The following is a 224349-nucleotide window of genomic DNA, read 5'->3' on the forward strand; positions in this document are numbered from 1 at the left end:
TGGTGCAGCCTGAGACTGTGTCCTCTTGTTCTGGTACTGGCTGCCTGGGAGAAGAGACCAACATCTGCCTGTCTACAACCTCCCTTCAGGTAGCTGGAGAGAGCAAGAAGGTCACTCCTGAGTCTCCTCTCCAGGCTAAGCAACCCCAGCTCCCTCAGTCTCTCCTCATAGGGCTTGTGTTCCAAACCCCTCACTAACTTTGTTGCCATTCTCTGGACACCTTCCAGCAAGTCAACATCCTTCCTAAACTGAGGGGCCCAGAACTGGACACAGGACTCAAGATGTGGCCTAACCAGTGCAGTGTACAGGGGCAGAATGACCTCCCTGCTCCTGCTGGCCACACTGTTCCTGATGCAGGCCAGGATGCCATTGGCCCTCTTGGCTGCCTGGGCACACTGCAGGCTCATGTTCAGTCTAGTAGCATCCCTGCACCCAAGCTCTAGCCAGAAGTAGCTAACTGACAGAAACAGAAGTCCCTAGCAGCCCAATCCCCCCAAGCTGTTCCCTAAGTCCCTAACCCATGTAACTCTAGCTCAGAGTGGCTGTTTGTATACTCTCCGTTACCAATCCCTTAAGCAGTAAAACCCAACCACATCTGTAAGCTAAAAGCTTTTCCCAATGAGAGGTTCCAGCGTGTCAAGGAGGTGGCTTCTGCAGCATGTTCCAATCCAAGGCTGCCAACGTGAGGCTGCTGCTTTTGGCACCCATGGAATGTTTTGCTCTAGGCAGTGTACTAAGGAATAGGTCAGCTAAGGAGTCCTGCACTCTGCAGGTGGCCAGCAGCTGCCCTCAGCACAGTGGCTGCAGCAAGGCAAAGCAGGGTATGTATCACCTTGCCTTTGCAGGTGTAGGTTTGTGTTTGCCCGCTGCTTGCCCTTGAAAAAGCTCCTAGGCAAGCCCTCTTTCTCCCAACCCTTTTTTTTTTTTTTTTTTTCCCAAGAGGATTACTTTAGCTTTCCAGAGGAAAATCTGGGGAAAAAAAACCCAAACCCCCAACCAACCAAACTACCTACCCTGAAATCCACCCCTACTTGTGCTTTGTGATGTGGATGTCTGTTCCTCAGCACAGTGGGGCACGCTGAATTTACTCTTGCAGTATTGACATTTGCTTACCTTAGGGCACTGCTGCATGCCTTGGCCTAATAAAAGGGGTACTTAAAAAAACCAATTCACTAATAATTTCAAATGTCACCTAAAACATACATAAATTCATGCTGTAATTCTCTCTCCCTCAGTTTATATCACCACAACAGCTACCCACAGGGAATTACAGGCATCTCATGCATAGTTCACATAAGGGCAAGCTCTTTTCTCCCCTCCCAGTGAATGCCTGATTGCACTGTAACTAATGCAGCCTGCTGCATAGTTTTCTATAAACTCTTGTGCACAGGCACAAGATTTTGGTAGAGACAGGGCTTGCTTTCCCACAAATGTTGGTTGATGCAAGCCAGATTAAAGGACAGGTTGGACTGTCCACAGATAGGCCAATTAAAAAACCATCTTGAGTACAATTTGTTGACAACCAGGGAAATGACTGAACAAGGATCCAGCTCTGGATCCACGAGAGAGTGTTTATGTAGGGGGAGAGCACATTGCACAGCCCTGCACACAGGCTTGTCCATCCACATTCAAAGCATACACAAACTTAAAAGGAATTAAAGTTATTTTTGTCTATGTAGGAAGATGGAGCTGCCCTGTGAGTGCACAGCAAGACAGTTCCAACTGCATCAGCCACATATGGTGCTAATGGGGAGACACTTTCTCCCCCTCTTTCCACTGAAAACACAGCACTGGAGTAACAACTTTCCTTCTATTTGTAACCACATGGATAATGCAAATGGCATAAAATACCTTTTATTAAAAAAAAAAAAACAACCCAGGCTGTTATTAAACATCTCACAAACTATGCTTGCAACTGGTGCATTCAGCTCTTGTGAAGACCACTTTTGTTTTGTCTCTGCCTAAACAATATAAAGAATTAAAATGATATGGTCATAGAAAACAATGTCAGGCATAGGAAGTTCCATGGAAACATGAGGAATTTTTTTTTTTTCCCTGTGTGGGTGACAGACCACTGGAAGAGGCTGCCCAGGGGGGCTATGGAGTCTCCCTCCCTGGAGAGATTCAAGCCCTGCCTGGGTGTGTTCCTGTGTGATCAGCTCTAGGTGCTCCTGATCTGGCAGGGGCATTGGAATTGGATGAGCTTTCCAGGTCCCTTCCAGCCCCTAACATTCTGTGATTCTGTGACAGTGTTGTTTCATTATTACCCATGTTCTCTTCAAACCCAGAATTAAAAGTGTTCATCAAACCCAAGCTATCCAGCCTTTGGGGACCTAGTAGTCCTTGTATCTGCAAAGATTGACCCCAGAAAAATTCTTTCAAAGATAGAGAGTTCTGCTTTAGATTAGATTGCCCTGGCCTGGAGCTCACAACAGCTCTACTGAAAACAATCAAGTAATTTATACTTAGAAGCAACTGTGACCTTATCCAGACAAATACTTTCCCATTATTAGGACAAAAGACATAGAACATTATTTTACTCTCTAATACTATCTGCTGGAGTGGTGTTTTTCATGGGAAATCAGCTAAAAAATAATGTGTTGTCTAGCAATAAGGAAAATAGACACAAACGAATAGGATAGGATAGGATAGGATAGGATAGGATAGGATAGGATAGGATAGGATAGGATAGGATAGACCAGGTTGGAAGAGACCATCAAGATCATCACGTCCAACCTATCATCCAACACCACCTAATCAACTGAACCATGCAAGCAAGCACCCTATCAAGTCTCCTCCTGAACACCTCCAGTGATGGTGACTCCACCACCTCCCTGGGCAGCCCATTCCAATGGACAATCACTCTCTCTGTGTAGAACTTCCTCCTAACCTCCAGCATAAACCTCCCCTGGCACAGCCTGAGACTGTGTCCTCTTGTGTTCCAAACCCCTCACCAACTTTGTTGCCCTTCTCTGGACACCTTCCAGCAAGTCAACATCCTTCCTAAACTGAGGGGCCCAGAACTGGACACAGGCCTCAAGGTGTGGCCTAACCAGCGCAGTGTACAGGGGCACAATGACTTCCCTGCTCCTGCTGGCCACACTGTTCCTGATACAGGCCAGGATGCCATTGGCCCTCTTGGATGCCTGGGCACACTGCAGGCTCATGTTCAGCCTACCATTGACCAGTACCCCCAAGTCCCTCTCTGCCTGGCTGCTCTCCAGCCACTCTGACCCCAGCCTGTAGTACTGCATGGGATTGCTGTGGCCAATGTGCAGAACCTGGCACTTGGATGTGTTCAATCTCATGCCCTTGGACTCTGCCCATCTGTCCAGCCTGTCCAGGTCCCTCTGCAAAGCCTCTCTACCCTAAGAGAGAGAGAGAGTGACAATTCTGCCTTTGATAGTGTATATTTCTATTTTCAGGTAAACTCAAGTAAAACTATAACAACAAACGAGTTAAAATGCCCTGCCAAATCCACCTCCCCACTGTGAATTGATATCAGGGCTCTGGGTCACTTCATGTGTTGGGGGCTTTACCTTCTTGATTTCAAAACCATCTGAGATCCTTTAATGATATTTAAGTTCATAACTCAATCTTTTGAACTTGATCATTACCTTAGAGAACAAACATCTATTATTTTAGCCACTTCTTGCTCTTGAATGAAAAGCCTTCCACTTTTCAATTTAGTTGAAGCAGCACAACGAAAAATCACAGAATCATAGAATGGTCTGGGTTGGAAGGGACCTCCAGAGCTCATCCAGCCCAACTTCCCCACACTCAGCAGGGACATCCCCAACTAGATTTGGCTGCCCAGGGCCTCCTCCAGCTCACCCTGAAGATCTCCAGGGAAAGAAGCCTGAACCACCTCCCTGGGAAACCTGTGCCAGTGCTCCACCACCCTCACAGTAAAGAACTTGTTCCTCACATCCAATCTAAATCTGCTCTGCTCTACTGTGAAGCCCTTGTCCCTCATCCTGTCCCTGCAGATCTTTGCAAACAGTCTCTCTCCATTCTTCCTGTAGCCCCCTTCAGGTACTGGCAGGCTGCTATTAGGTCTTCCTGGAGCCGCCTCTTTTCCAGGCTGAACACCCCCAGCTCTCTCAGCCTGTCCTTGCAGCACATCTGCTCTACCCCCCTGATCATTTTTGTGGCCCTCCTCTGGCCCCTCTCCATCAGCTCCATGTCCTTCCTGTGCTGAGGGCTCCAGACCTACACACAGTACTCCAGGTGAGGTCTCAGCAGAGCAGAGCAAAGTGGCAGAATCACCTCTCTGGCTCTGCTGGCAAAGCTGCTTTGGATGCAGCCCAGGCTGTGATTTGTCTTCTGTGCAGCACCAGCTCTGCTCTGTGCTTTACATTAAACTCAAGCATGTTCTGGGTCTTAGGACCATGCCAGAAGATGCCATTTGTTGGTCTCAGTGATCATTGGTTTAGGAGTGGAGATTGTATGAGTAGGACATGGAGAAATCCTTTTTACACATTGCTCCAGGGAACACAAAACACCCAAGCAACACTTCATGCTTTACTAAAGTATCTTCCCTGTACAGGAAAGCTCCTATCATTACAGCACATTGTTTATCATCTCAATATTGAATCAGAAAATTAAAGTCCTAATTTCCTCCCCCCCAGCCATATACTCCTAGATACAATGCAAATTTCTTCTTCTTATTTCCTTCCTGAAGAGTGACCTTGGGGCACTTGCTGAGAGCATTTAGAACTCAGTGTGGACTCGGGGTTCACTGCTGCCCCCGCCCAGAATGGCGGAGGACTCGCTGCTGCAAACGGGTTCAGCAGTGCAAAGACCACGGGAAGCTCTGTCCCTTTGTTTTTAAGTCCCCACCCCCCACCCTCCCCAAGGGCAATTTGTTCTAATTAGTGCCTCAGCTAGCAACTATTGCTGCACAGTGCTCTGACTTACTTCTGTCTGAACCAGCTGACTCAAACTCAGAGAATCTCATGTGTGATGTAATATACACCCTGGCCAGGTGCCCATGCCATGAAGATCCTCTGCCAGGGCTCATGGCAGTGCTCTCTGGAAAAGGTCTTTCATCACCATTGGACTTGGTTCCTTCTTCCATGGATTTGCAGGAATCTTTTTGAATTATACTCTTCCTTTAGACTGGACATTAGGAAACACATTTTCAGTGCAAGACTGGTCAGAGATTGGAATGTGCTGCCCAGGGAGGTGGTGGAGTCACCAACCCTGGATGTGTTTCAGGGTGGTTTGGATGTGGTGCTTGTGGCTATGGTTTAGGGGTGATCCTTGTAGAGCAGGGCTCTGGGTTGGACTTGGTGATCCTGAGGGTCTTTTCCAACCTGAATGTTTCTTTGATTCTTTGCTGTCAGGGTATCTGTACCTAATGGAAGGTGGTGGAGTCGCCGTCCCTGGAGGTGTTCAAGCAGGGATTGGACGTGGCACTTGGTGCCATGGTTTAGTCATGAGGTCTGTGGTGACAGGTTTGACTTGATGATCTTTGAGGTCTCTTCCAACGCTGGTGATACTGTGATACTGTGATAATGCATATGAACAAAACAACCCACCAGGAAGGTGTAGGAATGATTACTGTTTGTTACTGCTTTGTCTGGCCTGGGTGCTGACCCCTCCTCCCAGATGAGTCTCTTACCACTTCCAGCAGATGGCTGGAGGGAGCAGAGTGCTGCAGAGAACATGGGTGTGAGTGTCTCTCTCACAGCATGTACCAGCTCCACTTGTTCTGTTTTTCTAAGAAAGGACAAACCCACCCCAGAGAGTTATGCAATAGCTGCTTATTTCCCCCCACATAGTTGAAACTCAAGATGCATCAGTACACACAGCTATTTCACACACACACACACACACACACACACACACACACACACACACACACACAGAGTCTTCATTTGACTATAAAATGTAGATGATGCAATGCAGAAGGTCTTGCCAGGAGTTTATTTGCTGTGTTTCACTTTTGTGACATGGCACAGTTTATTTAAGGGAAGAGACCACGTGCTCAGGGGGAGCTAATCATGGCTACTAATCAGTTTCCCCTAGAAATAGGGATGGCAGAAATTCAGCTTCTGTGATTGTCTGAAACTGTGCAATACAGCAGAATTTAATTTCCCAAAGGTACACTTGCCTCTCATTTCTTTGGCTACCAGACTGTGCAAAATGCCTCCAAATATCACCAAGCAATGGTCCATTACCTGAATTCCAGGGCAGTCATGGTTCTACCCTTCTCGTAAGTACTCATTAAGTACTCATTAAGAAAAAACTTATCAAAAACCATGGCTCCTGAATCTTAAAGCTTTCACTTAGGAAAAGGTAAACAATATTCCATCAATGTTCTGTACCTAATCCAGTTTTTAGGGTGTCTATGCTATCATGTTACAATCATGGAATTGTCAGGGTTGGAAGGGACCTCAAGGATCAGCCAGTTCCAACCCTCCTGCCATGGGCAGGGACACCTCACACTACAGCAGGTTGCTCACAGCCACATCCAGCCTGGCTGCAAAAACCTCCAGGCATGAGGCTTCCACCACCTCCCTGGGCAACCTGTGCCAGGCTCTCACCACCCTCATGGGGAACTTCTTCCTCACATCCAATCTCAATCTACCCATTTCTAGTTTTGCTCCATTCCTCCCAGTCCTATCACTCCCTGACACCCTCAAAAGTCTCTCCCCAGCTTTCCTGTAGCCCCCTTCAGATCCTGGAAGGCCACAAGAAGGTCTCCTGGGAGCCTTCTTCAGACTGAACAGCACCAACTCCCTCAGTCTTGTCCTCATAGGAGAACAGCTGCAGACCTCTGCTCATCCTCGTGGCCCTTCTCTGGACACCTTCCAGCACCTCCAGATCCTTCCTGGAACTGAGGCTCCAGAACTGGACATAGTGCTCCAGGTGGGGTCTCAGCAGAGCAGAGTAGAGGGGAAGAATCACCTCCCTCGACCTGCTGGCCACACTTGCTGCAGCCCAGGATGTGCTCAGTCTTGCTCTGTTACTTTACTAAAGCCAAAGGACATTAGGAGACAATGAATGATAGATATTAAGCCAAAATTAAAACAAATAAAAAGAATTCTAAGAGTAGTTGCCACTATATAGTAGAAAATCAGAGGATTTTATCAAGGAGGCATTGTTTCCAGTGCTTTTGATACCCAAAGGACAGAAGATGGCTATGGCCTCAATTTTTAGTTATCTTTTCCTACACATTTTTAATTACCTTTTCCTACAAATTTTTTGACCAAATTTTCTACACATCACTAGAGTTTTAGATAGATGCCATAACAGCATTAAACCAGGGAGGTGAGGAGTCCCATCAGCAGCATTTTTGGCTGCATAAGGAATGAACACTGCTACACACAATATTATCACAGAATCACCAAGGTTGGAAGAGACCTCAAAGATCATCAAGTCCAACCTGTCACCACAGACCCCATGACTAGACCATGGCACCAAATGGCACATCCAATCCCCTCTTGAACACCTCCAGGGACGGTGACTCCACCACCTCCCTGGGCAGCACATCCCAATGGCAAATGACTCCCTCAGTAAAGAACTTTCTCCTCATTACCTTCAGCCTAAACTTCCCCTGGTGCAGCTTGAGACTGTGTCCTCTTCTTCGGGTGCTGGTTGCTTGAGAGAAGAGACCAACCACCTCCTGGCTACAACCATCTTTCAGGTAGTTGTAGAGAGCAATGAGGTCTCCCCTGAGCCTCCTCTTCTTCAGGCTAAATAACCCCAGCTCCCTCAGCCTCTCCTCATAGGGCTGTGCTCAAGGCCTCTCCCCAGCCTTGTTGCCCTTCTCTGGACACGCTCAAGCATCTCAATGTCCTTCCTAAACTGAGGGGCCCAGAACTGGACACAGGACTCAAGGTGTAGCCTAACCAGTGCAGAGTACAGGGGCACAATGACTTCCCTGCTCCTGCTGGCCACACTATTGCTGATGCAGGCCAGGATGCCCTTGGCTTTCTTGGCCAGCTGGGCACACTGCTGGATCACGTTTAGGTGGCTGTCAATCAGCACCCCCAGGTCCCTCTCTGTTTGGCAGCTCTCCAGCCACTCTGACCCCAGCCTGTAGCTCTGCATGGGGTTGTTGTGGCCAAAGTGCAGCACCCAGCACTTGGATTTGTTGAATGCCATCCTGTTGGACTCTGCCCATCTGTGCAGTCAGTCGAGGTCCCTCTGCAGAGCCCTTCAACCCTCTAACAGATCAACATCTGCTCCCAGCTTGGTGTCACCTGCAAATTTGCTGATGACTGACTCAATCCCTTCATCCAGTTCATCAATGAAGATATTAAAGAGGATGGGGCCCAAATGTGGATTCTTGAGCCAGCGTCAGAGACATGCTTGGTGAAGGCACACTCAGGTCAGAGAAATAAAATCTTGAGGTTGGCTCTGATTCATAGTGGGAAAATTTCAGCTGGCCTAATGCAGGGATCAAAAATAGCTCTTAGTCCTCTGCTAGGTAATGAAATAAAAGGGCTTGAGAGCACAAGACTCCCGAAATACAAGGGAACATCAGTACCACGCTGTACATCAGTACGTTCCTGCAGTTGCTCTGTTTGTACAGGACATGTTGAAAGCATACAGAGGTCAGAGAATTTCAGGTTAGATACCTTTCTCAAAGGCACACTTACAGTCTCTGGGAAGTTGTTGATTACAAGCAATGAACTGAAGAGATATGACTCTCATCAACTCCATCAAGTGGGGAGGTCCATAGCTCATAGTGGAGCATTGATCCTCACTAGCATTAGCCCTTAATCTCTTTGGTTCAGCAGCAGCATGATTCTCTCCTCTCCCAAGTAATTATTGACAGGACAAGAAGAAATGGGTTTAAGTTGTGCCTGGGGAGGTTTAGATTGGACACTAGGAAAAACTTCATTACTGAGAGAGTGGTGAGGCACTGAAAGAGGCTGCCCAGGGAGGTGGTGGAGTCACCATCCCTGGAGGTGCTCAAGAAGCTGCAGATGTGGCACTTCAGGATATGGTTTAGTGGTCATGGGAGTTGGGTTATGATTGGACGTGATGATATTAAAAGTTGCTTCCAGTCTTAATGATTCAATGATTCTGATCACCAGGCTGAAAATGAGGGAATATCTTGCATATAAAAAATCTGAACCAGTCCACACATTCCTGAGGAAGATTAGCACAGAAAGAAATAGGAGCAAGTGTTACCTGAAAACTATTTGGTGCTATCTAAAGAAGTGATGCACCTGATCATTCTCCATTACCTTAAAAAATTAACCCAAACGATACAGATCCTTCTCTTCCAAGAGGGGGCCGCTGTTCAAAGTCAAGAAGGCTGCCATTACTTTTCACAGAAGAAAAACAATAGACCAGTTGGCGAATGACTCTCTGAGGCCTGTCAGGTATCACATAGTCACACAACCTTCTGGGCTCCTCTGTTTAACTATTTGGGTAGTTTGGCTTACGGCCATGCAGCGAAAAACACTAAATAAAAAGTAACTAATGGAGTCAATTATATACAACATTAAAATCAAACAAATGTATACAGCATGGAGCTCAGGAGGAGAGGCTGAGGGAGCTGGGAGCCTGGAGAAGAGGAGGCTCAGAGGAGACCTCATTGTTCTCTACAAGTACCTGAAGGGAGGTTGTAGGCAGGTGGGGATTGGTCTCTTCTCCCAGGCAACCAGCACCAGAACAAGAGCACACAGTCTCAAGCTGTGCCAGGGGAGGTTTAGGCTGGAGGTGAGGAGAAAGTTCTTCCCAGAAAGAGTAATTGGCCACTGGAATGTGCTGCCCAGGGAGGTGGTAGAGTCACCATCCTGGGAGGTGGTGGAGTCACCATCACTGGAAGTGTTCAAAAAAGGCTTGGATGTGGCACTTGAAGCCATGGTTTAGTTGTCAGGAGGTGTTGGGTGATAGGCTGGACTTGATGATCTCTGAGGTCTTTTCCAACCTGGTTGATTCTATGATGATTCTATGATGATTTGCCTTCTGTGCTGCAAGCTCACACTGCTTCCTCCTGTCCAGCTTCTCATCCACCAGCACCCCCACGTCCTTTTCCTCAGGGCTCCTTTCTCTCACCTCCTCCCCCAGTCTGTATTGGCAGTGAGGATTGTTCCAGCCCAGGTGCAGAACCCTTCACTTGCTCTTGTTGAACTTCATGAAATTCACCTGGGCCACTTCTCTCTCCAGGTTGCCCTGGTGCCTAACTGCATAAGAATTCCTTGTACAGAGTAAGTCACTAATTATCTGTTTAAAGAAATGCATTGAAACAATCTGTTTCAATGGTTTCAACTCTTCTCCATGCAGACATGGCCTCAATGTCTACAATCCTGTGTAGGCACGGGGTGGTTACAGAGCTCTCACTGGGCTATGAAGTTTCCAAAACACCAGGCTGCCCTTTAAAGCTATCATGGTTGAGGCCCACTGGGCCATTCCATTTACTGTCATGAACTCTGACTGCTGCACACAGTGGTGGAACTGAATCTCACTTCTCGTTATGCAAGCTGCTGACAGTTCAGAGGAAATCCAGATGCATCTGCATGGAGTAAACTTCTGTAAACATGTTCTGCACCCCAGCAAAGAAATAAATGTCAAGGTAAGCTTGGCAAGCAACAGAACAGGATGAGTCATATTTCTGCAGTTTCATTCCAGAGATGCTATCTTTCACCTTCCTCAGTGCTGTAGTCACAAGACTGACAATGTTTCTGCTCCTTTATGGGAAGCAGTATTCAAACACTGTGGGTAAATGATTTAGTGGAGCCCCACAGTCATTTTTCACACAATGTTTTCATTATCAGCATCTACAATGAAAAATGTTTCATATGCAGCAATCAGTGTGCAGTTGCCTAGCTCAAACGTTTGATAAAGTTACTCTTCACCCATGCTTTTAGCTGATATATTTATACTCAAATATATGGGATGCAGTAATTGCCTGAAAGGCTTCTTCGTAAGTAATTAATGGAAATTTTTATAATCATTTTGCAAAAACAAAGAAGAAACTAAAGCAGCATCTCCAAGAGCACATGGCCAATGGGATCCCGGGGTGCATTCAGAGAAATGTGTCCAGCAGACCCAGGGAGGTTCTCCTTCCCCTCTACTCTGCCCTGGTGAGACCTCATCTGGAATATTGCATCCAGTTCTGGGCTCCCCAGAGCCCAGAGGGACAGGGATCTGCTGGAGAGAGTCCAACAGAGGGCTAGAAGGATGATGAAGGGACTTAAACACTGCCTGGTGAGGATAGGCTGAGAGTACTGGGGCTGTTTAGTCTGGAGAGGACAAGATTGAGAGGGGATCTAACAAACATTTATCAGTATCTGAGGGCTGGGGGTCAAGAGGGAGGGCACAGGCTCTGCTTAACTTGCTCCCTGGGATAGGACAAGGGGCAATGGATAGAAACTGCAGCACAGGAGGTTCCACCTCAACAGGAGGAGGAACTTCTTCACTGGGAGGGTCACAGAGCCCTGGAACAGGCTGCCCAGAGAGGTTGTAGAGTCTCCTTCTCTGGAGACTTTCAAGCCCCTTCTGCATGTGTTCCTATGTGTTGGATTCTCTGGTCCTGCTCTGGCAGTGCGGTTGGACTCAATGATCTCGGGAGATCTCTTCCAACCCCTAACATCCTGTGAGCTTGTGATTTTCAAGCAATCATTAGCTTTGAGTTCTTTAATTTCTGATTTCTGACAAGTCTTGGAAACTCATTTTCAAGACTGCTATGCACTTGTTTCAATTAAAGTCAATGTTGTGGTTTAACACCCATTCTGAAAACAGGGTGGAGGGCTTGTGGGTGCTTTGCCCTCCCTGCAGGGCATTTTCCCCCTGGGAAACTGAGTCTGTTCCACTCCCCCCTCCCTGCCCAACTAGGGTATAAAAGGGAAGGTATTGGAGTCATTAGCTCTCCTTTTGGCTCCTGCCTCTCCTGGATGAGAGCTACTGCAGCTGCTTTCCTGCTTCTCTGCCACATGGTCAGGTCTGATCCTTCTCCCTGCTGCCTCTGTGCCTCTTCAGAGAGAGACTGGTTTTGTATTATTCTTCTTTCTCCCCCTCCCATCCATCCTTGTTCCTTGCCCTTGTGAACCTTACCTGTTATTGTTATATATACATGTATTTTGTTTAAAGAAAAACTCTTTACCTCTCTACTTCCAAGCTGACTGCAAATTATTGTTTGGTGGATTTGCTCCTTCCTTTTTTTCCCCCTCTCTGTTGGGAGGGAGGAGGGGGGAGCGGGGGAGAGATTCTCAGCCTTGCCCCCATCTGAGCTCTTAACTCCCAGTTAAGGCTAAAATCACCACAGTCAACAAGAGCTGTGTGCACCTAGCAGGTCTGAAATCTAGGCCAACTACACAGAAACCAAGGAATTAGGTATGAAAGGCCACTTTTAAAAGGATTTGCACGAGATTACATGTGATGTCTGGGATACAGCCCAGAACTAAACTCAGTCCCCTAGCTCCCAGTCTAGCGAATTAACAGATTAATTATCATTCCTGCTAACAATACTGATTAGTATTCTCCTAAAACAATCATAGAAAGTTCTTTTCTGCCCTAGCTCATGCCTACTCCCTGCTAGTTTGTTCACCTGACTGCAACTAATTAATTGTTTCCCCTCTGGAATAACCAATTATTCTCACTTTATTGAGTAGTGATAGTTCATGGCTGTGGTAGTTTCATTGTAGATTGTAGTTTTGCTTGGAAACACAGCTTTCATTTGCTTCCAACTCATCTGGTCTGGCAAAGTTAATGTTGAGGGTGTGTGTGTGTAATTTCTCTGCACCACAATGGTGCAAACGTTATGATATCAAATGGAGAACTCACCAGCTCATGAAAGGTCTTCAGCTGAGCTCATCCTATTCTATTCTATTCTATTCTATTCTATTCTATTCTATTCTATTCTATTCTATTCTATTCTATTCTATTCTATTCTATTCTATTCTATTCTATTCTATTCTATTCTATTCATCAGGGATTTATGCTAATCAGATCTCCCAGTTGAATCCTCATGTGTGATATATTCCTTTCCTCTCACAACACTGGTGTTGCCATTTCACTCCAATGAACTCTGTGATACAATGGTCATCACAGAACCTTTTTGGGATCTCTCCCAGAACTAGATTACCACAGCCAGTGTCTACAAACCCTTCAGAACACATAGGCAAGGAAGGAGAGGTGGTGGGCTCTCTCTGTATTTTAGGAAGTGTTATGAATGTCTAGCACTTAATGATAGTGACAATAAGGTTGAGTGCTTATGGGTAAGACTCAGGGAGGAGGCCAAGAAGGGAGATATCCTGGTGGGAGTCTCTTTCATAGAGTCAATAAGGTTGGAAAAGACCTCAAAGATCATCAAGTCCAACCTATCACCCAACACCTCATGACACCTAAACCATGGCACCAAGTGCCACATCCAATCCCCTCTTGAACACCTCCAGGGACAGTGACTCTACCACCTCCCTGGGCAGCACATTCCAAAGGCCAATCTCTCTTTCTGGGAAGAACTTTCTCCTCACCTCCAGCCTAAACTTCTCCTGGCACAGCTTGAGACTGTGTCCTCTTGTTCTGGTGCTGGTTGCCTGGGAGAAGAGACCAACCCCCACCTGGCTACAACCTCCCTTCAGGTAGTTGTAGAGAGCAAGAAGGTCTCCCGTGAGCCTCCTCTTCTCCAGAAGATTAAGTATTCTATAGGCATCTTAGAGAAGTCTCACCATCATTAGCCTTTGTTCCTGTGGGGGGCTTCAACTTCCCTGATGTCTGCTGGCAATACAACAGAGCAGAGAAGTAGCAGTCTCAGAGGTTCCTACAGTGTGTGAAGGATAGCTTCCTGATACAGCTGGTGAGGGAACCAGCCAGGGGAGGTGCCTTGCTCTTCGTGAACAGAGAAGGAGTTAGGGATGATGCAATCGTTGGGGGCCATCCTGGACTCAGCAATCAAGAAATTATAGAGTTCCCAGCTGTTAAGTAAAGAGGGGGTCAGCAGAACTGCCACTTGGGACTTCTGGCAGGCAGACTTTGGTCTGTTTTGGAGACTGGTTGTCAAAGTCCCTAGGGAGGCAGTCCTGAAGGGCCAAGGAGTTCAGGGAGGCTGAACATTCCTCAAGAAAGAAGTCTTAAAGGCCAAGGAACAGGCTGTCACCATGTGCGAAAAGACAAGTCAGCAGGGAAGGTTGGCCTGGCTTATAGGGAAATTTGGTTGCAACTCAGGGTGAAAAAGGAGAGTTTATGATTTTTGCAAGGAGAGGCAGTCCACTGAGGAGAACTACAAAGGTATTGTGAGGCTGTGCAAGGAGAAAATTAGAAGGACCAAAATGCAACTGAAAATTAGTCTGGCTTCAGCTGTTAATGAAAACAAGAAATACTTTACAAATGTATTAGCACTAAAAGGAGGACTAAGGAGCATCTTTGTCCTTTGTTGGATGCAGGGGGAAACACAGCAGTAAAGAATGAGGCAAAGGCTGAAAGAATCATCAAATACTAGAACAGGCTCCCCAGGGAGGTCGTTGAATCATCCCTGGAGGTGTTTAAAAGGCTGAGGTGCTGAGGAGCAGTGTGGTCAGCAGGAACAGGGAAGTCATTCTGCCCTGGAATCAGCACTGGTTAGGCCATACCTTGAGTCCTGTGTCCAGTTCTGGGCCCCTCAGTTTAGGAAAGATGTTGAGATGCTAGAAGGTGTCCAGAGAAGGGCAACAAAGCTGGGGAGGGGTCTGGAGCACAAGTCTGGGGAGGAGAGGTTGAGGGAGCTGTGGGTGTTTAGCCTGGAGAAGAGGAGGCTACAACCTCCCTTCAGGGAGTTGTAGCCAGGTGGGGGTTGGTGCCTTCTCTCCTAGGCAACAGTGACAGAACAAGAGGACACAGTCTCAAGCTGCACCAGCCGAGGTTTGGGCTGGATGTGAGGAAGAAATTCTTCCTAGACAGAGATTGGTCACTGGATTGTGCTGCCCAGGGAGGTGGTGGAGTCACCATCACTGGAGGTGTTTGAGAGGAGACTGGATGAGGCACCTGGTGCCATGGTTCAGTTGATTGGATGGTGTTGGGTGACAGGTTGGACTCGATGATCTCAAAGGTCTTTTCCAACCTGGCTAATTCTGTGATTCTGTGAGGTTTAGCACCTTGCTTTAGAGAGTTAGATAATGGTTGGGCTTGATGACCTTAAGGGACTTTTCCAACCCAACCATTTTTATGATTCTATGATTTCAGATTTCAATTAAATCTTTTAAAACCTTAAATGCACAGGAAAGCCATTCAATTTGAGCAGTTACACGCCTAATATCTCCAGGCTGTGGGGTTGGGGTTTTTTATACTATCCAGGTAAGGTCTTTAGATAAAAGAGATTCCAGATTGCTGTTTCTGAAAAATTACATTTATTCTTGGCCCCATTCTCCTACCATTCCTCATGCAAATGCTAATCCTTGAAGATGCAATGGAAATGTTCAGATGACACAGTGCTATTCTGCCTGATTAACACTGCAGAATACAGGGAGGTTTGTTTGCTTTGTGGTAAATTTATACCTAGGCTAGATGATATAATCCAGATTCCCTCTGGATTATCAAAGTATTTGTGGTCTGTTGAATTCACCAGAAGTCTGGAGATTTTAAACTATGTCTATATAAGACAATGTAAGTATAAAGAAAGGTCATCATTTACAGAGGAGGTGGAAGCTATGCTTTAATGCATTCTTGATTACTGCTTACATGCAGCAATCTGCAATATCAGATGCATTTGGAAAAAGCAAAGTCTCTACATTTTCACTCTGTTTATTGTCCTAGCAAAGTGAAAAGAACAAGTATCCTGAAAATCCCTTTGGAAACAGAATCACAGGGCTGTCAAGGGACCTCAAGGATCAGCCAGTTCCAACCCCCCTGCCATGGGCAGGGACACCTCACACTACAGCAGGTTGCTCACAGCCACATCCAGCCTGGCCTGAAAAACCTCCAGCCATGAAGCTTCCACCACCTCCCTGGGCAACCTGTGCCAGTCTCTCACCACCCTTATGGGGAAGAATTCTTTCCTAACATCCAATCTCAATCTACCCATTTCTAGTTTTGCTCCATTACACTCCAGGTCCTCTCACTCCCTGACACCCTAAAAAGTCCCTCCCCAGCTTTCTTGTAGCCCCCTTCAGATCCTGGAAGGCCAGAATAAGGTCTCCTCAGAGCCTTCTCTTCTCCAGACTGAACCACCCCAACTCTCTCAGCCTGTCCTCATAGCCTTCTGATCATCCAACTTTATGGCACACATCTCTAAGCTGGTGAGAGAAACATTTCTGAGGCAGAATTTTGCTATTATTACTTTAGAAATCTCCCCAAATCAGGTTTCTGTATTTGGGAGTGGCTTTTTATTCCTCTTAGTTGTGAAAAAATCAGAAAGGTTTCTTGCAGTGCTGGCTGTGGGAGCTTCAGTTTTACAGTTCTCAGGCTCCATAAGTAAGCAGAGATAGGTAAGAGAGGAAGGCTAAAAGTAAGAGTTGCAGTTCTGGCTCTGATCTTATCTGCGTGGATTCATTCAGCTTTGCTTTAACCACACTTAGCAAGGTATTTCCCTCCCGTGCACAGCTGTTCAGATGACCTGTTCAGGTGAGAAGACCCCAGGACACTACCAGCCCCTGTGTGTTAACAGCCAAACATGATCTTCCCTTACGTCTTCTGTCCCTCATCACCTTCTCTCTCCCTTCCCATTTCCATATGTCAGTTGTTATCAGTTCCCTGCTTCCTGCCCCTCTCCCTCATAGTGTCTTTATCTTTGGGGTTTAAAACTTGGAAGAAACAGTTAACTGAACCAAACTTGTCAGATCCATGCACATTGTCTAGCCATGCCCTTTAACCATGAGAAGTGTTTACTGTGTCCTCCCTCTGTACCTTTCCCCCAGTTACTCAGACTCAGATCAGACTTTCAGGGTGGAACTCCTCTCTCCTGGCTTCAGACATGAACCCCTGAGCCAGCCTCTCTTGATTCTGCTTTACAGTGGAAAGAAATCATAGAATCATAGAACTGTTAGGGTTGGAAGGGACCTCAAGGATCATCTACTTCCAACCCTCCTAGGCAGGTACTTGGAGACGTGGTTCACCTCATGTGTTTCAAATTCCTACCTTTGGGTGAAAGTTCTTTAATCTTGGAAGGCTGTCTTTCATTCCACTGACTAGAAGGGGAGCCCACCTAACTAGCTCAACAGCTGATAACCCCACTTGAGATACATTTTATCATTGAGATCTGTAGCTGTCCTACCTCTTGTAGACTGGAGGAAGCCAGAGGGAGATGGTGGATACCACAATTCCAGCTCTAAACAGACAAAACCAAAAACCAATTAGAGTTGACAGTACCACACTGCTGCATACTGTTACATGTTTTTCATGCAACTGGCCATCTTAAGCTGACATTTTGTATGTTATATGTAAAACAAAGCTCAAAAAAGGAAAAAAAAAGTCCAAATCATTGGAGACTGGAACTGCCAAAATAGTCTGATAGAAAAAAACCCCACATTTAGACTACAAGTTTGGCTTCATGCTGTACACATTTTTTTTCAGGGAGAAATGGAATGAAATTCAACAAGGGCAAGGGTAGAGTCTTGCATCTGGGAAAGAACAACCCCATGGAGCAGTACAGGTTGGGGACTGAGCTGTTGGAGAGCAGTGAAGGGGAAAGGGATCTGGGGGTCCTGATGGATGGGAGGTTGACCACGACCCAGCAATATGCTCTTGTGGCAAGAAGGCCAATGGCATCCTGGGGTGGATTAGAAGGGCTGTGGTGAGTAGGTCAAGAGCGGTTCTCCTCCTCCTCTACTCTGCCCTGGTGAGGCCACATCTGGAGTATTGTGTCCAGTTCTGGGCCCCTCAGTTCAGGAAGGACCTCAGGGAACTGATTGAAAGAGTCTAGCACAGACCCACAAAAATGATTAGGGGACTGGAACATCTTCCTTATGAGGAGAGCCTGAGGGAGCTGAGGGCTCTGTAGCTTGGAGAGGAGCAGCCTGAGAGGTGACCTCATTCCTATTGATAAAGATGTGCAGGGTGAGTGCCCAGAGGATGGAGCCAGGCTCTGCTGGGTGATGCCCAATGCCAGCACAAGGGGCAGTGGTGGAAGCTGAGGCACAGGAAGTTCCATGTGAACATGAGGAAGAATTGTTTTCCCTGTGAGGGTGACAGAACACGGGAACAAACTGCCCAGGTGGGGTTGTAGAGTCTCTCTCTCTGGAAGTAATCAAAACCCACCTAGATATGTTCCTGTGTGATCTGGTCTAGGTGATCCTCCTCTGGCAGGGGGTTGGACTGGGTGATCTTCTGAGGTCCCTTCCAGCCCCTAACATTCTGTGATTCTGTGATACTACAGCTGCCACTCTTCATCCAGTTCCTGAACACCGAAGATTGGCTTTATGGCCCTACAAGTATGGAGACGAGGAATCATAAGAAAAATAAGCCTGCTGATTCACATGAAAAGTATGTGCCAAACAAAGCCTTAAATCATTTTCTGCAGCCTGTCATTCAAACATATTTGACTCTCATCCAAATTGTTGGAATTGTCTTTCATACAGAAAGAAAAATAAAACAACCCAAAACAACAAACATCTGTTTATTTTTAGGATAATTGGAAAAGCAACAGATTATCTTCAAATTGATGAGTAGGTCAAGTTGTTTTTGTAAGCTTAATAATATTTTCCATTGTCCTTCCCTCCTCAAACCTATCTCCATTGCCTAATCATTCACACACTTCATTTTCTTTTGCGTTCGAGTGAGTCATGAAGCGCACACTGTGATGATAAATGCTTCATCCCTGCTTCCTCTTACTGTTAACTCTGTGGCATGATTCACACCATAAACCATACTCATTCTCTCCTGTGTTGTACATAAGTCTGACATCAGGAGTAGTGTTTACTTAAAAGATAACATAAAGGTGTTGTGTGGCCAAGAAGGCCAATGGAAGCCTAGGGTGCATTCAGAGGAGTGTGTCCAGCAGATCAAAGGAGGTTCTCCTTCCCCCCTGTTCTGCCCTGATGAGACCTCACCTGGAATATTGCATCCAGTTCTGGGCACCCCAGTTCAGGAGGGACAGGGATCTGCTGGAGAGAGTCCAACAGAGGGCTACAAGGATGACGAAGGGAGGACTGCCTGGTGAGGAGAGGCTGAGAGCCCTGGGGCTGTTTAGTCTGGAGAAGACTGAGAGGGGATCTGATCAATCTCTATCAATATCTGAGGGCTGGGGGTCAAGAGGGAGAGGATAGGCTCTGCTTACTTGAACTGTGGGATAGGACAAGGGGCAATGGATAGAAGGTTCCAGGAGGTTCCACCTTAACATGAGGAGGAACTTCTTGACTGGGTGGGTCACAGAGCCCTGGAACAGGCTGCCCAGAGAGGTTGTGGAGTCTTCTTCTCTGGAGACTTTTCACCCCCATCTGGATGTGTTCCTGTGTGACCCGCACTAGATTCTATGGTCCTGCTCTGGCAGGGGGTTGGACTCTGGATGTCCCTTCCAACCCCTGACATCCTGTGATCTGCCTTATGTTTTATCTACTCAGTCTGGCACATTTTTTTCCTGTTACACCTGTTGTTCACAGGAAATCACACATGCTAGCGTAGTGCAAGCTGAAGAAATTCCCCTTGTGTATGAAGGTGAGATTTCCCCTTTATGATGCTATTTACCTGATTTATTTGAGTTAATTAAATGTTCTAAGGGACATTTTAGAAGCTCTTTTACAGCTCAGGCCACAATCACAATTTCAAACTCAGCTGGGACTACTTTCCAATGCTGTGTTAGAAAATCGGTGCACTCTGTGTATGTCCCAAACAGAATCATACTGGGGGACTTTCTTGCCTGACCCCAGAGACTATACCTATGTTCATGCCATCCCTGAAATCTGGAGTATGTGCTTTGCTTCTCTGATTTCATGTGAGCAACAAATGAGTGTGTAGTAGTTGTGAGAGTACAGCGGTCGAGGATCTGACTGAGGGCAGTTATGTGTGGTGTCATTCAAGCAATGCGTAACTGAGATGTAACAATCTAAAGATAGCGAGACATCATTATGTGTGCTTGGGACTGAAGAGCAGAGGAGCAGAAGATCTTCCTTAAGAGGAAGCTGTTGGAAAGTAAATTAAAAAAGCAAGACAATCTGAGCTGTTTTCCACGCAGTCCTTTCAGAGATGAGAGGCTCAGTCTTGAAATCGAATCACTGATTCACCGTGTTTGTGAGCTCAGAGGAAGAAAGGATCACTGGAAGGCACAAGTTAATGATGAGATGGAAAGAGAATGATGAGATCTTTGGGAAGTGAACACAAAAGCACACACACATGCTGTGGGAGCTTCCAGAAGCTGAAAGATAGCCATTTTCAGCTTCCAGCCTTAGAAAAGATAAGCAAGTGCAGAGACTGTTTCTTGTACTACAGGGGCATTTTTTTTCCCCCTGAAACCAAATCAATTCAAACCATAATGTCACATAATGATCACTTAAAACAACTATAACACATAATGGCATTTAACATGTCCAAGTGCCAGGTTCTGCACCTTGGCCACAACAACCCCATGCAGTGCTACAGGATGGGGACAGAGTGACTGGTGAGCAGCCAGGTAGAAAGGGACGTGGGGGGTACTGGTTGTCAGCAGCTGAACATGAGCCAGCAGTGTGCCCAGGTGGCAAAGAAAGCCAATGGCATCCTGGCCTGCATCAGCAATAGTGTGGCCAGCAGGAGCAGGGAAGTCATCCTGCCCTGGACTCAGCACTGCTTAGGCCACACCTTGAGTCAGGACTGTGTCCAGTTCTGGGCCCCTCAGTTTAAGAAGGACATTGAGACACTTGAACGTGTCCAGAGAAGGGCAACGAGGCTGGGGAGAGGCCTTGAGCACAGCCCTGTGAGGAGAGGCTGAGGAAGCTGGGGTTGCTTAGCCTGGAGAAGAGGAGGCTCAGGGGAGACCTTATTGCTGTCTACAACTCCCTGAAGGGAGGTTGTAGCCAGGTGGGGGTTGGTCTCTTCTCCCAGGCAACCAGCACCAGAACAAGAGCACACAGTCTCAAGCTGTGCCAGGGGAAGTTTACGCTCAAGGTGAGGGGAAAGTTATTCCCAGAAAGAGTCGTTCGCCATTGGAATGTGCTGCCCAGGGAGGTGGTGGAGTCACCATCCCTGGAGGTGTTCAAGAGGGGATTGGATGTGGCACTTGGAGCCAAGGTTTAGTTGTCAGGAGATGTTAGGTATTAGATAATAGGTTGGACTTGATGATCTCTGAGGTCTTTTCCAACCTGGTTGATTCTATGATTCTATGAAAATATTTTGCCTACTGGTAACCACTAGCCAGTGGCCTCTCTTTTCCCATTCAGGGCTGAACACATGCCCAATTTCTTTGTAAGGGGCTTTGCAGAGAAGTGATGTGGGAGCATGTGCCATGAAGTTGTTACAAGATGGGGAAAGCAAGGAGAAGCAGGAAGGGTTAGCACCTACCTGCAGCTTTTTTCTTTTTTTCCTATCAGGACGACCACTGCCTGCTCAGCCTGGTTTCAGAGGAGTGCAGCATGCCAAAGCAGCTGTTTCATAGATTGGTCTGTGCTGGAAGGGACCTCCAGAGCTCATCCACTCCAACCTCCCCACAGTCAGCAGGGACATCCCCAACTAGATCAGGCTGCCCAGGGCCTCCTCCAGCCTCACCTTGAAGATCTCCAGGGAAGGAGCCTCAACCACCTCCCTGGGAAACCTGTGCCACTGTTCCACCACCCTCATAGGAAAGAATTTGTTCCTCACATCCAATCTAAATCTGCTCTGCTCTAGTTTGAAGCCATTGTCCCTCATCCTGTCCCTGCAGGCCTTTGCAAACAGTCTCTCTCCATCCTTCCTGTAGTCCCCTTCAGGTACTGGCCGGCTGCTCTTAGGTCTCCCCAGAGCCTCCTCTTCTGCAGATTGAACAACCCCATACCTTCCATACCCTCAACCTAAACCATCCCTGTGATACCTCACTAGCCTCTCCTCATCCCACCCTTTCTTTGATGGGCTGGGCCTCGTTCCCTCCCTCCACCACTCCTCAAGTGGAGACTTGGTTCTCTCTCCCGTAGCACACAACCACCACTTCACAGCAGGTCTGACAGGATCTGATGTCTGCCAGAGACTCCCCTTCAGTAGCCAGGCCTGAGGAGGTGAACAGTGTGACTAAGAAAGGCTTCTCCCAAGGCTAATATGACTTATTCATAGGAACAGAGCACCTGGGGAGAAAACTGTTCACCCGAGAGGAGACACTGTCTCACTGGAAAGGTAGCTGGGTCTAACTCTTACTTGGACCCTCCTTTCTGGGTGAAAATGCCTCTGAAGAACTTCAGTTTTGTTAGCTTCAGAGCACATTTGCTTGCTTGCCTTTTTTCTTTTTTATCTTTTTTCTTTTCTCCTTTTCTTTTCTTTTCTTTTCTTTTCTTTTCTTTTCTTTTCTTTTCTTTTCTTTTCTTTTCTTTTCTTTTCTTTTCTTTTCTTTTCTTTTCTTTTCTTTTCTTTTCTTTTCTTTTCTCTTCTTTTCTTTTCTTTTCTTTTCTTTTCTTTTCTTTTCTTTTCTTTTCTTTTCTTTTCTTTTTCTTTTCTTTTCTTTTCCTTTTCTTTTCCTTTTCTTTTCTTTTCTTTTCTTTTCTTTTCTTTTCTTTTCTTTTCTTTTCTTTTCTTTTCTTTTCTTTTCTTTTCTTTTCTTTTCTTTTCTTTTCTTTTCTTTTCTTTTCTTTTCTTTTCTTTTCTTTTTTCTGTTATTTTCTTTTTTCTTTTCTTTCCTTTTCTTTTCTTTTCTTTTCTTGCAGCCCCTCTGGTTTGTGTATCCGCAAGCTCCTCTTGCCAAGATCATCCGGTGAAGAAACTAATGGACAATGGAAACATTCCTCTGCCTGCCCTGCTTCATGTACTGCGGGCTGCACATCAGCATGAGAGGACTCCCTGTTTCTAAAATTGAGCTGTCTTTTTATTAACAGCCTCATTTACTGGGACACTGAGCTGGCAAATCAGATGCACACTGCCTGCCTGCCCGTGCTCCTTTCACGTTCTGCCCTCCTGTAACATGTGCTCTTCCCTCTGAGTTCACTGCAGGTAATTCCATCTGTAAGTACTTGGAGGTGAGTGCCTGTCTACTTTTATGCTGCTTAGCACAGTGGCAATCTGAGGAAGACTCTGGAAATTACTGTATCCTTGCTGCTTTGCCAGACCATGCCATGAGAAAGGAGACAATGAAGTATCAAAGGGATAATGAAGTATCTCACCCGATCTCCATAACTGATTTTTAAAGCTGCTTAGGAATCCTCTTGCTTTGCTTTTCATTTACTTATCAGTTGACAACAGATTGTATAGTCTACAATCTGCACTCAAAGATTAATCTGTAATGTGTTAATTAATGCAGATTAATATTTTAAAGAGGTGTGTATGTATAAATAACAAAATCAAAACTCTTAATTTTGTGTGTTTTAAACCCCTGCTCATGAGATGTGAATGGCATCATCTAAAAACACAATCTAAGGGTTCTTTCTCTTTTTCTTTCTTTCTTTCTTCCTTTCCTTCCTTCCTTCCTTCCTTCCTTCCTTCCTTCCTTCCTTCCTTCCTTCCTTCCTTCCTTCCTTCCTTCCTTTCCTTCCTTCCTTCCTTCCTTCCTTCCTTCCTTCCTTCCTTCCTTCCTTCCTTCCTTCCTTCCTCCCTCCCTCCCTTTCCTTCCTTCCTTCCTTCCTTCCTTCCTTCCTTCCTTCCTTCCTTCCTTCCTTCCTTCCTTCCTTCCTTCCTTCCTTCCTTCCTTCCTTCCTTCCTTCCTTCCTTCCTTCCTTCCTTCCTTCCTTCCTTCCTTCCTTCCTTCCTTTCCTTCCTTCCTTTCCTTCTTTCCTTCTTTCCTTCTTTCTTTCTTTCCTTCTTTCTTTTTCTTTCTTTCTTTCTTTTAAACCAGTGACTGTTGTCATGGTTCATGAAGTAAATGAAAGTATAGAATATAGAATATAGAATATAGGCAGTCCTTCTAAATACAGAAAAAAACCCTGGTGGGACCAATATTTGATGCATCTTGCATTACTCGTAGGGAGTGGCTGCTTTCCTTGTGTCGCTGTAGGTGCTATAAATGTGTTATTACTGTCTTGTGGGCAGAGAGGCTAAAAATACACTTGTTATCTGTTTAATACATGCCCTTCCTGCTGTATCTCAGGTTTCTGTCCAGTGAACCCAAGAGATACTCTTAACTTTCAGGCTATGAGCTAAATCTCAGCCCCGCAATGGGAGGTTCGCCATTACTTTAATTTGGACCAGGATTTCACTCAGTGAGGGTTTCTTGGAGAGGGTCTTAAAGACTATGCTGAAAATCAAATGAGAAAGAAACCCTAATGTACAAGTATGTAAGGCATTCATTTCTATCCTGATGTCAAACGATTTGGCCAATACCCAGAGACAGATGCCTGGTTAGAGCTTTTACTTGCTGCTAAAAATGAAGCAACTCATATCTAGAATAGATTTTGGTCCTTATTAAGAGAGAAACAGACTGCAGTTATCTAGCTTGTGTCATAGCTATGATTTATTGTAGACCCTGCATCAGTCTAGAGTCTCAAGCTGCCCATGTCAAAGGCTGATTGTCTTAGAAGCCCCTCTAATTGTGCTGGAAGGTTATGCACCCAGTTACAGGCAATTGTGCATAAAGCTCTGTGGGTGCCACAAGACAGAGGCGTTCTCCCTGACAGAACAGGTCAATATGTTAGCCAAGGGTCTTCTGCCTTAAAAACCTTCAGTGACAGATGATGTGTAGTGCTCTTTAGCTAAAGAAATCCAACTGCCACTTGACAGCCTGAAGATTAGTAACTTCTTAATACACCAAAAGACCCAGCATCTTGAATTTGGAGCTTGCATCAGCAATACTATAGCCAGTGTGTACTACACAGTAATACAAAACACTTCATAGATGCTACCCTCCCCTGCTGTTAGGCTTTCAGCTGGAGCAGGGAGAAAATAATATAAGCTCACTAAATAAAAATACAATCTGGCTGTCTCTGAATAAACTTTCCAACACAAGAGCAAGCTCAGCTCATTGCAGTGGTGAAGAGAGGGTTCATTGCAGCACCCAGGCTGTGCAAACTTGGTTTAAAGCCAATTTTATTTTCTCCTGGTTCTGGAACCCTGTTGGGGCTGGTGTATGACAGAGAGTTTAAAGGCTAGCCATCTCAAAAGGACTATTTTAGTAGCCAGGATTATTGGGGCATAAAGGAACCACAAAGGCTTTGCTTTCTGACTGCCTTGTGCCAATAGCACACAGGGAGGGAGCTACAGAAGATGCTTATAGCATAGGAGGTTCTCTTCTCAGGGAACCTCTTTCTGGCTAATTCCTCTGGGGTCCCAGGCTCACCTGGATCCTCCATGGCTTACCAGTGCACTGGTTTTATAGTTTTGGGGAGACAGCTGACGTGCTGCAGATTGCATTTTGAAGACACAAAGCTGACAAATGAAGTTCAAAGTCTTAGCAGGGCCCTTCAAAGTGGCAGCCATCCAGAGCTGCACAGTTATAGCAGTAACTTCTATAAATCTTTTCAGAAGCTCCTTGGGCTTCAAATACTTCCAACGTTTCGTCATTGCCTTTAAACAGGGAAAACTGCCCAATTCCTTTTTGGAGGCCAGCATAATTATACCCTTGGAAAATAACAATAATAAAAAAAGGTTTCAACCCCAGAACACTGTAGTTCATGCTAAATAATGGAACTGTTGAATTCTCACAAGAAATACTGGCAAAAGAATCTAATAGAATGGCTTTCTTGGGTGCACTGCTGTAAGTTGGTGTCGATGCAAAGAAGGGCAAAAAAGAGTTTTTAGGAGATTTCTTTGGGAGGCTTCCTTGCAGCCAGAGAACAGTTTCATTTCAGCTACAAAACCTCTGCCAAGCTGTGTACATTTCTCAGTGTGCAGTGTGCCTTTCTCTCTTTAAACATGCCTCAAACAAAACCAGTTGGGCAAAATGTTTGTGCTGCTTTACATCTACTGCCTTTTCCTCCATCGTATTTGCTTGCTACTGCTACCTCTGTGCTTTGGAATGTCTTGGAGGAAAGGAATGTGAGCACAAGTGTCAAAGAAGTCTCTGCTCTCTACAGCCTGATTATATCTGATCATAGAATCACAGAATTCTTAGGGTTGTAAGGGACCTCAAGGATCATTAAGTTCCAGCCTCCCTGCCATGCTCGGAGCCACATCCAGCCTGGCCTTCAAAACCTCCAGGGATGAGGCTTCCACCACCTCCCTGGGCAACCTGTTCCAGTGTCTCACCACCCTCATGGGTAAACAGCTGAAGTGCTGCAGATTACATTTTAAAGCCACAATGCTGACAAATGAAGTTCAAAGTTCTATCCATTTCTATTTTTTTTTCCATTCCCCCCAGTCCTATCACTCCCTGACACCTTAAAAACTCCCTCCCCAGCCTTCTTGTAGCCCCCTTCAGCTACCTGAAGGCCACAAGAAGGTCTCCTGGGAGCCTTCTCTTCTTCAGACTGAACAGCCCCAGCTCTCTCAGTCTGTCCTTATCACATTATTACAGCCAGAAGCTTGCAGAACAGCTCACAAAGACAGTATGAGCTATATGCTCATGCAGCTGGACGCCACCACGAATGATTTAAATAGTCTCACTTGTCTAAAAATGAAAACTCTCTCTGGTGAACTCACCCTTTGCAGCAAAGCCTCCACTGAAGACAATACCTTTTATCTGAGACTGAAGTTATGCTAACATGTAGCATCTATCCTCACATACTGTATGTATAACAGAACAGAGCAAACCAAAAGGAAATCAGATAGAACCTTGGGGCAACTTCATGTAGGTTCAGAGGAAGAAAAGAATCAAACTGATGTAGAATCAAAAGGAAAACAAAAGACAGAAATCAGTCTGGCAAACTGAACAACTGTGATGCACTGTGTTTGAAGCCTGTTATGTTTCAGAGCCTCAGAACACCTTCACTTGCCAAGGTACCACACTACCTGTCACTCTGATTATTTATTTTATTAATACTGATGCATCATGAAGGTGATTTTGGTGCTCAAAAAATGTCTTAAATGGATTAACAAAGCTGACACAAAGTCTGGAGCCCTCAATATAGGAAGGACATGGAGCTGATGGAGCAGGTCTAGAGGAGGGCCATGAAAATGATCAGGGGGTTGGAGAAGTTCTGCTACAAGGACAGGATGAGGGAGCTGGGGGTGTTCAGCCTGGAGAAGAGAAGGCTCCAGGGAGACCTAAGAGCAGCCTGCCAGGACCTGAAGGGGGCTGTGGGGAGGATGGAGAGAGACTGTTTGCAAAGGCCTGCAGGGACAGGACCAGGGGCAATGGCTTCACACTGGAGCAGAGTATATTTAGACTGGATGTTAGGAACAAGTTCTTCACTATGAGGTTGGTGGAACACTGGCAGAGGTTGCCCAGGGAGGTGGTTGAGGCTCCTTCCCTGGAGATCTTCAAGGTGAGGCTGGAGGAGGCCCTGGGCAGCCTGATGTATTTGGGGATGTCCCTGCTGACTGCATGAGGTTGGACTGGATGAGTTCTGGAGGTCCCTTCCAGGCTGGACCATTCTGTGATTCTATGATTCATCTCCATTTCATACATCAATAAAAGGAAACAGAGTGAGTGCCATTTATTTATACCACTTTAATGGAATACTCATATAGATGTGCAGCTGGGTTTACACCAGCAAGGTTTCAGTAAGGTGACAACCACAAAAAGAGGAGATCCAAAGCAGTACTGGCTGTGAGAGAATTTCCTAAAGCACAAACTGTTGCAAGTTCATAATTTCAGTTCAAGGAACATCTTTTGATTTCTACTTGTAGGTGTGATCTAAAAAAAAAAAAAAGCACAAAAAAAAAAGGCAAAAGAAGCTTTGTGATTCTACTAAAAAGAGAAAGCTGGTATCTAGGAGAAAACAGATTGCTGGAAGAAACCCACAAGTGTGGCTGGGATGATTTGTGTGGCTTCCATTTCAAGGCTGGTGAAGAAGGCACAAGAGCAGTGGGACTGAGGCCCTTCCAGGCAAAGCATGTGGTAACCAGGGGATGGAGCTGAGGTGGGGGACACTTCTGTGATGTAAACCATGGGTAATGGCCTTGCAGGGAGAAGAGCAAAGAGCAGGGCCAGACCAGAAGAGATCAAAGGGCCTTAATTTTATCAAGCTCTTCATTATACATTTATTTTTGTTGTGGCTGTTTGGTTTAATTTTTGTGGATGAAGAAATTGTATGTGCTTCTATCAACAACAACAACAAAGCACATTTAACAAAGTCTCAGCATGGCTTGCACAACACCTTAAAAGCCAATACCTCTGTTTACAGGAGGAATATTCAGAGACCCAAGGTGTGAGGCCTGTGAGGAAGGAGCTTAGCCTGCTACAGCACTTAAATACTGAATCACTTCCAGTATCCCGTGCCAGATAATCACTCTGGTGCATGTAGGCTGTACCAGTATGATCTGATCTGTCAAGAGGCAAGCAGGTTACATCAGTCATTTTGATCTTATCAGAACACAAAACCCATGTATCTTTATTTTTGTACTCAGTGCCTCATTTCCCAAACTGTTTTTCTCCTGTTCCCTTCCCAGGTGAACTTTTCTGTTTGTTGCCTGCTAATTCCTTGATGCAATCTGCATGTCTCAGCATAATTCCTTTAGTTCATTATCTGCTGCCTGAGCATAACCTCAGAACTTCTTTAGCTGTCCTTCTAGTAGCCTGAAGGCTATTTCAGCCCCAAAGAGAGCAATTCAATTGCCTAACTTGGGTGCCTGATGTTATTGGAGAAGCTCTGGTGGATCTAAGTCACCCATCAGAGCTGGCAGTACAAATTCCATGGGATACCTCCACTCTTGTCTAGTGGCTGGCAGAGATGAGAGCAGATGACCTTTGCTTCATGTGATGTTGCCTACATTTGGGTAACTGTATTGATCTCCAATTACTGATCATAAACATTGAGCTGTGGAAGGTTCAGTTTCAAATGCTATTTAGATGCCTGTTAGCTTTTCCTGGTGCTGTAGAATAGAATAGAATAGAATAGAATAGAATAGAATAGAATAGAATAGAATAGAATAGAATAGAATAGAATAGAATAGAATAGAATAGAATTAACCAGGTTGGAAAAGATCTTTGAGATCATCAAGTCTAACCTATCACCCAACACCATCGAATCAACTAAACCATGGCACCAAGTGCCTCATCCTGTCTTTTCTTAAACACCTCCAGTGATGGTGACTCCACCACCTCCCTGGACAGCACATTCCAATGGCCAATCTCTCTGTCTGGGAAGAACTTTCTCCTCACCTCCAGCCTAAACTTCCCCTGGCACAGCTTTGGACTGTGTCCTCTTGTTCTGGTGTTCGTTGCCTGGGAGAAGAGACCAACCCCCACCTGGCTACAACCTCCCTTCAGAGAGTTGTAGACAGCAAGAAGGTCACCCCTGAGTCTCCTTTTCTCCAGGCTAAGCAACCCCAGCTCCCTCAGCCTCTCCTCACAGGGCTGTGCTCCAAACCCCTCCCCAGCTTTGTTGCCATTCTCTGGACACCTTCCAGCATCTCAACATCTTTCCTAAACTGAGGGGCCCAGAACTGGACACAGGACTCAAGGTGTGGCCTAACCAGTGCTGAGCACAGGGCACAATGACTTCCCTGCTCCTGCTGGCCACACTATTGCTGACGCAAGCCAGGATGCCATTGGCCTTCTTGGCCATCTGGACATACTGCTGGATCATGTTCAGCCTAATATCAACCACTACCCCCAGGTCCCTCTCTGCCTGGATGCTCTCCAGCCACTCTGACCCCAGCCTGTAGCACTGCCTGGGGTTGCTGTGGCCAATGTGTAGAACCTGGCACTTGGATGTGTTAAATCTCATGCCCTTGGACTCTGCCCATCTGTCCAGCCTGTCAAGGTCCCTCTGCAGAGCTCTGCCACCCTCTAACAGATCAGCTCCTGCCCCCAGCTTGGTGTCATCTGCAAATTTACTGATGATGGACTCAATCCCCTTGTCCATGTCATCAATAAAGATATTGAACAGGATGTCTCTTCTTGCAGTTCTCCACAAAGCAATTAACAAGCCATTATGGGCTACCTCATCTTCACCTTCTGTAAAGGAACCTTAAGTACACGAAGCCAGAGTAACTTTCAGAACTGTTATTTACACATTTATTCACTTGCCATATCAAACATTTGCATCACTCAGTTTCTGAGCCTGGGTTTCAGTAGCCATAGAAACTGAAGACGACTAAAAATGGCATCACTTATTTCCTTTTTTACTGATCTTGAAAAGAATGCCTGAATCTGCAGTCCCATATTGTATTTCATGTGTAACTGCTTCCAATCCAGTGTTATGTCCCATACTGTACATAGCTTAATGACCATTATCAGCTACATCATTTTAGCATTTCCTATTGAAACTGAAGCAATGGTTCCATTGTGGTACTGGTTCACAGAATCACAGGATGTTAGGGGCTGGAAGGGACTTTTAAAGCTCATCGAGTCCAACCCCCCTGCCAGAGCAGGGTCACCTATACCAGGTGACACAGGAACACATCCAGACAGGACTTGAATTCATCTCCACAGAGGGAGACTCCACAACCCCTCTGGGCAGCCTCTTCCAGGGCTCTGTCACCTTCACAGGGAAAACATTTTTCCTCCTGTTTCCATGGAACTTCCTATGCCTCAGCTTTCACCATTGCCCCTTGTGCTGTCATTGGGCATCACCCAGCAGAGCCTGGCTCCAGCCTCTGGGCACTCACCCTGCACATCTTTATCAACACGAAGGAGGTCACCTCTCAGGCTCCTCCTCTCCAAGCTACAGAGCCCTCAGCTCCCTCAGGCTCTCCTCATAAGGAAGATCTTCCACTCCCCTAATCGTGTTTTGTGGCTCTGTGCTGGACTCTTTCAATCAATTCCCTGAGGTCCTTCATGAACTGAGGCGCCCAATATGTCAGTCCCCAACCTATACTGATACCTGGGGCTGTTCTTTTCATTAACTTAAATATATTCATTACCCTTGGTGGCTCTGTCCTCCTTAGCTGCTTTCATATACTGTGTTTCTACTTCATAGTCTACCATTTTTTCATTGCTTTCTACATATACCCTCCTTTGTTGCTCCTAAGAATGATGTTTGCAGAAGGAAATAGATGGTAAAGTACTCATACTAGAAAAATACTTAGCACCTCAAAGCTGTTCCCATGACAACTGAGGCCTACAGAAGTAGCAGAACATCTATGAAACCTTCAGTACCCAAAGTGGGCTACAGGAAGGCTGGAGAGAGACTGTTTGCAAAGGGCTGCAGGTACAGGACCAGGGGCAATGGCTTCAAACTAGAGCAGAGCAGATTTAGATTGGATATCAGGAAGAATTCTTTCCTATGAGGGTGGTGGAACACTGGAACAGGTTTCCCAAGGAGGTGGTTGAGGCTCCTTCCCTGGAGACGTTAAAAAAAGGATTGGAGGTGGCACATGGAGCCATGGTTTAGTTGTCAGGAAATGTTAGGTATTAAGTAATAGGTTGGACTTGATGATCTCTGAGGTCTTTTCCAACCTGGTTGATTCTGTGATTCTATGACATGGACCTGATGGAGCAGGTCCAGAGGAGTGGCATGATAATGATCAGGGGGTTGGAACAGCTCTGTTATGAGGACAGGCTGAGGGAGCTGGGGGTGTTAAGCCTGGAGAAGTGGAGACTCCAGGGAGACCTAAGAGCAGCCTGCCAGTACCTGAAGGGGGCTGTGGGGAGGATGGAGAGAGACTGTTTGCAAAGGCCTGCAGGGACAGGACCAGGGGCAATGGCTTCACACTGGAGCAGAGCAGATTTAGATTGGATGTGAGGAACAAGTTCTGCACCATGAGGGTGGTAGAACACTGGCACAGGTTGCCCAAGGGAGGTGGTTGAGGCTCCTTCCCTGGAGATCTTCAAGGTGAGGCTGGAGGAGGCCCTGGGCAGCCTGATCTAGTTGGGGACCCTGCTGACTGTGGGGAGGTTGGACTGGATGAGCTTTGGAAGTCCCTTCTGGCCTGGACCATTCTATGGTTCTATGATTCTATATTGTGTTCAGGCATGGCATTTTTGCAGATGCTGATGATTATGAAAATGCCACATTATCCCACTTCATATTTTTTTTTCTGTTCTACTTCCTAGGCCTACATGTTTTAGGAATAGATTTCTTCTGCTGTCAGGGCTAATTCCTTGTTTAATTATGCTTTTGGGATGTCAGTTGCTGGTGACAGGTTGGACTTGATGATCTTTGAGGTCTCTTCCAACCTTGGTGATACTGTGATACTGTGATACCACATTAGTACAGGGTTGGTCAAATCAAACCTTGTTAATATGTAAAAAAGGATACTATTAGTCACACATATTCATGTATGTCTTCTTGAATAACCTTTTTTAAAACTCTATTAATGAAATGTAAGCATTAAAAATGTTCTTTACTTTTCTTAACAGCTTTATGAGTCTATAAATCTAGCCAGGAAGTTAACTCATACTCCAGTTCTTCACTGAGTACCCCACAGGAGGGGATCTGGATTATGGTCTCTCACAGAATGTTTGCTTCCTTGGATTTTATTGCAGGTTCTTTTGCCACTGTTATCCTCAATTACCATGATGAGATGCAGTGGAATGGGTAATTCTGAGAGACTTCTGCCTGGAAATCAAGACATAAAACACACCACGTGTCATACTTCATGACCAGAAACACATCCATCTCTGTGTTAAAATCAAATGGCCTTAAAGTTTTGCTTTATAAGTGTAAACCAAAAGTGACATCCAGTGGTCTGCAAATCCAGACATTGCTTGGAGTTCCTACTGCAGAAGCACTGCAGAATTTCTCAAAGGCAATTTCATCTTCTTTGCTGACATTCATGAATTTGCTCCATTAAGCCCCTTCAAAAAACTTAGAATTTGACTCAAAAAATTCAATCATTGTGCTGGAGTGGTGAAGAATCACAGAATCACAGTATCACCAAGGTTGGAAGAGACCTTAAAGATCATCAAGTCCAACCTGTCACCACAGACCTCATGACTAGACCATGGCACCAAGTGCCACGTCCAATCCCCTCTTGAACACCTCCAGGGATGGTGACTCCACCACCTCACTGGGCAGCACATTCCAATGGTGAACTACTCTCTCAGTGAAGAACTTTCTCCTCACCTCCAGCCTCAACTTTCCCTGGCACAGCTTGAGACTGTGTCCTCTTGTTCTGGTGCTGGTTGCTTGAGAGAAGAGACCAACTCCCTCCTGGCTACAACCACCTTTCAGGGAGTTGTAGACAGCAATGAGGTCTCCCCTGAGCCTCCCCTTCTCCAGGCTAAGCAATCCCAGCTCCCTCAGCCTCTCCTCATAGGGCTGTGCTCAAGGCCTCTCCCCAGCCTCGATGCCCTTCTCTGGGCACATTCAAGTGTCTCAATGTCTTTCTTAAACTGAGGGGCCCAGAACCAGAAATGTGGTTTAAACACCAATGGTTTTCAGTAACACCACTGAGAAATAATAAAACAAGGACTGAATGACAAAGTCAAGGAGAAAAGTTAACTTCACAAGGATTTGACCACTTAATTCTTGACACTGAACCTAAGGAAGGTGTTATAATTGCTTACTCAAATCAGATCAACAGGAGTGTAGACATTTTACAGGCAACTCTATAAATGTGAGTAAATAATGAGCTTGATAGCATGTGCCTTCCAGCTAAACATTCTCCACACTGCTCTGCAAAGAGTAGTAGTATTAGCTCACTCCACAGTGAGCTAATAATCTCCCAGGATATAATACAGCCCCATAGGGGGCAAAGCTCTTCTGCAAAGAGTGAACCATGAAGAAGCCAACAGTTTGGAGAGCAAAACTGGGAGACACTCAAATGCAAGCACAGTGATAGGAGTGAAGTTTCTACATGGAAAGGAGTGAAGAGCATTAGCATCCCAAAACCAGGGCTAGGCTATGACAAATTGTAAACCCAAACTATTTTGCAGTGTGCTCTTCTCCTGCCTTAAGTGAGACTGATTTCAGGTGGATAAACCTGCTCATAGAACTCTGCTAATACATTTGAGCCCAGAACTGCTCACAGGGGGTTTTTATGAAGGCATTAGACATCAGCAGTTTCCAATTGATGGGACTCTGTCTTCTGGTACTAAGGCCAATGCACACAGTAAATCACAGAAAATAAATGGAAGAAGACAAAAATGTAGTCACAAGCTGGTTATGCACACAAGGAAACAAGCAGGGCCAATGATAATCCAAAAGAAAGGAGCAAGAGGCATTGCAGTGGAGAAAAACCTGTGCAGCTGCTTTGCCCTCTTTCTGGAGCAACCCCTAGTAAGAGGAAGACTATCTAAATACCACTACAGACTGCTCTTTCGCTCTTAGTAAACCAAGACCTGAGCTAGCCATGTTTCTGTGTGCCCTCTGTTCCTCTCTTAATGTGGTCTAGTCATCATAGTTTGGAAGGCAAGTAGACTATCATATCCACTTTCACTTGGAAGTCAAGTTTACCTCAATAAGAAGGCCTGTCTGCATTCAGTAAGGCTTAAATAGTTGAAGAAAAGTTAGTCAAGCACTAACTTGCCTGAGTTCTTTGAGGGCAAGAGGCTCTAGAATAGACACATTCTGAGCACTGACAATCTGGATCTGGAGAGACTGCCAATCAAAAACCACATGAAAGGAGCGTGGTAAGGAAGCAAGAGAAGCCCCTTCAGAACAGCTGAAGAAATATCATTGATCCTTCCAGCCTGTAACTGTTTAGCAGGAACACTCAGCTGCAGACACAGAATAGAATAGAATAGAATAGAATAGAATAGAATAGAATAGAATAGAATAGAATAGAATAGAATAGAATAGAATAGAATAGAATAGAATAGAATAGAATAGACCAGGTTGGAAGAGATCTACAAGATCATCATGTCCAACCTACCATCCAACACCACCTAATCAACTAAACCATGCAACCAAGCACCCTATCAAGTCTCCTCCTGAACACCTCCAATGATGGTGACTCCACCACCTCCTTGGGCAGCCCATTCCAATGGGCAATCACACTCTCTGTGTAGAACTTCCTCCTCACCTCCAGCATAAACGTCCCCTGGCACAGCCTGAGACTGTGTCCTCTTGTCCTGGTGATGGTTGCCTGGGAGAAGAGACCAACGTCTGCCTGGCTACAACCTCCCTTCAGGGAGTTGTAGAGAGCAAGAAAGTCTCCCCTGAGCCTCCTCTTCTCCAGGCTAAGCAACCCCAGCTCCCTCAGTCTCTCCTCACAGGGCTGTGTTCCAAGCCCCTCACCAACTTTGTTGCCCTTCTCTGGACACCTTCCAGCAAGTCAACATCCTTCCTAAACTGAGGGGCCCAGAACTGGACACAAGACTCAAGGTGTGGCCTAACCAGTGCAGTGTACAGGGGCAGAATGACCTCCCTGCTCCTGGTGGCCACACTGTTCCTGATGCAGGCCAGGATGCTATTGGCCCTCTTGGCTGCCTGGGCACACTGCAGGCTCATGTTCAGCCTTCCTTGGGAAGCAGCTGAACTGGTTCTAGCGGCTCTTTTCCTGATTTGGGGAATAACAGGAGCCTGAGATTGCAATGGTTCTTCTGCAGTCACATCTGCTGCACCAGAAGCACATTTGATGAGGAATTGGTACTTTTCCATAACAAAAAAAATATAAATCACATTTCCCTCGCTACTGCCACAACAATCAGGCACCTCTGTAATCAACCTTTCTGTCCAGGGCCAGTCTTGTTTGGGTACCTTTGCCTGGTAATGCAAAGCTAAAAGAGGAAAGAGAGTTCAGCTAGGACACAGCCACCAAATCTGGCAGCGTTCCCTTTTGAATATTTCTCTAAGGATTTTGTCCATATGAGTTCTGAGCCCAAATGGCAAATGACATTCAGAAGAAAAAGATTAAGCTGATAAAACTGTGCACCAGGGCGGGTTTTTTTCCTACTATTTTGGTTGCCTGTGGCACACAAATTACATTACATCTTTTATTTCTTTTTCTTGATTAAAATGCAAGGAAGTAGAAGCAGGTACTAGCCTCCCTTTTTAATTACACTGATTAAAAATGATCATCTGGGTGTTTGGCCTTTCATATTCCACTAGCTAAATGGGTTCTCAGAAGAGCCGTGCTGCAAGATAGGATATCTCTAATGAGGCAGCACGCTTTTGTTTGCGCAGCTATCTGCTCACTTTATCAGGATGCCTCATTGTTAATAGCCTCCTCTGCCCAGACAACTGTGCCTGTGATAGCAGAACAACATGTTCCCTCCAGTACAGCCTGTGGAGTTATTTCATGTCCAGCCAGAGATAAAAGGTAGGCTACTCAAAAGGGACTTCCAAGCCACCCTGTGAAAGGAAACTGCAGAAAGACAAGCTGCTGGCAAGAAGAGATGAAAGGGTTATGCTAAGGACTTATTGACCATATTTCTCTTTCATCAGGCTGGATTATGCAACCTGCCAGGTGCAGAATGCCTGCACTTTCTAAGAGCTGAGCAAGTATTACAGATATGTGAGGAGCAAATACCTTAATTTAAGTGACACACTGGGAAAACAAAGTCATTTTGCATGGAGGTCAGGATGTAGAGGGAACAGGTGCCAGACACAGATATTTTGGAATGGTTCTTCCACACTTTTGGACCATGCAAGGGAAAAGATTTAATCTGCATTATTGCAGGGGTCAGTAGATATTTACCTTCCTTATTTAGACATATTTACTGACAAGGTAGTGAGACCACCTGGTAAGATATTTTTAAGCTTAAGTATTCCTGCAGGGCAGGGCTGTGGTGAGCTGGGAACCAACCCTACTTCAGTGTCTCTGCAACAAGAACAATGGCCCCAGGAGACTGAAATGGTGTCCTGGACTGTGGGCAGAGTAGGGAGAGCCCTAGGGAGGCAGCAGGGACCCCTAAAATGAAGAAGTGGTTTGCACTGGATGCTTAACTTTTGGCTGGCTACTTTTGAATGAGGTTAATCTCCCAAAGCAGATTTAGGCTTACGCTGTCTAATGCTTCAGAAAGTATTTTATCAGGCAACCTTCCCACTGGCTGATTTGGAAATCTTTAAGTTACTTAAAGTGCTTGTGTTTTCTTTACTTTAGCCCTTTGTGACTGGGGTGATTTGTGCCAGTCACGTGCAGATGTCCTTTGCAGAGAGATCTGCAGCAAAAGGGAACTAACCGCTGGCGTTCTCAGCATCATCTGTTTAGATCTTTCCTCCTCTCGGTGCAGCAGACCAAAGCTTTCTCAGTCTTCCTCTATTAGTGCAATTACAGAAGGATTTCCTGTTGCTCCTTCCAGCCACAGCCTTTCTTCTTTCCCCCTCCCTAACAGCATGCTGTGCTCTGACTGTTGCAGCCAAGCTTCTTCTGCACACAGAGGGGTGACAGAGCCTTCCACAGCAGTGGCTCGCTCTCCTAAACTCCTGTCTCCCAGCTTGTCTGCAGCCCTCTGACTTTGCCTGTCGCCCTTTGAGCTTGGTGAGATCTGCTGAAGCTTCACACTGTTCCTCTTTATAAAAATAAATAAATAAATAGAATAAAATAGGGAACACCACCACTTCAGAAACAGCCCAGGCTGTCCCCATCCTCATCTCTACAGTTGGTGAATCCCTTGGGTATTATTTTCCGAAGTATTTAAGTCACTCCCGTCCTTAGGATTTCAGCTATGACTGAAAGCATGGAGCAAAACAAGATGTTCAATGGTTTAGGCTAAATCTCAGTAATCAAAACTGTGAGGGATAAATGTGTTGCTTTGTAGCCACAATATTACAATGCTTAGGATTACTAGCTCTTTTTTTTTTTTTTTTGTTTTGATTTCTAAGCAGCAGGAATGGAATGGAATGGACCAAACCAGGTTGGAAGAGACCTTCAAGATCATCGTGTCCAACCTATCATCCAACACCATCTAATCAACTACATGCAACCAAGCACCCTATCAAGTCTCTTGCTAAGCACCTCCAGTGATGGTGACTCCACCACCACCTCAAGCAGCCCATTCCAATGGGCAATCACTTTCTCTGTGTAAAACTTCCTCCTAACCTCCAGCGTAAAACTCCCCTGGCACAGCCTGAGACTGTGTCCTCTTGTTCTGGTGCTGGGTGCCTGGGAGAAGAGACCAACATCTGCCTGGCTACAACCTCCCTTCAGAGAGTTGTAGACAGCAATAAGGTCTCCCCTGAGTCTCCTCTTCTCCAGGCTAAGCAACCCCAGCTCCCTCAGTCTCTCCTCATAGGGCTTGTGTTCCAAGACCCTCACCAACTTTGTTGCCCTTCTCTGGACACCTTCCAGCAAGTCAACCTCCTTCCTAAACTGAGTGGCCCAGAACTGGACACAAGACTCAAGGTGTGGCCTAACCAGTGCAGTGTACAGGGGCAGAATGACCTCCCTGCTCCTGCTGGCCACACTCTTCCTGATGCAGGCCAGGATGCCATTGGCCCTCTTGGCTGCCTGGGCACACTGCAGGCTCGTGTTCAGCCTACCATCAACCAGTACCCTCAGGTCCCTCTCTGCCTGGCTGCTCTCCAGCCACTCTGACCCCAGCCTGTAGCACTGCATGGGGTTGTTGTGGCCAATGTGCAGAACCCAGCACTTGGATGTGTTCAATCTCATGCCCTTGGACTCTGCCCATCTGTCCAGCCTGTCAAGGTCCCTCTGCAGAGCCTCTCTACCCTCCAGCAGATCAACTCCTGCCCCCAGCTTGGTGTCGTCAGCAAATTTACTGATGATAGACTCAATGCCCTCCTCCAGATCATCAATAAAGATGTTAAAGAGCATGGGGCCCAGCACTGATCCTTGGGGCACACCACTACTGACTGGCTGCCAGCTGGATGTGGCACCATTCACCACCACAATTCTTCTTAAGCAGAACCCTTATAAGTGAGCACGTGCAGGGATCTTGTAAAAGGCTGGGTGCACAAAATGTCCCTCCAAACCACAATTAGTGGTTTAGCATTAGCTTGAGCTTCACTGTCCTGAGTAATTCCTACTGCTTTAAAAGCTTAGCAAACAAATAAAAACATCATGATAAGGGACAAATTACCAAACCATGGGAGGCAATTCTGTACAAGCATGATTTACAGCTAGGAGAAGAGGAAAAACAGTGGAGGAAGGAGAGGACTATTATGTTTTATCTTCTCCTCTGCTCCTCACCCAAGGTGTTTAGAAGAGAAGACAAAGCAGTATTTTTATCTCCTGCTCTTGATTTTCCTAGCTGAAGAAGAATTACAAGAGAAATGTCAACTGACATGTGCAAGGCTCTGAGCAAGGCTTGAGTGAAGATTTCTGGAGTGCAAATGCCTGCTTTCCAAACTCAGTACCTGGATGAAAATGAAAGTATATCAGTATTTTTATGAAAAGAAGATCATTGATATTAAAATACTGACCAGAAGCAAAAAGTGTTTCTAACATGCCAGGAACTGTTTGCATCTGTGGGTGGAAGAGCAATGGCAGCATTCACTATTCCCAGATTTTTGCTTGTCTATTTTGGGAAATATATTGCAAATGGAACTTGCACCCTTCTGGGTAGAGATGAAGCCAAAGATGCAGGTCCTGGGATGCCCTAAGAAAGTGTTTCATCCATCCTTGGAGAGAGATGCAGCATTTATAAAAGACACTTTGACAAGGATTTGGTTGAGGCCCTTTCCATGGAGATATCCAAGGTGAGGCTGGAGGAGGCCCTGGGCAGCTTGGTCCAGTTGGGGATGTCCCTGCTGACTGCAGGGAGGTTGGACTGGATGAGCTTTGGAGGTCCCTTCTGGCCTGGACCGTTCTGTGATTTTGCTCACAAACCAGAGAGCGGTGAAGCATCTTAGAGAGTTCATCCTGAAGTAAAGCAAAGGGAAGCTGGTGGCTGAGCAGCCCAGCAGCTATTCACCACTGTGCAAGCTGTAGCCCTGCCATGTGTTGGAATTCCAGCTCCTGCTTCCAGACAAAAGCAGCTTTCATTTAAACTGAGTGGTATTGAGTAATGACCCTCCATAACACAACAAACTGAACACAACTGTCTCACGTTCAGTCTCTGTTAAAGCGCTGGAAATTAACCATAGCCCCATGGTTTATCACAGCAAATGAAACCAGACAGGTTCCATTGATGACTGCAGGACGGAGCTGCAAGAAATGTATGTTTATCACAGAATCACAGAATGCTCCAGGCCAGAAGGGACCTCCAAAGCTCATCCAGTCCGACCTCCCTGCATTCAGCAGGGACATCCCCAACTAGATCAGGCGGCCCAGGGCCTCCTCCAGCCTCACCTTGAAGATCTCCAGGGAAGGAGCCACAACCACCCCCCTGGGCAACTTGTGTCAGGGTTCTACCACCCTCATAGGAAAGAACTTGTTCCTAACATCCAATCTAAACCTGCTCTGCTCTAGTTTGTCACTGTGGGGTTCAGGGTGGCACCCAAAGTGACAAGGATAGAATTCAAGCAGAGTATAGGGAGAGCCCAGATCAAGAGACTCTGCCCAAGGCAGCAAGCCCACGAAGCTAAAGACTCCCCACAAGCAGCTCTGCTCTTAGTGTGGCTGCTTGGGATAGGTTAAGGATGTGGCTGCTTGGGATTGGTTAATGATCTTTTCTTCTGCTAGCTAGTGATACTTATTAAGGTAGCACAGCTGACTCTTATCTCATTTATTAGAGTTGCTTGTTAAGCTACCACAGGTGGTTCTTATCTCATCTTGCCTTGCAGTTTTTCATCCTCAATCATTCAGTCCAGGGGACACAATCCCCCACACTAGTTTGAAGCCATTGTCCCTGGTCCTGTCCCTGCAGGCCTTTGCAAACCGTCTCTCTATAGCCTTCCTGTAGCCCCCTTCAGGTACTGGCAGGCTGCTCTTAGGTCTCCCTGGAGCTTCCTCCTCTCCAGGCTGAATAGCCCCAGCTCCCTCAGCCTGTCCTCACAGCAGAGCTGCTCCAACCAGTTCAGGTTCCAGTTCTGGGCCCCTCAGTTTAGGAAGGAGGTTGACTTGCTGGAACGTGTCCAGAGAAGGGTAATGAAGTTAGTGAGGGCTTTGGAACACAAGCCCTATGAGGAGAGGCTGAGGGAGCTGGGGTTGCTTAGCCTGGAGGAGAGGAGGCTCAGGGGAGACCTTCTTGCTCTCTACAACTACCTGAAGGGAGGTTGTAGGCAGGCAGAGGTTGGTCTCTTCTCCCAGGCAACCAGCACCAGAACAAGAGGACAGAGTCTCAGGCTGCACCAGGGGAGGTTTAGGCTGGATGATAGCAAGAAGTTCTACACAGAGAGAGTGATTGCCCAGTGGAATGGGCTGCCTGGGGAGGTGGTGGAGTCACCATCACTGGAGGTGCTCATGAGGAGACTTGATTGGGTGCTTGGTTGCATGGTTTAGTTGATTAGGTGGTGTTGGATGATAGGTTGGACGCGATGATCTTGAAGGTCTCTTCCAACCTGGTTCATTCTATTCTAGTCTATTCTATTCTAACCCATGATCATTTTTGTGGTCCTCCTCTGGGCCTGCTCCATCAGGACCATGTCCTTCCTATATTGAGGGTTCCAGACCTGTAGATTGTCAGGAGAGGGAGGAAATTGCTTGGTTCATGCCTTTTATTCCAACTTTCTTTTCTTCCTCTCAAGAAATGATTGTTGGAAATAGGAAATAGAAAATAGGATTGTTGAGAATAGAATCCCAGAATCACACAGAATGTTAGGATTTGGAAGGGACCTTGAAAGATGACCTAATCCAATCCCCCTGCCATAGCAGGATCACCTAGAGTAGGTCACACAGGAACACGCCCAGGTGAGTTTTGAATGTCTTCAGTGAAGGAGACTCCACAACCTCTCTGGAAAGCCTGTTCCAAGTATCTGTCACCTTCACAGTGAAAAAGTTTTTTCTCATGCTCATGTGTAACCTTCTATGCTCAAGCTTGCACCTATTGTATTAGCAAATTTGCAGATGACACCAAGCTGGGAGGAGATGTTGATCAGTTAGAGGGACCTCGACCGACTGGACAGATGGGCAAACTCCAACAGGAGGGCATTCACCAAATCCAAGTGCCAGGTGCTGCACTTTGGCCAAAACAACCCCATGCAGAGCTACAGGCTGGGGTCAGAGTGGCTGGAGAGCTGCCAAATAGAGAGGGACCTGGGGGTGTTGATTGACAGCTGCCTAAACATGAGCCAGCAGTGTGCCCAGCTGGCCAAGAAGGCCAATGGCATCCTGGCCTGCATTAGGAATAGTGTGGCCAGCAGGAGCAGGGAAGTCATTGTGCCCCTGTACTCTGCACTGGTTAGGCCATACCTTGACTCCTGTGTCCAGTTCTGGGCCCCTCAGTTTAAGATGGACATTGAAACACTTGAATGTGTCCAGAGAAGGGCAACGAGGCTGGGGAGAGGCCTTGAGCACAGCCCTGTGAGGAGAGGCTGAGGGAGCTGGGGTTGGTTAGCCTGGAGAAGAGGAGGCTCGGGGGAGACCTCATTGCTCTCTACAACTACCTGAAGGGAGGTTGTAGCCAGAAGGGAGTTGGTCTCTTCTCTCTAGCAACAAGCACCAGAACAAGAGGACACAGTCTCAAGCTGTGCCACAGGAAGTTTAGGCTGGAGGTGAGGAGAAAGTTCTTCACTGAGAGAGTCGATCACCATTGGAATGTGATGCCCAGGGAGGTGGTGGAGTCACCATCCTTGGAGGTGTTCAAGAGGGGATTGGACGTGGCACTTGGTGCTATGGTTTAGTCATGAGGTCTGTGGTGACAGGTTGGACTTGATGATCTTTGAGGTCTCTTCCAACCTTGGTGATAGTGTGATACTGTATTGCCCCTTGCCCTATAGCTGGACATCACTGAGAAGAGCCTGACTGTGTTTCATTTGCTATATATAAGTTGAAAGGAGAAGTTATATATATGGATTTTAACCACCACAGAAAAAGCACATTTACATTGTCATGAGAGGTCAGAGTGCTCACACAGCTCAGCTGATAAGCTGTCATTTTGGAGTGATGAACCATCTCTGGTTTTGTCTTCCCATATCCTTCACTGTTGCAGCCCAGGAAAGATTAAATTTCACTTCTTAAAGCTAAACTTGTGGCCTGCTCCACATTGATAGTAAAAAAAATTAAATAAATCAAGACTAATTTAATTAAACAAATGGGGTTTGATTAAAAAATGTCTATCAATATCTGAGGGCTGGGTGTCAAGTGGAGGGGGCCAAGCTCTTCTTGGTGATGCACAGTAATAAGCCAAGGAACAATGGAGACAAACTTGACCAGAGAAGGTTTCAGCTCCACATGAGGAGAAACTTCTTTACAGTAAGGGTGACAGAGCCCTGGAGCAGGCTGCCCAGAGAGGTTGTGGAATCTCCTTCTCTGGGCACATGCAAAACCCACCTGGGTGCATTCCTGTGCAGACTGATCTGGGTGATCCTGCTTTGGCAGGGGGGGTGGGACTCGTTCTCTAAAGGGTTCTTCCAGCCTCTAACATTCTGTGATTCTGTGAATGTCACACAGAGACACCAGACCAATCAAGACACCCTTTGCTAGAGTTGTGTTCCCCTCTAGTCCTGGTAGAGATGGAATCTGAGTGTGTGATATATCATGATTAAATCAATTTCTGTTAATAATTTAATCAAAAACAGTTAGTGGTACACAGTAGGCTAAAGGGTAGGATACTGACAACTGCTGTCATGGGTTTCCTAAGCAGGAAATCAGGAAATTGCCAGACCTCCCTTCTTCCACATCTCTGATGCACAGGGGACAGAGAAGAGGTATCTTTTTCCCATGGAAAAAAAAAAAAAAAAAACCAACAACAACTTAAATTCTAAACTACCTCCTACACTTTCCTGTGAGTTCAAACTCCAAGTGCATCCTGACCAGCTCTTGGCTCCTCACTGTCAACTCAGAAATCTGCAGCACATTAAGAAAGCACAAGTTGAGGACAGCCCGAAGTAAAGTGAATTAAAATTATGACTAACATCAAAGGAGTGTGTGATTTTAAGTCAATAAATCCATCCTCTTTTCCTTTGAGGCTTTAGCAGAGTTTCCACCCTGAGATGCAAGAGAAATAGGAAAAGAAGGAAAAGCCAGCAAGAGGTTGCACTGAAATATGATGCACCTTGGTTTCACACAGTCATGGAATCACAGAATCAATTGTTAGGGTTGGAGGGGGAGGGAGAAGGGAAGGGACAAGGAGGAGGAAGCTGTTGGTAGCACCCTGGTTTTGTCTAGGGGAGTTATTTTGTGGTTCATAAATTGTACACATGTCAATACTGTGTATTTTATACATATTCATCACATTTCGCATTTTAGATTGGAGTTTTGCTTTCAAATACAGCTGCAGTCGCTTTCAATTCATCTGGTCTGGCAATTTTGTGCTGGGGGTAATTTCAACCCACCACAACCTTAAACAACATACTTTCACAGAATCATAGAATTGGAAGGGACCTCAAGGATCATGCAGTTCCAACCCCCCTGCCATGGGCAGGGACACCTCACACTACAGCAGGTTGCTCATAGCCACATCCAGCCTGGCCTGAAATCCTCCAGGCATGAGGCTTCCACCACCTCCCTGGGCAACCTGTGCCGGTCTCTCACTACCCTCATGGGGAACAACTTCTTCCTAACATCCATTCTGAATCTGCCCATTTCTAGTTTTGCTTCATTCACCCCAGTCCTATCACTTCCTGACACCCTCAAAAGTATCACAGTATCACCAAGGTTGGAAGAGACCTCAAAGATCATCAAGTCCAACCTGTCACCACAGACCTCATGACTAGACCATGGCACCAAGTGTCACATCCAATCCCCTCTTGAACACCTCCAGAGATGGTGACTCCACCACCTCCCTGGGCAGCACATCCCAATGGCGATCGACTCTCTCAGTGAAGAACTTTCTCCTCACCTCCAGCCTAAACTTCCCCTGGCACAGCTTGAGACTGTGTCCTCTTGTTCTAGTGCTGGGTGCATGGGAGAAGAGACCAACCTCATCCTGGCTACAACCACCTTTCAGGGAGTTGTAGAGAGCAATGAGGTCTCCCCTGAGCCTCCTCTTCTCCAGGCTGAACAACCCCAGCTCCCTCAGCCTCTCCTCACAGGGCTGTGCTCAAGGCCTCTCCTCAGCCTTGTTGCCCTTCTCTGGACACATTCAAGTGCCTCAATGTCCTTCTTAAACTGAGGGGCCCAGAACTGGACAAGTCCCTCCCCAGCTTTCTTGTAGCCCCCTTGAGATACTGGAAGGCCACAATTAGGTCTCCTTGGAGCCTTCTCTTCTCGAGACTGAACAACCCCAAATCCCTCAGTCTGTCTTCATAGCAGAGCAGCTCCAGCTCTCTGCTCATCCTCGTGGCCCTTCTCTGGACATGCTCCAGCATGTCTTTAAGGTCTTCTCTTCAAAATGCAAGTGCAGTGTGTGTGGATTGAGAGAAAACAGTCAAATAAACATAAAAATACATCACATCAAGTATAAAAACATATCACACCAGTCCATCTCTATCTCAGGAAGTGATGCAAAAAAGGTCTGCAGCCAAGTGTGCCTCTCAGAAATACTCTGCCACCCGCAGCGTTGTGCAACTTTCCTTTTGCATGAAACAGGGTTGGGCTTTAGCTGCTGTTAGCACCAGCTAGTTGTCCCCCCTGTAACCTCACTGCAAGTGAAAGAAAACAACAAGCAGATGAGGTTCTTTCCCTCCCTCTGCAAAAGTGGGTCTGATTAAAGTCCTCTTACAAAGCCTTGAGCCCCTGTACTCTGCATTGGTTAGGCCACACCTTGAGTCCTGTGTCCAGTTCTGGGCCCCTCAGTTTAAGAAGGACATTGAGACACTTGAACGTGTCCAGAGAAGGGCAACGAAGCTGGGGAAAGGCCTTGAGCACAGCCCTGTGAGGAGAGGCTGAGGGAGCTGGGATTGCTTAGCCTGGAGAGGAGGAGGCTCAGGGGAGACCTCATTGCTCTCTACAACTGCCTGAACGTAGCCAGGAAGGGGTTGGTCTCTTCTCTCAAGCAGCAGCACCACAATAAGAGGACAGAGTCTCAAGCTGCACCAGGGGAGGCTGGAGGTGAGGAGAAAGTTCTTCACAGAGAGAGTCGTTCACCATTGGAATGTGCTGCCCAGGTTGGTGGTGGAGTCACTGTCCCTGGAGGTGTTCAAGAGGGGATTGGATGTGGCACTTGGTGCCATGGTTTAGTCATGAGGTCTGTGGTGACAGGTTGGACTTGATGATCTTTGAGTTCTCTTCCAACCTTGGTGGTACTGTGATACTGTGACAACAGAAACGGGTCCTGAAGTTTCTGAGGGGAAAATCCTCTGCTCCACGTCCCACCTTGGGAAGGCTGGTTGGCTTGACAGCAGACTGTGTTTTGGTTCTTGCCTCTCTTGCACCTCTGGGGCCTTGCTAATTTCAACTTCACAGGGTTTTTTTTTTCATTTCTCTTATTTTTCTTTCCCATCAGCTCGTTTTCTTTTAGTTTCTTTATAGTCACAGTTTCCAAAACTGAAAAAAATGTAAGGCCAGGTGATGACAAAATTCAACACTTGACAGGTACTTTTAAAGCAGCCCTGAAGAAAAGGCTTTGGGGGTGCTGGTGGATGAGAAGCTCAACAGGAGCCTCCAGTGTGCACTTGCAGCCCAGAAAGCCAACCACAGCCTGGGGTGCAGCAAGAGAAGTGTGGCCAGCAGGGCCAGGGAGGGGATTCTCCCCCTCTGCTCCACTCTGCTGAGACCACAGCTGGAGCTCTGTGTCCAGTTCTGGAGCCTCTGTTCCAGGAAGGATCTGGAGGTGCTGGAAGGTGTCCAGAGAAGGGCCACAAGGCTGAGCAGAGGGCTGGAGCTGCTCTGCTATGAGGACAGACTGAGGGATTTGGGGCTGTTCAGTCTGGAGAAGGGAAGGCTCCCAGGAGACCTAATTGTGACCTTCCAGTATCTCAAGGGGGCTAGAAGAAAGCTGGGGAGGGACTTTTGAGGGTGTCAGGGAGTGGTATGACTGGGGGGAGTGGAGCAAAACTAGAAATGGGTAGATTGAGATTGGATGTGAGGAAGAAGTTGTTCCCCATGAGGGTGGTGAGAGACTGGCACAGGTTGCCCAGGGAGGTAGTGGAAGCCTCATGCCTGGAGGTTTTTCAGGCCAGGCTGGATGTGGCTATGAGCAACCTGCTGCAGTGTGAGGTATCCCTGCCCATGGCAGTGGGGCTGGAACTGGATGATCCTTGAGGTCCCTTCCAACCCCAACAAATCTATTATTCTCTGACAACACTGGTGCAAGGATCACAGCTGACAAATGACTCTGCTACATCAATTTGGCAGACACCAGAGTTCTGTTGTGCATATTGAGCATCCCACTGCATTACCTCAAACCCAATGCTTTCTGTGCCTATATGCATAGGCCTCTGCCCCGCAGAGTAACTTCTGCCTCAACTATTACACAAGCAAAGTGGAGTTAGGAGACAGCACATTATTTGACATAACTTATCCTGCCTTCAGGACATTCAGTTGTGTTCTTCAGTTGCCCTGTTCCTGTGAGGCCACAGCTTCCCACCGCGGCTGCAGAAACGGTTCATCTGCTGCTGCTTTCTTGCTCTCTGAGCAGGGCCCGTGGCAGGAAGCCACAATTGCTCCCTGTGTTTATCTCTCCCCATCTCACAGCCCTGACAGAGTGAGTCTATTTGGATAGCAAGAAGCTGTGGTAACTAAGCAGCCACAAAATCTACAAGGGACATTTCCCAGCTACTTGCACTGCTAAGAGTAAGTGCAAAACAAGTCCTCTGCAACAGAGCAAGTACATTTTCTTAATGTGAGTGGAGAAACAAGGAAGAGCAGGTTTTGTGGGGGTGCTTTACTTACATAACCTTAATGTTCCTGCTCTAGAATAAAAACTCTTCTTCTTAGAGACTGTTTTCACTGACAAGGATATTACCAATAACTTCATATTCTAGTTTCAGTCTCCATGCAATTAATGTTGAGCCTTCCTGTGGGTAGTTCAGAAGCTGCACAACCCATGTCCCTTTCCTTCTCTAGAAAGTAGCTCCCATTTCCCCAGGGGATAACAAAATGCCTGCCTTTATGCAACAGCCAGATCCACTTAACCCTTTCCTGGCATATTTAACACCTAGCCTTCAGAAGAGGCTTTTCAAGCAAATAGTATCAGATAGTTACGAGAAAACATCTGAAGGGTTAGGTTTAAAACACAGACGTAAAACCCAGACCTCAGCTTTCCCAAAGAAGGTAGTGCTCAGACCTAGGACTTCAGTTCAAGGTCATCTGGGGGCCAGGAGCAGACTCAGCAAGTGCAGACCAGTAGCAGCATTGCTCCCAGACCTGCCTCCCGTGCTGAGACTCCTTCTGTTATTTTCATGCTTCAAAGAAATAATGCTAGTGACCACAACAGTCTCTAAGATAGACTAACAAAACAGTGGTAAGACTGCTAGCAGTCAAGCTATTCTCCTATTTCCAGTTGGGCTAATAGAAGCAAAGACAAAATGTACCTCAGCAGTGCTGCTGAAAACATCATGACAACTGTCAGGAGGGTTTCTGCTCACACACAGCCTAAAGGTTTTGATGGGAATCAGGGTCCAATTATTGTGCCTCAAGCACTATTACCTACAGGGGACTTGCATTCTAAACAATGAAAAGTACCTTTTGAAGCAGCAGCAATGCCTGCATTCCTGCAAAGTAAACTCTGCCTCAATGCTGTGCACGTCTGTCCTCTGGACATCCTGCAGCCAGCACAGCCCAGATGGGCCAGAGGTGATGCTCAGCCTTTCTGCACACAGGCTGATTTGAGGAGGTGTTTGTGCATCCTTAGTTGTTCCAGCTGATGGGCAAGATTTCTTGGTGCACTCTGGCTGCCTTTTAGGGCTTCAGGGATGCAGAGCAGTCATAAAGTTTAATTGCCTAATTAAGCAGTTGCTTTGCTTGCTGGAATGCCAAAAACCTGGCCCCCCCTTTTTTCTTTTTTTGAGAGGGGGGAATGTCAGCAAAATGTGAGCTAAAGTAACCTAAATACAGAGGTGGTTATAGGTTTGTACAGGAAGATGTGTTTCAGTGTCGTGGAAGGAGTTACAAGTAAGAACCCTAATCCCTTCTTTTCTTTTTACAAGATGGCAGAGAGAGCATTGAATGTGCAAGTAAAGCTGGCCCAGCCATGGCTCTCTTGGGGCTGTGAGATAAAGGGGGAAACAGAGTGGCTGGGGCTTCCTGCTGCTTCCCTGGGGCAGTGAAAAATGCAGGGGAAAGCAAAACAACAACAACAAAAAAGGCATAAAACCAAATGGAAGAATCTCTAATGAGGAGTGGAGTTTAGTGCAGGCAGTTGAAGGCGAGAGCTCAGACCAGCTGACCCTGCACTTCTGGCTCTCACCACCTGCTCTCCTCTACTGGGACCCTTGGGTAGCGCCCCAGCTTCCCTCTTCACCCAGCACTGGTGAGTTCCTGTTTCTTTTCAAAGTTCTTGGTTGTGGGCTGAGGCCGGAAATGTGTGCCCAGGCAGAGGTGACAGCAAACACTTCAGGCTGGTGGAGGCCTCTAGAGACCATTTCACTGCAAAGAAATTGGATGGTGATGGCAGCAGGCATCTTGGTGTTCAAGGATCCTGCCTGATGACTTCAGGCTGGGGACAGAGTGGCTGGAGAGCAGCCAGGCAGAAAGGGACCTGGGGGTGCTGATTGACAGCCACCTAAACATGAGCACATTGGCCACAACAACCCCAAGCAGAGCTACAGGCTGGGGTCAGAGTGGCTGGAGAGCAGCCAGGCAGAAAGGGACCTGGGGGTACTGGTGGACAGCAGGTGAACATGAGCCTGCAGTGTGCCCAGGTGGCAAAGAAGGCCAATGGCATCCTGGCCTGCATCAAGAATAGTGTGGCCAGCAGGAGCAGGGAAGTCATTGTGCCCTGTGATCAGCACTGGTTAAGCCACACCTTGAGTCAGGACTGTGTCCACTTCTGGGCCCCTCAGGTTAAGAAGGACATTGAGACACTTGAATGTGTCCAGAGAAGGGCAACGAGGCTGGGGAGAGGCCTTGAGCACAGTCCTGTAAGGGGAGTCTGAGGGAGCTGGGGTTGTTTAGCCTGGAGAAGAGGAGGCTCAGGGGAGACCTTATTGCTGTCTACAACTCCCTGAAGGGAGGTTGTAGCCAGGTGGGGGTTGGTCTCTTCTCTCAGGCAACCCGCACCAGAACAAGAGGACACAGTCTCAGACTGCACCAGGGGAAATTTAGGCTGGAGGTGAGGAGAAAGTTCTCCCCAGCAAGAGAGACTGGCCATTGGGATGTGCTGCCCAGGGAGGTGGTGGAGTCCCTGTCCCTGGAGGTGTTCAAAAAAGGCTTGGATGTGGCATTTGGAGCCATAGTTTAGTTGTCAGGAGGTGTTAGGCATTAGGTAATATGTTGGAGTTGATGATCACTGAGGTCTTTTCCAAGCTGGTTGATTCTATGATTCTGTGACTTCCAGCTTAGTATCCTTTTTATTTAACAAAGCAATTTGCTGACAATATAGACTATTGGCTGGAGCAGTGCTTCTCATACTGCCAGCTGCAGCTACCAGAGGAGCCGTGGGAGAGTTCAAAAGGACTAAAACTCACAGAAAGTTAATCAATTCCCAATATTTTTGTAGGAAAATCTAACAGCTTAAAGCAGGAAGTACTTTCATTTGGTAAGCATCGTGTGTCCAGGGCTTGCAGGACTGTCACACAAACTGACAGAAAAGAAAGCAACATTTGCTAAAAGAAAAGGATACAAAATGATGCAACAGACCCCAGCACCAGCTCCCAGCTCAGCCCCCTTGGGATGCTTCATTTCGGGGAGGCCCTGGTTGCACATGGAGTCACCCTCAGCTCCTGGCTCATCCCACCTCGAGGAGCAGTCCCTCCCCTCCTGCTCCCTGACATAGCTAGCCTGAAATGTGTTGAGGTTGATGTTGTTGTTGTGTGTTTGTTTGTTTTTTAAGCTGTGTCAAAGTTTCTCACATTTTTCTCCAGCATTATTTTTGAGTTAAATCAGGTAAATCAGCTGATTTCTAGCCATTCTTTAGTAGGGATTGCTAAAGACACTTCAGTTTACTTCATCTGCTAGGTAATGACGGGGCTTGAGGTGCAGTTTTCACTCTCTGATGCTGGAAAAGCTAAGGGAGCTTCAGCATTCCCCTCTGTGGAAGCTGACAGTAATGCTGATCTGCTGTGATTCTCCCCTTCCATGTCCCAAGAGCACTCACAGCTATGTCGGACTTCACACTGGCCCAGTCTCACCCTCCCTATGCCCTACCACCCACACGTACTTAGATCAGCACTGAGTCTGTTCCAGCTTGTCACAATCCTCTGATAAAGTAAAGAGAGGCAGAGGGATAAAGCATGATGAGTGAGTTAGCAAGGAGGGGAGAGATGTAAGGAATACATCTGTGGAGTGGGAAAGGGATGAACAGGAACACTGGCTGGGAAAAAAGCAACTCCTACTGCAGTTTTCAGTTGCGTTTCAGAAGGCCTTCAGTAACCATCTGATTCTGCAGGACCCGTAACAGATGACAGAGACTGCAAAGGTCATTTTAAGTTAACTGACTTCAAATCTAGCTCAAATTAGAAGGGCTGGAGGCTCGATCACTAGAGAGTTATGCAAGTCACATGTGACATAATCAGTTGGTCCTTACAGGGTAGTTTGAGTGGAATGAGCTGGCACTGGAAAAGGAGTAAACCCTGGCTGACCTAAATCCTTTGTACCCTCTGCCTACTCTTTCCTCTGGAGAGGTAATACAGGAAGGGTAGAAAGAAAGTGCAAGAAAGTGCATTTCAGAATGACTTTCTCGTTCTCAGAACAGCTCATAAAGTCAATGTTTCTTTTGGATGTGCTTGGGAAAGAATCACTACACCTATTCTTTAGAGCAGACAGAATATATTACATATATCAGTCTGGAGAAGAGAAGGCTCCCAGGAGACCTTCTTGTGGCCTTCCAGTATCTGAAGGGGGCTACAAGAAAGCTGGGGAGGGACTTTTGAGGGTGTCAGGGAGGGATAGGACTGGGGGGAATGGAGCAAAACCAGAAATGGGTAGAAGAGACCAACCCCCACCTGGCTACAATCTCCTTTCAGGTAGTTGCAGATGGCAATAAGGTCTCCCCTGAGCCTCCTCTTCTCCAGGCTAAGCAACCCCAGCTCCCCCAGCCTCTCCTCATAGGGTTTGTGCTCCAGACCCCTCCCTGTTGCCCTTCTCTGGACATGCTCCAGCAACTCAACATCTTTCCTAAACTGAGGGGCCCAGAACTGGACACAGAGTTGTCCCAAGCACAACCTTGGCCTCTCTGTGGGATACCTGACCTGTTTGCTATGTACCTGACCTATTTGTTAGAGCTGAGAGGGCTACTCCCCTTGACAGAGAGCATGCTAGATGGAAATGTTCTAAAGGCTTCCAGTGATAATGAAGGTCTACCTTCAAAAGTAAGAGATGCCTTAGAAAGACCAACCTAATTAACTTTAACTTAGGCACAGACCATGAATCCCAGGCAATCAGTGACAGAACAAGAGGACACAGTCTCAAGCTGTGCCAGGGGAGGTTTAGGCTGGATGTTAGGAAGAAATTCTTCCCAGAATGAGAGATTGGCCATGGGAATGTATTGCCCAGGGAGGTGGTGGAGTCACCATCACTAGAAGTGTTTAAAAAGAGACTGGATGAGGCGCTTAGTGCCTTGGTTTAGTTGATCAGATGGTGTTGGGTGACAGGTTGGACTTGATGATCTCAAAGGTCTTTCCCAACCTGATTAATTCTGTGATTCTGTGATCTATGTCATTCTGCAAACAGAACTCAGGCTCCTAAATTATTTAAAGGCAGAGATTTTGTATTCCTTTGGAAGTGAGGCACCTAAATGCCATATACATTCTAAACATTTTTGAAACCTAGGGTTCATTTCTCATCTAACTCCTGATTTCTGAGTTTGCATTTTCCATACTTGCTCTCCAAACTCCTTGCTTTCACAAGACTGTGCAAGCTTGCATCAACAGTATCTTCCACTGTGTAAGGCTACAGGCAACAATCAGAATCATAGAATCATGTAAGTTGGAAGAGTCCTTTAAGATCAGTGTCCAACAATTAACCTAACACTGCCAAATCCACCTCTAAACCATTTCCCTAAGTGCCACATCTACATGTCTTTTAAATACCTTCAGGAATGATGACTGTGGCTGCACTTCCATGGGCAGACTGTTCCAACGTTAACCCTTCTGGTGAAGAGTTTTACCTAGTATCCAACTCAAACATCCCCGAGGGCAGCCTGAGTCCATTTCCTCTTGTCCTATCATTTGTTACCTGGGACAACAGACCACCCTCCACCTTACTACAACCTCCTTTCAGGTAGTCCGAAAGAGTGATAGGGGTGTCCCATTAGCCTCTTCCTCCAGGCTAAACAACCCCAGTTCTCTCAGCTGCTCCTCCTAAGATTTGTTTTCTAGATGCTTCACCAGCTTCACTGCTTTTCTTTGGATAAACTCTAGCACCTCAATGTCTTTCTTGTAGGGAGGGCCCCAAAACTGAACACAGCATTCAAGATGCAACACAGTATGTGAGGTGCAATGATCACTGAGGAAGGACTATTGCTCATTGTTCTGTGCAATACCTGTTGGCTGCTATATGGCTGCTACACAGTATTTTTATTCCTCACAAAGAAAACATGCCAGATCTGGGCTGCAGCAAGAGAAGCATAGCCAGCAGGTGGAGGGAGATGATTCTCCCCCTCTGCTCTGCTATGGTAAGACCACACCTGGAGTATTGACACCAGTTCTGGAGCCTCTGCTCCAGGAAGGATCTGGAGGTGCCGGAAGGTGTCCAGAGAAGGGCCACGAGGAGGAGCAGAGGGCTGGAGCTGCTCTGCTATGCTGACAGACTGAGGGAGTTGGGGCTGTTCAGTCTGCAGAAGAGAAGGCTCCCAGGAGCCCCAAGTCCCTCTCTGCCTGGCTGCTCTTCAGCCACTCAGACCCGAGTCTGTAGCACTGCATGGGGTTGCTGTGACCAAAGTGTAGAACCTGGCACTTGGACTTGTTCAGTGCCCTCCCATTGGACTCTGCCCATCTGTCCAGCCTGGCAAGGTCCCTCTGCAGAGCCCTCCTGCCCTCTAACAGATCAACTTCTGCTCCCAACTTGGTGTCATCTGCAAACTTACTGATGGTGGACTCAATCCCGTTATCCAGATCATCAATAAAGATATTGAATAGGATGTAGTTCCTAGGTGCAAAGCTATTGCTATGATTTCTAGGAGATTTATTTTGGAAAGATCTTACTTGACAGGAAAGCTCTTGAGGTGATCTTTCTGGCCTTTAGACCATTCTGACACTTCTGCTACCAGGGAAACCTTTTATCTGCTCTGTATCTTCTGAATTGCTGTAGTTCAGCTGAGCAGCCATAACCCTTAAAAGCACTTTTTATTAAACCAGGAGCTGCAGAAGAACATGGCTAAGATCAAAATTTCAGCAAAATTGAAATCTGGCTGGAATGTAAACAGGAAGAGATTATCACAGTATCACCAAGGTTGGAAGAGACCTCAAAGATCATCAAGTCCAACCTGTCACCACAGACCTCATGACTAGACCATGGCACCAAGTGCCACGTCCAATCCCCTCTTGAACACCTCCAGGGATGGTGACTCCACCACCTCCCTGGGCAGCACATTCCAATGGTGAACGACTCTCTCAGTGAAGAACTTTCTCCTCACGTCCAGCCTCAACTTCCCCTGGCACAGCTTGAGACTGTGTCCTCTTGTTCTGGTGCTTGTTGCTAGAGAGAAGAGACCAACTCCCTCCTGGCTACAACCACCTTTCAGGTAGTTGTAGAGAGCAATAAGGTCTCCCCTGAGCCTCCTCTTCTCCAAGCTAAACAATCCCAGCTCCCTCAGCCTCTCCTCATAGGGCTTGTGCTCAAGGCCTCTCCCCAGACTCCTTGCCCTTCTCTGGACACATTCAAGTGTCTCAATGTCCTTCCTAAACTGAGGGGCCCAGAACTGGACACAGGACTCAAGGTGTGGCGTAACCAGTGCAGAGTACAGGGCAGAATGACTTCCCTGCTCCTGCTGGCCACATTATTTCTAATGCAGGCCAGGATGCCATTGGCCTTCTTGGCCACCTGGGCACACTGCTGGCTCATGTTTAGGTGGCTGTCAATCAGCCCCCCTGGGTCCCTTTCCAGGTTGAAGAGGCATTTACAATTTAGGTGTTGTCCTTCAGGGCAAAAGTGGATTTTTCAACTACAGTCAGAAAGCAATCACAGCAGTTTATTTTGCTGCTTAGAAATCTTCTGTGCACAGTATATGTGTCACTGTGGCACACCTACACTGAGCCTGCAGAAATACACTTTCCAGAAAACTTTCTAAGATCAACAAGAAAAAAAATAAATAATAGCTTGGGTCAAAAGCTTCTGGGAAATGATGAAATAAACACTGAAAAAAGAGTTACAACCTTAGAGATGACAAACTGCCAGGACTGTTCCTGAAGGCTACTGCCTGAGAAGTAGAAGCTAGTATATGGTTTTTAGCCTAAGATGTTGGCTTTGCATCAAAATAATTAGGAATCCACCTACCCAAATTTTCCATTCTGACAGAGAACTTACCCCACCACCCTCTCCCCAACCCCCTCCCAGGATGGGGTAGCATTTTCTTGGAGTGGCTGAAGCACTGCTGAATGAGATGATAGTTCAGGAAACAGGGCACTTCATGGGACCTGGAGATTTCAACAGGTTTTGATGAAGTGGCTTTGAAAAGAGAAGGAATAGTCAGTGTGAGTGGATTTTATAGCTAAGACAAATGTACTTGCCTGATCTGCAGTAAAACTAAAACCAAAGGACCCTGAAGAAAAGGACCTGGGGCTGCTGGTGGATGAGCAGCTCAACATGAGCCCCCAGTGTGCATTTGCAGCCCAGAAAGGCAATCACATCCTGGGCTGCACCAAGAGAATTGTGGCCAGCAGGGCCAGGGAGGTGATTCTCCCCCTCTGGTGAGACCACACCTGGAGCACTGTGTCCAGTTCTGGAGCCTCTGTTATAAGAAGGCTCTGAAGGTGCTGGAGTGTGTCAGAGAAGGCCCAGGACGATGAGCAGAGGGCTGGAGCTGCTCTCCTATGAGGACAGACTGAGAGAGTTGGGGCTGTTCAGTCTGGAGAAGGGAAGGCTCCAAGGAGACTTTCTTGTGGCCTTCCAGTATCTCAAGGGGGCTACAAGAAAGCTGGGGAGGGATTTTTGAGGGTGTCAGGGAATGATAGGACTGGGGGGGGAATGGGTAGATTCAGCTTGGATGTGAGGAAGAAGTTGTTCCCCATGAGGGTGGTGAGAAACTGGCACAGGTTGCCCAGGGAGGTGGTGGAAGTCTCATACCTGGAGGTTTTGGAGGCCAGGCTGTATGTGCCTCTGAGCAACCTGCTGTAGTGTGAGGTGTTGGAACTGGATGCTCCTTGAGGTGCCTTCCAACCCTGACAATTCTGTGATTCTATGACTAGGTGATCAGTGTGGTTAACTTCATACTGAAAAGGGGAGTTAGCTCCCAGCTGGCTTGCTTACTTTCCTCTATCACTGGTTAACTCCTGTGTTACATTTCATGCTCTTTAGCAAGGCCCTAGCAATTCCTCTGAGCAGGGACTGTATCTTCCTACGCAGTTTTACGACACATGAACAGAAGCTGCTCACAGCCCTCGCTGAAGCCTTTGGATGCTACTGCAGCAAAAAGAAGAAACACCAAGTAGAAAAGCAGCCAACAAGCATCCCAGTGTTGTAATGATGATGATCTTTCTCTTGAAAGGGACAAGAAGAGCAGTAGATGAGACTTCCATGTGTACAAGTGTTCCAGTCTATCATCACAGGACATGCACATCATGCTTTGCATGCAGAACCTTCTCTGGAAGAACAAAGTACCTCACTAAAGGCGAACTTTGTCTGCATAAATAAAACCATCTGGGTTGCTGTCTAACCATCTGGTTTGTCTAAAGTTTATAGTCTCCTGAGTGCTATTCACAGGCCCACATATGATCAAGCCTCCACAGACATTTTTATTTGGTAAAAGCTTTCCCACAGCACTTTGTTTTTTCTCTGTTTTTGATCTTGGGAAAAAAAAAAAAGACGAGAAGTCATTTTAATACGTGTGTTGTAATACTGCCTGTGTTTGTGTTTCTCTGAACTGCATGTAGACCTCCTAGTGGGCAGATATGAGGGGTTAGATTCTCTTGGGAACAGTGGAGGAAAGAACTAGAAATCAGCCATGTGGAGATAGCAGAGCCTGTGACTTTTTAACCACTGCTCCTAAACAAAAGGCTAGGTGAAGACAGACAGGTCACTTTAAAATGCAGCAGCTAGTACCAGGTGACAAGGTACTGAGAACTGACCTCTGTCTCAGTTCAAGAGCTACAGCTGGGAACAGGTAACAACCACTTTGTCAACCCTACACCAGACAGGGACTCTCCTGGGTTCAACAATGCCAGGATTCCTGGCACTGTGCAAGGGTCCAGATAACCCAGCTGTATTCAGCACTGTGTGAATAAACTGCAGTATTATTTTCCCTTCTTGCTACAAGCTGGACACTCACTACACTTCTGCTCACTCCCTCTGCTTCATAAACACAAGATTTTCCACCCAGAGCTCTTACAAAGCCTTGCCAAAAGGGTTCATTCTCCTTCAGAGTTCAACTGCTCCAGTTTCTGGAGACAAAGCCTCAGTTCTCTGGTGGGTCTGTAAGTATACAGCAGTTCATGAGCTCTGATATTTCTGCCTTATCTGCCCTCATACAACAGGCAATGGAAAATGTTTCACTTGAAACAACAAACAGATTCAAAATCAGAAATAGAAATGACCTCAGTAGAGATTAATATAACTTCACAGCAACCCACCTCTTTCTGCTCTAAACCACGACTGATGCTTCAGCAAATTAAGTGTGTGCAACAGGCTGTTGCTGCAGTCGCTAACTGCAATTGCACCTTTTCAGCTACCTAGAGGATAGCAACTTTCTGTATGTGTGACATCAAAAGTGAGATTTAGAGAGAAATGTTGACCTACAGATCATGAAGCTCAATGTTGTGTTTGTAGCCTGGACATAAGTAAAACAACAGGGACAAACTGTCTGTATTTTAAAGATGTGCAAACCAGGTGTCCGTTTCTATGCTCCCTCTCCCCCACATTCCTTTAACACAGAGAAGCAGAAAGGATCCCTGCAGAAACCAAGACCCAGGAAACCTCCTCTCTCTGCAGAAGAGTTGAGAGAGGGCAGCTGGATCCCACTGGACCCTGCTGTGTTGTTTCTAAAAAAGGGAACTAAACCAAGCTGTAGCCTCCAGGGGCAGCAAAATACAGCAGGAAGCTTGGAGATGCTGTTCTGCTCTAAAAAAACCACCAACAAACATTTACTTGTTAGCTTATTTATGTAGCTGTGGGTTCTGGGTTGTTGTCCAGTCAGCTTCTTACAACTTGGATTCCTGTGATACACACACACATACTCCAGAGCACCCTCTGTGGATGTACAGGAAAGAGTTCTGAGTCATTCTAATCTACTGTCAATACATTTCACCAAAGCCTTGCATACTGCAAGAGAGGTTGAATTTCAGATGCAGAGGGTAGTGCTCAATAGCTTGAAGTCCAGATGGAGAGGAGTGACAAGTGGTGTTCCTCAGGGCTCTGGACTGTTTAGTATTTTTATCAATGCTATATAGGCAGTGGGATGGAGGGCACCATCATCAAGTGTGCAAATGACACCAAGCTGAGTGGACCTGTTCATAAACCAGAGGGACAGGATGGCATCCAGAGGGACCTGGACAGGCTGGAGAGGTGGGACCAGGTGAACCTCATGAAGTTCAACAAGAGCAAGGGCAGGGTTGCACTTGGGCTGGAACAATCCTCACTATCAATACAGAATGGGGGAGGAGGTGAGAGAAAGCAGCCCTGAGGAAAAGGACTTGGGGGTGCAGGTGGATGAGAAGCTGGACAGGAGCAGGCAGTGTGAGCTTGCAGCACAGAAGGCAAATCACAGCCTGGGCTGCATCCAAAGCAGCACTGCCAGCAGAGCCAGAGAGGTGATTCTGCCACTTTGCTCTGCTCTGCTGAGACCTCACCTGGAGTACTGTGTGCAGGTCTGGAGCCCTCAATACAGGAAGGACATGGAGCTGATGGAGAGGGGCCAGAGGAGAGCCACAAAAATGATCAGAGGGCTGAAGCAGCTCTGCTATGAGACAGGCTGAGGGAGCTGGGGGTGTTCAGTCTGGAGGAGGCTCCAGGGAGACCTAGGAGCAGCGTGCCAGTACCTGAAGGGGGCTACAGGAATGCTGGAGAGAGACCGTTTGCAAATGCCTGCAGGGACAGGACCAGGGGCACTAGCAAAGAGCAGATTTAGACTGGATGTTAGGAACAAGTTCTTTCCTATAAGGGTGGCAGAACACTAGAACACGTTGTCCAGGAAGGTGGTTAGGACCCCATCCCTGGAGATTATTGATAGTGAGACTTGACAGGGCCCCGGACAACCTGATCTAGTTGGGGATGCTCCTGCTGACTGCAGAGGGGGTTGGACTGGATCACCTTTGGAGGTCCCTTCCAACCCAGACCATTTATGATCCTGTGATTTTCAAGTCTTGTCCTTTAATATGCAGTCAGATTCTAAAGAGAGTAGTTCACACACTACCACTTTCCAGCCAAACTATGTTAAACTGGTAATATGCATTTCCAGACATTGCAAATAGGAATGATGCTGTAAATTTAAGTGACAATGTTTATTCAGATTCCAGCACCAAGTCAGGTAGCATAGCTGAAACACTGAGCCTTCATGTCTGTCTATCTGTTCAGATTCAAGATGGGCCTTTGCATTTCTTTTGTTTATTGTCCTGAAAGAGCAATCCTATTCATTCAAAACTCAAGTCTCTAAGACAATTGGTAATTGTGATTTCTCCCAAGCAGCAATGCTGAGAGTGGGTCCTGAGTAACCTATTGTACTGCTAATTACTTTCATACAAGGAGTTTTATGTGAATGTGCTAATTGCAGTGACAACTGGTGACTCACACATTCGTGTCCTCAGTCTCACTGTGAAACTAACATAGAATCATCATAGAATCAACCAGGTTGGAAAAGACCTTTGAGATCAAGTCCAACCTATCACCCAACACATCCTGACAACTAAACCATGGCTCCAAGTGCCTCATCCAGTCCTTTCTTGAACATCTTCAGGGATGGCAACTCCACCACCTCCCTGGGCAGCACATTCCAATGGCCAATCTCTCTTGCTGGGAAGAATTTCTTCCTCACCTCCAGCCTAAACCTCCCCTGGCACAGCTTGAGACTGTGTCCTCTTGTTCTGGTGCTGGGTGCCTGGGAGAAGAGACCAACCCCCACCTGGCTACAACCTCCCTTCAGGTAGTTGGAGAGAGCAATGAGGTCTCCCCTGAGCCACCTCTTCTCCAGGCTAAGCAACCCCAGCTCCCTCAGCCTCTCCTCACAGGGCTGTGCTCCAGACCCCTCCCCAGTCTCACTGCCCTTCTCTGGACACCTTCCAGCATCTCAACATCTTTCCTAAACTGAGGAGCCCAGAACCGGACACAGGACAAGCTGCGCCAGGGGAGGTTTAGACTCGAGGTGAGGAGCTGACCACATGGCATAATGAGTTCCCTGCTCCTGCTGGCCACACTATTCCTGATGCAGGCCAGGATGCCATTGGCCTTCTTGGCCACCTGGGCACACTGCTGGCTCTTGTTCACTTGCTGTCCACCTTGTGCTCATGCTCAAGACCTCCCACATTTAGGACCTGCAAATGAGAGTCAGTATTCATATCAGCCAGGATAATCCACATCCTTACATTCCAGATCTTATGCTCACAGAGCTTCCTTAGAGAAGAATAATGAAATCCCAAATTTTGGTTTAGATTTTAAATATTTCCTGAGGAAAAAAAAAAAAATCTTTAGTGATGTGAAAAATCTTGTGAAATTCTTATTTGTTTTCAGAACATACTTCCAAGAGCTGGGAAGATTTGTTTTCTGGCATGCATCAAGCATTTTTCCATTGGTCACAGCATTCTTGCACTAATTGAGTTTAAAAAACTCTTCTGCTGCTGCCTGGATGAAGACAATTTTTGAAAAGCCAGAAACAGGGTATCCACTGGCTTGATCATCAAATATGCATCAGTTGCAAAATGCTACATGAGAACTGTATTGCAGCATCCTACATCTTTCACATTGGAAGAGCTGTCATTAAAAAAAAACAAACACATTGGTTATCTCCTGAAATACTTCGTTCTTGGAGTACTGCGTCCAGTTCTGGAGCCCCTATTACAGGAAATATCTGGAGGTGATGGAAGGTGTCCAGAGAAGGGCCACGAGGATGAGCAGAGGGCTGGAGCACCTCTCCTATGAGGACAGACTGAAAGGGTTGGGGTTGTTCAGTCTGGAGAGGAGAAGGCTCTCAGGAGACCTAATTGTGGCCTTCCAGCATCTGAAGGGGGCTACAAGAAAGCTGGGGAGGGACTTTTGAGGGTGTCAGGGAGTGATAGGACTGGGGGGAAAGGAACAAAACTAGAAATGGGTAGATTGAGATTGGATGTTAGGAAGAAGTTGTTCCCCATGAGGGTGGTGAGAGACTGGCACAGGTTGCCCAGGGAGGTGGTGGAAGCCTCATGCCTGGAGGTTTTTTGCAGCCAGGCTGGATGTGGCTGTGAGCAACCTGCTGTAGTGTGAGGTGTCCCTGCCCATGGCAGGGGGGTTGGAACTGGCTGATCCTTGAGGTCCCTTCCAACCCTGACAATTCCATGATTCTGTATCTGTCACTGAAGGAACTCACAGATTTTCAAGGGGAATAAATATATACAAGAAAGAAGCCTTTTGAAAAGTATTTTGATGACTTTGCTCCCTGAAGTAAAAACTTCAGGGAATATCCTTTGTTTATCCTGACAGTATTGGTGGGCAGTGGACTGACACAGATTTTGTCCTGCAGTTTTCCATATCCTTTGCACCAGCAGATTTCCTAACAAACAGATAGAATGCTGCTCTGATTCTCCTTAGTCCATCTTTGCCCATCTCCTGCCATTTTATTCCTGCCCAGCTCACAGGATGTTAGGGGTTGGAAGGGACCTCCAGAGACCATGAGTCCAACCCCCTGCCAGAGCAGGACCACAGAATCCAGCACAGGGCACACAGGAATGTATCCAGATGGGGCCGGAAAGTCTCCAGAGAAGGAGACTCCACAACCTCTCTGGGCAGCCTGTTCCAGTGCTCTGGGACCCTTACAGTAAAGAAGTTTTTCCTCATGTTGAGGTGGAACCTCCTGTGCTGCAGTTTCTATCCATTGCCCCTTGTCCTATCCCAGGGAGCAAGTGAGCAGAGCCTGTCCCCTCCCTCTTGACCCCCAGCCCTCAGATATTGATAGAAATTTATTAAATCCCCTCTCAGTCTTCTCTTCTCCAGACTAAACAGCCCCAGGGCTCTCAGCTTCTCCCCATAAGACAGGGCTGCAGTCCCTCAACTGTCCTCGCAGCCTCTGTTGGACTCTCTCAAGTAGATCCCTATGTACACATTTTTTCTTCTCTCACAAAGTGTGGAAACAACTGGGAGATATTCCTCTGCAGCACTCTACCCTGCTGCCACAGCCCAGCTGTTTCCAGCAAACTGACAGAGCAGCAGAGCATGTGGCTGGTCTGTGAGAGGAGAGCAAGTCACAGTAGCATTACACCACAGCCTGCAATGAAGTCTAAGCAGCTACAGTGGAGGACATCAAGCAGGGAGAGACTCTCAATCCCTTAAAGCTTCACGAAACACCCATGTAAAAAATTTAGTAGCTTTAAGATACTTGTTGGCACAGACACACAAGAGATCATCTGTGAGTACAAAACAAAATCATTGTGAAATGGAGGGCTTGGACTGGAGTAAAATCCAGGCACTTTTCTTCCTGTATGGGAATAATAAAAATGCCCCATCAGGACAGCTTCAAACCTGATTCCTCCCTGTTTTGCACACTGTATAACTCTTCACACTGGTGCAGAGCAAGGTCAAACAAACAAAACAAAAAGAAGAAAAAAGGCTGCCAAGCAAGTGCCTGACACTCCACAGGTGCAATTATTTTACAAACACAAAAAAAAATGAGAAGTGAAATGAAGAGTTTGTAGCTGGTGCTTGAAGATTCTTACTGACTTACTCTTTTTCAAATCATAGATACATTATAAAGCTTTCTGCGTTCTGTAAAATTAAGATGGAATGGAATGGAATGGAATGGAATGGAATGGAATGGAATGGAATGGAATGGAATGGAATGGAATGGAATGGAATGGAATGGACCAGACCAGGTTGGAAGAGACCTTCAAGATTATCGTGTTCAACCTATCATCCAACACCACCTAATCAACTAAACCATGCAACCAAGCAGCCTGTCAAGTCTCCTCCTGAACACCTCCAATGATGGTGACTCCACCACCTCCTCAGACAGCCCTTTCCAATGGGCAATCACTCTCTCTGTGTAGAACTTCTTCCTCACCTCCAGCCTAAACCTCCCCTGACACAACTTGAGACTGTGTCCTCTTGTTCTGGTACTGGCTGACTGGGAGAAGAGACCAACCCCCATCTGGCTATAACCTCCCTTCAGGTAGCTGGAGAGAGCAAGAAGGTCTCCCCTGAGTCTCCTCTTCTCCAGGCTAAGCAACCCCAGCTCCCTCAGTCTCTCCTCATAGGGCTTGTGTTCCAAACCCCTCACCAACTTTGTTGCCCTTCTCTGGACACCTTCCAGCAAGTCAACATCCTTCCTAAACTGAGGGGCCCAGAACTGGACACAGGACTCAAGGTGTGGCCTAACCAGTGCAGTGTACAGGGGCACAATGACCTCCCTGCTCCTGCTGGCCACACTCTTCCTGATGCAGACCAGGATGCCATTGGCCCTCCTGGCTGCCTGGGCACACTGCAGGCTTGTGTTCAGCCTACTATCAACCAGCATCCCCAGGTCCCTCTCTGCCTGGCTGCTCTCCAGCCACTCTGACCCCAGCCTGTAGCTCTGCATGGGGTTGTTGTGGCCAATGTGCAGAACCCAGCACTTGGATGTGTTCAATCTCCTGCCCTTGGACTCTGCCCATCTGTCCAGCCTGTTGAGGTCTCTCTGCAGAGCCTCTCTACCCTCCAGCAGATCAACTCCTGCCCCCAGCTTGGTGTCGTCAGCAAATTTACTGATGATGGACTCAATGCCCTCCTCCAGATCATCAATAAAGATGTTAAGGAGCAAGTTGGGATCTTTTTCTTCCCCACCCTGGTATCATTATCTTTCTTCCTCCTGTGTATGGTGATACTTATGATCTAATTCTCTCTTTACACATTACAGGCTAATTTCTCTGGCAGGTGGTTTCTAAATGCCTTTTAGCTCCTATTCTGCTTTTTATGCTGGAAAGCAAAGAGCATGAAGCTTTTAACCTTCTCTTCCAGGCAACACTGTCAATATATGTTTTGTTATCTTCTCATTTTGTCAACAGAAAATGGAAAGAGAGACACATGGAGGCATATCACTGGATTTATATGCAGGCTCTTCTAGAATGAATGTTTTCAGTTCCAAGAAGAGCATGCAGCAGATGAACGCCCACCCAAAGGAGGCTGAATTCTGAAGGACCTCAGAAAGCATGCTCCCAAAATGTAGACTTTAAGGGAGCAGGCACTGAAGACCCCCTATATAATGGTGTACTTGGTATTAAAACACAGGTCTCCATCAGCAGACCTCAGATAATGCCCATAAAAGGAACAGATCTAGTTCTGCTTCCTTTTCAAGTGCCCTGAACATGCATCAAAGCTTGCTTACAAATGCTTTACCTTTGGGCCTTAGCTGAACCCTTTGGTGCTAACTGGGTTAATTAGGTATTATGCTTTGTCTTTTCTTACCTAAAGGTTTTGTAATGTCTAATAGTTCAGCTCCAGTGGCGGCTTTTGTTATGCAAGTGAAAGATCACAGAATCACAGAATGTTAGGGGCTGGAAGGGACCTCGAAAGCTCATCCAGTCCAACCCCCCTGCCAGAGCAGCATCACCTAGAGCAGATCACACAGGAACACATCCAGGCAGGGCTTGAATATCTCCAAAGAGGAAGACTCCACAAACCCCTGGGCAGCCTCTTCCAGGGCTCTGTCACCCTCACAGGGAAACCACTTTCCCTCCTGTTTCCATGGAATTTCTTATGCCTCAGCTTCCACCACTGCCCCTTGTGCTGGCATTGGGCATCACCCAGCAGAGCCTGGCTCCAGCCTCTGGGCACTCACCCTGCACATCTTTATTAACTAATGCGGTCACCTCACAGACTCCTCCTCTCCAAGCTACAGAGCCCTCAGCTCCCTCAGGCTCTCCTCATAAGGAAGATCTTCCACTCCCCTAATCGCGTTTTGTGGCTCTGTGCTGGACTCTTTCAAGCAGTTCTCTGCGGTCCTTCCTGAACGGAGAGGCCCAGAACTGGACACAATATTCCAGATGCAGCCTCACCAAGCAGAGAGGGAAGAGACCCTGTCTTGACCTACTAGCCACAGCCCTTCTAATTCACCCCAGAATGGCACTGGCCTTCCTGGCCACAGGAGCACACTGCTGGCTCATGGTCATGATGTCTCTTAAACAGAGGCACCTATATTCACCAAATATGTTCAGTCTAAATAAGGTTTTGTAATTTTCATCCTTCTGTGAAAACTGAAACTGACCAGCAAGCTGTCAGCCTGATGCTAGGGCAAGAGTGGATGATAGATGTGTGACTACATAAACACTGTTCCTTAGGAAACAGCCTTAAATAAAATCAAATCACTTTCCAGGTCACATGTTCAAGCTTTGTACAACTGGGGGTTTGAGATGTGCCAAACCTTACATCTTCTGCACGGCACTATTCACTTGAATAGAACTAATCACTCAAATTGCAGAAAGCGAAGTGCTTGTTTAAATCCTCACATGACTGATGACTAATGTTCAGCATTTAAAACCCTGTCCAAAGACAAAGGATCCAATTGTTTCATTGGAGCAGTCAACTTTCCAATTAATCACAGTCATTTAAACCTTTATTGCTTAAAATATCTGAGCAGTGTGGCCTCCCTTCATCAATAGATTCTGCTTCTGGCCTTTGGAAAAATTTTGCATACTAAATGCCAAGTCTTAGAAATTAAATGTTTTCTGTCTGAAAGTGACTTAAATGCCATGCTTTCTGACAACTACTAAACAAGGAAAACAAAGATTTTAAAAAATGAAATTCATGGTGCTTTGTGGATGCTCTGAAGAATTCCCTGATCTTATACATAATTGTTGCTGTTTAAGTGGGTATAAAGATTACCTGAAGATGCTTCCATGCACAATGCTAGAACACAGGGTTTACTGCTGGAGGGTCTTCTGCTGCAGACTTTAAAACTAAAAAAAGCCATGTAGTTTGGATGCTTCATCTCCAGGAGGTCCAAAAGTGACTGCAAGACTCTTAGAAAAGGCATTGCTTTGTATTCTTTATCGCTAAAACTAAGTTTGGTTCTGCTTGTCACTGGGATACCTAACAGAAGGTATGCTGTGGTGTCACCATTAGATGCTAAGTAACTGAAGAAATAGCCTCTCGCAGGTTGTGAATCCTCTCTATCCCTCTCAGGAAGTCCTTCAAACTGCTGTCATCCGTGCCAGAACTCCGGCAGCGAGTACGTAACCTTCGCTTGCCCCACTCTGACCTCACCGGCTTGAGCACGCACTGTGCTTCTCCCAGGGCAATGCGCCGGTCACGGGCTGAAGGCGGGCAGGCACCTGGCCTCCTCCGGGCGGCGCTGGGGCTCCCTCAGGGTGGGAGGCCGCCGCTTCCTCCCGCGGAGCCTCGGCAAGTTCCGTACGGGCAGGTTCCAAAGCAGCAGCGGTAAGCCAACGTGCCAGATTCAGGTGACAGCAGCTGGCTTCCGAAAAGGGGACAACGCCTGCCTAGCGTTTACGTAGTCTAAAGGGGCGCCAACTCTTTACATAAAAAAAGAGGTAATTGTGTGCGACGAACGTTAAAAACACCCCACAATAAACCCACAAAGCAACACGGATAACGAGAAAAAGCTGGGGTGCTCCTACACCACCAGGAGGTCGAGGCGAAGCGCCTCACAAAAGCTCCCGTACGCTCCGCTTAGCGCTCCCCAGCGCCTCGCTAGCCTCTCTGGGCGGCCGCCAGGCCCGGGGGATGAGCATCTCTGCCATCAGCGGCTGACACAGCCACTGCAGAAGGAGCCGGAGAGACAGGCACGGTGCCCACACTGTGCTTCGTCAGCGCCAGTCCTCTCTTGCCCTCCCCGCAGGCCCGCAGAAGCCTGAAGGACGGCAGCTAGCCGAAGGCGCACAGCCGGCCCGCTCGCAGCTCCAGGCTGCCGCAAAGCGCGGCCGGACGAGGAAGGGAAGGGACGGAGGAGCCTTCTGTCGCACTGCCGGAAGACGGCGTTGCGCTTTACGGCTCCTCTGCCCCTGAGAAGCGGCTAGGAAGCCCCGTTCGGCCTTTTCGTGCTGCCGCCGCCGAGGGGAGGGTGAGTGCCTGGCGGGCTCCGGCCTGCATCCTTCTGCTTGCGCTTTTTTTCCTCCGGCGGTGCTAACACCACCTTCCTGTCTTTTGCAGGAGTCATGCCGGCCAAGGGCCCCCTGCAGAGCGTACAGGTCTTCGGGCGGAAGGTGAGCCCGAGGCGCCGCAGCCCGCCTCGTTTATCCCTCGCAGTCGGACCGGGCCGCGTCTTCTCGTCTGAAGCGTTCGGGGCCCTTCGGCCGCAGATCAGGAGCTGCGAGGCCGGCTCCGTGCTAGGGCTGTGTGTGGAAGTGGTTGGTGCGGGGGAGGGCCGGCGGTGGTGAGGCCTGCTCCGCGGCTCCACGTGTGCAGCGTCCTAGGTGCCGGGGAGCGCCGCTCATGCGGGCCCGGGAGGGAAGACACTCTTAGGGAGTGGGCCCCAGCCCTGTCTCGTAGCTCTGCTCTGGGGGGAGCTTCCCAGACTGGCGTGGCCTGTCTCTTTGCCCATGTCCGAGAATCGCGTTACGATGTGGGAAGCGTAAAGTTCGCATTGTTGGGATCCCGTGGCACGAATTCATATTAAAGAGGCTCTTGTGAGGAAACACTGCTTAAAAATACCGTGTTGCAAAACGAAGAGGGAATCTTTCACTAACTTATAAGTTAATCTTTTCAATTCTATATAACATCTAATTCTGTTAAGAGGGGACCTCAATACTACGAGTCAGTTTCTGGAAATTTTATGAAGAGTGTACTGTGCTGCTGTTCAGGGCGAGTTATTAATTTTACGCATAAACTAAAGATTTTTAGATTGTTAAGTAGCCATTCACGCTGCTGGTACAAAAGCAGAGGGCTGCACTAATACACATTTGGATTTTTAGAAAACTGCAACTGCTGTTGCCCACTGCAAGAGAGGAAATGGCCTCATTAAAGTGAATGGAAGACCTCTGGAAATGATCGAGCCCAGAACTCTGCAGTATAAAGTAAGCATCCCCTTAGGCTCCTTCATCACCTCCACCTTGGAGGCTAAAATACTGTTAGGTGCAGAATTGCTTTGATATGAAGAAAAGTTGCTGGTGCTTTGGACAGTACTAAGGTTTTGGTTGTGTTTCATGATTGCAAGAAATACGGACGCTGTTGCAAAAAATCCATAAAGCTGTCCTGTGATTGTCTTGTCAGCAAGAGTGGGTCTGTTGCTTGATTGGATTCATGCGTGTTAATGGAAGTATGTGAAGTATTTCCAACACTTCATGTCTCTTGTTTTAATTGAAGTGGGAGATTTTAAAATACTCTCATGTGAAAGATTCTTTGGATTTGATCAAGTAGTTGTTTGAACCCTGCTGAGAGAATATGAAGCTGCTGCGATAAGGTGAAACAAATAGTGGGGGAAACTACCCATGAATTACTCCAGCACTTCAATTTTAATAAGCATCATTTATTTTTGTAATCTTGGTGCAGTTAATGACACTATACTTAAAGCTCTTAATTCCATGTGCTTTTTGAAACCTAACTGTAATTCAAGGTTTCAGGAAGTTCGTTTTAAAACAGCACTGGTAGATGACAAAGAAGGCTGCAAGAAGTGTACTTGGGTGTGTGCTTGTAAAATCAAGGCTCTATCTTTTCAGAACGTGCAATAATTCATCTCTGGTAAGCCTGCCATGAGCTCTTAGCCTTGCTCTTCATCACAGATTAACGTTCCTACTGTTTTGTTCTGCAGCTGCTTGAACCTGTCCTCCTCCTGGGGAAGGAGCGGTTCGCTGGGGTCGACATCAGAGTCCGCGTAAAGGGTGGTGGCCACGTAGCACAAATCTATGGTAAGGTTCTGTGTGAGCTCTTGGGAGTGTGGGCTAGAACAGGCTCTTGCCACGTAGCAAAGAGCTTGACTTCAGAGTAATATCTTGTGCATCTTGACGTCCTGTTTATTTTTTGCATTGCACAAAGGTAGTTTGTCATGAGGGCATACCTGCAAAGCTGTAACATGGATATGAGGTACAACTGCTGAAGTTTTGGAGGACATAGGATAAAATAGTCTTTGTGTCTTGCAGTGTGACAGTGCAGTTCAAGTGCAGCTGAGAGCAAATATTTTAGGAGAGGGAAGAGGGATTTATCCTTAGAAATGATAACTAGCTTGAAGTTTCCAGGTTGTTTGGAAGCATCCTTCAGCTGACCTCTTAAGCTAGGCTTTTTTTTTCCCCTAGCAGAGATGCTTGAGAGTGTTTGTGGTTGATACAGAGTTGCTTTTTACAAGTGATAGCTTTATTCTGCAGTTCCAGTTTGGGTATAGGCTAATGAAGCGGAGCAGAAGCTGCATGGAGACATGTTTCAGTCTTAAAGTTCACTGCATTCTTTCCTCAAAAACCTCAGATTTTCCTCAAAATCTGGGTCTTGATATTCTGACAGATAACAGCCTAACAACATCTTTACAGTTACTCTCATACTCCTGCTCTGAGTTCTGATTACAGGCTTGTTTTATTGCTTGTGCCATTCGGTTGCCACTTTTGCCACCTTTGGCACTGAACACTGATCATTTTTATCCTTGTTTAAAAGTACAGACATTTCAGAGAACTGTTTCTGAGGTTTTGGAAGCTAACTCCCTGTAGGTAGAAGATGAACCTGTGTTAATACTCAACAGAAGAGGTGATCAGGATGGCCTGTACAATTCCTTGTTTAGCTAGCAGTTGTCAAATCAGCACAGCAACTGCGGGTGGTTTCTAGGTAGAGTTTTCCTTGGATTTGCTGAAGTACAGGCCATGTTGAGTGTTGTGGAGGGGAGATTAGGGAGGGGAAGGACTACCTGGCAGGAAACAAGACAGCAAGTCTCTCCAGTAACCTTGTGTTTTAAGTACATCTGCAATCATAGAATCAGAATTGTTAGGGTTGGAAGGGACCTCAAGGATCATCCAGTTCCAACCCCCCTGCCGTGGGCAGGGACACCTCACACTAGATCACGTTGCTTAGAGCCGCAGGAAGTTTCTCTGGTCTTGTCCCTTTGCCATCCTCCCACCCTTATGCCCAGACACTGGTTGCCCAGGGCTACTTACCTCTTTGAGGTGAAGCAAGGTGACCTTCCCACTGCCTTCATCCCTCCTGCTGCTGCCAGGTGGGAGGGCACAGCCCCTGTCCCTGACCACCACCCACAGGGTCCCCTCAGATAGGCTGCTGTGAGCACCCCTCACTGCCAGCAGTGGGGTGAGGGCTCAGGGAAGCCAAGCGAGGGGTAGCCTGTCCACCTGCCACCGGCTCTTTGCAGCCAGCTAGGTGCTGCCAGGGTGCAGAGCTGGCAAACCTTTGCTGATCTACTGTCTTTGTGTTTTTTAACAGCTATCCGTCAAGCTATTTCCAAAGCCTTGGTGGCTTACTACCAGAAATGTAAGTTGCCGCGATTGTTCTCTTAGCCTTAAGTGCCAGTCTCTGGCGTATGGGTTGGTTCTGTGTGAAATGTCCTAAACTGAAGGCTTTTCTGGTGTGTTTGGCTTTTTTTTTTTCAAACAGATGTTGATGAAGCTTCCAAAAAGGAGATCAAGGATATTTTAATTCAGTATGATAGGACTCTGCTGGTCGCTGATCCTCGCCGCTGCGAGTCCAAGAAGTTTGGAGGGCCTGGGGCTCGTGCACGCTACCAGAAGTCTTACCGTTAAAAGTTGTTCCATGCTCATGTGAAATCAATAAACACAAAGAGAATTGGGTAAAATTCGTGTTTCTGAATGGCATCTTTCTCTTTCCATAAATAGATGTTTTGTTTTTCACTGTGTGTTAAAATGAACACAGATTGATTGGCATTAAAGTCATGTTGGCAGTTCTGTCCCTTCTTAGTAAGTCTTGGGAGTAAAGAAAAGCTTTCACCTGTTGAATGTATTGTGACCAGGTGTGTTCAGTCACATCCTGGGCTGCATCAAAAGCTGTGTGGCCAGCAGATGGAGTGCAGTGATTCTGCCACTTTGCTCTCCTCTGGTGAGACCTCACCTGGAGTACCATGTACAGGTCTGGAGCCCTCAATACAGGAAAGACATGGACCTGACAGAGAGGGTCCAGAGGAAGCTCACAAAAATGAGCAGGGAGTTGGAGCAGCTCTGCTGCGAGGACAGGCTGAGGGAGCTGGGGCTGTTCAGCCTGGAGAAGAGAAAGCTCCAAGGAGACCTAATAGCAGCCTGCCAGTACCTGAAGGGAGCTACAAGAAGGCTGGAGAGAGACTTTGCAAAGGCTTGCAGGGACAGGACAAAGGGCAATGGCTTCGAACTACAGCAGAACAGATTTAGATTGGATATTATGAATAAGTTCTTTACTGTGAGAGTGGTGGAACATTGGCACAGATTTCCCAGGGAGGTGGTTGGGGCCCCATTCCTGGAGATACAGACTTGACAGGGCTCTGGGCAACCTGATCTAGTTGAGTATGCCTCTGCTAACTGCAGAGGGGTTTGGACTAGACCATTGGAGGTCCATTCCAACCCAGACCATGCTCTGATTCTATGATCAAAGCATAAAGAAGGCATACAGCCTAGTTTTTGGTGGGTACATGCAATGGTGTAGCAGCTCCTGGCATCCTGGCCTGTATCAGGAATGGTGTGGCCAACAGGAGCAGGGAAGTCATTCTGCCCTGGTCTCACCACTGGTTAGGCCACACCTTGAGTCCTGTGTCCAGTTCTGGGCCCCTCAGTTTAGGAAAGATGTTGAGTTACTGGAAGGTGTCCAGAGAAGGGCAACAAAGCTGTAGAGGGGTCTGGAGCACAGCCCTGTGAGGAGAAGCTGAGGGAGCTGGAGAAGATGAGGCTCAGGGGAGACCTTGCTCTCTACAACTCCCTGAAGGGAGGTTGTAGCCAGGTGGGGGTTGGTCTCTTTTCCCAGGCACCCAGCACCAGAACAAGAGGACACAGTCTCAAGCTGTGCCAGGGGAGATTTAGGCTTGATCTTAGAAAGAAGTTCTTCCAGAAAGAGTAATTGGCCATTGGAATGTGCTGCCCAGGGAGGTGGTTAGGTCAGGGTCCCTGGAGGTGTTTAAGAAAAGCTTGGATGAGGCTCTTAGTGCCTCGGTTTAGTTGAGTAGATGGTGTTGGGTGATCAGTTGGACTTTGATCTTGGGGTTTTCTTCCGACCTGGTTGATTCTGTGATTAACAAAGAGTTCAGTCTTTGCCCTTCTGGTAAATCTAAGTATAAAGTCAGTCCTTTCCCAGTGCCTTGATGCTCACTCTTAAAACATCTACCTGAGCCTTGTTGCAGGCTTGGTGCATAATGTGTACCAGCATGGATCTGTCCTGTAGTTGGTAATTTCTGTATCATGTGTTTGCCTCTTGCTGTAATGTGCTGCCCTAGCATCACACAGCACATGAAGCATCCTTCCACATGCACTTCAGCACTGGCCATTTTTATTCTTGCAAAGGACTTTTCATATTCTGTGTGTATTCACCCAAAATACCACACAGTCAGGTTACAAACACCACTGCAGGGTTTCATGCGGCTGTGACTGTTGTCCATCTGCCTGAAGTCCTTTTGTTTGAAGCTGCTTGGGCTTGAGGGTGACTCCCTCACCGCAGTGCTAAAGCAGCTCTTCAGGCAGCTGTCCTGAAGCTACAAAGTTTACCCTTTCAAAACCAAAGTAATCGTGGGGGCAGGGGAGGGAGGTTTATTGAACTCCTGCCATACAATATAATAGGCAGAGTTTGCTGGATTACTCTGTCTAAATGTAAGGGGTTTGGGTTTTGGTTCTTTTTTAATATTAAGCCTCATGCATTCTGTTTCAGAAACAGTGTTTTGTGAATGTGTTAGTAGTAAGGTAAGACCTAAATTACTCATCCTTCAGCCATGTGTTCGCACAAAACAGGCACAGAGGGATGTACTCCTGGAGAACAACATTCAGTGGTTTAATAGAAATCCCCGTGGAAGCCACACACGAGGCTTATGCTTGAGGCCTTTAGGAAGTAAATGGGAAATACCTGGAGCTGAAAACACAGCTAATTTTCAGAGTGTTTGTGTGTGTGTATCGAATACACAAAGAGCTGGGAGGTATTCCTTTTATTTTTGTCCACTGAAACAGAAGACCTTCATTCTGGAAGTGATCTCCAAGGCACAAAAAAGAAGAGTGATGTTCTGAGCTAGAGATGGGTTGTGCTATCAAAAGGCTGTAGGAAAGGCTAATTCTGTTGCAAGTAACCAAGCGAGGCCTCGAACATGAGCTGAACCTGACAGGCTTGGGCACAGCCCTGGACTGTTATTTCATGTTCAAAAATCAAGCTGGAGAGGAACTGGGAGAACAATTGAGTCTCAGTAACAGAGTTGAGCTTCTGCTGCATTGCTCTCTAAGCCTGGTGTTTCTGTGTCTTGCCAGTACTGAAATTGTTACAGGAGCACCTCAGTACTTGAGGGTTTTATTGGGATCTTTCCTCATGTGGTATTTCTTCTCACACTTGTTTAATGGTAGTTCATTCTAATGTACTAAGTGCACACAGATTTAGACCATCTTTGTGAGCTGGGGGACTGGCAAGAATGGTACACTTTTGCCTGTTTGCTCTAGCTTAGAAAAATAGGTTCTTGTGGCTTTTTGTGTGTTAACATCTGTTATGATGTCTGCTTTCTCTCTTGAAAGGTATTTAAGGCAGATTCATTGAAGTGTAGTTATTCAAGAGTTAAATGTTTAGCTTGAACAAATTCCTTCTGAAAAGGAATTGTCCATCCATCTCCCAATTTAGCTGACAGGGTCTGCCACAAAATACTGTGTTATATGACCTGGATAGAGCGCTGATTTAAGCCACTCACACTCCCATGGAAGCAGAGGGGACTATATTCTATCACATTTACACAGTGAGATTTTTTTGTCTTGCCTTAAGCAAATGAGATCATAGAATTGTTAGGGTTGGAAGGGACCTCAAGGAGCATGAAGTTCCAACCCCCCTGCCAAAGGCAGGGACACCTCACACTACAGCAGGCTGCTCACAGCCACATCCAACCTGGCCTAGAAAACCTCCAGGCATGAGGCTTCCACCACCTCCCTGGGCAACCTGTGCCAGTCTCTCACCACCCTCATGGGGAACAACTTCTTCCTAACATCCAATCTGAATCTACCCATTTCTAGTTTTGCTCCATTCCTCCCAGTCCTATCATTCCCTGACACTCTCAAAAGTCCCTCCCCAGCTTTCTTGGAGCTCCCTTCAGATACTGGAAGGCCACAATAAGGATATTCTGTTCCAGGCACTTCCTGCCTCTTTGGCAAGATGCATGGTTTGCTTTCCTCAGCACCCACTTTCTACGCCCTCAGATCTGATACATTTTGTATTCAGTGAGTTCCTCAGAGTTTCTGCCTTGTAGTAGAGTTGCTCACAGATTATTCTGGCTCCTGGGTTGCTGAAAACGGCAATGTTTTACCTCCTAGCCTTGCTTTCTAAGAAGAAGAAAAAAAAATGCTATTCAGGGCTAACTTCAAATGTGATTCCTGTGAGTTTTCCCAAAACTGGCATCTTGATAGATGGTAATTAGCTTCAGCTGTGGAAAAACAAGCCTTTTAGTTGTTTGACTTGTGTGGTGACTGAAAAGCAGTGGCTCGCTCATTGCTCAGGAACTGTGTGCTGGCCTGACAGATGGCACATACACTGTGCTGTGACTTGTTCAAAACTGACCCTTGCCTAGCTGTTATAGCAGCCCAATGGAGGGGGAAAGAGAGGACACAAAGTTCTGGTGATGTAAAAGTCATGGAAGCAGTGGGAGAGGCAATACCTGATGCCAGTAAGGGTGGATATTGCAGTTAGGGGGAATATGTATGTATCAGGTTTTCTGCCCACCGGACAGTTTGTATAACACTGGAGGATTTTTGTCTTACTGTTCTTTTATGGAAAGGCTGAAAATAAAACCTCCCATTGCTACTAACATATCCAGAGATGCTATCTGCGTGTCATTTCTCCAACCAGAAGGCTCTGAGCATAATGAAACATGCTTGAACTGAACTCTGACCCTATGAAAACGCTCCACTCTTTTTGCAGAGTGATGTCATCCCCACGGACTTGCTTTCTACATGAGAAATCTTCACAGAATCAGGCTGACGTCTGCCTGGGTGGCTGAAGGTTTCCATACTAAATAGGGATTTACTGATCACCCACTAGAGGGCTTCGCTTCCCTGGGGAAGCTTTAACTACCGTGAGGCTTGAAGGTGTAAGGAGAAAACCTGTTCATAAAAATATCTCCTTTTCCTGATGTGCTGATTCTGTAAGGATGCCAATCAAGCTCCTGCTCTGGCCAGAGACATACTTCCACAGTTTAATCTTCAAGCCCCAAGTGAAGTTCTTAAGCAGCAGTGGAGATGGTTCTCAGAAAAGAGGAAATGCTCCTAAGCTTTTATTGTCCAGCTCTTCCTCTGGGTTTACTAATCCTTAGGAAGTGAGGAGAGCACAACAAAATGTGGCCTGACTTGAATTCTTAGAATCATAGGATGGTCCAGGCTGGAGGGACCTCCAAAGCTCATCCAGTCCAACCGCCCCACAGTCAGCAGGGACATCCCCACATAGATCAGGCTGCCCAGGGCCTCCTCCAGCATCACCTTGAAGATCTCCAGGGAAGGAGCCACAGCCACCTCCCTGGGCATCTCTTCCAGTGCTCCACCACTCTCATAGGAAAGAACTTGTTCCTCACATCCAATCTAAATCTGCTCTGCTCTAGTTTGAAGCCATTGCCCCGGTCCTGTCCCTGCAGGCCTTTGCAAACAGTCTCTCTCCATCCTCCCTGTAGCCCCCTTCAGGTGCCAGCAGGCTGCTATTAGGTCTCCCTGGATCCTCCTCTTCTCCAGGCTGAACACCCCCAGCTCCCTCATCCTGTCCTTGTAGTAGAGCTGCTCCAAACCCCCTGATCATTTTGATGGCCCTCCTCTGGACCCTCTCCATCAGTTTCATGTCCTTCCTATATTGAGGGCTCCAGACCTGCACACAGCACTCCAGGTGAGGTCTCAGCAAAGCAGAGCAAAGTGGCAGAATCACCTCTCTGGCTCTGCAGGCAATGATGCTTTGGATACAGCCCAGGCTGTGATTTGCCTTCTGTGCTGCAAGCTCACACTGCCTGCTCCTGTCCAGCTTCTCAACCATCAGCACCCCCAAGTCCTTTCCCTCAGGGCTGATCCTAGAGCAGATCACACTGGAATGCATCCAGGTGGGTTGTGAATGTCCCCATGACTCCACAACCCCTCTGGGCAGCCTGCTCCAGTGCTCTGTCACCCTCACAGTGAAAAAGCTTTTCCTTATGTTCATGTGGAACCTCCTCTGCTCCAGCTGGCACCCATTGCACCTTGTCCTATCACTGGACACCACTAAGAAAAGCCTGGCTCTGCCTTACTGACGCTCACTCTTCACATCTTTATCAACATGAATGAGGTCATCTTTAAGTCTTCTCCAAGCTACAGAGCCCTCAGCTCCCTCAGTCTCTCCTCATAAGGAGAGACTCCTAATCCACTCCCCTAATCATCTTTGTGGCCCTGCACTGGACACTTTTTCATGCAATTCCTTGAGGTCCTTCTTGAACTGAGTGGCCCAGACACAGTATTCCAGATGCAGCCTCACCAGGGCAGAAGAGAGGGGGAGGACCGGGGAGGTGGTAGAGTCACCATCATTGGAGGTATTTAGGAGGAGACTTGATAGGGTGCTTGGTTGCATGGTTTAGTTGATTAGGTGGTGTTGGATGATGGGTTGGACACGATGATCTCGAAGGTCTCTTCCAACCTGGTCTATTCTATTCTATTCTATTCTATTCTATTCTATTCTATTCTATTCTATTCTATTCTATTCTATTCTATTCTATTCTATTCTATTCCATTCCATTCCATTCCATTCCATTCCATTCCATTCCATTCCATTCCATTCCTCCTAACCATATCCCTTTTAAGTCACCCCAGGATGCCATTTGCCTTCTTGGCCACAATGGCACCTTGCTGGCTCATGACTATCCTTCTGTCCACCAGGCCCCACCAGTCCCTGTGCTGCTATGCATCAGGTCTCCTTCTGATGCTGGAAGGCCACAATAAGGTCTCAGAATAAGAGTTGAAGGTTAAGCAAAACACAGGCTTCACAAAATAAAAGGAGTAGTATCCATTTCAATTAGCATTATGTGTGTCTTTAAAACTGTGCTTTTTATGATTCTGTTAGTGTTAGGGTAAAGCAGGTAAGGTTTTTTCTGTTTAATTTTGGTGACACATTTAGTGAAAATTAGAAACAAATCCCTTTTGTTACTATGGAATCCTCTTGCTTTTTCTATCATCATAAAGCAATTTTTTTGTTGTTGGGTCCTTGCTGGGAAACCTTCTTTTGATATATAAAAAAAATATCTATACACAACAATGTATCTAACCCAGTCTTTAAATCCAGGCAAATCACTTGATAGAAGTGAATGTCTCTCCATTTAGAACAGAGAAGGAACATTAATGCTCTCCACAACCCTCTGGTTATGATTTATACAGTAGCATCATTTCAGGGTCTAACAAAAGATATTTCACAGTATTACAGTTTGAAGGGGCAACTTTAGACCACTTCCTGACTGCAAAGACTGAAACTAAATTAAATTGCCATTGGATGCAAAAGGAAAACAATGCTAAGGTCTGCAGAATTCATTGGATTGCTAATGGGGATAGAGAGCAGAGGCACAAACAACTTCCTCTCTTTTCTTCTTCTGTTGCTTCTGCTTGCAACTTGTCTCTCTCTCGTGGCCTTGCCAGGGAATCTCTGTTTTACTACTGTGTGAGGTAATGGCAAAGAGGGAGGGAGTGGGGGAGAAGGTGAACGGTCCCCTGGATCCATCCAGGGGTGTCTGAGGAGCTTCTGTGATGTAAATATATCCACATCGTGCATCTATTGTATATTTGGTACACATTCATTGCATTTCATGTTGCTAGATTGCAGTTTGCTTGTAAATAGAGCTTCATCTGCTTCCATCCCAAACTGATCTGGTCTGAGCAATTTTATTTTGGGGGTAGTTTCTCCAAGTTAGTTGTGGGGGGTGGTGGTAATTTCAACCCACCACACACAGCAATAAGCGGTGAGGGACAGCACTCAGCAAAGCCTCAAAGCACACAAAGGTGCGTGGCGACTGGAGGAGCTCTCAAACCATGATGATCGAGCAACACTTGTGTGTAATTGTGTGCTATGTTATAAAGGGCTGATTCAGCTCAACAGAGGAGTAATGCTCTCAGGTCTAGTGAAAGTGTAACTAATACAGACTCTGCTGAGGAGCCACCATGCATTACTAATGAGACACATGCAGCCAGAAAGTTGTAAGGCAACGCTTGCAAAGCTCCCGAGGCTGTACGTAGCTATCAAGCGCGAGGTCTCATTTTCCTTTCCTTTGTTTTTGGTTTGTTTGGGTGGTTTGTTGGGTTTTATTTTTTTATTTTATTTTTTAATTTATTTTAAAGAATGCACCCAGCTGTCTGACTGTTAAAGGATTTAAGCACAGTGGAGAAAGACATACTTCTAAGATGCCATCCTAATCAAAGCCATTGATTTGGATACGTTTCCTAAGTTCTACTGAAATGAACATTGTGGGAAAGCCCAGTTTAATGATACCATGGAGTCTGTTCTTACTTCATTCACTGCTGTCCTCTTTGCAAGGTAAGAACTTTATTCCATTGTGGTAGCAATACTCACTTTTAAAAAAGAGATTTCTAAATATTTGGCTGTTACAGCTCTTACTTTTTCTAGCCCCATAAAGCAATTTTTGTTGTTATTGTTGTTGGATCCTTGCTGGAATTTATGTATTAAAAAAATAGGTTTTAACACAGGTTAAAAAGCTGTATATCACTGTTCTGGCTCACAGGTGCAGAAAAGAAAATAGAGGGTTTTTTTTGTTTGCTTGTTTGCTTTAATTTATTTATTTTTTAATAGAAAGGCATATTCTAATGTCTGAATTGGCTACAGAACACTTCTTTTGAAAGGAAATTTAAGTTTCTCCTCTTTCTTGCCATTATTGCCAAATAAGTAAGCTTCTAACGATTTTCAGTGGAGGATGGTCTTGTCTGAACAGACTGCACCTGTGATTTATGTAAGCAGTTTCAGAGTGCTAGAGTAAATAGCTCATCTGGCTACATAAATGATTTAATTTTCAGTGTAATGCCAATGGATCTTTGCTAGTTTTCTTGCAGCAATTATAAAGGCTTCTAAGGCAGTGTGAGAAAAAAGGCATTTTATCTGTCTATTTGTTTATTTTTAAAGTATAGACTCTAGAACATTTTAAACAATTCACAGTTGAGTTTCACCAGTAGCATTCAGAAAATAATTATAGCCAACCTCCCTAGAAATTCCATTCTGGAAAGCTCTGAGCATCTCTTGTATTATATCACTTCTGAGCCTCTGAAGGACTCTGAACTCTCTCCTCTGCTTCATGGTAGCATGTAGCAGAACTGAGAACATGGAAACTTGCCAGTGGTGAATACCTAGGAAAATCAAGGTCTCAGGAAGTAAAGCATAAAGTGCTACAGCCACTGGAAACAGAAAAAGTTTGTGTAAAGATGCTTTGGAGAACTTAGGATCATTAAAGAATAAATCTGAACAGTGTTGTTTTAAACTTGACGAACTGTTGTTTGTCAAGTGCAGAATGAAGCACAAAAACCCCATTTAATCTGATGACTCTTTAACCTACAGGATCTTATTGCAAGCTTTCTCATTTGAGAAGAACTTTAAGGTAAGTTTTTATTCCTTGTTTGTCAAGTCCTACAAAGAGAGCAAGAGGAAGTGTGATGCAGTGCAAGTTAGAAAGCAAGATACAGCTTCAAATTTGACATGTAGAATTTCATGTGCATGCACAACGGACATAAACCAGACTTCCAGAATGCTTTACCATTCTCTTCAAAGACATTGCATAAAGGGCATGGCTCCTGTGTTTGAAAAATTGAGGTCCTCATGAAAAATGGTGCCCCTATGGTCGCAAGAAAGCTTAGGGGAGTAACCAGCATGAGATCATGATGTCATGACTGGAAAAATACATTAAACGAGTGTCCTTCTACACTTTGTAATCTCACGATAAAATCCTAGCTTCTATTTGAAGCACAGAAAAGTAAGTGCTATACAGCCTTAAAATAAACATTCTCCATACAAGTTTTCATGTAGAAGCTGAAATCCAAACACAATCCAAACTAGGGCATGTGCCTGATCCCATTGAATTAAATGGGGTCTATGCCGTCAGTTTCAATGGAAGCATCCAGTCGGACATAGCTGACCTCAAACACAGATGCACCTCAATAGACATATGTTTTATAGTTTTATGTCCTTGCTTGTAAACTTTGTCACAAATTTAAGCCAGTTACAGCTGGAGAGTAATCTCTTGCTATTAAAAGCACCACCACAGTGTATTAAAATGACACTCGGGGGAACTTGCAGCCGCTCACATGCAATGTCAAGTAAATACGAAGCCACTTTACAGTTTTGTATCCTGTCCTGTAAGCCTATTTTGCCCACTTACATCTCCCTCATGAGCTCCAGGGGTCTCAGTGTCTAAGCAAGGATCAGACTGCAACCCAGTTCTGTAAAATGAGACCAAGAAAAGAAAAAAAAAACAACAAGAAGGGGTGGGGGGAAAAAACCCTCTTAAAATGTTAACCCAAGAAAGACCTCTTTGATAAAGTGATGGTAATCAGAGAGAAACACTTCTCTCCAGAGAGCTGCTTATTCAGGTTGCTCCAGGGACCTTTGATTATACAAGATCCTTTTTGTTTTCTTCCAGAAATGAGTTTAATGTAACTCGACAGAAAAGAGATCTCGTAACAACTGAGGTAGGTTATACCTCCAAACGGGGGAGGGAGGGGAAACCCTCCCCCATTTTCTGCTCTGGGCCTTTGCACTCCTGACAAAGGAGCCTTTGTGGGGAGAGAGGCTGTGGTAACAGGATGACAGTGAGGAGGAGCAGCTATTACCTATCTGCTCACCCTCTGCCTGAGCCCGCAGTCTCATGCCTTCGTTCATTCTCAGCAAAGCACTCGGTGGGCAACCCACCCTGAGGAACCGGCTGGCACACTTCATGGGAAATAAACCTGCCATGCTTCTGGCTGTTATGAAGGTGAACAGAGCACCTCAGAAAGCTGCTGGTGTTTGGTGAGAGGTGCAGTGATGGTGCCACCAGCAAGGCTCCCTCCTAGGCATGGTGCAGTGGTGGCTCTGACCAGGCCCTGCTTCTCACCACCCTGGCCCATTGATGCCTTAATGCTGCATCCCACTGAAATTTAATAGTAAATGAAGGAATCTCGTTCCACAGCTGGTATACATGGAGCCCAAGCAAGGGTTATGATTCCATTTGATGAGGGCAGGAGAGCAGCCCAAGGCAGGGTCTCCTTAGGGTCTTGCAGGAAGGCTGCAGCTGAAGCATAGATGATTTTCTCAGTGTCTCTGTATTGGGTTTGGGCACCAGCACAGTCTCCTTTTGATACATCTGCCTCCTGAACCAGCCAGAAGATATCTGCTGTCAAGTGCTATGATAGGGTGAACAGAGTCTGTGAGGACTGACAGTGCCCCAGGAGGGCCTTTGTCAGGGAAGCTCTGTTGCAGCATGGACACTCTGCTTCTTCATAGCAACAAAAGACACCAAAAGCTGCTCTCCTGAGGGGGACAGCTCTGAGTAAGCATCATGGCAAAGGAAAAGAGGTCTTGTGCATTCAGGGAAAGGGTCATTTCTGTCTCCTGACAGACCCTGGGGACCAGGAATAGTTCTGGTGTGGAGGCCTTCTACGTGGGGATTTGATGAAGTCCATTTTAGGTTGATTTTAGATGGATTGTGCATCATCTCACAAAAGATTTTCAGCTGGAAAACTGAAGTTTTTGTGTCATTTTATGAGACATTAGGGAGACTTAATATAACCTGTGCCTTAGGCAGTGGCATTCACGTTTTCACACACACACACACACACACACACACACACACACACACACAATCACCAAGGTTGGAAGAGACCTCAAAGATCATCAAGTCCAACCTGTCACCACAGACCACATGACTAAACCATGGCACCAAGTGCCACGGATGTTAGGAAGAAGTTCTATGCAGAGAGAGTGATTGCCCATTGGAATGGGCTGCCTGGGGAGGTGGTGGAGTCACCATCATTGGAGGTGCTCAGGAGGAGATTTGATGGGGTGCTTGGTGCCATGGTTTAGTTGTTTAGGTGGGTTGGATTGGAAGATGGGTTGGACATAATGATCTTGAAGGTCTCTTCCAACCTGGTCTGGTCTATTCTATTCTATTCTATTCTATTCTATTCTATTCTATTCTATTCTATTCTATTCTATTCTATTCTATTCTATTCTATTCTATTCTTATTAATTCATACTCCAGACATGGAGAATGACTAGTGGCAGAAGGAAAGAAAGAAATGAGCTTACAAGCAAAGACTTAAACTCTTCATTTTGCTTAGTTGTGTAGCTGAGTGCTGGTGTGGCGCCTGTGGGGAGCACAGAAGGGTAACTGCTTTCTCATAGAACGTCACGGAATAAATAGAAACCACAGGAAAGAAGAGCTGCTATTTAACCAAAAGGGCTAAGCTATATGAAACAAAAGGATTTAAAATAGCCATGAATAAATATAAGAGGGGAATATTTAACTCCCCAGCGCTTCACCCTGGTAAACTTTCCAGGCGAGTGGGGGCAAAACCCCCGTAGTGCTTTCAGCCTGGAATGGGATCTCTTCTTGGAAAGGATGGTGCAACATGACAAGCTGCAGTAGGAAAGTGCTGGGTCTGATCCAGGACTTCATTAATAGTCCAACGCTCTATGGTTCCTAAACAAGACAGGAGGCAGATCAGGCAGATTCACCTCCTCTTTTGTTTGAGATGAACCAAAATGCAGTTCTGAAGGATCTCAAGGAGGACATGAAATCCATTGTGACTGGAATGAGCACAGTAGGATGACAGAGGTGCAGCACACAGGATGAGTCAGGGGAGAGGATGAAATTGAGGAATACCTTGTCTTCAAGCTCTCCAGCTATTGGTATTTGAGTGAAGTGAAAAGGGTGGGAGTGCTCTCTGTACCCTCACTCTTCCTTCTAAGTGTAAATGCAAAACTTCCCAGGCTGAGCCTGCTGGTTCATTGGCACTGGAAGGCATGTAAAGGAGGCCAGTGGTGATCTGACAGCACAGCTGCATCCTTCCTCACCCACCCAAAAGCCATACTCCCCTCTCCAATGTGCTGGTTGCTGCAGTCACTGCCTTCCCTGCTGGCCTTAGGGTGCCAATCCTTCCTGCAGTGCTTCCAGCTGTGCCATGTGCTGGCCAAGATGTGAACTACTCTTTTGTGTTAAAACTCACAACCCAAAATGAGGCTGCAAGGCCACAGGTTCATTTGTAGAGCACAAACACCCTGATACTACTTTTACATTTCTCTGACAGATTCAAGCTTCCTCTCTTCAGCTGCATCTTCATGGGGCCTTGACACGGAGTCTGACAGGAGGTCAGTGCTGGGCTCCTCGCCTGAAGGAGGAGAGATGGTCCTGAAAATGCTGCTTTCCTACCAGCTCTCCTGTGTTACTTTGGGTTGTGAAAGCCCTTCTCACTATGTCCCCTACAAAATCTTGCCCTGTCTCCTTTTCTCATTTAATCCATGTTAAGATTGAGCTTTCCACAGCTAACAAAGTCAGTCCTTTGGTTTCTAAAGAGGTTTAATTCCGTTGCAATTTGCCTTTTCTGCCAATTGTCCTGGCCTTGGCAGAGGATATAGATATGTATAAGAGGCATGTAACTGCTTCTGTGAAGGGATGAAGATGCTCAGGCAATGAGCACAGAGCTGGTCCTGGAGGGTTTTAAGCGTTGTACACAGAGGTACAGCAGTTCATTGTATTTAACCGAATTTTGGTTTCCTTCTTGGAAAATACCTGTGCCTGGGTAGATGCTTTCTGTTGTGGCTTTCCATCTAAATGAATACATGTGACTTTACTACTCACAATTCTAATGGCAACAAGGGAGTCTTCTACGTTAGTGCTCTTCTATAAACACCACTTACTGCTTTGTCAGTATTTTCCCAAGTATCTGTGTCTGTTTGGAAAGCACTTCTTTAATGGAAAAAATTCAGGACTAAGTATGGAAAGGAATTTTCACAGTGAAGGTTGATGTTCTCAATCACTGGTGACTTCTGTGTGTGCTTTACTTTAAAGGTCCCATTTTGGCCCCTTTCAATGTCACTAGCAGCTTTACTGTGGCATCAGTGGGAGTGGAAGGGCCTGCTTATTTAGTTTATTCCCTACTTTTAGCAATGCTTTTAAAATCTCCATCAGCTGGACTGTGTTTGTATCTAGGGTTTTATTCCTCTCCCAAGAAGGAAAGCAGCTATCTGTAAAAGCCTGATGTTTTGCTTTGTGACTACAATTATTGCTCCCCACTTTTGAGAAACTATGATTTAGACCCACCTCTGCAAATGATCAGTGGATGACAGTGGGGTCTTAGCTTCCAAACAGGCTATGAAACTCTTTAATGAAACTGCTTTTGGAAACAATTACTAATTATAACATAAAGTAAGCAATTCCCACAGAATCTTTAGTCTCTGACTGCAGCCCCCTCTTTAAGCAGACATACCCATTTAACTGGCTTGTGTTCCAGATCAGAGGAAGGTTTAGTTGGTTTTCACTCTGTGAACTATATATTCTGGACTCTCCATAAGCTAAAGGTATAGCTTTGCTGTAATGCTGGGGAGGGAGAAGCTGAAGATATGTGTACAGGGTGCATAATTTAGTCAATTAAAATAATCTGCATCCTGTGTATTTTGAGATCAGCAGGACTGGGATTTGATTTCTTTACATGGGAACTTGACCTTATGTTTGCTGGGAGGAGGTTGACCTTTTGTTCCTTTGTTAGTTTACAAGTCTCAAACCAAACAAGAGAGAGCCGTGCTTCTCTTTTAACCAAGGAACACAAAAGGTGAAACTAAGTAAATGATAAAAGCTGGAAATTGTTGTTGGTTCATTTTCTTAGCTAATATATCTGCTTATGATTAAACAATAAACAGATCTAATGTGGATCTCCCGGTCTATTTGCAAAATAAATGTATCTACTAGAAGACTGCTGTGCTTGCTTACAGGTTCCTGTCCTCAGGAGTGCCTTAATGGAGCAGCCTGCACAGAGGCAGGTGACTGTGACTGTCAGTTATTTCAGGCTCAAGGAAGCAGGTGCCAGATTGGTAAGCTTGGGGCCTAAAAAAGGGGCAAATGTCAGCTTCAAATGAGACTTAAGGTGCAGGTTTTTGAAACAATACAGTTAACAGCATATCTGTGATTTCTCTGTAGCAGGACGCTCATTCCACTAGTAGCTAAGAGGATTAAAATGATATGGATTAGGGATATATATAGAACAACATCAGGGGTGTTTACATATTAGATCACTGTCTAGTACATCAGTAATTACCCAGCTTTTTTTATAGTTAGCTGAAATAACATCAAGAACAAAAAAAACATAAGAAAAAGCTCCTACCAACCAACCAGCAAAACCCCACAAACCAAACCAACCCAACCCCCAACCAACCAAAACCCCCCAAAATCAAAAAACCAAAGCAAAACAAAACAAAAAGGTAAATAAAATGACCACCTATTTCAAGGCACTGGTTTCTGGAATCTACTGTGTGTAGGGATCAACAAGAATTGGCTTCTGGAACCTGCAGTAGATCTAAATTCATTGCTTCTACTTATAATTAACTGCCAAAAGAAAATATAAAAGAAATTCATGATTGCACATGACTTAAACTGCAGCCTAAAGACTAAACAAAATCTATTGGCTTCATTTAAAGTTGAAGAAAGGACATTATCTTTTACCCTTGCTCTTACTGTCCTAGTGGATGAGAGGCTGACCATGAACCAGCAGTGTGCTCTTGTGACCAAGAAGGCCAATGCCATTCTGGGGTGGATTAGAAAGGCTATGGTTAGTAGGGCAAGAGAAGTTCTCCTCCCCCTCTGCTCTGTCCTGGTGAGGCTGCATCCAAGGTATTGTGTCCAGTTCTGGGACCCTCAGTTCAGGAAGGACCTCAGGGAACTACTTGAAAGAGTCCGGTGCAGAGCTACGAAGATGATTAATGGAACATCTTCCTTAGGAGGAGAGCCTGAGGGAGCTGAGGGCTCTGTAGCTTGGAGAGGGGCAGCCTGAGAGGTGACTTCATTCCTGTTGATAAAGATGTGCAGGGCGAGTGCCAAGAGGCTGGAGCCAGGCTCTGCTTGGTGATGCCCAATGGCAGCACAAGGGGCAATGGTGGAAGTTCAGGCATAGGAAGTTCCATGGGAAGAGGAGGTAAAATGTTTTCCCTGTGAGGGTGACAGAACACTGGAACAGGCTGCTTAGGAGGTTGTGGAGCCTCCCTCTGTGGAGATATTCAAGCCCTGCCTGGATGTGTTCCTGTGTGATCTGCTCTAGGTGACCCTGCACTGGTAGAGGGGTTGGACTGGATGAGCTTTCAAGGTCCTTTCCAGCCCCTAACACTCTGTGATTCTATGATTCTGTGACACTTTTGTGGACACCTGTCAATTTTTGATTAACATGCTTGTAGTAAACTACTTGTGTTCTTTCCAGTACCTAACAGTGGTAAGGACCGAGATGGGATCTGCAAATCATGGGGACAGTATAATTTTGAAACATTTGATGGCATCTACTACTACTTCCCAGGAAATTGCTCCTATGTTTTTGCAAAAGACTGCAGTACTCCAGAACCCCAGTACACTGTTTGGGTAAGTATTTAACAACACACTGAGTATTCCTGCATTGCAGGACTCTCTTTTTTCACCACAAGTGAAATAAGTAGAGAAAATATATGGAGCAAACTGTTGCATGGTTTACTTAAATGTGACACTGTGCTGCTAGAAAATACCTTAAGCCTGTGTGCAGTAGTTCAAATCATTGATTAAATGATAATCCACAGAATCACTATACTAAAAAGTGCATTTGTTACTCCCCTTCTCCTGAAAAGAATCTCTGCTCACTCCTTTCTGGGAACAAAAGTGTTTTAAGGCAGACCTTGGGAACTTCAATAAAGTTCAACTGTAAGAGTATAACAAAATTCCCCAGCTGCTGAGTGAAGTGCAAGCAGCTAGAACCTGCCTGGTAGCTGGGCACCCCAGCACAGTGGGCTCTGATTCACATCCATCGGCATGCTAAAAGGACCTGCCTCCCTGACCCATGGAAAACTCTGTCCCCTCTAGGGATTTGCATTCTAATTTTGGATTACCTCTATGTCATGCAGAGAAGATTAACAGCTCAAAAGCCTTCATCTTGACCTATGTATGGAAGGCACTCTTCAGTAATTTCCTCAAATTTAAGAGTATCCAGTTAATGACTGTGGGTCAGGGAGAGTTCAAAAACTGTATCCTCCTTCCTTCATTATGTCACTTTTTACACTGTGATTTGGATTTGATGCTAACTGGGTAGGGAAAAGGAGAGAAGGGAGGTCCTTATTCTGAGCCCTAGTGGGCACAGAGGTGAATGGAGACCTTGATGCTGATTTCTGCTCCAAGCACTCATTTTCATTTATAAACACATGACCTCCTCTCACCCCAACTAACAATGCCTAGTGAAGATAAACCTGCCATTGAAAGTGCTATTTCCATTCACTCAGGTTATAGACAGCCGCTGTAACCTCTGCCTTCCCCAGTTTAATTCTGTGGATTCTCTGTGCAGCTCTGATCTTTTAGAAGTTGTTGGTAAATGCTGTAGCAATGACCAAGACTATATTAAAATCTAGAATCAACATTTCAGTGGATTCCAGTTGTTCTGGAAAGAGAGAAACTACCACTCAGCTGCTGGAACAAATACCATGTTTTGCTAAAAACTGAGAATGTTTACTCGGGATGATCCTAAGTAATGTCGAAGCACTGCAGTCACTACAGGCAGGGCAATGGAGAAGCAGGAACGTGGCCAAATTCCCACACTACAGTCCTTCTGGCTTTAATAATACACTTCTCTAGAGGATAAAAAAAAACCCACAACAATTATTTTTATTTTCTTTGACTGTGTTTCTGCCTTGGGACAGGTTTAGACAGAAACCATTTGTCAATACTAGTAAAAGTTGTGCTGTCTTTAATTATGATTATCTTGAGTGATGTAAAAACCTCTAATGCTTTTCCTGGTTTGGTTTACTTAATTCAGAGAAACAGTAACTGGTTCTTTACTTCCATGATTGAGTGTCAGTTTAGGAAGATTAATTCAGGCCTGTGTTAGCACTGTATGTCTACTCACAGATCTTTCCTACAAAAGTGGTAGCTCTAGTTACTTTTACAGCCTCCATCAGTGTGTTGGCAAAATATTTCCCAATTACTGATCTGTTTAGCTTCACAGCCAAGTAAACCAGTACTGCAGCTCCTATCACAGAATCATGGAATTGTCAGGGTTGGAAGGGACCTCAAGGAGCATGAAGTTCCAACCCCCCTGCCAAAGGCAGGGACACCTCACACTACAGCAGGCTGCTCACAGCCACATCCAGCCTGGCCTAGAAAACCTCCAGGCATGAGGCTTCCACCACCTCCCTGGGCAACCTGTGCCAGTCTCTCACCACCCTCATGGGGAACAACTTCTTCCTAACATCCAATCTCAATCTACCCATTTCTAGTTTTGCTCCATCCCTGACACCCTCAAAAGTCCCTCCCCAGCTTTCTTGTAGCCCGTTGCAGATACTGGAAGGCCACAATTAGGTCTCCTGGGAGCCGCCTTCTCTCCAGACTGCACAACCCCAGCTCCTTCAGTCTGTCTCCATAGCAGAGCAGCTCCAGCCCTCTGCTCATCCTCCTGGCCCTTCTCTGGACCCTTTCCAGCACCTGCAGATCCCACATTACTATACTGGAAATTATAAGCCAGCTCATTACAGTATCTCTGGAGTTCATCTACATGAAATGAATATTTAATCTGATATTCAAAGGGTTGTCTGGTGCTGTTAAGCAGCAGCTGCACTTCTTAGCAGCCCTGGGTAGTATCAACATCTGGCTTTGCATACCTTTGTGATTTTTAAAACATTCTCATTTATTAGCAAAGTTCTTTCATTGACTGGTGCATGGAAATGAAAAGTATCAGAGATGAGTTTATGAAAAGAAATGATTGAGAACAGACATTTGGTTTTATTTTGTGGATATTTTTCCCCTCTAAGGTCCATAACAGTCCTCACTGTTACGGCTCGGTCTATGCTTGTCAGAGATCTGTCAGCTTATTTATTTCAAACCAAGAAGAAATAATAATTTCAGGACATGAAGTAAGAAAGGCTGGAATCAGGTGAGTCTCCTACTGGTGAATTGTAATTTCTATTTTGAAAAGATAGCTTGGTCTTTAGGGAATTGGTGCCTTTTTTTTAAAGCTAGCCAGAGAAAATGACTTGATATATTTTATTTGTTTTACTCATCTCTTGCTGTTCTTTACTGGGGCTGTGGGAGTTCTAGTGTGCAGATGTGATGTTGCACCTGAGTGCTGATAGTACATGTGATGAAGAGTTGAATGACTTGATATCTTTTATTTGTTTTACTCATCTCTTGCTGTTCTTTACTGGGGCTGGCAGAGTTCTAGTGTTCAGACGTGATGTTGCACCTGAGTGCTGACAGTACACGTGATGAAGAGTTGAATGGCTGGGGTCAGAGTGGCCGGAGAGCTCCCAAACAGAGAGGGACCTGTGGGTGCTGATTGACAGCTGGCTAAACATGAGCCAGCAGTGTGCCCAGGTGGCCAAGAAGGCCAATGGCATCCTGGCCTGCATTAGGAATAGTGTGGCCAGCAGGAGCAGGGAAGTCATTGTGCCCCTGTACTCTGCGCTGGTTAGGCCACACCTTGAGTCCTGTGTCCAGTTCTGGGCCCCTCCGTTTAAGAAGGACATTGAGATACTTGAATGTGTCCAGAGAAGGGCAACAAGGCTGGTGAGAGGCCTTGAGCACAGCCCTGTGAGGAGAGGCTGAGGGAGCTGGGGTTGCTTAGCCTGAAGAAGAGGAGGCTCAGGGGAGACCTCATTGCTCTCTACAACTACCTGAAGGGAGGTTATAGCCGGGAGGGGGTTGGTCTCTTCTCTCAAGCAACCAGCACCAGAACAAGAGGACACAGTCTCAAGCTGTGCCAGGGGAAGTTGAGGCTGGAGGTGAGGAGAAAGTTCTTCACTGAGAGAGTCATTTGCCATTGGAATGTGCTGCCCAGGGAGGTGGTGGAGTCACCATCCCTGGAGGTGTTCAAGAGGGGATTGGACGTGGCACTTGGTGCCCTGGTTTAGTCATGAGGTCTGTGGTGACAGGTTGGACTTGATGATCTTTGAGGTCTCTTCCAACCTTGGTGATACTGTGACTGTATACACCTGCTGTGGTTTCAGCTTTCCCAGAGTCCAAAAGCCCAAAGGGACCAGATTTAGATTGCCTTCCATCTCCCCTTTTCCCCAGTAGGGGAAAGCAAATTAGGCAGGAGGAAAGAGAGGTAAAATCATGAAAGAAACAGTCTGGAGTAGATTAGGAAGTAAAAAGGTCAGCTTAACAACATATAAAAGGCAAAGTAAGTAAAAATATATATATGGAACCAGTCACAGCTGGCAAAGGATTCTCTGGCTGCAAATGTAGATTCTTTTTAGACACAGTCGTTCGGAGTTTAGATGCAGCATGGAACAGGCCCCACCACATGCTTGCAGGAGCAGTAGCAGGAGCAGCCTCTCAGGCAGGCGAGGAGCAGGCAGGAAAATGGCTCCCCTTAAATAGGCCTGGTGGCCAGGAAGCGGGAGTGAAATAGGCTTTGACCTAGAGACCCCCCTTCCCCTGGGAGGGGGAACCAAGTTTCTCTCCCCACCTGGGTCACAGAACCAGTATCACAGTGCACTAGAGCTTGGAAGGGACCTCCAGAGATCATCAGGTCCAACCTCCTTGCCAGAGAAGCATCACCCAGGGTAGTCTGCACAGGAATGCATCCAGGTTTATTTGTAATATGTCCAGAGAAGGAGACTCCACAGCCTCTCTGGGCAGCCTGCTCCTGGCCTCTCTCACCCTCACTGGAAAGAAGTTTCTCCTCCTGTTGAGCTGAAACCTTCTCTGTTCAAGCTTGTACCTGTTGTTCCTTGCCTTGTTACTGTGCACCACCCAAAAGAGCTTGGCCCCCTCCACTTGACACTTACCCCTCAGATATTTATACACATTGATGGAATTCCCAACTCAGTCTTCTCCAGACTAAACAGCCCCAGGGCTCTCAGTCTCTCTTCACAGGGGAGATGCTCAAGTCCCTAATTATCCTTGTGGCTCTCCCATGAACTCTCTGAAGCAGGTCTCTGTCTCTCTTGATCTGGGGAGCTCCAAACTGGACACAGAATTGTAGCTGTGGTCTGAGCAGGGCAGAGCAGAAGGGGAGCAGAACCTCCCCAGCCCTGCTGGCCACACATTTCTTGCTGCACTCCAGGATCCCATTGGCTCTCTTGGCCACCAGGGCACATTGCTGTCCCATGCAGAACTTGCTGCCCACCAGCACTCCAAGGTCATTCTCCATGGAGCTGTTTTCCAGGTCCGGTTTCTTGTCCACCTGGGGGCTAGGTTCTTTTCAGCCCACCCCTCTGTGGGGCTGGGTGTAACCTGATACAACAACTGGTAAAAAGGACTTAGTGAATTAGAAGGTCATGTTGTATGTAGTGTTTTTCTATCACCAACCTCATGTCATCTGAGATCTTTCAAGCAGGCTGTTTATTACTTCCAGATTAATGTTGCCTCAGACAGTTGGAAATGCTTTCCTTGAGAGACTGGCTGACTATATTCTGGTGAAGACTACCTTTGGGTTTTCTCTTGCTTGGGATGGAAGCTCTGGTGTTTATATTAAGCTGACAGAAGATCATAAGGGAAAAACTTGTGGCCTCTGTGGAAATTTTAATGGCAATATCTATGATGACCTGATGCTACAAAATAGTAAGTAAATAGCTTAGAAATAACTTGGCTGAACAACTTTCATCTTCACTCTAAATGGAATACTGCAAAAAGAGCTGAGTATTGTTCCAGTTATTTGCTGTTATTAAAGATGCTAAGGGAAAAGGTCCTAGTTCAAGAAATTATTTACATTTATGTTTAAGGCTTTTCTTGCTCAGCAAAGCACTTGGGATATGTTTATCTTAGCTAATGAAAGTGCAGTCAAATAATCAATAAACAAACAAATGCTTGTGGTTTTCCTTATGTTTAAAGATGGTGGCAGAAGGAGAGAAGACTCAAAATATTAGTGTTTAGAAAAAAGCACCATCTCAGGTCATTCCTTTATGAGAGCTTTGTAAGGATGCTTGGTGAAATATGTAAGTTTCAATGCAGTTGCCAGGGAGTTCCTTTTATCTCTTTCTTGATAGGGTATCTCATGGGTCTATGACTACCCTGCAGGATCAGAAGGCCAATGGTGTCCTGGCCTGCATCAGGAGTAGTGTGGCCAGCAGGAGCAGGGAAGTCATTCTACCCTGTGCTCAGTGCTGGTTAGGCCACACCTTGAATACTGTGTCCAGTTCAGGGCTCCTCAATTTAAGAAGGACATTGAGACACTTGAATGTGTCCAATGAGGCAATGAGGCTGGGGAGGGGTCTGGAGCACAGCCCTGTGAGGAGAGGCTGAGGGAGCTGGGGTTGCTTAGCCTGGAGAAGAGGAGGCTCAGAGGAGACCTTCTTGCTCTCTACAATTCCCTGAAGAGAGGTTGTAGCCAGGTGGGGCTTGGTCTCTTCTCCCAGGCAAGCAGCACCAGAACAAGAGGACAGAGTCTCAAGCTGTGCCAGGGGATGTTTAGGCTGGAGGTGAGGAGCAAGTTCTTCCCAGAAAGAGCGATTGGCCATTGGAATGTGCTGCCCAGGGAGGTGGTGGAGTCACTGTCCCTGGAAGTGTTCAAAAAAGGCTTGGATGTGGCACTTGGAGCCATGGTTTAGTTGTCATGAGACAGGTTGGAATTGATGATCTCTGAGGCCTTTTCCAACCTGGTTGATTCTACGAGTAGTTGTCCAGGCTGTGTGTGAATACTCTATAGGGAATTTTTTTCATATCTGCAACTAATAAAAAAAAAAAAAAGAAATAAAAAAAAGACAAACTTAAGAACATGAGGAATATTTTTCTGTCTTTGATAACTGCAACTGGGGGACATTAGGAAAACATTTTTCACAGCAAAGGTGGTCAGACACTGAAACAGGCTGCCCAAGGAGGTGTTTGAGTCACTAACCCTGCATGTATTTAAAGATGGTTTGGTGCTTGGGGCTATGGTTTAGGGGTGACCCTTGTAGAGTAGGGTTCTGGTTTGGACTTGGTGACCCTGAGGGTCTTTTCCAATCTGAATGATTCTGTGAAATCATAGAATTGTTAGGGTTGGAAGGGACCTCAAGGATCATCCAGTTCCAACCCCCTCACCCATGGGCAGGGACACCTCACACTAGATCAGGTTGCTCACAGCCACATCCATCCTGGCCTTCCAAACCTCCAGGGATAAGGCTTCCACCACCTCCCAAGGCAATACCAAGATAGGACTGCTTGGCTCTTATTAGGAATTGCTCAGTGAATCACATCCATGGCCCTACATACTCTTCAGTAGCTAAGGTTATTTCACTGTAACTCTTTTTTCCCTTCTATTTTTTTTCCCTTTCTATGGCTGACAATGGAGCTTTTTGACTTTCTATGTGAAGGAAGACACAGTGTACCTATCTTTGCACAGTCTTTAAAGATCTACCCTACATAAACTGCTCATACCTCCTCTCCTATGAGAGCACCAAATTTTCTGTTTCATATATCAACTTTTGTACACCAGAATAATAGTATGTTAAATAACTGGGCAAAACTGGTGAGCTGTAATAATGGAGGAAAATGGAGTTTGGATCACAGGATTGTGGGCTGCATCAAAGGATGCATGGGCAGCAGAGCCAGAGAGGTGATTCTGCCACTTTGCTCTGCTCTGCTGAGACCTCACCTGGAGTGCTGTGTGCAGGTCTGGAACCCTCAATATAGGAAGGACATGGAGCTGATGGAGCAGGTCCAGAGGAGAGCCATGAGAATGATCAGGGGCTTGGAGCAGCTGTGCTATGACGACAAGCTGAGGGAGCTGGGTGTGTTCCGCCTGGAGAAGAGGAGGCTCCAGGGAGACCTAAGAGCAGCCTGCCAGTACCTGAAGTGTGCCTAAAAGAAAGCTGAAGAAAGACTTTTTATAAGGTCTTGTGGTGACAGGAGAAAGGGCAGTGGTTTTATCTAGGGTGAGGTATATTTAGATAAGATATTAGGAAGAAGTCCTTTACTATGAATGTAGTGACACACTGAAATGGGATGCCCAGATAAGCTGTGGGCATCAAACTGTTTAAGACTAGGCTGAATGAGGCTCTGACCAACCTGATCTATTCAGAGAGGTCCATGCCCATGGCAGGGGGCTTGCAACTAGATGATCTTCAAGGTCCCTTCCAACGCAAATCATTCTATGATTCATATGATGATTTATCTCCATCAGCAAACCTACTTCCCCAGTGGTGCGAGGGAAGCTCTTAAATCCCTCCTGAGTCTTCCACAGTCTGAATGTTCTCTATTTACAATACCTCTAATAAATAAGATGCTGAGAGGCATGTAGTGCTTCCATATCAAAACACAGCTTAAGAGCAAATTCCTTTCCTATTCCCTCATCTTCATCTTTAAAGGCATCTCTGTATTGCTTTAATTTACAAAGCTGTGTCCGCATATAGAGCTGTTTCAAGGACAGTGATTTGATTTTGTGTCATTTTTTGAGGACTTAGAAGTTCAAGCCCTGTAAAAGTGGAAATAAACTATTTTTTACTGCTTGTGCAGAAGCAGAGGGAAAGCAATGGGTTTACTGCTATGCCAAAGCCCAGCTTTTTCTCTACGGGAAGAGTTTCCTGCCTAAAGAACTAATTTGCCAGAGAGGGACAAATGTTTTGAGTCTTCCTGACTCTTAAGTGAAGTAGACTGGTGGTTAGCATCTCATCTTTGTTTATTTGTGTAGATCCAAGCACAAATATTTGATTGGTGTGCTTTGGGGCTTTCCACTTTGCGGTGTCAAACTCTGTGCTTTTGTGCTAAGAGAAGTTAGATGAAGTTATGCATAGTGCAGCTCTGTGAAAGGAAAGAAGTAGCAGCATTTCAGTACATCTCCTAACTATGCATAGGTATAGATAACTATAGCATAGATAAGGTTCCTCAAGGTGGAGGCAATATACCCTTCTGAACATCCTTAATACAGAAAAAAATGTAATCACAGAATCACAGAAACTTTCAGGTAGGAAAAGAGCCTCAGGATCACCAAGTCCAACCCAGAACCCTACTCTACAAGGGTCATCCCTAAACCATAGCCCCACATCCAAACCACCTTTAAACACAGCCAGGCCTGGGGACTCCACCACCTCCCTGGGCAGCACGTTCCAGCCCATGACCACTCTTGCCCTGAAAAAATGCTTCCTAATGTCCAGACTAAACCTACCTAGTCACAGCTTAAGGCTGCTCCCTCTTGTTCTATCATTAATTACCTGTCAGAAGAGATCAGCAGCAGCCTCTCTGTGTTGTCCTTTCAGGTAGTTGTAGACAGCAATGAGGTCTCCCCTCAGCCTCCTCTGTTTCACACTAACCATCCCCAGCTCCTTCAGTGGCACTCCATCAGATTTATTCTCCAGGCCCTTCCCAGCTTCCTTGCCCTCCTCTGCCCTGGCTCCAGCACCTCCACATTTCTCTTGTACTGAGGTGCCCAAAACTGGACACAACACTCCAGGTGTGGCCTCCCCAGATCTGAGTACCAGGGCACAGTCCCCTCCCTGCTCCTGCTCGACACAGCATTGGTGATCCCATCCAGGATGCCTTTGGCTTTCTTGGCCACCTGGGCACACTTCTGGCTCATATTTAGCTTTTGTTTCTCAATATTTAGTTCTTGTGGCAAAAAATATGTACATTTTTGATGTGTTTCTTTACTGCCAACCTTCTTGTATGTGTGCTTTTCTTAGTCTGCTGCCATGACTTGCAGTCATGTGTCCTGTTCATCAATTTCTCCAAGCTCATGGTATGAGGAGAGCTGGGTCTGTAGTGGTGTGTTTGTTGCAGGGGGTTCCTGCAGTGAGGGAAAAGGAGGGAGATAATAGCAGGAACTATCTCTTGAGAAAACTTGCTGAAAGCCTTGCATTTTTTCAAAGGAATGTGTTTGTTCTTAAGTAGTCAAGACATTACACTTGTCCTTATTTGTGTATTTGTGGTAGAGTTGTCAGAGACTGCACTTAAACCAATCCCAACCAACTGCTTGTTGTATATGCAAAAAAATGAATAAATCAAAAAATCCTTTCAGGTAAATGTAGTTTAAAATATTACTTTAAATTAAAAAGAATGACAAAAAGTTGTCAGCTCGTGGCTTGGACAGCAACACTCTGTGCTGGGTTACGAACTGGCTGGAGGGCTGAGACCAGAGAGTGGTGGTGAATGGTGCCACATCCAGCTGGCAGCCAGGCACTAGTGGTGTCCCCCAGGAATCAGTGCTGGGCCCCATGCTCTTTAACATCTTCATTGATGATCTGAATGAGGGGATTGAGTCAGACATCAGCAAATTTGCAGATGACACCAAGTTGGGAGCAGATGTTGATCTGTTAGAGGACAGAAGGGCTCTGCAGAGGGACCTCGAAGGACTGGACAGATGGGCAGAGTCCAACAGGATGGCATTCAACAAATCCAAGTGCCAGGTGCTGCACTTTGGCCACAACAACCCCATGCAGAGCTACAGGCTGGGGTCGGAGTGTCTGGAGAGCTGCCAAACAGAGAGGGACCTGGGGGTGCTGATTGACAGCTGACTAAACATGAGCCAGCAGTGTGCCCAGGTGGCCAAGAAGGCCAATGACATCCTGGCCTGCATTAGGAATAGTGTGGCCAGCAGGAGCTGGGAAGTCATTCTGCCCTGTACTCAGCATTGGTTAGGCCACACCTTGAGTCCTGTGTCCAGTTCTGGGCCCCTCAGTTCAAGAAGGACATTGAGACACTTGAACGTGTCCAGAGAAGGGCAACAAGGCTGGGGAGAGGCCTTGAGCACAGCCCTGTGAGGAGAGGCTGAGGGAGCTGGGGTGGTTTAGCCTGGAGACGAGGTGGCTCAGAGGTGACCTCATTGCTCTCTACAACTACCTGAAGGGTGGTTGTAGCCAGGAGGGAGTTGGTCTCTTCTCTCAAGTAACCAGCACCAGAACAAGAGGACACAGTCTCAAGCTGCACCAGGGGAAGTTTAGGCTGGAGGTGAGGAGAAAGTTCTTCACTGAGAGAGTCGTTTGCCATTGGAATGTGTTGCCCAGGGAGGTGGTGGCGTCACCATCCCTGGAGGTGTTCAAGAGGGGATTGGACGTGGCACTTGGTGATACTGTGATAATTTTCCTACCCCACCCATATGCTGAAGATATTTATGACTTAGATGCATTGAATGTCTTAAAAAACTGCCAGAAATTTTCAAGCTGCATTTTGTGTTTGTGTTGACATTTTGTTTGTGTTTTCCCCCTCCCCCTGAATGCCCTTCTACTGTTTTCCTGCAGTTGGTGAAGATACAGATGATGTTGCTGAATTTGCAAATAGCTGGGTTGTGCAAACCTCAGATGATGTAGCTTGTGTACCTACTGCCTCAGATTTTTCCAGTCCTTGCTCAGATGAAGCAGAATCCACCGAGGTAATTAATCTTATTCTTGATCTACTTAGAGAGAGAGAAAGATGATAGAGAGGTGAGAGAGAGAGGTGAGAGAGAGATGATAGAATCACAGAATCATGGAATTGTTAGGTTTGGAAGGGGCCTCAGGGATCATCCAGTTCCAATCCCCCTGCCATGGGCAGGGACACCTCACACTACAGCAGGTTGCTCACAGCCACATCCAGCCTGGCCTTCAAATCCTCCAGGCATGAGGCTTCCACCACCTCCCTGGGCAACCTGTGCCAGTCTCTCACTACCCTCATGGGGAACAACTTCTTCCTCACATCCAATCTCAATCTACCCACTTCTAGTTTTGTTCCATTCCCCCCAGTCTTATCACTCCCTGACACCCTCAGAAGTCCCTCCCCAGCTTTCTTGTAGCCCCCTTCAGATCCTGGAAGGCCACAACAAGGTCTCCTGGGAGCCTTCTCTTCTCCAGACTGAACAGCCCCAACTCTCTGTCTTCATAACAGAGCAGCTCCAGCCCTCTAATAATCTTTGTGGCCCTTCTAAGGACACACTCCAGCACCTCCAAATCCTTCTCGTTACAGATGGGGTCTCACCAGAGTGGAGCAGAGAGGGGGACAATCACCTCCCTTTTCCTGCTGGCCACACTTGATGCAGACCAGGCACTGGTTGGCTTTCTGGGCTTCAAGTGCTCACTGCTGGCTCCTGTTGAGCTTCTCACCCACCAGCATCCCCAGGTCCTTTTCTTCAGGGCTGCTCTCAAGCCAGTCCCTGCCCAGCCCATATTGGTGCCTGGGATTGCACTGGTTCAGCTGCAGCACCTTGCATTTGATGTTGTTGAACCTCATGATGCTGTCATGGGCTCACCTCTGCAGCCTGACCAGGTCTCTCTGGATGGATCCCTTCCCTCCAGCGTGTCTGCTGCACCACACAGCTTGGTGTCATCAGCAAACTTCCTGAGGGTACACTCAAAGCCACTGTCCATGTCACCAACACAGATGTTAAACAAGCCTGGTTGCAGTGCTGATCCCTGAGGGACTCCACTCGTCACTGGCCTCCACTTGGACATGGACCCATTGACAGCCACCCTTTGCATGCAGCCATAGCGACAATAGAGAGAGAGAGATGATAGAAAGAGAGAGTGGATAGAGAGTGAGAGATGATGGAAAGAGAGAGATGAGACAGGGAGAGAGATGAGAGAGAGGATATAGAGAGATGATCTAGATGATAGAGAGAGAGACATAGATACATATATTCTTAATCTGCCCTGCCCAGTGATGGTACAAGCATCTATCAATATACAGAATGTTGAAGAAAGCCTTGAATGCATAAAGGCCTTGAGAAAGAGATTTGGACTGTTTCTAGGTATGCCTGAAGATTTTCAGATTAAAAGTACAAAAGCTCAGATAGGATGTGCCAAGTGGCACTGATCTCTTGGCAGAGCTCTTCATTGCTGTGTTAAATTTGGGTTCAGTTTCCAGTTCTGACTTCTTGCACCTACTTTGTTTTTTTTTTTTAAAGTTGTGAATCCTGCAGAGTTAATCTGCTCTGCTGCTACACTGGCACAAAATGGGGGTTTTGTCATAGAATCACTCAGAATCACCATGGTCGGAAAAGACCCCTAAGATCATCAACTCCAGCCATTATCTAACTCTACCAGGGCCACTACTACCCCACACCCTTGAGCACCATATGTAGATGGCTTTTAAATACATCCAGGCATGGTGATTCAAGCCTGGGGGGCCAGTTCCAGACTTTGACAACCCTTTTGGTGTAGAAGTTTTAACTAACGTCCAACCCAAACCTCCCCTGGCATAACTTCTTCTGGTCCTGTCAGCTGTGACTTGTGAGAAGAGATCAACACCTACCTTCTAAAACCTTCTGAAACCTTTTTTCAGGTAGTTGTAGAGAGTCATTTCACAATCTTTGATCACAGCTGACTTAAGAGCAGCATTCAACCAGGCCAGAAGGCAAATTTTAGGAAGAATAATGAAGGAGACACAATCAGGCTGCGCCAGGGGAGGTTCAGGTTGGATATTAGGAAGAAGTTCTATACAGAGAGAGTGATTGCCCATTGGAATGGGCTGCCCAAGGAGGTGGTGGAGTTGCCGTCATTGGAGGTGTTCAGGAGGAAACTTGATGGGGTGCTTGGTGCCATGGGTTAGCTGTTTGGGTGGGTTGGATTGGTTGATGGGTTGGACGCGATGATCTTGAAGGTCTCTTCCAACCTGGTCTGGTTTATTCTAAATAAAGTTTATTCTAAATAAATAGAGACTGTGAGGTTCTCAATACTTAATGGGGATAGAAAGGGCTCTGGATTAGGGAAACAAAGCTAAGAAGAATGATACTTGTTCACTAAGTATTTGCTAACTCTCATTTACTGATTCTTCTTAATACTCAGGACATTTTCTTCAAGTGCCAAATATTTCTACAGTTTCCTTTCCTCAGCTGTCATGAAAGCATAGATCCATATTCTTATATTTCTAGCTGCATGAATGATCTTTGCAGGTAAGACTGGTGTTCCTGACTATTTATTTTAATGCATGAAATGAATGCTTACATTTTCCTTTGAGACCAGAACTGAGCAGCATTGAGGCAAATTAGGAGGAACCAAGTTCAAAGTGAGAGAGATGTGTTCAGGTCTTTTCCAACCTGGTTAGTTCCCTTCCCTTCCCTTCCCTTCCCTTCCCTTCCCTTCCCTTCCCTTCCCTTCCCTTCCCTTCCCTTCCCTTCCCTTCCCTTCCCTTCCCTTCCCTTCCCTTCCCTTCCCTTCCCTTCCCTTCCCTTCCCTTCCCTTCCCTTCCCTTCCCTTCCCTTCCCTTCCCTTCCCTTCCCTTCCCTTCCCTTCCCTTCCCTTCCCTTCCCTTCCCTTCCCTTCCCTTCCCTTCCCTTCCCTTCCCTTCCCTTCCCTTCCCTTCCCATTATTTAGTATGGAAACAAAAAAACTAAGGTCACTGAACCAGCCTGCCAAGGGATAGTTTGGTTGCTAAAGTTTTAAATGGATTCAAAGAAATGGTAGACAAATCCATAAAAATCACTAATAACAAAATAGGAGCTGCTAATCGCAACATCCCTGAAACCTGTATCTGGAGATCCCCCCCCAAAAAATGCATGGAGATGATACTAGAGTGAAATATCAATGATACTGGAGGAGCTGGACCATTGGTCTGAGACAGTTGGACTGTTTCTATGAACAATCACTGTGGTTCAAATTAGTAGAGAAAAAAATAAAAGAAAGAAAGAGAGAGAGAAGGAGAGAAAGAAAGAAAGAGAGAGAGAAGGAGAGAAAGAAAGAAAGAAAGAAAGAAAGAAAGAAAGAAAGAAAGAAAGAAAGAAAGAAAGAAAGAAAGAAAGAAAGAAAGAAAGAAAGAAAGAAAGAAAGAAAGAAAGAAAGAAAGAAAGAAAGAAAGAAAGAAAGAAAGAAAGAAAGAAAGAAAGAAAGAAAGAAAGAAAGAAAGAAAAGGAGAGATAGAAGGAGAGAGATAAAGAGAGATGTAGAGAAAGAAAGAGAGAGGTAGAGAAAGAAAGAAAGAAGAGAGAGAGGGAGAGAAAGAAGAGAGGAAGAGAAAGAAAGAACAGAGAGAGGAAGAGAAAGAAAGAAGAGAGATAGAGATGGAGAGAAAGAAAGAAAGAGAGAGAGAGGGAGAGAAAGAAAGAACAGAGAGAGGGAGAAAGAAAGAAGAGAGAGGGAGAGAAAGAAAGAAGAGAGAGATAGAGATGGAGAGAGAGAAAGAGAGAGGGAGAGAAAGAAAGAGAGAGGGAGAGAAAGAAAGAGAGAGAGAGGGAGAGAAAGAAAGAGAGAGAGAGAGGGAGAGAAAGAAAGAGAGAGGGAGAGAAAGAAAGAGAGAGGGAGAGAAAGAAAGAAAGAGGGAGAGAAAGAAAGAGAGAGAGAGGGAGAGAATATTTTATTTATGTAAATTCAGACTTGTCAAAAGAAATTTGGCTCTCCTTGGCTTTGGTGGTAGTTACGCCTCTCAGTTACCGGCATTATGTGTCACCTGGTATTTTAACTTCAGCTCTCCAGGCTCCTGTTTAGCTCTTATCATTCAATTTAAACTGGTGCCTAGAGCCAGTGAACAAATAACTGAGCAGCATGCCACTTCCTTTATAGCAGGCTTTTAAAATTAGGAGGTAACTGCCATAAGCAACAGGACTTCTACCAGGCACTATTATGGCCCTCTCAGAAAGCCATCCATTTAATCAAAAACATCCAGAAAGGTTCACAAGACTGAAAGTAAGAATCACTCAGCATAATCCATTACATTTGGGAGGAATTTTCAGTTTCCTGCTTTGCCATAAGGTCGAGAGAAGAATTTGTGTTTGAAGGCAAACATCCCAAGTGTGCTTCCTGAGGTTTGCAGCTCATGGATTTTTCTCAGAGGAGAGATGGGTTGCTCCCTCCATGGTCTCCTGATAATTCAGGAGTTTATTGTGACTTTTTGTTAGCAAAGTGAAAACAATGAAAAGCAAAATTTCAAGTGTGATGTTGTGTCAGCATCAAGGTGGATTTGATTTTTGTCAGCGTGCATATGTGTCTTAAAGTCAATTGTGTGGATGTAAAAACCTTGAAGGAAGTTTCTGTGTCACAGAACCTCATTAATTTAGGCTTATCTTGCTTATAAAAGAGATCTCTCTCCTTGGGGCTTGGCATCAGTTTATTGAGACTTTAGTGGGGCCATAGTATATGGCAAGTATTCTTTCTCTTAAGACCTATTTAATTGGATTAGATAAGGGTAGCTGGAAAGACTCTGATCATTGTAAGAAAGAGGGTAGTGGTGGTGGATTTGATAGGAGACGTGTTGAAAGCAGAACACAAACACAATATCCTATATTCTCAAGAACACTAATTTTGGAAGCATGCTGAAAGACGAACTCAGTTGTCCCAGTCATGCTTGTAATAGAAAGGCCATTTTATGACTAGGTCATTTTGGCATCCACTCCTCCACAGTGAGGGATGGGAATTGTTGGACTTTGAAAATAACAGAGGATTGGTGATATCTTGTGACCTAAAGCTCAATAAAATTTGAGCTCACCTAAATGCTGATGAACATCTCTTTACTTAATCCTGGCACAAGTACACCGTACAGCTTCTTCTGTACAGACTAAGGCAGAGAGGAAGTCTTTGGCCAAGACTGCACTATAAATTCCTGAGCCTGTCTACAGTAGTCAGTGGGATAATGCCTCGGGCACCAAGTGCTTCAGCACAAGGTCAGGAGTCCAGCAGCAGGATTGTTCTTGCCTAAATTCAAGGACTCACAGGCAGCTGGGAATCTGAACCAGTTACTTGGTCCAGAATGTGTTTTATCAGCATGGGTCAGAATTTCCATGTTACATAAGAGGCACCTGGATCTTGAGACTGTTGAGTTGTCTGTTGTCTTCAAGACAAGGACATGCTTCTCTTTCACCATCAGAAATCACAGAAATCACAGAAACATTCCTGTTGGAAAAGACCCTCAGGATCACCAAGTCCAACCAATAAGCCTACTCTACAAGGTTCACTCCTAAACCATATCCCCAAGCACCACATCCAGTCTCCAGGGTTGGTAACTCAACCACCTCCCTGGGCAGCACATTCCAATAGGTCTTGCTAAGGCAGCTAAATATACAACACAAATTCCCAAACTGTTGATATCAGAGTCAAAAACATGGCACAACTCTCAGTAGTCCAGGGCCTGCATCGATAAGCTCAGTCCAAGGAAGTGCATTCAACACACTTGGCTTATATGCACAGCAGACTGATTCTCCTCCCACTCCAGACTAGTCCAAAACAGAATTCTACTTTTCTCCACCAGCTAATTAGTTTACTATAAGCAAAATGTGTACAGCAGCACTTATCTTCTTTTGCTAATGAATTTGTGGGGTTGTTCATTATGGCAATACTAAAATTAAAGAACACTTTGTGAGGTCAAATGATAAGCACACAGCAGTGTGTTCAGTACAGCTTACTCCTTTCCATAATATTCACCCTGTGTGCTGTTATGACTAAGTGGTGTCAGCTGTGTTTGAAGTATGCTGTGTGGTATCCCATGGCAGGGATTTGAAGATGACCACTGTCTTGTTTTATCATTTCAGAGTGGATGATGATGAAACATACTGCAGGGCAGTGACAGAATACGCTAGAGCCTGCTCTCACGCTGGCTCCCCGGTGCGGGACTGGAGGGATGACTTTCCCGCCTGCAGTAAGACTCTTTAACAAAGCAGATTTGTGTGACCCTTGAGATACCCTCTGTGTCCTGGGGAAGAACAACCCCATAGAGCAGTAGAGGTTGGGGACTGACCTTCTGGAGAGCAATGAAGGGGAAAAGGACCTGGGGGTCCTGGTGGATGGGAGGTTGACCATGAGCCAGCAATGTGCTCTTGTGGCCAATAAGGCCAATGGCATCCTGGGGTGGATTAGAAGAGCTGTGATCAGCTCCTTCTCTACTCTGCCCTGCTGAGAGCACATCTGGAGTATTGTGTCCAGTTCTGGGCCTCTCAGTTTAGGAAGGAGCTCAGGGAACTGCTTGAAAGTGTCCATCACAGAGCCACAAAGATGATGAAGGCAGTGGAAGATCTTCCTTAGGAGGAGAGCCTGAGGGAGCTGAGGGCTCTGTAGCTTGGAGAGGAGGAGCCTGAGAGGTGACCTCCTTCATGTTGCTAAAGATGTGCAGGGTGAGTGCCCAGAGGCTGGAGCCAGGCTCTGCTTGGTGATGCCCAATGCCAGCACAAGGGGCAATGGTGGAAGCTGAGGCATAGGAAGTTCCATGGAAACAGGAGGAAGAATTTTTTTTTCCCTGTGAGGGTGACAGAACACTGGAAGAAACTGCCCAGGAGGGTTGTGGAGTCTCCCTCTCTGGAGATATTCAAGACCTGCCTGGATGTGTTCCTGTGTGATCTGCTCTAGGTGCTCCTGCTCTGGCAGGGAGTTTGGAGTGAATGAGCTTTCAAGGTCCCTTCTGGCCCCTAACATTCTGTGATTCATTTCAAATAATTCCATCTTGGCAGCTTGTCACTGCAGGATTCAAACCTGATACTAAATCTATGAATGTAACTAAATGAGGTATGAGCACATAGAAACTATAACTTCTTTGGTAGGGCCAGTGAAAGAATTTGGTAAAGAAAGACTTCAGTTCTTGTTGGGGATTCAAGACACTTCATCAGTTAAAGCCTCTCCAAGGAATCCATCATACCTGACTGGAATAATTACCTACACCAGAAACTCTGCACTAGTGTTCAATGTGCCATAGAATCACAGAATTCTCAGGGTTGGAAGGGACCTCAGGGATCATCCAGTTCCAATCCCCCTGCCATGGGCAGGGACACCTCACACTACAGCAGGTTGCTCACAGCCATATCCAGCCCGGCCTTCAAAACCTCCAGGCATGAGGCTTCCACCACCTCCCTGGGCAACCTGTGCCAGTCTCTCACCACCCTCATGGGGAACAACTTCTTCCTAACAGCCAATCTGAATCTACCCGTTTCTAGTTTTGCTCCATCCCCCCACCCCTATCATTACCTGAGACCCTAACAAGTCCCTCCCCAGCTATGTATTTTATTTTCTAGCTGAGAAGTGTGAAGACAGCTTTGTACACCGGGACTGTATCAGCTGCTGTCCACCAACTTGTACATTTGAAAAAGACTGTCTTGGCAGCAACCTGCACTGCTTAGATGGCTGTTACTGTCCAGATGGTAAGCACTGTTGATTTTATGAGGAAAATACATGGAAAGCTAATATCCTACATTTAGAGACTGGATGGTGTGCTTGGTGCCATGGTTTAGTTGATTAGACAGTGTTGGATGATAGGTTGGACTCAATCATCTCATAGGTCTTTTCCAACCTGGTTAATTCTATTCTATTCTATTCTATTCTATTCTATTCCAGACAGACTGAGCTTGAAGTCTGAAAGTGTGAATACTGTAAATTCTGCTCCAGCTGTTGTTATTCTCATTGTGATTCTTCCTTTTACTGAGTTCTAAACATACAGGTGGCTTAGAATGAAGTATCAGTTAAAAGCTGGAGCCACCACTGCTGCTTGCTGAAGTGAGATAGTGCATGGATTTAATCCCCTTGATTTGAATGATACCAAAATCTCTTGAAGTTTTGCTTAAACAGAGTGTGTCTTACACTCTGTACAAGAAAATAAACTTCCTGAGAGCTGTACTCAATATAATTAGGGACTGGACTATGAAAAGTTCATTTCTAGGCAGATTAAAGATGATGTGATCTCAGGATCTTTTAATTTTTGAGGCTGTAGAGTTTTACATGCTTAAGGCAGGCATTTTGCATAGAGCAACTGTTCAGAGCTTCACTGTTCATCACTGAGCTCTCTCCACTCACTGGATGACTCTTTTTTTGCTGGTCCTGAATTAAGACAGATGAGATCACTTTCCCATGTCAGATATGGGAAGAGCAGTAATCCAGAATTTGTTGATCTGTTGCCTGTTTTGTTTTTTAAATCTCATTTATTAACTTCCTTCCCAATAGGTCTCATTATGGAAAATGGAACTTGTATCTCTGTGTCAAACTGCCCCTGCATTTATCATGGAACTGCCTTCCCTGTAGGCTCAAAAATTGAACAAGAATGTAGCAACTGGTATGTGTAAGCCTCCTGTATGTGTTTCTCTGTGGCTGCTGCTCATGATTTGACATGAGAGTCACACTGAGGTTGTAAAGAATAGCTACTGTCTATGGATTACAGCCTGGGCCCTGTGTATCATGAAAATACGCAGGCTATTCTATGGAAAGGGTGAATTCAAGGCATATTAATTAGCCTAAAGTGGCTCTTTTTGCTAAAGATCAGAACAATTAATTTATCTAGGATTTTTGGTTGGTTTAACTTTTTCTTTCTCTTTTTTCCCCCCCCAGTATTTGTAGTGGTGGCATTTGGAACTGCACTGATCATGATTGCCCAGGTATCTGTATCTCAGTATTCTTCTATTTCCTCAGTGAGCAAAAAGGCTAAACTTTTCAGAAGACAAGAGAACAAATAGGGCTTGGGAAGACTAAACAGATGGATGTTGAGCATAGCAGTGGGTCAGTTGCTAGCAGTGAAGCTGTTAACTGCCTGACCACACTCATCTTACCTTTCCCCTTTTGCTCCCCCAACTCACTGTGTTACATCCACTTCTTGTTTTATATGTTCTTTTCATGCCCTGTGTTCTTATTTCTACTGCCTGCCCAGTACCTAGGCCAGGTATAAGGATCTCCTCAGTTCTAGGTGCAGTTGTAAGGAAAAAACATCACTCTGGTGCTCAGAAGCTGTATTTTCATTCTGCCCTGTACTCAGCACTGGTTAGGCCACACCTTGAGGACTGTGCCCAGTTTTGGGACCCTCAGTTTAGGAAAGATGTTGAGATGCAGGAAGGTGTCCAGAGAAGGGCAACGAGGCTGGGGAGGGGTCTCTCCCTGTGAGGAGAGACTGAGGGAGCTGGGATTGCTTAGCCTGGAGGAGAGGAGGCTCAGGGGAGACCTTCTTCCTGTCTACAACTCCCTGAAAGGAGGTGGTAGCCAGGTGGGGGTTGGTCTCTTCTCCCAGGCAACCAGCACCAGAACAAGAGGACACAGTCTCAAGCTGTGCCAGGGGAGGTTTAGGCTGGATGTTAGGAAGAAATTCTTCCCAGAAAGAGAGATTGGCCATTGGAATGTGCTGCCCAGGGAGGTGGTGGAGTCACCATCACTGGAAGTGTTTAAAGAGGGACTGTATGAGGTACTTGGTGCCATGGTTTAGTTGCTTAGATGGTGTGGGGTGATAGGTTGGACTTGATGATCTTGGAGGTCTTTTCCGGTCTTTTCTGGTCTATTCTATTCTATTCTATTCTATTCTATTCTATTCTATTCTATTCTATTCTCCCTAGTGGCAACAGTTCACGTTTGGATAAGGATCCTTACCTTTAAACATAGTCTGTAATGAGTTACTCAGAAGAACAGGCAGTAACTGGGTAGTGAAACTCCCTTGACAATTCTGTATCTTAGACAAGATTACACTACACACACTACTTGTGGAAAAAAGAATGTTTTGCATACCAGGGAGCCCTCTCTTAATAAGATATAAACAAGACTAAAGTTTCTAAGCAAGGCTTGATGAAGCAGAGCTGTGGTGTAAACCAGCTGATAATTTGAACCACTATATATGTCTTGTGTGTGCTGCACATGCACATGGAGGGTTAATTACGACCACTCTATTCTTGTCCTAGGGTCCAAACACCTGTTAGTAGAGGGAGCAGGTTAGATGTGCTCCCATGGAGCACCTCCTGCGGCAGATGCAGCCAAAGTGAACCTAGTTTATGTGCTTCAACACTTCCCTATGGTGTGAATGAACATGAAGTAAGTTGAGATGCACTAGGGCAGTAGCGTCCTCCCTACTCTAATCATGAGGTCTGTGGTGACAGGTTGGACTCAATGATCTTTGAGGTCTCTTCCAACCTTAGGAATACTGAATACTTACTGTGGACTCCAGAACTGGACACAGTGATCCAGCTGTGGTCTCACCAGAGTGGAGTAGGGACATGCTTCAACAGTGCACTCCTGATCTGAACTGAAAAATGAACATAAATGTGCCCTGATGACAGACACCTGCAGGTTCTTCATACCTGCCGGAACAAGGAGTGCCACAGTACCTAGAAGGAAGGAGAAAGAAGCTTGTCCTCTTTCACACTGTGATGCCAAAAGATGATGAGGAAGATTCTAGGAAACTTTAGAGTTGTAGTAAAGCAAAAAGTGTGTGCAGTAGGAGAGAGCATCTGATGCAAACGGGGTATGCAACTTACTTTATTTCCCAAGGCTGCAACAACAAGGCAAAGTTAGCCTGGATTATGTGCTTAGAAATAAGGAGGAAGTTGCTTATTTATCCCTCTTCCACACATTCTTATGCAAGTGACCATTCTTTTTTATCCTTTTTTCCCCAAGCTGAGTGCTCCATCGTAGGTAGCTCTCACTTCACAACGTTTGACGGACGTCATTTTACCTCTCTGGGGATTTGCCAGTACATTTTGGTGAAAGGCACAGGACAAAACAAATTCACAATCACTTTACAGAAAGCACCTTGTGGACAGGTAAGTCACATTTCTGTGGAACACTCACAACTCACATGCCAGGCAGTCTGTTGTAAACAACTGTGTTGTGCTTCACAGAAAGCATAAATAGAAACAGCTTTACTGCTGGCAGCAATTGACAAGTGGTTTAATACACTGCTAGTTAAGTGAAAGGTTGGGGTTTTTTATCACCCTTAGATTTTCACACAGGATCACAGAATGACTGGGGGCTGCAAGGGATCTTGAAAGCTCATCCAGTCCAACCCCCCTGCCAGAGCAGCGTCACCTAGAGCAGATCACACAGGAACACATCCAGGCAGGGCTTGAATATCTCCAGAGAGGGAGACTCCACGACCCCCCTGGGCAGCCTGCTTTTATTTGATACATTATAGCATATTTAATTTGTTGGAGCAGTGCCTTTTGTAGAAGTATGGAAGAGACTAACCACCACACATGGTTATTGGACAGTATTTTGGCAGATATACAACAGTAAGCTTTACAAATAGAAGTGCTTACAAAAAGTACTTATCCAGGAGACTGGATTTAATGAAGTTCTTAGTCACCTCAGCTCTCAGGAGAAGAGACTCTGAGGCTGTGAATTCCAGCCTGCTGAGGGCTGGGATGATTCAACTCATTAGCAGGGAGTGATGCACTAAACTTGGCCTACTCCCTCTCTGGAGATATTCATGACCTGCCTGGATGTGTTCCTGTGTGATCTGCTCTAGGTGCTCCCGCTCTGGCAGGGGGTTGAACTGGATGAGCTTTCCAGGTCCCTTCCAGTCCCTAACATTCTGTGATTCTGTGATACTGTGGGACTGTCTTTCATGTCCCTTCAAAAGATAGTGCCTCTTTTTTTGTCTTTTCAAGTACCTCCTTCTCCAGCATAGTTGTTGAGACTCCTGTTTCTGCCTGTTAGATTGCCTCAAGAATGCAATGATTGGTTAGTTAGCCACTAAATCACAAGGATGCTCCTGAAAATGACACTTAGCACCAACTTTAGGCACCTTGGAAAGTTTCTGGATGAAAACACCTGTGTCCTGGGGGAGGATAATGTGCTTGGTTTAAGATGGTTATGAGTTATCTTTTGTTCTGTGCTTAGGATCACAAATTCTGCCTGGATAGAACTCTAAAATGATAGGTATGGGTTGGTTTAGAAGTCAGCACTTTTAATAGTCAAATATTATTTAATTATTGTATGATTAAATTACATATTAAATTCTGGAGAAATTGTATCATTTCAGTCTGCAGTCAGAGAGGGAGGTGGTAGAAGCCTCATCCCTGGAAGTTTTTAAGGTGAGGCTGGATGTGGCTGTGAGCAAGCTGCTGTAGTGTGAGGTGTCCCTGGCCATGGCAGGGGGGGTTGAAACTGTATGATCCCTGAGGTCCCTTCCAACCCTGACAATTCTATGATCCTATGATCCTGTGATTACATTTCAAGGAGAGAGGCACTTTTGTGTGTGCAATAGTTTATTTCTCCTGCACTGCTGCATTTAGGCTCTGGTTGCACAAACTTGACACAGACTGCGTCAGACTCTTGGTCCAACACTGCTTAGCCAAGCAATGAAGAGTACCCTGAGTAGCCATGCAAGTATGGCATTTTTAACCCAGTATCAGTACTTGAGGACATCTGTCTACTTACTACCAGACTGCCATATTAGCTAAAATGCATTCTCCTGGCTCTTACATGCCTACGTAACCTTTTATTGTGTTCTACACACAATTTTGGGTGCTCTGTTTAATGCCTTGAGTGATAGTTCACAAACCTGATAATAGTTCTGCACAACTGTTTTCTTCAAAGAATCATAGAATTGTCAGGACTGGAAGGCACCTCAAGGATCATCCAGGTCCAACCCTCCTGCCACAGACAAAGACACTTCACACAACAGCAGGTTGCTCACGGCCATATCCAGCCTGGCCTTCAAAACCTCTAGGCATGAGGCTTGCACCACCTCCCTGGGCAACCTGTGCCAGTGTCTCGCCACCCTCATGGGGAACAACTTCTTCCTCACATCCAATCTGAATCTGCCCACTTCTAGTTATACTCCATTCCCCCCAGTCCTATCACTCCCTGACTCCCTCAAAAGTCCCTCCCCAGCTTTCTTGTCACCCCCTTCAGATACTGGAAAGCCACAAGAATGTCTCCTGGGAACCTTCTCTTCTCCAGACTGAACAGCCCCAACTCTCTCAGTCTGCCTCCTATGAGGAGAGGTGCTCCAGCCCTTCTCCTGTTTGTTTGGTTTTGCTTTCCATGGTAACAATCTTTGCCTTTGTTTCTGATGGTCAAATTTGTTTCTCCTTAGAACTTTGAGCACGCCTGCATTGAGTCTATAACGCTAGTTCTCGAAGATGATGTGAGCAAGCAAGTCACTCTCACAAGACATGGTCACGTGCAGACTGCCTCTAACCAAGGTTTTAACCTTAATGGTAAGAAGTGAATGGAATAGAACTGCCTCAGGGTTTGTGTTCTTTCTTTTGTACGCTGCAATGCTTTTTAGTACTACCTGTCTCTGAAAAAGGAGTTTCTCCAAACACAACTTATGAAATGTACAATCACTTATGTTTTATAACCTTAGTAATAGTTCTAGAAAGGCACTTTTCCAGCCTGTGAAATAGAGCCCTACTTTATGCCCTCATTTCTTTGCCTGTCTTATCTTGCAGACTACATAGAAAACCCCTTGTTTGGTTTGTATTTAGAGAGGAAGAGGTGAGAAATGGAGGGAGGTGAAGAGAGGCTGGAAATCACCTTGATGCTGATGTCAAAGTCAAGCTTGACTAAAGGGTTTTGGAACAAATGCCATGGAATAGAACCCATGTGCTCTGTGAGATCTGTGTTTCAGTGCTGACTTAGGTTGCAATTTCAGGCAGGTTACTTCACCGTTTTGGAAAGGATTGGACAATAAGCAGACATAAAAAGATGTTATAAAATTAAGCACTGAATGTGGAAGTGCTATTGCATAATTCCATATCCCACAGTCACCAGCAGTAAATTTTTCCTTGATTTTAGTCTCTTTCTGTAAGGATGAAGTCAGAGCTCCCCTTTCCTTTCTCAGCCTTCAGCAAATCAGGAGGCAAATTAGGGAGTTTTGTGCTGGTGGTTGCAACCACGTCTCTTCACTGAATTTGCCCAATCCCAGTTCTGCTTTTGGCATTCACAGCTTCCTATGGCAGTTTCATAGCTCAGTTACACTTACAATTGTGTTAACAGTTCTGCATCATAACTTTGTTAATAACTTAATTGCAGGTCTTTGGAATCAGTCGCTATTCACTTTCTTGTCTCTTTCCATAGTCTGCCACAAGGTATTGTGACAGACACACTACCACAGATATGTATATGATAAATATTCTGGTGTCACAGTCTTGGTGATTGGATGTATCTAGAAGGTCTTATCAGCCAAAGACCTTTTTAAGATCTCATAAGTATTTTACCTGCCTCTTCTCAGCTTTTCACACTTAATGGTATGTGTGTGTGTCTGCATGCGTGGTGGATCACACAGGATCACAGAACATTAGAGGTTGGAAGGGACCTCCAGAGATTGACTCCAACCCCCCTGCCAGAGCAGGATCACCCAGGGTAGTCTGCACAGGAATGCACCCAGGTGGGTTTTGCATGTGCGCGGAGGAGACTCCACAACCTCTCTGGGCAGCCTGCTCCAGGGCTCTCTCACCCTCACTGGAAAGAAATTCCTCCTCATGCTGAAGTGAAACCTTTTCTGGTCAAGTTTGTCTCCATTGTTCCTTGGCTTATTACTGTGCACCACCCAAAAGACCTTGGCCCCCTCCACTTGACCTCCACCCCTCAGCTCTTGATAGACATTGATCAGATCCCCTCTCAGCCTTCTCTTCTCCACACTAAACAGCCCCAAGGCTCTCAGTCTCTCTTCACAGGGGAGATGCTCAAGTCCCCTAAACATCCTTGTGGCTCTCTGTTGGACTCTTTCCAGCAGGTCTCTGTCTTTCTTGAACTGGGGAGCCCAAAACTGGACGCAGGATTGCAGCTGTGGTCTGAGCAGGGCAGAGTAGAGGGGGAGAAGAACCTCTCTAGCCCTGCTGGCCACACTTTTCTTGCTGCACCCCAGGATCCCCTTGGCTTTCTTGGCCACAAGGGCACATTGCTGTCCCATGCAGAACTTGTCAAGGATGCTTGTCAAGAAGATAGCTCTGCTTTAAGGCTTTAAGCCTGCAGCTGCAAGTAGCCCAACAATGTGTAGCAAGATGAATGCTGTGAGTGTGAAATTTCCATTTCCTCACATAAAGAATTTGCTGGGAAGGAAAACTGGGAATTTGGTAAGGTTGTAGTTCACATACAGTCTGAGGAAGGAGCTATATTGGTGTCATATCAACACTTGTAAGCGATACACTTTGCAGACATCTGTTAATTAATCTTATCACATCCCCAATGACTAAGAAACAAAGGGTTTCTTGTCTTGTCTTCTCAGTGCCAGAAGCATGCTGTTGCATTGCTTTCTTCTAAAACAAAAGAAATACAAGAGTGGTTTCTGGATAGCTCATAGGTACAGAAAGATGAGAGTGTCAGCTACTGCTGACAGTAGCTACAATTCCTGGATTGTCTTGCTGATGAATAAGATAGGAACTCTCAGAGGGGCAGATGGAGAATGGGTGAGAGGTTGTTTTTTTTTTTTTGGCTGCAGGTGAGGTTGTGCACAGTTTGTAATTTTATTTCTGAGTTTTCAGAATCTGTTTTATGGTATCATAGTATCAGTCAGGGTTGGAAGGGACCACAAGGATCATCTAGTTCCAACCCCCCTGCCATGGGCAGGGACACCCCACACTACAGCAGGTTTCTCACAGCCACATCCAGCCTGGTCTCAAAAACTTCCAGGGATGAGGCTTCCACCACCTCCCTCTCTGGCCAGAGCCTCAGCCAGCCTGGGCTTAAACACCCCCAGGGACGGGGCCTCAATCACCTCCCTGGACAACCCATTCCAGGGCTTCACCACTCATGCTGAAGAACTTCCTTCTCACATCCAGCTTGAATCTCCCCACCTCCAGCTTCATTCCATTCCCCCTAGTCCTATCACTACCTGAGATCCTGAGCAGTCCCTCCCCAGCCTTCCTGTAGGCCCCCTTCAGATCCTGGAAGGCCACAATTAGGTCACCTCGGAGCCTTCTCTTCTGCAGACTGAACAGCCCCAACTCCTTCAGTCTGTCCTCATAGGAGAGGTGCTCCAGCCCTCTGATCATCCTCGTGGCCCTTCTCTGGACACCTTCCAGCACCTCCAGATCCCTCTTGTAATAGGGGCTCCAGAACTGGACACAGTACTCCAGGTGGGGTCTCACCAGAGCTGAGTAGTGGGGGAGAATCCCCTCCCTTGACCTGCTGGCCACACTTCTCTTGATGTAGTCCAGGATCTAATTGGCTTTCCAGGCTGCAAGTGCACACTGAGAGCTCATGTTGAACTTCTCATCCACTAGCACTCCCAAGTCTCTCTCCTCAGGGCTGCTTTCCAGCCAGTCACTGCCCAGCCTGGATTTGTGCCTGGGATTGCCTCGACCCAGATGCAGGACCCTGCACTTGGTCCTGTTGAACCTCATGAGGTTGGCTTGTGCCCACCTCTCCAGCCTGTCAAGGTCCCTCTGGATGGCCTCCCTTCCCTCCAGCCTGTCTGCTGCACCACACAGCTTGGTGTCATCAGCAAACTTGCTGAGGGTGCACTCAATGCCACTGTCCATGTCACCCACAAAGATGTTGAACAAGACAGGTCCCAGGACTGATCCCTGAGGGACTCCACTTGTCACTGGGTCATGGAGCCATTGACAGCCACTCTTTGGGTGAGGCCATCAAGCCAGTTCTTTATCCATCTAGTGGTCCTCCCATCAAACCCATGTGTCACCAGTTTGGAGACCAGTATGTGGTGCAGGACAGTGTGGAAATCTTTGCTCAGATCCAGGTAAACATCAGTTGCTCGCCCCTCACCTATCAATGTTGTGACCTGTTCATAGAAGACCACCAGGTTTGTCAGGCAGGACTTGCCATTGGTGAAGCCATGCTGGCTGTTCCAAATCACCTCTTCACTATTTTTCTGAGTCATTAGTGCCTCCAGGAGGATCTCTTTCATGATCTTTCCGGGCACAGAGGTGAGACCGACTGGCCTGTGGTTCCCTGGTTCCTCCTTCTTACCCTTTTTGAAGATGGGAGTTTTCCAGAGGTGTGAAGCCCATATGATTTGCCCCATGCTCTTTAACATCTTCATTGATGATCTGGATGAGGGGATTGAGTCAGTCATCAGCAAATTTGCAGATAACACCAAGTTGGGAGCAGATGTTGATCTGTTAGAGGGCAGAAGGGCTCTGCAGAGGGACCTCGACTGACTGGACAGATGGGCAGAGTCCAACAGGATGGCATTCAACAAATCCAAGTGCCGAGTGCTGCACTTTGGCCACAACAACCCCATGCAAAGCTACAGGCTGGGGTTGGAGTGGCTGGAGAGCTGCCAAACAGAGAGGGATCTGGGGGTGCTGATTGACAGCTGCCTAAATATGAGCCAGCAGTGTGCCCAGGTGGCCAAGAAGGCCAATGGCATCCTGGCCTGCATCAGGAATAGTGTGGCCAGCAGGAGCAGGGAAGTCATTGTGCCCCTGTACTCTGCACTGGTTAGGCCACACCTTGAGTCCTGTGTCCAGTTCTGGGCCCCTCAGTTTAAGAAGGACATTGAGACACTTGAACGTGTCCAGAGAAGGGCAACGAGGCTGGTGAGAGGCCTTGAGCACAGCCCTGTGAGGAGAGGCTGAGGGAGATGGGGTTGCTTAGCCTGAAGAAGAGGAGGCTCAGGGGAGACCTCACTGGTCTCTACAACTACCTGAATGGGGATTGTAGCTAGGAGGGGGTTGGTCTCTTCTCTCAAGTAACCAGCACCAGAACAAGAGGACACAGTCTCAAACTGTGCCGGGGGAAGTTTAGGCTGGAGGTGAGGAGAAAGTTCTTCACTGAGAGAGTCGTTTGCCATTGGAATGTGCTGCCCAGGGAGGTGGTTGAGTCACTATCCCTGGAAGTGTTCAACAGGGGATTGGATGTGGCACTTGGTGCCATGGTCTAGTCATGAGGTCTTGGGTGATTTGTTGGACTTGATGATCTTTGAGGTCTCTTCCAGCCTTGGTCATACTGTGATTTGGAAGTTGGGTATCAGTGACTTTGTTTTTTCTTTGTTTTGCTCTGTGCAGGGGCTATTGAGATTCAGAACATATCTTCTTCCTTTGTTCAACTGAAAGCTGCTTTTGGTTTGAAGATACTGTTTGCTAAAGACGGGGAGAGGATTTATGTTCAGGTTGATGTCAGCTGGAAGAGAAGGACATTAGGATTATGTGGAACTTACAATGGGAATCTCAGAGACGATTTTCTGTGAGTACATTCAGGTTGTGTTTAAGAGCAAGGGAAAAGTTTTCTCGAATTGCAATCCTCTCACAATGTCACTTTTGTTTCCATGTTCACACTTGGTTCAGCTAACCAACATAAAATGTCTTCATTGAAATGTGGGTCACTTTAAAATTAGTGTTTTGATTGGAATTAAATTAATGAGGTGTTAATTATAAGAATAGAGTTATCTTTATTTCCCCCCCAAAAAAACACCCCAAAATTATGTACAAAACTGATTAAATTATTTGCAGGTCCTATTAGGTCATGAATTCTACCAGGTCATGAATTCTACCAGGATGCTCATGGGCAACTTTAGTACAATTTAGAGAATGCAGAAAATGGAAAAGGCTAAGCCACAACATAGCTTTACCCCACTTACAACATCAGGCAACCCAGGACCTCAGGGATAGTCTGAGAACGCCAGGTTTTACTCAGCAGGAAGGAGCAGGAACTTGGAGATGGTCCCTAGGACTCTCTTCGGTGGCAGGCTCCAGAACTGCAGGGTTTATAATCCGGTTTGTGGACAACGTGGCACAAATCCGAAGGAAAAGGGACCTGCCAGAATCAAAGTGTCCGTCGACACGGCTGCCACGAGGGGAAACTCCTGCAGCAGCGCTGTCTGAGCAGTGCAAGGAAAACTGCAGCTCATGGCAGGCAGGGTCACTCCAGCAGCAGGCAGGGAGCAGGACCCCAGGGCAGGCAGGTCCCGGGAGAAGCCAGGTCCCAGTGTTGGTTTCTCCAATCTCACCACGAATGCAGAGAGAGTCCAAGGTGAGGCAAAATGAGAGCGGAAAAACGAGAGCGCCGATCGCTTTCTGGTCACTGTGTTTAAGGCTTTGCTAGACAATGTGTCCAGTGCCAATGCATCTTGGGTGTGAAGAACCCAGCTGAGCACAGCTCCAAATCCCAGCGGGCTCCCCTCACGGGTGAACGGACCTCCACCCCGGCGGGAAGAACGGAGCCTTTTACCTGCCCCCAGTGCGAGAGGAAGGCGATTCCGCACCTTGGTCTTTCCCAAGATGTTTAGCTGAGCAATTCTTGACAGCTACCATATTATTTGTAGAAGATACTGGATGATGATAATACTTGAATGCACTCCCCCCCTCACCCCCCACTACTGCCCCGTTATCATTGGAGCAAATACATGAGAACTGATAAAAAGAATGGATGAAATACTGGTATCATCTTCAAACTGAGTAACACTACTGCTTGGCTGGATTTTTTTTCTCCACATCAAGTTTCAATGGGAAAAAAAAAAAAAAAAAAAAAAAGAGTAATTCTGAACCACAGACACAGTTGAATGAGAAGGGTGCACTTTCTTTGTTCTTTCATTTCATTTCCTCCAAAGATCCTCAAATTACAGTATCACAAAACTTTGCTGTCAGTAACAAATGCTTTTGAAATACTTGGTGCAAACCAGCATCAAACAGCCACCCCTCTCTAGAAAAAACAAATTGGCTAACAAATCAAACTTTTGACATCTCACTGAATGTATGTACTTGAATAAAGACCAATATTTTTCCTCTTGTTAATTGCTTCTCCCATTGATTCCTTCTCCAACTGATTTCAGAGGACTTGAATGAAGCATAAGTGAGTGGATACTTTGAATGTAAGAATATTTTATAGGGAAACACTGAGGGAAAACCTCCACATGCCCTTTCCTCACCGACAGAAATTCTTTTGCAATGTTGAGTGTTCAATGTGAGTGAGCACCTAAGGCTTTTTGATGTACTCCTGTCCTCATCCATATAATCCACGAGGTCAGCAGGTTGCTTGCAGCGCTCTTTGTTTTTCCTTTTCAGCTCTCCAGCAGGGATGATAGAAGGGACCCCACAACTTCATGCCAACGCATGGAAGGTTTCCTCAGCTTGTTCTGTGCCTATTAATATTCCTGTGGTTGATCCCTGCAACATTAATCAGCAAAATGGTATGTTTCCACATGGGAGTCTGGCATTACCTATAGCATATTGCTATGGGGCACGTTTTATTTTCTCAGTGAATGGCTTGCACATACATGTATTTCAGCTTCAGTTTTAGATGGGGACCCTTCCTTTCCCTTTTCTTGGTTTTTTTGTTTTCCTTCCCATGCATTTAGCATGCACAATGAAGCAGGCCCTTTGTAAATACAAGCTAGCTGATAATTTAATGCCAAGTGCACTGGCCATGGATCCTAAATTCTGTTGTCTAATGTGCAAGCAGATTGCTAGGCAGGAGAGCATCTGCAGCCCTGTAAACTAGACCAGTCAAGAGGAATGCTGTGATGCATGTCTGTAGATTGACAAAACGCAGGAGACAGGGTCTTGCTGAGACAATGTTCAGATCAAAAGGTCTATCTCTGGTATCTCCATGCTGGTGGCAGTAAATGTTTCCTTATCCTCCATCTATGCTTTCTGACGCAAACTGATGCAATCAATCTCAGATCTGTGGCTTTGCTTGAATTCCTGAGTAAAGATATTTAGCTTTGTCTGGTTGACAGGCTTATGTCTTGCATTGAACTTTCACTGTCTCCTCCTTGCCATGCTGTTGTTCTTTTCAATTAATGAAGACAATAGACAGACAGTAGATGCCAATTCTGACAGAATTTAGTCTAATGTTTCTAATGTTTCCAACATAAGGTCTTGCTAAGGATGTGGGATCTGGCCATATTTAGAGCCTGTGGGATCAAGCCTAGCATAACCATAAACCTTTAAAAATCTGGGGCATTCTAAGACTTTTTATGCCTTCAGCACTGGCTGTCTTCTGAAGCAATACATCTCATCCAAGTTGGCTTTCTCCAAGATATTTCATACTTTGCCTTCAGCTCTGTGCTTCCTCATTGAAGGTGGAGTTTGACATAAACGTAAGCTGCTTAGCACAGGAGGGTGGACTAAATGACCTTCTGAGGTCCCTTCCAATCTGAATTTTCCTCTGATCCTGTTATCATCACTGGAAAAAACAGTTTCTGAGTGAAGGGTCCTGCCCCATGCTATAACCTGTGCAGAGCTAGTACAGATATTTTTCCAGGTCTGTGATCTTAATCTGCTGAAACTGAAAAAGAAATGTTTGCTACTTTGTCTACTCATTGTGCCATTTTTCTTATCAACCAAGATTCCTTCTCCAATCTAGTTTACTGAGAGACTCTAGAAATCCTTGTGTCAGTGTGTGTATGTGGGAATGAACAGGGAGGATGAAGGGTAGGGACACTCTTTTATCAGCAGAACTGGCTGAAATATGACCCATGCTATGGTGATCCTGGGATAGTTCACTGCTTGTCATGGTAGTACATGACAATGGTAGGAGGAGGGTCTGTTGGTGCTAGAAGACCAAGTTGGGACTTGCATGCAGTAAATTTGCAGATGACATAAAGCTGGGAGAAAGTGTTGATCTGTTAGAGGGTAGGAGAGCTCTGCAGAGGGACCTTGCCAAGCTGGACAGATGGGCAGAGCCCAAGGGCATGAGATTTAACACATCTAAGTCCTGGGTTCTACACATTGGCCACAACAACACCATGCAGTGCTACAGGATGGGGTCAGAGCGGTTGGAGAGCAGACAGACAGAAAGGCACCTGGGGCTGACTAAACATGAGCCTGCAGTGTGCCCAGATGGCCAAGAAGGCCAATGGCATCCTGGCCTGCATTAGGAACAATGTGGCCAGCAGGAGCAGGGAACTCATTCTGCCCTGGACTCAGCACTGGTTAGGCCACACCTTGAGTCCTGTGTCCGGTTCTGGGCTCCTCAGTTTAGGAAAGATGTTGAGTTGCTGGAAGGTGTCCAGAGAAGGGCAACAAAGCTGGAGAGGGGTCTGGAGCACAGCCCTGTGAGGAGAGGCTGAGGGAGCTGGGGTTGCTTAGCCTGGAGAAGAGGAGGCTCAGGGGAGACCTTCTTGCTGTCTACAACTCCCTGAAGGGAGGTTTTAGCCAGGTGGGGGTTGGTCTCTTCTCCCAGGCAACCAGCACCAGAACAAGAGGACACAGTCTCAGGCTGCACCAGGGGAGGTTTAGGCTGGAGGTGAGGAAGAAATTCTTCCCAGACAGAGAGATTGGCCATTGGAATGTGCTGCCCAGGGAGGCGGTGGAGTCACCATCCCTGGAGGTGTTTAGGAAGAGCCTGGATGAGGCACTTGGTGCCATGGTTTAGTTGCTTAGATGGTGTGGGGTGATCAGTTGGACTTGATGATCTTGGACGTCTTTTCAACCTGGTTAATTCTATTCTATTCTAACTCCAGTTTGTAATACTTCCTGCCTCCATAGGCCAAGAAGTATATGGCCATTCCTGATTTCAGATGGGAATGAAACCTGATTTCAAACCTGAATGAAACATCAAGTAGGAAAAAATCTGTTCCAAGCTTTGGAGGACCCTTCTCACTCACCAACTCTTTTGAAATACATCACCTGTTTTGAAATTTATTTAGCCATTTATGTTTCCTGTACTACCAGAGGAAGGCATAACTGATTTTGTATAGTAATTCTTATCTAGGTTGGAGCTCATTGTTGAGGGAGTTGCTTCCCATGTCAGTTTTAAAGCACAGAACTCTGCATTGTATGCAAGCTTTTGTTGGCCACTGGCGATCTTTGATTTTAACATTCTGTGATATTCAACTGAGTGTTGTATGAAAATGGAACTGGCTAAAACAGTGTCACCTCTTCTTAGCTGGGTATGCCTCTCACTGTGATGTCATCAATCAAGAAGTTTTTGTTCCCTGCCATGCCTACATCAGCCCAGGATTGTACTACCAGCTCTGCCGCTTTGAAGCATGCAAATGTGGAAGCAGCTGTTTGTGCAACGCCTTGGCACACTATGCTTATGTCTGTGGCAAGCACGGGGTCATGGTTGACTTCAGACCTCAGGTTTCTTACTGTGGTGAGTCACCTTTGCAAAATGCAGTATCTTTTAGAAATGTGTAAACTTCACAGAATAGAAGAAATCTAATAGCCTTTCTGTCAGCTATCTGAGTTGGGGATCTCAAGCTGGCGCACAGCGGGTACCTGTCCCTTTCCATTTGCCACAGACACTATTTAAATGCCTGACTTCTCTGGAGACATTCAAAACCTACCTGGATGCATTCCTCTGTGGCCTGCCCTAGATGATCCTGCTTTGGCAGGGGGACTGGATGTGATCATCTCTGGAGGTCACTTCCACCTCCTAACATTTTGTGATTCTGTGACTTTGCATCCCTAAGTCATATGGAAGACCTTGTTAGGCTATAGTAATGAAAGAAAGATGTGGAGCTGCTTGAATGTCTCCAGAGAAGGGCAACAAAGGTGGTGAAGGGTCTGGAGCACAAGTCCTGTGAGGAGCAGCTGAGGGAGCTGGGGTTGCTTAGCCTGGAGAAGAGGAGGCTCAGGGGAGACCTTATTGCTCTCTACAACTACCTGAAGGGAGATTGCAGCCGGGTGGGGGTTGGTCTCTTCTCCCAGGTAACTACCAACTGAACAAGAAGACACAGTCTCAAGCTGTGCCAAGGGAAGTTTAGGCTGGAGGTGAGGAAGAAGTTCTTCCCAGAAAGAAAGATTGGCCATTGGAATGTGCTGCCCAGGGAGGTGGTGGAGCCACCATTATTGGAAGTGTTCAAAGAGGAGCCTGGGTGAGGCACTTGGTGCCATGGTTTAGTTGATCAGATAGGGCTGGGTAACAGGTTGGACTTGATGATCTCGGTGTTTTCCTACCTGGCTGATTCTGTCAGTGGGAGGAGCAGGTCAGTTCCTTAAGACAAAGCAAGCCACGGGGGGCATGGACTCCTCATGGGGGCCATGGGCATAGTGGGCAGTGATTTACTAAGTAGGGTATAGCAATGATTTAAAGCAAGGCATTTCTAAACCATAAGAGCAATGCCTCAGCCTTATGTGGGCTATGTCTCTAGTGGAAGCCTGAGTTGCTGGACTGACACAGCCACCACATGCACACATCCTATACAAACAGTAGCCTACTACTGCTTACAAAATGAACAATTCCAGCCGAAGAACAGTTCAGCATTAACTCACCTGAAGCTAAGCATTTCTAACTTCAGAAAGCAGTAAAATAACACATTTCCACCTTCATTTGAGCTCACCCCAGCAAGAGACAAGGTTGCTGGTTTCCACTCCTAAAATGCACTGCTTTGTTTTCTATTTTGTTCATGTTGTAAGAGTTTGTTGTTCTCCCTTCATTCTCCCTCTCTCTCCTCCAGCTGTGATGTGTCACAGTGGTATGCTTTATCACCAGTGCTCTTCTTTTTGCAAACACTCCTGCTCTTCACTTTCCACGGCAAATACCTGTGGTGATGACTGTGCAGAAGGATGTAATTGTCCTGATGGGAAATACTTTGACGAGACAGTCAACTTTTGTGTCTCAATGTAAGTAATCAGAAAACAGAGTGTGTGTGTGTAGACACATTTATAGCCATATTTAAAGTAGTTTTTCTGCTCTTTCCCTCAAGATGTAGACTGCTTGCAAGCAATATGTGAATGTTTCATATTCTTTACACAAACCAATAGCGGGGCCTCATCTGCTACTGTGTGGAGAGTCATCTAATGCACCACACTGCTCTGGAGAAGGGTGATGAAACTTTTCTAATCCATAGGAAAGCATTGTTATGTGGAAATCTTGGTTTTAACACTTAAGGAAAAAAAATGACAAAGAATCTAAGTAGTAAGAATTCATGAAGTCATGGATAGCATGGAGAAAGCAGCTAGGAATGTCCTTTATTCTGTCTCACAATGCAGATCCCTTCAGGTAAATGGAAGGAATTGATCAAAGAAAGGAAACAATTTTTGTACACTGTGTACCCAAATTTTACAGCTTACCATTCTGGGGAGTTACTGAGTTCAGATCCTGAGTTAAAAGCTGGGGTGAGCATTTATACAAATGTCTAAGTCACACAGAGTTATTAATGTTCATTCTGCTATGTATGTTGGTAAGGCCAGTAATGCTCATATTGCAGGGACAAAGATTGTTTTAAACCATTAAAGAGTGTGAGGTAAGTTGGTATTCCTATATTTTTGCATGGTTCCCAGGGAGTTCTGCTGCTCTGTCTATCCCACCAGGCTCTTATCACAGGCAGAGGTAATGATTCTTGCTGTGGTAATTCCTCTGTCCTGTGATTCTGACAGTACTTTGAAAGGGAACTACGTGTTGCCATGCTGCTCCCATAACTGGGAAGAAAAGCTCCTTTCTGTGAGACTAATGCACAGAAACAAATAAATAATATGGACCTTGAGGAGAATGCTGGCTTGCTTGAGGAGTGTAGGAGTTTTGCCACTGACTTCAATACAGTCAGTGTCATCCTTTAAATGTTGCCTTTAGAAGTATATTGTAAATGTAAAGGTTGAGTTAATGAATTATATGACAGGCTTATCATAATAGCTTTATAAATGGGTTGCCCTGAAATCCCATTTCATCTTGCTTTTGTATCTACATGCATAAATATTTTTTTAACAGATCTGCCTGTCATTGTCTTTACAAGGGCAAAGCCCTCCAGCCTGGAGAAATCCTCCTTACGTCAACAGGCTCCTGGTAGGTTTCAGCACTAAGAGTTGTTCTTTCTTGTGTCATGTATCATAGAATCATAGAATTGTCAGGGTTGGAAAGGACCTCAAGGAGCATCCAGTTCCAAACCCCCTGCCATGGACAGGGACACCTCACACTACAGCAGGTTGCTCACAGCCACATCCAGCATGGCTGCAAAAACCTCCAGGCATGAGGCTTCCACCAGCTCCCTGGGCAACCTGTGCCAGTCTCTCACCATCCTCATGGGGAACAACTTCCTACCATCCAAACTGAATCTACCCATTTCTAGTTTTGCTCCATTCCTCCCAGTCCTATCACTCCCTGACACCCTCAAAAGTCCCTCCCCAGCTTTCCTGTAGCTCCCTTCAGATCCTGGAAGGCCATAAGAGGGTCTCCTCAGAGCCTTCTCCTCTCCAGACTGCACAGCCTCAACTCCCTCAGTCTGTCTCCACAGCAGAGCAGCTCCAGCCCTCTGCTCATCCTGGTGGCCCTTCTCTGGACACCTTCCAGCACCTCCAGATCCTTCCTGGAACAGAGGCTCCAGAACTGGACACAGAGCTCCAGGTGGGGTCTCACAGAGCAGAGTAGAGGGGGATCGTTACCTCCCTGGCCCTGCTGGCCACACTTCTCTTGCTGCAGCCCTGGCTCTGGTTGGCTTTCTGGGCCGCAAGTGCTCACTGCTGGCTCCTGTTGAGCTTCTCATCCACCAGCACCCCCAAGTCCTTTTTTTCAGGACTGCTCTCAAGCCAGTCCCTGCCCAGCCTGTATTGGTGCTTGTGTTTGTATCATGTAGTTTGGATGCTACTCAAGAGCTGTGCGAATTCTTTCACAAAGAATGAAGGACCATTGTACCAAGTCTTTATTTTTATTACAGATTTTGGGGTTTGCTAGTAAAAGGTAGCCTAATACAAGTTGGAGTATCTACATGCTTATTTTAACAACAGCATGCCTGAGAAAGTCCTGGAAGCCAGAGACTATCTGGAAATACACACACAGAGATTGCAGTGCTGTTCTTAGACACGGGAGCATTATGATAGCAATATGAGCCTGGTTTTGGAAGCATAAACAACATGATTCTATTTTGGAAAGGCTTCCAAACAAAGGCTTGCAAGGAGCTGTATTAGTGTCATTTTGCATAATTAATTCATGATGGAATCCTGACCTCATTGGAACTTGTTAATTTTACAAGAGTTGCTCTCAATCTGCGGGTTTGAGATCAGCAAATTGAGGCTTTTCTGTCAAGGTTGATTTTTGCTCAGGTTTTGTATATTACAACTGATATAAGTGAAACTTACCATGTAGTTCTAAGAGGTGAGAATAAGGACTAAGAGGTGAGAACAGGGACTTAAGTTTTCTGCCCTTGCTATGCCTCTGCAGTCCTTTGCTTTTTAACTATTTATTTATTTATTTAAGGAAAAGGGGGAAATGAGGACTAGGTTTAGTACTCTGGTGGGGGAGGTTGGACTAGATGATCTTTTGAGGTCCCTTCCAGCCCCTGAAATTCTGTGATTCTGTGACTGTTGAATTTGTTTTTCTGCAGTTCTGTATTTGTATCACAAAAAGAACCAAGCTGTGTGTCCTGGTGTCAGTGCAACAAGAAATTTGCACACTGTATTCTTACATATTTACCAAGGTGAATAAGGTTTTGTGTAACATTGCCAGCATCCCCAATCATCTGGCCTTGTGTTCCCCCAGAGGCTAGCATACCCAGCTTCTCTTTTGTTTCAGGGCTCTGGTGGGCTGAAACTAACCCCCAACTAACTTGGAGAAAACTACCCCCCAAAATACAATTGCCAGACTTAGCTCAGGTTGGGATGGAAGCAAATGAAGCTCTATTTACAAGCAAACCGCAGTCTAGAGATAGGAAATGCAATGAATATGCACCAAATATACAATAGATGTATATAATATAGATATATTTACACTTTACAAACAGCACAGAAACTCCTCAGAACCCCCTGGACTGATGGACTGATCCAGTGGGACTGTTCTCCACCTCCCCCAGTCCTTCCCTCCTTCCTGTTACCTCACACAGGAGTCAAAACAGAGATGCCCTGGCAAGGTAACAGAAGAGAGAGAGAAGTTGCAAGCAAAAGTGACAGAAGAAAGAAAGAGAGCAAGAACTGTTTCTGCCACTACTTTATATCCCCATTAGCAAGCCAATGAGTTCTATAGACCTTAGCATAATTTTCCTTTTGTATCCAATGGTAATTCATTTAGCTCTCAGTCTCTGCATTCAGGGACTAGGCTAAAGTTCCCCCTTCAAACTGTAACAGTGCAAGTCAGGTAACTGAACAGCATACAGACACACACCTTTGTGAGTCTGGGCCCTCATTACAGACCAGAGGTTAGACAACACCAGTCAAATGGTAGCCAGAATGTTCACATTTCATAAATGGTAGCCAGAATGTTCACATTTCATTTGTCCTCCTCCTACTGATTTCCATTGTTTAGGTTTGGTTAAGTTATTTTTGCTTTTTGTTAATGGTGATTCCAAAACATTTTTCCCTGGAGCAAAGATGGATTTACTTTTCTTTTTCAGCCAGTGTCTCAATGGAACAGTGACATGTATTGAAGCCACTACAGAAACTACAGGTAATTTCCAGCCTTGTTTCATGCTACAGTAGCACAGGGAATGATTTTGACTCCGAATAGTAATTTGGTTTTCTCCTCATATGTATCTTCATGATGAGATCCTTAACATATTTCAAATAAGAGGTTAGAAACAGAAGTTATCTTTTGTTTGTTCTGTTTTGCCTTTTCCATTTTTCTGTAGCATAAATTGTACTACTAGTTCACTTCAAAAGTTAAGAGACACCCAAAATTACATGTGAGATGTAGGTCAATATGTTCTCATGGGAATAGCTAAGCTTAGGCTCACTATCCATGCTTAGGAAGCCTTAGGATCTTCATTTCTAGAAGGTAAATTTTAATTAGTTTCTAATGGATTTAGAAGAGAATTCAGCACACTGAAAATTATGCCACTTCTGAAGGTTCTGTCTACTTAAGGCATGATTACTCAGTTAAGAGTGGGCTGTACTCAGCACTGGTTAGACCACACCTTGAGTCCTCTGTCCAGTTCTGAGCTCCTCAATTTAAGAAGGACATTGAGACACTTGAACGTGTCCAGAGAAGGGCAATGAGGCTGGGGAGGGGTCTGGAGCACACAGCCCTGTGAGGAGAGGCTGAGGGAGCTGGGGTTGCTTAGCCTGGAGAAGATGAGGCTCAGGGGAGACCTTCTCACTCTCTACAACTACCTGAAGGGAGGTTGTAGCCAGGTGGGGGTTGGTCTCTTCTCCCAGGCAACCAGCACCAGAACAAGAGGACACAGTCTCAAGCTGCACCAGGGAAGGTTTAGGCTGGATGTTAGGAAGAAATGCTTCCCAGAAAGAGAGATTGGCCATTGGAATGTGCTGCCCAGGGAGGTGGTGGAGTCACCATCCCTGGAGGTGTTCAAGAGGGGATTGGAAGTGGCACTTGGAGCCATGGTTTAGTTAGGTATGAGGTGTTGGGTGACAGGTTGGAATTGATGATCTCTGAGGCCTTTTCCAACCTTATTGATTCTACGATTCTATGAGTATCAGACCCAGAGTGCATAAATCCAGATGCTTAATATTAAATTTTGGCCTTTTTTTCTTTTTTTTTTTTTTTTAACCTTTAAAACCTGTATTAATTTGATGTCTCTGTAAGAGAAATCAAGTTATAAACTTTTATTCAGATTATATTGTTATGTACGCTGTAACGTAGGCTAACCATGCAGTAAAGTTACGTAGCTTTGGAACTGAACTAGATAGAAACTCTTCAGTGTCAAAAGCAGCTGATCTCATTTAACCTGCAATTTTGTATTTGAAGTTCACATATGCCCTGAAGGGAAAATCTACTATGACTGCAGATTTCCTGTGCCTGGATTGCCAGCGGCGGGTGTGAATTGTGGGATCTCTTGTGCAAACCTTGCCATGAACTTCTCCTGTGTCCCCTCACCACCCTGTGCAAGTGGCTGTGTTTGCCCCCCTGGGTAAGATTTGGCAGAACAACCTGGAGCACAAGGCATGCACATGCTGTTCACAGTATAACTGCCTTCTCCTCCCAGCTTTAACTTTCTTTTAAAGTTCCAGTGGTAGCACACCTCTAATTTTGAAGCTGTTGTTCTTTATATTGTTTGCAGAGGTAAACATTTAAAGGCCAATTCTTTTGTGTCTGAGGGCCCTTTCTCCAAACTTCTGCTTTGAGGCTCCATGTTACAGTGCTTCCTCAGTTGGAGTCCCACAGTTGCCCCATTCTGAAACCATTATTCCACTATCCTAAGAGCTATCCAGCTTGCTACCAGTCTGACTGGCTGGTATTTGGTACTCTCTGGACAGGAGGTAACTCCCACCACTTGCACAGTGAAGTTGGAGTCTAGAAGCAAACATGACCAAAGATCAGAATGGAAGCCATCTGTATTCCTTCTTACTGCCCAAGTAATTTTCTCATCTAGGCAGCTCATATATTTGGATTCAGTGCCCAGAAACAGTCTGCTGAGCTTTGCAGCAGTCAAATCAAAGTGTAAAAGATAAAAGCCTTTGTTGTGAAGTTTCTGTCAGGATCATCCACCAACCCCTCCACCTGTTTCTGGTTCCTCCCCTTATACCTGCTGTGTGCACTTTGAGATTTGAAGAATCCAATACTGCTGCCCTAAGACCTGCACTGGGAGTGTCAGTCATTTAGTTTCTTTTTCATAATGTTCAGCAGATGGAAATGGGAGAATAGCAATAAGTGGTTAACCACATCTCTGGGTTGCTTTTTCATCAAATTAGGTTTGCTGCTTTTTGCATTAGATGCTGCTGCTTTGTCTTGACCTTGTTAGTTATTTCCACTTACCTAGGGTAGCCAGGTAACCTCCACACCCCCCCTCCCTCCCCGGCCCCTTCCTAAAGGGTACTTTTTGTCCTGCTAACTCTGCAACAGCTGCCACAGCCCAGCTCACTGTGTTCTGAAGAGAATGGTTGCTGCTTTGTGAAGAGGATCAGGCACATCAGCCCACCTACACCCCTGAGACAGGAGGGTGAGGGAGCAGCTGAGAGGGAAGTGCAGCTGGGCTGAGCCTCAGCACACAGATGCTCTGCAGTTTGCAGGGAGGGATACCTACACTGCTTGAACTCTTGCCTAGCAGCTGCTGCCTCACACTAACACGCCCCTGTCCAGGTAGAGGCAGAGTTGGAGATCATTATTCAGACTGCTTCTGAAAGAGTCTGTCCTTGGCTGGGTGGAAGATGAGTTGCCCTTGGCAGGGTTCAGACAATGCACAACACATCCAGTTATGGTGATCTTCTTGTCAATATTCACATTCATCTAAATAATTCTGTTTTTGAAGGATGGCTGAACACAGAGGGAAATGTTATGTTCCTGACAGTTGTCCATGCACCTGGAAAGACAGGGAATTTCTGTCAGGAGAAGTGATAGCTACATCATGTTACACCTGGTGAGTGACACGCATTTGGTGTACTTCCAAATCACCTGGGTCTAGCCACAAACTAAGAGTGGCAGAAAAATCGTATGGAATATATTTAACATAAGGTGAGGGAGGGGATTCTCCCCCTCTGCTCCACTCTGGTGAGATCCCACCTGGAGTACTGTGTCCAGTTCTGGAGCCCCTATTACAAGAGAGATCTGGAGGTGCTGGAAGGTGTCCAGAGAAGGGCCATGAGGATGAGCAGAGGGCTGGAGCTGCCCTCCTATGAGGACAGACTGAGAGAGTTGGGGCTGTTCAGTCTGGAGAAGAGGAGGCTCCCAGGAGACCTTCTTGTGGCCTTCCAGTGTTTGAGGGGGCTACAAGAAATCTGGGGATGGACTTTTGAGAGTGTCAGGGAGTGATAGGACTGGGGGGGAATGAAGCAAAACTAGAAGTGGGTAGATACATATTGGATGTTAGGAAGAAGTTGTTCCCCATGAGGGTGGTGAGAGACTGGCACAGGTTGCCCAGGGAGGTGGTGGAAGCCTCAACCTTGGAGATTTTTCAGGCCAGGCTGGACGTGGCTGTGAGCAACCTGCTGTAGTGTGAGGTGTCCCTGCCCATGGCAGTGGAGGTTGGAACTGGCTGATCCTTGAGGTCCCTTCCAACCCTGACAATTCTGTGATTCTATGATAAAGAAATCTCTGTGCTTGTTTATAGATACTTACAGGCTCTGTCTTTTATTAAGCTCTCTTAATAAGCTTAGAAGTGTATGCAGACTTTTGGGTAAGCACCTCTTAAGGTCTGTAAAGGAGGCAGAAGATACCCAAGTTAAAAAGCAGCCATGAACATATGGTTGATTCTGAAATCTCTTGAAAGAGAAGGCATTTGGCATTTTGGGGAATAGAGTATCATGATAGACAACCAAGGAGGAAAACAAACAAAAAGAGAATTTAAATGTAAGATAGTGGTGAACAGTCTGCTCCTTTGGGAACTGCATAAGGAATTGTATAGGAAGATGATGTGTAATAATAAAAGAAAGAAAGAAAAGACAAAGAAAAGAAATAAAAAGCATTAGAACTGGAAACTGAGCTAGTACCCAGAACCTTTTTAAAGGAACCTTACCTGATTCATATTGATGCAAAGCAGGTTTTCATCCATTATAATTTGCTAGAGAAAATATCTGTCTTTCAGGTAAGTCTACATTTAATGATCATTAAAAACCAAACTTGGGCATGGCGGCTTTTAACCATGCAAAAACTTCAGTGGTAAATGGGCTGAGTTTATATATGCACACAAAGAAAACTGCAGGATGTCAGTTCTGCCTTCACACAAATTCATGCATGTCACTGAGTGCAGATGGCAGGGAAAGTGATCCCTAAAATATCAGCATTTATTTCTTAAACTCAGTTGGTATTTGTCTGGTACCCTGGAATCTTACAGGTAGCAACTGGAGGTCTTTTGCATTGAATATGTGCAGATTTTAATAAAAGTCTCTTGAGAAAACAAATATAATATTGATGTTTCATGAACAATTGTGTTCTGGCATGATGTCTGGTAGATACTGGAGGGAGTAATGGAAATACTGTGCATAAGAAATAAGCATTTTAAGGTGTTTATTGTACGTATGTGCTGAGAGCAAAATGCTTCTGACTCTTCTGCCATGGAATCAACAACAGCTTCAGAAACAATCCACAGTGTAGCTCTGTGTTTTCAAGTCTGAGGTGTTCACAGGATCATAGGATCACAGGATGTCAGGGGTTGGAGGGGACCCAAAGAGATCATCAAGTCCAACCCCCCTGCCAGAGCAGGACCAGAGAATCTAGCTCAGGCTACAGAGGAACACATCCAGACAGGGATTGAAAGTCCCCAGAGAAGGAGACTCCACAACCTCTCTGGGCAACCTGCTCCAGGGCTCTGTGACCCTTACAGTAAAGAAGTTCCTCCTTGTGTTGAGGTGGAACCTCCTGTGCTGCAGCTTACATCCACTGCTTCTTGCCCTATCCCAGGGAGCAAGTGAGCAGAGCCTGTCCCCTCCCTCCTGACCCCCAGCCCTCAGATATTTATAAACATTTATTAAATCCCCTCTAAGTCTTCTCTTTTCCAGACCAAAATGCTCCAGGTCCCTATGCCTCTCCTCACCAGGCAGTGTTCCAGTCCCCTAATCATCCTCAGAGCCCTCCACTGGACCCACTCCAGCAGCTCCATTTCCCTCTTGAACTGGGCAGCCCAAAACTGAAGACAGTGTCCTACCTTTCACAAATTTCTGTATGACTGGAAATACAGAACACAGGGAAGCTTTTGATAGAAAAGTAAAAGAAAAGGACCCTGCTGTGAGAAGAGCTTGATTGCTAATTTTCCTTCCAGTGTCTGCCGGAGAGGGATATTCAATTGCACCAGCTACCCCTGTCCTGCCGTGTGCACTATTTATGGAGATCGACATTACTACACCTTTGATGGACTGGAATATGATTATGTCAGTGACTGCCAAGCTTACCTGCTGAAGGTAGGAGGACTGTCCATACATTTTCATGTGCTCAAGTGAAAATTTCCATGAGAGAGCAAGAGTTTTGAATATTGAGGGATGTTCTGTGGAAACAAACACTCAGAAAAGAGGTTGTGGTGGGTTTGGTAATCACCCCCCGACGTGAATTTGGAGAATTACTCCCAAAGTAAATCACCAGACTAGCTCAGAAGGTTTTGGAAGTGAATGAAGCTCTATTTACAAGCAGACTAGAATCTGGAAATACGAAATGAGATGAATATGTACTACATATATTTACATATACTTACAGTTTATAAACAACACAGGAACCCTGCTCTGGACTAAGTCAGGGGGGCTACCAATGGCTCCCCCTTCTCCACACACCCCCATACAAGAGAGAGAAAAGAGAAAACAGAAGTGTAGCTGTTAGTACTTAGCCGCAGCAAAGAGCACAGCCAAGTTCAGCAAACCAAGTAGAAGCTACCAGGTAGTATCAGGTAGAGTGAAGAGTTGAGGAAAGAGACAGAATAGTTTATGCAATGAACTTTCTGTTAGTTACCATACCAATGTGATTACTTAGACCATATCAGAGTGGCTGGAGAGCAGCCAGGCAGAAAGGGACCTGGGGGTACTGGTTGACAGCTGATTGAACATGAGCCATCAGTGTACCCAGGTGGCCAAGAAGGCCAATGGCATCCTGGCCTGCATCAGCAATAGTGTGACCAGCAGGAGCAGGGAACTCATTATGCTCTGGACTCAGCACTGGTGAGGCCACACCTTGAGTCCTGTGACCAGGTCTGGGCTCCTCAGTTTAAGAGGGACATTGAGACACTTGAACATGTCCAGAGAAGGGCAACTAAGCTGGGGAGAGGTCTGGACTACAGCCCTGTGAGGAGAGGCTGAGGGAGCTGGAGTTGCTTAGCCTGGAGAAGAGAAGGCTCAGGGGAGAACTTCTTGGTCTCTACAACTACCTGAAGGGAGGTTGTAGCCAGGTGGGGGTTGGTCTCTTCTCCCAGGTAACCTGTGACAGAACAAGAGGACACAGTCTCAAGCTGCACCAGGGGAGGTTTAGGCTGGAGGTGAGGAGAAAGTTCTTCCCAGAAAGAATCAGGGAGGTTGGACTGAATGACCATTGGAGGTCCCTTCCAGCCTGGACCATTCTATGATTCTGTGACCTCTGAGGCTGCTTGGAATCCTTCTTGAATGTGGTCTGGATCAGAGCTGGAGTGTATGTGTATAACCATATCAAACACAATGATTTCATAATGCAGAAATGAAATCATCCATTGGGATTGTCTGGTAGCTACATGCTAAGGTTCCTCATAGCACACATTTACAGTACATTGATATCCTTTTTGTTTTTTTTTTTTTTGCTTAAAAATATGACAAATTATACTTAGAAATATATTTTAGTACTAACAACACTAGAGTGATTGGCCATTGGAATGTGCTACCCAGGGAGGTGGTGGAGTCACCATCACTGGGGGTGTTTAAGAGGAGACTGGATGAGGCACTTGGTGCCATGGTTTAGTTGATGAGATGGTGCTGGGTGATAGGTTGGACTTGATGACCTCTGAGGTCTTTTCCAACCTGGTTCATTCCATTCCATTCCATTCCATTCCATTCCATTCCATTCCATTCCATTCCATTCCATTCCATTCCATTCCATTCCATTCCATTCCTTATTATTGATTGTTGCTATTACTAGGTCTAAGAGTCTGTCTTCTGATAGACAGTAAAGTGTTTAGAGGAAGAATATTCATTTTCTGCCATCCTTGACTGTCTAACCAGCCTTAAGAAAAACTTTGGTAGAGTTTTCACAGCTGTGAAATGAAAGAGATTGGTCCCAGATTTTTCCTTTCTTTAGAAAAAAAAAAAAAAACAGAAATAAAGGGGGAAAAAAGGAAAAAGAAAAAAAAAAAAAAAGGAAAAGAAAGGAAAAGGGAAAAAAAGGGAAAAAAAAAGAAAAAAAAAGAAAAGAAAAAGAAAAAAAAGGGAAAAGAAAAAGAAGAAAAGAGAGAGAGGTTTGGTAAAGATAATAAGAATACCTCATAGCAAAGTCAGGCCACGTATCATACTGTGTCATGAAAGAGCTCTCACTCTTAGAGATATAAGAAGGTTTGCACAAATCTTCCTCTTTTAAGGTCCAAAAAAATAGGGGTTAAGATTAAAAAAATAGGAGTTGCTTCACCTGTATGATGGCCTTGAGCAACCTGGCCTTGAGCACATCCAGGGAGATGGCATCAGTGACCTCCCTGGGCAACCTGTTCCAGTGTCTCACCACCCTCTTTCTAATCTCCAGTCTAAATCTCCACTCCTCAAGCCATTTCCTCTCATCCTATCACTACAAGCCCATGTTAAAAGTCCCTTCCTGGCATTCTTATAGGCCCCCTTCATGTACTGGAAGGCTTCAGCAAGGTCTCCCCGGGGTCATCTTCTTTCCAGGCTGAACAGTCCCACCTCTCTCAGCCTGTCACCACAGGAGAGGTTCTCCAGCCCTCTGATCATCTTCACAGCCCTCCTCTGGACCTCCTCCAGCAGTTTGATGTCTGTCTCATACTGGAGGCACCAGGCAGAGTCTCCTGAGAGCATTAGGGGCAGGGGCAGAATCACCTCCCTTATCCTGCTGCTCAGGTTGCTTTGATGCAGCCCAGGATATGGTTGGCCTTCTGTGCTGCAAACACACATTGCCAGGTCCTGTTGAGTTTGCCTTGTTGTGTAAAGCAAATCTATGCTGCTTATTCAACCTTCAGTATGATAGTGGAATGTTTTGGGTTTGCAAGAAAGTGTCACCTGCCACTCTACTGTGTAAGAAATTACCTGTCTGGAAGCAAACCACGGGGAACATTTGGAGTTCAAGAATGAAGTTGGCAGGCACATAATTAAAGCGTGTGGCACGCTGCCCACAGGCCTTTCTCCAGGCTGAACCTGATGGCACAACTGACAAAAATGTTGCCTACGTAGAGCTGCTCTTCAGAATTTTTTCCCAGCTTTTCAAACAGTTATTTTTTTCTCCCCCCAAACTTAGTTAATGTGAGAAAGTATGGCCTAATTTGTTCATAATTTTTCTTTCCTCTTCAGTATATGGAAAACGGTCATTATTTATTTAAGGACTGTTTATTACAAATTGGGGACTGCAGAATTATGTCTGGAACAGATGATGTATCTCTGGGATCTTTTTCAACTGTGAAATGTTTGGAGAAGTTTTAGGGGGGGGAACAAAAGAAAAGAAACAAAGGATGGAGTTATGGCACATGTCCAAAGGCTTTGAGGGAACTAAACCACACAAGTGATGAACTATGTGATGTGCAATCCTGGAACCAGAGGAATGGAAGAGACCCTCAGGATCACCAAGTCCAACCCTGAACCCTACTCTGCAAGGTTCACCCCTAAACCATATACCCAAGCACCACATCCAAACCACCTTTAAACACATCCAGGGTTGGTGACTCTACCACCTCCCTGGGCAGCACATTCCAATGACTGACCACTCTTGACATGAATTTTTTCCCCCCTAATGTCCAGTCTAAACCTACCCAGTTGCAGCTTGAGGCTGTTGTCTCTTGTTCTATCACTAATTACCTTATGGGAAGAGTCCAGCACCAACCTCTCCATAACACCCTTTCAGATAGTTGTAGAAATCCAGGAGGTCTCCCCTCTGCCTTTCTTTTCCAAACTAAACAGCTGCTCTTCGTCAGATTTATTCTTCAGGCCCTTCATAGCTTCCTTGCTGTGGTGGGTTTGGAAGGTAAGGCCGAGAAGCCTCCTCCCTTCCCCCTTGTAAGGTGAAGGGAAAAGAAAATTGAAGGGAAAGGAAAAAAAAAAACCTCACAAGCTGAATTAGCAAAGCAGTGGAGCTATATTTACAAAGCAATGTAGAGTATGCAGGGGAATATTTACAAATTTACAATATCTACAATATATACAAAGATATACAACAGAGCAACACAGAAATGAGAGTAAGCCCCCTCGGCAGAGGGGTCCCCCACCTCCGCTCTCCCCTCTCTTCCCCCCCTTTCCCCAGAATGGGATAGAAAGAGAAAGAAAAGAGAGGAAAAAAAAATGTTAGAAGCAGTCCGTGTCATTTGGAAGGGAGTTAATGTACCGGCCTTTATCTATCTTCAAGGCCGAGGCCTTGGCAGAAAGCCCAGCACAGAGACAGAGAGCGGCCGCAACGTGGAAAGGCGGAAGCAAGACTGAAAATAAAATGCCGGAGTGCCCAGGATATCTTTCCTACACTCCCAGTTCAGAGGGTGCTTCCTCCCACTTTACCAACGAAATAGTTTAGATTATTCCTTCCGTTTACCAACTTCCGTCCACCATATTCCCTTTCTTAAGGGTGCAACGTCAACCGGCCACACTTGCCCTTCTCTGCCCTGGCTCCAGCACCTCCACATCTCTCTTGTATTGAGGTGCCCAAAACTGGACACAACACTCCAGGTGTGGCCTCACCAGAGCTGAGTACAAGGGAACAATCACCTCCCTACTTCTGCCGGACTCAGCATTGCCGATTCCAGCCAGGATGCCAGATATAACCAGATGTTTTAAAAGGACTCCATGGCTGCATTTGACAGGAACAGACTGACAGGGCTGACTTCCATATGAAGGAAATTAGTAGCAATGAAAGAAAAGTTGAACTCTCTTTCTTTCTAAAACACTTGATGATCTGAATGAGGGCATTGAGTCCATCATCAGTAAATTTGTGGACAACACCAAGCTGGGGGCAGGAGTTGATCTGCTGGAGGGTAGAGAGGCTCTGCAGAGGGACCTCAACAGGCTGGACAGATGGGCAGAGTCCAAGGGCATGAGATTGAACACATCCAAGTGCTGGCTTCTGCACATTGGCCACAACAACCCCATGCAGTGCTACAGGCTGGGGTCAGAGTGGCTGGAGAGCAGCCAGGCAGAGAGGGACCTGGGGGTACTGGTCAATGGTAGGCTGAACATGAGCGTGCAGTGTGCCCAGGCATCCAAGAGGGCCAATGGCATCCTGGCCTGCATCAGGAACAGTGTGGCCAGCAGGAGCAGGGAGGTCAATTCTGCCCCTGTACACAGCACTGGTTAGGCCACATTTTGAGTCCTGTGTCCAGTTCTTGGCCCCTCAGTTTGGGAAGGATGTTGAGCTGCTGGAAGGTGTCCAGAGAAGGGCAACAAAGTTGGTGAGGGGTTTGGAACACAAGCCCTATGAGGAGAGACTGAGGGAGCTGGGGCTGCTTAGCCTGGAGAAGAGGAGGCTCAGGGAAGACCTTCTCACTCTCTACAACTACCTGAAGGGAGGTTGTCGCCAGGTGGGTGTTGGTCTCTTCTCCCAGGCAACCAGCAGCAGAACAAGAGGACACAGTCTCAAGCTGTGCCAGGGGAGGTTTAGACTGGAGGTTAGGAAGAAATTCTACACAGAGAGAGTGATTGCCCTTTGGAACGGGCTGCCCAGGGAGGTGGTGGATTCACCATCATTAGAGGTGTTCAGGAGGAGCCTGGATGAGGCACTTGGTGCCATGGTTGAGTTGATTAGATGGTGCTGGGTGGTAGGTTGGACGCGATGATCTCGAAGATCTTTTTCAACCTGGTCTATTCTATTCTATTCTATTCTATTCTATTCTATTCTATTCTATTCTATTCTATTCTATTCTATTCTATTCCATTCCATTCCATTCCACTCCACTCCACTCCACTCCACTCCACTCCACTCCACTCCACTCCACTCCACTCCACTCCACTCCACTCTACTCCACTCCACTCCACTCTATTCTCTTACCCAGTTCACAGTCTGGAGCCTTTCCTTGGCTCAGAGAGGGCCAAGGGATGTCTCTCTTCTCTTACCTACTTCACAGGCTGGAGCCTTTCCTCAGCCTTTCCTACCAGGGAAATGATAACTACAACAAATTTGTTGGCATACTAGTTCTTCCCAGGCGTAGCCCTGAGCCCAGGAATTATGATCTGAATCCCATCCCCTGAATGGCATAATGATACACTATTCCCCTCCTCATTACCACCTTCACTGTTTGATTTGGCTGCTAGCCTCCCTAAACGTGATCTGCTTGAACAGCTCCTTATTTTGCCACTGTACTGCACTGTACTAAACAAAGAAGACATCCTTATCTTTGTCTGTGTTTTTAATAAGGAGCTTTTGTGCTCTTGTGGGAGAAAATAAAGTATCGACTTTCAGCAAATTATGAAACTTCAAACTTTGTTTTCAACATCAGTATCATCTGTCAGGCCTTCTTGTTTAAAGTGACAGTAGGGGTATGAAAAAGCCCTTTCTGACTGGTTCAGTAGGTACATCCCTTGGCCAGAAAAAGACCATGAAGATCACAAGATCACAGGATGTTAGGGTTTGGAATGGACCTTTGGAGATCATCAAATCCAAGCCCTCTGCCAGAGCAGGACCATAGAATCTAGTGCAGGTCACACAGGAGCAGGAGCACAGCCAGCAGGAGCAGGGAGGTCATTGTGCCCCTGTACACTGCACTGGTTAGGCCGCACCTTGAGTCCTGTGGCCAGTTCTGGGCCCCTCAGTTTAGGAAGGATGTTGACTTGCTGGAACGAGTCCAGGGGAGGGCAACGAAGTTGGTGAGGGATCTGGAACACAAGCCCTATGAGGAAAGACTGAGGGAGCTGGGGTTGCTTAGCCTGGAGAAGAGGAGACTCAGGGGTGACCTTATCACTCTCTAAAACTACCTGAAGGGAGGTTGTAGACAGGCGGATGATGGTCTCTTCTCCCAGGCAGCCAGTACCAGAGCAAGAGGACACAGTCTCAGGTTACACCAGGGGAGGTTTAGACTGGAGGTTAGGAAGAAATTCTACACAGAGAGAGTGATTGCCCTTTGGAATGGGCTACCCAAGGAGGTAGTGGAGTCGCCATCATTGGAGGTTTTCAGGAGGAGACTTGATGGGGTACTTGGTGCCATGGGTTAGTTGTTTGGGTGGTGTTGGATTGGTTGATGGGCTGGACGCGATGATCTTGAAGGTCTCTTCCAACCTGGTTTGGTTTATTCTAAATAAAGGTTTATTCTAAATAAAGGAATGCATCCAGACAGGACTTGAAAGTCTACAGAGAAGGAGACTCCACAACCTCTCTGGGCAGCCTGTTCCAGTCCTCTGGGACCCTCCCAGTCAAGAACTTCCTCCTCATGTTGAGGTGGAACCTACTGTGCTGGTGTTTATATCCAGTGCCTCTTGTCCTATCCCAGGGTACAAGTAATCAGAGCCTGTCCCCTCCGTCTTGACCCCCAGCCCTCAGATATTTATAACCATTTATTAAATCCCTTCTCAGTCTTTCTCTCTCCAGACTAAACAGCCCCAGGGCTCTCAGCCTCTCCTCACCAGGCAGTGCTCCAATCCCTTCATCATCTTCATAGCCCTCCCTTGAACTCTCTCCAGCAGATCCCTGTCCCTCCTGAATTGGGGAGCCCAGAACTGGATGCAGTATTCCAGGTGAGGTCTCAGCAGGGCAGAGTAGAGGGGAAGAAGAACCTCCCTGGATCTGCTCGACACACTCCTCTGAATGCCCCCCAGGATCTGCTGTCCCATGCAGAACTTGTTGTCCACCAGCACTCCCAGGTCCTTCTCCACAGGGCTGCTCTGTAGCAGATTTAATGGAGCAATTCAGAAAATTAAAGCAGTAATGCCTCAAGAAACTCCATATTTTTTCAAGGAATAAGGACTTACATTACACACTGAGAAGTCAAGACCCTATATGAATTATATGAATTAATGATGTTCACAGAGAACACTTACTTCTAACATTTTAAAAGCTCAACAATTTCAAGGGGAAAAAAGGAAAAGTCTTAGCAGAAGAACTCACTTAAGTTTTATACCTGGAGATCATTGAATCATGGAATTATCAGGGTTGGAAGAGACCTCAGGGATCATCCAGTTCCAACCTCCCTGCCATGGCCAGGGACACCTCACGCTACAGCAGGTTGCTCACAGCCACGTCCAGCCTGGCTGCAAAAACCTCCAGGCATGAGGCTTCCACCACCTCCCTGGGCAACCTGTGCCAGTCTCTCACCACCCTCATGGGGAACAACTTCTTCCCCACATCCAATCTGTATCCACCCATTTCTAGTTTTGCTCCATTCCCCCTAGTTCTATCTTTACCTGAGACCCTCAAAAGTCCCTCCCCAGCTTTCTTGTACACCAGGGCTTATCATGCCAGGTGGTTAATCCACTGTATAGTCCAGAAGCCTTTTCACCACCTCCCCTTTTCAGGGTATCTGATGGGTAGAGCTGATCTTGTCTGTGCACATTCCAGAGAGCCAGTACCAGTGGTGTCTGCCTTGCACACATTTCTGCTGCACTTTTATACCATTCCCCTGCCTTCCAGGGCAGTTGCAGCCTGGTGAGCAGATCTTATCCTTTCTTGGGTTGTATCTCAGGTCTTGATACAATCACAAGATTGATTTGCATCCAGACAGGATTCCCACAAGTCCTCTCAACTGTCTGTCCAATAATTTATAGCGAGGGTAACTGTGTAGAAAAGGATGCGTTTCTTCACAATTTGCAGGCAAATTTTCCATCAAATAATAAAATAAGAGAGCCTACCTTTCAGTGAAAATGTCATTTCCAGTGAAGGGTTTGCCCTGCTCTAGAGGTAAATAATACCAACAGTTTGATTTTCATTAGTCCCATGACTTCAGAGGAGTACCTTTCTGGATGGCTTCTTTCTTCCGGGTCTCTGGAAGTCCTGAAAGGGTCGGTAGTGAGCTCCCTGTGTGAGACATCCCCTTCCATCCTTGTCTTCAGCTGGGAAGTGCAGTGCTCAGATAATGTTGGCTTGTACCTGCTTTTTCCACTGTTTCCTGTGAGCAAAAGATTTAATTACAGCTGGCAATGTTTGCATTTTCTCTAGATCAATGATTTCAGACTCAGTTACCTCTACATACCATTCTGTCTCCACCATGTGATTCTCCAGACCATTGAATTGTGCAGTGAACAAATAACTTGTTATTCTCCAACAAAGGAAAGATTTCTTTCAATTTCAGCAGATTAGGGTGGAGGGCTTCCAGGAAGGCTTTGGGGGAAAGTTTCTTGCTATTTGAATAGCAATTTGGAGGTGGTGTGTGCCTGGTGTGACCCAGAATTTGGATCCTTGTTCTGAGGACCTTGCCATTTAACGACCACACATCTTGAAGAAAGAGGCCTATCAGGCTTGAATTTCTGCCTTTGAGCTAATGCTCAGCATGCAACAGCCCTTTGGCAATACTAGCTCTAAGATATTATCGTCTGATGGCACTGTAAGAATGACTGCCTGAGTAGAATTGCCTCTGGAATGTAGAACTTTGTAGACAGTTGATGCCTGCCTTCTACTGTGTCCAGTTCTAGAGCCTCTATTACAGGAGGGATCTGGAGGTGTTGGAAGGTGTGCAGAGAAGGGCCACGAGGATGAGCAGAGGGCTGCAGCTGCTCTGCTGTGGAGACAGACTGAGGGAGTTGGGGCTGTTCAGTCTGGAGAACAGAAGGCTCCCAGGAGACCTAATTGTGGCCTTCCAGGATCTGAAGGGGGCTCCAAGAAAGCTGGGGAGGGACTTTTGAGAGTGTCAGGGAATGACAGGACTGGGGGGAATGGAACAAAACCCATAGAAATGAGTAGCTTCAGATTGGATGTCAAGAAGAATTTCTTCCCCATGAGGATGGTGAGAGACTGGCACAGGTTGCCCAGGGAGGTGGTGGAAGCCTCATCCCTGGGGGTTTTTCAGGCCAGGCTGGATGTGTCTGTGAGCAACCTGCTGTAGTGTGAGGTGTCCCTGCCCATGGCAGGGGGGTTGGAAGTAGATGCTCCTTGAGGTCCCTTCCAACCCTGACAATTCTATTATTCTACTCTAGAACTTTGTAGCCAGTGGATGCTTGCCTTCTGCTGTGGACCTTTGTAGCCAGTGGATGCCTGCCTTCTACTGATGCAGCAGTAAAAGATGAGCAAAACACAGCATAAGGAGCTGCCATTTCAGGAAGCTGCATGATGCATCTGCAGCCTGTTGCTGTGTTTGAAGTGGGAGGATGCTCAGGCTGGTGTCCTTGCAGATCCTGCACAGCAGTTTATGGCTTCTAACTCTGGGTACTGTCACTAGGCTACAAGAACTATGAATTAACTTTATTCTGGTTTAGGTCAGGACGTGAGTAGTTTTGAGTCTGAATGCATAGCAGCCAATTTTCAGCAGTGTAAATGAAAGCTTTCAACATCTGTTACATTAAAAAAAAAAAAAAGGCTTTGTGCAAGTTCCAACTTTCTAGCTCCTACTATCACTTACTGGAGCTCAGAAAAGTCAAATTTATGCCCACTGTATCTTGTCCTTTTTTTTTCCACATTTTTGCCCTGTTTTGTTGTGCTTCTTCCTGGAGAAGAGGAGGCTCCAGGGAGGCCTAAGAGCAGCCTGATGGCACCTAAAGGGGGCTACAGGAAGGAAGGAGAGAGACTGTTTGCAAAGGCCTGCAGGGACAGGACCAGGGACAATGGCTTCAACCTAGAGCAAAGCAGACTTAGATGGGATGTGAGGAACAAGTTCTTTCCTATGAGGGTGGTGGAACCGTGGCACAGGTTTCCCAGGGAGGTGGTTGAGGGTCCTTCACTAGAGATGTTCATGGTGAGGCTGGAGGGAGCCCTGGGCAGCCTGATCTAGTTGGGGATGTCCCTGCTGACAGCAGGGAGGTTGGACTGGATGAGCTCTGGAGGTGCCTTCCAGCCCATACCATTCTGGGATTCTCAATAAAGCCAACGATGTTAAAACACGGATATTTATCCTATCCTTATTAGTCAAGAAACACTAAAAGGTGTTACAAAATATCTCTTTAGGCATTTAAAACTAACACTGCTAACTGTGCTGTTGTTCTGTGATTCAGAAGAACTCACATTGCAGAACCTGAAAACAAGTATCTGAATGTTCCCAAATCCTTAATCTTCAGCATGCACCATTCTTAATTAAAAAGGGATTGCAGTAATGTGAGCTATGCAAAAGCCAAATCTGATACACAACCAGGCAAAGCTCAGTCAATGAAACAAAACAAAAACTGCTTTAAATGTTCTTTTCTCAAACCTTCAAATTTAATTCTCTTAAAATATACAAAAAAAGGCAAAAGCTTTCACATGATCTCTACGTGGTTAATCATTTTTCTCAAGATGAAGAAATGCTGAACTAGAGGAAAGTTTTGAAGTGTCAAGGACAATATTTTCTGTAGAGAATAGCAGCAGCTTAAAAAAGTAAAATAAAAATTGTATTTCAAAAGTATTGTTGGCTACCTGGATGAGGGCACAGAGAGCACTGGCAGCAAGTTTGCTGATGGCACAAACTGGGTTGAGTGGCTGACTCAGGAGGGTTGTGCTGCCATTCAGCCAGACTGAGACAGGCTGAGAGCTGTGCAGGGAGAAAAGAGATGAAATTCAACAAGGGCAAGGGTAGAGTCTTGCACCTGGGAAAGAGCAGCCCCATGGAGCAGTACAGGTTGGGGACTGAGCTGCTGGAGAGCAGTGAAGGGGAAAAGGACCTGGGGGTCCTGGTGGATGAGAGGCTGACTATGAGCCAGCAATGTGCTCTGGTGGCCAAGAAGGCCAATGCCATCCTGGGGTGGATTAGAAGGGGTGTGGTGAGTAGGTCAAGAGGGGTTCTCCTCCCCCTCTACTCTGCCCTGCTGAGACCACATCTGGAGTATTGTGTCCAGTTCTGGGCCCCTCAGTTCAAGAAGGACCTCAGGGAACTGCTTGAAAGAGTCCAGCACAGAGCCACAAAAATGATGAAGGCAGTGGAAGATCTTCCTTAGGAGGAGAGCCTGAGGGAGCTGAGTGTTCTGTAGCTTGGAGAGGAGCCTGAGAGGTGACCTCCTTCATGTTGATAAAGATGTGCAGGGTGAGTGCCCAGAGGCTGGAGCCAGGCTCTGCTGGGTGATGCCCAGTGACAGCACAAGGGGCAGTGGTGGAAGCTGAGGCAGAGGAAGCTCCATGCGAACAGGAGGAAATTTTATTTTCCCCCCTGTGAGGGTGACAGAACACTGGAACAGGCTGCCCAGGGATGCTGTGGAGGCTCCCTCTGTGGAGATATTCAAGACCCTCCTGGATGAGTTCCTGTGTGACCTGGTGTAGGTGATCCTGCTCTGGCAGGGGGTTGGAGTGGGTGAGCTTTGGAAGTACCTCTCAGCCCCTAACATACTGTGATTCTGTGAAAACCTCAGAACACCCAACAGCTCTATTTGCCAGAAAATCTGCTACAGAAACCCCTGTGTATCATAAATATGATACAGTGATTTATTTTTTTCCTATTGCTTGCATACATCCACACAGATGCACACAACTGCAAAACATTTTTCTCAAGAGTTGTTGAGAGTTTATTGTGCCTGAGAGGTATCCTTCTGGGAAGCCACTTTTAAAGAAATAGGAAGGAGTTATTGTGGATACATTAGGAAACATCTGGAAGTTGTTCGAGGGTGCATCAGTAGCTGGAATAATGTCATTCCCTCTGTGTTTGCATCAACAAATCTGCTCATTGACATTGCTCTACTCCACTTCTACTAAGCTGTGCTGCAGTGCTAGAAATGTGTCACAAAGTAGAGGTGTAGTGCAAGCTGCTTTGCCATATTTCAAGTGTAAATGAGCCCAGAAGCTACAGATCCGTAGAAGAGAAAAAGAAAAAGAGAATTCATGTGCAAGTGGTTGTGCATCAGCAATGTGTTCTTCTTTAAGTGGAAAAATAAGCACTGTTACTATTCCTTTTCTGTCTCCCGTTAAGAGGATCAATATCTTCTCTATGATACTGCTTCCCAACTTTCGCCTGGATTTCTTTCCAAACTAAGACAGTGTGTATCAGTGCCATCTGCTGACATCAAGCAGTATTGCTCCAGTGCCCGAATAGCTACAGGGAAAATAGTCTCACAGTACATTAGAGGTTGGAAGGGACCTCCAGAGATCATCCAGATCAACCCCCCTGCCAGAGCAGCATCACCCAGGGCAGTCTGCACAGGAATGCACCCAGGTCTGTTTGTAATATGTCCAGAGAAGGAGACTCCATAACCTCTCTGGGCAGCCTGCTCCAGGGCTCTGTCACCCTCACTCTAAAGAAGTTTCTCCTCATGCTGAGCTGAAACCTTCTCTGTTCAAGTTTGTCTCCATTGTTCCTTGGCTTATTGCTGTGCACCACCCAAAAGAGCTTGGCCCCCTCCACTTGACACCCACCCCTCAGCTCTTGATAGACATTGATCAGAACCCCTCTCAGCCTTCTCTTCTCCACACTAAACAGCCCCAAGGCTCTCAGTCTCTCTTCACAGGGGAGATGCTCAAGTCCCCTAAGCATCCTTGTGGCTCTCCCTTGGACTCTCTCCAGCAGGTCTCTGTCTCTCTTCAACTGGGGAGCCCAGAACTGGACACAGGATTGCAGCTGTGGTCTGAGCAGGCAGAGTAGAGGGGGAGAAGAACCTCCCTGGCCCTGCTGGCTACACCTTTCTTGCTGCACCCCAGGATGCCATTGTCAATAGGAATTTGTGCAAGTTGCAAGAGCAGGGATTTTAAAAATTACACAGAATGTACACATACATCATTTTTAAATGGAACAGACTAAATGATCACACCAGCAAAACAGAAGCACCTTTCCAATAGGAGATGCTTTTTGGTGCAAATTGTGAATGAGTTTTGCATAATTCAGATTTTTCCACTGATTATTTGAAGACTAACACCCCTGGAAAATGGTACAAGAAACTAACAGAGTATTTTAGGTGCCAAGCATTTGTCTGCTCTCCAAAACCACTTAAATATTTATACCTAAACGCTCATTACACACCCACATTGTACATTCCACCCCCACCCCACCCACCCCACCCCCAATACTTGTAGAACCTCTAAAGAATCATTAAAACAAAAGGAAAGTAGAACTAATCTACCCAGTTCCCAGTCTGTCATAGAATCACAGAATTGTTAGGGTTGGAAGGAACCTCAAGGAGCATCTACTTCCAACCCCCCCTGCCATGGGCAGGGACACCTCACACTACAGCAGGTTGCTCACAGCCACATCCAGCCTGGCCTGAAAAATCTCCAAGGTTGAGGATTCCACCACCTCCCTGGGCAACCTGTGCCAGTCTCTCACCACCCTCATGGGGAACAACTTCTTCCTCACATCCAAATTGAATCTACCCATTTCTAGTTTTGCTTCATCCCCGCCAGTCCTATCACTCCCTGACACCCTCAAAAGTCCCTCCCCAGCTTTCTTGTAGCCCCCTACAGATAGTGGAAGGCCACAAGTAGGTCTCCTGGGAGCCTTGTCTTCTCCAGACTGAACAGCCCCAACTCCCTCAGTCTGTCTCCATAGCAGAGCAGCTCCAGTGTCCCTCTATTGTTTTATGGCTACCCTAGTTTGTGTGGTGTAAAACAAATAAAATGGAAGCTGGGGTATTGAGGACAGGAAAGAATGAACACTGTGCAGGGAGATTTTAATGACAAGAACAGGAAAGAATGAACATTAAATAGAGAGGTTTTAATGAAACCTTCAAAGAAGCTAAATACAGCCACTGTTAAATTGTCTTTTCCTGGGCTCCATTTTAACTGTACAAGCACACTGCACGGTGTTGCTATTGGTTGGTAGCAACAGAAAGTTTTGAACAGGATATTGAAATAGAAAGTTTCTAACAAAAATAAACCCAGGCATTCCTAAGCACTACTGGAAAAGAAAAAAGAAAGAAAAGAAAGGAACTAAAAACAAAACAAACCAAAACAAACACCACCCAAACCACCAAGAGAGCAGGGCTTTGCTTTTTCAGCTTGGAAGAAATATGTAGAAAAAGTGCAGTGAAGTCCAGAAAAAGAATGTACTGAGAAGCAGGACTGACAATGAGCTTTTGACTGACTGCCCAGAGCTGTGACTCTGTCTTCCCTGTTGCTTGGCAACTCTATGTTATCACAAAGAAACTGATATTAAGTTGGAACAGGCTGGATATGGTAATTTACGTGGGAAGATACTCTTGCAGTGGGAAAACCATTTTATTTCTAGTTTCTGTCAGGGTAAGTAGGTTTCACATGATGAACTGTGGTACATCCCCTGCTGGGTGCATTTTACCTTAAAAGGTAAAGAGGGAACTCTGCCTTGGAAAGAGGCTAGGCAGAAAAAAAAGGGAAAACCAACACACCAACCCCCAACCCCCTCCTTAGTCATTGGACCCACTCCTAGTGCTTATGCAGAGATCAGTGGCAGTGACAAAAGCTTCTTTTCATACCTGTGTGGATTCAGTGCAGATCAGAGTGGTGGAACTCAATCATCATTATTATTTATGCTGTCACGGTCACTAAGAGCTGCTGAGATTTGCCCAAGACTTCACTGGCTTATACAAACACTAAGAGACGATCCTCTCTGTATCCAAATCGTCCCTGCCTTTTCATTTGCATTGGCAAAGCTGCAGCGCTCAGTTCCAATTGCATTTTCTCTCTCCCCTGATGAAAGAAAAGGCTGCACATGTGGCAGTTACAGAGTTTGAGGAACGTGAGAGAAAGTGTCACTCAGCTTTGAATCTGACTGGTATTGCCTGGCTGGGAAAGGACTTACTTTGAAGTGAGGTGTATGGAGAGAGAGGCAAGGGTAGGTATGTACAGCAAATCTCATCATGAGAGCTCTGAGCCACAAGAGATACATAATCCATAAAGGTATTTTGATATTTGGAGTTAGGTCTAAGACTTCATTAGAAAGAGACAAAGCACAGAAAGCTTTGGATTGAACACAAAGCTCTTTTTTTCTTACATGTCTGGTTTGCTCACAGCTCTACTGAGGCACCACCACGATCTCTCTGCATTTCCATCCTGCATCACTTCTGGTAACTTAACACCAGCACCCAGTCCTACCAGTAGGGAAGTACTTCACATGTCTTCAGAACTCCCTGTTCTGGCTTGGGTCAGCAAAACACTCCCTGTCTCCAGGCTTCTCTCTACTGCAGAGTTAATTTGAAATGTAACTCAACTTTTGCCCTTGGCTCAAATCCCAACCATACACAAAATTTCTGACTCGAGTCTGTTGATTCTCCTCAGCTGCAGGGATTGGCCTGGTCTGTCAGAAGGCACTGGCAGCAGCTTCAATTAGCAGAGCTAATATAGCTACCCACTGCTGCTCCAAGAGCTTGTCTTCATTGCCAAAAAAGGTGTATTTCTACTGAAGGATAATTAGCCTGAATTAGCTGTCCTTATTTAAAATAGGGCCCTCTGTCTCTGTTCTTACAGTGAGGACATGGCTTGCTTATAAACTCAGAGTGTCCCCTCTTGCTGTGGGTGAGCTAACTGAAGAGGAATGACCTCTGCAATGAAAAGAGCCTACAACGTCCTAAGCATCAAACAGCCCCACAGACTGTAAGCAAAGTCACTTTCTAAACACTCTCATGGCAAGGAGGTAGCTTCCTTGCTCATTTTTAATTTGGCCATCACAGAACGGATCAGCTTGCATCCTACAAGCTAATGAGTTTGTCTCCTTTCTAATTTACCACTTCACCTCTAATAAACTAAAAAATGCCCTGGGCTGTTATCTGATTCAGAGGGGAACAATTACTGAAATGACTCCAGCAGCAAGCCTGGCTTAATTAAAACACAGTGTATTTCCCAAAAAGGTAGTGACCAGTTGCACTCTTAGTGCCACCTAAAGCAGCTTTACAACAGAATGGAACAGATGGACTTTGCTTTACCCTGAAGCTTTCTGAGCTTTTACTGAGTTTAAACTGAGTTCTCCTGATAGATCCTGAAGACCTGATTTCCTATACTCCCTTTTCAGCAGCAGCTAGTGGCTAACTTCACCCAGCTTGTCTTCCAAGCTCATTGTAACTTATCACCTCCTTTGTAAACCATGGAATTAGGACAACAGAATGCTTGCAGGCAGTTCACTCATTGCAGAGTGTTTTCTGTGCCAAGCAGAAGCATCCTCTGGCTTGTGGGTCGTGACAGACTACAGGCAAAAAAATCATCTGCTGCCTAGATCACCTATCATTTTTGTGTAGTGGTGCTTTCTACTAAAGTCAGAACAAATAGCTAATATGGATTTTCATTCTTGAATTCTGCTGGGCAAAATTGCTGTGCCCCGTGACATGACAAGGGGGAGTGGTGGAAGTTGAGGCATAGGAAGTTCCATGGAAACAGGAGGAAAAATTTTTCCCTGTGAGGGTGACAGAGCACTGGAAGAGGCTGCCCAGGGGGGGATGTGGAATCTCCTGTCCTGGAGATATTAAAGCTCTGCCTGGATATGTTCCTGTGTGACCTGCTCTAGGTGCTCCTGCCCTGGCAGGGGGGTTGGACTGGATGAGCTTTTGAAGTCCCTTCCAGCCCCCAAACATTCTGTGATTCTGTGAGCATGGAAGAAACAAGGGTACAAACATGAGACAGGCAAAGAGTACACTGGCCAAGGGAGGGAGCAGTGCTCTGGGGGGAGATGCTACAGGCACAAACCATTGTGGCACCTCTCCCATTGTGGCCAAGAGGTGCTCCTGGTACTGGGGACTGAAAGCCACCATTCGCATCTTTCTCACAGAGCGCATTAGCACCTGCACTTAGTTGCAGCTAGTCAAAGTCTCAGAGAGTCTTGGAAGGAGGGTGGGAATAAGGAGAGAAATTTAAACCTATTTTTGTTTCCAGCACTACCCACATAAGCCTGGATGACTCATCAGGTGTGATAAATAGCTTGCCATTACCAGAATTTTTATTTCATATCTGTCTCAGCTTTGTAATGACTGAATCTGATTAAAAAATTAACTGGATTCAGAAGCACTGTTGGCTACCTTATGAAATTGACTCTCAGATCATTTCTATAGTTATGGCTTCATGTTAACCTACAAGGATTGGAACAGAAACAACCTGAAAAGCAAATCTAAATTAAGAGATAACAATCACAGAATCATAGAATCATTAAAGTTGGAAAAGACCTCAGAGATCATCAAGTCCAACCTGTCACTCAACACCTCATGACAACTAACCCATGGCACCAAGTGCCACATCCAATCCCCTCTTGAACACTTCCAGGGATGGTGACTCCACCACCTCCCTGGGCAGCACATTCCAATGGCCAATTACTCTTTCTGGGAAGAACTTCCTCCTCACCTCGAGCCTAAACTTCCCCTGGTGCAGCTTGAGACTGTGTCCTCTTGTTCTGGTGCTGGTTGCCTGGAATAAGACTCCCTCTGTATTTGTTTGTGGTAATGTTATCCCCTCTGAAAACACAGCTGCTCTCCTTTGTTCTGGTACCAGTCCTAGCACAGGGAATTACAAGGGACCTTGTGTATCCCTCAGAGTATGGGAGAGCCACAGAAACTTCAGGTGAATAAAGAGACACGATGAGCTAAGGTCCAAAAGTGATTTTATGTGCCTAGAATGAAAACTCAGTTAAGAGGCTGTAGCATCAACAGATATGGGGAGGAAGAATAAACTGCACCAGTGCAGGCTGGGAGGTGCTCTGCTGCAGAGCAGCCTTGTGGAGAAGGACCTGGGAGTGCTGGTGGACAACAAATTCTGCATGGGACAGCAATGTGCCCTGGGGCCCAAGAGGGCCAATGGGATCCTGTGGTGCATTAGGAGGAGTGTGTCGAGCAGATCCAGGGATGTTCTCCTTCCCCTCTACTCTGCCCTGGCGAGACCTCACCTGGAATATTGCATCCAGTTCTGGGCTCCCCAGTTCAGGAGGGACAGGGATCTGCTGGAGGGAGTCCAAGGGAGGGCTACAAGGATGATGAAGGGAGGACTGCCTGGTGAGGAGAGGCTGAGAGCCCTGGGGCTTTTTAGTGTGAAGAGGACTGAGAAGGGATTTAATAAATGTTTATAAATATCTGAGGGCTGGGGGTCAAGAGGGAGGGCACAGGCTCTGCTCAGTTGTGCCCTGGGATAGGACAAGGGGCAATGGATAGAAACTACAGCCCAGGGGGTTCCACCTCAACATGAGGAGGAACTTCTTCACTGTGAGGGTCGCAGAGCGCTGGAACAGGCTGCCCAGAGAGGTTGTGGAGTCTCCTTCTCTGGAGACTTTCAAGGCCTTTCTGGATGTGTTCCTATATGACTTGTGCTGAATTCTCTGGTCCTGCTCTGGCAGAGGATTTGGACTTGATGATCTCTGGAGGTTGCTTCCAGACACTAACATCCTGTGAGCCTGTGTGATCCTGTGATATGCATTGGGAAGGCAGCAAATTTGACCTTTGGGTACTAAACCACAGGCAGGTCAAAAGACATGAGAGTAGACATAGCTAAATATTAAAGGAAAAAAAAACAAGCCCATATCAGAAGCCCCAATATCAGCAGGAACTTTGCTTCTCCCAATAAGATGGCTTATGGCTCATGATTTTGTGATTTTGGATGGGTGTTGGTATAAAAATTGCTACTGACAGATGGTAGGTATCTTGGGTTTAAAAATATAAAACCAACTTGATCTCATGTACCTTGGTTTAAAAATAAAACTCTTTTTATAGCGCGTCTCAATTTTGACAACCATCCTGTGGAGTAAGTATTGGATACTACGTATCAGTACAATTTAAAGGCCCAAGACAGACTCCTATTTTAGGGGTAGGCTCATCCTCTGAGTTTGAGAGATACTCAGAGAGAGGACACACAACTGATTGTAATGGCTCTGTGTGTCTAACTCTAAAGCTTGAGCTGGTTGTGAGCTCAACTTGGAATTTAAGAATGCATTTCCTTGTTTGGTACATGCCTTTGTTTTCAAAGATGTGTAAATACTAAGTAGTCCATCTTCGGGGGCTGGTGGATGAGAAGCTCAATAGGAGCCAGCAGTGAGCACTTGCAGCCCAGAGAGCCAACCAGAACCTGGGCTGCAGCAAGAGAAGTGTGGCCAGCAGGGCCAGGGAGGTGATTCTCTCCCTCTGCTCCACTCTGCTGAGACCACACCTGGAGCAGTGTCCCTTTCTGCAGCCTCTGAGCCAGGAGGGATCTGGAGGTGCTGGAAGGTGTCCAGAGAAGGGCCATGAGGATGAGCAGAGGGCTGGAGCTGCTCTGCTATGGAGACAGACTGAGAGAGTTGGGACTGTTCAGTCTGGAGAAGGCTCTCAGGAGACCTAATTGTGGCCTTTTAGTGTCTGAAGGGGGCTCCAAGAAAGCTGGGGAGGGACTTTTGAGGGTGTCAGGGAGTGATAGCACTGGGGGGGAATGAAGCAAAACTAGAAGTGGGTAGCTTCAGATTGGATGTGGTGGAAGCCTCATTCCTGGAGGTTTTGAAGTCCAGGCTGGATGTGGGTCAGAGCAGCCTGTTGTAGTGTGAGGTGTCCCTGCCGATTGCAGGGGTGTTTGAACTGGGTGATCCTTGAGGTCCCTTCCAACCCTGAGAATTCTGTCATCCTTCTCTGATGGTAAGCCTGCAAATCTGCAGGAGTGAAATGCAGTGGTATCTGGAATTAAAATGATTTCTTCTTCCTCTTCCAGAGTACAGATAATTCAAATATATCTATAATTGCTCAGAACAAGAAGTGCTTTGACAATGACATTGTTTGCTCAAAGAATGTTTTCATCACTGTTGGAGACACTGAGATTTATTTCAGTGAACCTTCTGAGAAGCAGGTTAGTTATTTTCTTTCCTTTTTGGGTTTGCCCCTTGAAATAAGCACTGTGAAGTTACAAATGCAAAGGAGCTTGCTTTTGCAAAACATCTCTCAGTCTGAGTTAGCATTACAAGTGATTAGGCCTGGAGAAAACAGTAGGTCCCAGCAAAAACCTTCTTTTCTCATCCCCTCTCCCCCCCAAATTTTGTTTGCTCTACAAAGAAGGCTGCTCAAAAGCCTCAAACAGTCAAAATATATTGGCATTAATTGGTTTCTTCCCACTTGGTTTTAAAAGGGAAACCAAAGTATGTTGTCAAAGCAAACTGGCATGATTGCAAAGTCAAAGTGTCTAAGTATTAAACAACATTTCTAGCAATATATATATGCGTGATGAAGCAGTACTTCTGTACATACTTTGTTGTTAGTTGGCTGCATACCTTGGTAGAATGACTTTATTAGGTCTTAATAAATATTCATTTCTGTCAGAAGATCTTAAGGGGACAGGAAAACAAATCTAACTATCAGCTTTGGAAGGCTGGATATTATACTGTGATACACTTTCCAGAACAGGACATTACAATTCTGTGGGATAAGAAGACAATGATGCATGTCAAAGTTGGACCTCGATGGAAGGTGAGCCAAAATGAAAACCTGAGATTTTGTGTAGCTTTCTGTGGCCAGTGCAGTCTCTCATTGAATAACTGTGGTGGTCTTTTCTTCAATGACTAATTTTTCTGGTAACACAGCTGTTTATCATTGTGTTCAGCTGCTAGCATTTCCCAGGTAAGAGGGGATGGAGATGTGATTCAATGGCAGAAGTCCTGAGGAGAAGGGGTGGAAGCCGGGAAGGGACTTTTGAGGGTGTTAGGGAGTGATAGGACTGGGGGGCATGGAGCAAAACTAGAAGTGGGTAGCTTCAGACTGGATGTTAGAAAGAATATTGTCATCATGAAGGTAGTAGAACAGGTTGCCCAGGGAGGTGGTGGAAGCCTCATCCCTGGAGGTTTTTGTGTCCAGGCTGGATGTGGCTGTGAGCAACCTGCTGCAGTGGGAGGTGTCCCTGCCCATGGCAGCGGGGTTGGAACTGGATAATCCTTGAGGTCCCTTCCAACCCTGTCAATTCTATGATTCCCACATGCATGTTACTCCAGACATTGCAACCTTGTAGATACACAGTGATTCAGCTCTTCCTTTAGGAGAAGGAAGAGAAGGTTACTTACTCAGTTCACTGCATATTCTCATAACTGCTGAATCCAATGGAAAAGAAGCTTCCATATTTAGTGACGTTGGAAGATGGCAAGCTTGTAGCTCAGACTGGATTAGGCTGATGATGGAGCTGCACCCTGAGATGTAGCAAAGGGTGCTGAGATGTACAGCTGGAAGTCACATTTTGGGTTTAAATTAGGAAGACAAGAAGCAGGAAAGGATCTAGAAAAGAACCTAATATTTAAACCTAATAAGTATACTGTAACAGAGGCATGCCATGATAAAGAAAAGAATATGAGGCTCCTTCTCTTGCCACTTGCTCTTCTCTGTTCCATTCCTACATCACTATCTGCTTTGGTGGGAGGTGTTCAAGAAAGGGCTGGATGTAGCACTTGGAGCCATGGTTTAGTTGTCAGGAGGTATTGTGTGATAGGTCGGACTTGATGATCTCTGAGGTCTTTTCCAGCCTGGTTGATTCTATGATTATGATGATGATGATGATGATGATAATGATGGACTCAGTCTTTGCATCCCGGTAGAGTGACCTTACCTGCACACTTGATAATTACATTCTTGCTTCATCTCAACCATGCCCACATGTATTGAGAGAGGACTCTTCCTAGTAAAAGAAAAGAAAGATTACACCCTGATGGCAGAATACAACCCTGGATTTTTGGAAGTATAAATTAAAGTTACAATGTCCATCTAATCTGGTTTTACAGCAATGTTCTTCTAGGCTCTTGTCCCACAGCCATAAAATGCTTCACACACCAAGTGATTTATTGGTCAATCAATGCACAGGCTGAGCAAAACCAAACCCCAGACTGCTGGGTTTGGGAAAGCTAGCAGGCAGCTGAGATCTGCAGGTTGCATGCAGGAACACAAACACTTGAAGGTCTTTTTGTCTCCAATGACCTTCTTCCAGGGGCTGCAGTTCAGTAAGATAATATCTGCAGCAGACCATAAGGAAAAAGGATTGATTAGAATGAGCCCCAGCACCCTAGAAATCCAGCTCTGCATTTTACTGTTGTGCAGAAATGTCCTTTTTCTTTAGGTCCCTACATATGTCTGTATCCATTTTCCATCAGCAGCACGTGTCCCAGGACAAGAAAGTTGCAGCTGTCTCTTTTATAACTGCTATTACAAATGGTCTTGTTATTGTGAGCTAAAATTAGAGGCAGCACGTTTTAATGACAACTACTCAGGCTTCACAGTCATGAAGTAATGCACCTAAACTTTTGACTTTTGGACTGAAAGCACTACTGAGCTTTCAGGGGGAAAAAAAAGAGAAAGAATAGATTCCAGTCCCTTTCCACAGGCAAACAGTAAGAACAGGTTGTGGAAAATAGGAAAACAACAACACCAGAAAGAAAACCTACATCTGTATTAAAAGTTATTTGCACCAATGGACCTGTGAGCATAGCAGAGTACCAGATATTTTCAAATGATGACACAATTCTATTCACTTATTTCAGTTTAAGAATGTTTTATGCCAGGTATGTAATTTCTATTGATTATTTACTGCCACCTGGAGTACTGTGTGCAGGTCTGGAGCCCTCAATATAGCAAGGACATGGAGCTGATGGAGAGGATCTGGAAGAGGGCCATGAGAATGATCAGGGGTTTGAAGCAGCTCTGCTACAAGGGCAGGCTGAGGGAGCTGGGGGCGTTCAGCCAGGAGAAGAGGAGGCTCCAGGGACACCTAAGAGCAGCCTGCCAGGACCTGAAGGGGGCTGTGGGGAGGATAGAGAGAGACTGTTTGCAAAGGCCTGCAGGGACAGGACCAGGGGCAATGGCTTCAAGCTGGAGAAGAGTAGATTTAGACTGGATGTGAGGAACCATGAGGAAGTTCTGCACCATGAGGGTGGTGGAACACTGGCACAGTTTGACCAGGGAGGTGGTTGAGGCTCCTTCCCTGGAGATCTTCAAGGTGAGGCTGGAGGAGGCCCTAGGCAGCCTGATCTAGTTGGGGATGTCCCTGCTGACTGGATGAGCTTTGGAGGTCCCTTCCAGCCTGGACCATTTTATGATTCTGTGATTCTTAATAAAACCAACAATGTTAAAACATGGATATTTATCCTATACTTATTAGTCAAGAAACAGTAAAAGGTGTTACATATGTAAACCCCCAGGAATCCTTCTCTTTTAGGGTAAACTGGCGGGTTTATGTGGCAACTTTGACAAGTATACTTCAAATGATATGACTACATCAAACAACATGGAGGTGAGGAATGCACAGTTGTTTGGAGACAGCTGGGTCTTAGGTCAGGTAAGTCTCATGTCCAGTAAAAATGTAGCCAAGAAAGGGGGATAATTTTATTTTTTATGAATTAACACGTGCTAAGCACATGGTGTACCAGAATGATCTGAACTTGTGGCCAGAGTAGAAGAGGGCATTTTAATTTTTCTGTCTGTAGGTGTGAAATGTGCTAATCCTGTCTAATGCCACAGAGAGCATACACTGAGTTTAAGTGGAACCAAACAGCCTCTTTAGGGAAGAATATATTTTGCCCTAGATGAGATGATTGTAATGGCTGTCTGGAATACCATTTTCTACAAAGTTAGATGCTTGGCTTCTGATATTTTGCATTCAGGCCATCTAAAAAGCAATACAATTGCTCTGGTGTTGGAGGCAATGTATCATTGGAAGTAAATAGAATCTGAGGGGGAAAATGTCTCTAAGAACATTTCTTTCTTTATACTGAAAAAAGACTGACTTAGTGGTCAAAGACCAAATTCAGTGGTGGTGAAAGGGTGAGATAGAAAAGGCTCAGAACAGCAAGAGCCATGACTCAGTATGGGAATTCAGATTCTGGAGAGGTGGGCACAAGCCAACCTCATGAAGTTCAACAAGACCAAGGGCAGGGTCCTGCATCTGGGTCGAGGCAATCCCAGGCACAAACCCAGGCTGGGCAGTGACTGGCTGGAAAGCAGCCCTGAGGAGAGAGACTTGGGGGTGCTGGTGGACAAGAAGCTCAACATGAGCTCTCAGTCTGCACTTGCAGCCCGGAAAGCCAATCAGATCCTGGGCTGCATCAGGAGAAGTGTGGCCAGCAGGTCAAGGGAGGTGATTCTCCCCCTCTACTCAGCCCTGGTGAGACCCCACCTGGAGTACTGTGTCCAGTTCTGGAGCCCCTATTACAAGAGGGATCTGGAGGTACTGGAAGGTGTCCAGAGAAGGGCCACGAGGATGATCAGATGGCTGGAGCACCTCTCCTATGAGGACAGACTGAAAGAGTTGGGGCTGTTCAGTCTGGCGACGAGAAGGCTCCCAGGTGACCTCATTGTGGCTTTCCAGTATCTGAAGGGGCCTACAAGAAGGCTGGGGAGGGACTTCTCAGGATCTCAGGTAGTGATAGGACTAGGGGGAATGGAATGAAGCTGGAGGTGGGGAGATTCAGGCTGGATGTGAGGAGGAAGTTCTTCAGCATGAGAGTGGTGAAGCCCTGGAATGGGTTGTCCAGGGAGATGGTTGAGGCCCCGTCCGTGGAGGTGTTTAAGCCCAGGCTGGATGAGGCTGTGGCCAGCCTGATGTAGTGTGGGGTGACCCTGCCCATGGCAGGGGGGTTGGAACTAGATGATCCTTGTGGTCCCTTCCAACCCTGACTGATACTGTGATACTATGATACTACCATGATTCTGAGAAGGAGGAAAGGGGCTGTAGAGAGCAGATGACTGCAACTGTGGTTTACAGCACAGGAGAAGAGGTAGCTGAGAGGCTGTAAGGTTTTATAGCCTCATGAACCTCCCAAAAAATCAGTGTTTGGAAGGCACTGTCTAAGGATGTCTGTGAGAACCAATCTTTAATCTGTTCTCTCTTTGACTCACAGCAGGAAATTGAATCCAAATCTTTGACCTCATGAAAGAATATAACATTCTGTTTGAAAGACTTGGAGGTCTCTCTCCCTCAATATCTCTCTTTGGATCTATTTTACTCTATGTAGTACGTTTTAATTATGTGAGCAAGAAAGGTTATACTGCTCGTCTAGAAGGTGATACCTATTACAAATGCTTTGTAAGAACTGTATGAATGTTTATTTTCCAATTTTTCACTCCAGTGGCTGCTTTTAAGAAGCCTGTAGTGTTTGCACAGAACATTAACTTCTGGGATGTTATGACCTTTGCTTATGCAACCCAAACTGGCACTTAACTTTCTGTGGCCATGTGTTATTTTCTTCGAGTGTAGGGGGAAAGGGGGGTGGTGGGGTTGGTGTAATCTCATGTAATCTTCTGATCTCTGTGGCTTCCAGAGCCACTCAGGGTTTGAGTTCAATATCAGCCTTGGCAGGCAGCCTGTCCTCAGCCCGACTTCACACTTCATCTGTCTCTGCAGTAGGATTTAGCAATGTTTTCAGAAAACACCTTTGACATTCAGAGAGATGTATCCTGGTCATCTTTTCTGCAAAATCTAAAGGCTGTAAAGAAGTATTTGATAGCTGGAGGCCTAAACCCCAACTCTGCTACTGGCAAACTTGTCACTGTGGAGTGCAGGCTGGTTCCAGGGTTTCCCCCTCCTGGGCCTGGCAGTGTCTGAGCATCTGCGCAGGAGTGCAGCATAGGTAGACAACTGCATCGCAGCTGAGGCTGTGTCAGGACACCCCAGTGATGCCTACAGACACACCATTGCTCCCTCCTGGGCTTTCTTGCTACCACAAAAGAGTATGGTTTTGGATTAACTCCAGGATTCTGTGTTGAGTGTCGTTTTGTGATATTTTCTCTTAGTTTGTTTTCCTTCTTGAAGAGAGACTTCAAGAGAGGGAGCTGTAGCTCAGCCGTTTGGGAGTTATCGTGATGCTCTTTGACTGTTTTTCTTTGTGGGTTGCTCTCTTCCTACCACTGCTTCTTTATTTGAACTTACAGGGCTAAAGCCATCTCTAGTGTGCCTCCATTTAAAGTCAGTACAGACCCACCAGGGATGGATTTGGACCATGTATTTGTTTATGATGTTACGGTTGGTTGCTCTGGTAATGATCACAGTGTGTCACAAAGAAAACATCTTGTCCTTACGCTCTGAGCAGACAGCAGGAACATTTTAGTACTTCAGAACAAAACACAAAGATTCTTCTTTTTTTCTGTGTGTGTGCAAACTTTTTCAGTCATACCAGCAAATCATGGAGAGGGGAGGATGAAGGAGACAGCATTTAGACATAGGTTTTGTTTTCAAAGTACACAGGGGTTGAATTGTATGACACCACAGCACACTTGACCACATGGCAAACACATCTTCACATAAAATGTTTGTGGTGGTTTTTTTGCTTGTTTTTTCTCTTTTCTCTTTCAAGTGCAAGAGCCCAAATGAAACACTGAGGCCATGTGAGGTACATCAGAGCAAGTTCCCTTATGCCAAAAAGGAATGCTCGATTTTATACAGTGATGTCTTTGCACCTTGTCGCAACGTGGTGAGTTTATTAGATGCCCAAGATGTGTTCTCGTGTAGGAAAAACAGTAAAATTCCAGTAATTAATTTCTTCTTGCCATTCCCTTCATTCTGAATGCTGTGCAGGATACAGAATAGAGGCCTGCAAGTATCTCTGTGTGGGTGGGCTGTGTTTGTGCAGAGCTCCTTGTTCCTTTCAAGGTTGGAGCCTAAACATAGTAGTGATAACTGGGAGCCAAGAGTTAGTAGCCTGCATAATCAAGGATCTGTTCTCTTTAGGTTTTATTTCTTTTCCTTACACAGGTAACTAAATTTTAAGGCTTCTGTATATATTGCAGGATTCTGAAATCAGCATTTGTGTAAAGTGCCTACAGCTTATCTCATATCACAGGCTCACAGGATCTTAGGGATTGGAAAGGACCTTTGGAGATCGTCAAATCCAAGACCCCTGCCAGAGCAGGACCATAGAATCCAGCACAGGTCACACAGGAGCACATCCAGATGGGTATGGAAAGTCTCCAGAGAAGGAGACTCCACAACCTCTCTAGGCAGCCTGTTCCAGTGCTCCATGAATCTCACAGTGAAGAAGTTCCTCCTCATGTTGAGGTGGAACCTCCTGTGCTGGAGTTTACATCCATTATCCCTTGTCCTATCCCAGGGTGCAAGTGAGCAGAGCCTGTGCCCTCCCTCTTGACCCCCAGCCCTCAGATATTGAATCTCCTGTCTTCTCTTCTCCAGATTAAAAAGCCCCAGGCCTCTCAGTCTCTCCTTGTAGGGCACATGCTCAAGTCCCCTAAGCATCCTCATAGCTCTCTGTTGGACTGCCTTCAGCAAATCCCTTTCCCTCCTGAACTGGGGAGCCCAAAACTGGATGCAGTATTCCAGGTGAGGTCTCAGCAGGGCAGAATAGAGGGGGAAGAGAACCTCCCTGGATCTACTGGACACACTCCTCTGAATGCACCCCAGGTCCCCATTGGCCTTCTTGGCCCCCAGGGCACATTGCTGTCCCATGCAGAACTTATTGTACACCAGCACCCCCAGGTCCTTCTCCACAGGGCTGCTCTGCAGCAGATCCCCTCCTAACCTGTACTGCTGCAGTTTATTCTTCCTTGCCAGATGCAGGGCTCTGCACTCATCCTTGATGAATCTCATCAGGTTCCTCTCTGCCCAGCTCTCAGTCTGTCCAAGTCTCTGAATGGCCTCACAGCCTTCAGGTGTCTCAGCCAATCCTCCCAGTTTGGTTTTGTTAACTGTCTTGCTCAATACTGAAAGAAATATGACAGGGAGTCTTCAGCTTTAGAACTTTCAGTATTTTTAATTAGTTGTCTGACAGGTTATCATCTGCATTTTAACAAAACTGAGATTTGGTGTCCTTTTATTCCCAACTCCTGGCTGAGCCTGGCCCGTCATTTACGAGAATGTCCTTAAGTTCAGTCTAGAGTCAAGATAGGACAACAAAATCTCGAGTGGGAATCCTTTATTCCATTTATCAATGCATGACATGCTCTGTACATTTCCTCCCAATTCTGGTTGCAGCTTCCCAAAGGTATTCAGTTCTCAAAGGGGCTTCACTGCACCTGTGCAAGCAAGAACCAGCATGACATTTCATCTCACTCTCTTATATTCTTTATGGCTATTAAAACTAAACAAGATGATTCTGAGCCTCCTGACTTTCAGAACTGAAGTTTGAAATCAAGATGGTGAGGAATTTGCCTGAGGAGAAGGTTGCAGTAGCTTAACCCAAGAGATTTAGTATTGTTGACTTTAGTTACCATGTAAAGAATGATTTGAGCATGTGCCTGAGAACACAGTGATGAGTGTATTTTCAAAGAGGAAAGTCATAAATAAAAAGGGAGCTTCGGACTCACAACGGAACAGTTTTTCTCTCTTAACATTCACTTTCTGTCTCTTACCCATGTTGTGATCACAACTGGTCAACATTGTGGTGAAAATGTGGCCTAATTATGTTACCAAATGCACATCAGGTTCAAAGTATTAATTAATAGTCAGATATTTTCATGTATGCATACACATCTTCTACAGGATAACCTGCAAAGCAAACCCCTTTCAGGTGCTTCTATAACCTACTCAACAGCACTCTATGACTGTTAGAAATGTAATGCAAAGTGTCCTCCTATGAAGGATAACTGCAGCCGACTGCTGGCTGGCTGGGTGGGAAAAAGCCCAAGCACACTGGCACTCAGGGGCACAGAAGGAGCAGAAAGTATAGATGTGGGTAGCAGATAGTACAGAAGAGGGTTTAATGCTTAGAGCAGTGCTCTTAGAGTTGTTCCTGCTGCACAGATAGTGGAGGATAATCCCGCTGTGCACGGAGGCAAGCTCCTGCCTGTGAGGCTGGAACCCTCTGTTTGCAGAGAAACAAGACCTTGCATTTCTATCTGGCAGCAACTGACTTGCAGTTCTCTGGCTAAGCACTGAAATGGCCAGGAGCAGGCAGTGTGAGCTTGCAGCACAGAAGGCAAATCACATCTTGGGCTGCATCCAAAACAGCATTGCCAGCAGAGCCAGATTCTGCCACTTTGCTCTGCTCTGCTGAGACCTCACCTGGAGTACTGTGTGCAGGTCTGGAGCCCTCAATATAGGAAGGACATGGAGCTGATGGAGAGGGTCCAGAGGAGGGCCATGAAAATGATCAGGAGTTTGGAGCAGCTCTGCTACAAGGACAGGCTGAAGGAGCTGGGGGTGTTCAGCTGGGAACAGAGGAGGCTCTGGGGAGACCTAAGAGCAGCCTGCCAGGACCTGAAGTGGGCTACAGGAAGGCTGGAGAGAGTCTGTTTGCAAAGGCCTGCAGGGATAGGACCAGGGGCAATGGCTTCAAACTAGAGCAGAGCAGATTTAGATTGGATATCAGGAAGAAGTTCTTTCCTATGAGGGTGGTGGAACACTGTAACAGGTTTTCCAGGGAGGTGGTTGAGGCTCCTCCCCTGGAGATACTCAAGGTAAGGCTGGAGGCCCTGGGCAGCCTGATCTAGTTGGGAATGTCCCTGCTGACTGCAGGGAGGTTGGTCTGGATGAGCTTTGGAGGTCCCTTCTGGCCCAGACCATTCTCTGATTCTGTGAACTCAGTCCTCATCATAACTCCTGAACTCAGCAGGAGCTTTGATCCCAGGCTCCCAGTTTGTCAGAACATCAGGGAGATGACCTGTCCCATGTGAGATACTATCCTGCAGACAGGAGAGACAAGCTGAGGACAGTGGAGACAATCTGCTGTTTGGTGGTTCCTGTGAAGCTATTAGAGCCATTTTCAATGGAGCTAACTCTTATGCCCCCCACCCCAGCAGCAGTCCTGTTTTCAAAGAAAAAGAATGAAAGCAAAATCTCTCTCCAATGAAGGCAGAAAAACAGTCTCCATGTCCCTGCCAGCTTCTAGCAGCTGCCAACTGAGAAGCTGTCTCTGTGTCAGATAAGTGCTGCTTTGTTACTGCGCTGGTATTTCTGTAGTCTGACATGTACCATCTAAGTGCTCTGCAACCAAGCTAGACCAGAGTGTAAACTGAAGACAAGCATTGCTTTAAACTCTCCATGTGTGGAGTAAGAAGACTGCTTTGGAAACCTTTTCAGCTTCTGAAAAGCCAAGAAACAGTGTGGCATGTAACATCACAGGATAACGTGCGAGGATTTTAGAGTCAAGATGTGGGTTTCTGACCTAAGGAAAGGTTGTGGGCAGAGTACACTGAAGTCTTGGTACATGAAGAAATGTTTCTGTCTAGAATTTCACCAGCATGCTCAAGCCTTCTTTAATTCTGCCCCAAACTCCCTCGACTATTTACTTGATAATTAGAGCTGCAGTTCTTTGTTGTTCATGTAAAACTGACAGGACGACTATAGATGGCAGCATTAGCCTTACAACAGTAGATCAAGTTCTCCATGGGTCAGCAATGTGCCCTGGTGGCCAAGAAAGCCAATGGAATCCTGGGGTGCATTCAGAGGAGTGTGTCCAGCAGATCGAGCAAGTTTCTCCTCCCCATCTACTCTGCCTTGGTGAGACCTCACCTGGAATACTGTGTCCAGTTTTGGGCTCCCTCTTTGGGCTCCCCAGTTCAGGAGAGACAGGGATCTACTCAAGGGAGTCCAACAGAGGGCTATGAGGATGCTGAAGGGACTGGAGCACTGCCTAATGAGGAGACGCTGAGGGACCTGGGGCTGCTTAGTCTGGAGGAGACTGAGAGGAAATTTAATAAATGTCTGTCAATAGCTGAGGGCTGGGGGTCAAGAGGGAGGGCACAGGCTCTGCTCAGCTGCACCCTGGGATACAACAAGGGGCAATGGATAGAAACTACAGCACAAGAGGTTCCACCTCAACATGAGGAGGAACTTCTTCACTGGGATGGTCACAGAGCACTGAACAGGCTGCCCAGAGAGGTTGTGGAGTCTCCTTCTCCGGAGACTTTCAAACCCCATCCGGATGCATTCCTGTGTGACCTGTACTGGATTCTGTGGTCCTGCTCTGGCAGGGGGGTTGGACTTGATGATCTCTGGAGGTCCCTTCTAGCCCCTAACATCCTGTGAACCTGTGTGATCAGCCAGCCTCAACACACTCTCCAAAATCAATCCATAGCAAATGTATGAACAAATGTACTTGTTAATAGCTTTTTAACAGGCATATCTCTTTTATTTGTAACAGGCACAAGCTGATCATTTAAGAGTACTTTATTGCACAGGAAGGTACACAAACCTTAGAAAGTACCTTACTCTTATGTTAAAGTCATTCAGTCAACCCAGAGCAGAACTCATGCTGCAAACAGTGTAATTTGTGCAGCTTGTGCAACCGAGTCACCAATCCTCTTCTCTTTGTGTTCCTTTAACTTCCCAGATCGATGTGACTTCTTTTGTCAAAAACTGTCACACAGACACTTGCAACTGCAATCTTGGTGGGGACTGTGAGTGCTTGTGCACCAGCATTGCAGCTTATGCCCACAAGTGCTGCCAGCAAGGTGCAGCTATTCACTGGCGATCTCCTTCACTCTGTGGTACGTGCATGGGTTGGCCTTGCACCAGAGCTCACCTTGGAGCCACCTTTGGCCTTGTGAGGAAAAATTAATCCCATCTTGTGGTGGGTTGAAATTTCCCCCCCCCCCCCAACATTAACTTTGCCAGACCAGAAGAGGTGGAAGCAGATGAAAGCTGTATTTACAGGCAGAACTACAATCTGCAACGGAATGCAATGAGTATGTACAAAATACATAGTGGTTTGTAGGGGGAGATTTGCCTTTGTTCGAATTAGAAAGGAGAGAAACTGAGCAGAATTTGGTTGGATGGACTAAAATGTTGTTTTGTTACTTTGACCTATTGTGTGCCTTAATTACACACATACCAGTAGAAAACAGCCAGTTAACATGTGACACCTATGCTTTCACAAAGACTAGATAACCTTGCTGTATAACGTAATAAAGGTCTTCGCCTGCTTGCATCTTGTCCTGAAAGCCTGCTCGAGGTGAATAGACCAAATATACAACAACAGTGGTTACAATATTTACAGACCAGGGAAGCTCCTAGCTTCTCCAAGGCTTGGCTCTGCCACCAAGGCTCATGGCTTCTCTGGTAGCTTGCAGTGTGTAGTCTCGTGGCTATATCCCAGGCTCTGGACTGGGCACTCAAAGCGATGCCACTCGAGGCAACTTCAAGCCAGATGGGTCCAAGCAGGCTCAAGTAAATCAAGGCTTAAGCAAGGCAAAGGCGACTAGAAACCAGCCTGTATATAAATCTTGCCTGAGATTCGATTGGGCCAATAGGGCTACCGAAGCCAGCACATAGTTACCTGATGCAAAGGGGTTCTGCCAGGCTGTGGCCATCAAAGGCAGAAACACAGTCCTGGTAGCTGTGCCCAGCACACTGCCCTTATCCCAGTCACAGGGTTGTCTACCAGACATGCATGGTCCTGTCCCTTTTGTTCTTTTCCCACGTTACCCTGACTTTCTACAGGAAGTAGTGGGGAGAGGGGCATTAGGGTCTGTCTGGGTTTGTGCTGGGGCTGTTTGGCCCTACCATGACAGACTGGATATGCTCAGGGTGTGCCCATGAAGAGACATTTGGAAAGGCACCAGGATGCCAGGTCTGGTGTGTATCTTATATGCTGTGTAGGGTTGCAAATGACTCAGTGCATTCTGCTTGTCATTGCTGGTGGGAAGGATTCCTGGCCATAGAATAATTCACACTTCAGATCTGCTGCCCTGGCATATCTGTTTAAATACAGCTGTAGGTCACTGAATAAAAGCCCAGGGAAGTAAAGCCATTGTAGGAAATTAAACTTCCTCTGATGTAAGTGGGTTTAACAGCTTTAGGATGTAGGTATGCATGTATCCTGTTGTTACTTAATAATAATAATATTTCTTTTTTTTTCCTTTTTTTAAATAGCTTATGACTGTGAATATTACAATCAAGGTAGGTAGTACTTGATACTGCTGTCTTTGATTCATACTTATACACCTTGCTGAATACAATTGCTCTTTATGTTTTCTAGCATACCAGCTAGCCATGGGCTAAAACCAAACCTATACTCCTTGGATCTAAAGTGGAATGAATTCTTACAATGCATTTAGTTACAGATAGTTCCCCTCACTGACCATACTATAGAATATAGAAGGTACCCCTGATGTACTACTCTATTATGTTTCTTCTCCATTATGCTGTTTTGAGGTATTTATCTCTCTTCCATTCACTTCCAACATTAGTAAGTTTGTAGTTGACACCAAGTTGGGAGCAGATGTTGATCTGTTAGAGGACAGAAGGGCTCTGCAGAGGGACCTTGACCAACTGGACAGATGGGCAGAGTCCAACAGGAGGGCATTCAACAAATCCAAGTGCTGGGTGCTGCACTTTGGCCACAACAACCCCATGCAGAGCTACAGGCTGGGGTTGGAGTGGATGGAGAGCTGCCAAACAGAAACGGACGTGGGCGTGCAGATTGACAGCCAGCTAAACATGAGCCAGCAGTGTGCCCAGGTGGCCAAGAAGGCCAAGGGCATCCTGGCCTGCATTAGGAATAATGGGGCCAGCAGGAGCAGGGAAGTCATTGTGCCCCTGTACTCTGCACTGGTTAGGCCACACCTTGAGTCCTGTGTCCAGTTCTTGGATCCTAAGTTTAGGAAAGACGTTGAGTTGCTGGAATGTGTCCAGAGAAGGGCAACAAAGCTGGGGAGGGGTCTGGAGCACAGCCCTGTGAGGAGAGGCTGAGGGAGCTGGGGTTGCTTAGCCTGGAGAAGAGGAGGCTCAGGGGAGACCTTATTGCTGTCAGGAAGGAGTTGGTCTCTTCTCTCAAGCAACCAGCAGCAGAAAAAGAGGACACAGTCTCAAGCTGCACCAGGGGAAGTTTAGGCTGGATAGTGAGGAGAAAGTTCTTCACTGAGAGAGTCGTTCGCAGTTGGAATGTGCTGCCCAGGGAGGTGGTGGAGTCACGGTCCCCGGAGGCATTCAAGAGGGGATTGTATGTGGCACTTGGTGCCATGGTTTAGTCATGAGGTCTGTGGTAACAGGTTGGACTTGATGATCTTTGAGGTCTCTTCCAACCTTGGTGACTCTGTGATTCTGTGATTTGTTTTTTCTTCTCTGCTGAGTCTGGCCCATTACTGTTGCATCATATTGCTCTTGCTAGGTATAACTAACTTTCCATAATTTCTTTGCAACATAGGTTTTTAAAAGTGGTAAGGTGTGCTTGGTTTGTCTCAGAGTTTAATTTCTTCATAGCATGGTGATGTATTTTGGATTTGTGGTGAAAAGAGTGTTGATTAGCATACCCATGATTTAGATACTGCAGCACACAGCATCAAGGCCTTTCCTGCTTCTTACGGTGCCCCCTTGATGAGGCTCATCAGATGAGGTTTTAGAAATATGTTGCTCTTGGTTCTTTCAGTGGGCTATAGAGACAGAGGTAGATGCTGTGGTATCTAGATGTATGTCTGTAAACCATTCCAGACCAGCAGTAATAGCTCGGGGGGGGGGGGGGGGGGGGGGGGGTCCAAAGGCATAGCTAGGCCAGCACCTAAACCTGGAGCAGTAAAGGGGGGCAAAAGTAAATGGCTTGTGGGAGAGGATGAACCAGACAATTACTTAAGCAGTGTTGCTGCCAAATGTTGACTTGAAGCCTCAGAATTTGAAATCTGGGTTGGGTTTGTTTGTCTGTTTTGGTTTGTTTTGTTTGAGGGTAGGGGGTGGCCTGGGAAATTGCCATCTGGAATGTGCTGCCCAGGGAGGTGGTGGAGTCATCATCCCTGGAGATGTTTAAGAGGGGATTGGATGTGGCACTTGGTGCCATGGTCTAGTCATGAGGTCTGTGGTGACAAGTTGGACTCGATGATCTTTGAGGTCTCTTCCAACCTTGCTGATACTGTGATACTGTGATTTGCCTTGTAGACCCTAAGAGTACCTTCAGTACCTGATTGAAATATCTATCTATTAAAGCTGTTCTGTTGATCTTTCAAAGTACAGAAATAAGGACATGTAAAAGACTAAATGCCATTAAAAAGACAGCCCAGAGTGGTTTCTTGTACAAATTGTCTTGTGAGGATAACTACCCACAGTATTTTGTGCTCCCTCTGCATTTGTTGTATTCTGGGCAGTAAGCAAAGAACAAGGCAGACCATTGAACAGAGAGATACAGACCTGCTCCAGCATAACACCTTGAAAAACTGACCCGTGCTTCAAAGTTTATTTGGTTCCAGATATGGTGAAATGTTTAAGGTGGTATGTCAGGTATGACTTCAATGAAGATTTATCTTTTTCTCTTTGATACTTTTTCCCCCCTTAGGTCTTGGTGAAGGACCCTATGTTTTGGCAAGTTATGGAGAGAGTGACACTATTATAGGAGCTAATGTATCCAGTAGAAGGATATTTCCCCTGCCCAGAACCAGAGCACATGGGAATATATATTTCAGTTTCATGATAACTCCAGGTCTTTTCAAAGATAAAGACTTATGTAAGTGCTCTCAATACTTTTGCTAATGGCAAACTATATGAATGATTTTTGTTGTATCACCTCAGTCTCCTAAAATGGTCTATATGTTTTTAACTGTTGTGGCCCAGTTTGAGCTGGGTGCTTTAAGGGACACCACAAAGTACAGACCTCCAGTGTCTAGAGTGTCCAGCCCAGTGGGTGGACACAGGAAATCAGGTATTTCTTCCCATAAATCCTACATCATCATAAAGCTGGCTGAGAAGTCAGTTGCATGGGAAATCTGTCCCAAAGTCAACCTCTCCATCTGATGATCTTAATACAAGGAGAGACTGAGGGAGCTGAGGGCTCTTCAGCTTGGAGAAGAGGAGACTGAGGAGTGACCTCATTCATGTTGATAAAAATGTGCAGGATGGAGCCAGGCTCTGCTGGGTGATGCCCAATGCCAGCACAAGGGGCAATGGTGGAAGCTGAGGCAGAGGAAGTTCCATGGAAACAGAAGGAAAATTTTATTCCCTATGAGGGATACAGAACACTGGAATGGACTACCCAGGGCGGGTGTGCAGTCTCCCCCTCGGGGCATATTCAAGACCTGCCTGGATGTGTTCCTGTGTGATCTGCTCTAGGTGATCCTGCTCTGGCAGGGGGGTTGGACTGGATGAGCTTTCAAAGTCCCTTCCATCCCCTATCATCCTGTGATTCTTTGATTCTGTGATTCTGTGCTCTCTATTTCTTCCTCTTCACACCCCTGGATGCAGTTAGCTCCTTTATCTGGTATGGAGGGAGGATGATTCCACTCATTATCTGTGGCCTTGAAGGCCAAACTAATTTTTACTGTGCAGTCTTGGCCTGTTTAGGTCTAATTCCAGGGACTAAGGAGAGGCAGTTTCAGACCTGGCCAGCCTGAACCCAGCCTGGCAACTGGGGGAAAGAAAGACCCCTGGGGCATATGTTGAATTCCATGCTGGGAGTGAGATGCAAAGGCTGACAATACATTACCATTTGATGTATACAGTAAAATAATGCTAAGGTCTATAGAATTCATTGGATTGTTAATGGGATATGGAGCAGTGGCAGAAACAGGTCCTGCTCTCTTTTTTCCTTTTGTCATTTCTGCTTGCAATTTCTAGTCTGGAGAAGAGAAGGCTCCGAAGAGACCTTCTTGTGGCCTTCCAGTATCTGAAGGGGGCTACAAGAAAGCTGGGGAGGGACTTTTTAGGGTGTCAGGGAGTGATAGGACTGGGGGGAATGGAGCAAAACTAGAAGTGAGTAAAACAAAACCTAAAAGTTTTAATCTCACTTTTCAGCACTCTGCACTGGGTTAGGAGCTGGCTGGAGGGCTGAGAGTGGTGGTGAATGGTGCCACATCCAGCTGGCAGCCAGGCACCAGTGGTGTCCCCCACAGACCATTGTGGGGTCCCATTCTATTCAATATCTTTATTGATGATCTGGATGAGGGGATTGAGTCCATCATCAGTAAATTTGCAGATGACACCAAGCTGGGGGAAGGACTTGATCTGTTAGAGGGTGGCAGAGCTCTGCAGAGGGACCTTGCCAGGCTGGACAGATAGGCAGAGTCCAAGGGCATGAGATTGAACACATCCAAGTGCCTGGTTCTGCACATTGGCCACAGCAACCCCATGCAGTGCTACAGGCTGGGGTCAGAGTGGCTGGAGAGCAGCCAGGCAGAGAGGGACCTGGGGGTATTGGTTGACAGCAGCTGAACACGAGCCAGCAGTGTGCCCAGGCAGCCAAGAAGGCCAATGGAATCCTGGCCTGCATCAGGAACAATGTGGCCAGCAGGAGCAGGGAGGTCATTGTACCCCTGTACACTGCATTGGTTAGGCCGCACCTTGAGGACTGTGTCCAGTTGTGGGCCCCTCAGTTTAAGAAGGACATTGAGACACTTGAATGTGTCCAGAGAAGGGCAACAAGGCTGGGGAGAGGCCTTGAGCGCAAGCCTTATGAGGAGAGGCTGAGGGAGCTGGGATTGTTTAGCCTGGAGAAGAGGAGGCTCAGGGGAGACCTCATTGTTCTCTACAACTACCTGAAGGGTGGTTGTAGCCAGGAAGGGGTTGTTCTCTTCTCCCAGGCAACCAGCAACAGAATAAGAGGACACAGTCTCAAGCTGCACCAGGGGAGGTTTAGGCTGGAGGTGAGGAGAAAGTTCCTCACTGAGAGAGTCATTCGTCATTGGAATGTGCTGCCCAGGGAGGTGGTGGAGTCACCATCCCTGGAGGTGTTCAAGAGGGGATTGGATGTGGCACTTGGTGCCATGGTCTAGTCATGAGGTCTGTGGTGACAGGTTGGACTCAATGATCCTTGAGGTCTCTTCCAACCTTAGCTTTACTGTGATACTGTGATACTGTGATACTTGGACACATGGTTTAAGTTGTCAGGAAGTGTTAGGTATTAGGTTGGACTCAATGATCTCTGAGTTGTTTTCCTATGATTCTATGTGAAAATTTTGACATTGTTATGCTTTGTTTTGTTTTTGTCTTCCATGGAAGCTCTCTCTCTCATTTCCCTCGAATCTGCTGAAAGACCAAACTATTTCCTGTATGCCTATGACAATGACACACTTGGGCTGGAGCAGTGGCAGGCAAGTGCCTCCTTTCAAAGACAAGCTACCTTCTTCCACCACCAGGGCCTCTGGAGCCCAGGACTCAGTGCCTTTGAACTGCACAGTAAAAAAGGCTTTTTCATCGTTCTCACATCATCTGGTGTTAAAGTGGCAAAGTATGATGAGTCAGACCACTTCAAACGTTTGAGTAGCTTTAGTATTGAAGGTAAATGTTGCGTAATCCCTAGGGAAAAGTATGTTTGTTTGGGTTTTTTTTCCTGCTTGCCTTCAGAGCTCTTATCTTTCAACAGTGATAGTAACAAGTGGTTTTTGAAGTTATTTCCAATTATTCTCCTTTCTTTGTCTTCCATTGCACTCTTCTTGGTGATGCCCGATGCCAGCACAAGGGGCAGTGGTGGAAGTTGAGGTGTAGGAAATTCCATGGAAAGATGAGGAAATTTGTTTTTTTCCCTGTGAGGGTGACAGAACACTGGAACAGGCTGCCCAGAGGGGTTGGGGAGTCTCCCTCTCTGGAGATATTCAAGCCCTGCCTGGATGTGTTCCTGTGTGATCTGCTCTAGGTGACCCTGCTCTGGCAGGGCGGTTGGACTGGATGAGCTTTTGAGGTCCCTTCCAGCCCCTAGCATTCTGTGATTCTCTGAAATGCTATTATTTTCTCATTTTAACAGATGATGGCCACTGTGTCTTTGAACTACATTTCCCTTGTTTTACTCTTTCTGAATGAATGTGCTCTGCCACAAAAAGATCCTCATTAATATCTTGTTAGTGAGCTCTAGGTGTCTGCACTCCTAGATGAACTGTATTGCTTTTGCAACCTTCAATATGTTTAACTGATTTGTAAGTTTTCAAAGCAGACTGCATTGTAAAAGTGAGCAGCTCTTTGTATCTTTGAAGCTTCACAGCATGTAAAGTGTTCGAAAGTGAACAAGACCTCATTTATTTCCCAGGAAGTCCCCAGGAATTTCTCCATTTTCATTTCCCTCTTTTTTATTTTTATTTTTTCCCCCTGTAAATCCCAATGTGCATTATAGAGAAGGCTACAAATGTACAGGTTATTGCTTACACAATCAATCAATAACTTCTTTCCCTTCTGTCTCAGAACTTGGGGCATCTGTGCCTTACAGAAGGATGTGTGAATGGCGATACGAATCTTGTGCTAATCCTTGTGTTAAAACCTGCAGTGATCCTGAGGGACTAGCGTGCAGATTCCTTCCTCCGTAAGTACAGCTCAACTCCTGTTGCTATCACCCTGTTTCCTGCACTGTGTGCCCCTTATACATTGTGACAGCTGCTGCAGAATACCCATTCACTTTTACTCACCTGGATTTCAGTGCCACCCTTGTGAGTAACTCTCACAAGGCATACAAAAACATTTGCAGCAAGCCTCTTGTTTCCCACGGAATATATTCCTCTCTCTCAGCTATCTTTCAACACAAGAGTAAGAGGGTTTGTAACAACCCCAGGGGATTAATTTCTGGTAGAGGTTAAATAGAAATCTATTCAATTAAACAAAGGCTATTCCCTTCTGTGGATTTGTATTTACATCCTACGATGCTGTAAAGGTTTACATCTTTCTAGCGTCTATGACAGAGCTCAAACGCCGCAGGAATAGTAAGGGCAGACTACGCCCTCTCCAGTGAGAGGAAGGAACTTAGTGCTAAGAGATGCTCATTGTCACTAGGGTGATGAGGGAGCTTACCTGACAGATCACCTTGTTATTTAGAAACAAGATTTCCTGTCTCCACAGATCTTTCCCGATGTGGAGAAATTGTGGAACTACAACGAAATAAAAGGGAGGGGAGGGGAGTTTGTGTGTGTGTGTGTGTGGGGGGGGGAACCAAGCCTAAAGCCTCAAGGCATAAAGTCTGATGGAAATGAACTATTTTGACTTTGAGATTATCTCCCTAGGCATATGCAGTATTACTGATACATTCTCCATTGGTACTCTTAGCTTTTTCCATACAGGCACACTGATTTTCTTCTTAAAATTCTCACAAAAATGAAACAGAAAGGTAAAGTATGGACTTAGCTGCACTCTGCTATGCTGCAAGTGCACAAGAATGAGACTTTCCATGGAGTCAGTCTAAATATTTTAACGTCTCAAGTGAACATGCTTGGGTAAAACAGTGGTCTTGTAGAGAAGTTCTCTGTCCTGTGGAAAACCTTTCTGGCTTAGGGTTCTGAACGTCCAGCTGGCTGTGGATGGAGCATGCTCCAATGTCATCATGTCTGTCAGGAACTGATTATTAACAATTCAGAATCAGAATTGTGCTCTTCACTGATTTTTGACCTTAAAAAGCCTCAAAATGCTACCTTCACCATTATAGTGAAGAGATTTCAGGAGTCCGGTGGGGAAGGCATTCAAATGTTTCATTTTGCCAAAGTCAACTAAATGACAATGCATTTTTTTAATTTGTATTGTGACTGTAGAAATAACTGTACAATATTTTAAAGGGTTGAAGGATGCTTGCCATACTGCCCCAAAAACATGATCCTTGATGAGGTCACCCTTAAATGTGTTTATCCAGAAGACTGTAAGTATATTTTTATTACCTTGGTCTAATCTGCTAAATCACTCTAGAGAACCCAGGAAAGGTTAGAATCCAATATACAATCTTGGGATTTTATTAAATGCTTTATCAGAACAACTTTTCATTGAAGAATGACTCCCTGGGACATGGACTCCATCTCCAGTCCTCCAAAATACATCTCCTACAAAAAAAAGAAGCCATCTCTGAAGTTGAATTATTTCATTTATCTGAAAGTGTATTAATGGGAACCTTTTGTGATGTCATCACAGCTCCTTTTGACAGGGGAGGTTTAGGCTGGATATTAGGAAGAGGTTCTTCCCAGAAAGAGAGATTGGCCACTGGAATGTGCTGCCCAGGGAGCTGGTGGAGTCACCATCACTGGAAGTGTTTAAGAAGAGACTGGATGAGGCACTCAGTGCCATGGTTTAGTTGATTAGATAGTATTGGGTAATAGGTTGGACTCGATGATCTCAAAGGTCTTTTGCAACCTGGTTATTTCTATTCTAGTCTAGTCTAGTCTAGTCCATTCCATTCCATTCCATTCCATTCCATGTACATAAGAGAGAGATCTCAAATGTGGCACTTGTTCAGATGTGGCCAAAAGTTCAGACTTTTCATTTGAAAAGTCAAGCTACCAGTAACACACTCAGAGCACCTATATCATAACTCCTGGTGTGTGAAGATACCACATGATTTGCTTAGTATGGGGATCTAGTATCCTTCCAACATAACATATTTTGATGCTATCTCCTATTTAATTGTACAAATTTTGCATTAAATACATTATGCTTCATATTTCTGTACTGCAAAGGTATCTCTTTCTCATGAGATTATACCTTCCAAAGGTATATTTATTCCCAGTGTTTTATCAGCTTGGGTTTACTGAACTTCCCATGGGTTTACCTTACCGCTGTTTATAAACTTTGAAATGCATTTAGCAAATTGTTGACATGTAATGAAGGAGAACAGTAATCACAAATTAAGCAAAAAGCCCCACAAGAAGAGAAAAGAATAAACTCAGAAGGTTAAGCATGAGAAATTGCATCATACATAGTGAGTATAAACTGGTTAGCTCTGTATGTCCAGCTCTACTCAAACAGGTTTTATACAAATACTTCAGCAATTTCTAAGAAGCTCTCTTCTCAGAGTAGTAAGGGTCCCAGGTCCAGACAGCATGGAGAGCCACGAGGGTGCTTAGGGGACTTGAGCATCTCCCCTGTGAAGAGAGACTGAGAGTCCTGGGGCTGTTTAGTGTGGAGAAGAGAAGGCTGAGAAGGGATCTGATCAATGTCTATCAATATCTGAGGGGTGGGTGTCATGGGGAGGGGGCGAAGCTCTTTTGGGTGGTGCACAGCAATAAGCCAAGGAACAATGGAGACAAACTTGACCAGAGAAGATTTCAGTTCAGCAAGAGGAGAAACTTCTTTGCAGTGAGGGTGAGAGAGCCCTGGAGCAGGCTGCTCAGAGAGGTTGTGGAGTCTCCTTCTGTGGATACATTCCAAACCCACCTGGATGCATTCCTGTGCAGACTTACCCTGGGTGCTCCTGCTTTGGCAGGGGGGTTGGCCTGGATGATCTCTGGAGGTCCCTTCCAACCTCTAACATTCTGTGATTCTGTAGCTGCTTCTAAAAGTGCTGTACAAAATCAAGGTTATCACTAAGAATAAACAATTAGCTACTTCATTTGCAAAGAAATTTCAAAAAGCCAAGTTCTTCAAAGTCCTCAGGCAACCTGGAAGCACTGGAAGTTATCTTCTCAGCAAACTGATGCTCTGATTGGCCAATATTTAACTGGGACTTGTGTAGAAAGAGTTGTTGCTATTTTGCTTTACCAATAATCCATGATGTATATTGAAACACAAATTTTTCCTTTTAGGCATACCTGTGACACCTACTGAAGCTGCAGCTGGGACAAAACCTTCATTGTTAATCTCTCACACAGGTGCGACCGTGGAAAGATTTCCTCAAACACCTACTTCAGGGGCTGAGTCAGCTCATACTAGTGTGACTGACTCAAGCCCAGTTATAGACTCCTATAGATGCTTCTACATTGGCTTTAAACATAAGCCCTTCTCCTAGACTTTAAGCAGTACTAAAAGCATTGTTTGTATTGCCCTCTTTGCTAATGCCTACAACTCCTGAAGCTGCTTTAGAAAGCAAGCCTGGTAGGCAGTAGTCTCTGTGTCTTCACAGGCTGGGGTCAGAGTGGCTGGAGAGCGGCCAGGCAGAGAGGGACCTGGGGGTACTGGTTGATGGTAGGCTGAACATGAGCCTGCAGTGTGCCCAGCCATCCTGGCCTGGATCAGGAACAGTGTGGCCAGCAGGAGCAGGGAGGTCATTCTCCCCCTGTACACTGCGCTGGTTAGGCCATACCTTGAGTCCTGTGTCCAGTTCTGGGCCACTCAGTTTAGAAAAGATGTTGAGTTGCTAGAAGGTGTCCAGAGAAGGGCAACAAAGCTGGGGAGGGGTTTGGAGCGCAGCCCTGTGAGGAGAGGCTGAGGCAGCTGGGGTTGCTTAGCCTGGAGAAGAGAAGCTCAGAGGAGACCTTCTTGCTCTCTCCAACTCCCTGAAGGGAGGTTGTAGCCAGGTGGGGGTTGGTCTCTTCTCCCAGGCAACCAGTACTAGAACAAGAGGACACATTCTCAAGCTGCGCCAGGGGAAGTTTAGACTGGATGTTAGGAAGAAATTCTTCATAGAGAGAGATTGGCCATTGGAATGTGCTGCCTGGGGAGGTGGTGGAGTCACCATCACTGAAGGTGTTTAAGAGGAGACTTGATAGGGTGCTTGGTGCCATGATTTAGTTGATTAGATGGTGTTGGATGATTCTATTCTATTCTATTCTATTCTATTCTATTCTATTCTATTCTATTCTATTCTATTCTATTCTATTCTATTCTATTCTATTCAGTCTAGTCTAGTCTATTCACCTCCTGTTAAGACACTCATATCTCCACTGTTTCTCTAGGAAAACAGAGTTCGTCAGTAGGTTCTTCAGAGGAAGATGGAACAGAATCAGCCATATCAGCTGGACTCATCACTCAATCCACTACACCAATGATCACGAACATGGCAGTGAATGCTACATCCTTAAAAGCACCTTACATTTTTGCTAAAATACCACCCAGCTCTTCAGCCAGTTTATTGGCTGCAGTGACTCAAGCTTCAGAGAGCACTAAAGAAACTCCAAAACTTACAGTCCTGACAACTGCTGCGACAAACCCATTGTCACAGATGGAGAGTGCCTCATTTACAGCTTCAGAAATGAAATATGCAACCTCATCTGACAGGACCGTGGATGTGTTTGCAAGCGGCCAGACTTCACATGAGCGAAGGAATGTTACCAACACCAAGACGACAACTGAGAAATCCTCCCTGCCTTATCTCACAGTATCTGCAGTTCAGAGTTTGCCTTTCAAGAGAAATACAACCTCAGTGAAAAATGGCTCTCTTTCTGGAGACCTGGATGTAACTACACCAGCTTGGTCCAAGAGCCCAATGCAGAAAATTACCAAATCTCCTATCAGTTTAGCAGAGCCCTCGGAGCTGCATGGAATAGGTGTATCAGATTCTAGTGGTGGAATGGCTCTGCCTTTCCCTTCAAAGCCAGTGGAAACAGAACCTTCTCAGGCAAGCACAGAAACAGTGACTGCTGACAAGGCTTCCTTTGGTTCGGTGACATCTACATCATCAAAATGTATGGTATGAACACTTGAACTTTTCCCTATGTGTTAAAATTAATATAGCTTTTCCGTCCACTCTGCTATATAATGGCCTGCATCAGGAATAGTGTGGCCAGCAGGAGCAGGGAACCCTTTCTGCCCTGGACTCAGCACTGGTTAGGCCACACCTTGGGTTCTGTGTCCAGTTCTGGGCTCCTCAGTTTAAGAAAGATGTTGAGTTGCTGGAAAGTATCCAGAGAAGGGTAACAAAGCTGGGGAGAGGTCTAGCGCACAGCCCTGTGAGGAGAGGCTGAGGGAGCTGGGGTTGCTTAGTCTAGAGAAAAGGAGGCTCAGGGGTGACCTCATTGCTGTCTACAACTCCCTGAAGGGAGGTTGTAGCCAGGAGAGGGTTGGTCTCATCTCCCAGGCGACCAGCACCAGAACAAGAAGACACAGTCTCAAGCTGCACCAGGGGGGGTTTAGGCTGGATGTTAGGAAGAAATTCTTCCCAGACAGAGAGGTTGGCCATTGGAATGTGCTGCCCAGGGAGGTGGTGGAGTCACCATCCCTGGAGGTGTTTAAGAAGAAACTGGATGAGCCACTTGGTGCCATGGTTTAGTCGATTACGTGGTGTTGGCTGATAGGCTGGACTGGATGATCTCGAAGGTCTTTTCCAACCTGGTTAATTCTATTCTGTTCTATTCTAACATCTATAATACCAGATATTTTAAGTGTATCTTATTTCTGTTTTTATTTGTGTATTTTAAAACAATTATTCTTAGAGGATTTTGGTATCACTGCTGTTATACTACCCTGGTATATTCTGCAACTTGGATGTATTGCATTGGAAAGGAACAAACCCAAAACTTTTGCATCTATGTACTGATTCAATATAGTGAAATGTATTTTTGAGGTGCAGAAAAAGCCATAGTCCATAAAATTTGGGGGGTTCTGCATAATCTCTCCCTGTTTTACTTTTTGTCCCCATTTGTTTCTTTGTCATAAGACTTAAATGGATGTCAATGCATGGTTCTGTATTTCTTAAAATGCTTCAGATTATTATTGGATAGACCTCAATGCATAATGCTTTACAGAGAGTGTTTCATCAAAGCGAGGAGGAACAGGAAGCAGGGGTGGTCAATGGTGCTAAGTCCAGTTGGAGACCTCTAACTAGTGGAGTCCCCAAGGGATTAGTACTGAGTATGGTCCTGAGTCTGCTCAGCAAGTTTGCTGCTGGTACCAAGCTGGGAGACTTGGCTGAGACACCTGAAGGCTGTGAGGCCACTCAGAGACTGGGACAGACTGAGAGCTGGGCAGAGAGGAACCTGATGATGCTCAACAAGGATGAGTGCAGAGTCCTGCAGCTGGGAAGGAAGAATAAACTGCAGCAGTACAGGTTGAGAGGGGATCTGCTGCAGAGCAGCCCTGTGGAGAAGGACTTGGGAGTGCTGGTGGACAACAAGCTCTGCATGGGACAGCAATGTACCCTGGTGGCCAAGAAGGCCAATGGGATCCAGGGGTGCACTCAAAGGAGTGTGTCCAGCAGAACCAGGGAGGTTCTCCTCTCCCCTCTACTCTGCCCTGGTGAGACCTCACCTGGAATATTGCATCCAGTTCTGGGCTCCCCAGTTCAGGAGGGACAGGGATCTGCTAGAGAGAGTCCAAGGGAGGGCTACAAGGATGATGAAGGGACTGCAGCCCTGCCTGGTGAGGAGAGGCTGAGAGCCCTGGGGCTGTTTAGTCTGGAGAGGAGAAGACTGAGAGGGGATTTAATAAATGTTTATTAATATCTGAGGGCTGAGGGTCAAGAGGGAGGGGACAGGCTCTGCTCAGCTGCACTCTGTGATAGGACAAGGGGCAATGGATGGAAACTCCAGCACAGGAGGTTCCACCTCAACATGAGGAGGAACTTCTTCACTGGGAGGGTCCCAGAGGACTGGAATAGGCTGCCCAGAGAGGTTGTGGAGTCTCCTTCTCTGGAGACTTTCAAGCCCCATCTGAATGTGCTCCTGTGTGACCTGTGTTGGATTCTGCAGTCCTGCTCTGGCAGAGGAATTGGACTTGGTCTCCTGAGGTCCCTTTCACCTCCTAGCATCCTGTGCACCTATATCACTGTCACCTGTTACAACCAGACAAAGCCAATTTATTCCAAAGGAAGTGGTGATGGCTCACATGGATACACTGATGCTGTCTCAGAGCAGGGTGTTGAAAAAGGGATCATTTGGCCTTCCTTAGGATGTTGAATGTAAAGCTGATTCTGGGTTTGTTTTATTTTTCCTTTCTATGACAGCCAAGTTACCTTGAACCTGTTGACAAATGTAGCCAGTATGTATGTGTTAATATGGGATGGATGCTATACAACTTTTCAAGGAACTGCCCCAGGGATGTGCAGAAGCCAGACTGTGGTTTCCGAGGAACGCCAGTTCAAGTTAACACTGATAGTTGTTGCCCAGAATGGGAATGTCCCTGTAAGTCACTTCTTAATTTTTAATTACATAGAGTCCTGGTCTGTAAATTTCAAGCAATAAACATCAGGTTTACTACAGTGGGAATATAAGGTTGAATACTGGAAAGACTTTAAGAGAGCAAAGCAGAATGAAATCTACCAAATGTTTTGGTTACCTTTCAACTAACATTTGAGAGAGTCAAAATATTTTGTTTTGAATGAAAACACTGAAATAAACTCTGTCACATAATATCATAGAATTGTTAGGGCTGGAAAGGACCTCAAGGAGCATCCAGTTCCAACCCCACTGCCATGGGCAGGGACACCTCACACTACAGCAGGTTGCTCATAGCCACATCCAGCCTGGCCTTAGAAACCTCCAGGCATGAGGCTTCCACCATCTCTCTGGGCAACCTGTGCCAGACTCTCACCACCCTCATGGGGAACAACTTCTTCCTAACATACAATTTGGATCTACCTACTTCTAGTTTTGCTCCATCCCCCCCAGTCCTATCACTCCCTAACACCCTCAAAAGTCCCTTCCCAGCTTTCTTGTAGCCCCCTCAGATACTGGAAGGCCACAATTACATGAACATCAACACTTTCCAGCTGGGACTTTTCAGAATTTCTGTTGGTAGAAATGTTGAGATTTCCACATTTTGTGAAGAAAACTCATAAAAATACTGTGTGTTTTATCCTGAAAGACAGAATCCCCACATTGCAGTTAGCTTTAACTGCAGTTTTCACTCATACTTGGAACTGGCAGGTGACTGTCTGCCAAGGTGACAAAAAGACCAAAGAGATTAAAACCTTTTAAACATTATAACCCTTGCAGCATCACCAAAACCAGTATTGCAGATTTAAATATTTGTTTCAAGATAACCACTGTCTTGTTTCAAGATAACCAAACTTGATGATCTTTGAGGTCTCTTCCAACCTTGGTGATTCTGTGATCCTGTGATTGGATCTCTTGTTTCAAGATAACCAATCTCATGTTTCAAGATGATCAATCTCTTGTTCTCACTATGTCTATTTTAATCCATATCTTTTACCTCACAATGGACAGATTCATTGGCCTTCCCTGTAAAACATTGACTTTGGTGAAAGTTTTCACCAAATGAAACGTTCTCCCCTACCCTGGGCACACAGCAGTAGCTGAGCAATGTAAGACCCTTCCTTCTGCTTGTGGCTCAGGTCTGCTACCCACCGAACAAGGCCATTTTAGGCTTGATCTTAGAAAGAAGTTCTTCACAGAAAGAGTAATTGGCCATTGGAATGGGCTGCCCAGGTTGGTGGTGAGGTCAACACCCCTGGAGGAGTTTAAGAAAAGCCTGGATGAGGCACTTAGTGTTGTGGTCTAATTGATCAGATGGTGTTGGGTGATTGGTTGGACTTGATGATCTTGGAGGTCTCTTCCAGCCTGGCTGATTCTGTGATCTCTCTCTATGAATGTATCTATTCCATCAAATACTGCTAAACCTGAAAATGCTTAGAAATGCCCTGAGTTTATTTTTGTGGTAAGCTCCTTAAATGACTGCACTTTTCTTTTTTAGGTCAATGTTCCATACTGTCTGAACTGAGTGTTATTACATTTGATGGGAACAGCATAGCCCTCTCTGATATGGCTTCCTACATTTTAGTCAACCTACCAGGAGAAATCCTTGTTGCTCATGTTGAAAAATGTCCTGCTAGCCAGGTAAGATTCTTGCATTTCCACAGTAATTGTCATAGTTGCTTGAAGTTTTCTGTTACAGGCATGATGTTCTGCAAAACTCTATCACTTAAAACCTTCAGATAAAAGCTATACCCATTGGAAAACAGCAAGGTATTTCATTCAAGGAGTGTGCTTCATCATGCTGCCTGGTTGCCTCTGTCTGGAGAGGGAAAGAGCCTCAGTTCCTTTGAACTTTCTGTGCTATGAAATTAGAGGCACAAATGTCAACAGCCCTTGAGGCTCTTTATTAACAGAATAAAGTGGACAGAACAGAAGAAAGGAGAGAGAGGGGGAAAGTAGAGACAGAGAGGGAGAAGAGGCAGAGAAAAGAGGAAAGGAATTATATTACCACCTCCTACCCCTCAAGCCTGTTTGGGTCTGTGGAGGATGGCTGCTGCCACTTTGGCTTGGAGGAGAGGTCATCCTTGGTGGCTGTACTGTCCTCTGCTGGAGGAGGGGAGAGCAGGATCCCCAAGTCCAAGTCCTTCTCTGAGCAGCCTCTTCAGCTCCATGAATTGCAGCAGCCAGGAGGGGGTTGGTCTCTTCTCTCAAGCAACCAGCACCAGAACAAGAGGACACAGTCTCAAGCTGTGCCAGGAGGAGTTTAGGCTGGAGGTGAGGAGAAAGTTCTTCACTGGGCGAGTCATTCGTCATTGGAATGTGTTGCCCAGGGAGGTGGTGGAGTCACTGTCCCTGGAGGTGTTCAAGAGGAGGATTGGACATGGCACTTGTTGGCACAGGTTGGCACAGGTTGGACTTGATGATCCAGAATCACAGAATCACCAAGGTTGGAAGACACCTTAAAGATCATCACCTTGGTGATTCTGTGAAGTTAAGACACAGAGAGAGGGTTCCTCCTGGTCTGCTGCTTCCAGGCTCCATGGTGATGTCATCATTTTCTTTCCTTGTACTTTCTTCTCCATTTTTCTTCTCCTGAGCAGGCATTGCTGAAGTCTTTTTCTTCTCCTGAGCAGGCATTGCTAACCTAACCTGTTTTTAATATTTTTCCAGAGTGCCAATTCAATAAGAACAACAGTGAGTATTTCCCCCCCCCCCCCCATCCCCCCCCCCCTTTTGCCAATTATAAAATGCATCAACATTACACATACTGGGGAAAAATAAGCCCCTATAACACTGGTATAGAATTAATTTGTTTGTCACTTTTCTTTCAAGGTTTCCCCTGCAAACACTTCAGGGCTCTGTTTTAAGAAATTAAATGTAACAACAAGCACACATCAGCTACTTATCAATCGCCTGGCAAGAGAAGTAAGTATCTGTTCACAGGTATATAGGATGTGTACATTTAAAAGGGAAGTGGGGAGCTCTTCTGTTGTAGAATGGAATAGATCAGATTTGCAATGGAATAGGTCAGATTGGCAATGAATGTGCTACAGGATGAGGATCCTCAGGGTCTATTCCAACCTGAATGTTTCTGTGATTCTGTGATTTCATCCTGTGGTACGTGACAACTAAGATCTATTGCTTCCTGTGTCATGGTTGATGTGGGGAGGCCTGTGGATGTGGTCTACCTGGGCTTCAGCAAGGCCTTTGACACCATCCCCCACAGCAAACTCCTGGCCAAGCTGTCAGCTCATGGATTGGACAACAACACTCTGTGCTGCGTTAGGAACTGGCTGGAGGGCCGAGCCCAGAGAGTGGTGGTGAATGGTGCCATATCCAGCTGGTGGCCAGAAACCAGTGGTGTCCCCCAGGGATCAGTGCTGGGCCCCATCCTCTTTAATGTCTTTATTGATGATCTGGATGAGGGGGTCAAGTCAGTCATCAGCAAATTTGCAGATGACACCAAGTTGGGAGCAGATGTTGGTCAGTTTGAGGGCCGAAGGGCTCTGCAGAGGGACCTCGACTGACTGGACAGACGGGCAGAGTCCAACAGGATGGCATTCAACAAATCCAAGTGCCAGGTGCTGCACTTTGGCCACAACAACCCCATGCAGAGCTACAGGCTGGGGTTGGAGTGGATGGAGAGCTGCCAAACAGAAAGGGACCTAGGGGTGCTGATTGATAGCTGCCTAAACATGAGCCAGCAGTGTGCCCAGGCAGCCAAGAATGCCAATGGCATCCTGGCCTGCATCAGGAACAGTGTGGCCAGCAGGAGCAGGGAAGTCATTGTACCCCTGTACACTGCACTGGTTAGGCCACACCTTGAGGACTGTGTCCAGTTGTGGGCCCCTCAGTTTAAGAAGGACATTGAGACACTTGAATGTGTCCAGAGAAGGGCAACAAGGCTGGGGAGAGGCCTTGAGCGCAAGCCTTATGAGGAGAGGCTGAGGGAGCTGGGATTGTTTAGCCTGGAGAAGAGGAGGCTCAGGGGTGACCTCATTGCCCTCTACAACTACCTGAAGGGTGGTTGTAGCCAGGAAGGGGTTGGTCTCTTCTCTCAAGTAACCAGCACCAGAACAAGAGGACACAGTCTCAAGCTGAGGCAGGGGAGGTTTAGGCTGGAGGTGAGGAGAAAGTTCTTCACTGAGAGAGTCATTTGCCATTGGAATGTTCTGCCCAGGGAGGTGGTGGAGTCACGGTCCCTGGAGGTGTTCAAGAGAGGATTGGATGTGGCACTTGGTGCCATGGTCTAGTCATGAGGTCTGTGGTGACAGGTTGGACTTGATGATCTTTGAGGTCTCTTCCAGCCTTGGTGATACTGTGGTACTGTGATTTTTTTTCTCATGTCTACTTCATTTGCAGTTACAGGAAATGACAGTGATGGGAAGCTCTGTGCATTAAGCACTGTGACTATTACTGTGTGTGGAAGAGGCTGAAAAAAATACCTTTCACTGTAGAATGTGAAGACATGTAAAATGCAATCTGCAGTCTGGTTTTCTGTCTAAAGTGTGTTTGGTTTGTTTTAGGTAGTTGTGGATTCTGTAACTCAATCACTGCCATTTTCAGCAGAAGGGCTGAGTGTTCAGGATACTGGTGCAATGTACACTGTTACTACCCCAGCTGGTATTGGCATCAAGTGGGCTCACATCACAGGCATCATGGACATACAGTATGGATTATACTCCAACACATCAATGAAGACAGAAGGACTTTGTGGTGAGGCTATGCTGGCAATTTTGTTCTGATCTAATAATTTCCTATGTACAATTTATACTTCCTTTTTGTGACTTGCTGTCCCTGTAGCTCTCCTTGTGAACCCCATTCACTACACTGACAATCCTGTTTGGAGTGGGCATGGGAAATGCTATAAATTCACAGATTCCACTGGGTTGGAAGGGACCCTCAAAGGTCTCAAGCTGCACCAGGGGAACTTTAGGCTGGAGATGAGGAGAAAGTTCTTCACTGAGAGAGTCATTTGCCTTTGGAATGTGCAGCCCAGGGAGGTGGTGGAGTCACCGTCCCTGGAAATGTTCAAGAGAGGATTGGATGTGGCACTTGGTGCCATGGTCTAGTCATGAGGTCTGTGGTGACAGGTTGGACTTGATGATCTTTGAGGTCTTTTCCAACCTTGGTGATTCTGTGATTCTGTGAAAGGGTACAGGAACTTTGTCTGATAAGTCCCTGGTATGTAAAACACTAATATGAAGATTAAAGTTTTGTTATGCATGGCTTATTATATGATTAGATTTAGAAGATTAGCTCTGGAAGAGAGCTAGTAGCTGCCTTCCAGTGCCTAAAGGTGGCTACAGGAAGGATGGAGAGAGAATGTTTGCAAAGGCATGCAGGGACAGGATGAGGGACAATGGCTTCAGACTAGAGCAGAGCAGATTTAGATCAGATGTTAGGAATGGCATGTCTGGTGTGGATGACAGCTGGAGGGAAGGGATCCATCTGGAGGGACCTGGACAGGCTGCAGAGCTGGGCCCAAGCCCACCTCATGAGGTTCGACATCAAGTGCAAGGCCATGCAGCTGGGTCAGGGCAATCCCAGGCACCAATATAGGCTGGGCAGGGACCGGTTTGAGAGCAGCCCTGAAGAAAAGGCCTTGGGGGTGCTGGTGGAGGCTTCCAGGATTGGAAGGGGGCTACAAGAAAGCTGGGGAGGGACTTTTAAGGGTGTCAGGGAGTGATAGGCCTGGAGGGAATGGAGCAGAACTAGAAATGGGTAGATTCAGACTGGATGTTAGGAAGAAGTTCTTCCCCATGAGGGTGGTGGAACACTGGCACACATTGCCCAGGGAGGTGGTTGAGGCTTCTTGAGATATTCAAGGTGAGGCTCAAGGAGGTCCTGGGCAACCTACTGTAGTGTGAGGTGTCCCTGCCCATGGCAGAGGCATTGGAACTAGATGATCCTTGAGATCCCTTCCAACCTTAACAATTCTTCAGTTCTGTGATGAAGGTGGTGGAACACTGGAACAGGTTTTCCAGGGAGGTGGTGGAGGCTCCGTCCCTCAAGATATTCCAGGCGAAGCTGAAGAAGTTCCTGGGCAGCCTGATCTGGTTGGGGATGTCCCTGCTGATTGCAGGGACTGGATGAGCTTTGGAGGTCCCTTCTGGCCCAGGCCATTCTATGATTCTATGATTCTGAGATCTTCATTACTCAGAGCCCATTTATCCAGCCTGGACCATTCTATGATTCATTGTATGGCTGTAGGAAGGGTATGTTTTCAGTGATGAATTAAGTACAGACATACAATAGTTAATTCAGGTAGCCAGTGGATGTTAGGGGGTTAGGTGGGGTGTTTTTTTCAGTGGTTTTGTGTTAATAAATAAGAAGACTATTTTCTCTGTAGAAAGCAATTTGATCATCAAATGAGTCATAACTTCTTGCCTTTAGAACATTCATTTAACTTCCAGTGCAGTGCCAAATCACTGAAGGCCATTTACATTCACTCCCATAACTGGATTGCTATTCAGTAGGTGAGATTGCAGTCTGGTGCCATGGCACTGAATTTGCTACTCTCTACAGCACATTTTGGGAGAAGCTTTCCACAAAAGCTAGTTTAATGTTTGGAAAAGTATCAATACTTGCATTGTGTTTTCTATCTGATGTTGCTAAGCCATTGAGCTGATAAGTGAAACCACAAGTGTACTGCAGTGGGCATAGAGCTGCAGTCATTTACAAATTCAAATGACCATGGTTCAAAGGTGAGCCTGATACAAAGTTAATTTTACCTTATCAAGAGCCCTTTTCTTTCCCAAAGGAAGTAATTCACTTGTTTGTGTTTTGAATGTGATGCTCTGTCTCCAGGGGTGTGTAATGGAGATCCTGCTGATGACCTGACAATGCAGAACAGGACAGTAATAACAGATATGGAGGAAATGGAAGTGTTCATTAAGAGCTGGGAAGTTGAGAAATCACTTGATGTGACAACCAGGAGGCCAGGAAGAAACTGTGCTGAAGATAACTGCACATACTGCATGGAACTGTTAAACAAAACCATTTTCATCCCTTGTCACAGGAAAGTGAGTCTCTAGAATTCAAAGCCTCATTCCTCTGCTGCATACAACAGCAACTCAAGCAGTCTGAGACTGATTGGTATTTCCCCCAGAAATGATTATCATTTGTTTCTGGACACTGTTTCTAATGGGGATGCAGCTGCAGCATGCAGACTACCAGTACAGGTGGGCAGTGCAGCGCAGCGCAGGAAATGAGAAAGCCCCAGATCTCTGAGGTCTGACTTACTTTTACAACTTAATTAAAAAATCAAAAGGATTGGTTGATTGTTCAGGTGGCCCTTTCTCAGAGGTAGATGTGTATAGATTCCTGAGTCATTTCACACTGTTCTGCCTTTCCACTCCTTGTTTGTGTTGTCTTACTCTTCAGTTTACATCACAGGCAAATGCTGTTACAGGTACTACAGGCTGTAGAGCCCCTTCTTTCAAACTCCCAAGACCTTTCCTCACTTTCCCCAGGCAGAAAAAAAATATCAGAGTGAGTTCTTCTGAAGGGAAAGGGTTAGAGATAAATAATAATAAAAATTAATATTGTCATAGATACAGATACACATATGAATATATAGATATAGATACAGGAAGGTGTCGAGAGAAAGGCCATGAGGATGATCAGAAGGCTGGAGCTCCTCTGCTATGGAGACAGACTGAGGGAGTTGGGGCTGTTCAGTCTGAAGAAGAGAAGGCTCCCACAAGACCTTCTTGTGACCTTCCAGGATCTGAAGGGGGTGACAAGAAAGTTGGGGAGGGACTTTTGAGGGCGTCAGGGAGTGATAGGACTGGGGGGAATGGAACAAAACTAGAAATGGATAGATTGAGATTGGATGTTATGAAGAAGTTCTTCCCCATGAAGGTGGTGAGAGACTGGCACAGGTCGGCAGGGGAGGTGGTGGAAGCCTCATGCCTGGAGGTTTTTCAGGCCAGGCTGGATGTGGCTGTGAGCAACCTGCTGTAGTGTGAGGTGTCCCTGCCCATGGCAGGGGGGGTTGGAACTGGATAATCCTTGAGGTCCCTTCCATCCCTAACAAATCTATGATCCTATATAGGTATAGATAGAGATATTATAGATGATATAGATGGTATAGATGGTATAGATGATATAGATACAGATGATATAGATATGTAGATATAGATACAGATATAAATATAGATAATATAGGTAATATAGAGGATATAGTTAATATAGGTAATATAGATGATATAGATATAGATGTAGATGATAGATATAGATATAGATATAGATATAGATATAGATATAGATATAGATATAGATATAGCCACAGAAACTTAATGGGAGGGAGCAGTGGCAAGCAGTTTGAAATCAGGAAGGGAAAGTAGTATCTGTAGGTAGCAGGATGCTTTTCATAATTATTTTTAAACATCTAATTCAGAGGTAATCAAAGTGAATCTGAATGGTCAGAATTTCTACTTTGTATATGATTTAAGGAGAGCTCTCATAGCCTTGGGTACAATGCAGTTGTATTTTTTCCTGCTTTAAAGCAAAACCTGTCATGGCATCAAAGTTGCCTAGCCCTGGGTTCATCCATCATGACATTTGTTGTCATTCATGCACATGATGGTGGCAGAGACAGAATGGGTGGAGCATCCTGCCTGCTTCACAAGTGTGAAGCATCTGGACAAGGATAGGTAACAGTCATCAGTGTAATGGACTTTATGGTCAAAGTCAGCACCTGCCTGAGGATCTGCTGAAGTGACAGGGAGAGCTGGGCTGCAGCACAGTAGTGAACAAGCAAAAGGAAACAAAATCTGATTTATTCCATCTTGTTATAAGCTTATGTCAATAAAGGAAACAGGATTAAGATAGGTTGCACCACCTGCAGTTAGACCAAATAACATCAGCTGTTGGGTCCTAGAGACTCAGAAACAGAGACCTCAGCAATAATTTGTTCAGAGCAATTTATGGAAGATGTAGCAGCAATGTTTAGCCAAAGATTGTTGACTTTTAGCTGACAGGGTTACACTGCAGAAGTTCATGGGAGTGGGGTAACAGTCTCATTAGTACTGTGTCCTGTGACTGCAGTTCTGGCTGTTCGAAGTTTGAGTGTTCTGGAAAAAATTGAATTGTTTAACTTCAGGTACTCCTTGTGACTTTTTTTTCCCTTGCAACTGTTTCATTTCTCTTAATTAATGCTTTATTTTAATTGCATCAACCTCTTCTGCCTGTTAATTCTCAATTATTATGTGTTCCTAGGTGTCACCACAGGAGTTTTGTGAGAAGATGTGGACCAATAGTGCTTCTTTTGGCAATTATGAGTGTGATGCACTTGCTGCATATGTGGCTTTATGCAACAAGCACAATGTCTGCATTCAATGGAGGACACCTGATTACTGTTGTAAGCACAGAGCCATGTTCTATACCCTAGTGGGGCTTTATATTGCTCCAGTGTTTAGTGCTATGTTAAAAATGCATTTATTTCCACTGTTATTTGAAGTATTTAAAAGCATTTGACACCATCTCCCACAGCATCCTCACAGCTAATCTGGGGCAGTGTAGTCTGGCTGATCAGGTAGAGAGCTGGATGGGAAGTGGTTGAAGGGAAGAAGTCAGAGAGTAGTGGTCAGTGGAACAGAGTTTAATTGGAGGCCCATAACGAGAGTTAGTCCCTCAGGGGTCAGTATTGGGGCCAGAGCTGTTCAATATATTCATCAATGACCTGGATGAGGGCACAGAGAGCACTGGCAGCAAGTTTGCTGAGGACACAAACTGGGTGGATTGGCTGACACAGGAGGGTTGTGCTGCCATTCAGCCAGACTGAGACAGGCTGAGAGCTGGGCAGGGAGAAACTGAATGAAGGTCAGCAAGGGCAAGGGTAGAGTCTGGCACCTGGTAAAGATCAACACCATGGAGCAGTAGAGATTGGGGACTGAGCCGCTGGAGAGCAGTGAAGGGGAAAAGGACCTGGGAGTCCTGGTGGATGGGAGGTTGACCATGAGCCAGCAATGTGCTCTTGTGGCCAAGAAGGCCAATGCCATCCTGGGGTGGATTAGAAGGGCTGTGGTGAGTAGGTCGAGAGAGGTTCTCCTCCCCCTCTGCTCTGCCCTGGTGAGGCTGCATATGGAGTATTGTGTCCAGTTCTGGGCCCCTCAGTTCAAGAAGGACATCAGGGAACTGCTTGAAAGAGTCCAGCACAGAGCCACAAAGATGATGAAGGGAGTGGAAGATCTTCCTTATGAGGAGAGCCTGAGGGAGCTGAGGGCTCTGTAGCTTGCAGAGAAGGAACCTGAGAGGTGACCTCATTGCTGTTGATAAAGATGTGCAGGGTGAGTGCCCAGAGGCTGGAGCCAGGCTCTGCTGGATGATGCCCAATGCCAGCACAAGGGGCAGTGGTGGAAGTTGAGGCAGAGGAAGTTCCATGGAAACAGGAGGAAGAATTTTTTCCCCTGTGAGTGTGACAGAACACTGGAACAGGCTGCCCAGGGATGCTGTGGAGTCTCCCTGTTTGGAGATATTGAAGACCTGCCTGGTTGTGTTCTTCTGTGGTCTGGTGTAGGTGATCCTGCTCTGGCAGGGGGGTTGGACTGGAAGATCTTTGGAGGTCCCTTCCAGCCCCTAACATTCTGTGATTCTCTGAAGGATCACCTCATTCTGTTACAGCATTAATAAATCAGAGTACAAGTTCTTAAGTTGCATTGTCTTACAGAATAAGCCTGGAGAACAGAAAGCTACATGAAAATCTTCTTGTAGCCTTTCAGCACTTAAAGTGAGCCTATAAGAAAGGTGGGGACAGTCTGTTTAGCAGGGTCTGTTGTGACAGGAAAAGGGGTAGTAGTTTTAAAACAAAAGAGGGTAGATTTTGACTAGATACAGGGAAGAAATAATTTACAATGACGTTGCTGAAACACTGGAACAAGTTGTTCATGGAGATTGGAGGTGCCCCAACCCTGGAAACAACTAAGACCGGGTTGGATGGGGCTCTGAGCAACCTGATCTAGTTAAAACTGTCCCTGCTCACAGAGGAGGGGGTGGACCAGATGGCTTTTAAAGGTTCTTTCCAAACAAACCATTCTATGATTGTTTTAGTCAAAGTGTCATGAATCAGTTTTAATTTTGATTGAATCAGTTATTTCCCTAAAATACTGTAAAAACATCTAAATGCATGCTTTCTGTGAAACACTCACCTGTTCTTACTTCCAGTGAAATGCTGAAATAATAACAACACACTCTCTTTTATTCCTGTGACTTGCAGCACTGAGTTGTCCAGAAGGCAAAGAATATCAGCCTTGTGTGCAGCCCTGTGAAGCCAAGACGTGCTTGAATAAATGGTTCTATGAGGATTCTGCTTGTTCCTATTTAAGGGAAGACTGTGTGTGTAAAAATGGCACTGTTCTGCACAGAACAGACTCCAGCCTCTGTATACCAGAAGAAAAATGCAGTAAGTGCAGCAGGACAGAGTGGTTTTGAGCTATGCTCATAGTGACCTCCACTGAGGATAAGATGTTTAAGTTCTTGTCTCAGTTCTCAATAAGTTTGAATCTACTACAGCTCCCTTCAATAGAGCTAAGCTTTATTTCAAACTACAGCAGCCTGTGCTTTCAGTTCACTTGGATTCAAGAAATCTGCCAGGGGAAAAAGGTGGTCATTATTTTGTAGCTCCCAGGATTTCTTCCCTGGAGTACTCCAGAAGGAATTCCATGGGCAGGTTCTTTCACTTGCACTCAGTACTTATTGAGGTTCATTCTTGGGTTTTAAGGCCATCATCTTTTCTTGGATTCTTTGATCACAATGCTTCACAGTGCTCCCATTTTGTGCAATAATTGCATGCAGTTTGTAGTTGCTTGCAGGGAATCTGCAGTCTCTGCTTGTTGAAGGACTGTCATGGGTTTTTTTTTCTGTCAGCATGTACAGATAACAAAGGACAGCCTCGCTCTGCTGGGGAGATCTGGAATGGGTCCCTGAGAGGCTGTTGCATGTACAGGTGTTTAGAAAATGGAAGTATTGTTGCTGTAGAACCTGAATGCAGCGAGGATCCACCACCAGTGTGTGAAAGAGAAGGGGAAGTTGTCATCCATGTCATAGAAGAGAGAGCTTGCTGTCCAAAGAAAGTCTGTGGTATGTACCACATCTGTTCTCAGTAGTGGATGTAAGGTAAGTGCTTGACACTCACTGGAAGCTGAGGCAGAGGAAGTTCCATGGAAATAGGAGGAGGAACTTTTTCCCTGTGAGGGTGATAGATCACTGGAATGGGCTGCCCAGGGGGGTTGTGGAGTCATCCAACACCTGCCTGGATGTGTTCCTGTGTGATCTGCTCTAGGTGCTCCTGCTCTGGCAGGGGGGTTGGACTGGATGAGCTCCTGAGGTCCCTTCCAGCCCCTGGCATTCTGTGATTCTGTAACCTTTAGACAGGGTTCAAGACAACATACTTCAGAAGTAATTTTTATGTACTTGTAGCTGTTTGGGCCAGGAGAGCAGGCTTGTTTTCCTTGTAGGAACTGACTCATTGAAATAACTTTTTTTTTTTTTTTTTTAATAGAAGTCCACTAGTGAAACAAAACTTCTAATTAAAAAGGAAGTTTTAAGCTCTTGGGTGGAATCTAAAACAACCTGATAAATGCTTGATGGTAGAAGTACCTTGGTAACTGGGGCAGTCATCAGAGCCTGTTTTGCTTTCTTGTTAATGCTTTGGTGGCAAGACCTACTGCTCTTTCCCAGAAGCCCTATTCTGTGAGCTGATCACTGAATAGTGATACCCTGTCTAGCCAGGGCTGATAGAAAAAGTTACTAATGTGTGCCTCCTAAAATGCTGAGTAATTGTTATGGTTTGAAGGGGGAACTTTATCCTAGATCCTGACTGCAAAGACTGAAAGTGAAATAAATTACCACTGGATGCAAAAGGAAAACAATGCTAAGGTCTACAGAATCAACTGGCTTGCTAATGGGATATAGAGCAGAGGCAGAAACAATTCTTGCACTTCGGCTTGCAACTTCTCTCTCTCTCTCCTGTGGCCTTGTCAGGGAATCTCTGTTTTGACTTCTGGGTGGGGTAACAGGAAGGAGGGAGGGAGGTGGGGAAGAGGTACATGGGTCCCCTGGATCCGTCCGGGGGGGTCTGAGGAGTTTCTGTGTTATTTATTGGAGAGAGAGAGAGAGAGAGAGAGAGAGATAGGTAGGTGGGTGGGTAGATAGATAGATAGATAGATAGATAGAGTACATACATATATAATATGTGTGTGTATATATATATAGTGTGTGTGTATATATATAGTACATATACTGTATATTTTATACATATCCAATCCATTTCATATTTCTAGATATTTTTAGTTTGCTTGTAAATAGAGCTTCATTTACTTCCATCCCAAAACGAGCTGGTCTGTTTGTTTTGTGGCTTGTGGTTGTTTGTGGGGTTTTTTGGGTTGTTTGGTTTTTTGTGGGGGCTTTTGTGGTGGTTTTTTGTTGTTGTTGTTTTGGGTTTTGTTTTGTTGGTTTGGTTTTGGGGTTTTTTGTTGGTTTTTTTTTTTTGAGGGTAGTTTTTCCAAATTAGCTGGGGGTTGGGGGGGTAATTTCAACCCATGACAGTACTAGATACTTATTTCTTCCTATCTGCAAGGAAAAAAATGAGAACAAATGATCCAGCAGATACACTGATTTTGCTCATTAGTTATTCACCTGTAACCAACAGTGTATTGTCAGTTTGTTTAAGGAATATTTTCCCTGGGACATTGTAGCTGGCTTCATGTGTAGGAAGCAGAGCAGAGCTTGAAGATGAGGCACTGGCACAGGTTGCCCAGGGAGGTGGTGGAAGCCTCATCCCTGGAGATTTGAAGGTCAGGCTGGATGTGGCTGTGAGCAACCTTCTGTCATGCGAGGTGTCCCAGCCTATGGCAGGGGGGTTGGAACTGGCTGATCCTTGAGGTCCCTTCCAACCCTGACAATTCTGTGATTCTACAACCATGCTTGCCCTGTGTCACATGAACAGAGTGCATTTTAAGTTGACTTGGGCTTCTCTGTGTTTGTGGAACTCTATTCTAGATGATATAAATATCTTGAGCTATAGGATTTCCACTTGTATCTGTCCAGATATGTCAAAACTGATTGCTGTTTTCATCCCACAGAATGCAACATGTCATTGTGTGATGCCATCATTCCAACATGCAAAGCCAATGAAAAACTAGTGGTAGGCTACCATCCCCTCTCCTGCTGTCCACAGTACCAATGTGGTAAGGGAAACACAAGAACGCTGGGAAATGTTCCACACTTGTAATATGTGCTGTAAGAAAACTTGTCTTGTAAGTTGTTTTGGTTCTTAACAAAATGAAACTTTGTGATTCTCTGAAATAGCACCAAGCATAGACTTGTTTTCTTTCTTTTAAGCTCAATATTTTTTGGGGGTGGGTGGGCGTTTGTGTTTAATTTTTGTGTCACTTTTGATTCACAGTCAGTTCGGGGTATTTTGTTTTTCTAAGTAGATGAAGCATATATTTTGTTTATCATTTTAGCCTTGTTTCAGTGACTTAATAAATAAATAAAAATGAATCACTGCTAATTTCACATCCTACAGAATGTGACCCTTCAGTTTGTTTCAATGCTTCCCAGCTGCACTGCAGAGAAGATCAATTTATTGTTGAAGCAAAGCTGGAAGATCCCTGCTGTTTCTCTTACCTCTGTGGTAAGAAGCCTCTGGTATTTTAGGGCTTATTTAGGAATAATAAAGTATTGAGGAAGAATAAAGCATTTTGGGCTTATTTAGGAATAATAAAGTATTTAGGAATAATAAAATGTTTACTTTTAGGTTTATTGAGGAATTAGGAATAATTAGGAATAACAAAATATTTACTTTTGGGTTTATTTGGGAGTAATTAAGTACTTCCTTTTAGCTTTAGTTAGGAATAATAAAAGTATTTGGGAACAATAAAGTATTTTAAGCTTAATTAGGAGAAATAAAATATTTACTTTTAGGTTTAGTTAGGAATAATAAAGTACTTAGGAATAACAAAGTATTTTAGGCTTATTTAGGAACAATAAAGTATTTAGGAAGAATAAAATGTTTACTTTTAGGTTTAGTTAGGAAGAATAAAGTATTTTAGGCTTAATTAGGAATAACAAAGTATTTACTTCTAGGTTTAGTTAGGAATAATAAAGTATTTGGGAATACTAAAGTATTTGAAGCTTAATTAGGAATAATAAAATATTTACTTTTAGGTTTATTTAGGAATAATAAAGTACTTAGGGATAATACAGTGTTTTAGGCTTATTTAGGAATAATTAAGTATTTAGGGATAATAAAGTATTATAGGCTTACTTAGGAGTAATAAACTATTTACAAACCCGGGCTACAGTTCTAGGAACCAAGCAGTCTAAGAATGAGCAGTCTATAGTTCTAAGAACTTAAGCCAAGGTCTCTTGGAGAGGTGGGTTCACACAGATCAGGATCAAGCATGGGAGCTCTGAGATCTTATATTCCCAACATAATTTTGAACATCACATTTGAACATCTGTTGTGATTTTATACCTGAATGTCAAGCCATAAAAGCTCTGTTACTCCAGTAGCAAAGGTGACAAGACTTGTTCTATGGTGCATTGAATAGAATTCACATGTGCCATGCATTTCAGTATTGAAAATGTTGTAAATGTCTGATTTTTATTTCTTTATGTTTAAATTTAGTTTGTGAGCCCTGTAATGAGCCTGTTCCCATGTGTAAGGAAGGGGAAATTCTCACTGTAGACCTTAACACCCTACATTACTGCTGTCCTCGTTACTACTGTGGTGAGTGTAACTGTTGCCGCTTCAATATCTTACAAAGTTTGGTAAAAATGACAGTGTGTGTGCAGATATTTGTGTAATTCAGCCCTTAGAGTGGGCTTCAGATAGAGATTAAGAGATCTAAATGAGGGTGATACCATATGATGTTAGGTTCAGAGTTCTTAGTATGCTCAGTGGTGGTCTAACCAACCTAGTCAATGGAGCCTGGAGAAGTTATTTACTTCACCAGACAGTATATCATAAAGTCATAGAATTTTTAGGGTTAGAAGGCATCTCAAGGATCATATAGTTCCAACCCCCCTGCCATGGGCAGGGACACCTCACACTACAGCAGGTTGCTCACAGCCACACCCAGCCTGCCCTTCAAAACCCCCAGGGATGAGGCTTCCACCCCCTCCCTGGGCAACCTACTTTCAGGGTGATCTAAATCCAGACATATTAATGTGGAACTAAATCCCATCTCTGGAGTGTAAAGATGCAATTGTTCATATACTAAACCACTTTTAATACATGGCTTCCATGTTGTTTCTCTGTTGTGATGTTCATTATTGTTCATGCAGCTTCTTTGCACTTTTGGCTTTAAGGAGAAGAAGTAGGCTAAGGATTTCAAACGCTCTGGGCTGACTGCTGTTGAAACAATGAGCAGCTAGGAAAAAAAAGCATTGCAGTGTAGGGCCGTTTCTTTGGTAGCCTCAGAAAACAGAGCAATGGTGCTATGTATTCTTAAGAAGTGTCTGCAAATGTAACTTCTTAATTTAGATTAACTCTTGACTTTCTGGGTAATTCAAGTTCTAGAGAGTGTCTTCCAATTGGAACTTAATAATTTTTAGTTCAGAGGGTTCCATATTTTAGTCCTTTCCTTTTCCTAGTCCTTACACCTAGGTGAATGTCTCTGCAAAAGTGTAGGCACCAGTTTGGCCAGATTCTGGCAGGTAGAATGTGAATTCTTGTCATGTGATCCTCTTTCACAGACCCAGAAAGCCACTTCCAGTAAGGCAGACACATATTTTCCTATCAGAGTCACTGGGGATTGTCTTGTCTCCCTGTTACCTTATACAAAAGTGCTTTGCAGCACAGTTGCAGGTGAGAGGAACACCTCCTGTTTCCCAAAAGCTGTGATTTTATTTGTCTTAGGTGCCAGTTATCACCTTGAGTGACTGAAGGAGGAAGAAGATTAAATGATTCCAGGACAACAACAAAAAACACTCTGGAAAAACTTTGCTTGTTTTCCCAGTTCCAAATATAATTCAGATGCTTAAAAAACACAGCAATAAATTATTGAAAGTGGCATTAGTTAAAAAACGGCTTGTCAAGAGAAATAGAAACAGCAAAATTCAGAGGGAATGTGAGTAATTGCTCATGCAGGACTTTTCCCTCCATTTAGTTTGCGACGAACATCTTTGTTCTGAGCCTCCCCTGACCTGCACAGATGACATGGCACTTGTGAAGGAACAAATACCTGGGCAGTGTTGTCCAATCTGGAGCTGTGGTAAGTGCTGCTTTGTTCTTTAGTCACTGCTGTTAGCAAAAGCTAGCAACTAGCTAAGTGGCTAATGCAGTTTTTCTGTGCTCTTCTCAGAGTGTAGCTGTGAAAACACTACTACACTGACCTGCAAATTGGTAAGCACTGTCCTCTCTCCTCCCTTTCCACTCCTTGTTTTGATTAGTTAGAATCAGACAATCATAGAATTGTCAGGGTTGGAAGGGACCTCAAGGATCAACCTCCCTGCCATGGCCAGGGACACCTCACACCAGATCAGCTTGCTCAGAGCCACATCCAGCCTGGCCTGAAAAACCTCCAGGCATCAGGCTTCTACCACCTCCCTGGGCAACATATGCCAGTTTCTCACCACCCTCATGGGGAACAACTTCTTCCTAACATCCAAGCTAAATCTTCGAGTTTTTCTCCATCCCCCTCATTCCTATCACTCCCTGACACCCTCAGAAGTCCCTCCCCAGCTTTTTTGGAGCCCCCTTTAGATACTAGAAAGCCACAAGAAGGTCTCCTGGGAGCCACCTACTCTCCAGACTGCGCAGCCCCAACTTCCTCAGTCTGTCTCACTGGCAGAGCAGCTCCAGCCCTCTGCTCATCCTCATGGCCCTTCTCTGGACACCTTCCAGCACCCCCAGATCCTTCTTGTAATAGAGGCTCCAGAACTGGACACAGTGCTCCAGGTGGGGTCTCACCAGAGTGGATCAGAGGAGGAGAATCACCTCCCTGGCCCTGCTGGCCACACTTCTGCTGCAGCCCAGGCTCTGCTTGGCTCTCTGAGCTGCAAGTACTCACTGCTGGCTCCTGCTGAGCTTCTCGTCCACCAGCACCCCCAAGTCCTTTTCTTCAGGGCTGCTCTCAAGCCCTTCCCTGCCCAGCCTATATTGGTGCTTGAGGTCGCCCTGACCCAGATACAGGACCTGCAGCTGTGAAGGGTGATGAGGCTGAACAGGGACAGGCTGAGACCTCCTCCTGGTCCCTGGTTCAAACACGTAACTCTGTGAAGTGTCTGCCCAGTGAATCAACTATGCCTTGGGGGAATTTTACTGTACATGATTTAAGACCTCAAAAGAAGAGAAATTATTATAAGGTCATTCCATTCAATGTTGGCCTGAAACAATTTGCTAGGAAAGTTTTATACCCAAGCAGTTCCCAATTGGCTTTAATAATTAATAACAAATGAGCTTCATGATCCTCTGTATCATCCAGAGAGTTGTGTTGTTATGTTGATCATTTATGCTTTTGATTAAAGTGATTTCATGCTGTTGGATGTAGCTGGTGGGAGAATGTGATGGGTGTAGGGCTATGCCTTTAAAATGTAGTTACAGATTTTGAGCAGAAAAGTAGAAAAATATAAATAAAGCACTATTGGGTATAAAAAGGAAAACAAAGGATTTTTCTAAACAAATTCACTGGAGGAATGTTAGAGAAGCCATAAATATCTTGCTCATCACATACTTCATCATAATAGGGACTGTGATCTGGAAAATAATTAGGAGTGACTATTCAAACTTCCATTGCTGCTGGAATTACAGGGATATTTCCCTACCAAATGCCTGCAGCTTGTCCTTCCTTTCCCCTTCTGTGAAGCCTGCACAACGTTAAGTTTAAACAGGAGTTGCAAATTTGAATACATTTCACCTGTATTTTGGAGGGAACTCCATCCAAAGCAGACTTCTGCTAATATGTTTTACTATTGCAACAACTCTGCAGCTCAGAGAAAACTGCTCTCTTAGCAACCCTGCTCTTCATATGCATTCCTAGAGCAAGTGAAATGTTCTGCTCCTGTTTGAAGAGAGAAATACATTGAAAAACTCTGAATGTGCTGCTATTTCTTGAGTACCTAAACAACTGGATAGGAGCCAGCAGTGTGCCCAGGTGGCCAAGAAAGCCAAAGGCATCCTGGCTGGGATCAGAAATGCTGTGTCCAGCAGGAGCAGGGAGGAGACTGTGCCCTGGGACTCCGCTCTGGGGAGGCCACACCTGGAGTATTGTGTACAGTTTTGGGCACCCCAATCCAAGAGAGATGTGGAGGTGCTGGAGCCAGGGCAGAGGAAGGCAAGGAAGCTGTGAAGGGCCTGGAGAATAAATCTGATGCAGAGAGACTGAAGGAGCTGGGGATGGTTAGAGTGAAACAGGAGGCTGAGGGGAGAACTCATTGCTGTCTACAACTACCTGGAAGGACCTTGTGGAGCAATTACTGCTGGTCTCTTCTCACAGGTCATTAGTGACAAAACAAGAGGGAACAGCCTCAAGCTGTGACTGGGTGGGTTTAGACTGGGCATTAGGAAACATTTCTTCAAGGCAAGAGTGGTCAGGGATTGGAATGTGCTGCCCAGGGAGGTGGTGGAGTCCCCAAGCCTGGCTGTGTTTCAAGGTGGTTTGGATGTGGTACTTGGGGCTATGGTTTAGGGGTGACCCTTGTAGAGTAGGGTTCTGGGTTGGACCTGGTGATCCTGAGGGTCTTTTCCAACCTGAATGTTTCTGTGCTTCTGTGATACCTTGTGATTTTTCTCTTATGAAAGCAGGAGTGGAAGTGATGAAAGTTATATTTTACATTTTCTAGCCCCCCAAAAGTGTCTGTTTAGCATGACAGTGAATTGCACCTGACTTTGGAAACTCTTTTTTTATACTCAGGGAGAAGTTAAAAAAGTAGACAGCAGTGTTTCCAGTGCCTGTGGATGCACTCACTACATTTGTGGTAACCTCTTCATTTCCCTAGCTGTTTTGTTTTAGTTAATATCACAGTTTAGAACTGGATTCTAGTTGTAAACAGAATCTCCCAGAGGATTTGGGCAGTCCAGGAGGGATGGGCTCCTCGAAGTTCATATTATCATAATGTAGAATATATAATAATATAAAATTATATTAAAAAGTAATAATATAAACATAAATTATAAATTAATATTAATATAAAGCATAAAATACAATATAAAATAATGTAAACATAATAACTCAAATAATATAGAAATAAAACAAACTATAAAATAAAGTAATATAAAATATAATAACAACATATAATAAGTTGGTCTGAAGAACAGCTTCTATTTTGCAGGACAAGCCCTGCTCTCTCTTTCTCTCTCTTGCTGCTCCAGCTTGGGTTTTGGGCTTTGCTATTCTCCCTCTGACCTTGTGGCTTCTGTGTTTTGACTTCTGTAAGGTACAAGGGGGTGGAGAGGGAGCGTGTGTGGTTGTATAGCTTTCTGGGTGGTGGTAGTTTGAGGCTATGCCTTTAATGTTTTTTCACAGATCTTGAGCAGAAAAGTAATAAAATGTGAATAAATCACAGTGTACCCTCACAGTACAGCTTGAGCCTATTACTGTCCCACAGCTATGTGGACATAGTAGTTCAATGGACAGAAGGGCTACGTTATGTGCTGAGCAGATGAATTCATACAGCACACTTAGCCCACAGATATGTGAAGGTATCTGAAGAGTATCTTGAAGAACAACTTCCATAGTTGCAACACCATCCACACTAGGCACTTTTGCATGTTGTGGCATTTTCTCAATGTGAATTATAGCTCCTCCCTTCCTTGTTTGATAACTGAAACCAAAACCAAATCAGCTCTAAAGGTTTGAACACTTTTGCAGAGCACAGAACTTTCCCCTTCTTTGCTCTTCACAGAGATTCTCTTAATTTGCTTGACATACTATTTTTTTTTCCCCTCTGCTAACATTTCTTTCTTTTGGTGTTAGAGAAGGATGATGTGTGCATCTTCCAAGAGGTCACAGTGCTGAATCCTGGACAGTCAGTGATTCAGTATTTGGATGGGGACCTTTGTTACACAGTACAGTGTTTACAAGAAAAAGATCAGAACACAGGATTCAATGCTATGCATTTGACAACAATGAACTGTTCCCAGCAATGTGAAGCTGTGAGTATTATTCATGTAAGGATGACATTTGTAAGCATAATTACCTTAGGAAAACAGCCAAAGTGAAGACTTTTGCTGGTTCTGTTTTCTCAGCAGGAACTTCAGAACTTTACAGTGATTGTGTGCATGTTTGTGTCTTCAAGATTGTTTTGAGAAGCAATTTATAGCAGCATGCAAAAAGACATCCATCCACCCATCCAACCATCCACCACACACCCACCCACCTATCCATGAATGCAACCACACATCCACCCATCCACATGACCATCCATCCACCCACCTACCCACCCACCTGTCCACCCAATCATCCACCTGTCCACCCATCTGTCCACCCACCCATCCATCCAGGCGTCCACCCACCCACTCACCCATCCACCCATCCATCCATGCATCCACCCAGCCCTACATGCATGCATCCATCCATCAATCCATCCACCCACCCACCTGTCCACCCATTGGTTCCCACACCAACCTGTCCACCCACCCATCCACTCATCCATCCATGTACCCATCCATGTATGCATCCATCCTTCCTTCCTTCCACCTGTCTGTCCATCCATCCACCCACCCACCCACCTGTCCACCCATTGGTTCTCCCATCAACCTGTCCACCCACACATCCACTCATCCATCCATGCACCCATCCATGCATGCATCCATCCTTCCTTCCTCCCACCTGTCCATCCATCCATCCATCCATCCATCCCCCCATTCACCTAAATATTCTTTCTCTTGGTATTTTCAGAAATCAATGAATTTTCATTTACTGTATTGAAAAAAAAACACCTTTTTTTTTTCTTTTCTTTTCTTTTGTTTTTTGGTCTTTCTTCTCTTTCCAGCATCAAATCTATATCCCTTCCTTCAGTCACCACACTTGCTGTGGGACCTGTCAAAACATGTCATGCTCGTTTCATAGTGAGAATGGAACGAGGATTCTGTATGAGGTAAGTGCCTCTGGGTAGAGGCAGAGAACAGCTATGTAATGTACAAACCCCATGCACCTGACAGTCACCTCTCAGTTAATTCATGTTGCCAGTCTCCTTTCTTACCTCCCTACTGCTGAGTCACACTCTGTTTTGACACAGAGTGGTCTGGGCCAGAAGGGACCTCCAGAGCTCATCCAGTCCAACCTCCCCGCACTCAGCAGGGACATCCCCAACTAGATCAGGTTGCCCAGGGCCTCCTCCAGCCTCACCTTGAAGATCTCCAGGGGAGGAGCCTCAACCACCTCCCTGGGAAACATCTTCTAGTGTTCCACCACCCTCGTAGTAAAGGACTTGTTCCTAACACCCAATCTAAATCTGCTCTGCTCTAGTTTGAAGCCATTGCCCCTGGTCCTGTCCATGCAGGCCTTTGCAAACAGTCTCTCTTCATCCTTCCTGTAGCCCCCTTCAAGTGCCAGCAGGCTGCTCTTAGGTCTCCCTGGAGCCTCCTCTTCTCCAAGCTGAACAGGCAGCGCACACATCCTGTCCTTGTAGCAGAGGTGTTCCAGCCCCCTGATTATTCTCATGGTCCTTCTCTGGACCTGCTCCATCAGGTCCATGTCCTTCCTGTATTGAGGGCTCCACAGCCATACACAATAATCCTGGTAAGGTCTCAGCAGAGCAAAGTGGCAGAATCACCTCTCTGGATCTGCTAGTGTGTTTATTTAAGAACCTGCCAGTTCACACTAGGTGAATACATTATTTAACCTTATTGCTTGTAATATTTTCTACAAAGAAAGGTGAATGTCATAATTTACTTAAGGCTGGATATACTCAAACTACACTGTAGGGTTCCAGTTGAAACTATAAAGTCATATACTAGGTTTAGATGCATTAGGAGCTTCTGAGTCCGCATCTGAATTCCTGTCTTATAGAATCATAGAATTGTCAAGGTTGGAAGGGACCTCAAGGAGCATCCAGTTCCAACCCCCCTGCCATGGGCAGGGACACCTCACACTACAGCAGGTTGCTCACAGCCACATCCAGCCTGGCCTGAAAAACCTCCAGGGATGAGGCTTCCACCACCTCCCTGGGCAACCTGGTCTAGTATCTCACCACCCTCATGGTGTAGAATTTCTTCCTAATATCCAGTCTCTCCCCCTTCCCAAGGTCATATTTCTCATTCTGGTGTCTGTAGGAAGGAACTGTGGAAATTGAAGCACTGTAGCAGCATCCACATGAAAGGAAATTCAGATGTGGCCATGATTTTTGGCTCATGCTTCCCATTGCTTTTAGAGCAAAAATGAACTTCTGAGCATTATTCCTGACACAGAGCCTTTTCATTCTGCACTAGGACACCAATATAGAGCAGCACACCAGAGAGCAGAGACATGGCTCCAGGGAGGAGTAGCCACTGGTAGTCAGAGGATGGGCTTACACTTTGCTGCCAAGGGGTGGTGTGCAACAAATTTCCCACTCAGTAGGTACTACAGCATGAGGGCACCACTTTTACAGCCATTTTGAGCTGGAGAGAAAGCTGCAATGTTTTGTTTTTCCTGACAATGGTTTTGTTTTATGTATCCAGGAAGGAAGCACCTGGAGCTCCAACTGCACCAACTACAAGTGTGCAAAGACTGCTGCAGGGGCTGTCATATTGGGATCAAGTGTTATCTGCCCCCCCTTTAATGACACTGAGTGTACAAAGGTTTGTACTTTGGGTGAGGTAAGTGACAATAACTGGAGTGTGACTTACACTTGACAATGCATGCAAACCTCCTGGACTTGTGTTAAAAGAGTGGTAAGTAAAAACATCTAAGTGAGTAATTTACAGGCTTGTTTTCTATGTTCCTGCTTGCTTTTTGACTGGCAAAATATCTGTGGGGAGTATGAAAGTTTGTTTTGGGTCTTAAAGATGGTGGCTTTAAAATATTGTGGAACTGGATTCATGTTTGATACACCGCTGGATAAAGTGTGCCTGCATCTCGGGCAGGGCAATCCCAAGCACTGATACAGGCTGGGCAGGGACTGCCTTGAGGGAAGCCCTGAAGAATAGGCCTTGGGGGTGATGGTTGATGAGAAGCTCAACATGAGTCAGCAGTGAGCACTTGCAGCCCGGAAAGCCAACCAGATCCATGTGCTTGAATGTGTCCAGAGAAGGGCCACAAGGATGAGCAGAGGGCTGGAGCTCCTCTCCCATAGAGACAGACTGAGAGAGTTGGGGCTGTTCAGTCTGGAGAAGAGAAGGCTCCCAGCAGACCTTCTTGTGGCCTTCCAGGATCTGAAGGGGGCTACAAGAAAGCTGGGGAGGGACTTTTGAGGGTGTCAGGGAGTGATAGGAGTGGGGGGAATGGAGCAAAACTAGAAATGGGTAGATTGAGCTTGGATGTTAGGAAGAAGTTCTTCCCCATGAGGGTGGTGAGAGACTGGCACAGGTTGCCTAGGAAGGTGGTGGAAGCCTCATGCCTGGAGGTTTGGAAGGCCAGGCTGGATGTGGCTGTGAGCAGCCTGAGGTAGTGTGAGGTGTCCCTGGCCATGGCAGGGCAGTTGGAACTGGATGATCCTTGAGGTCCCTGACAATTCTGTGATATTTCAGTTTGGAGTGAGACTTTGCCAGGTTTGTAGTGCTCATACACTACATAAATCATAACAAGCAAATTAGAAAGGCTCCACACAAAACCATTCCTTAAATTATGTAAAGTTTAGAAAGAGAATAGAAGGTACAGAAACTTTATTATCTCTTAAACTCTGTACAACATAAAAAACCAACATCCATCATACACAAAAGGTATCTCCCTACATTATATATCTAAAAATGTACATTTGACACACATATATACATTTCACACATATATAAACTGGTTTGGAGAATGTGGCTGCTTCATGCATGTTGCATATTTGCTTCAAATTTGAATTAGGATGTATTATTTCTCTAACTTCACACACTCCTTACAATTCTTGCACTTGCAGTCCATCATATATTTCGTATAAGCTGCATATAATACCAATACACATACACAGCGGAGAGGGTAAGTACCACTGCTGCCTTGACCACACCTTACAAATTTAGCACAGGTCCTACTCTCTGTTGCATTAGTTTAAAAATATCCTTGTTTCTCACAATCCTGAAGAAGCTTCACTCATGTGTTTGGAAACCTTGCAGCAATGCACTTTCAACTATGAAGAGCAGAAGGAATAATTTTATACAGAATCACAGAGCTGTCTGTCTAAAATTAATGTCTGTTCTACTCTGACCTTCTGCTTGAGTTTCCTCCTTGCAGCCTTTCTGTCACCATCTATTGGGATCATTCCCTAGCAATCATGGTTTAAGATTTTTAAAGTGTGGAGCCCTAAAATTAAATTCCTGAATCAGTCTGACCTGCTTTGTGGAGATACTGAGCAGAGACTTGCAGCAGTAGCTGAGGAGAAAGCTCTGCTGACAGGCAGCTCAGGATAATTTAGGAATATGGATTTAAGAGGCTGAGTTTAAGTGCTTATTTAGAATCATAGAATTGTCAGGGCTGGGAGGGACCTCCAGGATCAGCCAGTTCCAACCCTCCTGCCATGGGCAGGGACACCTCATGCTACAGCAGGTTGCTCACAGCCACATCCAGCCTGGATTTATGAAGTTCTTGACCAACTGATTCAGTATTTTTCTGTAATGAGATAAAACATTGCATGCTAGCATGAAAACATCAAAGCTAAAAAATGTCTGTTGGGCTATAGATGTTCCTCTGTCTGCTTGTGGCCATTTAGGCTGGGTGCCTCCAGTGTCCAGAGTGATCAGCCCAGTGGGTGGACCCAGGCAATAGTCTATTTCTGCCCATAAATCCTGCACCCTTATCAATCTGGCTGTAAATTTATTGTCTCTCTCTTTCTTCCCAATCAGAGAGAGACCCTCTCTTATCTGGTAACGATGGAGGAGCATCCCAGGCCTCTTTGGCCTGAGTAACCTTTTTTCCTGTGAAATCTTGGCCTATTTAGGCCTAAGGCCAGGGAAAAAAGGTGGGGGACAGATCAGGCCTGGACAGCCTGAAACCAACCTAGCAATGGGGAGTAGAGGAAGAAAGAGTCCTAGGGACTTTGGTGAGCCCCAGGTGGGGAGAAGGGAAATGTTGGGTTTTGATCTAGTGTGAAGGAACTTTTGTGTTAAGCTTAGACTGGGGATTTCTCTGAGCTTTGTAGGCTTTGCTGTGCTCACCACTATGCTTTGTAGTTTGTGTAGTACATGAATTGCTTTTCCATTTAAACTTTCCACTGCTATCCAATCCATTGGTGTGAGCCTTATTCTATTGCCCCTTTGGGAGCAATGGAGCAATCTGTCCCACTCCAAACTAGAACACTGCTTGATGTGCACTTTTCAGCTATGCACTAAAACTGTGGGCTGCTGTTTCTTGCTTGCACCCATCCTGACAGATTCTGACAGCCTCTCTCTCCCTCCCATGCTCTCTTTTGATTTTGAAACTACATTTTCTTCACTTTCATATATTTTTGCCTTCTAACAAGCAACTTTAATGGAAATCTGTTACAAAGATTATAATTGAGAAAAAGAGTTGAGCACACCAATGCTTCTGCAACTCTGCAGTTATTGTTCCCTTTCCAAAGTGTGCATATATGCACAGATGTAGTTAATGCTGTAAGGAGCTGCTTATCAGGTGTTAATGATCAGTGGCAACTTTGCACCAGCAAAGTTAGAGACATAAATTTTTTTAAGTAACCTGGGCAGGGAAAAATGGAATGAAATTCAGAAAGGGCAAGATTAGAGTCTTGCATCTGGGAAAGAAGAACCCCATGGAGAAGAATAAGTTGGGGACTGAGCTTCTGGAGAACAGCGAAGAGGAAAAGGACCTGGGGGTCCTGGTGGATGGGAGGTTGACCATGAGCCAGCAATGTGCTCTTGTGGCCAAGAAGGCCAATGGCATCCTGGGGTGGATCAGAATGGCTGTGGTGAGACAGGTTCCCCTCCCCCTCCACTCTGCCCTGGTGAGGCTACATTGTATTGTGTCCTGGGCCCCTAAGTTCAAGAGGGACAGGGAACTACTAGAGAGAGTCCACCAGAGAGCCACACAAATGATTAAAGGAGTGGCTAGCAGGTCGAGGGAGGTGATCCTCCCCCTCTACTCAGCTCTGGTGAGACCCCACCTGGAGTACTGTGTCCAGTTCGGGAGCCCCTATTACAAGAGGGATCTGGAGGTGCTGGAAGGTGTCCAGAGAAGGGCCACGAGGATGAGCAGAGGGCTGGAGCACCTCTCCTATGAGGACAGACTGAAGGAGTTGGGGCTGTTCAGTCTGCAGAAGAGAAGGCTCCGAGGTGACCTAATTGTCGCCTTCCAGTATCTGAAGGGGGCCTACAGGAAGGCTGGGGAAGGACTTCTCAGGATCTCAGGTAGTGATAGGACTAGGGGGAATGGAATGAAGCTGGAGGTGGGGAGATTCAGGCTAGATGTGAGGAGGAGGTTCTTCCCCATGAGAGTGGTGAGACCCTGGAATGGGTTGTCCAGGGAGGTGGTTGAGGCCCTGTCCCTGGAGGTGTTTAAGCCCAGGCTGGATGAGGCTCTGGCCAGCCTGCTGTAGTGTGAGGTGTCCCTGCCCATGGCAGGGGGGTTGGAACTAGATGATCCGTGTGGTCCCTTCCAACCCTGAATGAAACTATGAAACTATGAAACTATGAAACATCTTCCTTATGAGGAGAGCCTGAGGGAGCTGAGGGCTCTGCAGATTGGAGAGGAGCAGCCTGAGAGGTGACCTCCTTCATGTTGATAAAAATTTGCAGGGTGAGTACCCAGAGGCTGGAGCCAGGCTCTGCTGGGGGATGCCCAGTGACAGCACAAGGGGCAGTTGTGGAAGATGAGGCATAGGAAGTTCCATGGAAACAGGAGGAAGAAATTTTTCCCTGTGAGGGTGACAGAACACTGGAACAGGCTGCCCAGGGGGGTTGTGAAGTCTCCTTGTCTGGAGATACTCAAGCCCTGCCTGGATGTGTTGCTGTGTGGTCTGCTCTAGGTGCTCCTGCTCTGGCAGGGAGGTTGGACTGGAAGATCTTTTGAGGTCCCTTCCAGCCCCTAACATGCTGTGATTCCACGATTCAGTAATGAATCTCAGTGGTATGGAAGTAGATGGTAGTGGAGTGGTATAAGAAAATGCTGAAAGGAAAGCAGATGAGGTCAGATGGGCAGTGAGAAGTTAATTTTCGATATCAAAGGCTGTAAAGAACTCATGAACCAAACCTCCACCTGATACAGACCTATATAATTTTGGTGATGTCAGTGACGCTGTGTTTCAATTAGTTAGGCATCTTTCAAACATGGAATGTCTTGAGATACAATTCACCTTTGTGTTGGGCACAGTCTTTTTTGATGTATTCTCCTTTCATTTTCCTAGAATGGAGGAATTGTGCAGACGTATAATGATGGCTGCTGCAAGACCTGTAAGTGACGGAGCCTGCGAGATGTGGTAGTTTGGCTTTGGGTTTGGAGGGCTTGTTTTTTAACCTCAGTGGCTGGGACATAAAGAAGAAAGAGCATGCAGTTCCTGCACAGATCACATCTACAACTGTTCTAGTTACCTAACCACTCCTATTAAAAAGCCTTGCTTCATTTGGCTGCTGACTTGGTGGTTTTTAACATCATTGTTCTGGAGTATAACCAAATCTCTCCAAATATAATCTCTGGAAGAGAAAAAGTTATATTGATTAAAAGAATGGAAACATTCTCTCCATTGGTAAGCTGCCCTACTGCCTACATGGTTTTCACCCCAAAAAAATAAGAGACAAGGATTTTCTCCCCTAAAATTGATTCCCAGCTTGATGGCACTTTGAAATACATCCCCAAGCTTACAAATCTACTCCGCATCACTAATATGGAATTTCTAGGCCTAAAATACTGGATTCATAATTTGAGAGTGTTCTTTAAAGTCCCAAATGAGGAAAATTAAAGCAATGGTAAACCTGCCTTTTTACTCTCTAGCTATGCATTCACCTATTCTGAGTGTGTGACATTAAAATATGATGAGATATGAGGCAAGCTGATATAAAGGCTGCACAACTTATGTGGTTTTAAAAGCTGATTGAGAGCAAATGGATTTTCTCTGCAATTTTGACTAGGAAAGGTTTTATTGTCAAGGTATATATTTATGTATACATGGAAATAAAGCCACTGCTGTGTAAAACTAATTGTGTGGAGCAAGAATAGAGTAGAGTAGAGTAGAGTAGAGTAGAGTAGAGTAGAGTAGAGTAGAGTAGAGTAGAGTAGAATAGAATAGAATAGAATAGAATAGAATAGAATAGAATAGAATAGAATAGGTGAATGCCACAGAAAATCCTCCCTCTGATTTTTTTTTTCCTTTTGGCCTTTTTTTTGGTGTTCAAAAAGGTCTTTTCCAACCTGGTTAATTCTGTTCTATTAAAAATCTTGGTCTTTGGAATTTTTCTAGACCAAATTTTGCTTAACAAAGACACGGCTGTGTAAAACTAATTGTGTGGAGCAAGGGCTTGGTGAATGCCACAGAAAATCCTCCCTCTGACTTTTATTTTTCTGTTGGCCTTATTTTTGTGTTCAACATCAGAATCAAAATATCAGTCTTTGGAATTCTTTTAGACAAAATTTTACTTAATAAAACCACTCTTGTGTAAAAACTAATTGTGTGGAGCAAGAATAGCATAGGATAGGATAGGATAGGATAGGATAGGATAGGATAGGATAGGATAGGATAGGATAGGATAGGATAGGATAGGATAGGATAGGATAGGATAGGATAGGATAGGATAGGATAGGATAGGATAGGATAGGATAGGATAGGATAGGATAGGATAGGATAGGATAGGATAGGATAGGATAGGTGAATGCCACAGAAAATCCTCCCTCTGATTTTTTTTTCTTTTGGCCTTTTTTTTTTGGGTGTTCAAAAAGGTCTTTTCCATCCTGGTTAATTCTGTTCTATCAAAAATCTTGGTCTTTGGAATTTTTCTAGACCAAATTTTACTTAACAAAGCCACTGCTGTGTAAAACTAATTGTGTGGAGCAAGAACTTGGTGAATGCCACAGCAAATCCTCCCTCTGATATATATTTATTACTTTTTTTTTGGCTTTTTTGTTTTTGTTTTTTTTTTTTGTATGTGTGTGTGTGTGTTCAACATTAGAGTTAAAACATTAGCCTTTGGAATTTTTTTTAGGCACAGCAATATTGAACAGGGAGTCAGAGCTCTATAAGCATGTATTGCCCAGCTACTCAATCAAATTCAGACGTGCAGTGTAGTGCAAACCATCTTTTGACAGAAGGGGAAATGTTAATTTATCAACTACAGGATGTTCCTGTGTCCAAGTTGTGCAAAGCTTTTCAAAAATGAACTGCAAGTGTTCTTGTTCTAGTGCATCCAAAACACAGAACACAAAAGCCAATAAACCAGAATACTTTAATTAATTAAGGAATTATTTTTTTTCCATTAGAAGCAGCACAGAAAAGCAACGCACCAGAACCGTGCTAAAATCTGGCTAATTAATGTTCTTTCTCTAATGAGATAAGCTATGTGGACAGAAAAAAATGTGACTAACCCATGCCAAATTAGGCTGGCTCCTGGGGGTTTCTGTTGACCAGGGAGATTTATCATTGTGGCCATGTTCTGTGGCCTCAGGAAAGGCATCGTTATACTTCAGAAATATTTGCTGAGGTGGCTGCTAAAACCCAGATATAATCCATACAATTATGTGCTACTTTACTCTCTGTTTTGTTTTAACTAAAAGCATGTGCCCTGTGATGAAGCAGTTAAAAAAGAGCACTTCTAAAATAGAGCTTGCAACACCTTGGGGTTTTAATGGGAGCAAATAATCTCGCTGAAAAGACCTTGATTCAATGCATGCAAAGTGAGTGCACAATACTTAATTCTTACCTTGCCATAGACAGACTCATTGCAAAAGTTTGGTTGACAAGGAAGCATCATTCCAGGAGAGAAACAAAGTTTAGGCCATCTTTAGTGAGACTTGAAGCAGCTTCAGTGTTTCTAAATTTGGAAGAGCAGCAGGAAAGCTCAACACCTTTTGCTAAATGAACAAAAACAAAAAAAAAAAGCAAAAATAAATGCAGTTGGCAGTGTAAGAATTAATGAACTCTCATTTATATTAAAAATGTTTTTATTTCATGAGAAACTGATATTCCTAATGATTCTGCCAGGTTCTGGATTGGGTCTATTACCCTTTGCCATTAGCCCAGTAGTGCCTACTGCTAGTATTAATTGTGAACCAGGTATTATTTTTAATACTGTATTTTCTTTCTGTCTATGTTTTATTTATTTAATTAATAGTGTAAGCACTGCTTGATATATGCCCAGAGCTGTCATCACCATTACAGGTCACTATGCAGTGAATGGGCCTGGGCCTGACACTGAGAGGTGCTGAGCCCCCGTTGGCCTCCCAGGCTGGTGGCTTTTCTAAACCCTGGTTAGGGTTCACAGCTCAGCACCTGTCAGAATTAGGTTCATCCATTTATGGTATATGCTGCTGATGGTTCTTCCTCCTGTTCATTTCTGAAATCAGTTTTACTAAGTGAACTTCCTGGGCAGGGCAGCTGTAACATGAAATGAACATCACAGAGAGTTGTAACATGAAATGAACATCACAGAGAGCTGTAACATGAAATGAACATCACAGAGAGCTGTAACATGAAATGAACATCACATGAACAGAAATGTTAGTTTAAAGAATACCATCGCCCCAAATACTGTTACCAAGAGATTCTAAAGCTGGTCCCAGCTCCCTGAATTTAATGACTGAAATGTTTCTAACCTTAAAATCAAGCGAGAGTTTGCCTCACTGCCCTGTCTCACCTTTGCAGATAGGGATTTATGCTGTGTTTCTTCTCTGTTTTACAAAGCCATGAAAGTGTTGGGGGTGGGGGGAACATCCAGCTACAATCACATGTTTATAAATGCTCTTTACATCAGAAACTGCAGAATGTTACAAAACTGTTGCATTATGACCATAATTCTTTGCTTTTAAGGATAGGTAAGTCGCAGAAACTCCACATTCAAATAAGGAATGAGTGGGGGTAAAAAAGCACATGTGGTACTGAATGTGGACCTTCTTGACAGCTAAAGATGGGAGAGAACAAAGTGTAGCAGCAGTTGTCGTTAGAGAACAGCACTTCATACACTGCAGTATCATGTGTCCCTCTATATGACTTGTAGAAGTACAAAGATTGCACATATTCCTGCTGGCATGCACTTTCTGATGGAAATATCACAGGACTTCTTTTTCCTAAGTGTTGCTAAGGAAGGAAAACCAATATGCAGCCAGCAGCTGCAATCATACAGTGATCTGCTAGTTCAGTAGTGCAGGAAAAAATCCAGCTGTAGTCTGCAGCCAGCCAAATTTTAAAATATCCACTGGAGCTGGGCTGCATCCAAAGCAGCATTGCCAGCAGATCCAGAGAGGTGATTCAGCTATGTTACTCTGCTCTGGTGAGACTCCACCTGGAGCTCTGGAGCCCTCAATACAGGAAGAACATGGACCTAATGGAGCAGGGGCAGAGCAGATCCACAAAAATGATAAGGGGTCAGAGCAGCTCTGCTACAAGCACAGGCTGAGGGAGCTGGGAGTGTTCAGCTTGGAGAAGAGGAGGCTACAGGGAGACCTAAGAGCAGCCTGCCAGGACCTGAAGGGGTCTACAGGAAGGATGGAGAGAGACTGTTTACAAAGGCCTGCAGGGGCAGGACCAGGGGCAATGGCTTCAAACTAGAGCAGAGCAGATTTAGAATGGGTGTGAGGAACAAGTTCTTTCCTATGAGCGTGGTGGAAGACTGGCACAGGTTTCCCAGGGAGGTGGTTGAGGCTCCTTCCCTGGAGATCTTCAAGGTGAGGCTGGAGGAGGCCCTGGGCAGCCTGATCTAGTTGGGGATGTCCCTGCTGAGTGCGGGGAGGTCGGACTGGATGAGCTCTGGAGGTCCCTCCTGGTCCAGACCATTCTATGATTCTGTGATTCTAAGATCTTCACTACTCAGAGCTCATTTATCATATAAAAGTGCTCACAAGCTTCTGGGAAACAGAAATATTGTTCTTTTTGCATGCATCCAGCCATGATGACATGTGCTAAAGGTGCAGAAACTCTGCTGAATAGTGATTGTTATATATCCCATATGCTGAATGTCCAGAATGCTTGTGTAATTGATGACTGGTTATACATTTGTTTCAATGTTATATTATAGACTAGAATAAACCAGGTTGGAAGAGACCTTCAAGATCATCACATCCAACCTATCATCCAACACCACCTAATCAACTAAACCATGCAACCAAGCACCCTATCAAGTCTCCTCCTGAACACCTCCAATGATGGTGACTCCACAACCTCCCTGGGCAGCACATTCCAATGGCCAATCTCTTTTTCTGTGAAGAATTTCTTCCTGACATCCAGCCCAAACCTCCTAAATATGAAGCTCTAAAACTTTTGTAAAACGCAGAATCAGAACCTTATGTATTCATAGATTGATAAGATGGCTTGGGTTGGAAGGGACCTTGAAGGTCATCTAGTTCCAGCCAGCCCCCTGCCATGGGCAGGGATGCCTAATTGCATTCAATATTCTTATTAAAACAGAATGAATTTTATTACTATTATTCCAAATTACCAGAGGCACCTTGTGTTTTCTAATTGCTATTTGCCTTGTTATCTGTGCCATAGGTGGTGGAGTCACCATCCCTGGAGGTGTTTAGGAAGAGCCTGGATGAGGCACTTGGTGCCATGGTTTAGTTGATTAGATGGTGTTATGTGATAGGTTGGACTTGATGATCTCAAAGGTCTTTTCCAATCTGGTTAATTCTATTCTATTCTAGAGTAATATTTTCATATTTCCAAAGCTTAATGGGGCACTGGATACCTCACTGGAGATGGTTAAAGGAAATCATGAGTTAAGTGATATAACCATGAAGAGCTGGGGGAGGGGCAGCTTGCCCCAGGATATTGTAATGTGTTATTCTACTCTGGTTTTCTATATCTCTCTGTTTAAGGGAGTGCACAGCCAATTTTGTCTCTCTCCTCTCTGGCTGGGATGAGGGTTCTCATCTTATGGTGCATGGGGGAGAGGCTTTCTCCTGGCCTTGGCTGACAGGGAATTTCCAGCTACGCCACAGGGCCTGGGGAAGCCTGTGGTAGGCCTGGGTCTAGGGGGAGGGCAATTTGCCCTTCTGCCTGCTGAGGCTCAGTGGGGAGGAGCTTTCCAGAAGGCTCTGAAAGGTTTTGGGCTGGTAAGCCCAGGGGAAGCACTGAGCCTCATTTGTGAATGTATTCCTTTTACCTGAGAGCCTTTTGTATATGCCTGTAAATAGAATTTCCATTTAAACTTCCAATCCAGTGTGGAGCATTTCTAGCTTACATTTTTATTTTATTTTACTTTACACTTTAATTTTATTTTATTTTACATTTTTATTTCATTTTACATTTCTATTTCATTTTATTTTTCATTTTTATTTTATTTTATTTTACATTTTTATTTTCTTTTATTTTACATTTTTATTTTATTTTATTTTACACTTGGATTTTATTTTATTTTATTTTTCTATTTTATTTTTCATTTTCATTTTTGTTTTATTTTTCTTTTTCATTTTCATTTTCATTTTCATTTTATTTTTCATTTTTATTTCAATTTTTATTTTTATTTTATTTTTTTTTAATTTTATTTTATTTTTCTTTTTTTAATTTCATTTTTATTTCATTTTATTTTACATTTTTATTTCATTTTATTTTTCACGTTTCTTTTTTTTTCCTTTTTATTTTATTTTATTTTACATATTTCTTTTACTTTCCATTTTTATTTCATTTTATTTTTCAATTTTGATTTACTTCTAATTTATTTTACTGCTTGGGAAGGGGTCAAATATCTTTTCTGACCTTTTGTCCTGGGCATCTTGTGTCTCAAAACTAGGACACTCATATGTGCCAGCTGTGCAACCAATAATTCTACACAGGAACTACTTATCAATATGTGAGGGTTGGGCTTTGTTTTGTTTCTGGTTTTTTCCCCTAAAAAAAAGTATTTAATTATGGAAGTAATATTTTAAAGTGTTCATGTATGAAAACAAAGTCTAATTATTAAAATCATATTAATAGCTTCATATTTTGAGTCTAGTCCAAACCTGTGTTGAGTCAGTATGCATTTTCTGTATTTTACCAGGCAAAAAGGAAGAAAGGATTTGCCAGAAAATGACAATCAGGACAACCATAAGGAAAAGTGACTGCATAAGTCAAAGCCCGGTAAGCATGAGAGACCTGTGTTTGATGCTGGGCCTAGGGCACAAGCAAATCACAGGATCCTGGGATGCTAGGGGTTGGAAGGGACTTCCAGAGATCATCAAGTCCAACCCCCCTGCCACAGCAGGACCATAGTGCAGGTCGCACGAGAACACATCCAGACAGGGCTTGAAAGTCTCCAGAGAAGGAGACTCCACAACCTCTCTGGGCAGCCTGCTCCAGGGCTCTGTGACCCTCCCAGTGAAGAAGTTCCTCCTCATGTTGAGGTGAAACCTCCTGTACTGGAGTTTCTATCCATTGCCCCTTGTCCTATCCCAGGGTGCAAGTGAGCAGAGCCTGTCCCCTCCCTCTTGACCCCCAGCCCTCAGATATTTATAACCATTTACTAAATGCCCTCTCAGTGGAGTCACCATCACGGGAAGTGTTTAAGAAGAGCCTGGGTGAGGCACTTAGTGCCATGGTTTAGGTGATTAGATGGTGTTGGGTGATAGGCTGGACTTCAAGCAGAAGTGAGTTAGTATCTCTCCTAGAGCGAAGAAGCGAGAGAAGAAGAGAGATTGTTTTGGCACAACCGCTTTTAGTCCCTTATCTCTTCCAATGGGATTGTTTAGAACTATCTTTATTTTCCTTTTCATACCCAACAGTGATTTATTTACATTTTACTACTTTTCTGTTCACCACCTAGTGGATATGGGGCAGGCTGTGAATGTAGTCTGCCTGGACTTCAGCAAGGCCTTTGACACTGTCCCCCACAGCAAACTCCTGGCCAAGCTGTCAACACCTGTCTTGGACAGCAGCACTCTGAGCTGGGTTAGGAACTGGCTGGAGGCTGAGCCCAGAGAATGATGGTGAATGGTGCCACATACAGTTGGCAGCCAGGCACCAGTGGTGTCCCCCAGGGATCAACGTGGCCCCATCCTGTTCAATATCTTTATTGATGATCTGGACGAGGGCATTGAGTCCATCATCAGTAAATTTGCAGATGACACCAAGCTGGAGGCAGGAGTTGATCTGTTAGAGGGTGGCAGAGCTCTGCAGAGGGACAGAGGGGCAGAGTCCAGGGGTTTGAGATTTAACGCATGTAAGTGCCAGGTTCTACACATTGGCCACAACAACCCCATGCACTGCTACAGGCTGGGGTCAGAGTGGCTGGAGAGCAGCCAGGCAGAGAGGGACCTGGGGGTACTGGTTCACAGCAGCTGAACATGAGCCAGCAGTGTGCCCAGGCAGCCAAGAGGGCCAATGGCATCCTGGCCTGTATCAGGAACAGTGTGTCCAGCAGGAGCAGGGAAGTCATTCTGCCCTGGACTCAGCACTGGTTAGGCCACACCTTGAGTCCTGCATTCAGTTATGGGCTCCTCAATTTAAGAAGGACATTGAGACACTTGAATGTGTCCAGAGAAGGGCAATGAGGCTGGGGAGGAGTTTGGAGCACAGCCCTGTGAGGAGAGGATGAGGGAGATGGGGTTGCTTAGCCTGGAGAAGAGGAGGCTCAGGGGAGACCTTCTTGCTGTCTATAACTCCCTGAGGGGAGGTTGTAGCCAGGTGGGGGTTGATCTCTTCTCCCAGGCAACCAGCACCAGAACAAGAGGACACAGTCTCCAGCTGTGCCAGGGGAAGTTTAGGCTGGAGATGAGGAGAAAGTTCTTCCCAGAGAGAGCTGTTGGCCACAGGAATGTGCTGCCCAGGGAGGTGGTGGAGTCACTGTCTCCGGAGATGTTCAACAGGGGATTGGATGTGGCACTTGGTGCCATGGTTTAGTTGTCAGGAGGTGTTGGGTGTTAGGTAACTGGTTGGACTTGATGATCTCTGAGGTCTTTTCCAGCCTGGTTGATTCTATGATTCAAAGACCTGTGAAAAATTGTTAAAGGCACAGCCTGAAACTACCCTATGATGAAGCATTTCAGAACCAAGTTGGTTTTATTAATATAAAAATAAGGTTTAACCACAAAGAAGTTTGAAATGTGTTTTTACAATGCCTTTTGAGGCATCTAATCTCAGCTCTTCTCTTGCCCACAGGTAAATGTGGCTTCTTGTGACGGCAAGTGCCCATCTGCAACCATTTTCAATGTCAACATTGATAGCCATTTAAGGTTCTGTAAATGCTGTCGAGAAACCGGAACCCGCAACCTAGCGGTGCCGCTGCGCTGCTCGGGAAACGGCACCGAGATCATCTACGTCATCCAGGAGCCTGTAGGCTGCTCATGCCAATGGAACTGAACAGCACCCTGCGTACAATTTCAGCTGAAGTATTACAAGCAGTCTCCTTCCAGCAGACTGTATTTTTTTGGACCACGGGTGGCTGTGGTACTTTGAAGAGGATAAAGATAGAAGTCTTTAGTTGTTGTTCCTCCTGCTGCTTTGGGGGCCATTGGGTGAAGAATGAAGGCAGGAACCCTTTTGCCATATAGCAATGAGATTCCAGAAATGCAGAGAGCAGAGGATCTCAGAAATCCTCCCACAAGTCCTTGTAGAAACCCCAGCATTACAGAATCTCAGAGTCCCACTTACAGCAGAAGTCCTGGAAGCCCTTAACAGACAAAGCAGCTAAGAGAAGTCCTGGGCAGATCCCTAGCAGCATCCCTGCACTGAAGCTGACAGAAGCAGAAGTCCCTAGCAGCCCTCCAAGATGTTCCTAAGTCCCTAACACCAGTAACTTGCTCAGAGTGGCTGTTTCAATACTCTTTTATCAATCCTTTAACCAGTAAAACCCAACCACATCTGTAAGCTAAAATCTTTTCCCAATGAGAGGTTCCAGTGTGTCAAGGAGGTGGCCCCTGCAGCATGGTCCAATCCAAGGCTGCCAACGTGAGGCTGTTGTTCTGGGCACCCATGGAATGTGATTGTTTTGCTCTACGAGGTGTGCTAAGGACCTGATCAGCTAAGGAATCCTCCACTCTGCAGGTGGCCAGCAGCTGCCCTCAGCACAGGGGCTGCAACACTGAATTATGCTTTGAAATGCCACTTTTCACAGATTTGGTGGGAAGGGTGGAGTTTGTTCTTCACATTTCCTTTTAAAACATTGGCATGTGTGGAAAGAAAATCAGAAATAGTTTTGAACAGGCTGTAAGTTAGCCATCACGTGGCTTTCTGGTGAGCTTTTGAGAGCTGGTAAGTGTCTGCTGCCAGTGTTTAAAACTTTTGGGCTGTGGCCACCTATCAACGCTCAGAATTTCTCAGTGGTTCTTTTACTTAGAATCCTCAGATAGAGAACCATCACTGGTCCCATGTTTAAATGGGAAAGAAGAATATTGGGGGTTTGAGAATAACTGGATTCATCTATTTTAAAGCAGCGGGTGCAGCTGAAACATTTCTTTCTCTCACTGAAAAGTCCATTAAGCTGTTGTCAATGACTGAGTACTGGAACAGGCTGCTTGGGGAGATAGTGGAGTCTCCTTCTCTGGAGACTTGCAAAACCCACCTGGGTGTATTCCTGTGTGATCAGCCCTAGGTGACTCTGCTCTGGCAGGGGGGTTGTACTGGATGAGCTCTGGACATCCCTTCCAACCCCCTAACATTCTGTGGTTCTGTGACTGAACTCTTCTTACACTGTAAATCACCAAGAAACACCACAACTGTGGTCTGTAAGTCCCTGTAGTAAATCTCCAGCATGTAATAGAATCAGAATAATGTCTTTAAACCTTAGACATTCATTTAATCTTTATATACAAATAGGAAGTATCCCTAGGCAAAGGCTGATGAGCTCGGGTTTGGGTGCCTTCATTAAAGTGATCTAAAAGCTGCTTCTGCTCTGAGGGATTCTATTTTATATCCATTTTGCAGTTTTCACAGATAAAAAAACTCCCTGCCTACTAGCTAAAGAATAAGATTCCACCTCTCTGTGTGTGTGTGTGCGCATACATATATAAATAAACAAGATACTGCACATTTTAACTGCTGGCAATGGGTCTCTTCCTTTCTTGCCTAGTTTGAAGATTTGTGGTCAGTATATACTGATGTATTATTGTGGCCTTCCAGTATTGATTGTGGGCTTCCAGTATCTGAAAAGGGCCTAGAGGAAAGCTGGGGAGGGACTTTGTAGGGTGTCAGGGAGTGATAGGACTGGGGGGAATGGAGCAAAACTAGAAATGGGTAGATTGAGATTGGATGTTAGGAAGAAGTTATTCCCCATGAGGGTGGTGAGAGACTGGCACAGGTTGCCCAGGGAGGTGGTGGAAGCCTCATCCCTGGAGGTTTTTCAGGCCAGGCTGGATGTGGCTGTGAGCAACCTGCTGTAGTGTGAGGTGTCCCTGCCCATGGCAGGGGGGTTGGAACTGGCTGATCCCTGATGTCCCTTTCAACCCTAACAATTCTATGATTCTATATAAACTTTGTGTGCTCATAGAGCAAATGAAAAGCACAACTTGCATGAGAAAGATACATCTTCAAGGCCCTTTGACATAGAATAGAATAGACCAGGTTGGAAGAGACCTTCAAGATCGTTGCGTCCAACCTATCATCCAACACCACCCAACCAACTAAACCATGCAACCAAGCACCCTATCAAGTCTCCTCCTGAACACCTCCAGTGATGGTGACTCCACCACCTCCCTGGGCAGCACATTCCAATGGGCAATCACTCTCTCTGTGTAGAACTTCCTCCTGACCTCCAGCCTGTACCTCCCCTGGTGCAGCCTGAGACTGTGTCCTCTTGTTCTGGTGCTGGCTGCCTGGGAGAAGAGATCAACCTCTGCCTGTCTACAACCCCCCTTCAGGTAGTTGTAGACAGCAATAAGGTCACCCCTGAGTCTCTTCCTCTCCAGGCTAAGCAGCCCGAGCTCCCTCAGCCTCTCCTCACAGGGCTTGTATTCCAAGCCCCTCACCAATTTTGTTGCTCTTCTCTGGACACCTTCCAGCATCTCAACATCCTTCCTGAACTGAGGGTCCCAGAACTGGACACAGTACTCAAGGTGTGGCCAAACCAGTGCAGTGTACAGGGGCAGAATCACCTCCTTGCTCCTGCTGGCCACACTGTTCCTGATACAGGCCAGGATGCCATTGGCCCTCTTGGCTGCCTGGGCACACTGCAGGCTCATGTTCAGCCTACCATCGACCAGCACCCCCAGGTTCCTCTCTGCCTGGCTGCTCTCCAGCCACTCAGTCCCCAGCCTGTAGCTCTGCATGGGGTTGTTGTGGCCAATGTGCAGCACTTGGATGTGTTCAATCTCATGCCCTTGGACTCTACCCATCTGTCCAGCCTGTCAAGGTCTCTCTGCAGAGCCTCTCTACCCTCCAGCAGATCAACTCTTGCCCCCAGCTTGGTGTCATCAGCAAATTTACTGATGATGGACTCAATGCCCTCATCCAGATCATCAATAAAGATGTTAAAGAGCACAGGGCCCAGCACTGATCCCTGGGGGACTCCGCTACTGACTGGCCACCAGCTGGATGTGGCACCATTCACCACCACTCTCTGGGCTCATCCCTCCAGCCTGTTCCTAACCCATCGCAGTGTGCTCCCGTCCAAGCCATGGGCTGACAGCTTGGCCAGCAGTTTGCTATGGGGGATGGTGTCAAAGGCCTTGCTGGCATCCAGGTAGACTACATCAACAGGCCTCCCCACATCCACCAGACGGGTCACCTGATCATAGAAGGAGATCAGGTTGGTCAGGCAGGACCTGCCCTTCCTAAATCCATGCTGGCTGGGCCTGATCCCTTGACCATCCTGTAAGTGCTGTGTGATTGCACTCAAGATGACCTGTTCCATGATCTTGCCTGGCAGTGAGGTCAGGCTGACAGGCCTATAATTCCCTGGCTCATCCAACCAGCCCTTCTTGTGGATGGGCACCACGCTGGCAGCTTCCAGTCCTCTGGGACCTCTCCAGTGAGCCAGGACTGCTGAAAAATGATGGAGAGCAGCTTGGCCAGCTCCTCTGACAGCTCCCTCAGCACCCTAGGATGGATCCCATCTGGTCCCATGGACTTGTGGGGATCCAAGCGGCTGAGCAGGTCACCAACTACCCCATTCTGGAACAGAGGAAAACTATGCTGCTCCCTGGCTCCTTCTGCCAGCTCTGCAGGCCAGCTGTCAGGAAGACGTTCTGCCCTTCTAGTAAAAATTGAGGCAAAGAAGGTGTTAAGTATCTCTGCCTTTTCCTCATCCTTTGTTACAACATTCCCCTCCGTATCCACCAAGGAGTGGAGGTTGTCCTTGCCCTTCCTCTTGCTATTACTGTATTTATAGAAGGACTTTTTGTTGTCCTTCACAGCAGAGGCCAGACTAAGCTCCAAATGTGCTTTTGCCACCCTAATTTTCTTCCTACAAGACCTAGCAACATCCTTAAATTTTTCATGGGTTGCCTCACCTTTCTTCCAAAGATGATACACCATCTTTTTTTCCCCTTAGTTCTAGTAAAAGTTCAGTGCCCATCCAGGCTGGCCGTCTGCCCTGGCGGCTCATCTTCCGGCACATTGGCACAGCCTGTCCCTGCGCCTTCCACAGTTCTTCCTTGAAGTAGGTCCAGCTCTCCTGGACCCCTTTGTTTTTAAGGGCTTTATCCCAAGGAACCCTCTGAATTAGTTCCTTGAGTAACCCGAAGTCTGCCCTCCGGAAGTCCAGAGTGGAGGTCTTCTTGCTACCCCTCTTAGCTTGACCAAATACCGAAAATTCAGTTATCTCATGGTCACTGGCCCCCTAAGCACCCTCCAACCACCACATCACCCACCAGCCCTTCCCTGTTGGTGAAGAGGAGGTCAAGCATAGCCTTACCCCTGGTAGGCTCACGCAGCACCTGGGATAAGAAGCTGTCCTCCCTGCATTCTAAGAACCTCCTAGATTGCCTCCTCTCTGCTATGTTAAGATCCCAGCAGATATCAGGCAAGTTGAAGTCACCCATGAGAACAAGGTCAGGTGATCTTGAGACAGCCTTAAGCTGCCTATAGAATGACTCATCAACATCTTCCTCTTGGTTGGGTGGTCTATAACAGACTCCAACCAGGATGTCAGTCCTGTTGGCCTTCCCTCTAATTCTCACCCACAGGCACTCAACCTGATGGTCCCTGATCTCCAGCTCAATGGCATCTAGTGCCTTCCTGATGTACAGGGCCACCCCTTCTTCCTTGCCTGTCTCTCCTGAAGAGCTTGTAGCCATCAATTGCAGCGCTCCAGTCATGTGAGCCGTCCCACCACATCTCTGTGATGGCAACTACATCATAACTTTCCTGCTGCAGCAAGGCTTCCAGCTCCTCTTGTTTGTTGCCCATGCTTTGTGCATTAGTGTACATGCACTTCAGCCAGGCTGCTGGTTTCACCTCTGGCTCATCACCCCCAGACTCCTGCCTGTGGGGACTGGTTTCAGCCCCTTACCCCTTCAAAACTAGTTTAAAGCCCTATCTATGAGACCTGCCAATTCCCTTCCCAGAATATTTTTCCCTTTGAGCAATAGGCCATTCTCATACAGTCTGATCTTTCCCCTCCTCTGGGACAGATGTGCTCCATCTGTTGCCAGCTGGCCTGGTACAGTAGAAAGTTTTTCAAGATCAAAAAACCCAAAATTCTTTTGACTGCATCAGCCTCTAAGCCACTTGTTGACTACAGCTGCTGACCTGTTCCTTATGGTATTCCCTCCTGCAACTAAGGGTATAGACAAAAAAATAATTTGTGCCCCTGACCCCTCAACCAGGTCTCCCAGGGCCCTGAAGTCATCTTTGATAGCCCTGGGAGTTCTGGTTGCAACGTCATCACTCCCTAACTGCATAACTATCAAGGGATAATAGTCAGAGGGCTGCACCATACCAGGCAGTCTTCTGGTAACATCTCCAACCCTGGCTCCTGGAAGGCAACAAACCTCCCTGTGAGTAGGGTCTGGCCAACATATGGGGCCCTCTGTTCCCCTCAGGAGCAAGTCCTGATGCCGGGGGGAGGCTATTTAACCTTAGGCTGTTTTGCCACAGGGAAAACCCCAGATGGTGTGTCCTCTGGTATCAGAATCACCTCACCCTTGTCCTCCAATGCCCCGTACTTGTTTTCCAAGGGCGGGGGGGGGGGGGGGGGGGGGGGGGTGAGGGGAGGCAAGGAGGTTTAACCTTGCATCTTTTGAGAGGAACCTGTGTCCATTCCCCTCTGCTTTTTGAATAACCAGCCTCTGCTGGGGGGGCCTGCAGAGCCTGGTTACTCAGGTTCGTCACCCTTCTACAATTGCTTACATCTCTAAGTCTAGCAAGCTCGTCCTTCAGTCCGGCCACCAGGCTAAGCAGATAGTCAATCTGCTCACATATTATGCAGGAGTTGTCTCCACTACCCTGCATCCCAAGTGCCAGGCTCCAGCACCGTCTGCAGCTAGATGCCTGGACACCTACCTACCTGCTTATATTCCCCCTCAGTCTGAGTCGAGACTGACTTTTTAAAGGTGTTATTGCAGCGAGTTACCACCATGGCCAGCCCTGCCCATGGGACCTACTGGAGAAAGGTTTAGAAAAGGTGTGGCGACGCGCGCGTCCGAGCGAGAAGCCACGGGATGAAACGGAACCGCCCGCGAGCTGCCCGGGCTTTTAAACTGCCGCGGCACGCAGGGACCCGAACAATCCTGAGCACGTGGAGAAACGGCGAGAGTCGATCCTAGCAGAGTGCTGAGATTCCGCGCGGGTCCCACAGGTTGAAAAGGGAGCAGTTTGTGCTTTGCCGAGGCTCCTGGTCTCGGTGTGTTCCCGGTGGAGCTTACCGCTGAAATGGACATATCAGTTTAGAGATAAGAATCCTACATCTGCATCAAGGCAGTTTGCCCCCAGTCTTATTAGGGAGTCGAGCATGTGATAAATCACTGACATTCCTACCAGACAGCATGTTTGCATGTACTGATTGAACACTTTGTGTGTTCTTAGGCAACAGCTGTGCTTTTAATAAGCAATGTGCTTTTCTGCAGTCTAGAACTGTTCTTGTAATTAAAGAGAAATCCATAAATGTAATTTGACAGAATGATAACAAGGAAGTGTTGATGGAATTCATTTACCTGTGCAGGTAAAATGAGTGATGCATCAAGATGCAAAATCTTTACAAAACTGCAATGTATACAAGCAGTTATGCTTAAGATGAGCTCATGATAACCTCTGATGTGAAGGATGGCATCAGAAGACTTTTTGCCACATACCCAACTTTGCTTGGTAAATGCAACCATCAGGAAGAACTGTTCTGGGATCCTTCCTGAAGCCTGCAGCAAAATCTTACCCCTTCAGTGGAGCTGGAAGGGACTTTGATATTACAATTAAGTTTCAAATTCAGGCTGCTTTGGACTGGTCAGAAAGTGAACCTCTATTAAAACTTGTGAACCAAGGATCAGTACTGGGACCAGAGATGTTCAATGCCCTGGGTGAGAGCACACTGGCAGCAAGGTTGCTGAGGATACCAACTGGGTGGAGTGGCTGACACAGGAGGGTTGTGCTACCCTTCAGCCAGACTGAGAGCTAGACAGGGAGAAATTGAAGTTCAATATGGGAAAGGCAAGAGTCTTGCACCTGGGAAAGAACAACCCCATGCTGCCTGAGAGGTGACCTCATTGCTGTTGATAAAGATGTGCAGGGTGAGTGCCCAAAGGCAGGAGCCAGGCTCTACTGGGTGAGGCCCAATGCCAGCACAAGGGGCAGTGGTGGAAGCTGAGGCAGAGGAAGTTCCATGTGAGCATGAGGAAGAGTTTTCCCTTGTGAAGGTGACAGAACACTGGAAGAGGCTGCCCAGGTGAGGTTGTGGAATCTTTGCTTAAAGGAAGATGTCAGTGAGGTTTGTATCCTCACTACTGAATGCATTAATCATCTTCTCTTGTCTCTACCCTGCTCCCATATAGACTCCTTAGACTCATCTGTTAATAGAATGGGGGCATGGATGCTCTTCAGGAAGGTGTGCATTTAGGAGGATGTATCAGGGGAAAACCTTTGGTTCATTTAGAAAAGTCCTCATTTGAAAGCTTTAAACAGAAAGACAGAGCAGGGTCCTTGAGGAATAAGCATGTGTGGATCACAACAGTACTTGCTGTACACAGCTGTAGATGTTCAGCTTCCATCTATGAAAAGATACAGCTCTAGTAATTCCATCTGCAAAACAAATGCTCAGCGATTAGCAGCCAAGAGCTAGGATTTTCTTTACACAGCCTGATGCCAGCACCTGTGGATGATATTGGAGCAGTCATCAATCATTGCCCTAACAACCGGGGGGCCACCAGGCCCCCCGGCCTTTGTTGTCACCACCACCATCACCCAGTGTGCACCAGGGGCACTCACCAAGGATGAGAGGAGGATCCTCAGCCCAGATGGGCTCAGCTTAGGGCTGCTGCCCTTCCTGGGGGGCATTAAATAGGGCAGTGGGTGGGGAGGGCCAAGTGGCCACACCTGGGGTGGGAGGAGACTCCAACAGAGCCCAGGTGCTTTGGGATTTGAGGGGAAAAAGGGGGGAAATGGTGTGGCAAAGGGGCAGATATGGTGGGAAAGGAGAGGTGGTGATGAAAGAAGGGGA

At 45.8% G+C, this 224349-nt stretch overlaps 2 protein-coding genes and 1 long non-coding RNA gene across 3 annotated transcripts; 2 read left to right on the plus strand and 1 right to left on the minus strand.

The window, feature by feature from the left end:
- Positions 1-17142: 17142 nt before the first annotated feature.
- On the minus strand, positions 17143-67057 carry LOC137453290 (uncharacterized). Its single transcript, XR_010990315.1, has 3 exons — positions 65992-67057; positions 18133-18299; positions 17143-17203 (listed from the first exon to the last, which is right to left on the minus strand). It is a non-coding gene; the product is annotated as an uncharacterized lncRNA (long non-coding RNA).
- A 68-nt stretch (positions 67058-67125) lies between these two features.
- Positions 67126-70849, plus strand: RPS16 (ribosomal protein S16). The gene is made up of 6 exons (XM_068162430.1): positions 67126-67189; positions 67279-67331; positions 68040-68141; positions 68876-68972; positions 70480-70527; positions 70651-70849. The coding sequence occupies exons 2-6, from the start codon at positions 67284-67286 to the stop codon at positions 70794-70796; spliced, it is 441 nt and encodes a 146-aa protein (XP_068018531.1). The 5' UTR covers positions 67126-67189; positions 67279-67283; the 3' UTR covers positions 70797-70849.
- A 7798-nt stretch (positions 70850-78647) lies between these two features.
- Positions 78648-217778, plus strand: OTOGL (otogelin like). The gene is made up of 58 exons (XM_068162433.1): positions 78648-78726; positions 79756-79795; positions 80834-80882; positions 83481-83541; positions 85162-85260; positions 86637-86791; positions 89197-89318; positions 91746-91951; positions 97540-97670; positions 100057-100163; positions 103728-103834; positions 105198-105323; positions 106120-106228; positions 106501-106547; positions 108541-108686; positions 110966-111089; positions 115845-116022; positions 117840-117964; positions 120667-120876; positions 122183-122348; positions 123433-123507; positions 126044-126096; positions 127354-127516; positions 128855-128962; positions 131300-131438; positions 151768-151902; positions 152370-152516; positions 155239-155358; positions 158372-158488; positions 163301-163457; positions 164842-164868; positions 167231-167398; positions 169885-170163; positions 171058-171175; positions 172413-172492; positions 174366-174431; positions 175455-176188; positions 178439-178616; positions 180148-180290; positions 181320-181343; positions 181482-181574; positions 183176-183365; positions 185460-185674; positions 187875-188016; positions 189871-190056; positions 190521-190733; positions 192737-192841; positions 193183-193290; positions 194287-194388; positions 195770-195874; positions 195965-196005; positions 198515-198578; positions 199577-199755; positions 200595-200699; positions 202264-202383; positions 207057-207102; positions 213832-213911; positions 215928-217778. Exons 1-58 carry the CDS (start codon positions 78648-78650, stop codon positions 216126-216128), a joined length of 7713 nt encoding a protein of 2570 aa, XP_068018534.1. The 3' UTR covers positions 216129-217778.
- Positions 217779-224349: the final 6571 nt, after the last annotated feature.

The sequence above is a fragment of the Melanerpes formicivorus genome, unplaced genomic scaffold (assembly GCF_026170545.1).
Source record: "Melanerpes formicivorus ecotype bairdi unplaced genomic scaffold, bMelFor1.0.p_v2 SCAF_64, whole genome shotgun sequence".
In the NCBI taxonomy this organism is placed as follows: Eukaryota; Metazoa; Chordata; class Aves; order Piciformes; family Picidae; genus Melanerpes; species Melanerpes formicivorus.

Excerpts from the sequence above, each read along its gene's own strand:
- RPS16 (XM_068162430.1), top strand. The coding sequence starts at position 67,284 with ATGCCGGCCAAGGGCCCCCTGCAGAGCGTACAGGTCTTCGGGCGGAAG. Across the intron at positions 67,332-68,039 it reads TACAGGTCTTCGGGCGGAAG|AAAACTGCAACTGCTGTTGC; the intron begins GTGAGCCCGAGG and ends TTGGATTTTTAG. Across the intron at positions 68,142-68,875 it reads CCAGAACTCTGCAGTATAAA|CTGCTTGAACCTGTCCTCCT; the intron begins GTAAGCATCCCC and ends TTTGTTCTGCAG.
- OTOGL (XM_068162433.1), top strand. The coding sequence starts at position 78,648 with ATGAACATTGTGGGAAAGCCCAGTTTAATGATACCATGGAGTCTGTTC. Across the intron at positions 131,439-151,767 it reads GCCAAGCTTACCTGCTGAAG|AGTACAGATAATTCAAATAT; the intron begins GTAGGAGGACTG and ends TTCCTCTTCCAG. Across the intron at positions 170,164-171,057 it reads GAGTAGCTTTAGTATTGAAG|AACTTGGGGCATCTGTGCCT; the intron begins GTAAATGTTGCG and ends CTTCTGTCTCAG.